Here is a 288,358-nt window from a genome sequence, read left to right as displayed (position 1 = left end):
ACACCGTTTTCATATGCGGGCGCTACTCGCGTATGCGTTCGCTTCTGCGCACGAGCTCGTCGGGACGGGGCGCTTTAAATTTTTTTTTTTTCTTATTTTTTTTTATTTATTTTATTATTTTTTACACTGGAAAAAAATAAATAAAAAAAAAATTATCACTTTTATTTCTATTACAAGGAATGTAAACATCCCTTTTAATAGAAAAAAAACATGACAGGTCCTCTTAAATATGAGATCTGGGGTCAAAAAGACCTCAGATCTCATATTTAGACTAAAATGCAAAAAAAAAATTGAAACTGTCATTTTTTCAAATGATAAAAAAAAATAATGTTTCTTTAAGAGGCTGGGCGGGACTGACGTTTTGACGTCACTTCCGCCCAGCAGAGCTATGGGGACGGGCGAAGGAGATTCTTACTTCAGTCTCGTCCCCAGTCAGCAGCCGAACGGTCCCGATCTCCTCCGCCGCTACCGACGGCTCCGGTAAGCGGCGGAGGGCGCGGAAGAGCGGCGGGAGGGGGGGTTGCCCTCTCCCGCCGCCGATAACGGCGATCTTGCGGCGAATCTGCCACGGAGACCACCGTTATCGTTGACAGAACCGCTGACACTAAAGATGGATACCTCGGTTGTGGCAGCAGCTGCTGCCGTTACCGAGATATCCATCTTTAAAGTTAGGCCGTATAAAGACGTACAGCGGTTTGGAAGTGGTTAAGGCATAAATAGTATTTTTCTGTAACAAGCAGTGGTGTGTGTTCAATAGGGGGATTGCATGTGCTGTAAAAAGCATGCAGGTATAAAGATAAAAGCATACCCAATTTGTCTCAGAATTAATACTGTTAGTTCTTTTGCATAGGGCCATCAGGACAGATTCTTCCATCCATGCAAACAAGGTAGATGGAGGGCGCCCCCATCTTTTCCTCTGCATTGTATTCTGGCAGCTGCATTCACCGCTATCAGAATATACAGATTACCTGATTGCTGTGATAGCCTCTGATTGACTATAAAGCCCCATACACACAGTCGGACATGTTCTCTATCTAAACTCCGACGGAATTCATCGGAATTTCCGATGCAAATAATCCGATGGGGCATACACACGGTCGGAATTTCTGTTGGAAAAAGTCAGTCAGAATTTTTCCATTGAAAATTCTGATCATGTGTATGTGGCATTACAGTAATCAGTTACTTTTAGAGCCCACCTCTGTGTTGATTTCTCCTCTTGAATGAAGACAAATATACATTGTATCCAAGGAGAAAAATGTAAGCAAACAAAGGTGTTTGTAAAAAAAAAATAACTAGATTAGGATTTGATTTAGGTCATAGTCAGGCTTAAGCCTCATACACACGATAGGATTTTCTGCCGACAAAGTGTAGTGTTTTGTCCAAAGGGCGTTGGCCAGGAACTTGTCTTTCATACAAACGGCAAAGAATTGAAACACAAAACAACATGGTTTTTCAGCTCTTTAGCGCCACCCTTTGGGCAACTTCTGCTAATGTTGTGTTATGGTGAGCATTGCTTCTGAGCATGCGTGTTTGTACTTTGGAGTTTTGTCCGACGGACTGGTGTACACACGATCGGATAATCTGACAACACACAGACAAATTTAAAGCATGCTATCCCACATTTGTCCGAGGAAAATCCGACAACACGTGTCCGATGGAGCATACAAACAGTCACATTTTTCGACAACAGCCTGTCATCACACAATTCCCGTCGGATAATCTGATCGTGTGTATGAGACTTTAGACAAAAACAAAACAGTGTTGCGCTTTCTAAATATAAAATAACTCCCCAAAAATCCTTAAATGAGAATAAGTGATTTACTTGCAATACTGAGTGCATAATCAAATATTCGTGTTCCCTGACTGGGAATAGTGAATCCAAAACAATAATGAAAAATATGTGTTCCCTGAATGGGAATAGTGAACAATAAACAATACAATAAAGTCCACACACTCAAAAGAAATTAAGAGTCCAAATGCACAAATATAGTCCTCAGAGTCTTCTGCATAAAAACGCACAACACACCACTAGTGCCTGAATGTTGAAAATGGAAGTGCTCTCCTCCACGTCTATATCCTAGCCACTCACCTCACGTTCTGACCCCTGTAACCAGTCAGTATGGTTTGATTTGATACAACAGACAGCATAGAAAGCATATAGACTACAGATGTCAAATGTATTAATAACAAAATGTGGTTAATTTACTAAAACTGGAGGGTGAAAAATCTGGTAAAGCTGTGCATTGTAGACAATCAGCTTGGTCAATTAAGCTTTGACAAAAAAAGCAGGGGGACTGGCAGGGTCACCAGGTATATCACCCAAAGGAAGCAATGCAAAGAAAACATGATACTTTTTAATACAAGTACATGTAATGCCGCGTACACGCGATCTGGCTTTTGCCCGGCCAAATCACATCGGAATTCCGATGGAAAAAAATAGAACATGTTCTACAGTATATCTAAACTCCAATGGAATTCATCGGAATTTCCAATGAAAAAACTCTAATGGGGCTACACACGATCGGAAAATCAGATGGAAAAAGTCCATCTGACTTTTTCCATCGGAAATTCCAATCGTGTGTACGGGGCATAGACAGACACAAATCAGAAACATGAAACGTTGGGGGAACATAGGGCCAGATTCTCGTATAACTGCGGCGGCGTAACGTATCTCCTTTACGTTACACCGCCACAAGTTTTACGGGAAAGTGCTTGATTCACAAACCACTTGCCTGTAAATTTGCGGCGGCGTATCGTAAAGTCCACTGGCGCAAGCCCGTCTAATTCAAATGATCCATGTAGGGGGCGTGGATAATTTAAATTAGGCGCGTTCCCGCGCTGTTCGTACTGCGCATGCTCCGTCTCGAATTTTCCCGCCGTGCATTGCGCGAAATTACGTCACAAGTACGTCATTGGTTTCGACGTAAATGGCGTCCAGCGCCATTCACGGACGACTTACGCAAATGACGTAAAATGTTCAAAATGCAACGCGGGAACGACGGCCATACTTAACATTGAGTACGCCACCTAGGGGGCATGTTTATCTTTACGCCGCGTAACTCTTACGGAAACGACCTAAAATCACTACGACAGGAAATCGTACGTTCGTGAATCGGCGTAACTAGGCATTTGCATATTCTACGCCGACCGCAATGGAAGCGCCACCTAGCGGTCAGCGTAGATATTGCACCCTAAGATACAACGGCGCTGGCCGTCGTATCATAGGCATGTTTAAGTGTATCTCAGTTTGAGAATACACTTAAACATACGACGGCCTTAGATTCGGACTTGAATGAATGAAAAACTTATATAGCGCGGCACATGCGAACTGAATCGCCTCTGGGCGCTTGATGTTTCGTGTCTCATGACATCAAAAGAGCAGAGTTTTTATCCGTCTTCTGATCTGCTGATACGCCGGCGTAATTCTATGTGAATCTGGCCCATACACTTTAAGTATATGCATGCACTACTGCCATTCTTAACATGTTTCATTTATATCAACTATAGTTTCCTGTCAGTACAGGGGCTGCCATTGCTGGACTCCTTCTAAAAATGCTAAATGCCTGGTTGCGTCTGAATTAAAGTTAAACTCCAACTTAGTGTAAAAATGTAACTTTACAGCATGTCCTCCAACTCTTTGCGGTGCTTAAATACTGTTTTGTTTAGCGGGAAAAGGAATAAGCAGTAATACTTATCTTATTTCTAACTTCTAGAGGTGTTTTCCTCTCTGCAAGACTAGTAACCCAAAGAAGTGCCACTCTTCAGCTCTCTGATGTCATCCTGTGCAATGTAGGATTACATACATCTTGGAAGCACTGAAGAGTTAAAGAGAAAGTAAACCCTAATGGGGTTTACTTCTTTTATGTCTCCATGCAAAGGTAAAGCTTAATGGGCTACTATGCATCGCATAGTAGCCCATTATGTGACACTTTCCTGCAGTAGAAGCCGCAGAAGGTCACCATCTTCACCCCTCTTCTTCCGGGGGAGCGAACTCCGGCTCTGTGACTGGCCGGAGTTGCGTGACATCACTCCCGCATGCACGCGGGAGACGCCTTTAGCGGCATGACGGCACAGCGTGATGGCGCATGCGCAGAAGGTGGCGCCGCTCAGGGAAATTGCTAATATCTCCGAGACCATGCAGGGCTCGGAGATATTGCAAGCACCTACAGGTAAGCCTTAATCAAGGCTTACCTGTAGGTGTAACTTCCGCCAGAGCGTTTACAACCACTTTAAGGAGAGTGCCAACTGCTAGGGAAGAGAGGAATAGGGCAAGGATTGCTTCTTATTTATATACCGCTGCACAAAATGAGCATTTGGCTCTTGCAGTGCATGTGAAGAGGTACCATGCAATGTTTTTTTTTAGGGCTGTGGAAATTAACTTTTAATTAATCGATTAATCTTTAATTTTTTTGATCGATCAACATTTTTTTGATCGATCAAAAATTTTTTGATCGATCAACATTTTTTTGATCGATCAAAATTTTTTTGATTTGTACTCACCTCTCCGCTGGCTTCAGGGAGTTCCGTCGGAGATCCGGTGACGTCACAGCCACCGGCGGGGCTTGCCGTGTCCATTTGAAGGGCTCCTTTGCTGTGCCTTCATATCTGCATGTCGGCGGGACCTTACTATCTTGCCACACGCAAGGGCTGTTACACTTCCCTATATCAACCTGGGATTCTACAACCATCCACTGGGAGTTGTGATAGTTCCCTTCATGGGACATCTACATGCCGACGGACTGATGTTAACCCCTCTTCATCTGGATTCAGCAGTGGTATCGTTGTACACATTTTTAAACCAGTATCATACTTAGCTACATGTTTTTATGACTGCTTTTGTTACCATTTGGTATTACTCGCACCATTTTTACAGTTTATGTAGCTACATCGATTTTATCTCCAGTGCAATATTTATTTTGTTACCTACTTGAAGACTATAAAAGTTTTAATGCTATTCCCATCGAGCGCTGCCTTTGTGTGTTTTTTGGGAATCAGCCTGTAAGGAGGAGATCAGCTAAAAGTAGTTGGATCTGTATGTGCGTCATAATTAATCGAAATTAGTCGATTAATCGATTTTAAAAAATCGATTAATCGAACACAAACATTTTGATCAGTAACAGCCCTATTTTTTTAACACTAAACTGGATGTCAGCTTTAAATACTTTTGAAACTCAGCAGAGGTCAATGCAGGCAGCACTCAAGCCAAACATCAGCTTGACAACAAGGCAAAGGAAGGTCAGCAATGACAGCTTCACCTATTTATCCAGAATATATTGACTATGTAAAAGGAATTTTAAAAACTGTTGCAAATGATAAGCCGCATATGACTTTTGAAACTTAAGGAGTTTGTTATACTTCACCTGTATTACATGAATGCACGTTAATACAATGCTATTTAGTTATTCTGTTCTATATACTTTTGCACACCTTAATAAAGTAAGGAAGGGGATGAAGTCCTTAAACACATACAAGTGACAGCTTTAAAGGTTCAGGTTATGAGGTTACCTACGAAGATTGCTCCAGTACGTTTGCCCTTTAAAGAGGTTAATTTGATGTCTTCTTTGATTTCTATTGCTGAATGTATAGAACGAGTAACTATTCTGCATGAGCATTTTTATGTTGGTCATTATTTTAATCACATTGGAATGTTTTACTTTTTAGAAAAGCATTGGGGAAAAAACACTCTATAACATTCATATTGCCCAGCAACTTACTTAGTAACTTGATTTTACTGTTTATTTAACTAAAAAGTGAAGTTAATTTGCAGACAAAAGAGTTGATTGTAATCTGGAATCTGAAGAATAGAGATAAGATATATAAATAATAATTTTAGATAAATAAAAATAAACGATGAAGAAAAAAGTGGAGTTTTATTTAATAACAGTTCAGTAAAAATAATAAACAGCATTCTTTCTTCTATTTTCCGGATTGTGGAGGCTATACACAATATACTGTTATAATGAAGCCTCCATGTGCTCCTTGGGACACAGTGAAACAATATTCTTAAGTTCATAGCAAGGAAATGCCAGATAGATAATAGTTGGGATCTGGCTTATCTGACAAAGCTAAAAGGATCTTGAAGTCATTTTGTGTACACAGTAGACGATTTTATTCAGGACAACCAGAAGACTGTACTTATCTTTTACTTCCTTACAGGAATCTTTACAATAATGTATATTTATATATTTTAGTTCAATAATGCTTTATAAGAATTTTAACCAATTTATGTCTGGCCCATGTATATAAAGAGCCAGACCGGAGCTTCGCCAAAGTGGGTGGACATATACGTTCTCAACAATCGGCAGCTCATGCATGGCTTCTAGAGCATGCACTCGCAAGCCTGGTGATCTGGGGAACACAGCAGATCACATTACTAGGTACAAATGTTCCTGTACCATGCCATTGCTGCATCACAGCATCACAAAATCTCTTCCTCCTCACACAGATATCATCAACCATTATTGGTTCTGTGAGTGTTATTGTCAGGTATGTACTCACCGAGGCCAAGATGCAGAGAGCGGCTCACCTTTGCGGCTTGGTGCACTCCGCCCCCTGGAGGTGAGACAGAGGGGGGATGGCGCGAAGAGGCACGGGTAGCCTCGGAGAAGCTTGATAGCTGGTCAGGTGGTGCTGGACAGGAAGCCCAGTTGGTGGTAGGTCACTGGAGACAGGCCGTGGGTCAGGTACTAGAGACAGTTCGGACAAACTGAGAGCAAGTTCAAGGGCTAAGACTGTAGGCGGATCCGGGATACAAGCAGAAGGTCACGGGCTGGAGAAGGTAACAGGTCCAAGGTACAAGCCAGAGGTCAGGGATTGGAGACAGCAGCAAATCCGAAGAGGCAAGCCAGGGGTCAGGTTCAGGAGAGAGAGCAGAGTCATCAAGTAAATCCGGGTCAAACGAGTTCAGGCACTGGTACAGGAAGTTCAGTAGGCAGGAGCTGACAACAAACCAGCAACCCGTCATGGGACTGGGGCTGGTTTAAGTAGGCTGGTCAGGATTCTGATTGGCGTGCATGCCCCATGCCACTGGACCACGCATGCACGCACGCCATTCACGCAAGGGCATGCGCCAAAGCGCTGTTCCACCATGCATGTGCGCCATTCGGAGGCTGGCCAAGTTAACTTTCTTTCAGCTTGTCTACACAGTTTATCACACACAAAACACTGTAAAGCCAGCTTACCATGCCCCTGATCACTTCCCAACAGTGTGTAGTGTAAATAAACTTCAGCGACCTGTCCCAGTGTCACCATTGCTGATTCCAGGGTTACCAGACTGCTATATACCAGCACCAATGTCTTGGTCACCACCACACTAGCGTCAACAGAGCCAGTGTCTCTGGTTGAAGTGATGCCAGACCCCTCTGCACCAGCACTAGTGTTCTGATCACCACCTTACTAATATAAACAGAGCCAGTGTCCCTGATTGCAGTGATGCCAGACCCCTCTGCACTAGCACTAGTGTTCTGATCACCACCTTACTAATAATAACAGAGCCAGTATCCCTGATTGCAGTGATGCCAGACCCCTCTGCACTAGCACTAGTGTTCTGATCACAACCTCACTAATATAAACAAAGCCAGTGTCCCTGATTGCAGTGATGCCAGACCACTATACACCAGTGTTCTGAACACTGCCATTACCAGCGTCAGTATAAATAGAGCCAGTGTCCTTGATTTTAAGGATGCCAGGCCAGTATAAACCAGCACCAGTGTCCTGATCACAGATGCCTGGTGCCTATGTGAGTACTCAGGTTTGCAAGGTCGTTATATACAGTATCTCACAAAAGAAAGTACGTCCCTCACATTTTTTCATGTGACAACACTGAAGAAATGACACTTTGCTACAATGTAACATACTAAGTGTACAGCCTGTATAATAGTGTAAATTTGCTGTCTCCCAAAAGCAAACCAACACACAACCATTAATGTCTAAACCAATGGCAACAAAAGTGAGTACACCCCTAGTGAAAATGTCCAAATTGGGTCCAAAGTGCCATTATTTTCCATCACTGCCTTAACCTTCTTGGGTATTGAGTTTACCAGAGATTCACAGGTTGCCACTGGAGCCCTCTTCCACTCTTCCATGATGACATGATGACTCCTTTGGTGCCGTGTTGAACTTCCAGTGACCAGTATGAGAGAGTGAGAGCGATACCACCAAATTTAACACACCTGCTCCCCATTCACAGCTGAGACCTTGTAACACTAACGAGTCACATGACAACGGGATGGGAAAATGGCTAATTGGGCCCACATTTTCACTTAGTGTAGTACTCACTTTTGTTGCCAGCAGTTTAGACATTAATAGGTGTGTGTTGAGTTATTTTGAGGGGACAGCACATTTACACTGTTATACAAGCTGTACACTCACTACTTTACATTGTAGCAAAGTGTAATTTCTTCAGTGATGTCACATGAAAAGATATAATACGTTTTTTCAAAAATGTGTGTCGGCCTCTCAGTAGATGAAGGCCAATGAGAGGCCGACACGCGTTTAAAGGGAAGGAGTCAAAACGGTGATGTCAGGCGAAGCACCATGAGTCTAGATCGAAGCACCATGAGTCTAGATCTGCGGTGAATGAGCTGGTGATTTGATACATGCTGTTTTTATTGTTATTTCTTGTAAGTGCAACTTTTTAGGGGGGCTTTTTTAATACATTTAAAAGCAGAGAACACTATGGTACTTGCGTTTTTTGTTTAATGTCCTTAACCCCTGGAAATATAAGTGGAATTGATTATTGAAAAGTGGGTGGAGGAAGGTGTTGTTTGGAGACAATTAAAACATTGACTGGGGACTGTAGGAATTACTACCATTGGTAAAGTGGATTGATCGTGGTGGACACGAGGAGTGATCTCTCTATGAGTGTTATAATCATCCTTGAGGTGAGCAGGCATTTTAGCAGGTGGTGGTGTGCACTGGTTATTGGATCCATTTAAATACGATTTTACACAGTGGTGACAGCTTTGGAAACCTACATATGAACTGTTTTTTTTTATAATTTGTTTTATGAAATGTATAATTATTTGTTTATATAAAATTTATAGATATGCAGCGCTGTACTATTTTCACAAAATTAATATTGTGGTGTATCACTATCACTATAACTGTTCAGCAGATGTGTAGACCCTCAGAGGGGTATATTTGATTTTTTTCACATTTTTATAGGAGTATTTTATTAGTATTGTGGCGCTAATTGTTTTTATCACAATTTGCACAGTTGAGACTGTACTGACGGGCACAGGTGAGACTGTATTTATGGGCACAGGTGAGACTGTACTGACAGGCACATGTGAGATTGTACTGATGGGAACAGGTGAGGCTGTACTGACGGGCACTATATTGCACTTTATTGGTATCGATTAATGTTTTTTTAATTGATTTCATTTCAATTGATTTCATTTCATTTTCATTTGGACGACGTCAGTTTTGACTAAATCGCGTATGGAGCAGTGGCGTACTGACGTCACCGCGATACAATGCATCAGTCCCGGAAAGAACGAGCGGAGGAAAAGAGCCGGCCGGCTTGTTTTTATCACATGCTTTTATCTACTACATTGTAAGTGCATTTCTCTTTTTTTTTATAATAAACATCCATACAGTATTATACTATGGCAGGTTTTTATATTCACATGGGGAACCATTGATTGAGAGGAGTATTGAGGTCACTTAACACAGAGGATTCAGGATTGCCTGCAGTTTACTAATAGGAGACCCAAGGCTGGGGTGATCAGCTACATGCGATTACGATCTCCTGACAAGAGATCTGTATAGCTGGTAAGCGGCTTTGATATCAAAGGTGGAGGACCCCTTTCCTATTTCTCATCACTTCTTCCTGGGTGTAGATTTTTGAAGTCTCCGTTGAACAACAGTAATGGAAAAAATACTGCGCTTGTTCAAAATTAATAAATGTGAAAAGCCGCAACTAAAAAATTTTATAAACATCAAACCAAATGTAAAAAGAAAAAAGGTCACGCTAAATGTGCCTGTTAATAAGATGCACTGAGGCCAGTGCAAATAATATGAGAAACATAAGTGACAAATAGTGAACACACTGTGAACAACAACAAAAAATAGTTAAATTTGAATGGAAGGTCTAGTGCACAATTATGGGTTAACCATAATCCACCATAAAGTCCAAAACTAAAATAGGAGATTCACATTCAATGATCTCCCAGGTGTAAATAGTCCCCAAACGTCTTGAGAAAAAGTGATGATAGAAGCACCTCCACCACGATCACACACTGCCTCTTACCGGAACTATATATTGGCATACTGTTTGAGGTAATCCATCATTGTGATTGTCCCGTGCTGGAGATATGCTTCAAGGATACCATCAGTTTATGCTGTATATGATCTCCTGTAATTAAGAGATCATATAGTTCCGGTAAGAGGCAGTGTGTGATCGTGGTGGAAGTGCTTCTATCATCACTTTTTCTCAGGGCGTTTGGGGACTATTTACACCTGGGAGATCATTGAATGTGAATCTCCTATTTTAGTTTTGGACTTTATGGTGGATTATGGTAAAACTATAATTGTGCACTAGACCTTCCATTACATTTTAACTAATTTGTTTGTTGTTCACAGTGTGCTCTCTATTTGTCACTTATGTTTCTCATATTATTTGCGCTGGCCTCAGTGCATCTTATTAACAGGCACATTGAACAACAGATTGATGAACTGTTTACCACAATCACACTCCTTTGCTTACAGCGGGGGACTCACCTGTTGTGTTTTTGTGTGAGGTTCATGTTTCTGTTCCTATTGGACCCAGTGATTTGGACAGTTAATATGTTAGTCATGTCTGTTTCACAGGACATACTCATATATACTTTGGTCCATTATTGTCCATATACCGTATTTTGGACCATATTGATTATTTATAAGATCTACATTTTTGCATTTATTTTATTTTTTCATCACAAATGTCACTCACTTTGATTATATATCATATGATGCAAGTTTGTTTATTAGTTTGTGCATATGATTCACTAGATATTTGCACATAGTTAGTTGCAGCGCAGCTCGGTTTAATCACATTATATATGTTCTGTGATTGGGCAAGAAAAGGAGAAGGGTAGGCACAGAAGCTGCATAGAACTCTGCAGCTACAGGAGCTGAGCCCAGAAGGTCCAGAAATATAGCAATGTAAGTTTTCACAACAGTAAAAATGTAAATAGTAATTTAAAGAGATATTGTAAGTCCACGTGGTGACACCTCATTAGGCTTGAGAAAGGGAGAAAAGGAGAAGTGCCTCTAAGTATAAAGGGAGAAAAGTGGAAGCGCCTCTAAGTATAATAGGACAGGTACACAAACAGGGCTACTCACATAGGTAAGTTAAAACAAACATAACATCTGGTTAACTGGTCCGGGATGCCAGAAGGAAGAAAACGTCTGCATTCACCGCCAAAAGGGTCGCTGTGCAAGCCCAGGAGATGAGGAGGAAGCCGGCAGTAGTGTCACTCCATCCCAGCGGACAGCAGCGTGGAGCTCAGCACAGACTTGGGTCATCGTGATGTCAGCGGGCCCAGGATTCAATGCAACTAATTTCAAAGCATGCGATGTGCTGTTCCAGAGCATGTGCATGCCTTTGTCAAGCTTTGTTAGACTTACCCATCATAATCCGGAACCTTTGCCTGAATTCCTGTAGTTCAGCTTCAAGTAGGGGAGTGCTAGAACCTCTGTCAGATTTGTATTGTTGTCTTTTACCATGTTGCCTCACTTCTTGTGTGGTAAAATGTCCCCAGAGCAGAAAGTGACATAAAGAAAAAGAGCCCAATATAGCATTAAAACATTACATGATTTCTAAACCTTCCCTACTCTAATCTAAAAGTAAAAAAAAAAAGTTTTCCTATAGAAACATTTTAACTGCAATAGAGAAAAATCAGGTCGCCAGACTTGATTTGCTGTGTGACAGGGCTTTGTAAATCTTATGAATGAATGGACAGAAATACAAATCTTTTGGGAAGTAAATAGCTCTCATATGTGCATTGTATCTGCATATTTAGCTGTTGTTCAGATTTATTTTGGCCAGCAGTAAAAGAAAAAAACACTAAAGAGTAAAATAGAGATATAAATGTACTTGAAAAATGTTTTGGCCTTGCATTTATTGTTCTTCTTATTTTTTTCTCTATAAATCATCAGCATATTTCACAGCACTGTATGTCGAAAAGGTTGGCATAAAGTCAAGGCGACATGCAGTGCAGAACATGAAATGATGTGAAAACACTACAATTGGGAGCTTACCATCTATTAAATGTCAGGATTTTTTTCCAATTAAAATATATACACACATTATGAATAAACATGAGAGTGTTATTTAGTAGTACTTAAGCACAGACTTGGTGGCTTTTGTCCATTTTCTTTACCTTATCATGACTTAAAGTACTATGAAACCATTTCATGCTTTTTAATCTATTTTGCATGTGTGTGGTCACAGTCCTGTGCTGCATATGAAGGGATTCTGTTGTCTCCAGGGCTTTAAAACTGTTAACCTAATAATCAAATTCCTGTAATCTTTAGAAGTGGCGATACCGTTTCCCATCTGAGGGGATGCTATAATTCCCATTTCTTGTCCGAATCATAAGGATACTATTACATGCAGACCCAATAACACATGGTGGCTTTGTTGTTGTGGTTACCTAACTAAAATAGCATTTTCCTTTTAAAACTTGACTTTTTATATGGCATTAGGCAGATCTACATAGCGGCCAGTTATAGATGGGTCAATTTTTTTTATAGCATAAACGATTCCAAAGGACTGTTATAAAAACAAATGCATGCAATACAATAAATGTTTTATTGTTATGTGTGTATGCTAAATTAATATATGTCATATAAAATGCTTTTCAAAATACGTAATTATTCATAATAAAATAAAATAAAAATTCTAATGAAAATGTTAATGTTTGTTTTTTTCTAACTTTTGTACCAATAGAAAGAGTCAAGCCCTGTACACACGACCGGGAATCCCATCAGGAAAAAACGTTGGTTTTCCTGAAGGGATTCCTGTCAAGCTTGCCGTGCATACAGACGGTCATTGAAAAGAACTGCCGTTCTTTTGAATGACAAGAATGCGGTGACGTCATCGACTACGACGAGCCGGCACTCTCGTCACATTCGATTCTGTCGCCGCCATCTTGCTACACCCTACACTACCCTTGTATGCCACAGCACATGCGTCAAAGTCTCATCGAGCATGCTCGGGGTTACCTGGGGACAGGTAAGCATACTGACGAACGGTATTCTCGGCAGGAAACACTGGTGAGAATCCCAACGAGAAAATAGAGAGCAGGTTCTCTATTTTTCTCGCTGGGATTCCCAGCAGTTTTCTCGACAAGAAGGCATACACACGCAGGGTTTTCACGGCAAAAAGCTCTCCCAGCAGCTTTCTTGATGAGAAAACCGGTTGTGTGTACGAGGCTTTACAGTTAGTCAGGTTGAAAAAAATATATATATGTCCATTGAGTTTAGCCAAAAGGTAGATATACAAAAATTAAATAAAATGATCATACTTTCATCCTTAGAATCCTAAGGGATTTTTTTTTTTAATTACATATTACAACTTTCCAACGGGATTCAATTTTTTTTTATTAAATCCAGTTAAAAAAACAATTTTTTTTATAGCATAAACGATTCCAAAGGACTGTTATAAAAACAAATGCATGCAATACAATAAATGTTTTATTGTTATGTCTATATGCTAAATTGCTTTTCAAAATACGTAATTATTTATTAAAAAAAAAAAAAAAACAATTCCAATGAAAATGTTAATGTTTGTTTTTTTCTAACTTTTGTACCAAGAGAAAGAGCCAAGCCCTGTACACACGGCCGGGAATCCCGTCAGGAAAAAATGTCGGTTTTCCTGACGGGATTCCTGTCAAGCTTGCCGTGCATACAGACGGTCATTGAAAACAACCGCCGTTCTTTTGAATGACAAGAACGCGGTGACGTCATTGACTATGACGAGCCGGCACTCTCGTCACATTCGATGCTGTCGCCGCCATCTTGCTACACCCTACACTACCCTTGTATGCTACAGCACATGCGTCAAAGTCTCATTGAGCATGTGCAGGTTTACCTGGGGACAGGTAAGCATACTGACGAACGGTGTTCCCGGCAGGAAACACTGTCGAGAATCCCGACGAGAAAATAGAGAGCAGGTTCTCTATTTTTCTCGTTGGGATTCCCAGCAGTTTTCTCGACAAGAAAGCATACACACGCAAGGTTTTCACGGCAAAAAGCTCTCCCAGCAGCTTTCTTGATGAGAAAACCGGTCGTGTGTACGAGGCTTTACAGTTAGTCAGGTTGAAAAAAAGATATATATGTCCATTGAGTTTAGCCAAAAGGTAGATATAAAAAAATTAAATAAAATGATCATACTTGCATCCTCAGAATCCTAAGGGATTTTTTTTAATTACATATTACAACTTTTCCAACAGGATTCAATTTTTTTTAATCTAGTTATAAAAACATGTGAGCCTTTGGTGAAAGTTGTGTGAGCCCTGGTTCACACTGATGCATTTTTACATGTGATTTGACAATTTGCCAGCAATGGCACCGTCCTAATCGGTGCAACGCCACATCTGCGGCTCTGCACCGATTTCAAAAAGTAGTTTCTGTACTAATTTTTGCAATTTCGAAACTGCACAGATGTGTCTGTAATCGCTGCCAAAATCTGGACTGGCAAGCAGGAGTGAAATTGTGTGAGTTCAGCTGAACTCGCACGGCTTTATTCCCGCAGCCCAGTGTGAACCTGAACTAAATTTTGTGTGAAAAGATCCATAAATAGACCCCAAAATCAAGAGTTAATGTGTAAAGGTCTGATCTCAATTCCTGATCTCAATAGGCAATCATATACCACTGGATCAACATTTTATAGTATTTTTTGTATTTTTTAATAGCCATATAAATGTCAATACTTCTAAAATTTTGTAACCTTTGTGAATGCATGTTATAATACATTTAACATAATATAGAAGAATGTGTGCCTTGCAATAATTTTTTTTATTACATTCAGATTATTTATTTGCACAAATATTTACATGTTCTAATTATTTAAAACAAAGACACATATCCATGCTTAAACGCTTAACATGTTTTAGGAAGCTGCTAGCACATTTGATGGTCACAAATATAAACAGTTGGAGAGGATGTGAGGCAAGAGGAACGATGGCCCACCTGTGGTGGGACTGTGTAAAAATCAAAACGTTCTGGGGAAAAGTTTTGGCTTTGATAAAAGAGATAACTAAAAAAGAACTGGAAGACAACCCTTGGGTAGTCCTCTTTCATGGGGGAGATACGCCAGTCAACGAATATAGGGGATCACTAATTCCGCATTTGTTGAACTCTGCGAAACGATTGATACCCCTAAAATGGAGAAACCCGGTAAGCCCGCAAATATGGGAGTGGATCGACTCTGTAGAGGGCACTTATAGGAGGGAGAAAGTAAAATACGGTGTCGAAAAGAACAAGGCAGGAAATAAGGATATCTGGGAAACATGGACTGAATTCAAAAAATCTCGGAAATACGCAGAAAATATGAGAGTGGAATAAGAATGCAGCAGTACAGGAAATAAAAATACTAGGTGGAGTCGGGGGATGGTCCGGGAGGGGTAGGAAGGGTAGTTGGGGGGGGGGAAGGGATAAGGGTGGGGTGCTGCGCCACGTCAACACGTAATGATAGCATGTTGGACCTTGTTATATGAGGAACGCTCTAGCCCGTCTAAATTGTTAAAGAGATGAAAGAAGTTATGTCAAAAAAAAATTATTTTTTAACTATATGCAAAAGCAGAATAACAAATATAGAATCAAGCAAAAAAAAAAAAAAAAATACCACAAATGATGCTATACCCGAAATAGAGACGGAATTATGAATAAAATCATGAGCAGGTCTCTTGCTGTGGTTATGTCTGACGTGGAAAAAAAAAAAAAAAAAAAAGAAAAAAAAAAAAAAAAAAAAAAGAAAAAAAAAAAAAAAAAAAAAAAACAAATATAAACAGTATGTAAAGATTGCAGTGCTTCTAACATTCAGTAATTATAATATCCAAAGTAATTGAATAATAAAACATATTATGGCATATAAAAAGTGTCCATCAGCCCTAAATGAAAAGTTCTGACCCTAACAGGATAAATTTGGTTCACATATAGAAAGAGTTCATCCAACAAAGAGCAATAATAGTTCAGAAGGAGAGTATGAATCCAAGCTGGAGACCACCTCTGAACACACCACCACTTGATACTTCTTACCAGATAATATTGACCCCCTATTACGTACTCGTAGGGTCAAACACACTAAATATATATCCTCAAGCAGGCTCCCAGTGTGGCTCCCCTTATTTGGTGCCTCCACTGTAAGGATCCACGTCCTAGCCCCACGTCACTATAATCTCTCTCATATGCAAATTGGATTTGTGCTTTGGATTCCCAGTCTATGGGATGATTGGGAATGATCAGGAATGATAACAGCTCGGCTCTCCTCTGTCCAAAAATGTATCCTGTTTGGGTCAGCACTTTCCATTTAGGGCTGATGGACACTTCTTATATGTCATAATATGTTCCATTTATTGTAAGCTTTTTTTTTTTTTTTACATATTCATGGTTTTAGTGCTGTGGAAAAATGGCATCCAGACTATCATATAGTAAATTGATTAAAATGATTTCAAATTGCAACTTCCAAAGTAAACCTTAAGGAAGAAGTATGGGTTTCTTTATTTTTTTTTACATTCATATTTACATCGGTGGATGGAGCATCAGACCGATGCTCCATCTGTCCCCCGCCGTCTGTGCACTGAAAACCGAGCCACTGAACACCGCCGTTGGCTCGGTTCTCACAGATCCCTCATTGGAAAGAGGCTGACTATCAGTCAGCCTCTTTCCTCTCTGCTTCTCCATGCTCATTGGAACGCTGAGCCGTGGAGAGGCTCGCTGAGACTGCCATCAATCAGGGCAGCTGGCGGATCCCGACTTGGGAAGTCGTGATGACGTGCTGCCCCGACTGATGGCAGTGATGTCAGTGGACAGCGGACTTCAGACCACTCTCCTCTGAAAACGGTTTACAGGAGTGCAAAACTAATTGCACTCCTGTGACCCTTAGGAGAGGCCCAGCCGAAAAAGCTCAGGCTGGACTTCTCCTTTAATGCAAATCACAATTTAACATTTAGATGAAAATCACAAATTAAAAAGAACAGATACTGTAGCAATGCCAGATATACAATAAAACAGATGTGCACTAGGATCACCCTGTGTATTGTTAAACACAGATGGCCTAAAGGTATAGTAAGCTTTTGGTAGTTTTCGCATTATTTGTTCTAAAAAGCCTTATGAAATAATGATCTGGGAAACCTTGAAAATATTAAAAAAACATACTTAATTGTTCCACCTATCCTCACCAGGATCCCCACCAATTGATTGCTACCCTATCTACATCTTGATGTCATATAAGAAGTATTCTTAGGAAGCTCTTGTACCTAAAACCTGGCATGCCACACATTCTTTTGTCCTAAATGCAGTTCTGTAAAGTTGGTTATCTGGAACATGCCAGCAACCAGCAGTGGTACTAATAGTCAACTTAATACGGAAAAATTCAATAATCTATTACTAATGTGACACCATCTTTTATTTGACTATTTCACTGGCAGGCACAAGTCATCCCTTTAAATGTGAAAGGGTTGAGCTTGCTACCTCCAGTCACTGGATGACATTGTACATTCTCTATAGCAAGCATAATTGTGTAGCACCAATAATAAAAAGACTTGTAGCAGTGATATTGTGGATGCTATAAATTACATAACTCTTATTTTCTCTCACTGGTGAACTACTGTGAGTTGTTGGCATCTACAACTAATTACTATGGTTGTCAGGATTTGCAAGGAAACTCCTTTGCCTATTTACGAAATAGGCAGATCTCTGCAAAAGAAAAAAAAAGATTTGACTACTAATATATAGCAATGACATAGATATACATATTGCTCTTGTAGCAGATACTAGAGTTCTATAACCATTTACAGTACAACACAAAAACTTGCTCAGTGCTGTTAGTGGTTCAAGGATTAGACAAAAAGTATCTATTTAATACAAAGCACATAGTTCAGCATTTATAAATAAACAAGGTTGGCTAAACCTGTAGGAGCATTATTGTTTATTCAGTGGCACCAAAGATTATTATGTAGCTACGCTTAGTGCCGGTTCACACAGGGGCAACCCGACTTACAGCACGACTTTGCAAGGCGACTTCAGCACGACTTGGAGCAACTTACAACTCAACTTAAAGTTGCCTCCAGGACAGGCGACTTTGGCTGTGGCCAATCACAGAATAATAAACCCTATAATAAATCCACGCTAAGGTGCTGGGTAAGGCTGCTGCCCCCCATGTAGTACCCCAATAATGGGGTCTGAAACCATTGTAATATGTGAAGGGGTAGTGGCACTGCCGTTGGTTGGGAGTGTATGGATGGTTGAGTCCAATTCTATGATAACCGTGAGGCAGGGGTCACAATTGGATACTGGTGATCCCACCGATATGTGACAAATAGAATGTCGGGTAACCACGGGTTGGGTGAGCTTATATGGCAACAGGAGCTCATACGCCATATAAGCTCACCCAACCCGTGGTTACCCGACATTCCATTTGTCACATATCAGTGGGATCACCAGTATCAAATTGTGACCCATGCCTCACGGTTCACATAGAATTGGACTCAACCACCCATACACTCACAACCAACGGCAGCGCCACTACCCCTTCACATATTACACCAATCACAGAATCAGCTCTGTGGGAGGGAGGGGTTTACTATTTTATTTTCCTGTAAAGTTGCTTCAGTTAAGACAGTGATCCGACTTTGGAGGCAACTTCTATTGAAATCAATGGGTACAAGTTGCCTACAAGTTGCCTAGAAGTCGCCTTGAAGTAGTACAGGAACCTTTTCTGAAGTCTGAGCGACTTCAGTAGTGTACATTAAGACGGCTCTCAATAACTTCAATGGAATTTCTCATGTCGCGTGATTTGGGGGGACACAAGACGGATCCCAAGTCGCTGTAGTGTGAACCGGCACTTAGGTTATAAGGATTGTTATTTTTAAAAGCAAGCCACAGATGTAAACCCAGCCTACACCATTGTTCTACTAAATGTTGGAGCTGCTAGTTTGGAAGCTCAAGTCTGGCCATCAGTGTTCTTTTTTTATCAAAGCTTTGCCAAATGGAAAAAGTAAAAATTAGGGCTCTGCAAATTCTGCTGAGAAAGAAGATTATATGTGATACCTACCATCTGTATTTCGATGACAAGTCAAAACGCTTGAAAAAAAATATGCAATTTGGAAAAAATGACTATTATGATATACAGTATTTGCCCTATTGATGATGGTGATGGAATATGTGTTGGAATTAGACATATGAATACCTTTTGTAGAAGGCTTTATTGTGCTAGGTACTGGTTTGGATGGAGGGCTTTTTGATTCCTTTAATTTCTTCTCGCCAAATCCTGTATGTTTAAACTGTCTTGTAGATGTCAAAGAGACAGTGTGAAATTAAATCAGCTGTACACGCAGAACAATTTGGTTATGGATACATTCATGGCAATAACTGTGAATATTGATGTTATGTCATAGTTCAAGGAAGATGGTAGATATGAATTTGGGGTTTGGATCTATCATGTGTCTAAAACGTATCTCACACTAAATAAATCTAAAACAGATTGTCATTAAATAAATTCTTAGAAGAGACATCATGTCACAATACACAAGCCGTTACTAAGAAGTGATTCTACCAAGTGATCCAAAAATCAGCAACATCCGTTCCAAGAAGAACAATTTTGTGGAACTTTCTTCATATATGAGCATTACGGACACCTCCCATGATACTTTGTAGATAGTAAATTGCAAATGCTGGCATAGCACAGGAAAGAAGCTTGAGATCTGTTAATACAAACATTTCCCGTAAAACAAAAGAGCACATGCCAAAAACATCATGTCACTGCAGATGTTTTTCTCTGAGCACTGAATATATTAGCAAGCATACATATTACTGGTCTCCTACTAAAAATGCTGTCATACATCCAGAATATGACTTTATCTGTTGGGTGATATAGAGGTCATATACAATGCTATTCTGTTTTTCCTCTGTGTCTCTTTGCTGAATGATGCTGATTTTGTCATTCTAAGCATCTCCATTTTACCTTTTATTTCAAATGTTTCTGATATGACCAAAACAGCCAAGTCTAAAGAAATAATAATGAAAGCCGTTTAACCAATTCAGCCCCAGAAGAATTTACCCCCTTCCTGACCAGAGCACTTTTTGCGATACGGCACTGTGTCACTTTAACTGACAATTGTGTAGTCGTGCGACGTTGCGCCCAAATAAAATTTACGTCCTTTTTTTCCCACAAATAGAGCTTTCTTTTGGTGGTATTTGATCACCTCTGCGGTTTTTATTTTTTGCGCTATAAACAAAAAATAGCGACAATTTTTAAAAAAAAATATCCCCAAAATATATATATATATATATATATAAGAAAAAAATCTTTCTCAGTTTAGGCCGATATGTATTCTTCTACATATTTTTGGTAAAAAAAAACGCAATAAGGGTACAATTGATTGGTTTGTGCAAAAGTTATAGCATCTACAAAATAGGGGATTTTCTTTATTAGTAATGGGGGCGATCTGCGATTTTTATGACTGTGATATCATGGCGGACACATTGGACACTTTTGACACTATTCTGGGACTATTGCCATTTATACAGCGATCCGTGCTATAAAAATGCACGGATTACTGTGTAAATGACACTGGCAGGGAAGGAGTTAAACACTAGGGGGCGAGGAAGGGGTTAAGTGTGTCCTAGGGAGTGATTCTAACTGTCGGGGATGGGCTACCACTGACATGACAGCGATCACTGCTCCCGATGACAGGGAACTGTAGATCCCTGTCATGTCACTAGACAGAACAATGCCTTGTTTACATAGGCATCTTCCTGTTCTGCAGCTCGTGTCACGATCGTGGGACACTGGCGGACATCGAGTCTGCGGGTCCCATGGGCACGGTCACTGAGCACGCGGTGGGTGTGTGCTCACATTGCCGGCGGTGCGCGCTCGCCCATTAAGCCACGATTTAAAGGGGAGGTACCTGTGCGCCCATTTGTGCAGCTGTGCCATTGTGCCAAAGTATATCTTTGTGTGCTGGTCAGCAAGAGGTTAACCATGAGGCCCCATACACACCATAGAATCCATCCGCAGATAAATCCCAGCAAATGGGTTTCAGCGGATAGATCCTATGGTGTGTACACGCCAGCGGATCTTTATCCGCGGATATATCTCCCCTGGGATGGATTCCAGCAGATCGGATATTCGCTGACATGCACAACAAATCCATCTGCTGGAATCCATCCCAACGGATGGATCCGCTGGTCTGTACAGACTCACCGAATCCATCCGTCCGAAGGGATCCCCCGCATGCGTCGTAATGATTTGACGCATGCATGGAATTCCTTATATGACAGCGTTGCGCACGTCGCCGCGTCATAATCGCGGCGACGGCGCGACACGTCATCGCAAGAGGATTTTGGCGCGGATTTCAATGCGATGGTGTGTACACGCCATTGCATAGAAATCTGCCGAAATCCAGGAGAGGATTTATCCGCGGAAACGGTCCGCTGGACCGTATTCGCGGATAAATTCTATCGTGTGTATGGGGCCTAAGTCTATGTATGTGTAAATATTAATGGAAAAAATTGTGATGTAAACTGCGCTAATGAAACAAAAACCGTAAAAACAGATAAATGAACGTTTGCTGTGATGCAAAAATGTTAAAGCTGCGATTCGCTGCGTAATACAAACAGTGAACAAAATAGAGAAAAAGTAAGAATCGCGCTAAAACTCATAAAACACTGTGCATGAATAGTGTGATAATTGACAAATAAACATTCATATATAAATTCTGGAAAAAACAGAGGCGATTCATTTTGCATGTGTTGCGCTATATAAGTTTCTCACTCACTCACTCACTCACTAAGCATTACGCAAACCGCGTATATTATGCGCCGGACACAACTACGTTTGTGAATCGTCGTATCTCCCTCATTTGCATATTTGCAATGAGGCGTCCAGCGTGAATATGCGCCCAAGATGCGTACGAAAGTTACATCGGTCGGAGGAAGCCTATTTTCAGGCGTATCTAGTTCTATGGGCACGGCGCATAGATACGACGGCGCGCATTGACACTTACGCGGCGTATCTATAGATACGTCGGCGTAAGTGCTATGTGAATCCAGGCCATTGTGTTTTGTTTTCTGATTGTTTGATTCATGGGCCCTTTTTTGGTGTAAAGTGCCTGGCTTCCCATTTATGAGGACTTGTGTAATATCATAGAACATTTATCACGTGACACAAGGACTTCTATATGTTTTTGGGAATTTATCACTGTTTATTCCAAAATGTATATATGAATGTTTATTTGTCAATTATCACACTATTCATGCACAGTGTTTTATGAGTTTCTTTCTATAGTGCTAGAGGTATCAGGGATGTGAAGAGGCCACAGTGTAGGGGATATCATGGATGTACTGGGGCCACAATACAAGGGGTATCTTATGGTATATGGTTACAGTGCTGGGGGAATATCTAGGGTGTAGAGGGGTCAGAGTGCTTAGGAGATATTTATGGTGTAGAGGGTTTTGAGTGCTGGGGGGATATCTGGGATGTAGAGGGGGGGATATCTGGGGTGTAGAGGGGTCAGATTGCTGGGGTGATATCTGGGGTGTAGAGGGGTCAGAGTGCTGGGGGGATATCTTGGGCGTAGAGGGGTCAGAGTGCTGTGGGGATATTTGGGGCGCAGAGGGGTCAGAGTGCTGGGAGGATATCTGGGGCCTGGAGGGGTCAGAGTGCTGGGAGGATATCTGGGGCTTGGAGGGGTCAGAGTGCTGGGGGGATATCAGGGGCATAAAGGGGTCAGAGGTTAGAGTGCTGTGGGTATATCTGGGATGTAGAGGGGTCAGAGTACTGGAGGGATATCTGGGGTGTAGAGGGGTCAGATTGCTGGGGGGATATCTGGAGCATAGAGTGGTCAGAGCACTGGGGGGATATCTTGGGCGTAGAGGGGTCAGAGTGCTGTGGGGATATTTGGGGCGTAGAGGGGTCAGAGTGCTGGGAGGATATCTTGGGCCTGGAGGGGTCAGAGTGCTGGGGGGATATCAGGGGCATAGAGGGGTCAGAGGTCAGAGTGCTGTGGGGGATATCTGGGGTGTAGAGGGGTCAGAGTGCTGGGGGGATATCTGGGGTGTAGAGGGACCAGAGTGCTGGGGGGGATATCTGGGATGTAGAGAGGTCAGAGTGCTGGGGGGATATCTGGGATGTAGAGAGGTCAGAGTGTTGGGAGGATATCTGGGATGTAGAGGGGTCAGAGTGCTGGGGGGATATCTGGGGTGGAGAGGGGTCTGAATGCTGGGGAGATATCTGGGGTGTAGAGGGGCCAAAGTGCTGGGGGGGATATCTGAGATGTAGAGAGGTCAGAGTGCTGGGGGGATATCTGGGATGTAGAAAGGTCAGAGTGCTGGGGGGATATCTAGATCAGGGCTCAAGTCCTGCGGGAACGCGTGGGAACGGAGTTCCTGCACTTTTTTCACAGCAGGAACGCAGTTCCCTTTGCAGGACTAGAGCAGCCGAGCCGCCCGAGCCAATCCTTCACTAAGCGGCTATGCCCAGCTCGAGTCACTGTCAGGGGCAGGCGAACCTTAGTAATCCTTTGTTACTTGGCGCTTCCTTTATATGGATTCATCAGGTAGAGTGCGGGTATTCTGTCACTTCCTCGATGCCGCAATGTCTCCTGGGAGCTTTTGTCATTGTTCCCAGGAGACATTGTGGAGGTCTGCCGCGAGTTATCGCGGGATTTAGAAAGAAGCAAGTTCTTTCTAAATCCCGCTACCCAAAGAATCCATATACAGGAACATGCGGTTTAGTAATTACTGTATGTATATAAGCGTATCATTTTTTTTTTTTGGTGGGGGAGTGGATCTTGGGTGGGAGTTCCCACACTTTTTTCCCCAGGACTTGACCCCTGATCTAGATCATAGAGGTGCCATTGTGCTCAGGAGGCATCAATCTAACAGATATATTATATCCACAGGACAGCTTTGTTACTTTATATATGTAGTATTTTCCCCACTGTTTATTTGCTGTACAGAATGATTGTTCACGTAGTCAATGTGGAGCTCCACTCAGAAGGGGAATCTCCGTTTTTCTGCCTCCTACCTACTTGGTGTCTGTTTACCTGCACTGTATCTATTGTAGGGGCTCCAGAGCATTACTTTGCCCAGGGGCCCATGATGTCATTAAGACGACCCTGGTTGGAGTTGGGAAGTTTCTCCAACTGTTGTTCAACCAGCCTGGAATGCTCCAAAAGGACTGGTGGGGACACCTGGATGGCTTACAGGTGAAAGACATAGTAGAACAGAAGGGCAGCATGAAGGAAGGTCACCCTTTTTACTATGATTATTGGGACCCAGTTGTAGAACCCACTATAGAGAGAAATAAAGGACTAATGCATGAGATTTTGTCTGTATAGGTTTCTCCAGAGAAAGTGATGTCTGTGTATGCACAAATGGAGTAAGTAAAAAAGCAGAGGTATAGAAACAGAACAGAACAGAAACAAAATGAACAGCAGTGCTTGCAGATGCATCATTCTGCTGATATTATATGATCTAAGAAGAATCTAATGCACACGATCAGAATTTCTGATGGAAAAGACAGAGGAATTCCCTCTGAGTTTAGATAGAGAACATGGGCCAGATTCAGGTACAATTGCGCCCGTGTAACGTAAGCCGTTTACGTTACACCGCCGCGAGTTTTCAGTTTTAGTGCCCGATCCACAAAGGACTTACCTGGAAACTTGCGGCGGTGTATCGTAAATACGTCTGGCGCAAGGCGGTCCAAATCGAATGGGCGGGTACAATTTAAATTAGGCGCGCTCCTGCGCCGGACCTACTGCGCATGCTCCGTTTCGGAATTCCCGCCGTGCTTTGCGCGAACTGACGTCATTTTTGCGATCGTCAACGTGCGTAGTGTACTTCCGTATTCCCGGACGTGTTACGCAGACGACGTGAAATTTTACATTTCGACGCGGGAACGACGACCATACTTAGACAGCAATACGTTTGCTGTCTAAAGTTAAGGCACCCAAAACGACGACTAACTTTGCGACGGGAAACTAGACTAGCGGCGACGTAGCGAACGCGAAAAACTGTTGTGGATCGCCGTAACTCCTAATTTGCATACTCGACGCTGGTTTACGACGCGAACTCCCCCCAGTGGCGGCCGCGGTACTGCATCCTAAGATCCGACAGTGTAAAACAATTACACCTGTCGGATCTTAGGGATATCTATGCGTAACTGGTTCTATGAATCAGTCGCATTGATACTCTGAGAGATACGTCGGAGTATCTGAGATACTCCGTCGTATCTCCTTTTTGAATCTGGGCCCATGTTCTCTTTTACTCCGATGGAATTCCGTCAGAATTCTGATGTCATTTTGGTCGGACAAATTTCCGATTGTGTGTACGGGGCTTTAGAATTTAGATAGTACATCTATGAAAAAGCAATCAAAGGAAGCCCAACTTGTATGTTTGTTCTGGGCCTCTGTTAAACAGCCTTAATTCCTTAAACATAATAAATGGGTTTTCTTAACAAATATAACTACATATATGCCAAAAATTTGGAAACTGCTTTTAAGGTCAGATAGATGATAATATATCATGTAGATAGAAGTTTGAAAAGCTGCTAGCACCAATTATAACATACACTATAAATACAGACAATACATGATGTACTACCCCCCTGAGGATCACAGACAAACAGTGCTAAAACCATAAAATCATAAAAAACGCAAACATCAAAATAGTAAAGCTATCTGTTTGCATTATTTATTGACTTATGGTCATAGCTAATATGTTTTACTATTTTGATGTTTATGATACTTATGATTTTACGGTTTTAGCACTGTTTTTAGCACGGCATTTGTTTTCTTTAAATAAACTACACACCAGAAGCTCTGTATTCTCTGCAATCCACACGTCACATATACATTAATTTCACCACCCTAAGATGCAGCTGTGTCCAGGCTATGGGCAATACAATTCTACAAATTCCTAAAGTGAAGGTCCGCCGATTTCTTTTTTTTTTTTAAAGTCAGCAGCTACAAATACTGCAGATGCTGACTTTTAAAATAAGGACACTTATCTGTCCAGCGTGCTCGCGATGTCAACACCCGAAGTCGATCTCTATCTCGGCTCTCGGATGCTGCCACCGCCATCTTCGGTAAGGGAATCAGGAAGTGAAGCCTTGCGCAAAGCTAGGCCGTGCGGAATGGTCCCTGCTGTCTTCTGGGACCTGTGTGTCCCCCAGAAGACAGCGGGGGGCACCGGATGTGACGTAGACCCCCGCAGATAATGCAAGGGTCTATGCCCTGAAGTGGGTGCAAATACTTGTCTTAGACAAGTATCTGCTCCCCCCTCCCCTATGAAAGGTGCCAAATGTGACACTGGAGGGGAGGAGGAATCCGGACAGTGGAGGTTCCATTTTTGTGTGGACCTCCACTTTAATAAGCCATGAATAACCATAAAACAAACTCTGAAGTCAGGTTTAAGTCTGTTTCTAGCAGCTTAAAGCCCCTGCTATTTGCCTACATTAGAGGTCTGGGAGGTTGCCAATGTTTGACAACAATATAGAAAGAAAAGGGGAAACAGATTGTGATCTCAGTGATCTTGTTATAAACTTTGAAGATTCATTTTTCCACGATGCCCATAGATACGATGGTCAATATGGGATTCTTTTAAAATGCTTTTAATACATGTTTGGAATATATATTTTTATTGTACAATCTAGGCACAGGTTTACCTTAAATTTTCTACCTGCTTTGTTCAGGCCTGATGTGCGTAAGGGTTAAGGGGTCTCTATTCAAAACTAAGTAGTAGAATGAATACTACCAAAAGAATCAAACAGTTATGGACCTCAGCAGGTAGCCATAGCTAAAGACTCAACATAACTATTCAGGTCATGAAACAATTCCAATTTAATGGAAGCATGGATGGTAGTCATTTGGGTCCTAGTCCTCAGATTCAGGCAGATATTTAGTGCCTAAGCACAGCCATGTTGTACGTGCATCTCGCCTTAATAAAGCATTCTGTTTTAAATCTGTCTCAGAATTCACTTAATGCTTAGGCAAAGCTATCAGACTCTGAGTTTGGAAAATAATCCTGCCATTACTAGGATGTGTTACTCTGGTGAAGACTTGGTAAAAATCTTCTGCTTCTGGATTAAACTCAGTTGCTATCTGCCCTCATTCTGCCTGATTCTTCAATACTCTTTCATGCTGCCTGCCCTGACCAATGGCATGACATTACCAAGACTGATTAGCTCAACGAGAGCAAAACCTCAGCACACATGAGCAGGTTACAGTATCACATGTTGTGCACTTAGGAGAAAGGTGAGTGAGGGAGGTAGCTTTTGTTAGATAGGGACTCTGTAAAAGCTAGAATAATTTATATTCTAGGATAATAGTAGACAAGGGTGGACAAAACATCAGTAAGCTTGCACCCATCATCCAAGCTGTTCTGGCTGGGGGTTAGTCAGTGAGAAATTCAGACAAAGAAAAAATTAGAAGGGAAATCGAAGGAAAAGCAATGCACTAGCTTAACCACTTCAAAACCGCACACCGTCATATGACGTCCAAAAAGGGTATCTCTTATCCCGGGTGGACATCATATGATGTCCTGTAATTTGTGCGGTGATGTCTGAATGATGCCTGCACCTAGAGGCATCATTCAGATATAATTTTGTTCCGACGGCTATCCTGCGCACCATAAGAATGATCATAGCGGCGGTTCTGCCGATTGATCTTTGTTATAGGCGGCGGGAGGGGACACCCCCCCCTCCTGCCGCCATCAGGGGCTTCTCCGGCTCTCCCGTGCCATCGGGGGCCCGGAGAGTTGATCGCCGTGTGCTGGATGGGAGGCATAGAGATGACTGGTGACCAGATGGTCACCAGTCATCTCTATGACCGTCGGAGGCCCGGGCGCAATGTGATGACGTCACGCCCGGGTACCCGTAAGTAAACAAACCGCAATTGCGGCTAGTAAAAATTAGATCTGTGAATTTTTTTTTCACAATCTCATTCTTTCCAGCCTGGAGGAGAGATGTGGGGTCTTATTGACCCCGCATCTCTCCTTAAAGAAGACCTGTCACACACTATTCCTATTACAAGAGATGTTTACATTCCTTGTAATAAGAATAAAAGCGATCAAAATTTGTATTTTATTTTTAAAGAGTAAAAAATAAATAAGTACAAAAAAAAATTAAAACGCCCCTGTCCCCGGTAGCTTGCGCTCAGAAACAAACTCACACATAAGTCCTACCCACGTATGTAAACATATCAAACCACACATGTGAGGTGTCGCCGCGTGCGTTAAAGCGTGTGCAACAATTCTAGCACTAGATCTCCTCTGTTACCCTAAACTGGTAAACTGTAAATGTTTTAAAGCGTCGTCTATGGAGATTTTTAAGTAACGAAGTTTGGCGCCATTCCATGAGTGTGTGCAATTTTAAAACATGACATGTTAGGTATCTATTTACTCGGCGTAACATCATCTTTCATATTTTACAAAAAAATTGGGCTAACTTTACTGTTTTGTTATTTTTATTAATTCATGAAACCATTTTTTTTACAAAAATTATTGCGCAAATACTGTGCAAGATAAAAAGTTGCAATGACCGCCATTTTATTCCCTAGGGTGTCTGCTAAAAAAAAACATATATAAAAAAAACATATATAATGTTTGGGGGTTCTGAGTAATTTTCTATCAAAAGAATGATGATTTGTACATGTAGGAGAGAAGTGCCAGAATAGGCCCGTTATGGAGGTGGGTTTTAAAGCCCTGTATTGAAGTGGTTAAAGGAACCAATTTAGAAAATAAAAAACAAACCTTTACAACCCCTTTAAAGTGATACTAAACACACATTGTTTAACCACTTAAGGACCCCCTACCGACGATATACGTCGGCAGAATGGCACGGCTGGGCACATCCACATACATGTACGTGGCTCTTTAAGCCCAGCACGCGATCTGGTCCGAAGCTCTGTGACCGTGGCCGCGGGACTCGCTGACCCGATCGCCACTGGAGTCCTGCGATCGGTCCCCGGAGCTGAAGAACAGGGAGAGCTGTGTGTTAACACAGATTCCCCGTTCTTCACTGTGGTGCTGTCATCGATCGTGTGTTCCCTTTTATAGGGAATCACAATCGATGACGTCACACCTACAGCCACACCCCCCTACAGTTGTAAACACACATGAGGTCACACATAACCCCTTCAGCGCCCCCTTGTGGTTAATTCCCAAACTGCAACTGTCATTTTCACAGTAAACAATGCATTTGAAATGCATTTTTTGCTGTGAAAATGACAATGGTCCCAAAAATGTGTCAAAATTGTCCGAAGCGTCCGCCATAATGTCGCAGTCACGAAAAAAATTGCTGATAGCCGCCATTAGTAGTAAAAAAAAAAAATTAATAAAAATGCAATAAAACTATCCCCTTTTTTGTAAACGCTATAAATTTTGCGCAAACCAATCGACAAACGCTTATTGCGATTTTTTTTACCAAAAATAGGTAGAAGAATACGTATCGGCCTAAAATGAGGAAAAAAATTATGTTTTATATATTTTTGGGGGAGATTTATTATAGAAAAAAGTAAAAAATATTGCATTTTTTTCACAATTGTCGCTCTATTTTTGTTTATAGCGCAAAAAATAAAAACTTCAGAGGTGATCAAATACCACCAAAAGAAAGCTCTATTTGTGGGGAAAAAAGGACGCAAATTTTGTTTGGGAACCACGTCGCACGACCACGCAATTGGCAGTTAAAGGAACGCAGTGCGGAATTGCAAAAACTGGCCGGGTCCTTTAGCTGCCTAAAGGTCCGGGTCTTAAGTGGTTAATTAAAATTGTCCCTTCTATGTCTGTATGTAGATGATGGCATTGCAAGTATTTTAATTAAAAAGCAAAATATCTAAATACCTTTTTCCTAATCAATAAACAGCTGTCACATGACCCAGATCATTCCCAGAACTAAGAGATTTTATGTGGCATCATCAGTGTGCAACTATCCTTTTAACAAACATGCGCTTGGCATGAAGAATTCTTTGCAGCCTGCATCCCTGTCTCTCCAGTTGGCACAGGACTGTGGAACAGAGGCAATCTATTGGTGTATTATGTACATGAATGTGTCTATTTTATATATGCCTACAGTTCAGCTTTAAGCATGTTTGCTGTGACTGCAAAACAACTATTCAGTGTAAATTATCAAGGAATCTACTCATGCATGGCATTACAGTGAGAAGCAAGAGTGATTGACTGTTTACTGTTTACAATGAGTACACAATTAAATGTGGGTTATATAGGAGTTTGTGTGTAATGTTACATAATAACCACTTAAACTGACTTAAAGGGGCTTTAAAGGATTGTTTTTTTATTTTCTCAATTGGTTCCTTTAAGCTAGTGCATTGTTGGTTCACTTACCTTTTCTTTCAATTTCTCTTATAAATGTTTTGTTTTCTTTGTCTGAATTTCTCACTTCCTGTTCCTCCTCAGTAAGCTGTTCTAGCTGACTAACCCCAAGTCAGAACTGCTCGGATGATGGAGGCAAGCTTACTGAGGAGAAACAGGAAGTGAGAAATTCAGACAAAGAAAAAAACATTTAGAAGGGAAATCGAAGGAAAGGGTAAGTGAACCAACAATGCACTAGCTTAAAGGAACATATTTAGAAAATAAAAAAACAAACCTTTACAACCCCTTTAAAATGAACCTGCCACATCTGATCATGTTTTCAGGGTTAAGACACCCTTATCCTTGCTTTATTGCTTAGTGAATCATTGCCTTAGAAGATGCATACAGCCAGTGAAGTATTTGGACAACTGATATTTTAAGATCTGTGTGTGATGAACCTTCATAAACCAGTCAGAGGTTGCTGCACCATTTCAAACAAATTGGAGGAAAAAATTATGGGCCAGATTCACGTAGAACGGCGCATATTTAGTTTGTCGTAACACATGTCATTTACGTTACGGCGGCTTAATTTTGTGATGTAAGTGCCGTATCCACAGAGTATTTGCGCCCAAATTTGCGCCAGCGTAACGTAAATTCCGAGGCGTAAGGCGGGGTAATTGAAAGTGGGAAGGAAGTGGGCGTGCTCCATTGAAATGAGCCGTGACCCCATGCAAATGAAGGGCCAGCCGTACTGCGCATGCGCGCATGAATATGCACCTCACTGGGCATGCTCAGAACTCTGCCCGGTGCAATCAGTGAGATAGGAAATAGGCCAAGCATAATTAGTGAGATACGCCCTGTGTATAAATAGCCCCAGACAAACGCCCTTCCATTGCAAAAGTACATCCCTGTGTTCCCCTTCCTGAAGTAAGGTGCTTTTGTTCTGTTGTCTGTGGCTGTTTGTTGGTTAGTGTAGTAGTGTTAGAGTAAAGATTTATTGAAGTAGGAGATTGTAGTAGGTGTTTGTTTTTTCTGAGTGTTTTTTGTGTCTGTTTTTTCTGTGTGTTTTTTTGAATTTGTATTAGCTGTCTGTTTGTGCGGTTTGATTTTGGTGTCTGGTTTTTGCTGTCTGATTTTTGTGTTTGTTTGTTCTGTGTCTTTTTGTGTTTGTTTGTTCTGTGTCTTTTTGTGTCTGTTTGTTCTGTCTGATTTTTGTGTCTGTTTGGTGCAGAGTGCTGTGTGGTGATATGGCACCAAAGAGGAGAAAGCTCAACTTCTCGGTGCATGAGAAGCAAATCCTTGCTAGGGCGATCACCCGATATGGGCGATATTTGCATGGCCCTGAGAGCCGGGACATCCCCCCGGCCAGGAAAAAGGCGATCCTTCAGCAGATTACTGATGATATCAATGCGGGGGGGGGGGGGAGACGAGGACCCCCAGTGGGATCGCAAAGAAGATCAATGATCTGAGGAGCCTGGTCCGTGATAAGCTGGCCAAGATAAATGCCCATGCCAGGGGCACTGGAGGAGGACCACCTTGCACTATCAGGTGGACAGATGAGGAGCGTGCAGTGGTCCAGTGCTTTCACAGCCAGCAAGTGGTGGGCCTGCCTGGCTTTGACTCCGATGAGGCCGTGAGGACAGGTACATTTTTTTTTTCTATCTGGCGAGTAGCATGTGTGGGGGGGAAGGGAATATGTGCCAAGTGTGTGGATCCTCCAACCTGTGTATGTTTTGTGTCATCCACAGATGGCCAGGAGGTTGCTGGGCCATCAGGCCAGTCTCCTCCATCCCCCGGACAACAGGCTACTGAAGAGCCCCAAGAAAGGCAGGAGTCCCCATGGCAGGGGAGTGGCCACAAATCACCTCATGAGGAGGTTGAGGGGGAGGAGGATGCAGTCAGGCCTCCATCAGGGGTAGCCCCTCCCACTCCTCCCCCAACAGGGCTCCCCCCCAAGGGTCTCTCTCTCCCCTCCTCCCAGGCCACAAGCCTCATCTGCAGGCAGGAAGGCCACCCAGAAGACCAGGGGGGTGGCCGAGTTTCTGCCTGCAAATCTGCGGAGGGACCAGGCCCGTCAGACCCAACATCTGGGTCAGGTCACCCGGACTTTGGTCCAGATGGAGGACAGCCTGGGCTCCATAAAAGACTCCCTGAATGATGTGGGCACAAACTCGTTGGCGGTCATAACTTGTTTTTGTGACCTGCAGACCGCCACAGCAGGCGTGGCCCTGGAGGTGAGTGCCCTGACCCAGGCTGTCCATGCCAATACCCAGGCTGTCCAGGCCAATACGGCAGCCCTCACTGTGGGCCTGAACAGGATAGCCATGGCCTTGGAGGGCAGACCAGCAGGTGGACAGCCACCAGGGGAGGCTCCTCCTTCCCCTGCTTCCCCCCATGAGTCTCCCCTGAGGGCCCGTGGCCGTGGCCGGCCCAGGCGTAGCTCACGCCACCGTTAATTTTGGGTGTACTTTCTATTTTTTATTTTTTTATTTTTTTGGAATTCTACTGTGATTATGATTTGTTATATTTGTGTGAATGATGTATGAATGTGGGGGTGACATTCCTGCTGAAAAAAGGGTGTCACCCTCATTTTTGGTGGAGTAGGGATCCCCAGGACCAGGGAGAAGTGATCCCAGGTCCATGTGAATAGTACCATGCGGGTTACTTCGGTCTAATCCAATTCGATGAGGATGTGGGGTGTGTGTGCTAGGGACCACAGTGGTGTGCATGCATGCATTCTCATTGTGCCATGTTTAATGTGTGTGTTTACTGTGCAAAGATGCCTTCTGCGAGGCGTCTCCTGGCTGCTGTTCCCTCAGTAGACCGGGTAGAGTTGATCAGGGGGGGATTGTCTGGTTGGGGGGTCAGGTCATCACGTATGTCAGTCTCCAGGCCCCTTCTCACTGCAAAGTTGTGCAGCATGCAACATGCACCGATGATCTGGCACAAAAAGTTTGGGGAATACAACAGGGTACCCCCAGACTTATCCAGGCATCGGAAACGGGACTTCAGGAGGCCAAAGGTGCCTTCCACCACTGCACGGGTACGTATGTGTGCAGCATTGTAGTTTTCCTCTCCTGGGGTTTGGGGGTTCCGGAATGGAGTCATGAGATGGGCTCCAAGTGCATATGCAGAGTCACCTGGAAGGGAAAAGACAGGAGGATGTTAGTCATGCATGTGCCCCTCGTGATGTCTGCATCATGGGGGGGGGGACAGTCATACCTGACACCCATGTCACTCACCAACCAGCCAGCTGTCCCCATACACGTTCTGTTCAAATTCTCTTGGGATGTTGCTTTGATGGTATATGAAGCTGTCATGGCTGGATCCTGGGTGTTTGGCATGGACGTGCCATATGAGGTATTGGGCATCGACTATCACCTGTACATTGATTGAATGCCAATGCTTCCGATTGCGGTACATGTGCTCTGTCTCATGGGGGGGCTGTAGTGCCACATGTGTGCAATCAATGTCCCCCACGGTGCGTGGGAATCTGGCAATTTTGTAGAAATCTGTCATTGTCTTCATCCTGGGTGGGTTTGATGATTTGGTTGGCCATGCGTCTCAGGATTGCAGGGACAACCTGGTGCACACATCTGCTAATGGAGGATTGTGACATCCCAGCCAACAATCCACTTGTGCGCTGAAAAGAGCCAGTGGCAAGGAAATGGAGTATTGCCACTACCTTGACCAGTGTGGCTCCAGTGCATGTGAGTGGTGTGTTGGGCTGGTGATGTCATCCTGCAGGGTTGTGGTTAATTCCATGATGGCTTCAGGGGGGAATCTGAAGTTGCGATACACCTCAGAAACAGCCATGCCAAACACATCTAGGCGTGTGCAGTACAGTGGCGGCCCGTCCATAGGGGCGCCCGGGCGCCGCCCCCCATCCCACAGTCAGTAAAAAAAAAAAAAAAAAAAAAAAAAAATTTTAAATCTGTCCCTTTAAGAATTTTTTTCCCCAAAAAAGGGCCTTATGGGCTCTATGTCCGCACGCCGGACGCCGGGAACAGTCCTGTAGGAGTAGTGCCACGTCTGTGCAATCACGGGATTGCAGACGCGGCGCTACATTGGCACAAAAAATATGCCTTTGTGGCGCTCTCCATCGCGCCATTTGCTTCCGGCGCGATGGAGTGTATAGTTATGGCCGGGCGGGTGCATAACACTGTCTGTGTGCACCCGCCCTTCTCTGAGCTCGTTCCGACGTCACTGGAAAAACAGGAAGTGACGTCGGGTCAGCTCAAACACAGTGCGCCCGACCGTGGACGAGGTAAGCCTGCCTGTCTCAGGGAGCTGCGGTGGCTCAACGTGATTGGCACTGCGCTGACAAGCCATTCACCTCTGCAGCTAGAGGTTCGGATCCCGGTCTCGGCTTCATGTGAATTGAGTTTGGTGGTCTCAGCCCGGCTCCCGGTGGGTGTGCTATGCAAGGTAAGCCTGTGCTTAGTACGCCCACCCCCCTCCCACAAAAAACACCACACCTACACACGCACTCTAAATTGGGTTAACACACGCACATTGACCACGCGGTCTCTAAAGAGAGGCGAAGGACTAATGGGGCTGGTTGAGCGGGCTAATCCTCTCACTCCCTTATAGGGAGTCCCTCTGCCCCGTTGGGCTTCAAAGCGGAGCAGGTAGGGCGGGCTGTGTGGGAGGACCCCCTCACACACCCGCCATTGCCACCCGGGGCATGGAGAAAGGTGGCAGATTGCCTCTGGGGGAGGCCTGCCTACTCCCAACTCCTGCAGTCCAGCTCCTCTCTCGAGCACACGCACAAAATATGCTTTAAAAAAAAAAAAAAAAGCCTGCCTGTCTCTACATCGGCGGCCGCTTCACAGCTGCATCCAACCCCTCCCGCGATTTCCACAAAGTATGTTAGTATTCGGCGGCCGGCCCGCCCCCCCCCGCTTATTCAAAGTTCTTTTTTCAATCAATTGATTGTTCTATCTAATATTCGGCGGCTGGCATCCACCCTCCACCCCCCCTGCTTAATCCAATTTCTTTTTTATATATTTTTTAATATTTTTTTTAAATATTTTTTAATATTTAATATTCAGCGAAAATAATGCCAGGCAACAACCCCCCCCCCCCCAATCAATGTTTTTTTTTATTTAATATTAGTTAAATATATTAAGCTTATTAACAGTTTATTTTTTATATTTGATTGAATTTAGCATTAAGTATAAAAAAAGTTTTTTTTTTAATAACTGGGGGGGGGGGGGGTGGTCTGGTGGGGTAGTGTTACCGCCCGCTGTAGTGTTACTTGTGCTGTAATGAATTTTTACATAGAAAATAAATGTTGTTAATAAATGGGTAAATGAATTATAAAAAAAAGATTTTTCCAATAACGGTTATTAAAAAAATCTTTTTTTTATAATTCATTTACCCATTTATTAACAACATTTCTTTTCTATGTAAAAATTCATTACAGCACAAATAGCGGGCGGTAACACTACCCCACCAGACCACCCCCCCCCCCCCAGTTATTATAAAAAAAAAAACTTTTTTTATACTTAATGTGCAGGGAAAATATCGGCCGTCAACACCACCGCACCCCCCGCTTGCAAATTGTCCTGCGACTTGGGACTGGAAAGTTGCAGGATAAGTTGGACCCGATGATTTCCAATGAGAACTGTTCATATCTGTGCAACTTTGAAGTAGTCCCTGCATTACTTTTGTCCCACCTTGATGTGACTTGAGGTCCATAGACCTCCAGAATACATAGGCATTGCTTCAAGTCGCTGCAAAATCGCACCAAAAAATTGTGGCAGAATCTTGCGACTTTCAGGCTAATGCAGTCTGAAAGTTGCACAATTCTACTGCAATTTTGATGTGACTTAAAGCAAATACCTGTGTATTCTGGAGGTCTATGGACCTCAAGTTGCATCGAAATGGGACCAAAGTAATGCAGGGACTACTTTGAAGTCGCACAGATATGAACGGTTCTCATTGGAAATCATGGGGTACGACTTGTCATGCAACATTTAAGTCCCAAGTCGCAGGACAAGTAATTCCTGCAGTCTCTGGTAATCCTGTGCAGTATGTCCGCAGTCTCTGGTAATCTTGTGTAGTATGTCCGCAGTCTCTGGTAATCTCCTGCAGTATGTCCGCAGTCTCTGGTAATCTTGTGCAGTATGTCCGCAGTCTCTGGTAATCTTGTGCAGTATGTCCGCAGTCTCTGGTAATCTTGTGTAGTATGTCCGCAGTCTCTGGTAATCTTGTGTAGTATGTCTGCAGTCTCTGGTAATCTCCTGCAGTATGTCCGCAGTCTCTGGTAATCTTGTGCAGTATGTCCGCAGTCTCTGGTAATCTTGTGTAGTATGTCCGCAGTCTCTGGTAATCTTGTGTAGTATGTCCGCAGTCTCTGGTAATCTCCTGCAGTATGTCCGCAGTATGTCCGCAGTCTCTGGTAATCTTCTGCAGTATGTCCGCAGTCTCTGGTACTCTTGTCCAGTATGTCCGCAGTCTCTGGTAATCTTGTGCAGTATGTCCGCAGTCTCTGGTAATCATGTGCAGTATGTCCGCAGTCTCTTGTAATCCTGTGCAGTATGTCCGCAGTCTCTGGTAATCTTGTGCAGTATGTCCGCAGTCTCTGGTAATCCTGTGCAGTATGTCCGCAGTCTCTGGTAATCCTGTGCAGTATGTCCGCAGTCTCTGGTAATCCTGTGCAGTATGTCCGCAGTCTCTGGTAATCCTGTGCAGTATGTCCGCAGTCTCTGGTAATCCTGTGCAGTATGTCCGCAGTCTCTGGTAATCCTGTGCAGTATGTCCGCAGTCTCTGGTAATCCTGTGCAGTATGTCCGCAGTCTCTGGTAATCCTGTGCAGTATGTCCGCAGTCTCTGGTAATCCTGTGCAGTATGTCCGCAGTCTCTGGTAATCTTGTGCAGTATGTCCGCAGTCTCTGGTAATCTCCTGCCCATTTCGAGTCCTTCATTACTAACAGTGTCATATTTTAGTTTGTTTGCACCGATCTGTAAGGCTGCGCTATATACCATGATTTGTGATGCTGGGGCTGCTATATACTCTGTGTTGTGACGCTGAGCTGTATACTCCTGACATTGAGTGGAATACAGGGGACGGAGTGGTGGATTCTATAAGGGGTGTGGCTTATGAGAAGTGGGAGGGACCAAATGTGGAAGGGCGGGGTATTGCGCCCCCCCATCATAAAACTTCACCAGCCGCCACTGGTGCAGTATATCCTCTCCTGTGCCCTCCTCCTCCTCCGTTCCCTCCTCCTTCTGCGTTCCTCTAAAGTCACTAGTATAGCTATGAGCATGGATGCCCCTGGCATGTTGGCATACAGATTGTTGTCCTGTAAGTGTGTGTTCTCAGCTCTTCCCTAACGGTGTTGCTTTAGCTGACCTGTACACGGCTGGTGTAAAGTTAAGGCACCTTTTATAAGGTGTAATTTTCCGCCGGGAAACTAGCAGATGCGCACAGGGCGTAGCCTACACCGCACAAGCGTACTTTTGTGGATCGCCGTATCTCCCTCATTTGCATATTTGACTAGCAAATCAATGGTGTGTCTAGCGTATTTTGCGCTCTGAGATGCGCCGGTGTAATCGTTTTACGTCGGACGGAAAAAAATGGTTTTCAGGCGCATGTCGTTTTGAGGATACGGCGCATAGATACACAGGGCGCATTTTTGAATTACGCCGCGCATCTCTAGATACGTCGGCGTAAGTGCTTTGTGAATCTGGCCCAGATACGTTACACCGCCGCAATTTTTCATCGCAAGTGCCTGATTCACCAAGCACTTGCGATGAAAACTACGCCGGCGGCCTCCTGCGCATGCTCCGTTTCTTAACTCCCGCCGTGCTTTGCGCGCCACGACGTCATTTTTTTGAACAGCGACGCGCGTAGCTTACTTCCGTATACCCGGACGGCTTACGCAAACGACGTTAAATTTTGAATTTCGACGCGGGAACGACGGCCATACTTTAGACAGCAATACACTTGCTGACTAAAGTTAGGGCACCAAAAAAAACTACTAACTTTGCGACGGGAAACTAGACTAGCGGCGACGTAGCGACCGCGAAAAACCGTTGTGGATCCGCCGTAACTGCTAATTTGCATACCCGACGCTGGTTTACGATGCAAACTCCCCCCAGCGGCGGCCGCGATACTGCATCCTAAGATCCGACAGTGTAAAACAATTACACCTGTCGGATCTTAGGGATATCTATGCATAACTGATTCTATGAATCAGTCGCATAGATAGAAACAGAGATACGACGTCGTATCATGAGATACGCCGTCGTATCTCATTTGTGAATCTGGCCCTAAGTTTCTGCTGTTTAAAAAAAAAAAGAAGACACAAATGAGAAAAGAGTGCAATTGCAGAAATCTGTTTCACTCTTTAAAACACATTAACAATGTTAAACCTTGCAGCTTGTTTTCTAAGTGTGTAAATCTACTCTAAATGACTCTTAGTTTTGTCTGTGGTAGGTCCTTGGTAATAAAACAATGTGGCTTTTAATGCTTTACTCTGAATCAGCAAACATCTTCACTGTGAGATCAAAGCTTCTTTAACACATAACCATTGCTGACCCATTCCATCAGTCTGTCGTCAAACAACACTATATCATTTGTATTTAATAAATAGGAATTTAGACATTATTGATGGAAAAATCTTGTTTTTCTCTTGGTTAGCTAATTGACCTCAGGTTAATTTATGAGAAGTCAGTGCTCAGTTCAAGAGTAGACAAACATCTCCTGGATCGAAGGGGTAAGGATGGGTCAAGTTCATGAGTCCATTTTATTACTACACAATATACCATGGGCCACTCAAGAAGTATATAGTATTCCTTATATACAGCTCTAAATAAAGACATATTGTATTCCAATAACCATATAATATGGCATCATGTTTTTAATTCTCAACTTTATTATATAGCATCACAAAGCAGTGCTCTTAATATATACTACTTAAATAAACCTGGACTTAGGCATAGAAAAATTGGATCGATGCTGCATCCAACTAGGTGATTATAAGGAAAAAGTCTAAAGGAATTTTTTTATCGGATATTCCGACTGTGTGTGTGCCCGTTGGACTTTTTCCGTCGCAAATTCCGACGCACTTAGAAAGAGAACATGTTCTCTTTTTTTCCAATAGAAATTCCGTTTGTCTGTATGGAATTTAGACGGAGAAAAAAACATGCATGCTCTGAAACAATTCGACGCATTCTTGGAAGCATTGAACTTCATTATTCTGGGCTCATCGTAGTGTTGTACGTTATTGTGTTTTCGACGGTCGGAATTTGGTGTGTCCGTGTGTATGCAAGACAGCTTGAGCGGAATTCTGTCTGAAAAACCTGTCAGAGTATATTCCGACGGGAAATCTGATCGTGTGTATGGGGCATACTTCTCTTTTAAGGTCCACTTTATTATCATATTTCTCATTATCTTCACATCAAGAAATACAATTGTCACGTTATTATAATGCAAAACAATTATAATAACAGTTATTGAGTTATTTTAAACCTTTCCAGAGTAACAATCTCACCAGTCCAAAACATTAAAAGCGGTACTAAACTCTGTAAAAATACTCACCTCCAACTTCCAGTGATGCGATAGTAACATCTTACGCCATTCGCTGTCATCCTGGGCTACTTCCGGGTGCCAGCTTTTCAGCCTCTTGATTGGCTAATGGAGGGTGACATTAGTAAAAAGCTTGGAAATGCAGATTGCACTTCTCCCTTTGATTATAATCTAGCCTAAATTTACCAAATAAATAACACAGACACCATTGAGTGGCAAAATTATGGCCGCAGCACGTTTATTGGTGTAAATACATTTTCCATAAATAACAACTTCATATAAATATATTATTTATTGGTAATTCTCCTTAAACTTTAATAATCTGCAAAATATAACTTTTATTAGCCATAAAAAGACTTGAGCATAAATCTCAGAAATCATAAATGCCAGTCCCCCCTTTCAATAAAAGGGTGACGAACAACAAAAACGTGCCATGCGACAAGGAAGGGGGGGTTATGGACCTGGTTTCGCTGTGACAGACCTACTGGTGGTTACCTCAGGGTGGAGTACTATTTATAAAAAGCTCCGCTTCCAGAACTTTCCAACGCATTACGTGACCTTCCAAGAAATTCCCAGAGGTCATGTGACACGTATCCTAGTCACCTGAATCCCGTTGTTCCTGCCTATTTATATTTCAGCATATTTAAAGTGGTATTACTCTCTAAATTATGTGAATTTTGTATTTATTTTTTATAAAGGGAGGGGTAACCACATTATGTTGTCGTGCCCATATGCTTGTGTCCTCTTTCTCAGTCTGCTCACAATTCTTAAGTTTAGTTCCACTTAGTGTACCTGTGCCACATTAAAGTGGAGGTTCCCCTAAAAATCAACTTTTAACATTGCATTTATGAGATTAATGACAATTAGAATCAGCTGTTTTTTTTTAAATACGTCCGTACATACCGTTTACTATATGTGTTCTCACCGCCGCTTCCGGGTATGATGATCGGGGCTGGGCATTCCTAATTGATTGACAGGCATCCGACCGACGCATACAGCGCGTCACGAGATGCCGAAAGAAGCCGAACGTCAGTGCGGCTCTATACGGCACCTGTGCACCGACGTTCGGCTTCTTTCGGCAGCGATGTATGCGTCGGTCGGATGCCTGTCAATCAATTAGGAACGCCCAGCCCCGACCATCATACCCGGAAGCGGCGGTGAGAACACATATAGGAAACGGTATGTACGGACGTATTTTTTAAAAAAAAAAAGCCGATTCTAATTGTCATTAATCTCATAAATGCAATGTTAAAAGTTTATTTTTAGGGGAACCTCCACTTTAACTCTAGCTGCTCTCCACCTTTTAGTATTACATTTTTTTCCCCACCACTCCACGTATAGGTTGGGCATTGAAGGGGCATATAAATCAATTAGCCTTTTCTTACAATATACTTACTATTATTGCGAGATATTTAACAGAAATAATCATTGTGCAGAGAAATATTAATTCAGAAATGGTAGATGGGAAGGGGTTGAAGCTTTTGTAAAATAACTATGTGACTCTATCTTGATATATTTCAGAGAAAAAATGGAAGAACAAGAAGTTTGCGAGGCTCTGATGTATGCACATGTACTGACAGGAGGAGAGAGCAGAACATTCAAACTTGATAACTGACAATTGTGTTGCAGCTCCTTCATTGTCCAATAAACATGATTTATATAATGCAATGACAGCACCACATACCATATAGGGTTTTTCTGGTTGTAATATCTGGCAGAAATAAATGAATCAAGAAGTTAAACATAATTACAAATCTTTTGGCAGATAAAACAGTTCACATGATGTACTTAGCAGTTTGCCTAGAGTTTAGCTTTAACAAAAAGGAAAAAAAAACAGATAAGTATAGCATAGCAAAATAAAAAAAAATATCTAGCAATGTCTAAGTAATTTTTTTTTACCTTTGACTATACCATATGGCTTGTATTTATATGAACATTGTAACTAGCAGAGACAAGGTGCTCATCATCAATCATTCTTTAACTCAGGAAGGAATGTCATTCTAGTATATAGAGGCAAAACACTAAAACATCTTAGTAAGATCTCCACCTTCTATCATCAACAGAGTAAGAGCGATGGTGTGTGATGGCTTCCCATTATGTGAGTCATGAGATTTAAATTGTTCATATCCATGTATAAAAATATTTGTAGGTTTCATAGGCTTCTAATGTTGATATAAATGCCAACAGATCACAGCTGGAATACTGAGCCATAACCTTTCTCATATACAATTATTTTTTGAACGTTTAGGTAGCAAACATAACCGAAAATGACTTACTGTGACAGAGTTGGTGTTTGCAGAATTCTTGGTGGTCTTAAATGATTTCCTTCCAAAATCTGCATTAGTACTAGGACAGATGTTAAAACTTTTGGAAAATCGTTCACATAAACATGTTTTTAGAAACCACAGATGTATACAACATGGGTCATTGCACAGGTAGTAAATGAAGCTAATGGGATGTGTCCACAACACATTTCCTTTCTTCTGTGTCCATCTATTTTATGGCTGTAAAATTCTCTTTAACAGCCTAAACAATTGTGTGTCTTTTAAAAAATCCTTTTATGTTTTAGTGGGTTTAATCATACTTGGGAGAAAATATGCTTCTAAATAATACATGTGCTCTATAGTGTCCATAAATGGTTACCCTTATGTAAATTATATGTAAATGTAATTGTTTCTACATGCATACATTGCTTTGGTAGAGTTATGCCTTCAGAGAGTGAGAAATAACAAGTCAAACAGCACAAATTATTTTTCATTAAGAGGTCTAGTGGAAAAAATACACCAGTTATCCTCTAGAATCAGAGATATTACAATGTGGCAATAGGGAAGAGAGAGGAGCAAAAAGTTATATTCGGGACAATAATTCTGTGAGAAAGAACGAGGACAAGGTGGACACACACAGGGATACAGAAGCAAAAAAGAAAATGTCTGACCAAAGCTTATTTATTTAATTCAAAATTTATAAACAGTTTCTGTAAATTAAGCCAGTATGTTTAACCACTTACCGACTGCCGCAAGACTATTTACGTCGACAGAATGGCAAGGCAGTCAGATTGTCATAAAAGTACATCTATTAGAATATGCCGCCCAGCGGGTGCACATGCCGCGTGCCTCGCGAGTGCTGCCGCGGGTCCCGGGAACTCAATGTTCCCCCGGAGTCCTGCGATTGCGGTTCGGCAAGAGCAGAACAGGGGAATGCCTTTGTAAATAAGGCATTCCCCTATTCTGTCTAGTGACCCTGTCACTGATGATCGTTCTCCGTGATCGGGAACGGTCATCAGTGACGTGTCACGTGTAGCCACGCCCCCTAACAGTAAGAAACACTTCCTAGGGAACACTTAACTCCTACAGCACTACCTAGTGGTTAACTCCTTCACTGCTAGTGTAATTTTTTACAGTAAACAGTGCATTTTTATAGCACTGATCGCTGTAAAAATGACAATGGTCCCAAAATGGTGTCAAAAGTGTCCGGTGTGTCTGCCATAATGTCGCAGTCACGATAAAAAACACTGATCGCCGCCATAACTAGTAAAACATTTTTTTTTAATAAAAATGCCATAAAACAGTCCCCTATTTTGTAGAAGCTATAACATTTGCGCAAACCAATCAATAAACGCTTATTGCAATTTTTGTTACCAAAAATATGTAGATCACGTAGCAGCCTAAACTGTGGAAAAAATACTTTTTTTATATATTTTTGGGGGATATTTATTAGTAAAAAGTAAAAAATATTGATTTTTTTTTTAAATTGTCGCTCTTTTTTTGTTTATAGCGCAAAAAATAAAAATCGCAGAGGTGATCAAATACTATCAAAAGACAGCTCTATTTGTGGGGAAAAAAGGACGTCAATTTTGTTAGGGAGCTACGTCGCAGGGCCACACAATTGTCAGTTAAAGCGAAGGCAGTGCCAAATGGCAAAAAGTGGCCCGGTCTTTAACCACCAAAATGGTCTGGGGCTTAAGCGGTGAAGGTGTCCAAAAATGCCCTTTTCATCAAGGCAAAACATGTTAAAATAAATATGCACTTAATGTAGCAGAACCATATTCATAATATAAATATTGATTATTGTATTTTTTATTACTTCTGTTATACATAATGTTTTAGTATATTTATGCAAAAAATATTGTATTAATTTTAGCCCTGATGAACGAGGCAGTTGTGTATACCCAAAATATCTCCCTGTGTGATGCTTCTGCGGTTCATTCTCTCCCTTATTCCACCCTGATATGGTGCTGGTAGTCCTTCTGGTGTAAAACACAGCAAATTACTAATTCTACATGACCTATAGAGAGTTACCCCAGGTTTCCATCACCATCTCCTTATGGATATTTCTGCGGTTCTGCTTCTTTGAATGTTCTTTGAATGTGGCATGGTTGTTGGTGCCAGATGGGCTGGTCTGAATTTCTCAAAAACTGCTGATCTACTGGGATTTTCACACACAAGCATCTATACAGAGAATGGTCTAAAACAGAGAAAATACCCAGTGAGCGGTAGTTGTGTGAACAAAAATTACTTGTATATTGATATTAGAGGTCAGAGGAGAATGGACAGACTGGTTTGAGATAATAGAAAGGCAACAGTAACTAAAATAACCATTTGTTACAACCAAGGAATGCAGAATTCCATTTCTTAACGGACAGCATGTCGCACCTTGAAAAAGATGGGCTAATGTAGTAGAATTACAATTCGCACAGGCTCACCAAAATTTGACAATAGAAGATTGAAAACACATCACCTGTTCTGATGAGTCTCGATTTCAGCTGCGGCATTCAGATGGTAGGGATTTGGCGTAAACAACATGAAAGCATGGATCCATTCTGCCTTGTATCAATGGTTTAGGCTGGTGGTATAATGATGTGGTGGATATTTTCTTGGCACACTTTGGGCCCCTTAGTACCAATTGAGCATTGTTTAAATGCCACGACCTACCTGAGTATTTTTTTCTGACCATGGTAATCCCTTTATGACTACAGTGTACCCATGTTCTGATGGTAACTTCCAGCAGGATAATGCACCATGTCACAAAGGGGAACATGACAATGAGTTCTTGAACATGTCAATGAGTTCACGTACGCCAATGGCCTCCACAGTCACCAGATCTTAATCCAATAGAGCACCTTTTGGATGTAGTGGAATAGGAGATTGGCATCATGGATGTGTAGCTGACAAATATACATATATATATATATATATATATATATATATATATATATATATATATATATATATAAACACCATATTGTCAAATGTATTGGGACACATGCCTTTACATGCACATGAACATTAATGGCATCCCAGTCTTAGTCCGTAGGGTTTAATATTGAGTTGGCCCACCCTTTGCAGGTATAACAGATTCAATTCTTCTGGGAAGTCTGTCCACAAGGTTTAGAAGTGTGTCTATGGGAATGTTTGACCCCTCCTTCCAGAAGTGCATTTTTTAGGTCAGACACTGATGTTGGACAAGAAGGCCTGGCTCGCATATTCCACTTGAATTCATCCTAATGGTGTTCTATCGCGTTGAGGTCAGGACTTTGAGCAGGCCAGTCAAGTTCCTCCAATCCAAACTCACTCATCCACACTATAATGCCAAAAGTATTGGGCCACCCCTCCAGAACATTTGGTGGAGGAGGGATTATGGTGTGGGGTTGTTTTTCAGGGGTTAGGCTTGGCCCCTTAATTCCAGTAAAGGGAGCTCTTAAAGTGTCAGCATACCAAGAAATTTTGGCCTGACATCAACCCAATAGAAACAAACACCTTTGGGGTGAATTAGAGCGGAGACTGCTAGCCAGGAGTCGTCACACAATAATGGGTATTTTTTTTTTTGTAAATGTACAGAATGGGTAAAAAAGTAAACAACATGAATTAGCAAGCCACGTTATTTGTATGTGCCTAATGTTAATGTTTTTCATTTGGGTTTCATAACACTTTACCTTTAAAGTGTATGTCAAGTCAAAAAAATGTTTTTGTAGTTTTAGTGTTGGGAGAGATTAGAAACCAAGTCTAGTGTTTACCTCTATCTGACACTCTGGGGGAGATTTACTAAAACCAGTGCACTCAGAATCTGGTGCCGCTGTGCACGGTAGCCAATCAGCTTCTAACTTCAGCTTGTTCAGCTTTGGAAATAAAACCTGGAAGCTGATTGGTTTCTATTCAGAGCTGCGCCAGATTTTACACTCTGCAGTTTAAGTAAATAACCCCCGTTAGAGAGATTTTCTTTCATGTTCTTTCCTGATGACAATGGTTTTAGGAGACAGGAAGTAAGGAAAATCTACATCTGAACACAGAAAAACACCTAACAGGGGTTCTAGCCTTCCCTACACTGTTAGAAAAAAGTATTTTTTTTCTGTCTGTGTTGTTGATGGAAAGTTCCCCTCACTTCCTGTCTGGTAAAATGTTGTCAACAGGACAGAAAGTGAGGGTAAAACTTGCTATAGGAACTCTTTATAGCAGTAAAACCCTTCCATTTCTATCCAAAACCAAAAAATAACAAGTTTTGGCTTGACATACACTACTTTTAGCAAAAGTTATGTATACATTAGTCACAAGGTAAACTTCAAGTGCTTGATGTTGAAGACTTGGATCATGCATTCCAGTTTCTAGGGTATGTCCATGTGGATATTTTATACTGAGCTATTTAATTTCATATACTGTATTTATTGGCGTATAACACTCACTTTTTCACCCTGCAAATCGGTTGCAAATAGTGTGTGCGTGTTATACGCAGATACTGCAATTTGGGCTGCCGCGGAGAGAAACAGGTGGGGGGGGGGGCATGGACGAGCACCGTCAGATTACATACAGCGAGAATCTTCTGTTTACTCAGCGACCTCTGTAATAGGAAGTCCCATCTCCTGGGTCGGCATTGGACCAGGGTTCTGTCTATCATAAAAGCCGGTCCAGGAGGTGGGACTTTGTATTAAAGAGGCCGCCGAGTAAACAGTAAATTCTCTTTGTATGTAATCTGATGGTGCTCATCCCGCCCCCTTCCTGAGATAGGCATTGATCAGGCTGCATTCATGGCAATGGGGAGGCTGCCGATGGGCATTAATCAAGCTGCATTATGGGCAATTGTGAGGATACAGATGGGCACTGATCCGGCTGCATTGCTGGGCAATTTTGAGGCTGTGGATGGGCATTGATCAGGCTACATTGATGGGCAATTGTGAAGCTGCAGATGGGCATTGATCAAGCTGCATTGATGGGCAATTTTGAGGCTGCAGATGGGCATTGATCAGGTTGCATTGATAGGCACTGACCCTTAATTTGCTTCAAAGTTCTTTATTTAAAATGTTAGTTTTTTTCCTGAAACCTCCCTCTTAAAATGAAGGTGTGTGTTATACGCCTGTGCTTGTTATATGCTGATAAATACGGTAGTTGTGATATTTATAAATACCTTCAGTTTAAAGCATTTATATAGTTGTTGACTTATATACAGTATAAGAGACTACAGCTATCCTTAAATAAGACACACAAACATTTTACATTTAGGGATAGTTTATTACATAAACATTATGTACAAATTCTAATGTGAGATTGGTAACATAGGATAATATTTACATTTAGAAATTTCTTTACAAAATCATCTTTACACTTTTTTCTTCAATTTTATAAACTTAATGAGAGGGACAAAAACCAAACCATTTCTCTTACATATATAAATAAATATGTGATGATCATGACATAAGCCATGCTCAGCACCATCATTGAATATGATTTCTACATTCAAACATATGTAGTTTTGCACAAAATTGGACATACTACAGACAGATCTGGTTTTATGATCACCAGTTTTATACAAATATATTCAGAAAACGCTAGATGGGTTCTATTGGGCCATATCTAAAACTGAAGATTTCCAAAGACTTGTATTTTGACATGCAAGACACATAAAACACGCTATAATTAGCACTGGCATTTATACATTTTCAGCTTAAATAAAATGTTAATATTACTACATGCAACATTGTATTCACATCATGGTCATTTCTACTAAACTGTTTTAATAGGCTATTTTCCTTGTCCCTATTATTGAAATACACAGGTGTTGCACCACAATGAAAGGCAATAAATACAAAATATTAAACCCTTTTTACAGAAAAACCACCATTAAAGCATTTGAAAACCTGCTATTTGGACTACATGGATATGTTTTTCTTATTACTACTGCATTTAGTTCTATCTACAGTATTAGTTTTACATACCACTGTTATATGACCTAAACAGACATTATTATATATGACCTATTCTGGGTATGGTTTGCTTTATGGTGATAATACTGTTTTAAGCAGACAACAACCTGTGCAGCTTTGCTGCACAAGGTTTAAAATGTCTCTATAAAAGAATTTATAAAAAAAAAAAAATACTTAAAGCCCAAGTCCACATTTCTAACAAAATGTGACAGTCCTATAAAGAAAAATAAATCATAAACTTGATTATGAATAATATACACTTACTCCATTAAAAAAGCAAAATCTGTACATTTTGGCAGTGTGAAATGCAAACACAGATGTTTCTACAGAATGCAGTGTAAACCTATGTTCTCCTTAAACACCTAATCATGGAAGTTTTACCAAAGAGCAACTGCATGTTTGGGTGTTGGATCTGAACATAGATTCGCTAGGCTACCTAAAAATATTAGTTAACCCCTATGTATGCTAAGAGCTAGCAAGAATATAGAGTAGAAGTTACTGTGTTGGGAACTTTCTCATTGCAACAAGAAAATTTGGTCATTTCCCATTGTACGTAATGTCAAACAGTTGTCAGAAAGGTGATGTTAAGGTGCAGTACACCTAGACGCACAGTTACAAGGAAAGAGTGTACAATAGTAATACTATTGAAATACTGTGTATTAGAAGAAAATAATACAAATAGAAGAGGAAGAAAACGTAATACAATGGCTTCAGGATACACACAATGGTAAACATTTATAAAGCTTAGCTGGCTGTTATCTTCTATTGATTTGTTTTTATTTTTTTCTTAACAAAACACAATTGCATTTTCTACTACTTGCAGTGAATGTAATTAGTAAAAGTGTGTTTTTTACTTTTTTAGTAGTTGCTTTCGGCATGCATTATAAATGACCCCAAGTGAGTAGTGCAACAATCATATGGATATTCTACGGATTTGTTTGTGAAAAAAAATTGCGTTAAAGTAATACAGTATGTTAATTTGTTTTATTCCTGTACATGGTATACAGGGCTAAACTTTGTCAATACCCAATATAGTAAATGTGTGAACACATGCATATTTAAAAATAAAACGTTAACTAAAGTTAATTATTTCAGAGAATTTAGAATACGATTTGTTAGACATATTACTTTTTTTCATTAATGTCTATTTAGGTGTCACATGCAAGATTTCTGACAATACAGATATTTAGAGAAAAAAAAAAACAAAGGTTAAAGCTGATTTATAGATTTCAGCAAAATTTGGATATGAAAAGGCTTGCCTTCTACAGGCAGCCCTGGATAATACTTGCTAGTGCTCTCAATCTAAATAGGTTACATACAACCCAAACTATTTTGCCAAGAGTCTTACTGACAACACTCCTTTGGATTCAGAATATTGCATGACTTCTTTAATTAGCGAGCAATTGTACTCATACCCAAAGTCTATAGATTTATGCAACATTTGAACTTCGAGAAAACCAGGAAAGAAATTGCACATGAATGCTGCAATCAAAATGACAGCTAAGTCACTGCAAAATGTGCACTATTCATCAAAATATGAAAATACAATAATGGTGTTAAAGAAAATAGAGCTTTAAAATAAAAAATAAAATACTGAACTATAAAACGTCAACCTTTTAGTTTTCTAAACAATCTTCAACTGTATGGCTTCTTAATATACCAGCACAAAAAAGCTATCAAAACAGTTAGGCCGCATACACACGGTCGGTCCAAACCGATGAAAATGCACTGAAGGACCTTTTCATCGGTCCAAACCGATCGTGTGTGGTCCCCATCGGTCAGTTATCCTTCGGTCAAAAATTTTAGAACTTGCTTTAAAATTGAACCAATGGACGCCTAACCGATAGATTAAACCGATGCTTAGTATGCAAAAGCATCGGTTAAAAACCCGCGCATGCTCAGAATCAAGTCGACACATGCATGGAAGCATTGAACTTAATTTTTCTCTGCACATCGTTGTGTTTTACGTCACCGCGTTGGACTCGGTCAGTTTTTTAACTGATGGTGTGTAGGCACATCAGACCATCAGTCAGCTCCATCGGTTAACCGATGAGAACGGTCCTTCGGACCGTTCTCATCGGATGGACCGACCGTGTGTACACTGCAATTAATCAAGCCTGAATATGTTGGGTAAGTTACATAGTTGGTAAGGTTGAATAAAGACAATAGTCCATCCAGTTCAGCCTATCAGACAATGTATGGTATTTATATATTTTTCATTTTAGGCTTATAAGTTTCTTAGATGTTTTATTTATTTTTAAACTTTTTCATATTTACCTTTGGAGAACGTTTTTTAATAACTTGATAAAAGGCAGTGGTAAACTTCTTTAAATACCCTGTCAAAATGTTTAGCATATACAGAGACAATAAGCTAAAATAAAATGTAAATGTTGACTTTTTCTACAATAATCAATTTTGAACCATCTCCCCCTTCCCTGGACCTAACAAGTTTCCACAGTGACCCTTTAACATGACGAACGGCTTTGATGAGCAATAGAGAGGCTTGGAATTTGAATTTCTCCGATTATTGACAGATTTACTTTAGGTAATGGGTACCATAGCAAACATAGAATTTGCCAAATAAAATACCACATTTCCCATAATTTTTAACTGAACTCCAGGCAGGAATTAAATACATAAATGATAGTGGTTCTGTATTCATAAAGTCAATAGTAAATGTAACTTTTTAAATACATGCAGTTTAGGTGCCTGAATATGATCAGTTATCATCCTCTTGCAAAATATTGTATAGCAGAGGGAGAAGCCCACAATGTGCTCTCCAGTGTGCTGCTTCTCATTTCCCTGTCCAGTCACATAATGTGGGAGATAGTACCTGTAAGGATTACCTAAGTGCAGCAGGGACAAAAGCAGGTCTCCTGCACTGTCAAACAGAGCTATACAGGTGGCAGATCTGTCTACGTTTCAGAAGTGGATGGAGAAAAATACAAATCCTTTGGCAATCTTCCATGTTTGTTTTTCATTTGTGTATTTAGCTCTTTTCCTGAAGTTCAGCTTTAAAAAACATTTTGAATTAACTACTCCAAAGTAAAATACATTTTAAAACAACAACAGAAATAAGCAAGTCCATACTAATTGACTTCTTTTTTTTTTTTTTTTGATATCCGAAAACCCCATTATCACTTTATGTACTTACCATAAAATCCTTATTTTACATACATATAAAAATAAAAGGAGTGCTATATTTTACGTGCAATGCAAAGTTTAAAAACAAAAATGTGACAATTGAAATCTAAAGTCTACCAATCAATAAACTACCAATGAGTTGATTCAATTATTTTGAAGCCATTGCATTAACTGTATGAAATTATCATAAGAAAGCATAGCGTAATATTTTGGGTCAAAATTAGGTAACAATTGGAAGACATTGTGTTGCAACTCAGAAAAAAAAATATATATAGATTTATATATATTATAATATATATTTGAATGAAAAATAATTATAAATTCTACTAAATGCAGCACTGTATACGACATATAAATTGTGAAAGTAATTTTTAAAGCATCACATGGTGACCATATTTTGTCTTGCAATGTAATAAACTATTACAAAGAACAAGAGTGAATTACAATTTTTATCGATTGGCTTTTGATGTGTAGCTATGAACTATACAGGCACTCTTCTGATGGCTGGTAATACAATATGGCTATACACATCTACTATTGTCCACTGTATTTTCCCAAGTCCAAGAAATGCTATGCTATGCTATGCTATGTGTTTTCAAATACTAGGGACCTGAGTTAAATTAAATAAGGGAACATCCACCTTACTGGAGTGAATATATGCCATTTATCTCAAAACAATTCTTGTAGTCATGATTGTACTTATAAAGATAGAAAAGTTTAGTTAACAAATGGGTGAGTGAAGAATGGCAGTGCAATCAGAAACAAATCTTAAATGTATTTTGGGTCGACTGGTCTGGCTAAAAATCGGGTTTTCCAGGTCAGAGTGGGCAAACACAAATCCCACTCAATGGCAGACATTTGTGGACAGCACAAACAGCAAGGTGTCATAAAAATGGCAGCTGAAAAGGTGCAGTGCATCACAAAACATGATCGTTTGTCAATTTATTAACTGCCCCTCAATGTTGTATCACATCTAAGAGGTAAACTAGATGTCCCATGTGTACTCTGTGTAGCTAAGAGTTTTAAAGAATGCTCTGCTGAAGGTTTCTCTTCTCTCTGCAGTTTGAAGAAGCACCCATAGCAGCAGATTATTTGAAATCTGAAGCTATACAAGATAGGTATGACATTATGGGGCAAATATACCCACTGGAAGCAAATTGTCCAATTTCTTTCTATGAAACAGTCAGGCTTTCGCAACCCTTAAAACCTTCTCTGGCTATTGTTTTGCAACTCTGTCTTTTGCATCTCTTATTGCTTCCATCATTTATACTGGCCTCCTTCCTGTTCCTTTTATAATTATTTTTTGTTCTTACACTTAGCAGTATTTACAAAATATAATATTCACAAACCAATACCTACAAGGAATAATCGGTACAAAGGAAAAAAAAGTGCCATACACAGCACTTTTTTTACAATCCATGTAAAATACAAAGTAAAGCAACACAAGTAGCTGAAATCTATCCTTCAAAATAAATGCTACACGTTGCATACTGGGACTTGAGAAGAAGCCACACCGAAGGTCCAGAACACAAATGCAGAAATGGCTGTTTTAAATTCCATATGTCTTCAGGAAAATGATGCATTGTCCTTCTAGGTGGGTTTTATGTCATGCAAAGTTCAATTTTTATAAGTCTAATAGCAATTGTTCAAATTTTATCTGAAGATGACTTGTAATGATGAGGATGATGCTGTTTCCCACGAGGCCCTGCAAAGACAAACAGAACATTAAACTTTTAAAAATAGGGTAACATACTGCTATCATAGCAATGTAAAACATTTAGGAAATAATAAAAAAACTGCAATACACCTAAAGGTATGCTAAATTGATCTCTAAAACCAAAAATAGCACATGATATTATCCCATTAAACATAAGTTTAGCATATTTTTACACCTTCCTGCTGCTTCCTGACAATTCTTTAAGCAGGCTTTAATACCTGGGAGGTGGCACGGCTTCTCTATCTTGTGACCGCTGTGATTGGTTCTCACAGTGGTCACAAGATAGAGAGCCCAGCCTGCTGGTTTCCTATTTTAAGCTATAACAGCTCAATCAGTGTGCTGGGAGTGTGCAATGAGCCTGCTTTCAGCACACAACTTTGTGCTGCTGTGGACGCATATGTGCACCAGTTGGGCATTAACCACTTCCGGACCGCCAGGTATCCTGTGGACTGTGGCAAGGTGGTCCAGCTGTGCGAAACAATGTACCTGTATGTCGCTTTGTGCAGTAGCCTCTGTGGGTGACTGCACTGATTTGACAGAGGGGGAGCCAATCAGCGGGTCAAGTCCCATGTGGGCTGGTGTCTGTTATGTTGGGAGATTGTTACAAGGCAAGTTTTTGTTCAATTTTTCCTCTTTCTTTTATTTATTTTTATTTTATTTTACTGAAATTCCATAAAATAACATTTCATTCAACTATATGCACAGCAGCTTGCTGCATGTTCATGCAGCGCACACCGTCATCCATGTAGGGTGTGAACAGGGCACATCATTTTTATATGGTCCCTGGAACTGAGCCTGCATTGATCTATGCAGATTATCACAGCTCACTTGACATGGTGTGAACAAGTTCAAAAGATATAACATTATGAACTTCAGCTGTTCTAATGGAACCACCACCACAATCTAATAGGGTGGGACAAGTGACAAAGAAGGTTGTAATTGTGGGGGATGAGCTGATGGAAGATTAGTTGGATGCATGATAGGCTTTCATGAAAAGATGCATTTTCAGGAATCACCTAAAGGCAGCCAGAGTAGGAGATAGCCAGACATATTGAGGTAAAGGATTTCAATGAATGGGAGAGGCTCTGGAGAAGTAAGTCCTGGAGACAAGCATGGGAGAAGGAGACAAGGAGCTTGGGAGCAGGAGGTCTTGAGAGGAAAGGAGAGGGCGGTTTGGGTGATATTTGGAGACAAGATTAGTGATGTAGCGTGGCACAGAGTTGTAAATGACTTTGTATGTTGTTGTTAGTATTTTGAATAAAATTTGCTGGGTGATCAGAATTAGTTCACTTGACATGGTGTGAACAAGTCCAAAAGCTAAGAATAAAACTAATGTTAAAAAATATAACATTATATACTTCAGCTGTTCTAATGGCACTACCACCACAATCTAATAGGGTGAGACAAGTGACAAAAAAGGTTGTAATTGTGGGGGATGAGCTGATGGAAGATTAGTTGGATGCATGATAGGCTTTCATGAAGAGATGCATTTTCAGGGATCACCTAAAGGCAGCCAGAGTAGGAGATAGCCAGACAGATTTAGGTAAAGAGTTTCAGAGAATGGGAGAGGCTCTGGAGAAGTTCTGGAGACAAGCATGGGAGAAGGAGACAAGGGAGACAAGAGAAAAGGAGAAGACGGTTTGCGTGATATTTGGAGACAAGATTATTCATGTAGCATGGGGAAGAGTTGAAAATGTATGTTGTTGTTGGTATTTTGAATTAAATTTGCTGGGTGATCAGAATCCAGTGTAGGGATTGGTGAAGAGGGTGACTAACAAGACACTAAGTGGTTGGTAAAGTAGATGAGTCTGGCAGAAGCATTCATGATAAAATGAAGAGGGGGTAGCCTATGAAGAGGTATGCCTATTAGAAGGGAGTTGCAATAGTCAAGGCAAGAGATAATTAAAGGGGAGTGAATGAGTAGCTTGGTGGTTCTATTAGTTAAAAAGGGGCACATTTTAGAGATGTTACTGAGGTGATGTCTACAAGCTTTTGACAACAATTGCATTTGGGGCTGCAAGGACATGTCAGAGTCTAGGATTACACCTAGTACTCTGGCATGTAGGGAGGGATCGATGGTTGCATTATTGACCTCAATGGAAAGTCATAAAGGGGGGCAAGGCCAGGGGGGGTATATTATCAGCTGAGTTTTAGAGAGATTTAGTTTTAGAAAAATGGTTCAACATCCATGCCGATATGTCAGTTAGTAAGTTAGTAATGATCCAGGGAGGAGCTGTAGATATAGAAGAGAAGGGGTCCAAGAACAGAGCCTTGGGGGACCTTTACAGAAAGAGGAAATGTAGAGGAGGAGACAGAGTTGTAGGTAACACTGCAAGAACGCTGTGATACATTGCAGGAGAACAAGGATAGATGTTTGAAATGTGGGTAATAGTGATGGGAATCTGTGCTGGCTTGATTGGCTTGATTCACCAAGGGTTTGAAAACCTGAACTAGAGGCAAGTCCCATTAAAGTCTACTAGGGGCAAATCTTGGTGCAAATGCTGACTGTTTTTAGGATCAATGGACAAACCACTGTCAAAAAAAAATGTCCTTGAGAAAAAAAAGCTGTAGTTTTACTAAAAGACCACAGCAGTATAAAATTGGCCAGCACCACAGGTTTACTTAGGGATAATAGACCTTACTAGTGTATACCTTTATGGTACAGGTAGTCAACCTGTGAAATTTCAAGTGGTAGTAATGGCAAAAACATTCATGCAATTTTAAAATATTTTCTTTTGATAAACAAATGTATAATTATATTTAGATTTGAGGAAGTGATCCTACTACCTTGTTAAACCAGAAGGATTTCATCTTTCTATTCTTAAATAGACAATTTTTTTTTGTAATGAATATTATTTAACTGTACAATTCAGGCAAAGCCTCACATTAAAATACTGTATAATATATATTTGTGGCAATGATAGAAAATATAGTTTTTATTTACAATAAAATAGGTAAAGTATTCTATTATACGTTGCCTAAAACTGAACTTCAGGGAAGCAGCTAAATACACAAAAAAAATACATACATTTTAGCTGTCAACAACTTTATATTTCTGTCCATCCTTTTCGGAGATTTACACAATCCCCACAGAGCACAGTGGTGAATGACACCACTTACTACTAGGGAATGGTGTCCTCCCTACATCCAGCCTGCTGCCTGTACAGTAAATTAGTATAAAAAGACTGGTGGGGTCAACTCTCTGCTTTCTCCCCCTACCAGCATGTTCCTGTCAACTCATAGGCATGCAGCATGCCTGACTAACAAACAGTGCTGTCCCTCTCCCTCTCAAGCTGAAAGCTGTTTTACAGGGAGTTACAAGAGACTAAAATCAAGTCAAAATCAGGAATGTATACTAACAAAATAAAAATAATTTGTGATATATGAATGAGTACAGAGTTGCATTACAATGATACTAACGTCAAATTTTTTGTATTCAAAAATAACAAACATGTTATACTTACCTGCTCTATGCAGTGGATTTGCACAGAGCAGCCCAGATCCTCCTCTTCTCGGGTCCCTCACCAATGTTCATGGCCCCTCCCTGCTGCCAACTGCCCCCACAGCAGGTTGATTGCTATGGGGGCACCCGAGCCGAGCTGCTGCTCGGTGTGTACATTCAGATGCGGAGCCATAGATCGGCCCTGCCCTCCTCTCCTCATTGGCTCACTGACTTTGATTGATGGCAACGGCAGGGGCAGCCAATGCGCCCCACTGTTGTCTCAGTCAAAGAGGAGGGAGAGTCCCGGGCAGCCGAGTCTCTCGTACAACATCACTGGATCGAGGTGGGCTCAGGTAAGTATTAGGAGGGCTGAGGGGGACTGCTACACACTGAAGGTTTTTTAATCTAAATGCATAGAATGCATTAAGATAAAAAAACGTCTGCTTTTACAACCACTTTAATTTGTGTTTGTGTGTTTATTTTTTGTTTTTATCTACCTGGAGTTTAGTTTAAACAGTATACATTTTTAAAGCTACCTTTCACCCATATAATTAATCTCACAATAGTAGAAAACAAACAAAAAACTGCAAAGGAAGGAAAGATTAAAGGTGATTCTTAGTATCAATCATTCCTGCTTGGTTGCACAGTGCACTCTTTACCCAGAAAAGAATGTAAACTGAGGGAAGAATGTAACAACAAACACAGTTTTGTTCTTAATTGCCAATTACAGCATCATTTTCTTATGCAGCTGTGCACGATAATGGTACATCCATTCACTGCTTACCAAACTGTTTGTGTTTTTATTTTACTATTTAGTGTATTGCCATTTCAAAAGGTCTGAAATGTTTGTGAATTTCTTCTTGAAAATGCTTAGTAAAAATTAAATATTCCTTATACAGAATTTGTAGGAATGCACACAAGACTCTACTTGTAAACAGCATTCAGATAAAACATGTAACAGTTCAATGGCTGAAATAAATCATATAGTTACACACTGGTGCCAAGTTGAATCATGGCATAGTGAAACACAAATGTTATCAGTGTCGAGACTGTCATCATAAAAGTGCAGAATAAGGATAAGCGTGCCAAAGTCTTGTCATCCCCCTTAATTATACACATATTTAGGCATTTGGGTAGAAACCCATATACACACAGATGTGAAGCTGATTTAGTGAACCATAGTGAAATATTATAGCTGATAGGTAGAAACTTAGGCTGAAACAACACACTCAACACTCAGCCAAAGATGTGGTTGCAATCTGAATTTTAATGAAAATAATTTCGTATAATTTCACCAAGAATTTGTTCTCAGAATGGGTGTAATACATGAGACGTAAACACATAGCTTTCAAACTGATATACATACCAGTGCCAAATTCTTAAAAATAAAACCATTCAATTTAGCTTCTCCCTTTGACTAAGCTCACAGTGTAATGTCCCTATCACAATCAGTTTTGGGTGTACAGCCGTTAACCTTTTACATTGTTTTGAAGTGGTTTACACACAAGGAGAAAATGAGACTTAAGCAATCCGCAGATGAGTGATTATTTTTCGTTCAACCAGCAGGTTGAATGTAAAAAAAAAGCTTGATTCCCCGTCAACACACTTGATGTGAACAGGGGAGTCCTCCCTGCTGTGTCTTTGTATTCTGACAGCAAGGAAACTTCCCAGACATCAGAAAATACTGATCAGTTCAAATCAAATGGAGAAAATACGACAGGGCGGTTGTACAGAAGTAAAACCTCCCTGCCCATACATGGATGAACGTGTGGAGGGGTAGTGGCGCTGCCCTACCTGCAACTGGGCACAGCAATAATTGTGAACAGTAACCCAAATGGGTGTGAGGTGATGTGTAGTGGTCAGTACAGTAAGTAAACCAGACCTGTATACCGACAAAATATTAGGTGAAAATACAATATTAAAAAATTATAACATAAAATGCCCCACCACATATAAATATGTGTTATGGGGTGGGGATATATGCAAATATCACTGGTAGGCTATAAACTAGCCTGTGAAGATTCCAATGTGCTATAAGTAAAACAATAATGCAAATACATATACATGTGACAAAAGAAAAGCATGTAGCCAAAATATAAAATTGTGGTACTTATAAAAAATATATAAAAAATGTATATATAGTAATAGTCCAATAATGTGCTTATATAGAAAAAATATAGAAAAAATATAATCCAGCAATATGGATGCGGTGAAAGTACTTTTTACAGCAATAATATGAAAAAAGCCATCCAGGGGGTGATAAAGTCCGTGCTGTGATAGGTGCACCTGTGAAGGTGAGTGCTCAGGTATGCAGTAGTGGAACTTGCACGCAGTGTTCACGGTGCTCCCCCTTGTGGGTCCCCACTTACCAGAGGCACTAACCCCTGCAGGGGTAAAGTGCAAAGTAGTCAGCCTCGGACGGCTCAGTGGTCTCCCGTAGTTCCTCAGTTGTACTTGGGACCTCCTAGATGTAGTAGTGGTGTGTTATCCGAATCCAAGGTGGGTAGTTGTTTTTTTAAAAACCAGCAGCCCTCCGGAGAAAAAAACACACTGACATAGCGTGGTATGTTTGGAATAGGTGCTTGGTTTATTTAGCACTCACAAAAGCATGCAGGGTATATCAGAAAAATATATAATAAAAAATAGTAAAAAATATGAACATAAAAATAGGTTTAGAGCGGGGGTGGTTGCTCAAAGAGATAAAAGTTTGTTAAAAACAAAAAGATATCTGTGGAGCAGCTAACAGCCTGTTAGCATGGCTCCGTCGCTGCACTGGGTATGTCAGGAAGTATCGGCTATCGCCTGGGAGCGGCGTGCGTTCCACTGATACTCCAGCTAGAACCGGGAGTGCGTGCGTGTCTGCGTGTATCCGCTTTACACGTGTTTCGTCGTAATACGTCTTCAGAAGCGGGTGCACGCATCCAGCAGAGGGTGGCCTAAATAATAGGTTTCAATATGCAAACCCCCACCCACTAACAGCGGTAGCCAATCGTATTTTTCATGCGGAATTCCCATCGAATTCGATCGTAGTGGAGGTGTAACCTTGGGTTTGTCCTATTTGCATATTTACGCCCTATTATCCTGACTGTGGCCGTATTGTATCATAGCCATATTATCCACAGTGTTTATGCGGGTCTGCCATCACCACAGTCAGTAAAACTCGATACATATAGAGACAGGCAACCTAATCTGCTACTTGCGCCATTAACTAGCGGTTCTTTACAGAAATCAAAAAACAGATATATAAAACATAATAAAATGAAAGTAAGGTGGTTGAATATTAGGTATCAATCTTATATATATTAGAGACACAGGCGTGAGGTCAATTAACATAAGCCCTGTTTTAAAGGGGTACAGCCAAACTGATCATGGGTAGCTCAGGCCATGGGAGAAAGTCTATATATACAATGTGCTATATTACCAGCACAGATAATTGGGTATGTTTATTAGGGCCATGGTAGAACTATCCATCTAGAGATGCATACGTAAAAATCATAGGGGAATGCTAATCCCAAAAGGTAGCCATAAAGGGTTCAATAGCTACAAGTTGATACTAGTTAGAGGTGGCTTCACTTGGGTGAAGGCTAAAATTCCTAGCCTTCTTAGAGAGGTGTTGTGAAGTTACATCTGGATAATACAAAAAAGGGGGGGTATATAGGAAAGTGTATATAAAAGATGCAACTGCGCATAAAGGTGAGAAAAATATAAATAAATAATAGTGTATTGACTATGTATAAGGTAGGTGGTCGTCAATTATCTATGGTATATAGGCTGAGACATCAGGCAAAGACATATCATAATATAGGGATTGTGAATGTGTATGTCAATAAATAGTGTATACCCTCTTGGGGGGAATAGGTATTGGCCTTGAAGAGATTGCTGTATGGAAATAATAAATAAATGAATAAGGCATTGGAGACATTAGTATGTGAGGATGTCAATATAATTATCCTGGAGATATAATTCAGGGGTTAGCCAGGAAGCAATTTAGGTCAATGTCCTTATTTAACCCGTGGGGTGCCAGTGATCCCAGACGGTAGATCCAGCTGGTTTCGTTCTGGGAAATAGCTGTAGTTTTATTACCACCCCTCCAGTTATCTTTTACAAGGTCTATACCGTAAAAGATCAGACCACTAGGGTCTTGGTGGTGGACCTCTTTAAAGTGGCGTGATAGATAATGCTTGTCATATCCTGTTTTTATCCTGTTTATATGTTCACGAATTCTCACTTTGAGGGGTCTGGTTGTTCTTCCTACATATTGTAGGTGGCAGGGGCATTCAATAATATACGTTACATGGGTGGTACTGCAGGTGATGAGTTCTTTTATTTTGTATTCTTTAAAGTCAGTTCTTGACTTAAAGCTCATTTTTCGTCTTGGTTGTTTTTGACTAATCCTGCAGGGCAGGCATTTCTGGCATTTATAAAAGCCCTTAAGTTCGGGGCATATATTAACTGGTCGCGGTGGGTCTACAACATTGTGCACAAGATGGTGGCGGAGGGAGGGAGCACGCCTGTAGATGAAGTTAGGTTTTTTCCTTAGTATTTTAGAGAGGGCGTGGTCCTCTTGTAAGATCGGCCAGTATTTTTTGATTATATGCTCAAGATCCTTATATTGTGAGTTAAAACCTGTTATGAATGCCACATCTGGCTTGTTTTGCTTGTTCTTTTTCTTAGGTGCCAGCATGTTGTTCCTGTTCATATTTAGAACTTCTTCCTTCAATTTTATCAGGTTTTGCTCTTTGTATCCTTTTTCCTTGAATCGGTCTATGATTATATCAGCTTGTGTTTTATAGTCGGCAATTGAGCTACAGTTTCTCCGCAGTCTCATCATTTGTCCTTTGGGTATATTGGACTTCCACCTGGGATGGTGGCAGCTTGCTGATGGAATGTACCCATTGCGGTCCGTTGACTTAAAGTGTGTTCTTGTCTGTAGTATTGGGCCGTCTTTAAAAATCTGAAGGTCAAGGAAATCTATACATTCTCTATCACATTTACCTGTGAAGGTAAGGCCGTATCTGTTAGAATTGAGCTCTTCTAAGAATTTCAGGAAACTATCCGCCGTCCCGTCCCATAAGATGATAATATCATCAATGTACCGCCGGTATAACTTAATATGGGAGATGTTTCTGTTGTAAACGTATTCTTCTTCCCAACAGTCCATCAACAGGTTGGCAACGCTAGGTGCATAGCGTGCCCCCATCGCCACGCCCCTAGTTTGAACATAGTAGCCTTTTTTATACCAGAAATAGTTACATTTCATGGCCATTTCTAGCCCTTCTATTATGAAGTTGATCTGTTGCTGTTTGAGCCTGGTGTTTTGATGTAACGCTTTCTCCACCCCCATAATGCCATCTCTCTGAGATATACTGGTATACAATGAGTTGACATCGATGGTGGCTAATAATAAATCTTGTACTTCACCAATATGCTGCAGTTCGTTAATAAGTTGCAGACTATCACGAAGGTGTGATTTTCCCTCTTTAACAACAGGTTGTAGATATGTATCCAGATATTCTCCTAGACGAGAGAAGATGGAGTTGATCCCGCTTATAATAGGGCGGCCTGGGGGTTTGTGCAGTCTCTTATGGATCTTGGGAGTGTAATAGATCACCGGTGTCTTTGTAGAATTAGAAACCAAATACTCTGCCTCCTTCTTATTGAGTATCCCCATGGTTGCACCCTTTTTAACAAACTTGGTCAGTTGTTTGATGAATCGTATTTTCGGGTTACCTTTTAATTTTTTATAGGTATTTTCAACACTCAGCAGATTTTTCATTTCTTCCTCGTAATCTATTTTATTTAGAATTACCAGTCCGCCCCCCTTATCTGCTGGTCTGATAATCACATCATTCTTGTTGCCAATCTCCTTAATGGTTTTCCACACATTTTTATTTTTATTTTTAAATTTCCTCTGTAATTTTCTTAAATCCCCCTCCACCATCTTTTTAAAAGCTCCTATACATTGGTTGCCCGGTGTATTGGGGTTGAACGTGGAGTTATTTCTCAGATCAGTTTGAGTGTATTCTGACGCCTCCATTTCTTGCTCCTCTGTGTTATTCAAAAAGAATTTGCGTAGATTCAGTTTTCTAAGAAATTTCTGGAGGTCGATGTATACCTCAAACTGGTCTAAAGTTTTTTCTGGGGCATATTTAAGGCCTAAATCTAATATGCGTAATTCATCTTCAGTTAGTTGAATATTACTAAGGTTAAATATCCCTTTCCCTAGTGTTGTCTTGGGCGTTTTCTTCTGCCCTCCCCTACACCCTCTGGTGCGTTTTCTCTTTGTATTTGGTCCATTTCTCTCTCTTGGTTGTATGGTCTGCTGTTCCATTGATTGGAATAAGTTTCCTGACCTTGGTAGGGTTGGTTTCTTTGATTTTCCCCTCTTCCCGATGGTCGTGGCTGGGTACCCCCTCGGTTGCCATTCCCCCCTCTCCATCCGGGGTTTCCGTATCCTGTCCTTGGTCTCCATCTTCCTGGTGGACGGGTGTTGGGGCCACCTCTGGGAAAATCCCCATATTCCCTTGTATTTCTTCCTTGATGGTAGTATGGGTCATATGGGTATTGGTTTCTTCCTGGGGGGCTCCTGTTACGGCTCTGTGATCTCCACCTAGGGGGGTTCCTGTTACGGCTCTGTGACCTCCACCTATGGGGGTTTGGGCTCCTTTGATATTCATCCTCTTGATATCTGACCCTTCTATTTGCAGGTCTTCCTTGTTGTCCTCTCGGTGTATAGCCCATATTTTGTGTAAATTCCCTGGGTCTATTGGGTATTATCGGATCGGTGATGGAGCTGTCATCTGACTCATTCACTGGGATCAGTTCATTATCATCCAGGAGTGTCTCATCAAGATTCTCAATGGGTTCATCAATTGAGGCTTGCCATTTGTAGACTTGCGCATTTTTATAGTCTAGAGCATCTCTTTTAAATTTCTTTTGTTTTTTGATCTGTATATCAGTATCATATTTTTTAATCACATCCTGCAGTTCCTTAGTTTTATCTTTGTAATCTTGTTGATCTGCAAATGGTAATAGTAGATTTTGAATTTCTTTTATACTTTGTTCTATTGTCTTAAGTTTGAATTTCCTCCTTTTAACTATTTTATGTAGGAGTTCATTTTCACATGTATTAAAAAAATGGTACCACTCATTCATGAGTTCTGCGTCGTCAACGTTATCGTTGGGATGTACATCCCATCGTAGCCTTCTGGGGGTCATCTTTTCCTTGATATAAGTTTCTAGGGTAGCGACATCCCACCATACTCTGAGTTGCTTCTCCATGGTGTGTCTCAACTGTTTGACCAGCCCCTGCATATCCTGTCTGTTAGTGATACCATCTTGGCTAAAAATGCCCCCAATGTCTATATTTCTACTAGTCATATAGCCAAAAAGATCCATAGCTGCAGAAGGCACACACCAATAAGGTGTGAGAGATAATACGTAGAATAGGGGTTAATCTGCGCTTAGGCTCTAGCCAGGCTAGTATATATGACAGTAGATACTAGACAGATGTCTAATCAAATCCAGGAAAACCGATAAATAAAATAATCAGAATAATTGTAATAAAAATATTCAATAATCAGGCTGCAGCCCCCCAAAAACAAATCCCCATAGGAGATAGTAAAAGGACTGGATGAACGTGTGGAGGGGTAGTGGCGCTGCCCTACCTGCAACTGGGCACAGCAATAATTGTGAACAGTAACCCAAATGGGTGTGAGGTGATGTGTAGTGGTCAGTACAGTAAGTAAACCAGACCTGTATACCGACAAAATATTAGGTGAAAATACAATATTAAAAAATTATAACATAAAATGCCCCACCACATATAAATATGTGTTATGGGGTGGGGATATATGCAAATATCACTGGTAGGCTATAAACTAGCCTGTGAAGATTCCAATGTGCTATAAGTAAAACAATAATGCAAATACATATACATGTGACAAAAGAAAAGCATGTAGCCAAAATATAAAATTGTGGTACTTATAAAAAATATATAAAAAATGTATATATAGTAATAGTCCAATAATGTGCTTATATAGAAAAAATATAGAAAAAATATAATCCAGCAATATGGATGCGGTGAAAGTACTTTTTACAGCAATAATATGAAAAAAGCCATCCAGGGGGTGATAAAGTCCGTGCTGTGATAGGTGCACCTGTGAAGGTGAGTGCTCAGGTATGCAGTAGTGGAACTTGCACGCAGTGTTCACGGTGCTCCCCCTTGTGGGTCCCCACTTACCAGAGGCACTAACCCCTGCAGGGGTAAAGTGCAAAGTAGTCAGCCTCGGACGGCTCAGTGGTCTCCCGTAGTTCCTCAGTTGTACTTGGGACCTCCTAGATGTAGTAGTGGTGTGTTATCCGAATCCAAGGTGGGTAGTTGTTTTTTTAAAAACCAGCAGCCCTCCGGAGAAAAAAAAAAAACACACTGACATAGCGTGGTATGTTTGGAATAGGTGCTTGGTTTATTTAGCACTCACAAAAGCATGCAGGGTATATCAGAAAAATATATAATAAAAAATAGTAAAAAATATGAACATAAAAATAGGTTTAGAGCGGGGGTGGTTGCTCAAAGAGATAAAAGTTTGTTAAAAACAAAAAGATATCTGTGGAGCAGCTAACAGCCTGTTAGCATGGCTCCGTCGCTGCACTGGGTATGTCAGGAAGTATCGGCTATCGCCTGGGAGCGGCGTGCGTTCCACTGATACTCCAGCTAGAACCGGGAGTGCGTGCGTGTCTGCGTGTATCCGCTTTACACGTGTTTCGTCGTAATACGTCTTCAGAAGCGGGTGCACGCATCCAGCAGAGGGTGGCCTAAATAATAGGTTTCAATATGCAAACCCCCACCCACTAACAGCGGTAGCCAATCGTATTTTTCATGCGGAATTCCCATCGAATTCGATCGTAGTGGAGGTGTAACCTTGGGTTTGTCCTATTTGCATATCTACGCCCTATTATCCTGACTGTGGCCGTATTGTATCATAGCCATATTATCCACAGTGTTTATGCGGGTCTGCCATCACCACAGTCAGTAAAACTCGATACATATAGAGACAGGCAACCTAATCTGCTACTTGCGCCATTAACTAGCGGTTCTTTACAGAAATCAAAAAACAGATATATAAAACATAATAAAATGAAAGTAAGGTGGTTGAATATTAGGTATCAATCTTATATATATTAGAGACACAGGCGTGAGGTCAATTAACATAAGCCCTGTTTTAAAGGGGTACAGCCAAACTGATCATGGGTAGCTCAGGCCATGGGAGAAAGTCTATATATACAATGTGCTATATTACCAGCACAGATAATTGGGTATGTTTATTAGGGCCATGGTAGAACTATCCATCTAGAGATGCATACGTAAAAATCATAGGGGAATGCTAATCCCAAAAGGTAGCCATAAAGGGTTCAATAGCTACAAGTTGATACTAGTTAGAGGTGGCTTCACTTGGGTGAAGGCTAAAATTCCTAGCCTTCTTAGAGAGGTGTTGTGAAGTTACATCTGGATAATACAAAAAAGGGGGGGTATATAGGAAAGTGTATATAAAAGATGCAACTGCGCATAAAGGTGAGAAAAATATAAATAAATAATAGTGTATTGACTATGTATAAGGTAGGTGGTCGTCAATTATCTATGGTATATAGGCTGAGACATCAGGCAAAGACATATCATAATATAGGGATTGTGAATGTGTATGTCAATAAATAGTGTATACCCTCTTGGGGGGAATAGGTATTGGCCTTGAAGAGATTGCTGTATGGAAATAATAAATAAATGAATAAGGCATTGGAGACATTAGTATGTGAGGATGTCAATATAATTATCCTGGAGATATAATTCAGGGGTTAGCCAGGAAGCAATTTAGGTCAATGTCCTTATTTAACCCGTGGGGTGCCAGTGATCCCAGACGGTAGATCCAGCTGGTTTCGTTCTGGGAAATAGCTGTAGTTTTATTACCACCCCTCCAGTTATCTTTTACAAGGTCTATACCGTAAAAGATCAGACCACTAGGGTCTTGGTGGTGGACCTCTTTAAAGTGGCGTGATAGATAATGCTTGTCATATCCTGTTTTTATCCTGTTTATATGTTCACGAATTCTCACTTTGAGGGGTCTGGTTGTTCTTCCTACATATTGTAGGTGGCAGGGGCATTCAATAATATACGTTACATGGGTGGTACTGCAGGTGATGAGTTCTTTTATTTTGTATTCTTTAAAGTCAGTTCTTGACTTAAAGCTCATTTTTCGTCTTGGTTGTTTTTGACTAATCCTGCAGGGCAGGCATTTCTGGCATTTATAAAAGCCCTTAAGTTCGGGGCATATATTAACTGGTCGCGGTGGGTCTACAACATTGTGCACAAGATGGTGGCGGAGGGAGGGAGCACGCCTGTAGATGAAGTTAGGTTTTTTCCTTAGTATTTTAGAGAGGGCGTGGTCCTCTTGTAAGATCGGCCAGTATTTTTTGATTATATGCTCAAGATCCTTATATTGTGAGTTAAAACCTGTTATGAATGCCACCATCTTGTGCACAATGTTGTAGACCCACCGCGACCAGTTAATATATGCCCCGAACTTAAGGGCTTTTATAAATGCCAGAAATGCCTGCCCTGCAGGATTAGTCAAAAACAACCAAGACGAAAAATGAGCTTTAAGTCAAGAACTGACTTTAAAGAATACAAAATAAAAGAACTCATCACCTGCAGTACCACCCATGTAACGTATATTATTGAATGCCCCTGCCACCTACAATATGTAGGAAGAACAACCAGACCCCTCAAAGTGAGAATTCGTGAACATATAAACAGGATAAAAACAGGATATGACAAGCATTATCTATCACGCCACTTTAAAGAGGTCCACCACCAAGACCCTAGTGGTCTGATCTTTTACGGTATAGACCTTGTAAAAGATAACTGGAGGGGTGGTAATAAAACTACAGCTATTTCCCAGAACGAAACCAGCTGGATCTACCGTCTGGGATCACTGGCACCCCACGGGTTAAATAAGGACATTGACCTAAATTGCTTCCTGGCTAACCCCTGAATTATATCTCCAGGATAATTATATTGACATCCTCACATACTAATGTCTCCAATGCCTTATTCATTTATTTATTATTTCCATACAGCAATCTCTTCAAGGCCAATACCTATTCCCCCCAAGAGGGTATACACTATTTATTGACATACACATTCACAATCCCTATATTATGATATGTCTTTGCCTGATGTCTCAGCCTATATACCATAGATAATTGACGACCACCTACCTTATACATAGTCAATACACTATTATTTATTTATATTTTTCTCACCTTTATGCGCAGTTGCATCTTTTATATACACTTTCCTATATACCCCCCCTTTTTTGTATTATCCAGATGTAACTTCACAACACCTCTCTAAGAAGGCTAGGAATTTTAGCCTTCACCCAAGTGAAGCCACCTCTAACTAGTATCAACTTGTAGCTATTGAACCCTTTATGGCTACCTTTTGGGATTAGCATTCCCCTATGATTTTTACGTATGCATCTCTAGATGGATAGTTCTACCATGGCCCTAATAAACATACCCAATTATCTGTGCTGGTAATATAGCACATTGTATATATAGACTTTCTCCCATGGCCTGAGCTACCCATGATCAGTTTGGCTGTACCCCTTTAAAACAGGGCTTATGTTAATTGACCTCACGCCTGTGTCTCTAATATATATAAGATTGATACCTAATATTCAACCACCTTACTTTCATTTTATTATGTTTTATATATCTGTTTTTTGATTTCTGTAAAGAACCGCTAGTTAATGGCGCAAGTAGCAGATTAGGTTGCCTGTCTCTATATGTATCGAGTTTTACTGACTGTGGTGATGGCAGACCCGCATAAACACTGTGGATAATATGGCTATGATACAATACGGCCACAGTCAGGATAATAGGGCGTAAATATGCAAATAGGACAAACCCAAGGTTACACCTCCACTACGATCGAATTCGATGGGAATTCCGCATGAAAAATACGATTGGCTACCGCTGTTAGTGGGTGGGGGTTTGCATATTGAAACCTATTATTTAGGCCACCCTCTGCTGGATGCGTGCACCCGCTTCTGAAGACGTATTACGACGAAACACGTGTAAAGCGGATACACGCAGACACGCACGCACTCCCGGTTCTAGCTGGAGTATCAGTGGAACGCACGCCGCTCCCAGGCGATAGCCGATACTTCCTGACATACCCAGTGCAGCGACGGAGCCATGCTAACAGGCTGTTAGCTGCTCCACAGATATCTTTTTGTTTTTAACAAACTTTTATCTCTTTGAGCAACCACCCCCGCTCTAAACCTATTTTTATGTTCATATTTTTTACTATTTTTTATTATATATTTTTCTGATATACCCTGCATGCTTTTGTGAGTGCTAAATAAACCAAGCACCTATTCCAAACATACCACGCTATGTCAGTGTGTTTTTTTCTCCGGAGGGCTGCTGGTTTTTAAAAAAACAACTACCCACCTTGGATTCGGATAACACACCACTACTACATCTAGGAGGTCCCAAGTACAACTGAGGAACTACGGGAGACCACTGAGCCGTCCGAGGCTGACTACTTTGCACTTTACCCCTGCAGGGGTTAGTGCCTCTGGTAAGTGGGGACCCACAAGGGGGAGCACCGTGAACACTGCGTGCAAGTTCCACTACTGCATACCTGAGCACTCACCTTCACAGGTGCACCTATCACAGCACGGACTTTATCACCCCCTGGATGGCTTTTTTCATATTATTGCTGTAAAAAGTACTTTCACCGCATCCATATTGCTGGATTATATTTTTTCTATATTTTTTCTATATAAGCACATTATTGGACTATTACTATATATACATTTTTTATATATTTTTTATAAGTACCACAATTTTATATTTTGGCTACATGCTTTTCTTTTGTCACATGTATATGTATTTGCATTATTGTTTTACTTATAGCACATTGGAATCTTCACAGGCTAGTTTATAGCCTACCAGTGATATTTGCATATATCCCCACCCCATAACACATATTTATATGTGGTGGGGCATTTTATGTTATAATTTTTTAATATTGTATTTTCACCTAATATTTTGTCGGTATACAGGTCTGGTTTACTTACTGTACTGACCACTACACATCACCTCACACCCATTTGGGTTACTGTTCACAATTATTGCTGTGCCCAGTTGCAGGTAGGGCAGCGCCACTACCCCTCCACACGTTCATCCAGTCCTTTTACTATCTCCTATGGGGATTTGTTTTTGGGGGGCTGCAGCCTGATTATTGAATATTTTTATTACAATTATTCTGATTATTTTATTTATCGGTTTTCCTGGATTTGATTAGACATCTGTCTAGTATCTACTGTCATATATACTAGCCTGGCTAGAGCCTAAGCGCAGATTAACCCCTATTCTACGTATTATCTCTCACACCTTATTGGTGTGTGCCTTCTGCAGCTATGGATCTTTTTGGCTATATGACTAGTAGAAATATAGACATTGGGGGCATTTTTAGCCAAGATGGTATCACTAACAGACAGGATATGCAGGGGCTGGTCAAACAGTTGAGACACACCATGGAGAAGCAACTCAGAGTATGGTGGGATGTCGCTACCCTAGAAACTTATATCAAGGAAAAGATGACCCCCAGAAGGCTACGATGGGATGTACATCCCAACGATAACGTTGACGACGCAGAACTCATGAATGAGTGGTACCATTTTTTTAATACATGTGAAAATGAACTCCTACATAAAATAGTTAAAAGGAGGAAATTCAAACTTAAGACAATAGAACAAAGTATAAAAGAAATTCAAAATCTACTATTACCATTTGCAGATCAACAAGATTACAAAGATAAAACTAAGGAACTGCAGGATGTGATTAAAAAATATGATACTGATATACAGATCAAAAAACAAAAGAAATTTAAAAGAGATGCTCTAGACTATAAAAATGCGCAAGTCTACAAATGGCAAGCCTCAATTGATGAACCCATTGAGAATCTTGATGAGACACTCCTGGATGATAATGAACTGATCCCAGTGAATGAGTCAGATGACAGCTCCATCACCGATCCGATAATACCCAATAGACCCAGGGAATTTACACAAAATATGGGCTATACACCGAGAGGACAACAAGGAAGACCTGCAAATAGAAGGGTCAGATATCAAGAGGATGAATATCAAAGGAGCCCAAACCCCCATAGGTGGAGGTCACAGAGCCGTAACAGGAACCCCCCTAGGTGGAGATCACAGAGCCGTAACAGGAGCCCCCCAGGAAGAAACCAATACCCATATGACCCATACTACCATCAAGGAAGAAATACAAGGGAATATGGGGATTTTCCCAGAGGTGGCCCCAACACCCGTCCACCAGGAAGATGGAGACCAAGGACAGGATACGGAAACCCCGGATGGAGAGGGGGGAATGGCAACCGAGGGGGGTACCCAGCCACGACCATCGGGAAGAGGGGAAAATCAAAGAAACCAACCCTACCAAGGTCAGGAAACTTATTCCAATCAATGGAACAGCAGACCATACAACCAAGAGAGAGAAATGGACCAAATACAAAGAGAAAACGCACCAGAGGGTGTAGGGGAGGGCAGAAGAAAACGCCCAAGACAACACTAGGGAAAGGGATATTTAACCTTAGTAATATTCAACTAACTGAAGATGAATTACGCATATTAGATTTAGGCCTTAAATATGCCCCAGAAAAAACTTTAGACCAGTTTGAGGTATACATCGACCTCCAGAAATTTCTTAGAAAACTGAATCTACGCAAATTCTTTTTGAATAACACAGAGGAGCAAGAAATGGAGGCGTCAGAATACACTCAAACTGATCTGAGAAATAACTCCACGTTCAACCCCAATACACCGGGCAACCAATGTATAGGAGCTTTTAAAAAGATGGTGGAGGGGGATTTAAGAAAATTACAGAGGAAATTTAAAAATAAAAATAAAAATGTGTGGAAAACCATTAAGGAGATTGGCAACAAGAATGATGTGATTATCAGACCAGCAGATAAGGGGGGCGGACTGGTAATTCTAAATAAAATAGATTACGAGGAAGAAATGAAAAATCTGCTGAGTGTTGAAAATACCTATAAAAAATTAAAAGGTAACCCGAAAATACGATTCATCAAACAACTGACCAAGTTTGTTAAAAAGGGTGCAACCATGGGGATACTCAATAAGAAGGAGGCAGAGTATTTGGTTTCTAATTCTACAAAGACACCGGTGATCTATTACACTCCCAAGATCCATAAGAGACTGCACAAACCCCCAGGCCGCCCTATTATAAGCGGGATCAACTCCATCTTCTCTCGTCTAGGAGAATATCTGGATACATATCTACAACCTGTTGTTAAAGAGGGAAAATCACACCTTCGTGATAGTCTGCAACTTATTAACGAACTGCAGCATATTGGTGAAGTACAAGATTTATTATTAGCCACCATCGATGTCAACTCATTGTATACCAGTATATCTCAGAGAGATGGCATTATGGGGGTGGAGAAAGCGTTACATCAAAACACCAGGCTCAAACAGCAACAGATCAACTTCATAATAGAAGGGCTAGAAATGGCCATGAAATGTAACTATTTCTGGTATAAAAAAGGCTACTATGTTCAAACTAGGGGCGTGGCGATGGGGGCACGCTATGCACCTAGCGTTGCCAACCTGTTGATGGACTGTTGGGAAGAAGAATACGTTTACAACAGAAACATCTCCCATATTAAGTTATACCGGCGGTACATTGATGATATTATCATCTTATGGGACGGGACGGCGGATAGTTTCCTGAAATTCTTAGAAGAGCTCAATTCTAACAGATACGGCCTTACCTTCACAGGTAAATGTGATAGAGAATGTATAGATTTCCTTGACCTTCAGATTTTTAAAGACGGCCCAATACTACAGACAAGAACACACTTTAAGTCAACGGACCGCAATGGGTACATTCCATCAGCAAGCTGCCACCATCCCAGGTGGAAGTCCAATATACCCAAAGGACAAATGATGAGACTGCGGAGAAACTGTAGCTCAATTGCCGACTATAAAACACAAGCTGATATAATCATAGACCGATTCAAGGAAAAAGGATACAAAGAGCAAAACCTGATAAAATTGAAGGAAGAAGTTCTAAATATGAACAGGAACAACATGCTGGCACCTAAGAAAAAGAACAAGCAAAACAAGCCAGATGTGGCATTCATAACAGGTTTTAACTCACAATATAAGGATCTTGAGCATATAATCAAAAAATACTGGCCGATCTTACAAGAGGACCACGCCCTCTCTAAAATACTAAGGAAAAAACCTAACTTCATCTACAGGCGTGCTCCCTCCCTCCGCCACCATCTTGTGCACAATGTTGTAGACCCACCGCGACCAGTTAATATATGCCCCGAACTTAAGGGCTTTTATAAATGCCAGAAATGCCTGCCCTGCAGGATTAGTCAAAAACAACCAAGACGAAAAATGAGCTTTAAGTCAAGAACTGACTTTAAAGAATACAAAATAAAAGAACTCATCACCTGCAGTACCACCCATGTAACGTATATTATTGAATGCCCCTGCCACCTACAATATGTAGGAAGAACAACCAGACCCCTCAAAGTGAGAATTCGTGAACATATAAACAGGATAAAAACAGGATATGACAAGCATTATCTATCACGCCACTTTAAAGAGGTCCACCACCAAGACCCTAGTGGTCTGATCTTTTACGGTATAGACCTTGTAAAAGATAACTGGAGGGGTGGTAATAAAACTACAGCTATTTCCCAGAACGAAACCAGCTGGATCTACCGTCTGGGATCACTGGCACCCCACGGGTTAAATAAGGACATTGACCTAAATTGCTTCCTGGCTAACCCCTGAATTATATCTCCAGGATAATTATATTGACATCCTCACATACTAATGTCTCCAATGCCTTATTCATTTATTTATTATTTCCATACAGCAATCTCTTCAAGGCCAATACCTATTCCCCCCAAGAGGGTATACACTATTTATTGACATACACATTCACAATCCCTATATTATGATATGTCTTTGCCTGATGTCTCAGCCTATATACCATAGATAATTGACGACCACCTACCTTATACATAGTCAATACACTATTATTTATTTATATTTTTCTCACCTTTATGCGCAGTTGCATCTTTTATATACACTTTCCTATATACCCCCCCTTTTTTGTATTATCCAGATGTAACTTCACAACACCTCTCTAAGAAGGCTAGGAATTTTAGCCTTCACCCAAGTGAAGCCACCTCTAACTAGTATCAACTTGTAGCTATTGAACCCTTTATGGCTACCTTTTGGGATTAGCATTCCCCTATGATTTTTACGTATGCATCTCTAGATGGATAGTTCTACCATGGCCCTAATAAACATACCCAATTATCTGTGCTGGTAATATAGCACATTGTATATATAGACTTTCTCCCATGGCCTGAGCTACCCATGATCAGTTTGGCTGTACCCCTTTAAAACAGGGCTTATGTTAATTGACCTCACGCCTGTGTCTCTAATATATATAAGATTGATACCTAATATTCAACCACCTTACTTTCATTTTATTATGTTTTATATATCTGTTTTTTGATTTCTGTAAAGAACCGCTAGTTAATGGCGCAAGTAGCAGATTAGGTTGCCTGTCTCTATATGTATCGAGTTTTACTGACTGTGGTGATGGCAGACCCGCATAAACACTGTGGATAATATGGCTATGATACAATACGGCCACAGTCAGGATAATAGGGCGTAAATATGCAAATAGGACAAACCCAAGGTTACACCTCCACTACGATCGAATTCGATGGGAATTCCGCATGAAAAATACGATTGGCTACCGCTGTTAGTGGGTGGGGGTTTGCATATTGAAACCTATTATTTAGGCCACCCTCTGCTGGATGCGTGCACCCGCTTCTGAAGACGTATTACGACGAAACACGTGTAAAGCGGATACACGCAGACACGCACGCACTCCCGGTTCTAGCTGGAGTATCAGTGGAACGCACGCCGCTCCCAGGCGATAGCCGATACTTCCTGACATACCCAGTGCAGCGACGGAGCCATGCTAACAGGCTGTTAGCTGCTCCACAGATATCTTTTTGTTTTTAACAAACTTTTATCTCTTTGAGCAACCACCCCCGCTCTAAACCTATTTTTATGTTCATATTTTTTACTATTTTTTATTATATATTTTTCTGATATACCCTGCATGCTTTTGTGAGTGCTAAATAAACCAAGCACCTATTCCAAACATACCACGCTATGTCAGTGTGTTTTTTTCTCCGGAGGGCTGCTGGTTTTTAAAAAAACAACTACCCACCTTGGATTCGGATAACACACCACTACTACATCTAGGAGGTCCCAAGTACAACTGAGGAACTACGGGAGACCACTGAGCCGTCCGAGGCTGACTACTTTGCACTTTACCCCTGCAGGGGTTAGTGCCTCTGGTAAGTGGGGACCCACAAGGGGGAGCACCGTGAACACTGCGTGCAAGTTCCACTACTGCATACCTGAGCACTCACCTTCACAGGTGCACCTATCACAGCACGGACTTTATCACCCCCTGGATGGCTTTTTTCATATTATTGCTGTAAAAAGTACTTTCACCGCATCCATATTGCTGGATTATATTTTTTCTATATTTTTTCTATATAAGCACATTATTGGACTATTACTATATATACATTTTTTATATATTTTTTATAAGTACCACAATTTTATATTTTGGCTACATGCTTTTCTTTTGTCACATGTATATGTATTTGCATTATTGTTTTACTTATAGCACATTGGAATCTTCACAGGCTAGTTTATAGCCTACCAGTGATATTTGCATATATCCCCACCCCATAACACATATTTATATGTGGTGGGGCATTTTATGTTATAATTTTTTAATATTGTATTTTCACCTAATATTTTGTCGGTATACAGGTCTGGTTTACTTACTGTACTGACCACTACACATCACCTCACACCCATTTGGGTTACTGTTCACAATTATTGCTGTGCCCAGTTGCAGGTAGGGCAGCGCCACTACCCCTCCACACGTTCATCCAGTCCTTTTACTATCTCCTATGGGGATTTGTTTTTGGGGGGCTGCAGCCTGATTATTGAATATTTTTATTACAATTATTCTGATTATTTTATTTATCGGTTTTCCTGGATTTGATTAGACATCTGTCTAGTATCTACTGTCATATATACTAGCCTGGCTAGAGCCTAAGCGCAGATTAACCCCTATTCTACGTATTATCTGCCCATACATGGATTGAAGTTTGGCCAGTCCCTGCTGAACCGGTTGAATTTCATTTATGCAAGGCTGGCTTTATTTAAGTTTTGCAAATATTCAATTTAATTAACCAATCATGTACAGGTGAAATAAGTAAACAGATTTTCTTTTAACGTGACTGGATAATTGAAGTGATCGCGTGAACATTGCAAACTGTGATAGACTGTTCACGTAAGCTGGCCATACTCGAAATTCCCTACTCTGACCAGCTGACTTTCGATCAGTGTGTGTGGACTCCCCAGCTCGACAGAAGTTGATTGCTTAATCGACTTCTGTTGAAGGGACATTATGGAAAATGTTCCACCAATCAGTGGTTACAGCCACTGCTCAGTGTATTCTGATAGTGGTGGGTGCCTATGTTATAATACAGTGTTTAGTTGGGAGGATTCATCCATTCACCTCTTTTGTGTGGTTGGCAAGCTTTAGCATGGTGAATGTTCACTGCGCTGTTTACAGCAACCAGTCATGCAGTGAGGAAGAATCTTGTTTTTTATTATTTTCACACATTACTGATTAAAACCCTTTACAACCACTTTCACCTACAGGTAAGCCTAGATTAAGGCTCAAAATATCTCCTAAACCTCTGCGGTTTAGGAGATATTTACAATAATGACAGGCGCCAATGTCAGGCGCACTTTAGAAACAGCGATTGTGCCGTTCCTAAAGGAGGCCGTGCCGTAACTGGCAGCTGCCATGCACATGTGCGGGAGTGATGTCATCACAGCTCCGGCCAATCACAGTTCCGGAGTCACAATACCCGGAAGTAACCCCCGGGAGAAATGTCGGCCACCTAAGCGGTGTACAAGGATGGCTGCGGGGGCTTCGATCTAAGGTGAGTATTACATAATGAGCTAGTATGCTATGCATACTAGCTCATTATGTCTTTGTCTTGCAGGTGGTGTTTTTTTTTTTTAAATGTGGGTTTACAACCACTTTAAGCTTATTTACTGTCACTTACTTGCCAAAGTATAGATTAGCTTTTAAAATTTATAATTCACTTGAAGTCTCTACTCCTCAGACAGTAGGTGCATTGCGGTACCACTTTCCCAGTGCATCTGCATTGAAGCGCACCATATGCACCGTAGTGCGTCAAGTTGTTAAAAACAGTGATTGACCTTTTTTTGCATTAGACAGCCCATTAAAATTAATGTGTTAATGCATTGCATATTAACATGTGGGACAATGTAGTTTATCGCACATGTACTAATGCACCAGAAAGATGTAAATGGGTCCTTAGTGAATTATTCCCTTTGGTCAGAAATAAACTCAGGACCTTAATACAAGACCATTGTGCAATATAGAAGTTTGCGAATGTAACTAAACTAACCAAAATTGACATGTTTTCTGACTACTTCTTAAATTTTTTATATTAATGCACTACTTCTTTAAAAATTCTGTTAATTAAAAAAAAAAAAAAAAATTGTGAAATAAAAAATTACATTTGACATTAGAGTTCACTTACTATGAGGTAATGATGGAATTACATCTGGAGTTTGGAAGGATTTTATTGTTGCTGGACCCTCTCCCCCTGTTGTTAATACTTGGACTTCCAATCGGTAGAGCATTGAGGGTCTAAGATTATGAACGGTCAAAACATAATGGTCCTGTGTGTAAAAGACAGTTTTTGTTAGATAACTCTGTTAGATAACTCTGAAGACTGTGTTTAATATTAAAGCGGAGGTTCACCCAAAATCACAACTATATTGTAATACAACGGCTGCAATATGTACATCTTAAAAAGGCACAACATTTTTTTTCCATATGTAAATACCCTGTATTTGCCTTTCATAAAGCGACTTCCGGGATTCCCCTCCCGCCGGGAGTAGGCGTTTCCAAGCCTTTCCCCCGGCGCCACAATGCAATGTGGGACTTAGCTGCAGTGTTTTCTGGGAGCACAGTGCTGCAGCTCTATCCCCGTACATACCATCACAACGGGGTGTGAACTATGAATGACACCGCCCGTTGTGATGGCAACCATTTAGTTTACGGCACTAGTCGCCGTAAACACTGCGCAGGCGTGAGAATAAGCTGGGAAAGCTGGGAGCATTCACCGCTTCCAGGAAGTGATTGCTTGTGGCCTTCACAAGGCCCACAAGCAAAATGGAAACTCCCTTAAAAGGATTTTATAAGTCCTTCTTTGCCGAGAAAATGGACCACGGTTATATACAGCGAACAAAGAAGTGAGTGTACGTTTCTATTCTTATATCCCAGTGAATGCTGAAAAAAAAAGCTTGCCCGCTGATCCCCCGCTTTAAAGCAGAACTTCTTCAGCCTCACCTGTTTTGGTCTCACCTACTTTGTCTCTGATGCTTGGAAAACAGTGCAGGACATTGCAACAGGCTCACTTCCTATTTGCAGATGCCCAGTCTTCCACAAAACTTCCACAGAGCCAGTTTAATGTGGATAAGAAAGCATTACTGCAGAGCCAACCCGCTCTACACACTGAATCTTAGGACCCAGGAACTGCAGCTAAAAGTGTAATCTAAAGGAATATGTTCCTTTCTATGTAAAAATATGGTGTTGTTTCCCAGTGAGTTTACCCAACTTGCAATATTTCTTATAATACTGTAGTATTCACTTACACAGGAGCAGTAAAGGAAATGGAAGGGGAGCTCAGATGTATGCTCATGCTTTACAGTGTGATCTGTACTGAAAACAATTGAAACATACAGCACCTGTTTTACTTTAATCTACTGTTCATATTTGGATAAAGCTGTTTGTATTATTGTGTAGACAGGCATGATGTCTGCTAAATGACAATCGCTGTGGGCATTACTGCAGGGATGTGCTTGATCCCCATGAACCTTCCCACTGCGGGGGAGGCTGAAACGCACAAAGATGGTCACGTGACCTTTGTTCTATTCAATTTAAAGTATAAAACCTTTGATAAATGATAAAATATCAGAACAAAGCACAACATACCGAGGAGAGTATACAAATAAAGAGTGCTGCAGACTAGAGTTTTGTGTGAGGCTGGGTTCACACTGAAAACAGCAGGGGTCCGGTGCGTCCCTGTTCTCTGTTTCAGGGACAAATCAAGCCTGAATTTTTGCCTGAATTTGGACCTGAAACAGAGCCAAAGATGCACAGGACCCTTGTGCAATGTGATCCACAGCCACCAGGGAAATGTGTAAACCGGCTCCATCGAGAGCCGGTCACAGTCTCCTATCTTGCAAATTGGATGCAGAGAAATCCACATCCAATTTGCATAAGTGTAAATGCAGCCTTAATGTCCAGTTATTTTTTAAAGGCTAAGTTCACTTTAAAAAAAATATATAATAAATGTGTATTTTTTTTTCTCAGGAACCTGTAGAGTATTAGTTCTGCAATCAGCAGATCGGGGGGCAATGACAGGTTCCTGCAGACACTGCCTACCTCTCTATAGGCTAATTGTTTGAAGCTGTAGGAAGTGTCAATTGAGAACTACGAGCCGACTGCCCCGGTGGAAGGTGGGACTTGTAGTTCATTCATTCACAGATTCATATAAATGAATGATGCAGCCTAAATACAGGTGTAACATGTTAATAAAGGTGGACTTAGTTTTTAAATCATGAACAGTGCTAAATTTATAGTTATCCATACACATGTATATGCTGAAATATCAATGACTAAAATATATATGATAGAATAAAACTTAAAACAAACAAAAAATAAAAGTGCTGCATCTTACCGCAGGCAATATCTGAGACTGAGAAATTATGCTGTTCGGTAAACTGTTTTGTCGGCTTTCTGTTGTGACTTCTGCCCATGTGACCTGGAATCCTGTCATAGGCTGGTGAAGATTTACTTTGGAAAGTTTCCATGAAAAATGTCCAGTAATGTTTCCCTCCTCGACATTAAATGAAGCTGACAGATTCTCAGGTTTAGCCAACACTTTTGAGACAACTTGTCCTGTAAAAAAAAAAAAGTGTCTTTGAATTTAAGTGTTCAGCAAGACCTTTCCTTTTATATTGTCAGCAAAATTATGTATCGTAACATTTAGGAAGCAAGAGAAAAATGATCCTGTGATTCCTGCTGTGAAATGCAAGGTCTTTGTAGAAAATGTTAAAGCAGTTATACAGTATCATTAGGATGAATATGTGTTGACATCCCACTTTTAGTAATTACAATGTCATACGCAAACAGCACAATTGTTCTTTTTATTTATGGCATAAACCCTATTTTCCTGGTTTTGCAATTACATTATTAATATTATTTTAATCATTATTATTTCCCTGTGGATTACAAAACACAATACTACCCCTAATCCAAACTACAGGATGACTGCTACATTAGAAAACAAAAATGAAAGCATGTGAGCTTTTGGCAAAATCATTTTCATCAAAATCACTCTGCTCATCCCTGGTATCAAAGTCATGTCAATCACTTGCATAGCTTGGATGTTAGGGGGGTCCAGTGTACCTCCTCCTCTCGGAAGCTTCTCTTGGGTTAGAAAAAAGTAACACATGCCAATATATACTGTAGTCTTTCATTATTAATCAAACAGCAGCAATCAGTGCCTTGAGTACATTTTGGATCACTTAATTTGGAAACCCTCTGGGTTTGGTTGGTAGATTAAGAAAGGGGTTAAGTATTGCTTCATCAATCTGTCAGGCACCCAGGACCTCTGCTGATTATTGCTGGAGCTCGTTCCAGGCTTTTTTCACTTGACCGTTTTCCGATGGCCACAAACAATATTTACCACATTCCTGTTGGGTAATTTTGATAAGCTTTCTAGTGCAACGTCTTGATTTTATGTACAGTGGAACCTTGGATTGCGAGTAACGCGGTTAACGAACGTTTCGCAATACGAGCACTGTATTTAAAAAAAAAACGTTACTCGGTTTGCGAGTGTTGTCTCGCAAAACAAGTAAAATTCAGGCCAAATCGGTGTGCAGTACAGCTTTTGGCCTGAGGTGGGGGGGGCGCTGGAGCCGAGCAGAGCCAAATGTCGGCGATCGCAGCCGATCGGCTCCATTCGAAAATGCACGGTAAGGCCAGAGGACAGCACGGCTGACCTCGGCAAATCACGGGTTTAATGACTTCAATGGGGAAAATCGCTTTGATATGCGAGTACTTTGGATTACGAGCATTCTCCTGGAACAGATTATGCTCATAATCCGAGGTTCCACTGTACTAACAAACTGCTTTGCTTTTACTGCCCTAATAAATGAGTTCTTCTTTTTGCAAGTTTGTATCTGCATCTGTCTCACCAATTTGGAGGGCCATACATATTGAATGTCTGCTACTAACCTCTCTTGTGCTAAACTGGCTATTCAGTGGTCAATTTTAAACTAGGACTGTATATACACAGTTTCTCGTTAGTGGGAAATTGATGGTTCTGAGTGCTTGTATATGTTTAATTAATCACTAACACCACAGAAAATGGGTGTCAAAGATGCTTACTAATACATTCATTTTAAATAAACTATCATAGTTTATTTTAAACATGCCACTACTTTTATACACTTGCATGTTTCACTAACTAAACTAAAACCCGACATATTTATGTGTTATATAGACACACATATTTGGACAGAATTAAGAATAACGCAACCAGTCTCATTAATTTCTGTTCATTGTTTTGCCAATTTGTAATAATGAAATGATTTTTTTGTAAAACATAAAAAAATACAATAACACATTAACTCGTTTCACTTATAAAATTGTATTTTGTATTCAAGGGCAGATCTGCTGACCTAGTTTGTATGCCATCTAAATACATTCAGTATGCTAATTTGAAGAAACCATGGAGGTACTTAATAAATAATGCATATAGAGACTGCATTTATTTCAACTATGCATGAATATATAAACATCTACAGATGAAGATTTATAGTCTACACAGAGTTTTAAACCAGGAGCAGTATAGTATAAATTTAGTCTACACCTCAACACATTAACTGATATTAAAGGGAATGTGCATTTTTTGGCAATTTGTACAATTTATGCATAAACCCTTCGAGCACCTGTCCACCTTATCAGGACTCATCCCACCCACTGTGATTATATACTTCACCTCTATGGTTGTGTCTTGAAAGAAATGATTCCTAAAAATCTCCCTTTCCCAAGCACAGGTTGGTTAATAAATAAATCCCTTTAACTGTTTTACTCAGTAAGCTATATCAAATATGTGGGCAATATAAAAAAACGTTATGTAAGATAGTACACGTTTCAAGAATAATGACAATTTAATTGACAATTTTTTTGTCAATTTTATTTTATTTCATTGGTTGAGCTAGATGCATTTATGTATTTTTAAATCTAACTATGTTATATAACATAGTTACTGTTTGAAATGTTTTGTAAAGCCTGAAAGTATTTCCTATTAAAAGTCACACTTAATTAAAGCCAATACTTTGGGGGGGTCAAATGGTCAACTTCACATGTTGCAGTATAGGAGCATGCACTGTTCTGATACACATACAGTGATAGTCGCCTGAGATAAACAGCATCTGTTTCAGAAGCCGATTCAGGCAGCCTGAGCTTTCCTATTAATATGTTAGTTCCAAAACCAGTAGCCCCAGCGCTAACTCTAAACCTAGCCCTAATCCTAGGCCACAAAAAGGACAGCCTTGGACACCAGGCGTTATATGGCTTTGTTTTTTTTAACCTTCAATTCCCCAAAGAGAGAGTACAAGTAAATAGAGGCTTACATTATATCTACATTTCTTGCCTGTAACAGCCTTTCCTCAGGAATCAAGGTGCCAGTACATGCCACCACGACAAACTTATTATAGAGAAACTGGTGCTCACAAAAGCTTTTAGATAAAAAGTCTGGTAAATGATTTGAAAGCTAGGTTATTTAGAAATGGAATATACGAACAGAGGAAATACAATAGACATAAGATTTCATATAAATATTCGGAAAAAAAAAGACTTTTATTTCAATAGGTTCTATGATTTGTCTTTTGTTTAATTAGAATTTCTGAGATTATTTTGTGTAGCCTAACATGTTGTGAAAGCTTCTTCCATTTTTTTTTTCTAAATAAGGTAACTCTTCCCGAATTAAACTGTTGACTAAGTGCAGTTACTCCAACAATGCAAGCTTGTACCAATGTCTGGCAAGACTTCACAAACATTTCACTGAATTACAGTAAACTTCAATGCTAAATCTTTGTAAAAGCAACAGAGTATGAAAGACTGTTAACTGAACTTCAACACCTCACTCTACACAAAGAAAGCCTCTATTTGTTCTAAGTCTTTAAGTTTTAAAACATCAATTGGAAATGTTTTGCAATATAAGTTACTTGGTTGACCCAAAAAAGCTCTACCTTGAAGAGTTTACATTCCATTATGATACACGGGAATCCATTCCAAGAACATCAAAGTTACATGAGTTTATTTTGTAATAAAAAAATCAACGTTGGATATGGCCAGGTGTTTTTTTTTCATAGACATTGAAATTAAATTACTCAGACAAAAATGTGTATGCTTTAGATATCCTCTGTTAACCTTAGCTTACACTCTCAATACCAATATTCTATATACAGTATTTATGTAGAGAGTGCCGACAGAGGCTGGGTCATGGGAGCCTATGAGTGACATCACAGCTCCCGGGGGCAGTAGGAGAACTCTGGGAAGTTGATTATCAGTAGAATAGCAGGGAGGGGATCATGTGAATCTGGCACTTCATCATGCATAACTAATGTACAAGTTTGCATAAAGGTGGCTACACCATGTAAGATTATGATTTGGCCAAATGTAACAGTTTTTACCACAGGATATGTCATCTGTGTTTTTGGTTTATAGATGATGTGCTCGGAAAACTGAGGACATTTTATGACATTAAATAGGTAATGTGAGTGTCAGTGTCAGAGTGTAGGTGAGTGCTTGTTTTTAAACAAGATGGGAATTAAAATAGCAAAAATAAAAAAACCTGCTTAGAGTTCTGCTTTAATTGTTCTCTGTAGACTGCTGCAGAATATGCCATCATTTAAATTCATACCATCTAAAAAGACATGTCTGGTAAGTTTTATACTTGTTGTGTGGAGTAAAAAAAGATTATGGTTTTGTGAAGCACCCTATGCTTTGCTAATGAGATGCAAATTATTAATTAAAGAGCATAAGACTGATGATATACAAAGCAATAACCAACCAACTGATTTCAGACTGATCAGAATAAGATGAATTTGATTTGATTTTATTGGTTGGTGCCCTTTGCTCCTTGCTTTAATAAATGAGGGCAGAATTGATTTGTTCCAGTGTACTATTTGTATCTTATAAAAGCCTATTCCAAATTATCATTTTACTGCTAGAACATGCAGAGCCAGAAGTATAGTAAAATAAGCATTCTAAAACACTATCAGTAGTAAAATCTGGAAGTGTCCTGAGAAAACTCAGACATGCCGCACTAAATGGGCGCCTGTGATTATTTGGATTTATGAAGTACAAGCTGAACCCTGGTTAATCACACACCTGAGATATAACATGGAGAGAGCACAAAAACAACTTTAGAACACCAATGACATACCGCTCATTGATCTAACTCCTAATTAAACATAATGACTTGTAAGCCAAAGACTGCAGCTTGCCAACACACAGAATGTAAATTATAGAAGTTGGCTTGGTCCAGAATACATGGCCAAGATCATTCTTACCTCCATTGGTTGGACAGTTGATGTGTTTGTGGTTTTTGCCTTTCAGCGCTGAACAGGGAGGAGTTGTGAAGAAAATACTTTCAGCCTTTAGATGGCCTTTAGATCTGGCTGGTTGTACTGTAACTTTGTATTTGCAGGAAAACATTAATGCTGGTAGTATTATGTGGTGGTCCTGTATAAGAAAAATTGGAAGGGATAATCAAAAAAGGTACCAGATGAAATGCAGGTGTACGTAAATTAGCATGTTATAAACTTTAAGAGACTTGAAGAGACCCTGTCCTCAACATAAAACTACTAAAAACAGCAAAAAATCAAGGATTTTAAATGCATTGGTCTGCCTTTCCATAAATATGTTTTCATTTACTTGCAATGTGCCATTGAACTTGCAAGCACATTTGACTTTTTTATTAAGAGTCAGCTGCCTAGCACAGCCCTCACTAACTCTAAAGCCTCGTACACACAATTGGATATCTGATGGAATCTAATCCGATAGATTTTTTTTGTCAGATATCCGATGAAGCTGACTTTCATCAGTCTTGCTTACACACCATCAGTCAAAAATCCGACCGTGCCAAATCGTTGTGACGTAAAACACCACGACGTGCTGAGAAAAATGAAGTTCAATGCTTCCGAGCATGCGTTGACTTGTTTCTGAGCATGTGTGGATTTTTGAACGATGAACTTCCACACAGATGATCAGTTCTTTATACATAGGAAAAATTTAAAACATGTTCTATTTTTTTTTTCACCGATGGAAAACAAACCGATGGGGCCCACACACGATCAGTTTGTCAAATGAAAAAAGTCCATCGGTCTGTTTTAATCGGACAAACCAATCGTGTGTACAGGGCTTGAGAGTTTCTAATCACTGTCTTTGCTGACCATGCTCCTCCATCCCTCTACTAAACTACTTACATAACTTTTTATGTAGCTTCTGGGGGATGAGCAAAGGGGAATACTTTAGAGTGTCACTTGGATGAAAGCTCTGAGTCTGCTGGGACTTATGGCATACATGTACATGGAAGACAGTAGTGTCCAGCAGCACTTACAGAGCTTTTAGATATGTATGTATTTTTTGACACAAGGGAGGCATTTACAGGTAATACATGTGCATAAAATATATGCACATATCTTATGGGAAGACTGTTGTTGGAATTAAAACATTTGTGACAGGTCTATTTAAATGAAAGCTGAGCTTTCATTGTAGCTGACTGTAGCTGAGCACAACACTATTCAATAAATATTTCAAACCAAGTAAAAGTAGGTTTAACCACTTGCCAACCACAGGACATCCATGGACGTCCTTGGTTTGCAGTGGTTATACCAGGATTTCCTGTACCGCAGGAGTGATTTGAGTGTCTGAACAGCAACTCGATCACTTCTGCGGATGGCGGAAAAAGGTCCTATGAAGAGTTTTAAGAACCCTAGTTTGCCGCCATTCCACGGGCGGACACAATTTAAAGCATGACATGTTAGGCATAACATCATCTTTTTTATTTTACAAAAAAATATTGCGTTTGAAAAACCACTGCGCAAATACCATACATAAAAAATTGCAACACCCATCATTTTATTCAATAGGGCCTCTGTGATATATATAATATTTGGGGGTTCTAAGAAATGTTCTAAGAAATGTTCTAGCAAAAAAAAGTAGATTTTTACATGTAGGAGAGAAGTGTCAGAATTGGCCCAGTTGACAAGTGGTTAAAATATAAGGCTAAAGATGACTAAATCAAGCCTCTCAATCAAATGAATTTGATCTGGATAAGGTTGAACTGTGGTGAAGTGTCAGTTGGCCTGCTGTTTTTGTTATAAAGTGTGCCCTTGAACCAGAACAATACCAGCTGGGCACAAAAGATGCTAATAGTGACAGGTACACCATCTGCCTGTTCTCCCTTATATTATCCGCTGTAAATGCTGGGACCTGGCAAGGTCTTTCCTCCAACTTTGGAATGAACAGAACTGGCATGCATACTTTGAAAGTCTTGCTTTATTTTCAAACAAAAGAGAAGGCCTAATGTCACATGTTACATGCTTATGGGTATCAGAAGTGTTTCTTAGTTTGCTAATGTTAACCTCTAAATAGATTTTTGATTGATTGTTACAAGCTGTGCTGAAAACAGACGTGCTTTTGAACTCCTAGCTATAAGCTAGATAGCTTTCTTTTAAAACCATTGTCCTTCTCTTGCTAAATGCTTTTGTCCTACAAGGGTTCTCTGTTCGTATCAACTACATGGCTGTAACAGACTATGATTTACTAAAAGAGAGAAGAATGTTTGCAAAATGAGCTTGTAAACCCAAACACCAAACTCCTACCTAAGCTTTAACATTTCATTTTCTTTCAAAAGTAATTTTCATCAGTTTATATCTGCCAATTTAATGTTAATAAAACCTTGTGATCTTTCGTAAAGGTCCCTGTTTAGACACTTCCCGCTATAGCGTGAAAAAGCTTAGCCCCTGTTTCCCAACTGTGCTCTTGCATTGGCAACGTTCCACACAGGCTTCTGATGGAGACTAGAAGTTGCCGTTTCAACACATCTTACCCGGGCAATATTTTATCCAAAAAAACAAACAGTTGTTTGTAATACATGATGGTTTGTTGTTCAGTTATGGTTTTCTCAGTATAGAAACTCCAGCAACAGCAACTTTTTGCATGTACAGCAAGATTAATCATGTTTAACCAATTACATTTATTCCAACATTTATTTTAACATTTGTTTCAGTTTGTACACTGACTTCTATATCCTTGTTATATAATTAAAAACCTGTTATGAAGTCGTTTCTGTATACTGTGTATAACACAATTCCAGCACATTGACTGAACTTGTATTGTTTGCGCAGTCTAAGTATTTACTTTGTATCAATATATCATACTATGTGACTGTTTACACTGTGGGTGGCTACTAAAATGATCTCCAAAGGCTGGCAGATATAGCTATGTGTTGTGAATCACCTGAACTGCACTGCATCAAAGTAACTTGTAACAGAGAGAACAATTCCCATGACGTGAAGAGAGATGGTCTATAGCTCATTGTGAATGTAAATGTTCATCCAAGCAAAACAACTGGGGTATTAGAACCAGCATAAGAGGCCAGCTTAGGATACACTAGCAATGCCTCTACAATGCTATGTAAATAAGGGAGTGTTATTCATCACCAGTTTCATATTCTGTAAATTGTAACACAGTGTTTCTGGTTAATCTAACTTCGTAAGCCAGAACAGTTTAATAATAACTTTCATAAACACTATTTATAACCTTAAAACGTATTAACATATATTATAACGTATTCTGCCCAGTGACAAAGGGGCCATTGTGTGATAACAATTTTGAACCCCACATTCAAATACTGCCTAAATACAAACTCTGTACATAGTTAGATAGATATATAGATAGATATATAGATAGATAGATAGATAGATAGATAGATAGATAGATAGATAGATAGATAGATAGATAGATAGATAGATAGATAGATAAATCATGAAGTTTATGGTGAGAAAGGTTTAAAGGTATCAAAAAGCCATCATACTGAACTAAATGGTAGCACAGCAAAGTCTTCTTAAAACCGGTTCATCGCATATCCCAAATATAAGAGGATTATTTCTCATTTCAGAGTGGGAAAGCCATGAAAATTATTCATTTATGACACAATGACCCAATTAACTTGGTGTATAGTATAGATATAACCTAATGTTATTCTCAACTGCATACATCTGCTTTAGGCCTGTTGGCCATCATCAGAGCATTGTGTGGAAACAATTGCTCTATGGAGTAGGGCTTGGGGACCCACCAGAAAGAATAACTGTAAGGCCGCGTACACATGATCAGTCCATCCGATGAGAACGGTCTGATGTGCCTACACACCATTGGTTAAAAAAAGTTCAATGCTTCCAAGCATGCGTCGACTTGATTCTGAGCATGCGCAGGTTTTTAACCGATGCTTTTGCATACCAACGATCGATTTTGACCTATCGGTTAGGCGTCCATCGGTTAAATTTTAAAGCAAGTTCTCATTTTTTTGACCGAAGGATAAATGACCGATGGGGCCTACACACGATTGGTTTGGACCGATGAAATCGGTCCTTCAGTCAGTTTTCATCGGTTTTGACCGATCGTGTGTACGTGGCCTAAGGGTTACGGTAAGAAGTGTTTAAGAATTCAAAAAGCCCTCCAAGTGAACCAGTAGAAAGTTTATTATAGTCTTCTCAGAGCAATATGGATTTACATGTATCATGCTATCAAAATAAATAAGAGGATTATTCCTTGTTTTCATGATAGATAGATTAGACTTTGTGATACCTTGAACTATCTCATAGTTCATATTATGTTACAGCAAACAGACCTTCACATTTAGTGCAAATGGGGAAATAATTATGTATATCTCAGTGCTGACCAGGCAGAAAATGGGAGAGGTGCTGGCTGAACAACACCACTTAGAGATTACGAACCAGGGCACAGTTATGGTTTGATGCAGACTGCTTCAAGCTTTCAACGTGTTCTAGAAGTGAGCAGTGTTCAGACCTACATGCATTTTCAGACATTGCAAAATAGTATGTGTCAATAGTATAAGGCCAGCTCGGTCCCTCCCCCCCCCCACTCTCTGCTCACAGGTTTTGACTGATAGCAGCAGGAACTATTGGCTCAACCAAGCCTCTGAGACAGGGGAGCTGCTGCAGACGTGCACAGTGCTGGATAGAAATTGGGTTCAGGTGAGTATTTAAGGGGGTGGCAGGGAGCTACTATTAAAAGGATTTTTACCTTTAATGCAGAGAATGTATTAAAGCGAACTCCACCCTAAAGTGGAACTTCCGCTCATCGGAACCCCCCCCCCCTCCTGTGCCACAATTAGCACCTTTCAAGGTGGAGTGGGGTGCAGATACCTGTCTAAGACAGGTATTTGCACCCACTTTCGGGGAGAGACTCTGCAGGAAACTGTGGGTAGTTCATCAGTTCCTCCCCCCCCAATGTGTTCTGGGATACACTCTGCTCCCAGGACACAGCAGGGACCAGTGGGCACAACGCAATGCTACTCGCGCATGCACGCTAGGGAACCGGGCAGCGAAGCTGCAACGCTTCACTTCCTGGTTCCCTCACCGCTGATGGCGGCGGGGGCAGCTGAGAGACGAGCAATTGTTCGTCTTCTGCTGCCGACGTCGCTGGACTCCAGGACAGGTAAGTGTCCATTTATTAAAAGTCAGCAGCTGCAGTATTTGTAGCTGCTGGCTTTTAATATTTGTTTTACAGCGGAGCTCCGCTTTAAGGTAAAAAAAAATAAACCTTTATCCTTGCAACCACTTTAAAAATGCATGTTATGTTTGGTATAACTAATTCTCCCCTCTTTGTTATCTACTGTATATAAAACACTACATATTACTTACTTGAGTTATTGCTTTCTCTGGTTCTTTGGTTTCATTATGTGTACATGATTCAGGATGCCATTGTATATGGTAAAGCCCCATAAGAGGATCTAAAAAAAGTGAAAAAAAGAAAAGAAAACATAAATTGACAAACAAAAGGGGTTTAATTGTATGCTTATTATGGAGTTGGACATATCATGATGGACTACAAAATGTGCATTAGATTCAACCAAACCAACATAAAAGCTCAAATCCACCTAAATCATTTTATTTTAGTAGGGAGGATGGAAGGGTTAGAAACTCTTTCACGTTTGTGTTATGCCCCACTAGCTTAGTGTTACAATAACAGGGAGTCATATGAAAGCAGATTTATTTAATTGAGTAAGGAGGGGTTAGAATAAATGTTTTTTTTTGCTCTGTGTCTTCCTGTCCTGGTGACAAAACTTGACAACAGTTCTGACCTTAGTCTACTCTTTTGAAAACGAAAGTTTTGAATGAAGGGGAATTAAAAATATTTCTTTGCGTCTGAGTGTTTGAAATTATTAGCTTCTTTTCCCTAATGTAAAACTAACTATTTTAGTAAATCACACCCTGTGCATTTGTCACCATAAGTGGAATGTTGAGAACAACCAAGTTGAACAATCACGCACTACAAACTTCTCCTTAAGCAGAATTATGCTTGTTATTTTCCAAACACAATTACCAACGAAACACTACTGATGAGAACAAGGCAAATAGATTTCATAGAAGAAACGGGATTGATGTAGATATACACTATTTCTTTTTTAAATAAAACCTTTAAGGTAGTTGGGAGGAAATACAAGCCCCACCTTACATTGAAGGGAGCAGTGTTTTAGTAAGCAGAGAAACCTAGAAAGAGATAAACCTGCTGGCAAGATATAGGAGCACATGGCAACAATTTGTTGATCCACCATATTCCTCGAAAGAAAGTGTGTGTGTGTGTGTGTGTTTAAAATCACAAGTAAGAGTACACCATACATAATATATCCCATCAGTCACATTTCATAGTAAATGGAGCCTTCGTTTAGTAAAATCAGAACCAGACCGGACATATACAAGTAATTAAAGAAACATTTAAAAAATCCATTAATCTGAGACTACACTGAAAATCTATACATTATCTAGGTCAAATCTAATGTACTCATCACACATATTATTAGTTGAAAAGAATTGTACAACGGCAGGAAATTTACTGTTGAGCTGTATATTTTAAATCAGCTTAACATAAAATATTCAACAACTTTGTACTTTGATTTAAATTAATCCTGCAGTGTATAAATCTATCATAGATATAAAAGTAGGACAATTGTTAGTAATGCAATACAGCTTTGAAGTGTTCACAGGTTTGGTCCATATGTGAATGTACTAAAGGTCTTATGACTTGACTGTCTTGTCTGCTAAGGAAATCTTTACAATGTACATATTCAGATGGCTGAAGTCTAGGTTTTCCTCTTATAGACCCTGTTCAAAGGAGATGTTTGATCAATATGACTTAAAGGTCATTTTAAAGGGTAACACCCTAAAGTAATATCTCTGTTTTGGAAGGGCACTCATTGCTTCAGTCACCACCTGCTTCTTAAAACTCAGTGACCCCACAGAACATTTTTGGCTTTGCCACTACAATTGTACTCTTCTGATATGGCCTAAAAGCCAAGTATTGGTGTTATGCTATGTTTGCTGTAAACATAATTTATTCCATAAGGAAACTGTGACACCTTGGTGGTACAGTCATGGAGCTGGCATGAGAATCTCCAAATTGTGGTTTCTTTGAGAAAATATATATTTTGGTGTGAATGATTTAACTTTGAACCCCAAATGCACCCAAACATGTTTTTTTTTCCTGTTTTGTACACATTGGCAAAAGGTTACAATCACCAATATTCGTTATTGTCCTCTATGTTCTTGTTGGGAAAATGTTACCTTACTTCTTATCCTGGTAACTAAACACAAAGCGAGGAGATCAGAACCTGACATTGTAAACCTGACAGGTTCCTAACCTTCTTCACCGTTCCTTAAAGCATGTAGAGGTTTTAACGCTTCCCAAACTTGCCAAAAACGAAAAAAATAGGTATTTTATGTTAACGTAGTGTTACTTTATTTATTAAGCTAAGTGTGCATTCTCTACCAGGGCCGGCGCTACCACTAGGCGGAATAGGCGACCGCCTAGAGCGCACTGCCGCCTAGAGCGCCCGGCCTCACTGTCCTCCACGGAGCTTGCACTATCCACCAGGCAGCCGCCCTGACATGTCAAGTAGCAGCGCCGACACCTGGTTTGAGCTCTTCGCTCTGACACTGTGACAGAGAGCAGAAGGGGGGGGCGCGGCTGCCTTGTTCTGGATCTGAGCGGAGAGTGTAGAGGGGAATCTATGGACACATGTGAGTCACATGTGTCCAGCAATCCCCCTCTACACTCTCCGTTCAGAACAAGGCAGCCCCCCCCCTCCGTGTCCACAGGCCTCTCTCACTTCTCTCTACAGTGTCCAGCAGCACAGCGCCCCCCCTCCCCCTCCTCTCATGCTCTCCTGGCCGTGTCTGGAGGGGACATGGATGGTGCATCATGGGATATAGCATTGCACTGGCACCTGGCAGCGGCTCCCGGGCTTGGGGTCAGAAGGAGCCTGGAAGAGGCACGAACACAGAGGAAGCAAACAGCAGGTACACAATACTATATTGTCAGAAGTTTGCTGAGCCCAAGACTGTCACCTGGTGACACTGGTGTGGTGAATATAAAACTGTTGCATATTGTATATGTGTGATGACAACTTCTTGTGTAACTGCATTTATGAGGATTTAGGTTGAAGATTGTCCTCCTGTTAATCGCTAGTGTCATTTTGGAGTATCCTGATCCCTGAACCCCTCTCATGATCATTGACATAAAAATTTTAAATGTGTTTGTGTATTAAAATATCCCCCACCCCACACTGCATTGATTGGCACTGGTGACACTGTATTTGATGGGCGCTGGTGAGGCTGTATTTGATGGGCGCTGGCGACACTGTATTTGATGGGCGCTGGCGACACTGTATTTGATGGGCGCTGGCGACACTGTATTTGATGGGCGCTGGCGACACTGTATTTGATGGGCACTGGCGACACTGTATTTGATGGGCACTGGTGACGCTGCATTTGATGGGCCCTGGCGACACTGTATTTGATGGGCACTAGTGGGGCTGTATTTGATGGGCGCTGGTGACACTGCATTTGATGGGCGCTGGTGACACTGTATTTGATGGGCCCTGGTGACGCTGCATTTGATGGGCGCTGGTGAGGCTGTGTTTGATGGGCCCTGGCGACACTGTATTTGATGGGCGCTGGTGACGCTGTATTTGATGGGCGCTGGTGAGGCTGCATTTGATGGGCGCTGGTGACGCTGCATTTGATGGCCGCTGGTGACACTGCATTTGATGGGCGCTGGTGACACTGCATTTGATGGGCGCTGGTGACGCTGCATTTGATGGGCGCTGGTGACACTGTATTTGGGCGCTGGTGACACTGTATTTGGGCGCTGGGGAGGCTGCATTTGATGGGCGCTGGTGACACTGTATTTGGGCGCTGGGGAGGCTGCATTTGATGGGCGCTGGCGACACTGTATTTGATGGGCACTGGCGACACTGTATTTGATGGGCACTGGTGACGCTGCATTTGATGGGCCCTGGCGACACTGTATTTGATGGGCACTAGTGGGGCTGTATTTGATGGGCGCTGGTGACACTGCATTTGATGGGCGCTGGTGACACTGTATTTGATGGGCCCTGGTGACGCTGCATTTGATGGGCGCTGGTGAGGCTGTGTTTGATGGGCCCTGGCGACACTGTATTTGATGGGCGCTGGTGACGCTGTATTTGATGGGCGCTGGTGAGGCTGCATTTGATGGGCGCTGGTGACGCTGCATTTGATGGCCGCTGGTGACACTGCATTTGATGGGCGCTGGTGACACTGCATTTGATGGGCGCTGGTGACGCTGCATTTGATGGGCGCTGGTGACACTGTATTTGGGCGCTGGTGACACTGTATTTGGGCGCTGGGGAGGCTGCATTTGATGGGCGCTGGTGACACTGTATTTGGGCGCTGGTGACACTGTGTTTGGGCGCTGGTGATGCTGCATTTGATGGGCGCTGGTGAGGCTGCATTTGATGGGCGCTGGTGAGGCTGTACTTGATGGGCGCTGGTAAGGATGCATTTGATGGGCGCTTCGTTAGAAAGGTGGGGTATACATGGGCAGGGCAAAGGGGGTGGGGTCAGGGGTGGAGCCAAGGGGGCGACAAAATTAGGTTTCGCCTAGGGTGTCAAAAATCCTTGCACCAGCCCTGTTCTCTACTATAATATTTACCATTGATACAATATTTAAGCTGATTTTGTACTGCACAGTCTTTTCATCACAGATGATGACATACATTATATTGTCAAAAGTATTGGGACACCTGCCTTTACACACACATGAATTTTAATGGAATCCTAGTGTTAGTTCGTAGGGTTCAATTTCGAGTTGGCCCACCCTTTGCAGCTATAACAGCTTCAACTTTTCTGGGAAGGATTTCCACATTTCCTGGCTCGCAGTCTCCGCTCTAATTCATCCCAAAGGTGTTCTATCAGGTTGAGGTCAGGACTGATCCAAATAATTTGGTGGAGAGGGCATTATGGTGTGGGGTTGTTTTTCAAAGGTTGGGTTTGACACTTTAGTTCAAGTGAACGAAACTATTAAGGCGTCAGCATACCAAGACATTTTAAACAATTTCATACTCCTAACTTTTTTAGGAACAGTTTGGGGATGGCCCCTTCCTGTCCCAACATGACTGCACACCATTGCACAATCAAGGTCCATAAAGACATGGATGAGCAATTTTGGGGTGGAGGAACTTGACTGCTCTGCACAGTCCTGATGAATGCAATGCAAGAATGATCAAACATTCCCATTAGACATACTCCTAAACATTGTGGACAGCCTTCCCAGAAGAGTTGAAGCTGTTATAGCTGCAAAGGGTGGGCCAACTCAATTTTGAACCCTACGGACTAAGATTGGGATACCATTAAAGTTCCTGTGCATGTAAAGGCAGGTGTGCCAGTACTTTATACAATATAGTGTATATACTATTCATATGATTCTGACCAGTTACATAGAGCCTAATTGACCATTGAGAGAATGGTAAATGAACAATTTAACAACTGTTTGCTAATTTAGTAATTGCCAACCATTTTCAATATAGTGCAAATATATTTCACAGCTGGAATAAGCTTTTACTCAACCTATGAAATGTTTTCACTGACTAGTTTGCATAGCAGAAAACACGCCTAACAAAGTATTATTTGCTTCATCTATCTGCCATAATTTTTACAGATACGTGAGCAAAACATGTTCTTGGTGATTTTTAGATGACCATGTAAAAATGGTTATTTAAATTTGAATCTAATTTTAGGATAACTTTCTCAGAAACTTTAGATGCAAGTGCCCATTTTCCAATCAAAAACCACATACTGGTAACTGTTCTGGGAAAGAGAAAGACAGATTCAGATTTTTTGCCAATCAAATGTTCATCCAGGAATTAGATGCAGTCCACAGGCAGAAAATGACTAATGGGGCTAAATGATTCTTGAACAGATACTTAAACTAATACCTGATTTGTACATTAAAGATGTGCCTGTGAGATGAGTCTAATGCCGTGTACACACAACCGTGTTTAATGGTCTAGAAAAAACAACGTTTTTTTCAACCCTATTATTTATAAGCCTGCCTTGCCTACATACGATCATGAAAAAAAAATGCTCTAGCAAAGCGTGGTGATGTACAACACGTACATATAAAAGGGAAGTTCCATTCGGGTGGCGCCACCCTTGGGGCTGCTTTTGCTGATTTCGTGTTAGTAAAAGTTTGGTGAGAGACGATTCGTGCTTTTCAGTCTATTACAGCGTGATGGATGTGCTATCTCCACTACGAACGCTAGTTTTACCAGAACGAGCGCTCCCGTCTCATAACTTGCTTCTGAGCATGCATGTTTTTTTTCACGTCGTTAAAGCCTACACACGACCATTTTTTACAACGTTAAAAAGATAACATTGCGAAAAATGCTCTGGAGCCCACACACGATTTTTTTTAATGACATAAAAAAAAATGTAATTTTTCACATCATGAAAAATGGTCATGTGTACGCGGTATAACAATTCTTGGGCAAGCCTTTGCACAACCTAAGCAGAAGCTCTGAGGTCCATAATGGCACTTTGTGAGTTCTATTCACATTTTCATTGCATTTTTTTTTTTTTTTTGCACTAGAATTTTATTTTATGTGAAGTGCACGGTTGAGGTTAATTCATACTTAGCACCTCATATCAAAATATACACAACACTTTATGCAGATTTTACGCAGCTCCTTTTTTCTCTTTTAGATATTTGTACAGGGGTTTTTATACCTGTAAACTTTAGGAAATATGCCCTGATGCCTTCATACGTTCATTGCTTTTAACTACTGAGCTTCTCTCGTACAGCTGAAGGGAACACAAAACATCTGTACTCATAAAACAGAGCCAGTGATATACTAACTGAAGTAGGGTTCAATGAATTAAACACCTGCAAACCAACTGTGTTAGCAAATGGGTAAAGGTGCGAACCTATATTGCTCAAAATTAATTGCATACAAAGTAATACTGAAGACAAAATAGAGTACAATCCACATTTAGTATTAGGGGATATTACAATTCTGTTACTAAGGCCAGATGCTGTTCATTAGGAAAAACACAATTCTCATACTCTACAAGCACATGATTAAACATAAACGGAAATGTTATTTCACTTCATGGCCGAAAAGCAAGATTTTATTCTGAACAAAGAAATATACCAGTCATTCTTTACTTTATATTTTATTTATTTATTTATCTACTATTCACCTTTTGCTATTTTAAAGCTGTGCAGGAAAATAGAAAGAGGTATTTTCAGCAACACACTTATATGCTTGCACCACTGCAAGTCTAGTCTAGTTTTATTCCTACAAATGTGTAAAAGAAAATAATAATTTATTGTATACCCCTACACTGCATGTAAAAATATAGAAAACGTTATGCAAAAATGAATCCAGTCAAAATGATGTGTTTCAGAAAATGTGTTTCTATTAAATCTGAACACAATCATCACCTACTGTATAAAACATATTCCTGCTTGGTGTAGTCAAAATGTGATCAAAATCAGAATGCTTCAAATGGTAAATCAATGACTTCTAACTTCTACCTGGTACATATATTTTTCAGACAGTACGAAAAAGTGGGATTTGACTTTCAAAAGATTCATTTTGATTCAAGCTGAGATCATTTTTTTCTTTAATAGACTAAGTAGGTGTCATTATTGTTTAGTAAATATTGGTTAAATTTGAACTTCAAAGCAATGTATAAAAATTATGCACATTTTAAGAATTAATATATTTTCTGGCTATGCTTCTCCAAGCACAGCTACTTCTTATTAAAGCTCCAGCCAAAACTTATTTTTAACAGTTTAGAATTTTATTGGGAACGTTTAGAACCTCTGGCAGGTTCTTATGGCTGTCTGTATAGTAAAGTGTATCTTACATGCCAGGCCGTGTGGCACCCTGTCCCAACCTGTCACTGAGGGACATTTTTTTCTCTGTTGGAGAGATTTTCTGTCAACTGATATCTCAGTGAGAGTTGGATAGAAAGAGGAAAACTCCCTGGCAGGGGCACAGTCCTAAACCTTCCCTATTTTCTGGCTTTTCTTTTCTGGCTTTCTAGTTGCTAATTACTGTACATAAAAAAAAATCTTAAAATAACTGTGGGCCAGATTCACGTAGGGCAGCGTCGGCGTAACGTATCGTAGATACGTTACACCGCCGCAATTTTTCATCGCAAGTGCCTGATTCACCAAGCACTTGCGATGAAAACCTACGCCGGCGGCCTCCGGCAAAAGGCGGGCCAATTTAAATGGGCGTGTGTCCAAAACCAGGGGCATTAATAGAGAGTTTCCCTCAATATGCGACTTTAGTAGCGTTCACTTTTCTGTGGAGACATTCTACAAGAGTGTGTCTGCGGGTATTTGTGCCCATTTAGACTAAAGGGCAGTTGTAAGGTCGGCCACTGACTTTGGATGAAAAGACTGCACACATAATCAATTTTCAATAAGGTTGATGCCAGGGCTCTGTGCCAGTAACCTCCACACTGAACATGTCAAACCATGTCTTTTTGGTCCTGTTTTCTACACAGGGGAAAGTCATGCTAGAACAAAAACAAGTTTTCCCCAGACTCTTGTCACAACGTTGTAATAGCATAGTTGTCTAAGATCTATTTCTACTGTATGCTGTGGCATTTAGAGTACCTTACACTGGAACCTCCTGAAATAAAAAATCGGAAACAGTGTTCACATACTTTTGGCCATATAGGGTACAAATAAGCCCCTATATTGTATTTCATAGTGCTTTTAACCTCCCTGGCGGTGTTCCCGAGACTGACTCGGGGTTAGATTTTCCTGCTACGATCGGTAACCCCGAGTCAGTCTCGGGCTTGCCTCGCTAGATCCACAGGCACTTTTTACTTAGCTTGTCCCTGGATCCAGCGATGCCACCGCGCTGTGTGAGCGAGCGGGACCTCGCTCGATTCACATAGTGCCTCCGTGTGACGCCGATCTCCGTTCCCTGCGACGTTACGACGCACGGGGACGGAGAACGGCGCCAAATTCAAAAATGTAAACAAACACTATACATACAGTATACTGTAATCTTATAGATTACAGTACTGTATGTAAAAAAAACACACCCCCCCCTGTCCCTAGTGGTCTGTCCTGTGTCATGCATGTCATTTTATATAATAAAAACGTTTCTTTCTCCCTGCAAACTGTAGATTGTCCATAGCAACTAAAAGTGTCCCTTTATGTCAAAAATAGTTTTAGATCAGCTAAAAAACAGCGATAATAAATTATAATCACTTGCAGAATTGTGCGATAGCGATTTGTGGGGAAATTCGTCATAAAAAAAAAAAAATAATGACAGCAACAATTCTGCAACTGAGCAAATTTCAGTGATTTTAATTTGATTACATTATTGAATAATTTTTATTATAATTATATTATTATTTGTTATAATTATTTATAATTATTTATTATATTATAATTTATAATTTTGTTTTTAAAAAAATGTCATACCCGGGATGCCTATTAGAATCTTGTTTGGTCAGATTTAAGTGAGTTATTTCTAAAAATTACAGACCTACAATATAAAACGCCAAATTTCCTTGCAAATAATGGTACCGCTTTCAGCATGTTTTTTCGGAAAGAATCATACCGCCAGGGAGGTTAAGTAAACTCTAGAACAGTTATGGCGAACCTTGGCGCCCCAGATGTTTTGGAACTACATTTCCCATGATGCTCCACTACACTGAAGAGTGCATGTGCATCATGGGAAATGCAGTTCCAAAACATCTGGGGTGCCAAGGTTCACCATCACTGCTCTAGAGTGATACGAATAATTTATAACTATAGGGAAAACTTTTTTTTTTTTTCATTGTGAATAGTGTTCTGTCTTGGAGATTTCCCTTTACTTCCTGTGCCATAGACAAACAGGAAGTGAGAATAAATTACTGCAAATTAGGGGAAATCCCTTGGGGATCCCCAGGTGTCCCCATTGGAAGATTCCCCCTCTATTACTTACCTGAGGACAACCCGAGATTTGAGATTTTGTTTACTTTCACTTATAATAAAAAGGGTAAAAAGGACAAATAGAGATGCTGAATCACCTTAACCACTAGCCCACTGCCCGCCATCATATGACAGCGGGACGATGAGCCTCTCGTTCTGGGCAGACATCATATGATGTTGCACCTTCCCAAGCCACTAGGGGGCGCGTGCGCGCCACGTCACTGGAAATGTCTGCCGGGCACCCGCAATTGGCCAATAACTGAGCAGGACTGTGGATCTGTGTGTGTAAACACACATAGCCACCTCCTGTCAGGTAGAGGAGACTGATGGTGTGTCCCTTGTACATAGGGACTTCAATCGGTCTCCTCCCCCAGTCAGTCCCCTCCCAGCACAGTAAGAATCACTCCCTACGGAACATATTAACCCCTTGATCGCCCCCTAGTGTTAACCTCTTCCCTGACAGTCATATTTATACAGCAATCAATGCATTTTTATAGCACGGATCGCTGTATAAATGTGGATGGTCACAAAAATGTGTCAAAAAGTGTCCGATGTGTTCGCCGCAATATCGCAGTCATGATAAAAATCGCAGATCACCACCATTACTAGTAAAAAATAAATAAATAATAAAAATGTTATAAATCTATCCCCTATTTTGTAGCCGGTATAACTTTTGCGCAAACAAATCAATATACGCTTATTGCAATTTTTTTTACCAAAATATGTAGAAGAATACATATCAGCCTAAAGTAAGGAAAACATTATTTAAAAAACAAAATTGGATATTTATTATAGCAAAAAGCTAAAAATACTGGCCCGGATTCAGAAAGACTTACGACAGGCGTATCTGTAGATACGCCGTCGTAAGTCCGAATCCGCGGCATCGCAACTTTAGGCGTATGCTCAAACTGACATACGCCTAAATGTTGCTAAGATACGACCGGCGTAAGTCTCCTACGCTGTCGTATCCTAACTGCATATTTACGCTGGCCGCTAGGGGCGTGTGCGCTGATTTACGCCTAGAATATGTAAATCAGCTAGATTTTAAGCTGAAAAATGGCTTGGGCAGGAAGGGGGTGAAAGTGTCCTGTATTGAGGTGGTTAATGAGGGCACATACAGCAATAAAAACTGACAGGGGTTCTAATCCCTCTCAACTCTATCCAAGACTTTTAGTTATACTTTAATAAAAAGTAACATTAATTCATACATTTAATTATACTACAAGATACAGCTATAGTTTTTTTTTTTTATCAAATTACTCAGGCATCTATATAGCATTATCACTGTTCTAGAGCTATTTAATTGCCTGAGTAAATTACTTTAAAAGCTTTTCATTGAGCTGATGCATCAAACCGAGCATAGCAGGTCACTTTCGATGAAAGTCAGCACTAAAAAAATATTCATTTTTCAAAGACAAACACATTAAGTCTTCTGAATACAAGAGGTATTTCTTGTTACAATAGGGCTTTGATTTTTTTCCCCATCACTGTATAAAAGTACACTGCAAAGATGATCTAGATCTATAGTCTATGCCTTTCTATGTCTTCCCTTTGCTTCAAAAAAGCTTTAGGATAAGAGCAAAGATAGAAGCATTCCTGCCTGATTAAATGGATTAACTACAGACCAGAACTAATCGCTGTGGCCAATTCTTAATTCAGCCAATGTGCATCATGTTGTGCCCCATTTTCCTTAAGGCACTTGTAAAAGAATGTCATTTGTATGTCTTCTGTCAATTAACTTTGCTTTGAGCCTTATTTATACAGATGTGCCCTGGATTTTTTGCCACGCTTCTTCACTTTGAACATAGCAAAAAGAGAGAAGGAATTTTAAATATTCACCTTTTGTTCTTCTGTCTTCTTGTATATTTTATTTTTACAGGTAACAAAAGCAAGCTAAACTGTAAATAGAGTAATTAAAACCTTGCTTATGCATCTTCTGAAAGTTATATATATGCAACAAATTGTAAACTCCATTGGATTTAGAGTGATACTATAGGTTCAATTTTTTTTTTTTTAAAACAAACATGTCATACTTACCTCCACTGTGCAGCTCGTTTTGCACAGAGTGCCCTAGAACACCGTTTTCTGGGTCCCTCTGCGGCTCTCTCGGCTCCTCCCCGCTTCAGGTAACCCCCTCTGGGAAGCGCTCTCCCAAGGGGGTTACCTTGCGGGCGCGCTCCCGAGTCCTGCATTTGGCGTCCATAGCCACCGAGTGCAGGACTCGGCTCCGCTCCCCGGCGCCCGCGTCATTGGATTTGATTGACAGCAGTTGGAGCCAATGGCTGCGCTGCTATCAATCTATCCAATGAAGAGCTGAGAACCCCGGGCAAAGATCCAGCGCGTTCTCGATGCAGGACTTTCCAGGGCTCAGGTAAGTAAAACGGGGGCTGGGGGGCTGGTAATTGTCAGATGTTTTTTCACCTTAATGCATCTTAAAAAAAATGAGGGTTTACAACCCCTTTAAAATTATGTGCTTAGAAATCTGTATGTTTTAACCAAATACTTTTCAACAAAATGGGATCCTTATGCCTGTGTTTAAAAGCAAAGTAATGCATTGGGGTTGAGCCATGTACATCTCAGGGGAAATACTGCTGCTTGATCATAGTATCAATTAGGGGATTAGTACAACATTATGTATGCAGGCAGAAGGGATGTCAGTGGATTGATGAATGGCATTATGTGCAGGAGGAGAATGAGCAGTAGAAGGCTATAAGGCAGCAAGCAGAGAGCATTATGCACAGGATATTACAAGGGGGGGTACCTGAAGGAGGGGAGTATAAAGGTTAAGATATTGGACAGTATGTCCAGGAGAAGAGTGTATTATGGGTGAATTTTGTGCAGGAGGAGGGTTCCAAGATTATTACAGGGGGTAAAATAAGTGCAAGAGGGGAGAAAAGTGGGTATGGCAGTGGGCTGTATTTGTAGAAGAGATGTGTTGAAAGTATGACAATGGGCAGTATGTGCAGTAGAGGAGTCTCGAGATATGATGTGGCCAATATGCACAAAAGAGAATTGTGGAATGCATGAGAGCAGGAGTGAGCGAGTCTTCCTCCAGAACACACATGGGGGCAGATCCACGTAGCGGATCGTAATTGTATTCCGTCGTAGCGTATCGTAGTAACGCTATGCCGCCGCAACTTTGAGAGGCAAGTGCTGTATTCACAAAGCACTTGCCTCTAAAGTTACGGCGGCGTAGCGTAAATCTGCCGGCGTAAGGGCGCGGAATTCAAATGTTGAAGATGTGGGTGTGTTTTATGTTAATTTTACTTGACCCAACGTAAATTACGTTTTTTCTGAATGGCGCATGCGCCATCCATGGGGGTATCCCAGTGCACATGCTCGAAATTACCCACAACAAGCCAATGCTTACGACGTGATTGTCATTCTACGCAAAGCCCTAAAAATTTGATGCGGGAACGACGTCCATACTTAACATAGGATACACCTCATATAGCAGGGGTAACTATACGCCGAAAAAAGCCTTACAGAAACGACGTAAAAAAATGAGCCGGCTGGACGTATGTTTGTGGATAGCCGTATCTAGCTAATTTGCATACTCAACGCGGAAATCGACGGAAACGCCACCTAGCGGCCAGCGTAAATATTTTCAGTGAAAGAATTTAAGTGAAAGATTTTCAGTGAAAGATTTTCCTTTGAGAACCATTTTGGATGTCTGTCCCTATGACAATAGTCATTAGTACATATAGAGAAGGTGAATCTCTCTATCAGAGACACAGACATCAATACAAATCTGAGAGAGATTCTAACCCCCCCCCCCCCCCCAAAAAAAAAAAAGGAGATACCACTGAAATAATTTTTAAGACAATTCAGAGTTGTTCAATTAAATATTTTCTATTTAAAATGTAGAATATTGCTTTAAACTTTTTGCTGCCATCAATGTAGGGAATTGGGCAGAAGAGAACCACTTGCAGCTGGTCAGGTCAGCATCCCCCTATTGGCTGCATTCCCCACTAAGCTTGTGTTCTCTTCAGTGACCCTCCCTCACACACACACACACACACACAAATTACACACAAATACTGTACATACACCATCTTACCAAAGGTATTGGGATGCCTGCCTATACATGCACAAGAACTTTAATAGCATCCCAGTCTAAGTCTGTATGGTTCAATATTGCGTTGGCTCACCCGTTGGAGCTATAACAGATTAAATTATTCTGGGAAGGCTGTCCACAAGGTTTAGGAGTGTGTCTATGGAAGCGGGATTATGATGTGGAGTTGTTTTTCAGGGGCTGGGCTTGGCCCCATAGTTCCAGTGAAGGGAACCTTTAAGGCGTCAGCATACCAAGACATTTTGGACAACTTCATGCTCCCAACATTGTGGGAACAGTTTGGGGGTGGTCCCTTCCTTTCCCAACATGACTGCGCACCAGTGCACAAAGCAAGGCCCATAAAGACATGGATGAGCGAGTTTGGGGTGGAGGAACTTGACTGGCCTGCACAGAGTCCTGATCTCAACCCAATAGAACACCTTTGGGATGAATTAGAGCAAAGACTGTGGGCCAGGCCTTCTTGTCCACATCAGTGCCTGACCTCACAAATGTGCTTCTGGAAGAATAGTCAAACATTCCCACTCTTAAACCCTGTTGACAGCCTTCCCAGAAGAGTTGAAGTTGTTATAGCTACAAAGGATGGGCCAACTCAATATTCAACCCTACGGACTAAGATACCATTATAGTTTGTGTGTGTGTAAACATAGGTGTCCCAATACTTTTCGTAATATAGTGTATGGGTACTACACACATTATGGTATTGCACACATTATGGTATTGCACACATTATGCTACTGGTTCACACCAGCAGCCACGTTGTGATGAGGCTACTGGCGAGCTGAACAAATAGGGCATAAGGTAATATGCCTTGTCCATGTGTTGAGACTGTGCTAGGCAAAGTTTTCTAGAGTATGAAATTAAGGAAGCAGTGGTCATCAACACAAGAAGATACATGCAGTAAAATAACCTAGAAGAGGTTCTAATTCTTCCCCATTTTACAATGAAAACGTGTTTTTTTTGCAGTCTGTATTTTCCATTAAAGGAATTTCCAATCACTTCTATTTCCAAAAATGTCCCTTGAGATGGAGATTAGAGAAACAAAAAGACTCCTTAATGTTTTTGCGACGGGGCCATATTACACATTATGTAGCCCTGTCTTACTGGCTTTGTTTGCATTTTGTCTGTCTGCAATAAACTTTAAAAAATATTTTTTTTATTTCAGTTTTACATACAGATTGCTGTTTTTGTTTTTAAACAGCATTGTGTTTATGTGACCTCACCAGTTTATATGCAAACAGTGCTTAATGGAGTTCTTCTGACTACTATGCATTTTTAAATATTTTGAAGATTGATGATGGAAAAATCACTGTGATGATTTCGAAAGATTTATGAGCTGAGTGTACTGATCCATGTATATTTTAACATATTACTACCCCCAAATTCATCTTGAAATCTATAAACACAGATATGCCACAACATGCAGAAACAAGCTAGGGTCATGAATAATACAGATCAATGTCAATGTGTATTTCTAAATATTCTTCTTAAAAAAAGAATGTTCCACATAATGTGAACACATCCCATTAATCTCCTTATTATTTTCACATGATCTAACTCTGCAGCCCTAACTTTGTAAAGCTGTTATGTCTGAAGGGGATTTATTGATGCATGGCTGGTTATAATGTACTAGTCGGTTACTGGAAAAATCTTTTCTATATACAGCATATGACTTTTGCATAGATTTTTATATCCAACTGTCCATACTTCAAGTGATGCTATAGCTCTGGAAAAGGCAAACCATATTTTGAACAATAAATGCTATTGATGGGGAAAGGCAGCTAAATTAATTTCACAAATAAAATGTGCACTTTAGATTTAAAGAACATTTCATATATAGGCCCAGATCCACAAAGAAGTTACGTCGGCGAATCTATTGATACGCCGCGTAACTTCTAGGATGCTCCGGCGTATCTTTGTTTTGTATCCACAAAACAAGATACGCCTGAAGCTGGGCTAGATCCGACTGACGTACGTCTTAGTACGCTGTCAGATCTAAGGTGCATATTTACACTGGCCGCTAGGTGACGCTTCCGTTGATTTCCGCGTTGAGTATGCAAATTAGCTAGATACGCCAATCCACAAACGTACGTCCGCCCGGCGCATTTTTTTTACGTCTTTTATGTAAGGCTTTTTTTTCGGAGTAACGTTACCCCTGCTCTATGAGGCGTACGCAATGTTAAGTATGGACGTCGGGCCAGCGTCAAATTTTCCATCGTTTACGTCGTTTGCGTAAAACGTTCGCAAATATGGCTTTGCATAAATTACGTTCACGTCCTCTAGGCATTGAGCGGGCGTAATTTAATTAGAAAATTTGACGTGATACTGAGCATGCGTGCGCATGCGCTGTACAGAAAAAGCGTCATTTACGTGGGGTCAAGCTTATTTTACATAAAACACTCCCCCCTGTTCCTCATTTGATTTAGGCGCGCTTACGCCAGGAGATTTACGCTACGCCGCCGTAAATTTAGAGGCAAGTGCTTTGTGAATACAGCACTTGCCTCTCAAAGTAGCGGCGGCATAGTGTAACTACGATACGCTATGCCTGCCTAAAATTACGCTGCGCTACGTGGATCTGGCCCTTTCTATATAAATATATATGTATATATATATATATATATATATATATATATATATATATATATATATATATATATATATATATATATATATATATATATATAAAATTGTATGTGTAAACATTTCTCTCTCTCTATCATCCCATAGGTGTAATGTCAGAAAATGTCTCATATTTTTTAAAATTAAAGTTGGTCATGGGATGGCTTATAAGGCAATTTTAAAATGTTGGCTATGGGATAGCTTATAGGACAGAATTTTAAATAGAAGATGGGAAGAGCAGAACAGGAAAAAGAGAGAGTGAAAATGTGGATTCATGTTATTGGCTAACTTTAGTGAACATTTATTTTGCAAACTGAACAATTTCTACTCCAGTAAATTAACTTCATTGAGGGCAATGAGCCGTGCACATGCATTCATTGCAGGCTTTCCAATTACAGCAAATACCTAGGAAGTGGTCACTTTTTAAGAGCAAATTTAAATGGATTAGTCCACGCCCTAGTGTGGGTTAACTAATAAACGGATCCCTAATTGAAAACGTCAATAACAACTAAACTGGCCACACAGCTGTTGATTCTCATGACAGGAAAACTGCCATGTTTGTTTTTGGTCGGGAAAACCGTGTGTATGCTCCATAGCAGTTTTCCAGACAGGAAAATTGCGAGCAAAAAAATTAGAACTTGTTCTCTTTTTTCCCGCTGCAATTCTCTGCGGTTTGTTGCTTGGCAGTTTTTCTATAGGAAACTGCAGTGGAGCATACTCACGGCCGGTTTTCCCGACCAAAGCTGTCATGGTAGTTTTCCTGTCAGGAAAATCGGCCGTGTGTACATGGGGAAAAGCAACCCAGCAGGTTCTCGGTTTTTCCAGCTGACTTTTGACCGACGGGAAAACCGATCGTGTGTACGAGGCATAAATGACATCATGGTTTTCCACTGTTTTCACTGATATATTAAACACTTTATTTTATACAGACATCAGACACAGAAGTAAAACAGCAGCAACCACAAGAAAGAATGGTTTTGGTTTTGGGTGCTTTCACTAAAAATGTACTACTTCTGAGATTTACAACGTAATCAGAATGCATTCTCGTTGCATTTCCTTTGACTTATATGATGTATTAACAGCAAATACAACAGAATAAAGTATAATGAGTTGACAAAAATAATAAAGCACAAAGCCTGGAGAAAGCAACAGTAAATGTGAGTTGTCAATGTACAATACAAGTCAGCAAAACTTTCAAGCACTACTTTCAACATCCTTCAAACGTACATCACAAATTAAACAAAAATGCCTGTTTAGACAAGCCCTTATACAGTTATGTTAAAAAGATCAAATCAAAGCACTAGGCCTTTTCTAGTCCTACTATACCAACAAGCAGATATTTGGTTGTGTGTTTGCCTAAAGATTCACTTTAGTTTGCAGTCCCCCGCAGCATATACTTACCTTCCTTTTCCTTTTCCACCACAAATCACTAGAATTATAGTTTACGCAAGGCTATAGACTCTTTTTGTGACAGTACTGATTGGCCCAGCGCACTCACATGGTACTGTATATGCTCCTCCATACCTGGAAGTATCAGACATATGTCAGCTCCTAAAAGTTTACGCGAGTCTACAGACTCTTTTTGTGACTGTACTGATGTGATAATCTCATGTGGTACTGTATATGCTCCTTCATACCTGGAAGCATTGAACACATATGTCACCTTCTAAAACTAAATGGAGTGATGGGGAAATGAAGGAAAGTATTCATATGCTAGGGAGGGGATTAAACCTAAAAAATGCAAACATGTTTAATTTGTTTTGCACCTAAAGGGTCAATCCAACAAATAAATTATACATTTGGGTAGATGCTGGACGACCAATATTAAAGCCTGGCCTTTTTATTTGCACTTAAAAAAACTATGGTTTGTGTTATTTGTGTTGGGTTTTTGGGAACTTTGTCTACTGTCCTGGGATCTCAGCTGTAAGCTTTTGTCAATATGTGTTTCATATAAAACATTTCATTTTAAGTGGCATTCTAATTTAGTTAAATAAATGAGCTATGAAAGAAGTTAAGACTGACAGATTGCTAATCCTATTAAAAATTGATCTTAAAGAAGTAAAAATTCCAATATCTTTATGGTTGAACTGAGAATGCCCTGCTAGTTAAATACCAAATAAAGTATAGTCCAAACAAGGATTTCTAATGAAACAGAATGTCCTGAAATGTACAGGTCATGTGACTAAAACTATGTATTTGTTCATCAGCAAGCCAGAAATAGATTATACATATTTTAAAGTTTGCGTCCATTGCACCATTGAAATTTCCTTTTTTATTGGTATGTTTAAACAATAGCAATAGTAGCTTTCTTGGTACATATGAATTTTAAAAGGAACTTGACCAGTGGCATAAGCGGTATCTGCTATCAATTTAGGTGGGAGGCACAATCTTTAGCCTACTATCATCACCCATGTGTTTGGTATGAGACTAGCACCTGAGGTGGAATAACACATTTTACCATTAAGTAGATCACACAAGGGCCAGTTCAGACTCTGTTATAACACTAAAGAAAAAGTGAAGTATCAAAGATGGTGACATGTGTATGCCAATACCTGTAACTAATCTTCCATTAAAAAAACTGCCAGACACACATGCTGACAAGTCCCAGGCTGAACTGGTACTAACTGTGCATGATTTTTCTGGTTCTGCACAGGCAATATAATGCTATAAACACCCTGTGGGGAAAAAATGTTTTAAATGGATCCTGTCAGCATAGGGTGGATCCTGTCAGCATAGGGTCACTTGTATAGAATACGTGTATTAAAAAGGCTCTACACTTACCTTACTGGTGTCCCTTTTGCTGAAATGCTACCATTTTGTTGCTTGCCAACCACTGGGTGTGTGATATGCTTGCTTCCCCACCGCATACTATGGTGTCTCCTGCCAGCTCATATGTCACTACAAAATGCAGAAGATGGGAGGAGGAACCATTCCATGCCCTGGACAAGGCCAGTATTTGACCCATCTAGCTGGTTAAATACCTGCAGTGGCCAGTGAGCAGCAAAGAGGTGGTGTTTCAACAAACAGGGCATTAAAAGTTTATGACAGAGCCTTTTTTATCAAGTGACCCTGTGATGAAAAGATCACTTTAGACCTGCCACATAAAAATGGCAATTTGAACAGGTTCGTTTTTGTATGTTTCCCAGAGAATGCTGACTGTAGACTCAACATAACAGCAACTTGCATTTGCAAATAGAGTCAGCAATTACAGCTTCCATGTGTATATCAGGATTTGTCTTAGGATAAGTGTTTTTTCATTTAAGGTATATCTCAAGCCATTTTTTTTTAAGATTTTTATAGTGGGAAAGGATTAAAACCCCTATAATGTTTTGTTTTTTTGTTGGTAAATCATCTCTATTTGGTCTGGTGACCATTGTCACAAGAGAAAACCTTTTATTGTCATCATAATAGGAACAGATGAATACACATTGGGATTAATTTACTATTGGCAAATAGGCGGTTCACTTTGCAAGAGAATTTTCTCTTTCCTTAGCATAGGGAATGAAGTAAACCTCTGCTGACTTTCATCTTCTAATTATGTGCAAGCCACAATACTGCTTTTTTTTTCTTTGTTCAATTTGGTATTTTGTGTGAAGTAAAATTTTACCACGTTCACTAAGATAAAGGAACGTTTTCTTGCAATGTGGACAGCCTATTTTCCATTAGTAAATCAACCTTGTTGCAATTTATGATTGGTTTAGATATGAGCGATTAAAAATAAGTAATTAATCATCAATTAAAATTAAAAGTGGTCCAATGATTGGTTTAGATGCTTTGAATGATTGAATGATCATATCAATACCGTGTGATTGCCATAAGAGGGCATTTGCCTCTTATGTTAGAGAGATACTTTGTAATTTTTTTGTTGTATGCCCAGGGCAGTAAGTGAAGGAAAATATCCACTAAGCGGCAGCAAAAAAAAAAAAAACCTGATAGAAGTTTTAGCCATTGACTACCTCTATCCTAAAAATGAAAAAAATTACTTAAGGTTCACTTTAATTTTAGATAAAAAATTATATAATGCGGTCCTGATAGCAAACTATAATCCTAATGTGATAGAATGTAGCAAGTGTGCTGGTTAACTATTTCTAATGAATTATATTCCCATCCTATATTTCCATTGTCTTTAACAGAAGAATAACAGAAGAATTTAACAGAAGAATACTAAAGTTTCCAAAGAAGAATAATATGTTCTCATGTTTTACCAAAACATGAATAAAAAAAACATTCACTATAAAATGATCTTTGCATTCACCTTCATTCTTTTTCCAGTACACTTTGACCTGAAGTTGATTATCCTGGTAGAATGGGGCTCCAATTTCGAGCATGTGAGCCGTGCGCTTTCTTTGAGGTGAAACTAGAGTATCACTCTTCATTTTGCTGACTTTTGATACTTGATCCTCTGAAAATAATTAAATGATTTATTAAGAAGCAAACATCATACTTTATGAATTCAAAATTCATACATTGATCTTAATTTAGTGTAAATTGCTTTAAAATTGTACTGGTGTCTTACTTACATAAATATGCAAACATAGCATTCAGTAAAACATTTTCTTTACTGACACTTTTTGCTTACTAGACAGTATTAATAGCCCAATCAGTTTAAATGTATTCATATTATGTACAACTAGAAACATAGTTTATGTTCAGTTCCAAAAATGTTTGGCTGAAACCTTTTGGGTCTATGTGGAGTCAGCTCTAAGAATTTTCACACATTGTTTCAAGAAAAACAAGTCCTTTTGTCCAATACTAAAGTAGACGATTAGGCAAAATAAATAAAGAAAAAAATAATCTTCTTAAAGTACATGCACATATTTTCTAAAACCTTTCACTTGAAGTGATATAGGGCACCCTCTAAGATCTTTAACCCTGGCTCTGTAAGTGGTTTATTGGCCTCTGTGCTGATGCTACAGAGGCTAGGAAGAGGATATCCGCTGTAGATGGTGAAGTTAATTGACAAAAAAGTTGCTAGACTATATAGATTTTAAGAAAAAGGGAAGGTTACACATAGTGGACAGGATTTATATGTACTTACTACTGGAACTTGATGGCCCAGAGGAGAAATATAGTGAGACCTTTGTACTTTTCAAACGGACTTGTCCCCAATATGTAATGGCTTGAATCTCAACCATATAATTGCTGTTTGACTGCAATCCTTCTAGAGTCACATAATTCTGGTTCTGAAAGTAAGAGTATAACAAGTATAACAATTAACTCCACACTGAACATTGGTATTTTCTAGTTGTCATTATTTCTAAAATATTTATTAAATGTTAGCCTTTTCATTTTTTTAACCTCTTCCATACAGGGCAGTTATACACACTTCCATACCAGGCCTATTCTGGCACTTCTCTCCCTCATGTACAAATCATAATTTTTTTGCTAGAAAATTACGCAGAACCCCCAAACATTATATATGTTTTTTTAGCAGACACCCTAGGGAATAAAACGACGGTCATTGAAACCTTTTATCTTGCACGGTATTTGCGCAATAATTTTTCAAACGCCTTTTTTTTGGAAAAAAATTGTTTCATGAATTAAAAAAATTAAAAAACAGTAAAGTTAGCCCAATTTTTTTGTAAAATAGGAAAGATGATGTTACACCGAGTAAATAGATACCTAACATGTCACGCTTTAAAATTGCGCACACTCATGGAATGGCGCCAAGCTTCGGTACTTAAAAATCTCCATAGGCAACGATTTGAAATTTTTTACAGGTTACCAGTTTAGATTTACAGAGGAGATCTAGTGCTAGAATTGTTGCTGGCACTCTAACGCACGCGGCGATACCTCACATATGTGGTTTAAACGGCGTTTACATATGTCGGCGGGACTTGCGTGTGCGTTCGCTTCTGCGCGCAAGCTACCGGGGACAGGGGCGTTAAAAAAATACATTTTATTTCTTTTTTTTTTTTTATATATATTTATTTCTTTTTTTACACTTTTTTTTTAATTTTTTTTTTTTTGATCACTTTTATTCCTATTACAAGGAATGTAAACATCCCTTGTAATAGGAATGTGTGTGACAGGTCCTCTTTATGGAGAGATGCAGGGTCAATAAGACCCCACATCTCTCCTCCAGGCTGGAAAGCATGAAATCGGTGAAAAAAAATTCACCGATCTCATGCTTGCTGTTGCTTAGCAGCCGCAATCGCGGCTTTGTTTACTTACGGGGACCTGGGCGTGACGTCATCACATCGCGCCCGGGTCCTCCGACGGTCATAGAGATGACTGGTGACCATCTGGTCACCAGTCATCTCTATGCTTCCTGCGCGCGCCGGACGATTCGTTCTCCGGGCCCCCGATGGCACGGGAGAGCCCGGAGAAGCACCGGATGGCGGCGGGAGGGGGGGGATGTCCCCTCACGCCGCCTGTAAGAACGATCTAGCGGCGGAACCGCCGCTATGATCGTTCTTACGTTGTGCAGAATCGCCGGCAGTTTAGAAGGATATCTGAATGATGCCTCTAGCTGCAGGCATCATTCAGATATCCCCCCACAAAGCCCAGGACGTCATATGACGTCCACTCTGAACGGCAGAGGTTCTTTGTGGACGTCATTTTACTATGGGCCGGTAGGGAAGTGGTTAATACATTGTGTCTGGTCATTCAATAAAAACTAAAATACGACCTGTGGTATACTAGTATTATTCCTGACCACTAAAAAAAGTTATCTACTTCAAAATCAAATGCTATGATGCAGTTATGTGCATGAGTAAGAATAACAAAAAATAAATAATAATACTACGTTGTCTGCACAATTTGTTTTGATTTTATTGCTTGAGAACAAAATAGATCTGAGATGAGATTAGAAATAGCCATTTAATCCCTCCAACAGTTCATTTCTGTCATTGTGTCTATCATTAGGCTTAGAAGTCTACATAAATCGATTCTAGATATCACAATATACTGCAACAGTTTTATGTCATTTTATAAGTGCATAAAATAAATTAAATTAATTCCTTGAATCAAATAAAAGTGACTAGCCCCAGTGTTCCTAAGTCTACCTTCATGCCCGCTCTACCTGGGACCTCTAAATTGTTGATGGGCTTTTTATAAAACGCTATTGTCAATGCCTTTCCTCCATGCTGGTATCTCATGTTGATGGCTATAAGTCACATAATATTGGGCTCAAATATATGTATGTTTATGATTTGTATTTACAGTACCTGATGAAGCGCTGTGAGAAACATGTTGAGAATGAGGCAATACTGATGGTCTTCTAATTGCCGGTGAACTTTGGATAATCAGATTTGGGTTTTAATGTGTTCGATGATCATATGTACTGGTATTATGATGTGTTGCCTCTAATTAGGGTGTAATATCAGGTCAGGTTTTTGATGAATGCTTTGTGGCATTATTTTAACGATCTACAAATAATTTTGGGTATCTTTTATAATTTAGTTTAAACTAACTTTTCTGTGTGAATTTGTTGAGAGGTTACACCTTGAAAGTCCCCAAATGTGCTTTGTTTTATGGCTAGATGCATTCAGGGATGTGGTGTAAAATCGAAATTCTCTGACAGATCCCTCTTTTTACTTTATTCTTACTCTATACAATTGACACATTAAAAGTATTAAAAGTCCTGTGGTACTTTGGTGCTTTAACTAAATATTTGGGATGTCGTATTACGGCTCACTGCTAATCTAGGGATAAGCTATCATGTTTTAATCTATAAACTGTTTTCTCTTTATACTTATAGTCATATTGAATACATATAGTTCAACACATGAATACATTTTGGCAGATAACAGGAACTGTTTAAAACTTGGTGAATATAGGCAAAAAAATGTATATCAAAAAATGAAGCAAATAAGCACACAATACCCCTTCTGTTGTCTTCCTACGCTTCTTCTTGGTTTGAACAACAGATTTACTATGTGAAGTCCAACTCCAAAAAACTTTATAATGATGCACAGGTATATCTGGCTCCTCTGGCAAATCCCATATAACTCGTACAGTTGTTGTACCATCATTGTTTGTAGTGGAATTGATGATTCTGAGATTAGTCGGTGCTGGTGGAGCTGATGGATCTGAAAAATACAGTTTAGCTTTGAAATGTATCCTTAAATATAGGTTTTACATTTGTAAATAGGTATGTTCTTATTGTTTAAAGCATAATTCAGCAAGTAGAGAATCTGAGCTCAGTGTCATTTATATTTATATTGTAACAGTATATTTTTTCACCAAAAATGTAGAGTTTATCAGAAATGCTCTACCTTTTATCAAGTGGACCTTCACCTGAAGTTAAAACTTATCTTACTTCCTTTTCTATCTCCAGCCTGTTTTTTTTTCTAATGGGGGGGGGGGGCGAGTACCTTTTTTTGGTGGTACTTTTCCTCACTTTCCCCTGCCCCATCATTTTTTTCCCCATCGGTGAAAACAAATAGAACCTGTTTTAAATTTTTCCTAAGGTTAAAAAAACGATAGAATAAAACGATCGTCTGTGGGGAAGTCCATCAGTCAAAAATCCACGCATGCTCAGAATCATGTCGACGCATGCTCAGAAGCATTGAACTTAATTTTTCTCAGCACGTCATAGTGTTTTACGTCATCGCGTCAAATTTTTAACCAATGGTGTGTAGACAAGACTGATAAAAGTCAGCTTCATTGGATATCTGATGAAAAAATCCATTGGATTAGATTCCATCAGATATCCGATCGTGTGTACAAGGCTTAAGAGGATGTCACCAGCCTGCTGCATGCTGGAGAAATAATTTCCTCAGTCCCTTCTTCCCCAGTGATCAGGCTGTAACATTCTAACTTTGTATCAACTTACAAGGTGAGAGGCTGCAGGGGGGAACTGATCGGTAAGCCATAATTTCCTTTAATTCAAATCAAAATGAGCGTTTACTAGTCTGGATCTACGATAATGGAATACACCCAATTGGCTGCCATGTATTTTGGTTTCAGTGTTCTATGTCCACCAAGTTGTTAAAAATTCTAAATGTACAATAACCTAAAAGGACATCTGTTCTTGAAGCATGAATGCTCATCTTCTGTTTTACATATTAGTCATGGATCTATTTTTACAAGGTGTAAGTTTTTTCGATGAGCCCTTGTGTTATTTTATACTGCATGTTAAGCTGTCTTTTTATTAGTGGTTACATCCATTCATGGAAATGCATATCTGCTCAATTTGATATATGTCACAATATAGTCACAGATATGTACTTCACATGAGCCTCGCCGAGTACAAAAATAGCAGGTCAAGTGGAGCGTCACTCATAGTTTAAGAACAAAAGGAGAGGGAACTTGAAAGCCTTTAACAAAATGAGGTCAGGCATTCTTTTAAATTCAGCATGCACCTGGATGTTTTTGCAGTGCTAAATTAGCTATTTAATACATTTCCACGCTCACTGCATTAGTCAAATAATCAACATAATAACTAGAATCCCCACTCTTTGTTTGAGGAAATCTTCCATGATCACACTGAGCTGAACCTAGTTCTTAGTCATTGTATAACAATTGTTAAGAAAAAGATTCTCAGAAAAATTAGATGACATGAAAAGGCAATTATTCTGTCTAAGGTAAGAATAGAATGTGTTCAGCTGAGCAATTTATTTTTATCCCTTAACGACAACATTCTAAAGACGGTGTAAGTTCATTATAAGTCAGTCACTATAATGTCAATGGCTGTCATCCTAAAATCTGTTTGTTTCACACCTAATAGATTGATGGCATTGAAGACCAAGCCTTTTCTGGCACTTTTTGTTTACAAGTTTAAATCAGTATTTTTGCTAGAAAATTACTTATAACCCCAAAACATTATATATATATATATTTATATATATATATATATATATATATATATTTATATATATATATATATATATATATATATATATATATATATATATATATATATATAGATCTTTATATATATATATATTTATATATATATATATGTATATATATATATATATATATATATATATGTATACATATATATATATATATATATATATATATATATATATATATATATATATATATATATATATATATATATATATATATTTTAGAAGAGAACCTAGTGAATGAAAAGTCAATCCTTGTAATATTTTTTGTTACACAATATTTGCGCAGCATTTTTTTTTTGGGGAAATAGATATATACCCAATTTTTATGTATAATATGCAAGATGATGTTACGCTGAGTAAATAGATACCTGACATGTCAAGCCTTTTCTGGCACTTTTTGTTTACAAATTTAAATCGGTAAGTTTGACTAGAAAATTATTGGATAAGTTTTATAGTATTGTTTTTTATATTTTCATTTGGATCTCAAGTCTTAATCTAAGAGGATCTACATCCACTTCACCTGGTATTCCCTGACAATCTCCTGGACCTCTTATCTGCCCCAGTAAATGACGGTTGGGTTTTAGTCAGCGCAATAGCTTATTCGTTTTCGCAGGAACCAATGGCTCCCGATTCTGCCTCCAGGAGAAAGAGAGAACAGTGTTGCTGCTCTTCTCTTAGGCACAAGATTGGATTAAGTACATGCGCAGGTATTTATTTAGGAGGGGCAGTGGGAGGAGCTTATCTTGGAAGTTTTTTGCTATAATGCAGAAAATGCCATTAAGCATGCCCATCTAGTACAGAAATATGATAAAGTCTATTAAAGTATAATAAACTGTGTACTTTTAGGCAAGTTCTGTTATGTAAGTTTCAAATATGGTGTCTTAAAAGTCCATCTATTCTTTTTGGGGATTTTCATGTTTTTTGTTTTTTTCTGATGGGACACATCACTTGAAACAAGCAAAAAAATGCATGTTAAAGTGCAACGATTTATGTATTTTAAAAAAATTGAATCAAACACATAAATAAAGTAATGTAAACGTGTACTCAGTGTTGCAATAAAGATATTGCTGAGAAATGCAATCTGATGTCTGCTGTCTAGTTTTAGGTAGTCAGACTGTCTGAGTACTGTAAAAATTGGAAGATTATGCTTTTAAAAAACAATTCAGTTCACGTTATCTGTTATCATTGTGACCTGCAACCTTGAAGCCTTGAAGTGATGCTAAAGACAAGCTTTCCAGCACTCAAAAACATTAAAGACATATCCTTAGGATTCCTCTGTGTTCAGCGAATGACACACATAAGCCCAGCTGCTTGACATTAGAAAATCATTAGTCCCAAGAGGGGGAGAGAAAGATTTTTATTGTAGGCAGTGGGTGTCTGTTTTGATTTTACTAGCACTCAGCAACGTAACCATGAAATCACTCTCAACATGGGATTTATGCCTGAAGGAAAAATGGATTGCAGCATTTTCTTTGCAGCTTTTTCTGCCAATGCTGAACACTTGTTTAGTAGACTAAAATGTGTACCAAAGACAGTGTTAAAAAAAAAAGCCATTGCCTAAAGAAGAACTCCACTCACAATACTTACAACACAACGGGTCATCTGCATTTGGATTTATTTTTATTTTTATGTAATGCAGATAGTCACTCATCATTTAATAAAAGATATGCAAAGTTCCATTGCAGCTCTGACATATGGGGGAGAGGTCAGTGTCCGTTATTGACTAGGATGGTATTTAGAAAAATATGGAGAAAAAAACATTAGGACAAATAATGAGCTGCTGCTCAGTGACCAATAGTTATTTAATCTTTTAGTCTTAGGGAAAATGGAATTTGGAACTTGACTGGTCACTAAAGAACAACTTCACTGTTGAGCCATTTTACCAGCTTAAAATAATCAGCCCCCTCGATTGTTGTCTGCAATACAACCAGCCTTTATCTGGTTTGAGTTTTTGTTACATTACTGCTCAAAATAGCCACCCTCATTGCATTTATTACTGAAATTTTATTTTTTGTGGAGTTATCATCAAATTAAACCTATGAACATCTAGAAGTTGCTGTTTCTGAATCTGTTTTAAAGGTGCAGAATATGGCACTGCCACCCTTACCCTTGTTTCCCTATTTAGTTATTAGGATCACTGGGCTGGAACAAGTAGGCATCATAAAACCTCAAACACAAACTGTTGATGGGACTTAAGGACACATTTGATTCACACTGGTTTATTGTAAAGATCACTGCAGTACCTATCATGCCATGGCTTCTGATTTGATATGATAAATACACAACCTATAGGGGGAAATAGGTGCCATGTACTTTATAAACTGGTTCAAAACCACTTGCACACAACCCAGCATCTCCCATAGGCACACTCTACCTTCACATGGGAAGGGTGTTTAACCCCCCCCCCCCCCCAATTACCTGGAATTTTTCTAGATTTTCCTTTTTCGTTAATTGGCGTCCACCATTTGTGCTGATGGGTAGCCTCTGTGTGTACTCTAATGTCCTCTTGTTTGAAGGTAGTCACTCCCATGCGGAGGTAGAGTGTGCCATGGGAAATGCCAGGTTGGTTCTAAGTATAGTGTTTTGAACCAGACTGTGCTAAGTTTCACTAGGGAACTATTTGTATGTCATATGTATTTAAATGTTATACTCATGATGTGGATATTAAAATTTTGCCCATTATTGTATACTATATAGATATTATACTATGTAGATATTATATTACTAAGCTCCTGAGGAAGCAGCATGCGAATGTGAAATGTGTTGAGTCTATTGTTTAAACTTCAAACATTTCAGATTTTGTTGGCTGCATTCTTGTTCTTGTTCACCGACTTATGAGCCAGGAACAATGAGGATGGCAGCCAGGAAGCCTATACGTAAAAGCAAGTAAAAATGGTAGGTTCTGTAATGCTATCCGTTATATTTTAATGATATATTTTGCACTGGTATTTGTTTAAGTCATTGCCAATCATGCATTATGTCTTGAGTGTCTATTGTCTGACATGACTGTGCATGATATTAGATCCTATACATTATGAGGCATGATCAAAACATCTAATGTTAAAATGTATGCAATTCCAATGAGCCGTGGAATATAAACAGTGGACTACAGGAGAATATGATTTTTCTGTTGTATGTTTAATAAACATAATGCAAGTTTTAACCTTGATCCATTGATTGTATGGTACGGCAGTACCAGTGAAAGATGGCTGCATTGCACATTAATTATACACATTCATCAAGAGAATTCTTATTGCTTGTGCTCATGGGGCCACTGAATTCAACAATATGGTAATAAGTAGATGAAAAAAACAGAATGTAAGTAGGCTAAAGAGAATCGTGAGCACCTGAATACTGAAATGGTGCCACCAAGGGAACTACTTCCAACCATGTGGTATGGTTAAAATAATACACAAGTTACACCAACATGTGCATCACAATATATTATATCAAAACTTGATTTCCACTATGAATAAGGCAGTGTATTTAAAACTGCCAAAAGCATGTAACTTAGCCTGAAGCTTTAAAAAAGCAATAGAAAAATCTGTCAAGGCTTCTGGAGATGACAAAAACAACAGGTTCACCTTCAGTGGTAGATTTGTTAAGATTGCATTGTGGCATAGACCAGGTCCCTGACATTAGATAAGGCCACAGCTGTCACACTACTAAGTGGCATTCCAACAGACTTGGCACATCTATTACTACTTGTAGAGGCCTTGCAAAATTTAGCAGTTGCAAGTGTACTGTTGATGATTTCATTATTGATGCAGTGGGGTTGATTTACTAAAACTGGAAAGTGCAAAATCTGGTGCAGTTTTTTCTTTTTTTCTTGTCAAAGCTTAAAGCACTATTTTTTTAAAATTAGTAACTTTTTCTCAATAATCTTCCCTGTGACTTCTGGTCGCGACCACCTAGATGACTACGTCATCAGCCTGTCCCCTTGACTCCTGGGATATCTATGTCATTGATCCCAGAAGTTGCAAGATTTCCTGGCTGGTAACAAAGCATGCCGGCAGTGTCATTATTGCGTAGGCGCGAGGTGTATGCTGGGTAGCCAGCTGCACAAAATCTAGGAAATTAAGCCAGGCTGGCTTCAGCTTCCCACAGCCTTCATGGCCACAACTGGAATCAACAAAGTAAAGAGAAATCATCATCTAGTAAGTAATTCTAATGTGAACATGGCCAGCAATATCCATTGCAGTTATGGTGAATTACAACGATCTCAATGATGTAATTAGGATCATTTTGGCTAGGAGACTGGAACTCTGCTTTAATTTAACAAGCTGAAGTTAGAAGTCAATTGGCTACAATGCAGGGCTGCACCAGATTCTGCACCTTCCAGTTTTAGCAAATCAACCCCGGAGTGACTATCATTACATTTTGATTGTTTTAATGTCAAAGTTTCTTTGGGGCTGATCAATAAAACAGATGAATTTGTCCTTATTATGCTGCTAGTCTGCTTACATTTTGGTGGTCTTGAAATTTTCAATGTATATACTTAAATAATTACTATGTCAGGCTATATTTGAAACCATTTCATTTACATAGCTTGTAGCAGCTATTCCATAAAACCAGACACACACATAATTCATGTGTGGTTTTATGTTGTGACACCTACAAGTGATTGATTTTAAGAGAATGATAGCTTACAAATGTATTTCATAATTGCATCTGGCCAGCCAACTATTCACTGCATTTGTAACTTTACTATCTAGCCCACAGTCAATGCCTTAGTGGATACATTAACTTGATAAGTGAGTGTTGCCCAAGTAATATATTGATTCTTTTGTTGTGTCCATGTTTAATAGTTAACTGGTGCCTCTGAGAGCAGATAATGGCTAGAAAGTGGTTGATATATGCTAACATTTGACCTGCCATTTACTTGAACTGAGTAAAGCTAAATACTTCCTGAACACAAAATGTACTTTGTGTTATTATGAGTTATTACAGTTTGTTCACAGAGGTTAAAATTATATAAAAATAACATACAATTAATTTAATAAAATCAGCTGCATAGGAATATTTTCTGGAAACCCAAAGCAATTTTTTTCAGTAGGATGTCTTCAGTTATTTTAACTTGTTTTTCTTAAATGAAACTCTGCTTAAAATGTAGGTCAGGGCAAAAAAAATATATATATTTCATACATCTCCTCAATATTATACATTTAAAGCGGAGTTCCACCCAAAAGTAAAACTTCCTCTTTAACCCCCCTGGCGGTATTCCCGAGTCTGACTCGGGGTGAGATTTCCATACCAAAAGCGGTAACCCCGAGTCAGACTCGGGCTTGCCTCGCTGCAGCAGCAGACAAAGTTACTTACCTTGTCCCTGGATCCAGCGATGCCACCGCGCTGTGTGAGCGAGCGGGTGCTCGCTCAATTTACACAGTGTCCTCCTGTGCCGCCGATCTCCGTTCCCTGCGACGTTACGACGCACGGGAGCGGAGAACGGCGCCAAATTCAAAAACGTAAACAAACACTATACATACAGTATATTGTAATCTTATAGATTACAGTACTGTATGTAAAAAATACACACCCCCCTTGTCCCTAGTGGTCTGCCCAGTGCCCTACATGTTCTTTTATATAATAAAAACTGTTCTTTCTCCCTGCAAACTGTAGATTGTCCATAGCAACCAAAAGTGTCCCTTTATGTCAAAAATGGTTTTAGAGCAGCTAGAAAACAGCGATAATAAATTATAATCACTTGCAGAATTGTGCGATAGCGATTTGTGGGGAAATTCGTCATAAAAAAAAAAAACATAATGACAGCAACAATTCTGCAACTGAGCAAATTTCAGTGATTTTGATCTGATTACATTATTGAATAATTTTTATTATAATTATATTATTACTTGTTATAATTATTTATAATTATTTATTATATTATAATTTATAATTTTGTTTTTAAAAAAATGTCATACCCGGGATGCCTACTAGTCTCTTGTTTGGTCAGATTTAAGTGAGTTATTCCTAAAAATTACAGACCTACAATATAAAACGCCAAATTTCCTTGCAAATAATGGTACCGCTTTCAGCACTTTTTTCTGAAAGAATCATACCGCCAGGGAGGTTAAGGACTCTTCGCCCCCTGACATGCCACATTTGGCATGTCATTTTTTTGGGGGGCAGGGGAGCGAATGGGTACCTATTTTTGACAGGTACCCAGCTCCCACTTCTGCTTGTGCCGCCTAGGTGACTCCTCCTTCCCCCCTCCCTTCTTGCAATCTTCTGAGACACGTTCCCAGAAGAGTGCCTAGCCATTCAAGGTGTGTAGTCACAAGCTGTCACAGCCAAATGTCCACACTTGCAATGCCGGCAAGTGAACAAAAAAAATTGTATAATGTTTGGCCAGCTTAAGTCCCAGATGTGTTAAGATGGGAGGTTGGGGAAAGTTTTTTTTTTAATGTATTCATTATTAATTCTTTCACAGCAGCACACCATGTTAGTTATAGTAAAGAAGGTGGGTTTTTAATGAAAAACATATCTGTACTGTGTGTAATATATCGGCCGGTCACTGTATAATTGTGAAATACGCTACACTAAAGTGGCTTTTAAAATAATGACAAAAAAAATTAAGACCACGTCTCTTAGATCTAATGGCTAATTTAAATAAAATGTATGATCTATTCACATATTTGGAGTTATTATTTAGTGTTTATCTTAAAAAGTATTTTTTTTATGTAATTTTAACAGTTTTCTTTCCTATACTTTTGTTATTAGCCACTGAAGATCAAATACATTTTCTACTACAATGACTCTGCCTGACTGCACAACAACTGTTGAGATAAAATATCAGCATCACAGAACATGCACTTTAATGGGTCAGCTTACTCATAGACATGCATTGCGAAAAGCAGCAGCTTAAACTCTTACTTATCAAGGTTAGTTTTCACCTAGCATAATGATTGCTTACTTAGCTTAGTGAATAAAGTGAAACTTTATTTATTTTGAATACCAAATCATGTAAACAGGGGTTATTTCTTGTGCATGATTGGAGGGTAAGATAAACATGTATGTATTGCTGGCTCTGCTCTCTGCTCTTGAGACACATATTTTTCCAGACTTCATGGAGTACAGCTTTACGTATAATCATAATGACTTATGGAAATATAAGAATAAGGTCACGTCAATGAAGCAATATCAATGAAGTAATATAGGGCAAAAGAGAACACTTGAAAATGCTTATTGTTGTTAAATGAAAAATAGAATACCTATTTTTATCTTACTGCCATTTATATGTTAAATATGACGTAAATCAACTTGTCTTTTTCTTGTTCTTTAAGACACAAACATTACTACAAAAACATTTTCAACTAAAACTAGAAATACAAGTTGCTGATGAGAAACTGTCACTTGCAGTTAAACAGATTATAGACTGAGAAGAATAGACAGTGACTGAGAAATTCATAAGTGAAAAATGTGCATTCGCAGAAAAGATGCCATTCAAACATAAAGTTATGGCTGGTAAGTCAGGATTTTCAACTCAAGAAACCAATTATGTAGCTGATCTATGCAAAATTATTGTATAACTAAAAAGAAAATTCAATTCAATTATTAAATCAAATCAATTATACTGTATGTTGTAGCAATTGTAATTAAACAAGATCTTAGAATACCTTTAAGTTAACCTTCCAAGTGCATTCTACTGTGATTTACATGCTTAAATTTCACCTACATCATCACTTCCGGCGGAGAAGGACTGGGGACCCTTGAACTGGGAGCACACAGATTTCTATTTGCTTAAAAAAAAGCATTTCACGCAAAGTTTGCAATGGTGTTTGCAATGGTGTTTCTGTAATTAACGAGCGTGATAAAAAAAAGTGGGTGTTCCTTTTTTACTCTTTACTGTCCAAGCATCAGCTTCCCATGTAGCTCTCAATATTGGTCATATGACTTCTCCAAGTGAAATTCTGCTGGAAGACTTACCTCTGCTGTGATCACAGGTACGCCCTGTGATCACACAAACAATGCCCTGCATATGTCATTGTTTGTGTGTCCTGCTCTACGAATAAGATTTACGAATAGTAAAGTATCTTCAAATGCCCTCTAGCCCATTCCTCCCCTGAATTATAGGGAGCTGGTCTTGCATGTCTTATATTCTGATATGCTGTATGTGCTATGATCATTAATACATGTGATGCCCTGTGTTGCTCTGCCAAGGATACATAAACCACAGTATGGCCTGGTTCACACCTATGCAGGTTGCAGTTTGCATATTCCAGGTGCATTTTGGGTTTTTCAAAACACATTTTTTATCCATTGAAGTCTATGGAACCAGAAAAAAGTCCCTTGCCCTTTCCATAAAATTTACAGATGTGAACGTGACCCATAGGAAACCATGTTAAATGGACTGTAATTATTTTCTGAAAATGCACTAAAAAAGCATAGGTGTCAACCAGGTCTGAGATAATATCTTCACAGCTGTGTAGATGAGAATAGGGACACCCATTAGCACCAAATGTGTAGGATAAGGACACGCCCCTGCCATGCCTCTATTTATGTGGCATAAAGAATTAAATGATTGGCTAAAAAAAAAGTATTTGCAAATATGTGCAAACTAAACCCTGTTTTTAACGTGAACTGTTATACAGGACAATTTGGTTGGTTGAATGCTGGTTAGTAAGTAGAGCTTTGAATTTTTCTTTGTTGTTGTTTGACATGCGTCAAACAACAACACAGTGCTCCATGTGCTCCTTGCTGTTAAGGCCAGTTAGATGTTGGGGCAGCTAATGTTTGTTTTTACTGTTATTTTTTTAGTGAGGGGGTGCACTGGACAACTTTGCTGCCATTGCACTATATGCTGGGCATCCAGTGCGCCCTTGCACCTTTAAGAAGGGGTGGGCTCCCTCCAGGCATACCTCAATCTATCCATTATTATATATGTGTTGCTACTATGGAGCATCTCAAAATGTATAGAGTTAGGACTGTAGATAATACTGGGGTACCTTGTCGCGGCCTCTGCAGCTTACACATGTATTTGCAAATGAAACCCTTGTTTTTAACGTGAACTGGACAGGACAATTCAGTTAGTTGTAGGATGGTTGGTAAATTGAGCTGGGAATTTTTCTTTGTTGTTGTTTAACATGTGTTTCCCTTCCATGTGCTCCTTGCGGCTAAGGCTAGTTATAGGTTGGGGCAGTTGCGCTTGTTTAAACACAAACGTACCTTATTCATAAACATGTTTCCATTGTACTGGCTTTTTTTTCTAACAATGATGTGATGTGATTTAAAAGGTTTGTGTGAAAGGTTTAGTGTAGTATAACATGTTTGGTAGTTAAGTATTGCATTTACTATAGAGGCCTACAGATTCATCCAAAAACAGGAACAACTGAGAAGGAAAATCGTCCATTCAAATGAGGGGCAGCTGGGAGGTATGGCTAAAAGTAATGTAGTGTGAAGTGCTCACTTAGCAAGGGAATTTCTCTTTCTCATGTGACAGAAAAAAAACCATGATTGGATGATGAAAGTCAGCAGAGATTCATCTCATTCAATGAACTAAGGAAAAATTCTCTTGCGTGAATATCCTATTTTTCTATACTAAATCAGCCCCATGGATTCAATCTGTACACCGCTATGACTTTATGGGTACTACTAACCTTTAGATGAACGGAAATGTTTGCTGGGTGCCGTAAAGCCTCGTGTTCCATGGACATTCACAGCAGCGACTCGAAACTGATACCACCTGCTCGGTCTAACATCAGGAAGTTGTATCCTTTCATCTGTAGTCTAAATAAGAAAATGACACACTTTGATTAAAAAAATAGCAAACGTCTATGTATACGTTTTGCATGTTTGAGGATTGTTATCACCTAACCGATTATATCTTTTAAATGTCTTAGCAGGGAATTCTCAATGCCAGAGTAATGCTATCACACTGCTGGTAAATCTCACAAGAAAACTCCCCAAATGGTCCAAAAAGAAGCTTAAAACAGCATATGCGTGGTATATAGCTGATACACTGCACTAACTCCTATGTAAGCAGTTACAGTACTAATCACTAGAGCTTCATAGGATAAGAAATAAACCTTTATTTATACATGTTTAAAGGCACCTAAAAGTACAAACAGACATTAAAAAAGACAGAACCTCTGCTAAATCTCTTTTAGAATAAACAGAAAAAAGTGCCAAAGAGATATAAAATACTGAAATGATTAAAACCACCATCATCCATGCAAGTTGATAATAACATAACTGTTTTTTTATGACTGTTACCACTAAAGTATTGGTACATTTTCAGTCGTATCCCTTCTTGTCTACTAAAACACAGTTTTTTTATATTCATTAAAAACTATTTTGTTAATGATATGAATACTGCGGCTCAACTAGAAATAACAAATTCTCACAAACGGCTCCTCTTTGTCGGACCTTGCATCAATTTTCCATACATACACTTATCCAGAAACTTGTCTCCTGTCATAAGTGCCTTTCTTCATTACAGATCAATATTTCTGACCCATTCCCTTTAGGACTTCTATTGTGCTCCACCCTTCATATAGATTACCTTTGTATATGCCATCAGGAATGCACCTACCCTTCAATATGTATCTATATAATGAATTAACTATTTTAATTCTATCACCTGATTTTACCATCACTCAACAATAAAACTATGCTCTGTGTTTCCTTTTATTATAAGGATTTTTTTTTTAGCTGGAATCCTAATAATAGCATTTCATGTATTTATGCAAGTCTTGCTGTGCACTAAGCGTAATGCAGTGCACAGTTTTGTATAATAATAATAATAATAATAATAATAATAATAATAATAATATTATGTATATAAGGGTGGTCATAATTGTATTAATCTCTCACTAACAACCTAAAGCAGCCTTTGTCAACAAGGGTGCCCAGGCAACCTGGGGTGCCTTGAGGTTTCTTCAGGGGTGCCTTGGCAAAATGCCTAAAAATGTATTTAAAATTGTATACAAGCCAGCGGGTGGATCGATACTTTTAGTTACACAAAGCCACAGCTTTTCATTATGCATCATGACTTTCTAGACACTGGCATCCTAACAACCAATGATGTCACAGTTAATAAGGAGGATGTAGGTCACAACAACAGCCTTGTTTGACCTTCCTGTTCCCCTCTTCTTCAGAACTGGGGTGACATTAAGTGACTGGTGGGGAGAAATTGAGAGAGAACAGAAACATTGGAATACTAGTCAGTACCAGTGTGCAAAAGTGTATTTGCTTTGGAAGAATCACCTCTAGCATTGGGTGTCCTATGAGTGGATGATTAAAATAGTTTTTTACCTTTTAGAATGGGGTGCCTCAAAACTGTCCATGATTTTAAAGGGTGCCCTGAGATTATCTATAATTTTAAAGGGTGCCTTGGCTGAAAAAAGGTTGAGAAACCCTGACCTAGAGAACTGCTTGCTATAGCTGGACCCGCCACAATTGTGTGCCTTGATAGGTGATGATGAGCATAGACATGTGCACTGAAGGATCTGTTTCCTTTTTTATGAGGAAAAAGCAACAATCACTCATCAGTCACAAGAATGTACCCACATGTTGGAAAAGCCTCTAGGAGAAATAGCAAGAACTTCCAAAGCTTGTTAATGTTCATTATTGTTGTTGTCATTAAATCCCTCACAGTTCAGTTCTGGCAAGAAAACCCTCACTTCTGACATATTGCTTACAAATATTTTGTCAAAAGAAGGCCATTTAATCCAAATGACATCTAACAAACTGCAGTAGCTTGTAGAAACTAACTGAAAACCATATACCACTGGTCTGACTACACTTAACAGTCAAAAACCTGACAAGTTGTCTTGAGTGAGCCTTTAGTGATGGTCAAATGATTATGTAGATTTTTTTTATATATTTGCAAAGAACCTTGCTCAGTGCTGTACCACATTTCTATAAGGTTCAACACTGGTGTATTAGTAAAACAGCTGCAGTTTGCTTTGTCCAACATCAATAAAACATAACTTTCCATTAAAAATTGTTGTAAAAAAAACTGCATAGGGTCATGTATATTTATAACCCATGTAACAGGCTCAAATACTCTTTTGTGTAGCTCTATATACATTTAAATTGTTTTCCTTACCACATAATTGATCATTTACTATGTATAAAACTAAGCAGTATTATTGGAATGGCTTCCATTTATTATTTCAGTCTCGCCATCCAAGCATTACTCCTGCAAATGTGTTTTATTTGGCCATCTAGGATGGGGCTAGGAATCAATGGATTTATAAAAAAAAGACTGTGAAAGGACTACATTAGTTTAATGTATCTGTTTGATTAAATATAAGCGAGTAGATTAGAAACCAAACAAGGTCATTTGAGTTCCAGAACTGCGGAGTCCTTACAATTCTCCATTTCTCCATTTGCTCTCTTTTTTCTTCTCTACTCAGCACATGTTAACTAACATTAACCCCTTTGTGAGGGGTGTTTAACATGTTCAATCACAAAGCATAGTATCACAAAGTCGGATCAAAGTAGTATCCTGTTCATGAAAGTTGGATGGATGTAGGATCAATGTAGGACTGATGTCGCAGAGCAAAGTAGGATGAAAGTCGGATGACTATAGTGTCGTATCAGTGTGAACCCAGTCTTAATGGCCAATGCTTATTGAGCAGCTGACACATGGAATGGCAATGAGATACATAAAACAGCATAGAGTTGACTGAGATCTCTGCTAACATTAATCCACCATAGTTCCAACTGACCTGTTGCAAAAAAAAACACGTTTAAAAGGGCTTATGTATTAAGCTCTGAAGGTTTTGTTCATTAGTAATGAGTTATATCAATGCTAATTGATATGAATTGCTCCTCACAAGTCATTTCAGTCATCGGGACAGATGAAACAGTGTTAATTAATTACCTGCCCATCTGAGGACAAAAGACTACACAGTAGGTAAGCATTAAAGCAAACCTTTAACATGCCTTTACCAGGCAAAATAACACTACAGATAGTTAGCATCAACCCTATACTGCAACACCATACATTTCGTTGACCACCATGACCCAACACTGCAGCTTCCTATTAAAAACATGATCTTTCACATATAGGACAAACATGCAGGCTACCTTCCTCATCCCACAGCACAGTGTTGCTGTGTTGCAAGCTATCTCTAAAACTGAGCGACATCCCATAGGAGACATGCCAAGCCCTAAGCAAGTTCTCATTTTCTGAAAGTTGCTATATGCGTATAATTTAAGGATGTGATTTTGAGACATTGGAGGTCTCCTGCAAACTTGCTTATTAAGTACACATTATTTTAACATCAAATTATTCATTATTTCATTACAGGAATTTGAAATTGTAACATCAAATTATTAAAGCCACAAACAATCCTCTGTTTGCCATTCATTTGCATTCATGATCCAGTGTATACAGAGCAATACTAGCTATGGCACAGTGCTTCGTAATCCCTGTCAGATATATGGCCATGTTTGTATACAGTACACCTGGATGCACCTAGTAAGGATAGGGATAGACTACTATGGTTAGGCCTGATGTTTATCAATTAGTTTGAATAGAGAGGTAATTCTGGGGATGATGGTTTCAAAAATACATGCAAAGGAGCAGTAAACACAAATTTAAAAGGCTGAGGGCCTTCAAATGTTCTTCAATTATATAAAAGGCTGAGGGACTTCAAAAGTTCTTTAAGGTACATTAAATAGGGTGTATAAGGCAACCAATAGAATACATAACTTCAGTTTACAGCAACAGGGAAACATGATTTCTATACCCTAATTTATATGTACCATTACCCCCAGTGGAGACCGACAGGTGATCAATCCCTCTGTGTCTGGCTACCTTGATCCCCGGTGGTTTATCCAGGCCCTTTTGGACCGCCAGCCTCTCAATGGCGCTCCTCAGACCGACTCCCCACCAAACAGCAGTACAGCTTTCGATCTTCAAGAATGGGAACCCAGTCAATCACTGAGTCCCCGTCACTGTTCAGATGCTCCGGGTTAGCATGGCCCCGGAACCAGGAACACCGTGTGGCACGCATGCCCCAGCCAGGTAGGCCATAGCGCCGGGGCACCGTGGTGGGTGCCACACTGGACGAAGAAGAACCCAGAACCAATGGCGTCTGTCCCATAAACACCCCTCCCAGCATGCACAGCGGGGACAAACCCCGTGATTGGCTGCTGGGAAGAGCAACCAAGCCTCGACTCCACTGCTGCCACCTGCAGCACCGGGGCTGGAAGAACACCCCAGTACAGCAGAATGGACTCACAGCACAGCCAAGCGGAGACAGAGCCCGCATTTTGCTACTAACAATCTGGATCAGAGTTTAACTACACTCTGATCTACACATAAATTTAGATAGCACCAGTACTGTAAGGTACATAGGCGCTACATATAGAAAAAATTAAATGACATTTCTTATTACATTAACACAATCCACTGCAATTCATTTGCCATTCGTAAATAACCCCCATAGATTCCAGTATGTTGACCAGCCAAAAATGTGACATATTTTTAGGTGGTAGTACAGCCAGGGAGCAATACATATTCAATGGAAATCATGTTCAGCACTGGTATTCCAAGTATTGTGGGGGTTATTTACGAAAGGCAAATCCACTTTGCACTACAAGTGCACTGCAAGTGCACTTGGAAGTTCAGTCGCTGTAGATCTGAGGGGAAGATCTGAAATAAGGGGAAGCTCTGCTGATTTTATCATCCAATCATGTACAAGCTAAAATGCTTTTTTTTTTCTTTTAATGCATGTCCCCCTCAGATCTACAGTGACTGCACTTCCAAGTGCACTTTCAATGCACTTGTAGTGCAAAGTGGATTTGCATTTAGTAAATCAACCCCTATGTGTCATCCATTTCATATTACTGGTAATCTACTATATAATGACAAATTAAAAGAATAGCAGATATTCTTGATATTATTTCTGTTTAATTCATATTTACAATATGCTTAATGAACTCAAGGTTTTATACATTTTTGTTCAGAAAGGAATCATTGTCATAGGTAATTAGAAAGGAAACTAAGAATAGCCTGAATATACAAGAACAGGGTAAAGAAGAGATGAGAAGGTAATAAAAGTGTAGACAGATTAATGAGAAACAAAGCTGAAGGAGAATAAAAGCAAAAAAAAGGAAAAAGAGAACCTTTGGGCAATTTAATACGCTTTTCAGGATAGCATACAGAATGATATGTTCGTTTGATAATCTGGATGTGTTGTGTGCACTTCAAACACCCATTAATGTTCAGGAGAATTTATGTACAATGTCTTCTTCCCAAAACGGAATGGTTGAAGTGAATACGGGTTCACCCCGGCTCACATCACACTTTAATAATTGGGGCCTTTATAGGTCCAGTTTAGCTTTAACTTCTTGTGACCTGTCATAAGCGGCAGTTAAAATACTTAAGTTCATACTTACCATCCAATTTATTGTAAAAAAGATCACTGGAGACTTTTTTTGCAAGGCCACACAAAGTTAGTATTGACAGTAGGCCAAAAACTCCCACTTCATAGACTAGCCATCAACCACAACATTTTACTCCCCTTTCTAGGTTTACCTTGGCAGCATTTTAAAATATCTGTAATGTAAAAGCAATTTTCTACTCTGGATTTTAAATGGTTCTGGTAAAGTATTGAGCCAGATGTACCATTTCACTTATTAAATAAATTTAAAAAATCCCTAAATTAACCCCTATTTTGTCTTCACTAGAGACTGATATTAAAAGCGCAAATTCACTCTCTCAATTAAAGCAGAGTTCCAGGCTTTTATGTTTATTGAAGGTCATTAGCTAGAAAAAGTGTAGCTGCTGACGTTTAATAAACAGTCAATTACTTGTTCCACGGTCCAGCGATGCGGCCACCTGGAGTGTTGCTCCTCTCCCCCTCCTCTCTGCCGGTGCCTCCATTGCCACTCTGGGCACCTAGCCGTGACAGCTTTTGGCTTCCCGGCCGGGCATGCACTGCGCATGCGCGGGCTGCGCTATGCGCTCGGAGTGGAAATGTGATCTTCTGGGACCTGGAGATTGCCTAGAGGGAGGGGCTTCCTAGGTGGAGAGGAGGAGTCGCCTAGGCAGCCAGTAGGTGGGAGAAGGAAGTGGGAGAGGAGGTCCCACTCATGACGAAGCCCCCACTCCCCCCCCCAAAAAAAGAAGTTACATGCCAAATGTGGTATGTAAGGGGGCGAGGAGTGCTTAAAGTGGAAGTTCCACTTTTGGGTGGAACTCCGCTTTAAAGACTATGGGCCAAATCCTCAGCCAGGCGGCGTAACTTAACTTTTTCCATTTAAGTTACACCGCCGCAAATTTCCCAAGTTAGTGCCCGATCCACAAAGCACTTACCTGGGAATTTGCAGCGGTGTAACTTAAATTCCGCCGGCGCAAGGCGTTCCTCTTCTCCAGGGGGCAATTACCATTTAAATGAGGCGCGCTCCCGCGCCGGCCGTACTGCGCATGCTCGTGACGTCATTTTCCCGACGTGCATAGCGCGAAATTACGTTACGTCGGGCTTTGTGGATTGCGACAGGACAATAAAGTTGCGTTGGGTAAAAAAAAAGATACAGCGCCAAAAAAAAGAAATTGAAATTAAAAAAAAATCGCGTCGCGAGCAAGAAAGGTCTGTTTTTACAAGGTGTAAACAGTTTACACCTTGTAAAAGCAGCCCTAATTTTGCGTTTGCAAAATATAACTTACGGAGAAAAAACGAAGCTGAAAAGCTTTGTGGATCTCCGTAAGTCCTAATTTGCATACCCGAGGCGGCATTTCGACGCAAAATGCCCCCAGCCCCCAGCGGCGGATGCGGCATCCTAAGATCTGACAGTGTAATTCAATTACACATGTCGGATCTTCGTCCTAACTATGGGAAACTGATTCTGTGGATCAGTTCCATAGTTAGGACCAGGGATACGACGGAGTAACAGCAATTACTCTGTCGTATCTCTTTTGAGGATTTGGCCCTATGTTACCTCAACACTTCATATTCCTGATATGTGCCTGCTGTGCCATGTACTTGTGTTAAAAAGTATTCTGTTTTCATTGTATTGCTTCATTTGTGTGAAATCTCCCGTCTTTCCTATTTCAAGCTGACCATGCTAGGCATTAAAGAACATCCATCCCAACATGGTCAGTTTTAGCGGTCACCCCGTTCGGATTGGCACACCCCGCGATCCGCGGAGCGCTCCGGAGCCTAGGAAAGTCCCCGGATTCGGCCTAGCTCAGGAGCGGCGGCCATCTTGCTCCACCCAGTGTGCTTGCCAGAGCCCAGAGCACAGCGTGACACGCCTCCCCGCCTCAGCGTGTTGACTTCTGTAGTCAGCACGCTGAGGCGGGAAGCCATGTCACTCTGGGCTCTGGCAAGCACACTGGATGGAGAAGATGGGACTCAACTACATTTTAATTCTAAAAAGGCAGTAAGTTGGCAACACTTAGCACAGTGTCATGATCATTTAGGTAAATGCAAGCACATAATTTTTCTTTATTGCTGATCCGAAAAACGATCCGATCCGTGACTCCTGATCCAAGGACCGATCCAATCCGTGAGTTTTTTGATCCGTTGCACCCCTAGTCAGTTTTCTGGTTGTGCTGGGAGAACAGTTTGCCTGTCCTTAAATGTTTAGACCCCCCCCCCCCTGAACAGTCATTCACTTGGAGTATCAGTGTACTGCTGTTTCTCCACACTACTGTTTTATATTATCACCTGCATGTGATTTGGTAGTCTTTGCAAAGTGAAATTTCTCCACATTCACTAAGCTCTGCTGCAAATTTCCTTGCAAAGTGAAATATTCCTTGCAAAGTAAACAGCCTATTTGCCTTTTGTAAATCAAACCATTTGATTCACTTGAAGTCCCTAACCCAGAACAAGTATACAGATATTTAATGCTCCTTCCTTTATGTAGCACTAATATTAGATAATGGAATATCAGCAATCAATCATAATATGTTTATTGTTATAAGTGTTTATCATATCCCTAAAATAATTGGACATATTCATAAATAACACATGCTCTTTAGGAAACTCAGACAAACCTGTGCAACCGTTTGCCATGGTGTGGCATCATCCTCACTTGGATGTATCCCATAATTCCATCTTTTCTGCACCACATAGATCACTGGCTCAACAGAAATGTTGAATTTTGAAGACCATTTAATTTCAAGATTTCCATGTTGGAGTTCACTGAAGCTGAGTTCCTTCCTTGGCTTCAAAGGAACACCTGTAACACAGCAGAAAATTAAACTTGTAACCTCCACGCACTTGGACATGCCTATGTCAACCACAAAGACAGAAAGGTCTCCCTTGGAGGCTACGTGCCTGATATCAATTTGTTTAATAGTTTTTTCCTTCATTTTAACGCATTATAAATAAAAGACATCAAAGCAGATCATTAAACAAAAGACATTTCCCATTGCACAAAAGTCCTTCTCATAATTATTCATTTGATGATTTTTAAATGTTCAACAATGTTTTATGCTACTAATATCAACATACAATTACTTAGTTTGAGGCTGAATTTGAGTGTAATGTTTCCTACAGAAAAAAAAAACATTTTTTTTTGTGATGGAAGCAAATAGTACAAAGAAGATTTCACATTTAAGACTATATAAAATAAAATAAAAATGTTAATAGATTTCAGAAGTGTGACACTATGTACACAACTAAGGCCCCGTACACACGACACGGCAGAATTCAGCCAGAAACTCGATCGGAGCCGTATTCTGCCGAGAAACCCGGTCGTGTGTACACTTTTGGCCGAGGAAGCCGATGAGGATCTCGTCGGGCCAAATAGAGAACATGTTCTCTATTTCCTCATTGTTCAATGGGAAATTTCGGCTTCACAAGGAACTCGATGAGCAAAACGATGTGTTTTGCCCGTCGAGTTTCTCGGACGTGTGTACGGGGCCTAAGGAGATGCAGAAGAACCTTGTTCATAGTGAAGCACAGGGAAGGCTGGAGAAACAAAAATAAATAAAGCTGGTATGTGTTTGAATATTCCTGCATCCATCCAAAAGTAAAATAATGTTTTTGGTTGGACTTGGCCTTCGGGGCCGGTTCACACTGCAGCGATGCGGGAACCCTGCGAATCCACTGCGGGTTCCCGCCAGTAGTGTATTTAGGTTTTGTGCTGCCCTAGGCCTGACTCAACTCGTACACCCCTAATTTAAATACAACCCACCCCTTTCTGTCAAGGCCACACCCCTTGCAGTTTAGGACCCACCTTGAAATTTTCGAGTGGGGTCACTAGTTCTTAGGGCCTGGGAGGGGGGGATGAATTCCCTCTATTTGCATAGATTACCTCTCACTTCCTGTTTGGCTATGGGGCAGAAAGTGAAGGAAAATATCTGCAATGGGACAGGAATGGTAAAAAATAAACTGACCCCCACAGTTGAGGAATGCCAGCCACCCGTATAACAGAAGGAGTGCGGCTGCTTTTTTAGGGTGCTAGACTAATTTGACCAGTTCGCACCATAAGACTGGTGTTACACTAACAGTGTGGCGCAAGCCGGCGGGGACTCTTTCCGTGCTGCCCCCTGCAAAGTGCAAATCAGTTTGCACATCGCAGTGCGATCTGCAAACTCGGACAGGAATCGGATCGCATTGGGTGTGAACACCCATGTGATCTGATTCTGCGGCGGACAAGAAAAAGGGTCCTGTGCGAGTTTGATGCAAATTCAGCCATATGATCGTTATGGCTGAAATTGCATCACACAGAGATCGCATGTGATTTTCAGTGCAGTGCAAATCATAACATGACCGGACATTGCACCAGTGTGAACCGGCCCTTAAAGGGTAACTCAACTTTCAAGGGAAAAATTGATTTTTTCCTTGCGGGGCAAAGTTTGATGTGAATTTCCTTTACTGAATTATACGACATATTAGCACAAGCATAGGCTGACATTTCCTTCTTAAAATGCTAGCAGCCTGGTATTAATGCTGAATCTGCGACTTTAATATTTTCTTACTCATTTAGTCAAGTCACTTGCTGCATGCTTGATATGGACCAGCAAGCTAAAAAGTATTAAAGCCATTGGATCAGAGTGACAGATAAACAGAATTTTCAGTACAAGTGTCCTTTAATAATAATAATAATAATAATAATAATAATAATAATAATAATAATAATAACCACTACAATATTTGTATTTTTAAGTTAAAGGAAAAAAATGGCCAAAGCTCTTTTTGATGTATTTCTCCTGTGTGTTACAGAAAGACACTTAGTTCTGCACTCCTGTGACCCGTATTCAGCTGACAGCGGGCTAAAGTCCACTGTTGGCTGAAGCCCAGACTCTGGAGAGATCCCGACGTTAATGTCAGGATCCACCCAGATGCCTGACTTTCATTGCACCACTGAGAGCCTGAGCCGGCTGCTCTTGCCCCCTCCACAGCTCAGCAGTCCAGTGAGCACTGGAGGCGCAGAGCAGAGAGACAGTGACTGAAGTCACCAGCCCTCTATTCATTGAAAATTCACTGAAAACCGAGAACTGAGCGATCAGTGGTCTTTAAAAGCTCAGTTCTCAATTTAGATGTGGAGGGGGACAGGTGAGTATGAATGTTTGTTTGTTTTGTTTTTTTACTTCCCTTTTCAAGGTATACATGAAGTTGAAAATTGCATATATCTATTCTTATATGAATATAATGTTTGGTGAATTCTTCCAGAACTAATAATCCATTCAAATGTAAATGCTCGTACGGTTTTTAGTATAAAATGACAAAGCCATGAGTTTCAAGGTAAACATCTGTTATTTGAGTAAACATTGCATATGTTGCACGTAGGCACGCAGCCTTCCAATCTAACTCCATGTGATGAGAATCATGAACTATGTCAGATTAAATTTGTTCACTTTAAACTCCATCGTTAATTATGATGTGCAATAATTCTGCAATTTGCATGCAGAAATGCCCCATCTGCTTTGCATTAAGGTCCATTGGACTCGGTTGATTGAAAATCATTCAGCCTTACTTTGTTGAGTGTAATTGTCAACATATGGATTCAAAGAGCACAAAAAAAAGTAACAAGTGCAAGTGTATTTCGGCAGAAACAGGAGTGGCCAGCTCCACCAGATGTGCGCCATTCATTTTATATTATTCTTTAGTGATTTTGCACCAAATTTAAAGTGAGCATGAATAGCAAAACATCATATACTACATTACCTGCAATAAAAGCAGATGTACAGATATATTCATACCCCTTGAAAATGTCCACATTTTGTCATGTTACAACCAAAAACATAAGTGTATTTTCTTGGGATTTTATGTGATAGATCAATAGATCAATAAATATCTGAAAAGTGTGGTATGCATTTGTATTCAGAGCCCCCCCCCCCCCCCCCGATACTTTGTAGAACCACCTTTCTCTGCAATTACAGCTGCAAATCTTTTTGGGGATGTCTCTACCAGCTTTGCACATCTAGAGAGTGACATGTTTGTCCATTCTTCTTTGCAAAATAGCTCAAGCTCTGATAAATTGGATGGAGAGCGTCTGTAAACAGCAATTTTAAATCTTGCCACAGATTCTCGATTGGATTTAGGTCTGGAGTTTGACTGGGCGATTCTAACACATGAAAATGCTTTGATCTAAACCATTCCACTGGCTGTATGTTTAGGGTCGTTGTCTGGCTGGAAGGGGAACCTCAGCCGAAGTCTTAAGTCTTTTGCAGACTCTAAGGCCCTGTACACACGATCAGTCCAAACTGAAGAAAACGGACTGAAGTTCAGTTTCATCGGTCCAAACCGACCATGTGTAGGCCCCATCGGTCTGTTGTCCTTCGGTCCCAAAAACACGGTTTTTGAACTGATGGTGTGTAGGCACATCAGACCATCAGTCAGCTTCATCGGTTAACCGATGAAACTGAACTTCAGTCCGTTTTCATCAGTTTGGACTGATCGTGTGTACAGGGCCTAACAGGTTTTCTTCTAAGATTGTCCTGTGTTTGGCTCCATCCATCTTCCCATCAACTCTAAACAGATTCCCTCTCCCTGCTGAAGAAAAGCATGGTGTGTTCAGGGGGATGTGCAGTGTTAGATTTCCACCACACATAGTGTTTTGCTTTTAGGCCAAAAAGTTATATTTTGGTCTCATCTGACAAGAGCACCTTCTTCCACATGTTTTCTGTGTCCCTCACATGGCTTCTCGTAAACTGCAAATGGGACTTCTTATGGCTTTCTTTCAACAATGGCGTTCTTCTTGCCACTCTTCCATAAAGGCCAGATTTGTGGAGTGCACGACTAAAGCCCTGTACACACGATCAGTCCGTCCGATGAGAACGGACTGAAGGACCGTTTCATCGGTTAACCGATGAAGCTGACTGATGGTCTGATGTGCCTACACACCATCGTTAAAAAAACGATCGTGTCAGAACGCGCTGACGTAAAACACACGACGTGCTAAAAAAAACAAGTTCAATGCTTCCAAGCATGCGTCGACTTGATTCTGAGCATGCGCTGCCTTTTGACCGATGCTTTTGCATACTAACGATCGGTTTTGACCCATCGGTTAGGCGTCCATCGGTCAAATTTTAAAGCAAGTTCTCATTTTTTTTGACCGAAGGATAACTGACCGATGGGGCCCACACATGATCGGTTTGGACCGATGAAACGGTCCTTCAGTCCGTTTTCATCGGTTTTGACTGATCGTGTGTACGCGGCCTAATAGTTGTCCTGTGGACAGATTCTGCCACCTGAGCTGTGGATCTCTGCAGCTCCTCCAGAGTTACCATGGTCCTCTTGGCTGCTTCTCTGATTAATGTTCTCCTTGCCTGGCCTGTCAGTTTAGGTGGATGGCCAAGTCTTGGTAGGTTTGCAGTTGTGCCATACCCTTTCCATTTTTGGACAATGGATTGAACCTGTGAGGTGTTCAAAGCTTGGGAAATTTTTGTATAACCTAACCCTGCTTTAAATTAGACCCGGTTCGCATTCTCAAACCCACACTATTTTGAAGCCTCTGGCTCTAATCAGGTGAAAAAATGGGTCTATTCGAGCACATCATCCACTGAATGAAGGATCATTCAGCTTGAGAATAGTCCAAATTATCTAGGTAAACTAAAGAGTAACCCAGATTGGTTGCTATAGGTTTCCACACTTTGTCCATTGCATTTGTCTTATTTTATCAGCCTTTAGAACTTACTTAGAAAAGAGTAAACCAATCCACACAGATTAGGATTCTGCCTAAATCAGGGCAGTTCAAAAATGACAAATATTGCCTGCTTGACCATGTCCTATTTTGTTAGAACTTATTTTTATTTTTTTTAAATATTGGTCCTCTACGTATTTGCTGGCTTTCACAGACTGTGAACAAAAAACAATTTACATATAAGAAAAAGACTCTCCCCCCTTCAAATTATCTTTTTATTTAAACAAAGGTAATACATTTTGAGACTACACTGCAATGTTCATCTTTTCTTCTCCAACTGAAAATAATAAATCTGACAAAGAGTAAAGTTGGAAACAGGGACTCAAGAGAATCTCTGTAATACCTTGTACACACGACCGTTTTTTCCGTCGGACTAAACTCCGAAGGCTTTTCTGACGGAATTCTGCTCAAGCTGTCTTGCATACACACGGTCACGCTAAATTCCGACCGTCAAGAATATGGTGACATAAAACATTACGACGAGCCGAGAAAATTAAGTTCTATGCTTTTGAACATGCGTCAAATTGTTTCCCAGAGCATGCGTGCTGTTTATTCCGTCAGAAAAGCATGCAGACGATCGGAATTTCCGCTCAAATTTTTTTTTCGACGGAAATGTTGAGAACATGTTCTCTATCTAATTCCGTCAGAATTTCCGACGGGAAAAAGTCTAATGGGGGATATACACGGACGGAATATCCGTTGAAAAGCTCCCGTCTGACTTTTTCCGTCGGAAATTCCGCTCGTCTGTACAAGGCATGAAAATACTGGAGTGTGGGATTCTGGAAGACTTCCTAAATAATTCTTAAGAAAAATTACAGCTAAAGTTAGCAAACTGCGAGTGTAGCTGGTTTTTAAATATTCACTTTTCAGTATGGCCAGTTCTTCCTAAATTGTAATTCACAATGATCTCCCAATAAATGTTATAGCAAGATAAATACAAAAGTATCATAAAGATAAGCAACCACAGAAGAATGCAGAAAAAAACATAAATGCTAGGCAGAAATGGGAACCTGAGCTAGCCAGGTGGGTCATGTCAGGCAGACTATTTGTTGTGTCTAATCTTTTAATTGCGTAGTTTTAACATTGTTGCCCTAAAACACAGTAGCTCAGGCAGGAAAAGGAAACGCGCTCTAAAGAAATATTTAGAATTTAATCATAGAACAGGAACAGGATACATCTACTTTAAGAGTTATCCAAACTCTACTACAACAATTATAAAATAATCTATAACAAAACACACTCTATACAAAAGTAAAAATGCTTCTGTTCATGAAATGAGGCTTACTACTTTTATATTCTAAAAAACAAAGATATTTATAAATCTATCATATGCTTATTAATTGCTTAATTTTGGAATGCTGGAACATGCAATTCTATTAAAGGTAACAAAGGATGCAGGTCCTGTTCTTTTTTTTTTATGCCTTCTATTTGCATAGGACATGATTGAAGTTTCACTCCTGCTTAGGATATTGGTTATTTTGTCTTTATATTTTATATTTATGGTTTTAAAAATATGTATATTTTTTCTCTTGAGTTCTTTGTATCCACTGCAGTGTAGGTGCATCCATAAAGGGTGCAGGAGCCCCACCCCTCTCTCCTGCACCTGTCTATCACAAATAGATAGATTCATGCATTGCATGAATCTATCTATTGTTGCAGCTGCTGCCCCCTATTCAGGTGCTCGGCCCCTTGTCTGGTGTTGGCCATCTGAATTACAGCTGTGTTTTTTTTTTTTGGAAGCGCCTGATTAGAGCGTCCTGATTACAGCTATAGGCTCTAATAGGCTTCCAAATTGTTGAACAGCGGGCACAATGCTGTGCCTTCACTGTTTACACTGTGTTGTGTTAGGGAACCGAATAAATCGTTTCACTAACACTGACCCGCCTCTTAGCCAATCAGGTGCTCGGGTCTGGTTACCCTGTCCCCTGATTGGTTGAATACATGGAGGACTCGGAGCGTGGAGGACAGCGCAGAGACAGGTAAGTGACGGGCGGGGGGGCACACTGGCAGCATTTGATGGGGCACAGTAGCGGCAATTTATGGGGCACAGTAGCAGCAATTGATGGGGCACGCTGGTAGCAATTGATGGGGCACACTGGCAGCAATTGATGGGCACACTGGCAGCAATTGATGGGCCTGGCAGCATATGGGGCACACTGGCAGCAATTGTTGGGCACAGTGGCGGCAATTGATGGGCACATTGGCAGCAATTGATGGGTACAGTAGCTGAGTTTAATGGCACAGTGGCGGCGGCAATTTATGGGTACAGTGGCTGCGTTTGAAGGGCACAGTGGCTGCGCTTGATGGGCACAGTGGCTGAGCTTTATGGGGGTTTTTTTCTTCAGTTTGTTTGCGCCCCCCGAAAAAAATTTGAGCACCAGACGCCACTTATCCACTGGCCCCGCTACACATTTTTTTTGTAGGAAACTAGATAGATAATAGAAAATAGATGGATACAGTTAAACATGTTCTTTAAATATATTACTGTTACATTGTTTTTTTTTATTCTTAGACCATTTGCAATTGCAGTAAAGTCCAATGTTTACTTAAAGTAGTAAAAATAATTTCCGATTCATCTTGCTAGGAGCTATTAATAAAGATTGAGCAAAATATTATTAAATCAACAGTATATTTCATTTTTGTACATGCTCTAGAACAGCCTCTGGGATGCCATCAAAGCTCTTTCTGGACTGAAGCTGGTTTTAAAAACATCAGTGTTGCCTGATTTTACTGTGCGCTGGCATAAAAAGTGATACACCAGAAGTATTGATTATTTTCTACTTAAACCTTAACTCCAAGCAGAATATGAAAACCCACACTTGAAATACACATATGCGAACTGTCTTATCAAAGCATTGTGACTCTGTCAAGCCAATATTGTGATTCATACAATTCTAGCAGACAGAACAGCAAGGAGGATTATATTAGTTTTAGTGTAGCACAAGGTGCATACTGATAGGAGGAGAGCCCAAAGAAGCAAAGAGATGAGCTCATTCATCTATTGCTCTTCCTTCCCCTGTCCAATCACAGCCTAGGTGGATACCCATAAGTGTGACTGTACTACAACAGAGGAAATCAGGTCTCTTATGGCCTGTACACACGATCCAACAATCAGATGACAGAACGTCCGACTTTTTTTGCTTAACCACTTACCCCCGGACCATATTGCTGGTCAAAGACCAGAGCACTTTTTGCGATTCTGCACTGTGTCACTTTAACTGACAATTGCGCAGTCGTGCGACGTGGCTCCCAAACAGAATTGGCGTCCTTTTTTCCCCACAAATAGAGCTTTCTTTTGGTGGTATTTGATCACCTCTGCGGTTTTTAGTTTTTGCGCTATAAACAAAAATAGAGCGACAATTTTGAAAAATAAAAATATTTTTTACTTTTTGCTATAATAAAGTTCCCCCAAAAATATATAAAAAAAAATTTTTTTCCTCAGTTTAGGCCGATACGTATTCTTCTACATATTTTAAAAAAAAAATCGCAATAAGCGTTTATTGATTGGTTTGCGCAAAAGTTATAGTGTTTACAAAATAGGGGGTATTTTTATGGCATTTTTATTAATATTACTTTTTACTAGTAATGGTGGCGAGCAGCGATTTTTTTTCGGTACTGCGACATTATGGTGGACACTTCAGACACTTTTGACACATTTTTGGGACCATTGGCATTTTTATAGCGATCAGTGCTATAAAAATGCATTGGATTACTATAAAAATGCCACTGGCAGTGAAGGGGTTAACACTAGGGGGCAGGGAAGGGGTTAAGTATGTTCCCTGGGTGTGTTCTAACTGTAGGGGGGGTGGCCTCACTAGGGAAATGACTGATCTTCTGTTCATACATTGTATGAACAGAAGATCAGCATTTCTCTCCCTGACAGGACCGGGAGCTGTGTGTTTACACACACATCTCCCGGTCCTCGCCCTGTAACGAGTGATCGCGTGTGCCCGGCGGCGATCGCGCTCACCGGGCACACGCACGGGAGTCGGGGAGAGTTATTGTACGGGCTCTCGCGCTGGGGAGCCGACCTGCCGCCATCGGCAACTAGTTAATAGTCGCAAGTAGAAATTGAATAGGTTTCTAAAGTCACGAAAATTTCATGTGATTTCATGTGTTTTAATGTATTTGTATTGTATTTTCGAACGACAACTGTACTGACTAAACAAAAATAGTATGATCTGGTATCGTACCAGGAAAATTTTCGTGCTTGTCCAATCAAATAATATCGGATAAATTGTCGTGATCGTCTCTCGAAAGCTCTGTACTAACGATCCGATTATCGTACAAATCTTCCTCATACCACAGTTTTTGTACGATATTCAGATCGTGTGCATATCTGTATATCTCAGGACTAGATAGACACGCATACAAAATACTTTGGGGGGTAAAGCAGCATTCATATATTTTTTTTTATGTGTATTTTGTATGTGTATTGTTTATTTAGCTGTTTGCCTGGAGCTCAGCTGTAATACAGTACAGTCCGAAGGACCGTTCTTATCGGTTAACCGATGAAGCTGACTGGTGGTCTGATGTGCCTACACACCATCGGTTAAAAAAACGATCGAGTCCAACGCGGTGACGTAAAACACAACGACATGCAGAGAAAAATGAAGTTCAATGCTTCCAAGCATGCGTCGACTTGATTCTGAGCATGCGTGGGTTTTTAACCGATGCTTTAGCATACTAACCATCGGTTTTGACCTATCGGTTAGGCGTCCATCGGTTGAATTTTAAAGCAAGTTCTAAATTTTTGGACCGAAGGATAACTGACCGATGGGGTCCACACACGGTCGGTTTGGACTGATGAAAAGGTCCTTCAGTCCGTTTCCATCGGTTTTGACCGACTGTGTGTACGCGGCCTAGTGTGTACAAGGTTTTAGACAGGAATTCCAATTTAACTACCTAAAAATATGTTTTGAATCAACTTACAATATTTAAATAGTATAGAGCTAAAAGAAAATGAATGTAGGTTTATTCTCATTTAAATATCAATTCACCTTTATTGGTGGTCCTGCAAAATGAATTGGATCTACTCTGGAATGCTTCCTTTAGCTTTACAAATTCATCAGTGATGGGACGTGTCAGCATGCTTCTGCTAAAGCAATATACATTGCCAGATGTGGGAGATATCATTAGTACTATTAAGTTAAGCATTTCCTTTAATTCATCATGTAATGAAAGGGTGTGATGTACACATGGCTTTCCTGGTTTGAACGATGTGCCCTATTCCGAATAATGACTAGTTACAAGTCACCTAAAGGTAATGTTCATTCACAGAATTGGACATGCTTGACTTTAATAATGTATCTTTTATATTGTCCAACTAGTCTTTAGTATCACTTTCTACAGATAATGAAAGGGTAATAAAGAGAGCACAATTAGCCTCTTATCCTCCAGGTAAAAGGCATCTGGGTTTTAAGAGCCTGTCATTGAGTGCAGAGATCCTGCTGTGAGTAGATGAACAATGAACTAATGTCAGATTATTCACTGAACATTTGCTGGGAAGCTAGTAGTAACATAATGACTGTTATCTCCGGATTTGTCAATACCATTAACGCAATGATTTTCGAACTCTCTTTTACTCACGCTAGCCATACATGGCCAAATCTTTCATCAATAAGACAAGAGATCAGATAGTTACGGAGCAACCCTGGCAGATAAGACCGATCCCTTTTAACAAGTAAATTCAATTTTTTATACTATTTTAGGGTGCAATGATACATTTCCTGTATACTGGAAAAAAATGCCCATACGACACAAAGCATGCTCTGTTCAAGTAATTGGTCACCAAAAACCCCAGATGCCTGCCTGTGTACTCCACTTTCTGTTAGAATGCCCCAAGGCTTAAAAGAGAAGTATGGCCAAAGCTACTTTTGGTCACACTACTCTTCTAGATCTACTTTTGCATCCCTCTGGCCCAGAATCAGGAAACAGCAGGCTAAGCATATTATTGGGATACACCTGGATTCCTGAATGACAGCTGGTTCAGCCTCTCAGTGCACCACTGAGAGCCTGATTCAGCTTCTCTGGCCCCCTCTCCAGCCACTGCTCTCCACTCACTGAAGACCGATAACTGAGCAATCAGCGGTCATGTGATCGCTCAATTCTTGGGCTTAGAGCCAGCATTAGACTACTGCAGCTGATGCTGCAGCATGGAAGTATGTGTGTGTGCTTTTTTTTATAATCCCACACTTTCTTTCAAGGAACTGTATTAGGCAAACAGCAACCAACTTTTGTATTCACTCCCTCTCTCATATCACTTTGCTCAATGAGGTCATCAATCAACAGTGATGAACCAATAGAGCAGAGAGGTGAACAGAACTCATGACTACAGGGATTGATCACAACTTAAATAGTAAGACAACACCAAGAGGCCAAGAACCTGAATCTCAAAGCCCTATACGAAGGCAAGGGACTTGAAAACCTAAAAAGCTGAGCCAATGTTAACATGCCTGTTAAAAGAAAAGTATGGGTATCTATTTCAATGTAGAATCATACTTACCTAGGTGGAGGCAGCATTGGTCTGATGCTGCATCTGTCCCATGTCAGCTCTAAGTCTGAGGACCGAGTGATCAAACAGAACCGATCACTCGATTCTCAGAGCTCCTTGAGCCGAGAGCTAGTGACTATCAGTCACCGTTGTCAGCCCCCCCCCCACTCACTGGCCTATGGAGGGGGGGAGTGGCCGGTTCAAGCTCTCAGCGGCTGAGAGGCTAAACCGGGTGTCGATATAGGCATTTGGGTGGATCACGACCATATGGTTGCGATCTTTCCTGAGCCTGGACTGGCTCTGTGACGTCAGCCCGCGGTCTGCTGAAAACAGATCACAGGAGTGCAGAACAAACTTTGGCTGTACTTCTCCTTAAAGTCTAATAAGAGGCAGCTTATAATAAATAACTTATAACTACAGACACATAAGTACATTATTAAATTTCATAAGCTATATATTAGAGCACAGCTAATAAGCTTTATAAAAAAAATCTGCTTTGGTAATTCCTAAAGCCTTGGTAATCATTTATGGTAGTGGTAATTGGACAGGTTGCCATAAGTGAATTAAGTAAAGGAAATGTAGTCTTTAACTGTTTGGTCCAGAAAACAATGTGACAAATATTCCTCAGTTTGCCATGATTATGACACCGTGACAGTCTGGCTTTCGGAAACCGACATTGACCAATATCCAGCCATTCATTTGCAATTAGGTGTCCATATCTTTTACATTAGACCAAGTAACTGTTCTGTTTTTATTTTGTCAGGACCACTGAATTGAATGTCTTTATGACTCAATACACTGCATTACTAAACTATATGGTAATATCTTCCCCATAAGGGAACAACTAACAAACCTGGAAACTTTTAACCTATTACAACATATGTCAATATTTTGGGACAGAGTTTCATGTGAACATTCTTACACTGGTACTATGATTTTAAATGCATTAATGTAGATCTTCAGAAACTCCTTTTGAAATGCTAAATTAATAATACGATAATAGCTACCATGCAGACGTATTTCTAAGAGTTGTGTGATGTTTGGCATGAATGACAGCTGTCATAAAACATATGCTATTAGTTATGACCAATTCTATATGCAATAATATCATTAAAATGGTTTCCAATGGATGACTCGTGATTTTAAACAGGCCATACATGGTGGGAACAGATTAGGTTTGTATGCGGCTTGTTATAATAGTTAATATATTCTGGTAAAATTTACCGAAAGGTACTGGCATTTCATAAAAAATTAGATTAAAGTATTACACATTTACAACAGAGCTTATTATGCGTTATACTCGTAGGTCATGTTCGAACTATTCTTCAGTGGATCTCTGCCTTCTAAACAGTAGAGTGTGCTTGAAACATCACAGACACAATAATTAATCTTTATGGTGACCACAAAGTGTTTTCAAAATTACAAGATCTATTTTAGGTGTGTCCAAGAAACAGAAACATGTGTGGCCACCTGCAATCACACAGTAAAGATAAGACGTCAACAGCTACTAGGGTAGCATGTTGTTGGTCAGTGGCTCCAGACTGCAGATGAGTAGTTAATAAGGTGATACGCAATGGATGCAGATAGTCTAGAAGGGATGAGTTGTGCTTAACCACCTGGAAGGTTTTACCCCCTTCATGAACAGGCTATTTTTTGCATTTTGGCACTGCGCTACTTTAACTGACAATTGAGCTTTTTTTTGGTACCTTTACACCCCCTTTAAGCAGGATTTTTGGTAAGTAATTACACACATTGGTATACATAAACAAAATGCACAGTATATGGCTTTTGGTACAGTAGTCTAGCTGCAAATTGTACAAGGCAATTATTAATATATGGTGTACAGCAAACTTTTCTTTGGCTCATTTGAAATGCCAAACGCTTCCTACCTTTATACAAGTTTTTAGGTACTTGGCATGTGTGTCCACATCCATTCGAACAGCACTTCTTTACCCCAGAGCATTCATTATCTGCATCACAACTTTCAACACAAGCCGCTGCAAATCCACTGGCTTTTTCTGGAGCCGGGCATTCACCTTGCTTCGCCGACACGATGGATTTGAGAAACTCACAGCTGGTTAAACATTCATAGTGCTTCTTGGGAAACAGCGGCTAAAACAAAGAGAAAGACATGTATTTTTATCTGTGATGCTACAGAGGAAATTAAAAAAATAATGAAGAGCTCAGTGAAGGTAAATGAGGCCACGTAGATGCATGCATTAAATAGGATCTGGCAGCAGAAAATACTGGCCAATCTTGGTCCGAAAAGGCATCATTGATTGTCCTGGGCCACTGTTTAGTTCCGGGGGATTCATGGAGCTCATAGTAAAAGCCGAACCTGTACAAAGTAAATAACCTAGGAATCAAAGAACAGCTGCTGCATTGGGGGGGATTGAAAAAAATGTTCACGCAGGTATGAACTGTTATGACAAATCTACTTTAGGGCAGTCATAACTTTCATATGATCATCTGTCAACAGATAATTCTCATCAAGATTTACATAAAGATGTATGACTTAGAAAAAAATGCTGCTCCCATTAAAAGGAAAGTATGAAGTATTGTCAGATGGCCTGTCTCTTCCCTATTCTATCAAAACTATTTTTTTTAATACACAGATTTGTAGATGGGTCTCTGTTCAGGTTCTAGTCTGTCTCATTGCCACCTAGGGAGTATACCGTTTTTCATGGGTTGGCTTGCACTTGCATTGTGGGAAAATACAGTAAAGTATAAGCATTGTGTAACACACATTGACAAAATAAAGCTACCAAGCTTTTTTCTTGTAGACATATAAGGGAACTGAAAACTATATACAGTACAATTTCTTTAAAGTGTAACTTACATGAGAAAAATATATATATAAGTGCTGCCATTACTGCCCTCCTATTGAAAATGCCAATGGCTTTGCTGTGCCTGGTCTCATAAGCCCTGTACACATGATAGGTTAGTCTGAAGAAAACGGTATGATGGACTTTTCCATCAGTTATCCGATGAAGCTGACTGATGATCAGTCGTGCCTACACACCATCAGTTAAAAAACCGATCGTTTCAGAACGCGGTGACGTAAAACACAACGACGTGCTGAAAAAAATGAAGTTCAATGCTTCCAAGCATGCGTCAACATGATTCTGAGCATGTGTGGATTTTTAACCGATGGACGTACCCACAGACGATCATTTTTTTCTATAGGTTTTTATCCATCAGATCATTTTAAAACAAGTTCCTATTTTTTTAACCTATGGATAAATAACCGATGGGGCCCACACACAATCGGTTTGGTCTGATGAAAACGGTCCATCAGACCGTTTTCATCAGACTAACCTATCGTGTGTACGCAGCATTAGTCACAGACACAAAACAAGAGTTCAGTAAATAAAAGTCTGAGAATAATCAGGAATCCCTATCTATATACCTATTTCTATTCAGTGATCAATCAACATAACAGCCAGGCAACTAACATTTCAGAATGGGAGGTCAGCAAAGGCAGACTATGTATTTTTCTCTTGAGAGTTTTTACTAAGGGGGAAACATAGATAAAAGATCTGGTTACCAATATAGTAAATAAATAAATAAACATCACAGTGAGCTTCTGTGCTTTATGGAGCTGCCACTTTATATATTTCTACTTTAGCTCTGCTCTGTAAATATGTTACTATGTTTTAAAGTAGATGTAAACCCACTCTCATCCTTTCTAAACTACTGCCATTGTGCTGATCTATAAGGATATAAATGCCTCCTGCATGTATCCTTACCTGTCCAATGTATCCCCTCTGTCTGTTATAAGAACTGAAATACTGCAGATTCTGTGGGTGGGTCTGTTGTCTGGAGCTCGGTGGGCGGAGTTCTGATGTCAGTAGACTCCCCGTCCACCTCTACACTCCCCTTGTCAACATGCATTTTCTCCTGTGTATTCCTTACACTAAATTCTGCTATGATCACTAACATCCAGTCAAAAGTAACCACATGACTTCAGAAAAGGAGTGGGGGTGGGAATTAAAAAATAATGCCTGTCTCAGTCTAGTGCATGAGATATGTAAATAACCTGTCATTCACAGCAAGGGGGAAGAACAGACAAAAGTTTTCTCCTGTTTGTCCGTTTATCTCACTGAAAAAAGAAAAGAGGATTGCTCAGAGCTGGATTAACTCGTTGTGGCAAGACTGGGCACAGATGATAGAAAATCGTATAGGAAATCGTATACTCTACATTGTGACAGCAAAAAAATAAATAGGGTTTACATCCACTTTAAGTAGCTGTTAGAGCCTGATGATGTCTATCTTGTATTCAGTGTATTTTCTGCTCTGCTGTGCCCTCCTTAGTAACAGAGTTGTCACAGTTCCATGGCAAACCAGAATACACATCTTACTACCCTATCAATGAAAGGTGTCTACAGTGGGAGAAGCATCTGCAAATAAAGCATTATCTGCAACAGACAACATGGAACAGAGATGCATCAGGCAAAAAAGGATAGATCCAATGGTAAGTGTGGCCTAGTGTTTCAGGAATGCTCCGCATACATACACATTATTGCAACTGACAATCCCCATCCGCTATTTAGATCTGCTTTAGCTTCCGATATTTCCCAATATTACCCAGTTTTCAATAAGAAAGATGGGGAAAATGATTATACATTGTAGAACTAACCTTAAAATACAGCTCCCCGAGCAACAAACGTATTTTGACTTACCAAAACCCTGGTCCTGATTGGGCATCTGAGAAACAAATAGAGTCCATTCCACACACTGACCCCAAGGCTTAGGATTAAATTGGGAGGAACATGGCAGCAGAGGCACCACAAATAAATAGGAATTTAGGACACAAAAGCATGATGCACAAAAAGACTGATAGCCAGATTCATAGAGAGTTATGCCAGCGTATCAGTAGTTACGCCAACGTAACTCGGAATCTGATCCGTCGTAAGTTTAAGTGTATGCTCAAACTGAGATACACTTAAACCTATCTAAGATACGACGGCCTGCGCCGCCGTATCTTAGGGTGCAATATTTACGCTGGCCACTAGGTGGTGCTTCCGTTGAGTTCGGCGTAGAATATGTAAATGACTAGATATGCCGATTCACGAACGTACGTGCGCCCGACGCAGTAAAGATACGCCGTTTCCGTAAGAGTTACGCCGCGTAAAGATAAATCTGCCCCCTAGCTGGTCTAGTCAATGTTAAGTATGGCCATCGTTTGAAAAATGTACGTCGTTTGCGTAAGTCATCCGTGAATGGGGCTGGACGTCATTTACGTTCACGTCGAAACCAATACATCCTTGCGGCGTACTTTGGAGCAATGCACACTGAGATATGTACACGGACGGCGCATGCGCCGTTCGTAAAAAACGTCAATCACGTTGGGTCTCCAATCATTTCCATAAAACACGCCCCCCATCCTCATTTGAATTAGGCGCTTTTACGCTGGCGTAAGTTAGGAAGCAAGTGCTTTGTGAATACAGTACTTGCCTCTCTGACTTAAGGCGGCGTAGCGTAAATACGATACGCTACGCCGCCTTAAAGATGTGGCGTCCTACCTGAATCTGGCTATTAATTTTTACTTTTCAGCTATACAACCAAAGGTGTTTTAGGGCTACACACGGATACATTTATCAATGTGACAAGCTGATTGGGAATATGGTGTAGCGATACCACCATAAGGGCCGCTGGATTTTAGCACAGGTTCTTTCCCACACAGTGCAGAGGCAGCAAAGCACACAGTAATGGTTTATTCAGTGCGGCTCAGAAATACGTCTTGGGGATGTCTTTTTTTGCAATTTATTGCTAAATAAAGCTTGTAACAGGGAAGGGGCAGCAGGGTTTGGGATACTCCATGCTTAACATAGCTTGAGAAATACACTTCTCAGTCAGCAGCAGTACAAAGACAAATGAAGACCATGCAGCAGTATGTAGTACAAGTAGTTAAAGACTTGGAAAGTCTATGGATGTACAGCTGAAGACCATGAAGCTGCAGATAGCAAAGAGGCTCTACTCACAAAGTCCTGATTCATAGTCAGTCCTTAGGCACAGCCCCAAAATAGACCCAGCATCCACATGAGTGCTTCAGGGGCAAGAAGTCCCCTGAAGCTCACAAATCCATTCCCACACTGGGGAAAGAAGAACCCCTCAGTGCTCCAGGCTATTTAACAGAGATCCAACTACCATCTGGGCCCAGGGATTGGCTAGGCCCTGCTAAATATTCAGACTGGATACTTAGATTCTCCCCCCTAAGCTCTAGAAGCTTCTCCTAGAGGCAGGGAAAAGGAATCAAAGCTTCTAGCCGGTGAAGATCTGAACAGACCAAATTAAACACTTATGCCGTGTACACACGATCGGTTCATCTGATGAAAACGGTCTGATAGACCGTTTTCATCAGACGAACCAATAGTGTGTGGGCCCCATCGTTTCTTTATCCATCGGTGAAAAAACTAGGAACTTAAAATGATCTGATGGTTAAAAACCGATAGAAAAAAACCTTCGTCTGTGGGCATGTCCATCGGTTAAAAATCCACGCATGCTCAGAATCAAGTCGACGCATGCTCGGAAGCATTGAACTTCATTTTTCTTAGCACGTCGTTGTGTTTTATGTCCCCGCATTCTGACTTGATCGTTTTTTTAACTGATGGTGTGTAGGCAAGACTGATGAAAGTCAGTTTCATCGGATATCTGATGAAAAAATCCATCAGACCGTTTTCATCGGATGAACCGATCGTGTGTACAGGGCATTATTGCTCCTGTGATTACAGTGGAAGCCAAAAACGAAATTTGCCTAGCAGCCTAACTAGGAGGGTGCTACTCTGGGCTTGTCTCTGGTTGCTGCGATTCAGTAGCGCGGCTCACAATGACAGCTTTAATCTGTCTTTAGCCGGCACTGGCGCTGATCCAACAACACTGCACGCAGCTGTCCCCTAGCAGCTGGCACGTCCACACAGTGATTGTGGACATGTGTCAGCATCATAAAGGTACAGTAAAGGAATGCTCAATATGCCTCTATTATACAACCTTTTTACAACCTATTCTTTGACATTCGGTGTTGTTTGCGACAGTATACCAATGCATCTAAAGTATTTTGAGCAGTTTTCTGTTGGGCTTTGTGAGGTCATACCTGTCTGGGGGTGGGAGGAGTTTGGTTCTCTTGTGTTTTTTTTTATTTTTCTGGCTTTTTGATTGGTTGATGGCTCTTTAAATTTTGCACATTGTAATCCCACATGTATCACATGCCTGATGAAGGGGCCCTGCGTGGCTCTGAAACGTTGCACTCTCTTTCTGTTTTGATCATGCAATAAATCATCCGCTTGGACGCTATTTTCGTTGTTCCATGGTGTGCTGGCAAATATCTTAACTGGGCTCATAGCAATCTCCATATATTTTGTAATAAGCAAGGACATTTTTTTTCGAAGTAAAGCCTTGATAAAGTCACAGTGTATGCCCAATAGGGGGACAATGATTTTACCTCTTTGACCTGACTACTTGTATCCACCTTCTAACATCTGCTGATCAGAGATTAATTCTGCACAGAAACAAGCCTTTATTCTTACAAACATTCTGAACAGCTAATCACCCAGAGATTAAGTCTATAATTATAGATGCTGTTAATAATTCTATTAAATAAATAAAACAAGATGAATGTAAGGTTTATCAGTTCTGTAATGATTTAAGTTAAAAGCAATGCTCATGTGGAAAGAAAAGGATAGCCGCCTGTGAATTGCAAATTTGCAGCTAGTTAATTAAAACTGTTTATTATCCCTTGGGGTCTAATTTGCCCCATGGCCTTCTCTTTCTTGCTCTTTTTTGCTTGAGCCGTAAGTGTTTTGCTCTTCATTACTAGTCTTTGATGTTCTAAATATAGGTTCAATCACTAATCAGCGAGAGGCTAACAGATTTACAGAGCATTGCGCTGTCTACAGCTGCACCGCAACTGTTAGCTGGAAAAAAGAAAATTGTAAAACTAGCTATGTCAAGTTGTTAACTGTCTGGAACCTTAGTCAAATGCACAATTAAGGGATCACTATTGCTAAAAATTCTTGAATTCTGAAAATTGTGGTTAAAGTGCATTTAAACACTAATAATGAACTTCTCTTCTTTGCTCCCCCTTGGTCTGTTAATATACAATTGAAAGCATTAAACTAGATGCGGTAAAGTATATGTAAACCTAACAATGAACTTCTCTTATTTTCTCCCTTTTGGTATGTTAAATATACAACCTAAAATCTTAAAATGTTTCATTATTTCTGTTCGATAAGTGCAACAGAAAAAAAAACAATTCTGTAAGCTTAAAGGGGTTGTAAAGGTTCATGTTTTTTCACCCTAATGCATCCTGTCATATTTACATATAACCAAGTTATCCAGCAATGTAACAATAAAGATGGCCATAGATGGATCAAAGATGGATTTGGCTGGTTAAACAGGAACAAGCTGAAGTTTTGATTCATCTATAGGAAGGCAAATTGTACTGAAGTCAATAAATTTTCAAAACAACCAGCCGATCAGTTTTTCTTCCCATACAATCCCTGCCGACGGCTATGGCTGCCAGCAGTGATCATTGTATTCTGATGGCGGGGAAACCGGAATACAATAGCACAGAGGAGGTATTCCACCATCAACACAGTCAAACAAGAGACTTTCTTACCTTCAACCTGTGGTTGAAGGAAAGAAAATTGCATAATATATGGCCAGCCTAATGGGCTGGAACAAGTATACCACAAAAAAAATGTACTTGAGAACTTGCAGCAACAGTTAAAAAAAGATTTAAATCATGGGAATAAAAGGTGACCCACATTAAAAGATTAAGAAAAATATCAATAAAGGCATGTGAAATTGAAATAAATAAATAATTAAAGTGAAATTTTAGACTATACCTAACTAATCTTAAAAAAGCTCCTTGCCCAGGCCTAACACCTATGCCAACTAACCTGTGTAAGAAAGATATATAAATGTACGTATTTCAGGCCTCTCTTGTCTGGTCAACCTAATCTCCCCTGTGTCTGCCAGCAGCAACTGCATGGGAGAGGAGGGGGTGCTGACAACAGATGGGCCATAGGAACCTATGGGTGACTTCACTGATACCAAGCATTTCCAGCCATTGTTGAGCACTCTTTTCTCTCCCCTGCAGCTGCAGCTTACTGACAAAGGGGAGATCACGTGACTGGATCTGAGAGGTGTAAAAATAGCAAATCTTTCTCACAGGTTAGTCAGCATAGGTGTTAGGGGGGGGGGAAGCATGTATCATTTTTAGCAGTAGTTGGGTATAGTCTGGAATTCTATTTTAATATAAGAATACTATATTTTTTTATTATTACACACAGTTCTGAGAATACAAATGTGCATGAACTGAAAACATGACATCTTATACCAATGAGTTGGTACAGCAAGAACCTCTCTATCTCCCATTACAACATTAGAGTATTAGAGACAATTCCAGATATAAAAAATTGGATGAAGGGTTGGTTGGATTTATAGAAAAAATGTATTTGTACTTTATAAGGCATGGAGAGTGTAAAGCTGTCTGGAGAAAATATACGCTTGTTTTCTGAAATGTTCAGGGAAACTGTAGAAAGAGATAATTTATTAACACCTTACTGTTTATGTGCCTACATTATAAAAACTCCAAGTTTCAGTCTCAAAAATATAGCCATGTTTTTCAGAAGAAAAAGCTATAAATATTTCGCCGTCACTTAACAACTGATCGAATCTCAAATGCGTGGGTGTATTTACTCTGCATTTTTATTTTATTTTTGTATCTGCTAGATGAAAATATTAAAGCAGAACTTCAGGCTACAGAACAATATTGATGGACGTCCACGGCATGTGTTGATGGACAAAAGTTCAAATCTGAATTTTCTGCCAAAGAGAAATGAGTCATTGGTTTACCTTTGTCCAGCCCCAAGCATTTTTTCTGCTCCACGTCCTTCAGCAGCCACTTCCGCAGCATGTGTGTCAGTGAGCAAACTTCATAATAAATATTCATGGCAAATCATCTACCACACAGTCTATAGCTTAGCCAAGTGGTGACTGCTGCAGAAGTTGGAGGAAGACGTGGGTAAAGGAAACCTGTGTTTAGAGAAATGTGTAGGCTGCTACTGTTGACCCCTCTCTGATAATGGCAGTCACCTGTCTGCCTCTGGCTTCAGGTTTTTCTGATTCACTCTCCTGGAATAAGAATGTAGATCAGAAAAATCAGACCACCTAACCTTCATTACGTTCTTTATAGGTGACTCAAAAAATACTGAAGCCAGGAAGGAGAAGGTAAGGTCAACAATGGCAGTCTCTACTCCTTAGAACACAGACCTAAGTCACATTTCTTCTACTTAAACCCACCAAAAATCTTCTACATTAATGTTTTCCCTGGGTTGGAAGATAGGGCAGACATACTTGCATTCAGACTTTTGTTAAAGTTACTAACTGTATCCTCCAGAAGTTTTAACTTTGGAGGCTCCAAAACCTCTCTAAATTCTCATTTGATGTTTACGTTAATGCCTAAGTTGAATTTGCTGTAATTAGGAATATAAAAAAAAATGTCTGGTTTGATGACTAAAACAGTGTCCAATTACTTAGCAAAACAGCTTCCAAAACATTACTGAGATTAAATGTTTTTTCCAGGTTATACAATAAATCTGAGCCAATCTGATAAGTTTCTGAATGTCTATCTTACATTTTTCTCCTTCTGGCAATATCACCCCTAACATGTCAAGCTGTGCTAATTAAGGTAGCAGGCTGGCTTACCTAAAATGACTCTAAGGGCAGTTAGACAAATCTAAGAATATCCCAAGGTGTTCCTTGTGCACAGTAACTAAGTGAATCATCCTTTCAATTGAAACAGAATGAATTCATATGGACTTGTACAACAGGACCAGACAGGGATGGACTGGCCATAGGGACTACAGGGAGTTTCCCGGTGGGCCGATGGCTCAGTGGGCCATTTTTTAAAACAGAGATGCTGCTTGGAGGACTTCTTTAATGCCCTGGCAGCGCCCCAGTGTGAAAGCACTCAGGCTTTCACACTGGGGCTGCAGCGGAAGCGTTTTTCAGTCGCTTTACAAGCACTATTTTTAGCCCAAAAGCGCCTAAAAAACCCCTCATTGTAAAAAGGGGTCCTACACTCACCCCCTCTCTTTTACACTCACTCTCTTTTTCTTACACTCACCCCCCTCTCTCACCCACCCCCTCTCACCCCCTTTCCCTCAACCCTCCCTCTCTCTCTCTCATTCCCCTCTCTCTCACCCTCTCATGATATACAATAATGGATGTAGGGGCCTTTTGGTGGGCGTGATTTTTCAGGGGGTGGGGGCAGCATTTTATTGAATTAAAGTGGGCCGGTCTGAATGAGGTCCAGGGCCAAATTTTTGTCCCAGTCCAGCTCTGGGACCAGAGGACATTACATGCTATTCAGTTCTGAAGAATAACAGACTAAGGGGAAGAGGGGAAATGCTAAACTCTCTTTGTACTTTAGCGACTACTGACTCCCGAAAAGCGTGGAGAGATAAGCAAATTGACTTGTGGCCCATCAACAGATAGAGTATATGAAACTAAAAGTGCACAGGTGGCTTTTGAGTTAAAGGAAACAGATATTAAAGCTGAACTCCAGGCTTACAATGGCCCACCTTAGACCAATGTAAATATGCATATCCCATAACTAAAGCTGGCCATACACTGATCAAAATGTGTCCGGTTTCAGCAGAGACAATACTTGCTTGATTATGAATATGTTTGAGAACTTTTTGCGGTTGCAGCAAGTCAGCTGTAGCTACTGGTCAGTGTATTCTGATATGAATGAATGAATGACTTGTATAGCGCTACATGCGAACTGAATCGCCTCTGGGCGCTTTACCAGCCAGTGTCTGCTTGGCTGGTGCGGTCATTTTACCCCGTAGGATCTCGACACGCTAGGGACACACAGTCATACACACAGATATACATATATATACTGGGCCAATTTTGGACAAGATCCAATTTACCTACCAGCATGTCTTTGGAGTGATAGCTACGGGAGGCACTGTCAGAATACAATACCCCAAGTGGGGATTCCCTCATCCACCTCATTTGTCTGGAGGGTGGAATTTGTTGACTGAACAAAAAAAAAGATGGATTCAATCTTGGCCGGTTCAACAGGGGCCGGTAGAGATTCAATCCATGCATGGGCAAGCTGGTTGTACTGAAGTCGATCCATCAGTTGACTTTAGTACAACCAGCCTGTTGGATTTTCTGTATGTGATTACTACTGCTGGGTATAGCCGCTAGCAGTGATAATTGTGTTCGGCAGACCTTTTTCGGTCATGCTCCTTTGACAGAAGCCAGTCAAACGGGCCAATAGAAATGGGTCAATAGAAACCGGCCGCTGCTATACAGTATTTGGCTTGTATGTACCGCCCTGTAGACAGGAAGCTGAGAGAATAAAAATCATGAATTTATAATAAAAAAAAATCACTTTTAGGGAATCTTTGCAAAAATAACCCCATAGGAATATACGTTTGTTTCAATTTAAATGAAAGAAAAGAGCAGCTACAAACTAACCCAAATCAAAAAGCAGAGGATTACCAATATCAAAGACGACTTTTAAGTTTCAACATGGCATCTTTTATGAGAGGAAAAATCTTTCCTGGTACAGAATAAATCCGACATACCTCACAGAGACTTTGGCAGCTATTCTTTTTCAAGTCCCAGTTTTCCTTGCATGGCTCCAAGCACTGTTGAAAGATTGAACAAACACTTAGTCAAACGGTTGTCATTTTGCAGTGTGTGTTTTATTTTCATTTCTTGGGAACGCAATACTGAAAACCAGGAGAAAAACAACAGCGGCAGACATAACAGTATTCCTTCTGGTGTGACTCAGTTTGAATCTGTCAGCAAAGCGTCCCCCTGCTCCTGTGAACTGAAAGGTTAGAGGAGTGCAATGCTGAGAGTCAGTCCACCCATGAAGACTCTGTGCTTTCAATGTATTCTAATGGTTATTTCTCAGACCTTATTATATTCGTCTGTTTTTAGAGGAAATTGGATCCTGATGAAATTCTATCATGTTTTTCCCGCATTTACAATTAACAGAGTTAATTATTTATAGCTTTGAAAGCTGACAGTATGCTTCCAGTAATGGCATTAAGGTTTTGAAACATTTGATACAGAGGCACATCCGTGTTACTAGTATGAGAATTTCACCTTCCGGTACTGGTAATGTAAGAAAGTCTGTAATTCTATCATATGTTGAGGCCAATTTACTAAAATTATTAAGAATATTTACAAAATTTGTGAAGGTTCAAATCAGTAATCCAATCATATAAAACACAAATTACTATTTATTTATTTCATCTGAACAAGATTGGGTATTTAAAGTGCTCGTAAAGGTTTTTTTTTTTTTTTTTTTTAATAACAAACATTATTATATTATACAGGATTTATATAGTGCCTACAGTTTGTCTATACTTACCTGCTCTGTGCAAACAGAGCAGTGGCGAACCTCCTATTTTTGGGTCCCCTGCTGGTCCAGTTTCCCCATGGAAAGGAATGCATGCATTCTCACATCCGAGCCCTGCTACTGCGTTCATTGACACAGACAGCAGGAGTCGGCCCTGCCCCGCTCTCTTGTCACTGGCTTTGATTGACAACACCGGGAGCCAATAGTTCTTGGTGCCCCAGTAGAGCCAGCAAGACCCAGCACTGAGGGGAGAGAAGGGCTGCAGATGTGCATGGCGCTGGGTCAAATGAGGGCCCAGGTAAGTAAAGGGGGGTGGGGGATGCTGACACCTAAACATTGTTTATCTTAAAAATGTAAAAAATGTTTAGGCTTTACAACCACTAAAGTGAACATTTCTACGCATTAACAGATGAATATACTGAAATCCTTCATTAAAGCAGAATTTTACCCATAACAACTTGATCAAATTTTTTTTAGCAAGGAACATACATTCCAGATAAATAATTATGCTACCAAAATTATTGTGTGCTGTAAATTACCTCCAGCATTGTTCCTGTTTCTTCTTACTGGATGCTACAATTTTGCTGAAGCCCAGAGCCCCTTAGCAACAGAAAATATTTAGGATGTCAGCAGATTGGTCTCTAGTGAGCATAATACCAAAAATGGAGAGGAACTGAGCATGTGCAGAGCAGGATGAGACAGTGGGGGTTATTTACGAAAGGCAAATCCACTTTGCACTGCAAGTGCAAAGTGCACTTGAAATGGCACTGAAAGTCTACTTGGAAGTGCAGTCGCTGGAAATCTGAGGGGTAGATCTGAAATGAGGGGAAGTTCTGCTGATTTTATCATCCAATCATGTGCAAGCTAAAATGCTGTTTTTTATTTTCCTTGCATTTCCCCCTCAGATCTACAGCGACTGCACTTCCAAGTGCACTTTCATTGCAATTTCATGTGCACTTTGCATGTGTGTTGCTGGATATTAAGTTAGGGTTAGGGTTCTTGGCACACATGATATTGTCTCAGAGGATTGTGTAGTACCATCCTAAAAAATTGTAGGTGGTGTCTTAGGGGGGTAATGGGAGGTAGAGCCTTCCCAAAATGAATTATGCGTCTGCCTTATATATCCTTCTTATAGCATCCCTAAATATTTATTCCATATTTAATTACACCCTTTTATATCTGGGGCCAGATATATAAAGATTGTCTATGTTTTTATAAATTGTTAAAGTGTAAAGACTGCCTTACACAGTTTGAATTACAGCAGATTCCTGATGAATCAGTTACAATTTGAGCCATGGGTGGCATTTTCAGCACCACCGCTTTGTTCAGTCACCTTTTGTTGAAGGAGCCGGGTAGCAAATTGATAGCCAAACAGTGGCTACATCCAATCAGATGCAGCCACTATTTGAATATTCTGACAGCTGCAGGTTCCGGCTGTCATAATACATATTAGATCAAAACTGTAATGCCGCATACACACGATCGGAAATTCTGACAAGAAAACCGTGGATTTTTTCTGACGGAATGTTGGCTCAAACTTGTGTTGCATACACATGGTCACACAAATCTTGTGGGAAAGAACGCGTGACGTACAAGACGTACAACGAGCTGAGATCAATGAAGTTCGATAGGCAGTTTGGCTCTTCTGCTTAATTCTGAGCATACATAGGAGTGGATTTTCCGATAGGAACTTTTTCCGTCTGAAAAATAGAGAACCTGCTCTCAATCTTTTGTTGGCAGAATTTTCCGTCAGCAAAAGTCCGATGGAGCATACAAACGGTCATGCCCCGTACACACGTCCGAGGAACTCGACGGGCAAAACTCATCGTTTTGCTCGTCGAGTTCTGTGTGAAGCCGCCGAGGATCTCGGCGAGCCAACTTTCCTTATTGAACAACGAGGAAATAGAGAACATGTTCTCTATTTGGCTCGACGAGGAACTCGTCGGCTTCCTCGGCCGAAAGTGTACACACGGCCGGGTTTCTTGGCAGAATTCAGCTCCGATCGAGTTTCTGGCTGAATTCTGCCGAGAAACTCGGTCGTGTGTACGGGGCATCAGAATTTCTGACCAAAAGCTCACATCAGACTTTTTTGTCGGAATTTCCAATCGTGTGTATGCGGCATTAGATTTATTTTGCTCAGCCCAAAGGCCGAACAAAAGAAATCTGTGCATATATGGTTAGTGTAGACAAACATCTAAACAAACCAGTAGTATACAGTATACTATTTTACCTGCCAAAAAATTGTAGTCTGTTCAGACAACTGTCTAATATAGACCCTATTCAAACACTGTACAAAGTCCTGACTCTACTTTTTTCAATGCAGTAATATCAATATAGTTGGTCAAGGTTATTACTGGATAAAGAAGAAACAGCAGCCCACTGATAAGATATTTTTTCCCCCAATCAGCAAGCCGCTTTTTTTGGATTTACAGCATGTATTTATAAGCAAATAGGAGGATATGGTTTAACGTTCCATTTATTTTAAAGGTTTAGACAATTAGCTGTTGCCAGACTTAAGATCGTCATACATCAATCAAATCCAAACAGTTGGTGGCCTTAATAGCACCCTACTGCCCAATATATTTTATCTCATAATCAAAGGAACCAGATAATTCCCATCCATATAGTGACTTTGGTAGAATGTGTTCCCTATGCATGTTAACCTTAAAGTTAACTGTAAAGTTGTAAAACCCCAATGTCTTTATATGTACTTTGAGATAGTGTGGGAAAGAGCAAATTCCTATCTATGATGACGAACAAAAAAATGGATCAATGAACCAGATAATTTCGAACCATATAGTGACTGCTGCCAATCACTTACGGTTACTGTTTGGCTGCCCCCACTGAATTCTGACAACTGCTGGTGCTGGATGGTAATGTATGGCCAGCTTTAGCATGTCCTTCACAGTGGTGCTCGGTACCAGGGAAAACTTAGCCTGCATCTTTTCAAACCCAATATTCGGGTCCATTTAGAAGGCAGACATCCATCAAAACTTTGGTAGAGTGGGTTCCCTATGCATGTTAACCTTAACGTTGTTTTTCTTTAGCTGCACTGTAAAGTTGTAAAACCCCAATGTCTTTATACATACTTTGAGATAGTGTGGGAAAGAACAAATTCCTATCTATGATGATGAACAAAAAAATGGATCAATGTTGTCTCCCTTTATCAATTGTGCTTTCACTTAATTAGAAAATACACATCTGGAAACTGTGTATTCTGCACAAAACATTTAAGTTATATTTTCTTAACTCTTTACAATTTACAGAGTCAGCAAAAAAAACAATAATGTATTGAAATTTTTGCACAAGTTGTTTATGAAAAGAAAGACATGCCAATTATCTGCTGGTCTCCATAAAGAATGTATAATTTTGGGTAAAATAAATGAACTGTACTGTCAGCATCAGAATTCTCAAGAGGTTGTTAGCAAAACAGTAAGCAGAAAATGGAAATGGGGCGTGACACCATGGTAAATAATTAATTGGAAATAGGATAGTGTACGTTGAAAATTTAGTTAGGGTAATAGAAAAACAGTGCTTATTCTTAAAGGCTGATTTCTCCCAATGAGTTCTGGAACACTTTGGGACTCATTCTGAAATATGATAGCAGCAAAGAATAAATTATGTAGTTATCGCATGCCCGTTGCCAGCTAGATCAACAAAATGAATGAAAACGCTTAAATGGCAACTCTAAGATCATTTATTAAAACTAATTTACAAGCAGACATTAAAGCTGAAATCCAAAAATTCAGCTCCTTAGTAAGAAGTAAAGGGACACTATGAGTTAAGTCCAAGGAGCGGCATGACATCTCCTAGGCTTATCTCTATTATTTACCGTATTTATCGGCATATAACACGCACCCTAACTTTAAGAGGGAAGTTTCGGGTAAAAAAAAATCCACAACCCCCTGCGTATAACACGCAGGCACAGTTTACCCTCTATTTTCAGGGTAAAAAACAGAGTGTTATACGCCAATAACTACAGTACATAGGTTTTATTGCACTCCCGGAAGATGGCTATTACTGTATTATGTTTCAGGTCTCGGAATCTTTAACATTAGTGTCGGTGCAGCTGCTATGCCTTTCCTTCCCCTACTCCTGCCCAATCACAAATACAAAGACTTCTCTGAATGGGCAGCAGAAGGGAGGGGTGGGCATAGCTGCTCTGTGTGCCTCTCTCACCTTTCTCATAGCCCAAGTGTCAGTGTATGCTCGGGCAGAGCCATAAACCTGTCAGATTCAAATAATAGAGATACGTTCACAGAAATGTTATGCACCTCATTTCCTTAAAAAAAAGATAATCAGAGACACATTTTGTCATTATTTTTATTTTTCATGAAATAGGAAAGGATTAGAATTCTTGTCAGATATTTATTGCTGTCTTTGTTCTAACTGGGGAGCTTCACTCTCCGTCTTTTTGTCCTGATGACCAATAAAGGTGAGGGAAAACCTAAAAATTTGAGCTGTCACCAGAACAGGAACATTGGGAAAATTTGCCAATGTGGACATCTGTTCTGGTGTCTGGTTCTGGTGTCTCTACACAGGACATCAAGGAAAATCTCTGCAAGTGAGCCAATAACAGCAGAAAAAAATTGATCTTTAGGACAAAAATCACACGTTTGTGTGATTGTGTATTGCAATATTAAAATGCACAAGAACTGCAAAATGTGAATGGGTCCATAACATTCCTTATTACAAGTGGCTAGCTATGGTCTGTCTTAGATTCTGTGTTTATTTATCCCTGAAGAAAAACTCCAACATATTAGCAACCCACTTCCCACCCAACACCATTTACCTCACCGCTTGTTTGAAAAAAAAAATATCCAAATGCCCATTTTACTTACATGGCCCCACATGATGACCCTTCTTTGTTATTCTCCTATAAGTGGAGGCAACACTTCCAACATATGGGTCCTCTCTCATATTCTCCAGAGGCAGGGGAACTCACGGGAGCAGTGCAGAGGACCAGTGCCTAAGAGGGCAATGAGCAAGGAAATATGTCTGGTCCCCAGGGCAGGAAATTAGCTTGGCTCATAGAGGAAACTGTGAATTTGATCCATTACTCTGCAGGATGGCTTAGAGGTTTTTGGAATCAAGACTGAAGAGTAACGTAATTGATGCAAAATGCACTATTTATATTTCATTTTTGCATTGAAGTTGGGCCTAACCACTTCAACTTCAGATGTTTTTTTGCCCTTCATGACCAGGCCATCTATTCCTATTTAGCACTGCACTTCTTTAACCACTTAACCCCCGGACCATATTGCTGGTCAAAGACCAGAGCACTTTTTGTGATTCGGCACTGCGTCGCTTTAACTGACAATTGCGTGGTCGTGCGATGTGGCTCCCAAACAAAATTGGCGTCCTTTTTTCCCCACAAATAGAGCTTTTTTATGGTGGTATTTGATCACCTCTGCGGTTTTTAGTTTTTGCGCTATAAACAAAAATAGAGCGAAATTTTTTAAAAAAATTTAAAATTTTTACTTTTTGCTATAATAAATATCCCCCAAAAATATATATATTTATATAAAAAAATTGTTTTCCTCAGTTTAGGCCGATACTTAATTTTCTACATATTTTTCGTAAAAAAATCGCAATAAGCGTTTATTGATTGTGGCCTGCGCGAGAGCCAACGTATAGCTACGGGCTCTCGCGCAGGGGAGCCGACCTACCGCCGTAAAATGACGGTGGCTGGTCAGCAAGTAGTTAACTGGTGATTGTGCAGTCATGTGGCGCTGTACCCAAACAAAATTGATATAATTTTTTCTCACACAATAAAAACAAAAAAAAAAACACTGTCTGCTATAAAACATATCCAATAAAATAAAAAAAGTATTCATACATTTTGGTCAAAATGTATTCTGCTACTCTTCTTCTTCTTCTTCTTCTTCTTCTTCTTCTTCTTCTTCTTCTTCTTCTTCTTCTTCTTCTTCTTCTTCTTCTTAATGGACAGCTTGGAGCCTTAGACCATTGGTAAAGCACTATTGGTCGAAGCTAAGCAAGCTGTCCAATAAAAATGCTGCAGTGGAGGCTCTCCTCTCACTGCAATGTCATTGAAGGGGGCATGTGTCTAAAAGACAAATGCTCCCGTCCAGCCCAGCCCTCATAACTCCAAGGAAAAACAATGGGTTTATGGGTAAAAATCCCATGTTTAAATCCCATGTTTTTCCCATACAGCTGAGAGGGAGAATTTGCTGCTGCTGTTGCTGCTGCTGCTGAAAATTTACTTTTTTAATCAAGCTAAAATATATATTATTATGCTATATATGTTCATAACATAATAATTTATTATTTATCTATTTATTGTGAAATTACTGGTTTGAAGTTATAACCACCTGCTTGAGTACAGATTTAGAAAATACAGTAAATCATCTTAAAAACAATATATAATAAATATTTGTATATCATTTACTTATGGTAATTAACCAACCACTTGCCACCCAGGCCAATTCTGATACTTCTCTCCTACATGTAAAATTCATAATTTTTTTGCTAGAAAATTACTCAAAACCCCCAAACATTATATATATACATTTTAGCAGACACCTTATGGTTGTTGCAACTTTTTATGTTACACGGTATTTGCGTAGCAACTTTTTCATAAATACAATTTTAAAAAGTTAAATCTATTTTTTTTTGTATAATGTAAAAGATGATGTTGCACTGAGTAAATAGATACCCAATATACTTGTGGAATGGAGCCAAACTTCAGTACTTAAAAATCTCCATAGACAACGTTTTAAAATTCTTTACAGGTTACATTTTTAAATCTTCAGAGGTTTACTGCTAGAATTATTGTTCTCACTCTAACGTTCTCCATGATACCTCACATGTGTGGTTTGAACACCGTCTACAACAGTGCCTAACCAGCCACTGACCTCAACGCACGTCCCTGGATCAGTGATACTACTATACACAGTCACTGTAATAATGACACTTGTTGGGAAGGAGCTAACATCTAGGGTGATTAAGGGGTTAAATGTGTGCCTAACAATGTGTAATGTGTGCAATATGTGCTGCTTTTACTAACATATCTCTTTGTTTCTTATCCCTTTTTGGCAGGGATGAAAAAAAGACAGATTGTTCCCTCTGTACATAGACCTGTGTTTACTGTCAGCACAGGGCTCTGGGCTGTGATTGGACACAGCCGATCAGCAGGTCCTGCCCATGAATCATCATGTACAATCACAGTGGGTGTCACATCCCTGGATCAGTGATACTACTATACACAGTCACTGTAATAATGACACTGGTTGGGAAGGAGTTAACATCTAGGGTGATTAAGGGGTTAAATGTGTGCCTAACAATGTGTAATGTGTGCAATATGTGCTGCTTTTACTAACATATCTCTTTGTTTCTTATCCCTTTTTGGCAGGGATGAAAAACAGAGAGATTGTTCCCTCTGTAAAGAGACCCATGTTTACTGTCAACACAGGGCTCTGGGCTGTGATTGGACACAGCCGATCAGGAGGTTCTGGCCATAAATCATCATGTACAATCACAGTGGGTGTCGGCAGGGCACATGCGTGCACTCTAAACCGGGAAGCAGGCAGCAATGTGCCAGTATGTGGCTTTACCTGCACGGGACGCTCGTCTGCAGTAAATTGCGAGCGGGTGGTTCAATCGTGGTTAAAAGGGAATGTGCGCCAAAAATTATTATTGAAAGGTCAATTTCTATTTTAAATGAACAAAGGCTAATAAAATGTTCCCAAAAAAATCTATTGCTACAATCCAGTTTCTGGCTGTCAGTCTCACATAAATGAATTACACATACAATCATTTTTTATCTCACATTTATTTTAAAAGCAGCACCAGAAAATGACTACTTGTTATTTATTTGATGTCATTACAGAATGTAACAGTTTGTTATAGATTGCAATCCTATTAATTCAATTACGTGGGGAACGCTAAGGTTATTTTCAGGACACAGTTGTGTTCGCTCGAAATCTCAGATGATACCATCTGAAATCTTAGTACTTGTAAATTGATTGGTTGATTTTGACTCAGTGCCAAGTCTCTGTATATTTTTAGCAGGCCAGCATACTGCTGAAATAAATGATGTGTATGTTATGGCTTTCCTGACAGAACCATAAAGCAGATTAATGGAGACACGACTGGATAAACCATGTTGACATTTCATTGTTTTAAAATATCAACATGTTATAATTCAAAGATAAATAAAGAGTTGTTCAGTATATCACACCCATCATCCCACAATGTCCTACTTCCTTTAGACGTAGGTTAGGATAAATCGGAACGTATTACTATTCATATATGTGTTTGTGGCAAGATGTACCTTTAGATTATGGACCTAAAGTTACACTGTTCGGGTCCTAGAAGGAGAGAATGCCATGCACTCTATAGCTCGCCAAACACTGGTAGATTTTCATGCAAACGTTCGCATGAAAATCTCATCAGTGCATTCAATAATGTCATCAGAGACTAGATAAATGTAATTTTGAAGTACTTGAAAATGTTATTTGCTTTTTATATTTGATCTTAGAATGAATGGAATTTCCCCAAAAGACCACATTTACTGTCAGGTCTCGTACACACGACCAAGGAACTCGTCGGAAAAGACACATCGTTTTCCTCGACGAGTTCCTTGTTAGGCTTGTCGAGGAACTCGACAAGCTTGCTTTGCGTACACACTTTCAAGACAAAATCTCCTCATTCTCAAACGCGGTGACGGACAACACATACAATGGCAGGGGAAGTTCGATTCCACTGGCACAACCCTTAGGGCTGCTTTTGCTAATCTCATGTTACTGCGTGTTAAGTAAAAGTTTGGTAAGAGACGATTTGCACTTTTCAGTCTGTTACAGCGTGACAAATGTGTTATCTTCATTACAAATGCTACTTTTACTCCCATCTCATACTTTATTCTGAGCATGCAAGGAGTTCTTAGCATACACACGCTCGAGTTTCTCGTCGAAAACCAGCCCAATGAGGAACACGACGAGGAAATTGAGACTCCCGTCGAGGAAAAAAGAGAACTTGTTCTCTTTTTTCCTCGTCGAGTTCCTCGACAGTTTCCTCGATGAAAAACGTACACACGACCGTTTTCCTCGGCAAAAAAAGCTCTCCCACCAAGTTTCTTGATGGATTCTGTCGAGTTTCTCGGTCGTGTGTACGAGGCCTTAGAGTTTCATTTATTTGAGAAAAATATTTCATTTAGCACCTTTGATTTTTTTTTTTCATCACTACGGTCAGTGTGGGAGAAGAAAATACAGAATAGGGACGGCAAGCATAGACACTGAGGGATTGATTTACTAAAACTAGAGTGTGCAAAAGCTGGTGCAGTTGTGCATAGTAACCTATCAGCTTCCAGGTTTTATTGTCAAAGCTTAAAGTGGAAGTAAACCCTCCTATCGTTTTCAGCCAAGGAAGCTGCCATCTTGGACACTGTTTAATCTTCAACTACCATTTTGCTGCCCATGTGATCAGTTATGACACCAGCCATTGGATGGTTAGGCAGTTTGGTTGAGCACACAATTAATGTGAGAGTTACATTTCCGGCTTGTGCCTGTTTTATAACAGTTAAATCTATGGGGTTACTTCCGCTTTAATTGAAGAAGCTGAAGTTAGAAGCTGATTGACTACCATGCACAAATGTACCAGACTTTGTACTCTCCAGTTTTAGTAAATCTACCTAGTCCCGCTGACAAGAAAGCTCAGAGACATAAGCTTTGTAGCTATGCTACAGTAAAGCTGGGTAGAATTTTGTTCAACATTTTCCTTGTAAAGCTTGCCATAGATGGTTAAGCAGAGACTGGTTGAATTTCGATCCATCTATGGCCAATCTTATTCGAGAGCAGTTGATCTACTAATTGACTGTTCATGAATGGGCTTGCTGGGAAACTTTAGTTCAGCCAATGCTGCATCCAATAGGCTGTAGCAATGATCAATGTATTCTCTGTTGTCGGAATACAATGACACACATATGAGAATTCCTGCATCTACCTCAGACGTTTGGATGAGGAAATGAGTTTAGTTTTTATTCACTCAGCTCGCTGGCTGAACAATAAAAAAAATAATTAGTCATGTATGACCAGCTTAGAAATATTGTAAGAACATTCTTTATTTTTCTAATCAGTGTGTTGGTTAATTGAAATTTGTTCTTGACCACAGTGATGAAAACATTCAAAATAGCAGGTTGGAAACATTTTCTTGAATGTATGAATTTCTAATAGTGTATGTGGTTTTCGTGTGGTAAGCCGATTCATTCCAAAATCAAATCATGAAAGCAAACAAAATCTTTAAAACAATATTAAAGAACTTTTGTTTGAATTTTCATTCAGAATTCTACTAGTGGCACAGGGAGTATTGACATTTTTATAAGGCTCTTGGACGTGCATCCTAAAGAACACAACCTACAGGGATATGGGAAATTATTATTGACACTGACACATGTACACCTACACAGGTTGAACTGGATGGACTATTGTCTTTCTTCAACCTTACCTACTATCTATATGTAACTATGTAACAGGGACCCATGTTTTTTGGTATTTTTTTTTTTCAGAATTCCTGCACATGTGACTAGCTGTTAGGAGATTTGGAACTCTAGATGTAAAGAGAATATAAAGAGTTATTGTTTTTGAATGGCATTTAAATCCCAACTGAACTTTCAGTTTAAATCAGCTAAAAGCATTACAGGGGCATCAAAACAAAGGTGTTCAAAATGTTACAATTCATTTACTCTAGAAATCAGCCATACTGTAGCTTGAGAAGAAAATCTTTAAGTAGAAAAACCCTAGTCAGAACTAGAGCTTTGCATGCAACAAAGCCCATACTCCCTGGTGATTGAGATCTGTTGAAGAGAGACCATTGTTCAAAAAAGACAGCAAAGGGTCCTTTTTTTACATCATGCTGGCAGGGGACAGGCTTGTTAGATAAACTGATCTGCAAGATTTTGAACATCTGTTGGGGCACCTGGAATGTATTTGGTTGATTTACATTGTAAGTTCAGTTGGGCTTTAAGCCCAATTAAAGCGGAAATAAACCCATCAATTTAATGGTTTCAAAAAACAGTTACATTGCCAGCATGTCGGGAATGCTAACTATCAATTATGCTTTTGTGCTCATCCAAGCTGTCAAACCATTAAATGACTGGTCACATGTGCAGCACCATGACAGTTGCAGATCAAACTGAAGCTAAGATGGCTGAAAAGGATACAAGGGTTTAGTTCTGCTTTGAACCTTACCTATACTCCACTCCAATGAAGCAACATCTGTGAGCTGCCTCATTGATACTAACATCTTCTCCCCTGCCTTTTCTGGGTTCAGGATCTTTGGCCAGTTTTATAGGCTGGTACGAAATTACCTAACTCCCGTGCATGAAAAAAAGGAATTTATTCATCCCTGAACCCGACAGAAGCCAGGATTGTACACTGAGTTGCGTATATGCAGCTCAGTGTACAGTGTAAAAAAGATTGCAAAGAGGAAGATAAGAAGCCTTTACTGCAGAATAAATATACAGTAGGAGTTGATATAAGCACATAGGTTGTTCACTTTGCAAGGACATTTTTTCCAGAGCTTAGTAAATGAGGTGAAGCTTTGCCGATTGCCATCACCCAATCACGTGCAAGCAAAAATACAGTTTTTTTTTAATTATTATTTTTCTTGCACATGATTGGGTATTCTTTGCAAAGTAAATATATTCACCGCATTCACTATGACCCCTTTCACACTGGGGCACTTTTAAGGTGCTTTAGCACTAAAAATAACCTCTTCTAAGTGCCTGAAAGTCACCTCCCATTCATTCAAGTGTGACTTTTCACACCCGGGTGGTGCACTCCCGAAATGTTACAAAAAGTCCTGCAAGCAGTATCTTTGGGGTGGTTTGGGAGTGCTGCATTTAGGGCTTCCAAAACGCACTGACCATTGGAATGAATGGACAGCGCTTCCGAAGCACCTGAAAAGCACTTCAGAAGCGCGGCAACATGGGAGTTTTTAACCACTTCTTTGGGGTTAAAAGCGCCCCGCTAGTGGCAGAAATGCGCTGCTTAAACAGAGCTAAAGCGCCGCTAAAACGAGAGGTGCTTTAGCGCTAACGCGGGCGTGGCTCAAAGTGAAAGGGGTCTAAGATCTAGGAAAAATTACTGTGCAACGTGCAACTTCCCTTAACAGTGAACCGCCTATTTGTCTTTAGTAAATCCACCTCACATTATGCCTCTTCTGTAATTAAAAAAATATCCTGCGGTTTAGTTTCAGACCACAGTTCCACTTTAATAAAGTTCTTTTTTACAGTTGTTATTTGTCTACAAGAGAGTTTAAATGTAGAAACATAACCCTACATCTTACTAAATGCAGGACAAGTTGATTGTAATAAGACATGCTTAATCCACCTTTCAACCAGTGCCTTTGAACTCTTGCCCTGTCAACAGTATATCATATCACCAATGTCACCAGTCACTCTGTCAACGAGCAGATCCAATCTGGATCCACTTGTATATCAATAGCTACGAACGTGATGCTTGTAAATATGAGTGCAATGTGGTCTCAGTGTTAAATGGGTGTCCAAGAAAGGCTGGTACAATTTAAAAAAGGTATTCAGTTTATTTAATGAAGTCTCACTTGCTGGTGGAAGATGACACTGAGCAACTCAAAAACAATTTTTAGCACCACGTACCTCACTTAAATGTTTTCCTGGCCTAGAACATTTGACGGCTCTGTAACTAATACAGTAATGTTCGAGGTGAAGTTCGTCACTATGTTGAGAATTTGACAGCCGGAAGAAAGGAAGTGTACAGTGGATGACATAGAAAAACATATGTGTTCATAAACCCTCTCTTTCTGCCTGTCTGGTTAGGAAATAGAAAACGATGTCAAGAGCCCTGTGGCACTCTGTTATTACATTATGTGCATACATTTTATTAGTCATCTGTTCTTAATGTTTTCTACAGTAAATAACAATAGAAAATCACTTCATGTGTAGCCAAGCAGAAAACTAGCCTAATTTTCTTTATTTACTGTTGAATGGCATCTCTCCTGGAGCTGAATATAGGATACAAAAGATGCAGAATTAATTCAGCAGACGATGTATCAAATATATGTCGTTCACGGTATTTTTGTTTTTCGTATAGTGCTCAAATCTAAAAGAGATATAGCAAATATTTTGTTATTAAACCCTACATTAAATAAACTAATTAGTAAACGTTATCATGTCTGCATGAAGCATGTCTGCTTCAGATCCTGCAAAAAAGGTATATTATATGCAAAACTCAACATATGCAGTGTTTCTTGCTGACCTAAACGGTCAATTGGAACACAATGATAGAAAACATTGACTTGAAGTTTTAGAATTTTCTTGCGAGGTTCCCCAAGATTCTTGGGGCACACTTAGGGCTGGAGGAAAAAGCAAGAAATGTGCAAGCATCAACAGATATCCACTTTTCGTTTTTGGCGCCGCTTGAATAGTTACACACCATGGCAAGTAACTGTATATAATATGAAATGAGAAGTTGCACACAACATTTCTTGATGTAATCATATTATGAAGCAAAAAAATAACTTCAGAGATACACTAAGCTTTGGTTTTTGTTGTTCGCCTCTGTTAACCTCCCTGGCGGTATGATTCTGTCTGGAATTACATACCAAAAGCGGTACAATTATTTTGCAAGGAAATTTGGCGTTTTATACTGTAGGCCTGCAATTCTTAGGAATAACTCATTTAAATCTGACCAAAAAAGAGTCTAGTAGGCATCCCGGGTATGAATTTTTTTTAAAAACAAAATTATAAATTACAATATAATACATAATTATAAATAATTATAACAAATAATAATATAATTATAATAAAAATTATTCAATAATGTAATCAACTCAATATCACTGAAATTTGCTCAGTTGCAGAATTGTCGCTGTCATTACTTTTATTTTTTTATGACAAATTTCCCCACAAATCGCTATCGCACAATTCTGCAAGTGATTATAATTTATTATCGCTGTTTTCTAGCTGCTCTAAAACCACTTTTGACATAAAGGGACACTTTTGGTTGCTATGGACAATCTACAGTTTGCAGGCAGAAAGAACAGTTTTTATTATATAAAAGTACATGTAGGCCACTGGGTAGACCACTAGGGACAAGGGGGGTGTGTATTTTTTACATACAGTACTGTAATCTATAAGATTACAGTATACTGTATGTAATGTGTTTGTTTACTTTTTTGAATTTGGCGCCGTTCTCCGCTCCCGTGTGTCGTAACGTCGCAGGGAACGGAGATCGGCGGCACACGGGGACACTGTGAATCGAGCGAGGTCCCGCTCGCTCACACAGCATGGATGCATCGCAGGATACAGGGACAAGGTAAGTAACTTGTCTGTGGATGCTGCGAAAGGTAAGCCGCGCCGCTGCACGCTCTGCACATCTACCCCGAGCGTGACTCGGGGATACCGATCCTAGCATAGAAAAACAACCCCGAGTCACGCTCGGGGATACCGCTAAGGGGGTTAATGCATATATTAGTGCAAGGGTTGTTCTAAGCCAGGGATCTCCAAACTACAGCCCTCCAGCTGTTGCGGAACTACACGTCCCATGAGGCATTAATTATCAAACTCTGACATTCACAGACATGACTAGGCATGATGGGAATTGTAGTTCCTGAACAACTGGTGGGCCATAGTTTGAAAACCCCTGTTCTAAGCCATAGATAAGCAAAAAAGGTTCTCTTGAGGAATCTCATACTATTACTACAATTGTGTCTTTGACTGTACTGGAAAAGTTGTTTGCCTATATTAATATAAAGATTGTACATACTACCTATTGATGGTGTCAAGGACCAAGGTTTGCACTGCACCCCCATCTACTACCTCGCTATTCAAATCTAGCTGTGATCTCTATGGCCTCATACGTCACTTCTTCACCTACATCAAGAAAATCCACATGAACCTCTGTGTTGAAAACTGGGATTTAGGGAAGGTTCATATGCTTAAATATTAACATTGTAGCTCAGCTCTGGTATTTTAGCATTAAACAAGATCAACCTCTGTAGTTTTATAATGTCTAAAAGAATGATTGACCTTTGCAGACACATCCATTGTTAAAAAAAAAAAAAACACTTACACCAAAACTATCAGGGAAATTGCAGATAATTTGTTATTGATTGTCCTCTTCAAATTCCAGTCACACTTGTCAATAAGACCTACCATTTCAGACCACCAGTGATTCAGAATCGCTCCTTTGTCTGAATGACAATTTTGTTCTTTATTCTGGAATAGCCGTGTTTCATTTAAGTGAACTATTTTCACAGGGAGGGATGGGTTTGGTCTTAAGACTGCCTGCCTCGGGGGCTTTCGCTTCTAATTTCATGCAATAATAAAATGCTATTGTTTCTTTCAGGATGCAACATGAGTGGTGGCCCAGTTAGCATGAATGTAGCAGGAAAACTGCCTGAAGATTAACGTCATAAACAGCGAAAACGAAGAAAAAAGACACATTTTGTTTACTCCTGATTTACTATTTTTGTGCAATGTATATATTTTCTAAACACTAACTATATATATATATATATATATATGTGTATCTATCTATCTATCTATCTATCTATATATAGATCTCTCTCTCTCTCTCTCTCTCTCTCTCTCTATATATATATATATATATATATATATATATATATGTACATACCTATATCTATATATATATATATATATATAGATCTATATATATAGATATAGATCTATATATATATATATATATATATATATATATATATATATATATATATATATATATATATATATAGATAAAAAAAAAATATATATATATATATATATATATAGATATATAGATATATATATGTATAGCAATGTAATTATAAAATGTTTTTTAATGTAAAATGAAAGCATTACATACAGTAATTGCTAAGAGTAAAGCTCTTAACATTTAAAACAAAGAGAACAAAATAGCATATCAAAGACACATTCAGACTGTTTGTTGCATCATCGCTAATCATTCCACTTTTCTTTCTTTGACATAATGGATTACTCCACTGTAACCATATAAATATAGCAGCATTTTGTTGTGCGTTGATTAAAAATCCCTTTAGGTCTGGCCAGATACAGTATGAGGTCACTTGGAGTGGGATGCAGGTTCACATATTTACGTGAATTAATAGTCCCAAGAGAAGCAATGGCACTCTATGGGGTTGATTTACTAAAGGCAGTCTATGCACTTTGCAAAGTGCAGTTGCTTGAGAGCTTAGTAAATGAGGCAGAGCTCTGCTGACTTCCATCATCCAATCAAGTGCAAGCAAACATGTTTTTTTTTTCTTGCATGTGATTGGCTATTCTTTGCAAAGTGAAGCTTTACCTCATTTAGGCCCCTTTCACACTGACACGTTTTTCAGGCGGTATAGCGCTAAAAATAGCACCTAAATACCGCCTGAAAAAATCCTGCCCTGCAGTCTTCAGTGTGAAAGTCTGAAGACTTTCACACTGAAGTGGTGCGCTAGCAGGACCGCTCCAAAAGTCCTGCTAGCCGCATCTTTGGAGCGGTGAAGGAGCGGGGTGTTTACCGCTCCTCCACTGCTCCTTCCCATTGAAAGCAATGGGAAACCGCAGTAATACCGCGGTATTAACCCCTTTTCAGCCGCTAGCGGGGGTTAAAACCGCACCACTAGCGGCCGAATATCACGGTAAAAACAACGGTATAGCGGCGCTAAAAATATCGCCACTATACTGCCAGCGCACTTTCTGCGCCCAGTGTGAAAGGGCACTCAGGATCTAACACGTGTAAAAAAAGGAAAAACAGACCTCATTGCGCAATATACAGAGACAACTGGAACAGAATTGAGCCAAACTACAGTGTGTTCACTCACGAATCCCCGCTTGCTATAAGCATAAAATACGCCGCTCAGTTATAACTATTATTCAGTGTGAAAGGGGCCTTACTTGGATCTGGTGCAACTGCATTTGCAAAGTGAACAGTCTATTTGACTTTAGCAAATCAACCCCTATGTTTGAGATAAATGCCCAAGTGCCCACGCCAAAGGAAATCCATATAAATCCTAAACTGGTAGAGGCACTCATAACATTTTGAGAAAGATGGAGCTTGATTGAGACGTTGACAATAAAACGCTGCTGTTTTGATCCAACTCCTCTGCAAGACCTGTGAGTGCCTCTATTTACCTGTTTTGGATTTATAGGAGTTAATATATACAGTACACGGAAAAAAAGTGCTTAGGTAATGAAGATAGTAAACTTTCCCTGAAAATATGGAGAACTACCGGTAGTGCAGACCCATGTGACTGACAATGAGGTATGAGTGACCAACTCAGCACAACGCTTGTGAGGGGATATTTAATGTTTTTATATGCAAGGGAAGTGCTTTTATATTTCTACTGAATAGAAATCTTATGAATTATCAAAGTGGTGCAGGACGACCAGCGGTTGAGAAAATACCAGCTTTGACGTTCAGGTAATTCATAAGCAAAACATATGCAAAACGCTCATTGTATGAAATCCTGAATGCAAAGGTTAGAATAAATCATCCGCCACATTTAATTAAAATGTTGTCATTAAATAATGAGGCTTGAATGACGTATAAGTACATGCAGCTACATTATGGGTACTAATTCCTTATAAACACGACTTGCCGGTAATTTGTGTCACATAGAGCTTGTATGATGCACAATCAAATCCTTTCTGTGTCCTATTACTGGCCTTCAGTTTCTATCACGGAGGTAAACAGCAAAAAAAATGAGTTTGTGTAAATTATTCATCATAGCGTTTGTGTAATGTCACTTTGGCAGCTAATGTTCCATGTGTGATTGAATGATCGGTTACAGAGTATCACCAAATCCTATATAAACATTAACATCTTAAAGCGCAAATAAACTTTCTCAATCAACATTACCGTATTTATCGGCGTATACCGCGCACTTTTTTCCCCTTAAAATAAGGGGAAAATCGTGGGTGCGCGATATACGGCAATACCCGCTTCCCACGCTGTGTTTGAATGCCGCCACCGCCATATACTGAGTGCAGTACACTCGGCCAGGCTCGACTCCGCTCGCGGTCACGCCCTGTGCCGCCTCCTAGCCTTTATGCGAGAGGAGCCGAGCATGCCCGAGTGTACTGCGTTAGGTATATGTCAGCGGCGGCGTTCAAACACAGTGCGGGAAGTGGGGATCGGCTCAAAAACAGCGCGGGAGAAGCGGTGAGGACACCACCGAGGCCGCAGACGGATGTCGGACCGGACAAGGCCGCCGACGGACGCCGGGCAAGACACCGACGAGGGGCATTCAAACTGTAAGTATTTAATTTTTTTTAGGAAATTTCCCTTCCAGGTTGGGGGTGCGCGCTATACGGCGGTGCGCGTTTTACCCCGATAAATATGGTATTTATAACAAACCCTTATACTGTTAGCATTAGTAGATAGGAAGGCACAGTATATTATATTTACTTATTATAAACTTTTCTTTTTTCTTTAATTCTTCAGTTGCTTCCTGGACTAGGCCAAAATTATGCCATACCTTTTTTTTCAGCTGGAAGAGGAGAGTAGGGGCTTTCTTAGCTAAGCACACCCTTATGTCTGTATGCCTGAGCTAAGGACAGATGGATTCCAGTAAGTAAATGCTACATAAAGCGGAACCTCTGTCATTTTTCATTTTTCCATCTATTAAATCTTCTGCCCTTGTTGTTTTAACTTTGGATAGTAAAACATTTTTTATTTATTTCTGCCAGTAAATACCTTATACAGCCCACTTCCTGTTTCTTGTCGGGAAAAATGCCTAGGTGTTTTACATTGTGCTCAGCTATCTCTTTCACTCTGGTGAGAGTTCGCCAATAAGTGAGGGGGTGAGTGATAAGAGGGCCAAGCAGATCTGCAGAGCTGGAGGTGTGCCTTTGTGTGTCTGTGTAAATCCAGAAATTGAACAGGCAGCAGCTTCAGCTGCCCAGAGTTAAAATGATTGCAACCAGACTCAGTGTAGGGAGATTTCTGCCGCATATATGGCAAGTACAGAATCACAGTATATATAAAATAATATGCAAAGTGTTTGGAGGGAAGCTTCAGAATGGCAAAGATGTTTTTATTGCAAATTATGGGAGCAGACTGAAGTTCCTCTTTAACCACTTCCCCACCGCTGTATTGTCATATGACAGCTGCAGGAACCCTTTGTCCCTCCAGGCGGCCGTCTATTGACGTTCCTGGTATTCCCTGCATTGTGGAGAGCGTGCACACATCGCATCACTGGGAACACGATGCGCGTGCCCAGCTGTGATGTCTGCCAGGCACCCGCAATTGCTTGTGACAAAGCAGGGATGTAGATCTGTGTAAACACACAGATCCACGTCCTGTCAGGTGAGAAGAGACCGATCCGTGTGTTCCAATTACAGAGGAACACTGAACGGTCTCCTCACCTTGTGTTCCCGCCCCCTACAGTTAGAAACACTCCCTAGGTAAAATTTTTAACCCTTTCATCACCCCCTAGTGTTAACTCCTTCCCTGCCAGTCACGTTTATACAGTAATCAATGCATTTTTATAGCACTGATTGTTGTATAAATGTGAATGGTCCCAAAATAGTGTCAAAAGTGTCCGATGTGTCCGCCGCAATGTCACGGTCAAGATAAATATGCGCCAGTGTCTGTGAATCCGGGCCATAGTGCCCGCTACGCTGAATTCACAAAGCCAGTGCTTTAAAATCTGCGCTGGGTTTTCAAGGCGTAATTCGGCGGAAGTGGAAGTGGGCGTGAGCCATGCTAATGAGGCGTGACCCCATGCAAATGATGAGCGCCAGACAGATACGTATCGCCAACTGTGCATGCGCCGTCCCGTGGGCGCATCTCAGTGCGCATGCTCACAACCACGTCGGAACAACTGCCTAAGATACGTCGGATCACTGCCTATGGCGTGAACGTAACCTACCCCTAGTCATATTCACGTCCTACGTAAACTGCGTAAAATTTGTCGGCTTGAGTTCCCTGGTGCAGCCCTTTGCATGGATGCTGCTGAGTTGCACCTCCTTTATGGGGCATAACTTTACACCGGACGTATGACTTTACACGCACTGCGTCGGACAGACGGACGTTCGTGAATAGGCGTATCTCCCTCATTTGCATATGTGAATAGAAAATCAATGGGAGCGCCAAAAACGTCCAGCGTAAACATGCGCCCACTCTACGTCGGCGTAGGCAAGTTACGTCGGTCGAATAAAGCCTATTTTCTAGGCGTATCTTAGTTTTGTGGGCACGGCGCACAGATACGACGGCGCATATTTGCACTTACACGGCGTATCTCGAGATACGTCGGTGCAAGTGCTTTGTGAATCCGGGCCTATAACTTTTGCGCAATGCAATCAATGAACGCTTATTGCAAAAAAAATTACCAAAAATATGTAGACTAATACATATCGGCCTAAACTGAGGGAAAAAAAATGATTTAAAAAAAAAATTGGAATATTTATTATAGCAAAAAGTAATAAATATTGTGGTTTTTTTTTCCGAAATTGTCGCTCTATTTTTGTTAATAGCGCAAAAAATTAAATCCGAAGAGATGATCAAATACCACCAAAAGAAAGCTCTATTTGTGGGAAAAAAAAATGATCAAAATAAATTTGGGTCGCATGACCGCACAATTCTCATTCAAAGTGGGACCGCGCTAAAAGCTGAAAATTGGCCTGGGCAGGAAGGGGGGTGAAAAGGCCCGGTATGGAAGTGGTTAAATTATCTGCCCTTCTTTAAGATGGCTAGAAATGCAAGGGAGCGTTTTGAAAAGTGATTTCTCAAGAAACGAACGCACAGAGACGTAAATGGAAGGGTAAGTTTGCTTTGAGAAATATAAATAAATTAAATAGCATTTAAAAATTTTTATGTCATTTCAAAGTATTTTTTAATATTTGTACAACTAAAGCTTAAATTAAATCTTATAAATCAAAGTGCCGCGCTACATGCTGATGAACATACAAATTAAACATAACTTACTGTGCAAAGTGTCATCAGCTGAAAATTAAATATATCATTAATTTTTATTTACACTGGTTCCGATAGCTCCCAAGAGCTTTAGCTACTCATCTTAAAATTCAATAATATTTGATGAACTGACCATGCAGATCTGTGTTCAGGCACTTCCTGTTGTGGAGTCTATCCCTGTTTTCCATTGTGCTTATGTGTTGTCACCCTTTTACAGGGGCTTCTGATGGAGACTACAAGTAATCATTTTAACACATGTTTTTCAGGCATGGTTCAGTCCCATCACCTCCAGGAAAACCATCCTGATTATTGCCATGCAGCCATCAATGAAGTGCATGCATGTAGACAGGATATGGCTGCAGCACTGAGAAGCAACAAAGGATGAAAATAAAGTGCTTAATCAAACCAAATGTTATCCACTTGGGGTTTATATCTACTTTAACCACTTGTCCACGGGATGACGTCATATGACGTCCTCCACTTTGTGCGGTAATATCTGAATGATGCCTGCAGCTACAGGCATCATTCAGATATCGCCGTCTTCAGTCGCCGATTGTGTGCACGATAAGAATGATCAAAGCGGAAGTTCCGCCGCTTGATCGTGCTTATAGGCAGCGGGAGGAGACGCCCCCCCCTCCCGCCGCCATCCAGTGCTTCTCCGGGCTCTCCCGTGCCATCGGGGGCCCGGAGAGCGAATCGGTCGGCGCTGCCTGGAAAGCATAGAGATGACTGGTGATCAGATGGTCACCAGTCATCTCTATGACCATCGGAGGCCCGGGCGCGACATTATGACGTCACGCCTGGTACCTGGAAGTAAACAAAGCTGCAATCGCGGCTGTCGGTATGTGATCAGTGATTTTTTTTTCAACAATTTCATGCTTGTAAGCCTGGAGGAGAGATGTGGGGTCTTATTGACCCCACATCTCTCCATAAAGAGGACCTGTCACACTGATTCATTTTACAAGGGATGTTTACATTCCTTGTAATAGGAATAAAAGTGATAAAAAAAAGTAAAAAAAAACGTAAAAATAAAAAAGTTAAGTAAAATAAAAATAAAATAAAAAAAGTTTTTTTTTCAAAACACCCCTGTCCCCGTTATCTCGCGCGTAGAAGCGAACACGCATGCAAGTCCCGCCCACATATGTAAACGCCATTCAAACCCCACATGTGAGGTATTGTCGCGTGCTTTAGAGTGTGTGCAACACTTCTAGCACTAGATCTCCTCTGTAACTTGAAAATAGTAACCTGTTAAAAATGTTAAAGCGTCACCTATGGAGATTTGTAAGTACCGAAGTTTGGCGCCAATCCATGAGTGTGTGCAATTTTAAAGCGTTACATGTTAGGTATCTATTTACTCGGCGTAACATCATCTTTCACATTATACAAAAAAATTGGGCTAACTTTACTGTTTTGTTATTTTTTAATTCATGAAACCGTTTTTTTTTCCCAAAAAGGTTTGAAAAATGATTGCGCAAATACTGTGCGAGAAAAAAAAGTTGCAATGACCGCCATTTTATTCCCTAGGTTGTCTGCTAAAAACAAATATATAATGTTTGGGGGTTCTGATTAATTTTCTAGCAAAACAATTGTGATTTTTACATGAAGGAGAGAAGTGCCAAAATAGGCCCAGTGGACAAGTGGTTAAAGGTTGAACCAACCTGACAAACAAAGGGGGTTTGTAGGAGGTGAAACCCCTCAATGTTAATATGTGAACGGGGCTGCCGTAGAGCTAAAATATTAGTTAATAAATTCATCTATATTGTAGCCTTCCTAAGTCTTCATGTACACACAGCCTACCTTGACCGGGGCTGGTGGTCAAAATGTTCCTATTCTGAATGCGATTCTTCCGGGTTCAGGAGAGGGAGGTTGAGGGAGGTTGAAGCTCGCCTAACTGCGGAAGCTCCTAAACTCTAGTAAAAACCTAAGTGTACATTGACACATTGGCTTTTATGGAGTTGAGTTTAGGAGCTTTGGCAAAAAAGAATTCCGTTCAAGCTGTCTTGCATACACACTGTCAGGCCAAATTCCGACCGTCCAAAACGCGGTGACGTAAAACACTACGACGAGCCGAGAAAAATGAAGTTCGATGCTTCCGAGCATGCGTCCACTTGATTCTGAGCATGCGTGTTTTTTTCTCTGTCGTAGTTCCACACAGACAATCGGAATATCAGATAGAATTTTTTTCCACTGGAAAAAAATAAAACATGTTCTATTTCTAAACTCCGACGGAAAAAAAGTCAGATGTGGCCCACACACAGTCGGAATATCCGATGAAAAAATTCCGTCTGCCTTTTTAATCGGAAGTTCCGATCGTGTTTACAAGGCATACGGGAAAGTTATGTTTTCATGGGCTGTTATTACCATCAGGGATAGCACATTTTGTCTCAGTAACTAACTTACATGGAGTGATAGGAAGCCATGGCTGGCCAGATGGCATTAGAAGGACACTGAAGTTCTTAGGTACTATTACGTGTCAAAATAAATTAAGAACTGAAGCCCATCTAAATTACACGCAAATATAAAATCTCATGGTGATGTCTACAGTCTAGAATTGTATTTTCTTTAACTCTAGCTGATTTTCATCTTGTGATATGACTGACATACCGATTGGGTTGCACAGCCTTATCTAGGCAAAAATATCTGTCAGTATGAAACTTAAGGCAAAAGATCAAATTTAAATACAATGTTAGACCTCACCAGCTGCAAAAAGGCAGTGCTCTCCTCAGGGTTTTGCTGGGCGCTTCATCCAGCTGTGTTTAGTGGCCACCAGGCAAAAAATGCTTTGCGCAGCCCACTCCCCGCTTATTATATTTAATCTCCTAGTTCCTTTGTGAGCCCAGGATGACAGCAAACAGATTTCAGATGGAGAGCAGTGGAGATCAGTAATCTTAAAAGGGTAGTAAACCGGCCAAAAAAATAACTGCCAAAAAAAAACCTGTAAGGCCCCGTACAGACGAGCGGACAGTCCGATGAAAACGGTCCGCCGGACCGTTTTCATCGGACATGTCCGCTGGGAGATTTCGGTCTGATGGCTGTACACACCATCAAATCGAAATCCGCGCGGACAGAGAACGTGGTGACGTAGACGACACCGACGTTCTCTATCGGGCGAGTTCAATGCTTCCACGCATGCGTCAAATCAATTTGACGCATGCGCGGGATTTCGGTCCGCTGGCGCTCGGGAATCCTCAGTTCTGGCAAGTTCCGGCAAGACCCACCGGGCCTTCAGCATGCATGCGCCTCTGACGTCAGCGGCTGCATGAAGGGTGAATATCTCCTAAACTGTGCAGGTTTAGGAGATATTCATTTTACCTACAGGTAAGCCTTATTTTAGGTTTGCTACTAGGTAAAAATGACCAAACGGGCAATACAACGGCTTTAACTGTAATGTACTGAATGAATGTGGATATAGCTTTTTATGCATTGAAAATCTTTGTGTTAAGGATGTCCATTCATTTTGAAGGGTTCTCAACACACACAAAAAAACACACCTGTGCTTGGGCAAAACACATCTATACATTGAGGTGTGCTATAGCACAGTTGCATTTGGGCCTATTGTATAAGTGCACTGGGGCGCTGTCGGAAAATAATGGCAATGTACAGCAATGCACATATAACGCGTGTTACCAGAATGCAAAGGGGTAGATATATCTAAAAAGACTCCACCACAGGGTGGTAGTACATAAATGTGCACCCCCCACACATGCTAGAAGTCAAAGAATGCTTTTTGGGATATAATTACTGTCTAACCCTAAAGGATATCTGAAGCCCCGTACACATGGCCGAGGAACTCGACGTGCCAAACACATCGAGTTCCTCGGCCAGTTCAGCCCTGAAGCCGCCGAGGAGCTCGGCGGGCCGAGAGCTCCCATAGAACAACGAGGAAATAGAGAACATGTTCTCTATTTCCTCGCCGAGGTCCTCGTCGGCTTCCTCGGCGAAATTGTACACACGGCCGGGTTCCTCGGCAGAATTCAGCCAGAAACTCGGTCGGAAGCTGAATTCTGCCGAGGAAACTGGTCGTGTGTACGGGGCCTAAAAGTTGCTGTTTTTTTGTGTGTGTCCCCCCCAAAAAAATATTAAAACCAGCAGCTACACATACTGCAGCTGCTGGCATTTAATAAATGGACACTTACCTGTCCTGGAGTCCAGCGATGTCAGCACCCGCAGCTAAAGTTTCCATCAGCTATCGGGTGCTGCCACCACCATTACAGGTAAGGGTACCCGCCAGTGTAGCCTTTTAACATATGCAAGGCCCGCTCCTCTCTCCTACTGGGCTGGCAGCCGGGGGAGGGAGGAGGTAGAAGGAGGGAGCCCCACACTGTCAAAGATAGTTATTCTGTTCCTCCTTTCCTCCGAATGGTGGCAATTGTTATAATGGAAGGGGGAAATCTGATGAGCGGAAGTTCCACTTTTGGGTGGAACGTCGATTTAAAACAAACATGTCATACATACCTCCTATGTGCAATTGGTGTTGCCCAGAGTGGCCACGATCCTCTTCTGGGTTCCCTCAGTGGCGCTCCTGGCTCCTCCTCTTCTCGAGTGCCCCATTGGAGAGCCGCTCTCCCTTGGGGCACTCCTGCTGCTGCATCTCTTGCCACAGACAGCAGGACTCGGCCCCGCCCCCGGCTCCCGCTTCATTGGATTTGATTGACAGCAGCTTTCAATCTATCCAATCAGGACCCAAGACACCAGCTGGAGCTGGTGTGCTCTTCCCCATCGCTGGGGATAGTAAAAGGGGGGCTGCTGCATCACAGGCGGTTTTTCAACTTAATGCATAGAATGCATTAAGGTGAAAAACCTTGAGGGTTTACAACCCCTTTAAAGTGATCAGCTGTAAAGATTTGTAATGTGTTGCCTATTTACAATGTTGAGTCTTGTAGTTTTTGCTATTTCACAGGCACACATGATCGTGAGGCTGGGTATATTTTGTCCCCATTGCTTCAACATTGTCTTTTATATTTAATGGAAATGTCAGGATTGGGAGATTGATTTACTGAAAATAGGCTGTTCTCTTTGCAAGGGAATTTTCCCCAGAGTTTGGTATATATGGTGAAATTTCACTTTGCAAAGAATACCCAATCAAGGAAAATAAAAAAGAGCATTCTTGCTTGCACGTAATTGGATAATGGTAGTCAGCAGACATTCGTCTACTTCAGAAAGCTCTTGGGAAAATTTGCTTACAAAGCGCAACTTCCTTGGTAGAGTGAATCAACAACGTGTTTGTATGTGCAAACAAGACAGTAAAACCATGCAGGTTATAAAGGAGTCAAAATGATTCAACTCTATTTATTGAGTGCAATAAAAAATACAGTATTTCCCTCTCTTTTCTCCTGGTGATCTGGCCAGTAACACACCCCCTGTAATAGAGTGCCTCCAATCTGGATGAAGAAGCACAGGGGCCACTTTGGGCTGCAGCCTTGTGAATCTGGGGTGGGGGGGGGAGTATTATATGTATTAGTAGATTAAGATACAGTAACACATTAAAGCCAAACTCCAGCTAACACTTTAAAAGCAATTCCAGCAAACATTTTTTAGTATCCTTTTGGGATGAAGGTTTTACAGAATAAATAAAAGCTGATCTTTGTAAGTACCCCTGCCCAGGGCTGAATGGTTTGTCTCACCCCTGTAACTGATATATTTACAAGAGCGTATTCTTTTAAAAAGCAACAGACTTACCAGCCAGATCACCAGATGAAAATAGAAGAAAGAAAGCCTAAAAAAAGAAAACAAATGCAGCCATAACATATAAGAATTGGTAAGCTGCAATAAAATAAATGTTTGCTTTTGGTTTTAATACTACCAAAATCACTGGGGTTTGGTGTAAATATAACCAAATATTACAGAGACATTTATTCCAAAATGCATCTGTGAACAAACAAAAACACAAAGTATACTCACAGATTCATAGAGTTCATAAAAATGTGTGCAAGGTTTTCCAACTTTATTGGTTCTATTCTAAAGAGAACACTGAAATCTACAGTACGTTACTACTAATGGTATACACATAAACCAGTATGTTGATAGAATTTAAAGTGGTAGTAAACTCTTTACTACCACTTTTACCTACAGGTAAGCCTATAATAAGGCTTACCTGTAGTTATAAAGAATATCTCCTAAACCTGTAAGGCTTAGGAGATATTCCCCTCGCAATGCGCCACTGATTGCAGCGGCGCATGCGCAGCAGGGATCCTCAGCTAAAGGCCCGGCAGCCGCCGGACCTTGCCGGAATGAAGTCTCCCGCGCGCACTTGCGGGAGTGACGACATCGCCGCTCCAGCCAATCACAGCGATGGAGCGGCGATACCCGGAAGACACGACGAGGCAAGATGACATCTCGCTCGGCGTGGACCAGGTAAGTTCTCCACACCTCATTCCAAGGTAAGTATTTCATAATGAGCTAGTATAGCTCATTATGCCTTTTGCCTTTCAGGTAAAAAAAACTTGTTGCGGGTATACAACCGCTTTAATTCTTGCAGTGTATATCAGTAAATAAAATCCCTGCACAACAAACCACATCCACATGTAACACAACTTGTGTGATAATTATCACTAAAAGCTGAAAAATCCAAGGGGCAATAAAGTTCTAGAGGAATCAGACTAAAAGCCATCAGCGAAGTGACAGATGTTTGACACATATTGATCCCTGCTGAAGTGACAGTATTATCTACATTATCCACATTATCTGTGTCCCAAGTGCCAAAAAGCTGTAGATTTGTTTAATAACCTTAGGACCAAATGTGCAGAGTTGAGATTTTTCACAGCTCTGTGGTAGTGCAAGTCCCAGATAAAGGTGAAGGTTAGTCAGTACATTGTTTGCATCAGTTTAACTTGTTTTAAGATGAGTATTTAAGTCACAAAAAAAGTAGCTTTAAATCATGCTTGTGCTGCTCGATCATCCTGCTTTAAATACATATATATATATATATATATATATATATATATATATATATATATATATATATATATACAGTATCACACAAATGTGAGTACACCTCACAATATTGAACCCTACGGACTAAGAACGGGATGCCATTAAAGTTCATATGCGTGTAAAGGCAGGTGTCCCAATACTTTTGGTAATATAGTGTGTGTATATATATATATATATATATATATATATATATATATATATATACATACAGTATCTCACAAAAATGAGTACACCCCTCACATTTTTTTAAATATTTTATTATCTCTTTTAATGTGACAACACTGAAGAAATGACACGTTGCTACAATGTAAAGTAGTGCGTGTACAGCTTGTATAACAGTGTAAATTTGCTGTCCCCTCAAAATAACTCAACACACAGCCATTAATGTCTAAACCGCTGGCAACAAAAGTGAGTACACCCCTAAGTTAAAATGTCCAAATTGGGCCCAATTAGCCATTTTTTCCTCCCCTTTAGTTCCAGTGAATGGAACTCTCAGGCCCCGTACACACGACTGAGTTTCTCGGCAGAATTCAGCCAGAAACTCGGTCGGAGCTGGATTCTGGCGAGAAACTCGGTTGTGTGTACACTTTTCAGCGAGGAACCCGTCGAGGAACTCGTCGGGCCGAAAAGAGAACATGTTCTCTATTTCCTCGTTGTTCAATGAGGAAAGTCGGCCCGCCAAGGAGCTCCACCCTGGCGGCTTCCACCCTGAACTCGACGAGGAACTCGATGTGTTTGGCACGTCGAGTTCCTCGGTCGTGTGTACGGGGCCTTAAGGTATCAGCATATCAAGACATTTTTGACAACTTCATGCTCCCAACTCCCAACATGACTGCGCACCAGTGCACAAAGCAAGGTCCCTAAAGACATGGATGATCGAGTTTGGGCTAGAGAAACTTGACTGGCCTGCAAAGAGTCTTGACCTCAAGCCGATAGAACACCTTTGGGATGAATTAGAGAAGCTAAGCAGAGCGGTGTGAAAGAAGGGTAAGTATGTTCAATTGGGGAGGACAGTAATTAAAGTGTAACTAAAGTCACAACTTTAGGGGTGTTATACCCCTGTCAGAATTTGTTTTTCTTTTTGCCATCTGCATCCCATAGGTGAGATTTCCCTTAATTTTCTGTCCCATAGCCAAAACAGGAAGTGAGGGGAAATCTTTCCAAAATGAGGAAATCCCAGGGTGTCTACTGTCTTCATTGGACAATTTCCCATTACTTTTCTGATGTCAACCTAAAATTTGGGATTTTCTTTTCCTTTCACTTTCAATAATGTTAAACGGGACAAACAGAGAGGGTGAATCTCGATAACGAGGGTACAGACAATGATATAAATCTGACAGTTGATCTAATCCATCTCGTTGCTTTGCACATGCATTTTAAATCAAGGCCAAAAAAAAAAAAAAAAATTATAACAAGTGCCTAGGCTAAAATATCACGCACCTTTTGTGGGATTTAGCTTCCAATGAAGAGTTTTAAGGACTCAATAGTAACTCTAAGGCCTCGTACACACGACCGAGGAACTCGTCGTAAATGAAACATTGTTTTCCTTGACGAGTTCCTTGTTAGGCTTGTCGAGAAACTTGACAAGCTTTCTTTGCGTACACACTGTCAAGACCAAATCTCGTTGTTCTCAAACGCAGTGACGTACAACACATACGACGGCAGGGGAAGTTCGATTCCACTGGCACAACCCTTGGGGCTGCTTTTCATAATCTCATGTTACTGCGTCTTAAGTAAAAGTTTGGTAGGAGACGATTTGCACTTTTCAGTCTGTTACAGCGTGACAAATGTGCTATCTCCATTACAAACGCTACTTTTACCGAAGGTTCGCTCCCGTCTCATACTTTATTCTGAGTATGTGCGGGTTTCTTAGCATACACACAAACGTGTTTCTCGTCGAAAACCAGCCCGACGAGGAACACGACGAGGAAATTGAGACTCCCGTCAAGGAAAAAGAGAACTTGTTCTCTTTTTTTCACGTCGAGTTCCTAGACAGTTTTCTCAATGAAAAACATACACACAACCATTTTCCTCGGCAAAAAAGCTCTGCCACCAAGTTTCTTGATGGATTCTTTCAAGAAAAACAGTCGTGTGTACGAGGCCTGATGCCGCGTACACGCGGTCGGACATCTGACCGGGCAAAACTCAGTCGGAATTTCCGACGGATAAATAGAGAACATGCTCTTTATCTAAAGTCCGTTGTAAATTATTTCCGATGGAAAAAGTCAGATGGGGCATACACACGGTCGGAAAATCGGATGGAAAGCTCCCATCGGACTTTCCGACCGTGTGTATGCGGCATAAGCAGATTAAATGACCATTAAAAATGCAATAGTAAGTCTCCTAACACAAGTTTAAAATTAAAACGCCAAATAAGGTGTCCCTGCGAAAGAAAATAGTAAATACTCACCCTTCCAATGCCCACACTGATCTAATGCAGAAGGAGTGTCTGCTAAAGTCTCCTCAAAAACTATTACTTCGGGCAGTGCACATCTTCTGGTCCCTGTTGCTCTCAGAGGATCTTCCTACTGACCTCACAGTCACAACAGGTTACAGTAGTGACATATGGATCAGCAGGAGGAATTACTGAGCACAGCGAGGGGCCAGGAATCCAACACTTTCGGAAGACTTGGTTTTTGAAGACATTTCAGCAGAAGATTTCTCTGCATCAGAGTGTGACATTGAGCAGAAGAAAAACTTTGATTTTAGCAACAGAGCCACGTAAAGGAAACTTAAACTAACAATACATATGCTGCTATTGCGTACTCTCCTTTTAACAATGCCAGTTGCCTCACAGTTAGGGTAATCCAAAGGTTTCATTACTGGAACAGGTTTACAGTTTAGGAATTCTAACTATCCTCTGACTCCCATGTGGCATATGTGTTCCAGGTCAGTGACTCAGAAAGTATTGAGGTTGGAGATAGCCAGGCAGCTACTTTTTCAAAAAGAGGTCAGCTAGGGCAGCCTCTATGTCTCTCGGTACAGTTCTTTTATTTGGAGGAAGATCTTTTAACCACTTCAGACCCGGAAGAATTTATCCCCTTCCTGACCAGAGCACTTTTTGCGATACGGCACTGTTTCGCTTTAACTGAAAATTGCGTGGCCGTGCAACGTTGCACCCAAACAAAATTGACTTCTCTTTTCCCCCACAAATAGAGCTTTCTTTTGGTGGTATTTGATCACCTCTACGGCTTTATTATTTTTTGCGCTACAAACAAAAAAGAGCGTACATTTTGAAAAAAATATATATTTTTTACTTTTTGCTATAATAAATATTCCCAAAAAATGTATAAAAAAACACATTTATTTCTAAGTTTAGGCCTATATGTATTCTTCTATATTGATTGGTTTGTGCAAAAGTTAGAGCATCTACAAATAAGGGGATAGATTTATGGCATTTTTTTTATTAGTAATGGCGGCGATCTACGATTTTTATCATGACTGCGACATTATGGACACTTTTGACACTATTTTGGGACTATTGGCATTTATACAGCGATCAGTGCTATAAAAATGCACTGATTACTGTGTAAATGACACTGGCAGGGAAGGGGTTAAACACTAGGGGCCCATCAAGGGCTTAAGTGTGTCCTAGGCAGTGATTCTAACTGTGGGGGGATGGGCTACCACTGACATGACAGCGATCACTGCTCCCGATGACAGGGAGCAGTAGATCCCTGTCATGTCAATACGCAGAACAGGGAAATGCCTTGTGTTGTCACAGGTATCACCTCGTTCTGCGAGTCCACGGGACCTACTTGCAATGTCACTGAGTATGCGGCAGGCGCGTGTGCCTACTAAGCAGCGATTTAAAGGGAACGTACCTGTACGACCATTTGCGCAGCCATGCCATTGTGCCAACGTACATTGTCGTGGCTAAGTGGATAGCACTTTTGCCTCGCAGCACTGGGGTCATAGGTTTGAATCTTGACCACAACACTACCTATCCGGAGTTTGCATGTTCATCCTGTGCCTGTGTGGCACATGCTGGTTGGTTAATTGGCTCCTGATTAAACTGGTCCTAATATGTGCATGTATGAATGTGAGTTAGGGACAGTGGCAGCTGGTGCTGCTCAATATTTTGGGGGGTCAAACCAAAGGATGGGAAGGCGGTGATCGAAACCCCCCCTGCGGTAGATGGATGGGAAGGCGGTGATCCCCCCCCCCGTGGAAGACAGATGGGAAGATGGCAATCAGAGTCCTCCTTAACTTAGGAGGTAGGGGAAATGAAGAGCCAGGGCCAAACGATCTGAAAGTAGTGCAGAGGAGGCAATGTTTTCCAAAAAAGAGTCCGGTCTCCATCTCACCTCATTTCTTCTCCACCATGGACAGAGGAGCAGCTGAACACACTGGGGTCATACCCACTTCCCTGTCCCAATTACTGAAATGAGACTACTGGGGGGTGAAGAATAAGCTGCCGAGGCAGATCACAAAGAACCCCCTCTTCCAGCAGAGGTAAGGAAATGACTAGGACTGCAATGGTACATATCCCAGCTGAACAGGGAGTGGGTCTTGATACTCCCTGGCCAATCGGGTCTCAGAACCCCCTTCCTGATTGGGCCGGGAGGCCAATCAGGAAGACAATACAATATTAATTTGCTATTGTCACATATCTGGGTGGGCTTAGGGCGCATTAGTGCTGCCAAAACTGGGGAGCTACAGTTCATTGAGAGAACCATGAATGGCAACATGTACTGTGACATACTGAAGCAGAGCATGATCCCCTCCCTTCAGAGACTGGGCCGCAGAGCAGTATTTCAACATGAAAATGACCCCAAACACACCTTCAAGATGACCACTGCCTTGTAAAGAAGCTGAGGGTAAAGGTGATGGCCTGGCCAAGCATGTCTCCAAACCTAAACCCTATTGAGCCTCTGTGGGGCATCCTCAAATGAAAGGTGGAGGAGCGCAAGGTCTCTAACATCCACCAGCTTCGTTAGGTTGCCATGGTGGAGTGGAAAAGGATTCCAGTGGCAACCTGTGAAGCTCTGGTAAACTCCATGCCCAAGAGGGTTAAGGCAGTGCTGGAAAATAATGTTGGCCACACAAAATATTAACACTTTGGACCCAATTTGGAAATTTTCACTTAGGGGTGTACTCACTTTTGTTGCCAGCGGTTTAGACATTAATGACTGTGTGTTGAGCTATTTTGAGGGGACAGCAAATTTACACTGTTATACAAGCTGTACACTCACTACTTTACATTGTAGCAAAGTGTCATTTCTTCAGTGTTGTCACATAAAAAGATATAATAAAATATTTACAAAAATGTGAGGGGGCACTCACTTTTGTGAGATATATATATATATATATATATATATATATATATATATATATATATATATATATATATATATATATAAAATGAAGCAGTTTCCATTTGTCAGCTAACTTTGTGTATCTTCTCAGCAGCAGCACATGACCCTGGCCAGAGTGTACAAAAGCCTTCAGAAGCTGTTACTCATCCATCTGCCACCCAGTGAGTGAATAATGAGGCCTACAAATATCCATCAGCAGCATGGTTCAGAACCAAACAAAAATTAACAACCGTGGCCAGTCCGACCTCTTCCTGCTGGGCACACACGCCACCCAGGAGAAATCTTTCCAAGGCTTCTGTCTTCCATAATTTGAACATGCACACTCACAGTCTAAGCATCCTACAGCAATAGCAAGCTACTAGGTGCTTATTGTGAGTGTTACCAACCTCAGTACAGCAAAGCCTTTTTAAAAAAAAATGTATCCATATTATTACGTTTATCACAAAATAAAAATAAGAGGCTTTACTTTTCATATAGTTAGCAGAAGCCTGAAAAATAATTTCTTTATTCTAGCCAATTGTAGTTCAGCCAATTCTGATTAATAGCACAGATACATCATAAGGACTGAATCCCACTTTTATGATTTGTTGTGTTAATGCCATGTTATTTTGTGCCACACGTTAATGCACATTATAAGTGTTTGTGCACTACGATGTCATTTCTTTTGAACTGGATGCACTTTTGATGCACAAATGTTGCAATGCACCACAACACATGCCGTGGGGTGGATTTACTAAAACGGATGCATTCAGAATCTGGTACAACTGTGCAGACAACCAGCTTCTAAATTTAGCTTGTTCAAAAAAGTTTTGTCAGTAAACCCTGGAAACTGATTGGTTTATATGCAGTTACACCCATAGTCGTGCGCACAGGGTGTGCCAGGTGTGCCCAGGCACACCCTAATCACCCTGTGCAGAACAAATTCCCCCTACTGACCTGGCTCCATCCTTCCCCCCACAGCACTGCTGACTTCCCTCCTCTCCTACCGGTTGTTACTTTGGATGTTTTAGGATGAGTGGGGGAAGGGGCCAGTAAATATGCCATTTACTGACCCCTTCCCTTTCTGAATGAACATCATGAGTGATCGGTAGAGTGTGTTTGAGCTTTGGGGTGCACACCCTAATGCCAAAGGCTGCGCACACCTATGGTTACACAAATGGATTGAGAAGGACATAGTCACTTTGGAGTCCCTAACTAGAGAATCCCCTTTTTGTTCCTTTTCCTTTATCCAACGTAACTATGCATTACCCCGGACAGAATTCTATAACTACCTCCAATTAAGAAATGTTTCCTTTGCCCACTTCCCTTTGAGCTCAGACAATGTTGACACCATCTTCAAGCACCTCTGCAGATCTTCCTCTAGAGACAAGAGTAATATTTCTATTTTATATAAATGCCTCAACGAACGAGATCTTCTGACCAAGTCCTCAGCAATGCTCAGTTGGGAAGCAGAAACAGGCCAGGTAATCTCCGCAGATGAGTGGTTAGACATGCCCTCCAACATGCATAGATGCACAACATCTATGGCAGTGAAGGAAACTGTAGTCAAGCTTCACACAGATGGTATTATACACCTGTTAAATTGTACAGATTTTATCCACTAGAGCCGAAAACTTGCTTTAAAGGTTGTCCTGACAGGGGCACACACCTCAATATCTTCTGGAGCTGTAAATAAATCAAGTCAATTTGGCAAAGGGTGTCTACTAGAATCGTCCAAATGGCAGGCACACGGTTGACTCTAACGTTCCAGATGTGCTTATTTTTCATAAATTTGCCAGAAGTGCCCCCCCCTTGCCAAAGGTTAGTTCATATTCTATGTAGGCAATTGCTTTGCAGTGGCTGCCCCCTACATTCCCTTGGGACCAGCTGCTGAGCGTATGGAGGCCATACAATTCATGGAATGTGTTTACCACTCCCTTATGGATACTATGCCTGTACTCAATAGAAAATGGGAATTTTGGTCCTCCTACGGTTCATGTAGGTTTATTGCTCAATAGATAGTTTCTTGCCCATGACAGTATATAACTATAGTACCTTAGTTTTTTTATTTGTATTTCTTTATTTGTCTTATTTCCCTGGGTTTGTTTGACTTAAAAAATCACTACACTATATTTACTTGTATGCATGGCCAATGAGTACATTGTTTGTTTATGTGCCTTTGATTAGCATACTTCAGACGTGATTTGGTCATAATCACTAAAAAAAAAAAAAATGTTGTGATCTTCGACAAATCTTCATATCAGACTGATGTTCCTTTTGCAATTAAAGTAATTTATGCTGTCTGTGTATCTCTTTTATTCTTTTCTTTTACCACAATAAAAAAAAATCGTTGGTAAACAAAAGTTCCAGCCTGCAAAAAGACCAACCTAATTTAACACACTAATTCTATAGCATGTAATATTTTTTGTCCCCAATTTTCCTTGACATTCATGTTTCAAATCATGCGTCTGCCCACTACAATCCACTCTGGAAAGAGAAAAGGGGTAGTATAGCTTTAACAAGAACTGGCAGATGCTGACACTTGCATTAAAGCATTTGTGTCACTAATTCGTCTTGCATCTCTGAAGCACTGTCCTCTGTTAACGTGCTGGATCAGCCATGGTTCACTGATAATTGGGCTACTGCAAAATACTACTTCATCAACTTCTCTCTAGATAGCAAAGATTTACAGCTGATTATTCTGTATAGTTCACTTGCTTTTTCAAACAGTTCTAGGAAAAGATTATCTCTATGGCCAAGTAGCTTTAAAGAAAGTAGGCCGGCTCTGAGTCTTCGTTGTGAAGACCCCGTCATTCTGTAGACAGTGTTCAGCAGAGCGGATAAAGCAAACAACGAGCCCGTTAGTTCCCAGGAAGGGCACCACCATTTCCCTGCACTTGAAGTTTTCTTTTTTTTTCACAATTTTTTTACATGTATTTATTTTAGTTGCAAATTTGCAGCACTAAACATAAAGCATTTTTTATCTTTAAGTAATTGTAAACTTCACCTTGTAAAACAACCCATTCAGTTTAAAATAGAAATAAAAGGGAAAACTATTTTTGTATGGATATAAAAAAAATACATAATTACCTTTTTCCCTTTTCTTTAAATGATCACATACCCTCTGTTCTCAGCTGCATAAGAGCTGGGGGGGAGGAGAAGCAGCAGCACACTGAGCTTCCCAGTGAATGGCTGTACAGCGGGCTGTCTTTTTTTTTAGCAAAACTATACTCCCACAGTTCTGGGGGTTTTTTTCCAGCCAGAAAACACCCCTGCCAAAAAATGCTGATAAAAGTCTGTGTGCATGGACACATGGGATAACATGCTGGGGAGTTTACTGGCTGCAGAAAAAAAAGCTGAAACCAAAAACAGCAGTTGTGTGCATGTGGCATTAAACTTTTGTGTTGTATGTTTATTACCTCTGTCAGTCAATGCTGGCCACACTTAGCTTCTCACCCAAGTATTGTGACTTACAGCACAGCATTGTTCCCATCACCTGTTGAAAAGTGTATGAGTGTCAGCATAGGAAGTCCAGTGGGGCACCCTGTGCCCGATGGAAATGCTGCATAGTTCCCTATTTGATCCATCTTCTCAACTCTGGCTGTCTAAGCACTGAAGCTCTGGCAAAGCAGTCACTTGACCTAGGAAGCTAGTACCCAAAGGTATGAAAAAGTGTACAAATTAAATATATTGTTGCTTACCAGTTTCAGGAAGTTCAGATTATAAATGTTGATTATTTTGAAAGCAAAAACTACCTTATCTTCCTTCCAAGCTATTTTCTGTGAAATACAAGTCCCCCTACCTATTTAATTTTGATAAGGAGATATGTATTCCAAACCAGAAAAGTGGCATTTGTGACAATCGTGTCTCCCTCCTTAGATACAATGGAGTGAGAGAGTGTAGCCACCCTAAGACAGGACATATTTTGTTTGTAGGATTACTAGGTAAAAAAAATGGATGTGACCACCACATGTAAGAAATAGTAACCGGTGGGGGGAGTGCTGACAATGTAAACACTTTAACTTAGTATATATACTCAGTACTAAGAATAAATAACAGATAGATATGAAATCTAAAAAATGGGCAATAAATGTTTTTTTATTTAATTTAATTTAATTAAGCTAATCTTTGCACTTTGTACTAATTAGAGTTGAAGAACTGAACATTTTAAAATTAGGCAATTTGTCATCTTACTTCATGTGCTTCAGCATAGGGTTAATTATTACATTTATTTTATTTCCATTAAAACTCAGAAGCCATATGGTTATTTTGGAGCGCACCAAATTCGTTCATATTTTTAGAATAATAAACATTCAAATTTGAGATATTTACAACTGAATAATACTGAAGAACTTGGCTGTTTAGTCATACCTTCTTTATTTCTGGCAAATTTATTCCAATGTATTCCTTCAATTCTAAATGTATTTAATTTGGGAACCATTAAAACACACTGTCCAAATTACATTCCAAATGTCTAAATAAATCTGAATTAGATGTTAATATGCATCGTATGTGGTTACATATCCTTTCTATGTTGTCCAAGGCTACTAGAACAGAAAGAGATGTTTTCTTCCATTTTCTGTATGCTACTTCTAGCCTGGTGAACATTCAGGGTGGGCTGCCCCGGGGGGTTGTAGGGTTGCTCTTTTCCTTGAAAAAAAAAATACCAGCCTGTCTGTCCAGCCAGCATTTTGCTTGATACCCCATATTCCGTTGAATCAACTTCAATTTTTACCAAACAACCCAGGAAGAAATCTGGGGAAAATCCTAGGTCAGAACGAGATAACTAAGGAAAAATGATACCCCAAACATTTCTCATCATATACATCCATTTGTATTACATTATAAAAGTCAATTATAAATGCAACCACCTGGTGTAGGTATCCTAACCTCATATATTCTTTAAAATGTATTGCAAGTACACAGTGATTGTGTGCTTTTCAAAAAAATATATTTGGTGTTTAAATATATAATAACACGTACTGATATCTGTGTTATACATGATTTCATTTTGGGGAAAATTGTTATGATGATAGAATGGAGCTCCTAGTGACCAGATCATAAAAGAAATAAGAATTGTACTTGAAATGGGACCTAGGCTGATTACAACGTATGCAATTTTAATCTTTTATCTGTGCAGCAAATAAAAGGTATCACTTAGTTCAACATTGTTCTGCTTTATTTTGTAATATACACACACTTAATAATAAAAAAAAAATCTATTCGTTACCAAACAAAGAAGGACAAATAATAGACTGTTAAGCAAACATTATCAATCGATGTCCATTTAATGGCATCTTTAAAAGCTCTCTGTGTTGTTCTTAACCTTTTTCTTTTTTGCTCTTCTATTCTTATTCTTATTTTAATGCCTGTTTGTTGACAGTATTAATGGTTTCTTATCATGAATTTGGTATCCCATGTAATAACATGTAAAATGAAGAGCATTCTTCTTTGGAATGTTGGCTCTTCAGCATCAAGTGATTTTCTTTAAGGTGCTCCAGTATATTCAGTCTGTTAGTTCAGAACAACAGTGAACATAGACTCAAAGTGAAAAGTCCTTGTATAAAAAGTAGTTCTTGTAAAAAAAAAAAAAAAAAAACACTTTCTTTTCATCCAGTTATTTTAAAATAGGTTTGTTATAGTTTTCATGTATGCTTTAGACAATTTTCAGGTACACATACAGCAATAAAACCCTGATATGCCTCGTACACACAGCCAGACTTTCCAGGAAAAAAAGTCCGACTGTGTGTAGCCTCCATCTGACTTTTTTTGTCGGAAGTCCGACGGAACTTAGAAATAAATTCTGTTCTCTTTTTGTCCGTCGGACTTCTGACCGGCTCACGGCGGACTTTTACACAGTCAAAAGTCCGACCGTGTGTACTCAGCATAAGAGGTTCTAACCTTCCTTACTTCACTCAGAAACAAAAAAAAAATGCCTTCAGTTGGATTTTTGTTTGTGTTGTATATCTGCTGTCTATCACTTTCCACACCTTTTGAAAAGTGCAGACCATGTTAAACATCTTTCTTCATCTCTCAGCAGTACATAGGGGTGGGCGGGGAGAATGTATTTACACCATGTGAGAGCTGATTGAAGGAAAGGTACCCCCCTCCCCACATAGGCAGATGAATGAAGGAACATGCAGAGCTGTATTCTAAATAGACAAGATCATGGTTTATATCCCTCTAAGCTCCCTCCTTAACACAAATTTCTAGCTCACGTTGTCTCATGTGTCAAAGAACTTGTCAGTAAGTGACTCATGCTAATAACAGAGGAACAAAGCACCAGTGAGAAACAACACTTAGAGCTTTGGAGAGAGACAAGTAAACACTGCAGATCTATGTATTTAGTTCACGTTTCATAAACGGGGTTTACAACCACTTTAAACTCCACTTCTTGTATTGCGATTTACATAGACAGATAGGCAGTTTTACCAGTTTTAATCTGCGTTAAAACTCACCTAAGCTGCATTTTTTCCAAATCAGTTTAGCAGTCTTTATCATCGTTTGGTGTTTGGGATTTTTTTTTATTTGGTGCTAAATTCAACTCGTGTTTAGGAGCGTTTAGACACATTTGGAAGTTTTTAGCCAAAACTCTGCTGCTCCTGGAAGCACTGGCAGTGTTTTTTTTTTTTCCTGCCTCTAAACTTTCCTGCCACTAGGACTCTTTTAAGGAGATTCACAGAGCTTCCCATTGTGTTGGACATTGGGAAATGACGATAAAAATTGCCAATAGGCATTATACACCATTCAGACTGGCAACATTCTATCCAGCACTTTCACCGCAATGCTGGAGAGGCTGTGGGCAAATAGGCAATCTTTTGCACATGTTTTGGCACTGTCCGAATATACGGAGTCTATGGAACCAAGTCTTCTCCTTTATTTCCTCTATAACGGGTAATTTGACTCAACCCTCTCCAGCATTGGCAATTCTCCATATAGGCGTAGAACGGTTTCCCACAGAACATAGACAGGTTGTCAGCCACATCCTTCTAGAAGCAAGAGCATCCATACTACGCACTTGGAAAACAAATATAACCCCGAATCTCTCTGATATAGTTAGAGTAGTCCACAGAAACCACACGTTTGAACGTTTAATTGCAATCAATTCTCTACAATGTTGTCGTTTTGACAAATGTTGGTCTATCTGGCCCAAGAAGTGATTGGATTGTGTTAATGTTATTGTAACACGGTACTGTTCTTTGCCAACTTCCTTGTATAGTTTTGCGTGCAAAGTATATTGTGCATATTGAGTATATCGTAGATTTCGTGTGTATCACCCAATATCTTTTTCTTTTTGTTTTGATCTGTTTTGTATCGCTTTATACGAAAGTCATAATAAAAACATTGTGATAAAAAAAAAACTTTCCTGCCACTAAATGCTGTTAAAAGCCAATGTGTGCATGGACACATACGCTAACATGCAGGGGAGTATAGAGGCAGTGAAAAAAACGCCAAACACCCCTAGGAGCAGCTGTAAAAAACGTTCAGTGTGCATGAGGCCTAAGGCTTCAATAGTCTTCACATCCCAAAGTAGCCTTGTAACCTGCTGGATTAGATTTTTACCGAATGCAACCTTTCATGAGAACTACAGCACGCTCTCAAATGACTATTCACTCAGCTAGTCCAGACTATGGAGGGATCCCGACTTTCCGCTGAGACCCTGGGCCGGCCATTCCTTCTCCCTCCACAGCCCAGAGCTCCAGTGAGCGCTGGAGGGAGCCAGTGAATGTCAGTCACTGCTCTCTGATCACTAAAGACTAAGAACTGAGCAATCAATAGTCTTTGATAGATCAGTTCTCAGTCTTAAATGTGGCGGGGGGACAGATGCAGTATTGGAGCGATGCTGCAGCCACCTAGGTAACTCTGTTTGCTTATTTTTTTCAAAACCTACACTATTCTTTTAAATTACAATTTTGAGTTTCTAAAGTAAATGTATATTTGCATTTGCCTAAATACACAAGCAACACAGGGTAAACATAACATGAATTCAGACGTTGTGACACTTCACACAAGTTTAGTTTTATACTGTGTATGCTCAGATATAGGTAGAATGTGCAGTTATATGTGGGTGATAAGTCAAATTCACGCTTTTTAATCAACAATTCTGCTTCACCTAACTACAGTTGTCATCACAACTTGGTGAAACCAAATCTGTGATTTCTGGAGGAACCTAATCAGTTCAGTCTTGGCATTTTTCTCATTCCAAGCTCTATAGCACAGCAGTCGAATCAAATTATGTCGCTTTTCCATAATAAAATTGTGACACAATCTTGAGTATTTCTGCAAGGTTTTCCTGGGTTGTAAAGTGTGTATAAAAGTATCCTCTCTCTGCATGCCTTCTAGCTGACATGAGTGTTCCTAGGATAAGGGACTTGGAATGTTGCAGCCTTTGAAGACTAATGAACTCCCAAACGCTGCCTAATATGTTTGATAAAAGTCTCTCAGCATGAAAGCACAAAACATTTACCATAAGAATAGGTGAACTGTGGGACTGGCACAGCATTGACACAGTCTCTGGCTGGGTCTGGTGTTGAAGCACACATTATAAGCTTTGATTTAAGTGGGTTTTGAGTGACATGAGGGAGCAGGGAATCAGTTGAAATCATTAACTCATCTTTCCACCTGAATTATCTCTAAAAGTAACTCAACAGGAAGTTTCAAACACTTCGTAGTTAAAGAACAATACCTCTTTATTTGGCTTGGTTTGAGCCTCCAAGTTTGTAGAAATTGTTAATTTAGGTAGCTTGTGTTTTGTTACTCTCATACCCAATGCTTCTAAATAAAGTGCAAAAATGTTCCTGACCCATTCATTAAAAAAAGGATGAAACATTTGCAGCTGAAGCTAAAAGAGAGGTATGTTTTTTTAAAAATATATATACTTACCTAGGTGGATACAGCATTGGTCCAATGCTGCTTCTGTCCCCCGCTGCTTCTAATGCCTCGTACACACGACCGGTTTTCCCATCGGAAAACCTGGGATGAGAGCTTTTGGGTGTGAATCCGGGCCTTGTTTATGCTCCATCACAGTTTTTTCAACGGGAAAACTGCCAGATAAAAAAAGAGAACATGATCTCTTTTTTCCCGTCAGGAAAAAATCCTGGCGGGAAAACAGTTTGTCTGTATGATTTTCCATGGTAAAAAAATGTGCATGCTCGGAAACAATTTGACGATGCTCAGAAGCATAGAACTTCATTTTGTCAGCTCGTTGTAGTTGACAAACCGCATTCTTGGCAGTCAAAAGTTCACCGGACTTTTGTGTGACCGTGTGTATGCAAGGCAGGCTTGAGAGGAATTCCATCGGGAAAACCTTCATTTTTTTTATCTGACAGAAATCTAGTCGTGTGTATGAGGCATAAGACTGAGAAATAATCGCTCAGCTCTTAGTCTTCAGTGAGCAGAGATCTGGTGACTGTCACTGATCGGCCCTCTGCTCTGCCCTGCAAGTGCTCACTGGAGCGCTGGACTGTGGAGGGGCCAGGAGTGGCTGGCTCCGTTTTCCAGTGGCTATCTGAGAGGCGGAGCCAGCTCGCAGTCCAGGCATCTGGGTGAATCCCAGCTGTAAAGTCTAGATCTTTGCAGAGTCTGGACCAGCTGAGTGATGTCAGCCGACAGCAGACTTTAGCCCGATGTCAGCTGAAAATGAATCACAGGAGTGCAGAACAAACTGAACTCCACTGATCCATAGGAGAAGTACAGCCAAAAAAAGCTTTGCCCATACTTCTCTTTTGAAGACATGTTAAGGCATGCTAATTATTTTTACTCCCCCCTACCCAATGTACTGTATGCATTATATTGAAAAAAAAATGTCATAGTCCTTTTAGATTTGCACCTCATATCTTGTCCTAAACAAGTAGTGGGGAAATCTTAGGAAATTAACAGGCTAATGTTTCTCCCACTCCACTAATAAAGTTGCTTTCATTGCTCTCACTGTCACAGTTTAAAAGATGTTCCCCCTCAAGGCACAACGGGAAGTGAACAAAAATCTCTCCTGTGGTTCCAACCCTTCCCCATTCTATTCAAACCCTTTCCTCCAATCATAAAGTGGTTGTAAAGGCAATTTTTTTTTGTTAAAATAAAAAATACGTTTTATTTACCTGCTCTGTGCAATGGTATTGCACAGATCAGGCCCTTGCATCTAATTCTGACGTTCCCTGTGAGAGCTCACCATTCCTCCTCCTCCTCTGCTGTGTGTGTCTATGGATACACACATGGCTTGGTGATGCCCCTGCTCTCTCCTCACAGGATTTCACTGACTATAGCAGGAGCTTACAGTCCATTGTAAGAAGAAGAAGAAAGGGCAGTGGTGCCACAGACAGGGTCATTGCTGGATTGATAGAGGACTTGGATAAGGTGGGGGACAGTTATTGGAAGTTTATTTTATCTTTTGAGTTTATAACCTATTCAAAATAAACACATTGGGGGAGATTTACTAAAACTGGAGCACTGTGCATGGTAGCCAATCAGCTTCTAACTTCAGGTTGTTCATTTAAGCTTTGCCAATAAAACCTGGCAGCTGATTGGTTTCTCTGAACAGCTGCACCAGATTTTACATCATGCAGTTTTAGTAAACAACCCCCATAGACTGTTCACTCTCAGCTCTTCTATATCACAGTGGTAGCAGTTTCAAATTTCAGCTTCTGTAATCATTTCACATTCCGCAATAGATGTCTTTCAGTAAGAAAACCTCTATGCATACATATAACATAAAACCTGCTTATAACCTACGGGCAATAAACTGTCTATGGGAAATATATATATATTTTTTTAATGATACCAGTTAATGACAGGATTTTTACAAATGGCTCTAAGGCCAGTTCAGCAGGAATTGGCTGAAGCCTCGTACACACGATCGAGGAACTCGATGGGCGAAACACATTGTTTTCCTCGTCGAGTTCTTTGTTAGGCTGTCGAGAAACTCGACAAGCCAATTTTCTCCATTCCCGTCAAGGAAATAGAGAACATGCTCTCTTTTTGTCTCGTTGAGTTTCTCGACAGTTTCCTCGACGAAAATGTACACACGACAGGTTTCCTCGGCAAAAAAATATCTCCCAGCAAGTTTCTTGCTGTTTTTTGCAGAGAAACTTGGTCGTGTCTATGAGGCCTGAGTCTCAAACTGTTAATGGGCGGGCTGAATGTACCAAGTTGATCGATTGATCAACTTGGGTACAACAAGCTTGCTGGATTCTCTTGTAATAATTGCTAGTGGCTATAACAGTGTTTTCTCCTGCCAGACCCCCCCCCCCCCCCACTAGGAGAAAACACTAGATGATTCCCCTGTCAACATCGTCTGTGTTTTGTTGGGTGAATCGTGCTAATTTCTTTCCTGGCTAAGACCAACACTATGGGGTTTTTTTTGTTTGTTTTTTATTGCTAAATACATGTTTTGAAAAGCGATGATTTTCGAAAACTCAGACCCAGAAATATAGTCTGTCAAGAAAAAATGAATTCCAACTGTTCAGCTGGATGTACTACACAGCTAGTATGACACAGAAAATAGACTAGATTAGCTGAAGGCGCCACACACGTTTCCAATATAACATCAAGACTATTGTCTAGTGTTCACATTCATTGCTGGCATGCTCTGCTGTCTTTCTGAAATGTTATATTGTTAATACATTTATATAGCCATTTTCACAGCATACCATTTAATGGTACTCACCAGCTACTCTATAAATCTTTATTTGTTTAGGCTACTGTAGGATTGTAAAGTTGGAGCTTTTTATGCTAGACAATTCCTTTGCTTGTTTCAAAGACTTGTTCACATTCCTTGAGATAGGATGAACAAATTTGGAATCTAGAAGTATTCTGTGCATCGGTCAAGTCAAATTCTGGTAAAGGAGAGGAACCCCTATTTGACAATCTGTCACTCAAAACCTTTTGAAAAATATAGAAAAATAAAAATTACATAGCGATGGCCCCAGCTGTGCTAGTTGTAGGGATTGAAGCTTGGAACTTCTGTGTAACATCAACCTGATATTATGATGATAATATGAAAAACCTGTGAAGAGAACAGTGTGCTGAACTGTTTAAACTTGAGATCTGGGTTTCCAGATGTACTCCAGTCTCTCAGCTTCAAACCTTGAGTGCCCTCAGATACAGAATTACAGCAGACATGATCAGGCTTGTGTTCCACAACCACGTCACCACACTAGGCAACTGTTTTGCCATCATAATCTTCCAATCATCATACACAAAACCTTCTTATTGTTTTCAATTCATCTTCATTGTAAAATATGACTTGACTAAGATGTATAGTCTCCTTTTTATGACCCATGGAAATTCATAAATACTGCCCCTAAACAGGTAGGGCTATGTCACACGTTTCAATTCTGTCAACTGATAACAACTCGCTAGTGATAGAATCACTAACACACAGCTCGATTTGCTATAAGGTATTGTTCTCTTGCTGTTCCTTCACTAGCAACTGAGATTCTTCAACATTACAGCTAGAATTGGGAGAGGCTCCTCTAAAGAAGTGGTAGTTGTTGCTTTTTTGTGCCATTGGAGAGGAGAAATACAGGCCTTGTAAAAAAAGCTGATTCACTAGCTAGTACTAATGGACTGGTTTTAGAGCCCGTGGCATGCTGAATTTCATTCAGCACACAAATTGTTATTAACTACATATATTTTTCCATGATTAGTAGAAATACAATCAGGTAATACACTAAGTTTATTTACACATTGTCACAATATTCTTTGCCTGGTTAGGATTAGGGCATGGAAATTGCTCCACTATACGTGTTTTACGTAAAAGAGTGATTCTAGACGAGGTAATCCCTTAGTGCAGCCTTTTTCAACCACGGTGCCATGGCACCCTGGGGTGCCTTCTGAGTTCTTCAGGACCGCCTTGGCAAAATGCCTGAAAGTTGCCTTCAATTGCCCAAAACTTGTCAACGAGCCAGCAGGTGGCTCAAGCTTGCCTTTTTTTGTTATTCAAAGGCAATGGTTTTAATTGTGCAGCATTACAACCTTAGGCACTGTGCAGGTCAGCTGCTGGCACTCTAACAATCAATGATGTCGAAGAATGATGAGGAGGACATTGGGTGCCTGAGTGATGTCCTTGTTTGCCCCTCTTCTTAGCAATTGGGTCACATTAGCTGAATGAGGAAGAAAAACTGATGGAGAAGAGAAGCACTGGACTACTAGTCAGTACCAGAGTGAAAAGGTGTATTTGCCTTGTAAAAATAATGTGTGTCGATGCAGCTGCATGTAAAACTATTAGTTTTGTTTGTTAAATTTTAAAATAGGGTGCCTTAAGGTTGAATATAACTGTGAACGATGCCTTGGCTGAAAAAAGGTTAAGAAACACTGCCTTAGTATAGCAAGAATTGTATGCTTACGTGCCCCAGTATAATAGGCTTCCCAAGTATGCTTGACATACTAATAAAGGGGAAATCTACATAACAAATGTAGTATTAACCACTTAACCCCCGGACCATATTGCTGGTCAAAGACCAGGCCACTTTTTGCGATTCGTCACTGCGTCGCTTTAACTGACAATTGCGCGATCCTGCGACGTATCTCCCAAAGAAAAGTGATGTCCTTTTTTTCGCGCGCCCCTATTCGCTGCTGGGAGAGATGACGTATAGCTACGTGATCTCGCCCAGCAGAGCCGACCTGCCGCCGTATAACGGCGGCTGGTCGGCAACCAGTTAAACTAAAAATAAATAAAAATTTGGTATTACAGACATGCTCAAAAGTTTGCATACCCCGGCAGAAATTGTGACATTTTGGCATTAATATTGAAAATATGACTGATCGTGCCAAAAAAAAAAACCTTTTATTTAAGGATAGCAATCACATGAAGCCATTTATTATCACATTGTTTTTTTTGGATCCTTTTTTAAATCATAATGATAACAGAAATCACCAAAATGGCCCTGATAAAAAAGTTTAAATACCCTGTAATCTTTGGCCTTGGTACAGACGCAGAAGGTGGCACACAGTTTAAAAAGGCATGTAAAGGTTAATTTCCCACATTTGTGGCTTTTTAAATCACAATTAGTGTCTGTGTATAAATAGTCAATGAGTTTGTTAGCTCTCACATGGATGCAGTAAGCAGGCTAGACACTGAGCCATGAGGAGGTAGAAAAGAACAGTCAAAAGACTTGCGTAACAAGGTAATGAAACTTTACAAATATGGAAAGGATATAAAACGATATCCAAAGCCTTGAATATGCTAGTCAGTACTGTTTAATCACTTATTAAGTAGTGGAAAATTAAGGGCTCTTTTGATAGCAAGCCAAGGTTAGGTAGACTAAGCCTGCTTAGTGCATCCATGTGGGAGCTAACAAACTCATTGACTATTTACACTAATTGTGATTTAAAAAGCCACAAATGTGGAAAATTAACCTTTAATTGTCATTTAACCTGCATGTGCCACCTTCTGTGTCTGTGCCAAGGCCAACCATTCCAGGGTATGTAAACTTTTTATTAGAGCCATTTCGTGATTTCTGTTATCATTATGATTTAAAAAGGACCCAAAAAACAATGTGATAATAATTGGCTTCATGTGATTGCTATCCTTAAATAAAAGACATGATTAGTCAAATTTTCAATATTAATGCCAACATTTAACAATTTCTGCCAGGGTATGCAAACTTTTGAACACAACTCTATATATATATTATAGTTTCCCTTTAACTGCTATGTAGAGGTATGCAAAAAGCAGTACCAGAACTCCTGGCACATTTTTGCATCACAACTCGCTAAATAAATTTAACTGTCTCATACACTGCTATGAGCTATAGGATATTTTCCACAGTTACCAATTTTCATCTTCTCTTGTTTACTAGACATCAACCCTGGATGGTAAACCCTCCTGACATGGAAAATTCACAACACTGTAAAGCTAAAGATAATAAATGACATTTATTGCAGGCCCTTACAACGATTTCTACATAAAAATTCTGCAGAGCTATGCACATTGTTCACTTTTTTTTTTAAACAATTTTATAGGCTGATGTAAATGTCGCTATAACAGTCAATGCCAATAGTAGTTTTCCATGACTACATTGCATTGTAGTTTATTCTCTTGGACCAAGTCTTAAGTTCTTTATAAGACCCATGGTAATATAAAATAAAATTGTCTCAGCCAGCTTTCAACCAGAATGCATTTCAAAGTTTTTCCAACTAATTGCTCTACAACCTGATTTTTATCTTTACCAGCAAGCTGGGCAGTGAACATGTTCTATCTACGAGAGCAGGCGCTGTAGCTCTAATATTTCATCTTGACAAACAATGTAATGAAACCTGTCGGCTTAGAGCATCTGTTCAAAGAACAAACACAAGCACACTATTTCCTGCTGTCAAAGCACAGGGGAAATTTACAACTCAGGGCGCTGAAAAGTAGCCAGGTAAACAAGATCATTTTGTACATGCTATAACCTTCCTTTGGTTGTTGCAAGTAAGTGCTTTGTCTTTGCATATAGCCTGAGGTACTAAAAACTGATTTAAGACGCATCATAAACAGTACCATGACAATAAACAGCAGCAAGTATTGAAAAAGACATGGCTTAGGTTAGGGAGATAAAGGAAACTGGAAACACAAACTTGGGCATGAAAATTGAACATATGATGAAAAAACATGCCAGTAAATTAATTTGATGGGCATTAGTATTTTTTATTGATATATTTTTTTAAAATAACAAACATCTCTGTACTTACCTGCTTTGTGCAGGTATTGTGTGGAATTGCACAGAGCGGCCCTAAACCTCCTCTTCTCGGGTCCCCCACTGGTGCTCCTGGCTCCTCTTATCAGTCCAGTGCCCCCACAGGAAGCAGCTTCCCATGGGGGCACTCATGTGTCCATTGACACAGATAGTGGGACTCTCCCCTGTCCCCTGCTCCCTTGTCACTGGAGTTGATTGACAAGAGTGAGAGCCAATGTTTCTCTGTGCTATCAATCTGCCCAATGAGAAGGGAGACAGGTGTATCTCGTGCACGTTGTAGGATCGGATTGGGCGCAGGTAAAAATAAGGGGAGGCTGGGGCAATCCTGCAGCAAAAAAAGTTTTTTTACCTTAATGCATAGAATGCATTAAGGTAAAAAAACTTGAGGCTTTAGAACCACCTTAACTATGTCACTATATCCTATGAAACTTTGTAACCAAGGTTCAAAGGGATCAATAGATGCACAGAACAAGACTGCTGAAATCATATACTGTACAAATCTTAACCTTTTAAGTAAAAGACAGCCCTGATCCTCCTCCCACCTTCTGAGCCTTCCTGTTGGTCAAAAGGTCCTCTTGCCCCTTAAAATGACCAATAGGAAGGCTCAGTAGATGTTATAGGGCCTCTGATGGGTGTAACCATTCTCTAAATCTGCATATCAGTTCTAAGAAAGCCACCATTAGTCATGACTTTGGAACTAGCATGCAGCCTGTGAGTATGGAGGATATTGTTACTTCCAATAATGAAAAAGCTCATTTGCATACCTGACGCGGAAAACAACGCGAACTCCACCCAGCGGACGCCGAAGTATTGCATCTACGATCCGAAGGCGTACGGCTTTGTACGCCTGTAGGATCGAACCCAGATGCCGTTGTATCTTGGTTTGAGGATTCAAACTAAAGATATGACGTGGGTAATTTGAAAGTACGCCGGCGTAGTACGCCGGCGTACTCTCACTGTGAATCTGGCCCTATATCCCTAATCTTGAATTTACAAATGTTATGACAGAGGAGAATTAGGAAGAGCTTGAAAAGCGATGACTGACTTGACTGTTCAGACTTTTAAATGGTTCCGCTTCAGACAAGCTCCTTTTTAGCATTATGGAAGGAACTGCCCAGCTGTTAGGGGTTACAGAGTGAAGTTGTCACAAAGTAACTAATCCTTGAAGATCAAAGCTTCATTACCATGATTTCTCATATCAGACTAAGAGTATTGTGGTTTCAGCAAGACTATTTGACCACACCAATTTTGATAATGTTCTTGTTGGAAGCATTGTATGCCATTCCTGTGCATATAGAGGCTATTGAACACCTTTGCATATTGCTGTCATCAACAGAAGACTTTTGAAAGACAGCAAAAAAATTGAGGATCACAAAGGTCTTCAATGAAATCAGCCAGACAAAGGTCTATACTGTAGCCAGGACAGGTGGAGATAAAGCTGTTCTATCAGTACATAATTGATTTTTATACTAAACGAAAGTAAGGTGATGCATGGTGTATTTGGGACTAAAAGAATAGATGCCAGAGATAGAGAATATTTAAAGCAATCAAGGGAAAAGTTTTAAGATGAAGACCTTGTAGAATCTATGGGGAGTGGGAGCCATGGCTTTATTACTTCTACAAAGTTCATTCGTATGGAAGAGCTTGTTATTCATTAAAGGAGAATAAAGGAAAGATTGCTTGACCTGTGTTATGGTGGGAAGGACAATATACACAATGTACACAGGGATACATTCAGAGATATAAGAGGGGAACAATTAATTTTAATGGGTGTGCAGGTTTTTTGGCCATTTTAATATTGTTTAATGTAATTTGTGGCCTGTTTTAGCTAAGGGGGTGGGCTCAGGATTTAAATTAGTGTAGCGCTGGGGGTTACAATCACTGACCTTGAAAATTCAAGCAACACTCCTTTCCCCAGATGTAGAGGCTGTTACAGTTTTAGTAAAGATCTTTTATCCCTCAAGCTCTTGGTTAGTTTATGTACCTAAAAGCCTGTCTGGTTCTCATGGTAAAGACAGGTGTTTAGACTGTTATTCATGTTATGGTTAAAAGTATATCTGTGACTGGCACAGGTTATGTTTGAAAGATGAGCTTAAAGGGAACTGCACTACCACAATAAAGCTGTGGCCTTGCCTTTTCTAACATAATACTGTATGTGTCTGTGTCATTTTTGGACAAGGCTACATTTGTTATGGGATGTGAATGCATGCACTTCTCAGCAGTCAAGTTGTGTAATCATCCTCTATCAATACTACGAGCCTCAGATTTAAAAACACAAAGACGTTTGCTACTTCTCTCAACTTCACTAAAAACTGCTGCTACAGTTTAATTGATTGGTATGGCTGATACTTTCATTTTTAATTTCCACACTTTTTACAAAATGACACAATGACAGCAAGGTAAAATGTATTCAATGTTGTATGCAGTTCACAAAAAAAAAGAAGGAAAGTTAAATATGTCCATGGTTACTACAGAATAAGTTGTCCATGACAATGAACATTACCAAGATAGTCTAGACCAGTGTTTCCCAACTCCAGTCCTCAAGGCACACCAACAGGTCATGTTTTCAGGATTTCCCTCAGATGAAACGGCTGTGGTAATTACTAAGGCAGTGAAACTGATCAAATCACCTGTGCAAAATAATGGAAAGCCTGAAAACATGACCTGTTGATGTGCCTTGAGGACTGGAGTTGGGAAACACTGGTCTAGACATTGCTATAGCTATGTTTTATTCATGGTAAATTATTTTTTTTATTATTATGACTGACTAGAGGGAGAAAAGAACTGTATTTATATGTCAGTGACAGAAGATAAAACTCTTTGCTTGAGATATCCAACCCTCCTTTTAAAGTATTACAACCAGAGAAATAAATATAACCTGCAGTGATCCTATTCTTGGGTCATGCTGCTGTGCTGAAGTGTCAAGGAATCTTGTACAGACAGAAGGTATTCTTTTAACAAAATGCTAATCAGTATCGTCCATTCAGAGAAGATACTAAGTCTTATGTTATTATTTTTTATAATTTAAACTGGATTTGACCTAGACGGAAAGCACTGCCAATTGAGATGGAAATCAATTTAGGAGGGACAAGGAAAAAAAGTCAATAATGTAGTATATGGTCTACCATCTTTCTGTTCTTGACTATTATCCTCTGTCAAAGGCTAAAGACCAAGAATCTCAGGAGGATCATAAAAGAAAATGATCCATAAACGGCAGACCACTTCTGTAATGTGGACATTACTAATCTGATTAGGCAAAGTGTTTAAATGGTGGCCAAGTATTCGACTGCAGATTTAATCTACAGCCATATTAAATAATCAGGTGGGAGAAAGCTATATATTTCACAAAGTCCTTCACATTAATCTTGTTGATTTAATCACTGAAGGGATTCCATTAAATGGAGGCAGATGTACATTCTCATTAATCAAGTGGGTTCATGCTGCTAGCTTTAGGTCAGTACAATTTTAGTGGAGTGTAATCTGTAATCACAGACTTTTAAATTGTGGCTGACGCACTTGACAAATATGTCACTACTACAAGTATGAAATTTCACTGTCTGTAAAAAAAGTATAATGTGGATATTTCTATTACTTAATATTACATTGTATCAAACTATTAAACATACACATAACGTAAGCAATTTACAACAGTCTGTATTTTCATTATTTTCTTTTAAAGCAAACCTATGGCCTGTTTAAAGTATGGAACTTGGCTATTGGATAAGAATTTTGGCAATTCCAGGTGGCTGTACAAACTTTGATTTATTTCCAGAGTACTCCGGGGCCCTTACAACACAGGGCACTTTATTATGCACATAGTAACAAGACCTTTCCATGTCACACTATGGTTTTTCCCTACCACTGTCCATTCCTGAATTGCCTGTGAAGACACTCTTCTGTGCCAATAGGGAGGCAAAGAAGACTGTGGGGAGAAGGGCATCACAATAATATTGGGCAAGGTCTCACTGTGCTGGAAATTAAAGGAACATTCATGTCAACACTTGGAGGTGCTGTGTGAGGCCTCGTACACACGACCGAGGAACTCGGCGGGCGAAACACATTGTTTTCCTCGTCGAGTTCTTGTTAGGCTTGTCGAGGAACCCGACGAGCTAATTTTCTCCATTCCCGTTGAGGAAAAAGAGAACATGCTCTCTTTTTGGCTCGAAGAGTTCCTCGACAGTTTCCTCGGCAAAAAGACTCTCCCACCAAGTTTCTTGATGGATTCTGCCGAGGAAACTGGTCGTGTGTACGAGGCCTAAGTCTATGGCCAAATTACAAGACTTCAGCCAGCCCATAGTTACAATTTAGGTTTCTATGACTGGTTATAGTTTATTTAATGTTCACAAGCAAAGGCAAAGAATTGCAGTACAATTTCACTCCGCCACACACACCACCACTTAGATGCTTATTTCTATTTCCGTGGTGGTGGCAGAGTCTATCAATGTTTTGAGTGCAAATCTTTTACACCACAGGTAGCTGTCTGAGCAGTAACTCCCCCAGACTTAAATGTGAATTGGATGTACGCCTAGAATAGATACAACATTCTTGTGAAGTCAGCTCCCCATTTATATCTATGGGAGAATTACTGTGCAGATGTACACCAGGGAAGATTTTATTTTGATATAAACAATGGAGTTTGGGCTTGTATTAATGGCATCATTATTACATCAGTTTGAGATGCTTCAGTGATCATTCGGATTTTATGAATTTGACCTGCAGTTGACCTCTTTCTAACCTGCATTTGACCATCTCCAAGCAGTTTTAATTTCCATAGATTTGAATGGGAATGCAAAAGCTATATAACATCAACAAACATCTATGAACACAGGCCTTAAAGTCGGTTCACACAGCAGCGGCACGACTTCGGGGGCGACTCTGCAAGTCGTCCTGAGGATGACTTCAGAGGCGATTTGCAAAACGACTTCTGTATAAAAGTCAATGCAGGTCGCCCCGAGCCGCCCCCGAAGTCGTACAGGAACCTTTTTCTAAGTCGGAGCGACTTGTGTCGCTCCTATTAGAACGGTTCCATTGCATTGAATGGGACGCGACACGTCAGGCGGCTGAGCTGCTTGTCGTGTCGCCCCAGTGTGAACCGGGTCTTAATGTTTTTTGTTTTCTGTTTTGTTTTTTTGTTTTTTATGCTGCTTTCTGTAGTGTTGAGTGTGAACTTTTTGAGATCCTTACTGTGAAGTTGATCAAATAAATTACCAGCGTGCAGGAATGAGCTTGTACATGTTTATCAGATTTAATAACGGGAACTACAGATGTCATATTGTAATTAAACTACATAGGCATGAAGAATAATAATGATTAGTGAAAAACATCCAAACCCTTATACCACCTACACCTCTAAACAGTAAAATGAACATAATGATAGAGTTCTTATGGATCTAAATTTGTGGAAACATGTGCATCTGTGGATTAAAACTAATCATTAAAAATTGCGACATAATCTATTTTCCAATGTAATTGTTTACATTTTGATTTGCATCTGATCCAGCTATGTTCTACAACTGTCAAGAAATTAAACTGTTGCTTCCTTGCATCCATGCTAACAAAATGGTGTCCTGTACACACTTTCTCATCAGTGCTTATTTTGTGTTCATGTGACTGACTCTCCACAGTTACCAACATCTCAATATTGAGATTATAACAGCAGACACTTCCATTTAGCACCCTCATTTACTTTCATTTTACGTTTATATGAATGTATGAAGTTCAAGGAAATACCCTAGCTCTGTTTCTGTAAATAGAAGCAGGTAAGAAGTGACCCTTTCCAAAAAAAATCTGAATTAGCAATTGGTGACCAGGACATTTTCCACTTTCTCAGAAATGTATGGCCTGAGGCCCCCTACAACTGCCTATTGGTTCACCTTGATAAACAACCCCAGCATAAAGGGGTTGTAAAGGTTTGTTTTATATTTTCTAAATAGGTTCCTTTAAGCTAGTGCATTGTTGGTTCACTAAACGTTTCCTTTGATTTCGCTTCTAAATGTTTTTTGTCTTTGTTTTCTTTGTCTGAATTTCTCACTTCCTGTTCCTCCTCTGTAAGCTGTTCTGGCTGACTAACCCCCAGCTAGAACGGCTCGGATGATGGGGGCAAGCTTACTGAGGAGAAACAGGAAGTGAGAATATCAGACAAATAAAAAAAAACATTTAGAAGGGAAATCGAAGGAAAAGGTAAGTGAACCAACAATGCACTAGCTTATTTAGAAAATAAAAAATGAACCTTTAAAACCCCTTTAATAATGTAAGATTTGCATTTTGGAGTACCCCCTCCTTCATGGGTCTTATGACATGTGTAAAATTACCTGAAAAGGGCATCTACTTTATTATGACTGACTTTTAGGGAAAATTTTAAATCGAAGGGGTTATTTTAAAAAATAATATTTTCTTCATAAATAAATATAGATGTTTTAGTTCTTAAATATGACATGTCTTACATTTGATAACTGCACTTTTTTTTTTGTTCATTTCTTCCGTTTTCAGACTAGTAGAACAAAATGAGAATTATGTATAATATTGACTTGTTATCCTGAATTCCTACATACAGTATTACAGATATAGAGCTAGATTCAGGTAGCTCGGCACATCTTTTGGTCAGCGTAGTGCATCTCATATGCGCTACGCCGACGTAAAATAGGGAGCCCAGAATAGTATTCTCAAAACGTACAACCGTACATTGCTCCAGCGTAGTGTAAATAGTCCGGCGTAAGCCCGTCTAATTCAAATGTTGAAGGTAGTGGGCGTGTTGTAGTAAAATTAGCCGTGACCCCATGTAAATGACTTCCCGAATGAACGGCGAATGCGTGCGCATTCTCAGAGTCACGTCGCATATACTCCCTAAGATACGTCGGCTCAATGCTTTTGACGTGAACGTAACCTACGCACAGCCTCATTCACGTACGACTTACGTAAACGACGTAAAACCCGACGGCTGTTCCAACGTCCATACCTTAACATTGGCTGCGCCTCATATAGCAGGGGTAACGTTACGCAGGATGTAAGCCTTACGTAAACAGCGTAGCGGGCGCAAGTACGTTCGTGAATCGGCGTATCTAGCTCATTTACATATTCTATGCGTAAATCCACGGAAGCGGCCAGCGTAAATATGCACCCTAGATACGACGGCGTACTAAGACTTACGTCGGTCGGATGAAGCAGGAATTCAGACGTATCTAGTTCCCTGAATAGCGCGCATAGATACGACGGCGCAACTTTTAACTTACACGGTGTATCAATAGATACGCCAGCGTAAATCGTACCTGAATCTAGCTCTTAGTGTATAAGCTACAGCTTGATAGTCATTCTTAATTACTACTCATTGGATCCCCCCTTAAAGTGACCCTTTCTATACTCCTTGAGCTACTCTACTAAGCTGTGCACAGAGGCTGTGTACGCCATTTACTACTCCTTATTTTAAGTCACGGTCTTCCAAAAATCCCTCACAGCTGTGAAAACTCTGAAATGTTTTACTTTCAAACATCTAGTGAAATATTGTCCCATGTTAGTCATTGATTAGAAAGTCCGGAATTTAAGCGTTACCCTTTATTGGCCAACTTATGTTATTAAAGATGCAAGGTTTCAGTATTACTTAGATCTCTTTGCTAGGCTTTATACAAAGGGTTAATCTGAAAACTTGCATTAACCTAAATGAGCCAATAAGGTTTATCACTTAAATTCAAACCCTACAAAAGTCAGATATCTATGAAATCTGCCCAGATACAATTATACCATCTCACCTTTCTTAATTAGCTGATTTTTTTTTCTTCACTACGGAAAGCTTGAAACAACTGTTATACACAATTAGTGTTGGATGGAAAACCATAAGAAATAGCAATCATCACTTTAAATCAGAACACCAAGCAAACTGCTAAATACAAATTTGCTTGAGCCAGGTGGCTCCACAATATTGTGTGTAAAAAACTAAAACACCTTTTTACGTTTAATGCTCTAAACAAAACATTCACCCAACTATTCAGTCAGAAACTGAGAGTTTTGTATGATATAAAAATGCAGAAAACATGACAAACCTTTACTTAGAATGTTTTCATTTCTCATGCACAGTCATCTCAATTTACGTACAATAGAGCATTCCCATCATTATTTGAGAACTACAGTAGAATTAACACTGTGTTTGATGTAATGCATCTTTCATCTATACAGCTTAATAAGATTTCTGCCTCATAAAATCAGTTAGTCATGAGTTGATGTGTTCTCTGGGTTTTTTGTGTCAGAGCCATGTTAAATAATAGAATATAGCTGTCTTAAACCTTTAAAGCATTAAAGGTATCTGAAATGATTTGCAGCCCCTCCCAGAGGACACAAATGGGTTAAACGAACAAGAGTTCTCAGTTCTATTCTGGACTTGTCAAGTCTTGAATAAGCACTATCACTGAAAAGCAATGTTTAAATGGAGCCCTCAACAGTGAAGGAGTTATTATGGTACTTAAAAAGCCTTGGGAGTAACGACAGAAGGATGAATCACACAAAGAGAGAACATTTTTCCACATCAACTATTAATGGCTCATTTTTCTCACTTTCTCTTTTTTATTTAAAGAAACAACAATCATGAAAGCACCAGGAAAAAAAGATGCGTTTTACCTTTGAACATTGCTTGTGATTCTGGCACCAAATCAAAGAACCGTTGTTCTGCAACAAAAACAGAAAGTTCAGTTAGAAAGTTGAAATCAACCCCAGGCAATTTATACAATAATTAGCATGACTGCATTTAAAAGGGAATGGTTCATTTTTGGGGCGGTAATTTAATTATTATTTGGGGAGCTGTCATAATTTGTGGACCCATGGGCATCAGCTTCTATATTGATTTGTATGTTTTGTCACCAGTCTGTATCATATTGGTCAGTCCTCCTAGTTGTACAATCCTGCTTTCTACAAAGACAAATTGGTGTTGATTTACTAAAGGCAAATAGACTGTCCACCTTGCAAATAAATTATCCTCGGAGTTTAGTGAATGTAGTGTACCCAATCATGTGCAAGGAAACTTAGAATTTTTTTTTTTTTTTTTGCTTGAAAATTGTGTAATTGTGTAATTTCTCATGTAATGACTTTTAGCTAAGAGTTTTAGTGGACAATTACGTGGTAGATGGCAATTTCCAGACAAGTGCCAAGACGCATGTGGTTAACAAACATTTTCAACAACTTTACTCTAATGCCTAGTACACACGATCGTTTTTCCCGTCGGGAAAACTGCAGTGTTTTCCTTTGTTTATGCTCCTTAGCAGTTTTCCCAACATGTTTTGTTCCTGCAGTTTTCCTGTGGGAAACACTGCGAGGGAGCATACACATGGCCGGTTTTCCTGACCAAAGTTCTCCTGGCAGTTTTCCTGTCGTGTGTACAGTGGAAAAGGGACAGAGCCGTTTCTCGGGTTTCCCGGTGGTCTTTTGACCATCAGGAAAACCGATTGTGTGTACTAGGCATTAGGCAGCCTTTCTGAACCTTTTCAGAACAGAGGAACCCTTGCAATACCTTTCCAGGCTCAGGGATTAGTAATTATATCTCATGATATATTAATGTGATGGTCTTTGGGAAGAATTCTCCTTACACTTGTGGTCATTGGAAAGAATTAGCCCATTACAGAAAGCTAAAAATAACAATAATGTCACTGGGAACTTATCTGAAGCCTCGTACACACGACCGAGGAACTCGACGGGCGAAACACACCGTTTTCCTAGTCGAGTTCCTTGTTAGGCTGTCTAGAAACTCGACAAGCCAATTTTCTTCATTCCCGTCAAGGAAATAGAGAACATGCTCTCTTTTTGGCTCGTCGAGTTTCTCAACAGTTTCCTCTACGAAAATGTACACACGACCGAGTTCCTCGACAAAAAAATATCTCCCAGCAAGAAACTGAGAAGCAGAAGTTGCTCATTGCTCAAGGAACCCCTAGCAACCTCTGGAGGAACCCTATAGTTTCATGGAACCCTGGTTGAGAAATCCTGCTCTAAGGGGAAAGACAAGAGTATGTCACTTTGTTGTCATGGTGAACATTAATACATAGCCATCTAATGTTCCAGGAGAATATGAAATGATTTTAAGCATCTTTTAGATAAATGTATAAAAAAAGAGTTCATAGTTATATTCAAAGCCTTTCTCAATCCACTAAAAAAAACAATATGTGGTCATCAGTCTTATCAAAGTAGTGCCATATTACATATTCTTAGCATATGGGAACATAAAAGTCCAAAGCAAAATGATATAACAGCCAAAAACAATTCAATAATATCATTATTCTGTGATACACATTCAATTAGATTATAGATTATAGATTATAGATAATATGTGGTCATCAGTCTTATCAAAGTAGTGCCATGTTACATATTCTTAGCATATGGGAACATAAAAGTCCAAAGCAAAATGATATAACAGCCAAAAACAATTCAATAATATCATTATTCTGTGATACACATTCAATTAGATTATAGAGATTTACCAGTGCTATGTGTATATGTAAACAACCAGCCCATAGTCCTTTGTAGGAATTAGTTAGCAATCGTTTCATTATACAAGGCACTTAAAAGTCAACTCAACATCTGCAATAAGATCTTGTAACTAAGCAGTATGATAGACTCACTGAAGACTTGGCAGAGTAAGACAGTCATAGGCCAACAGCCCAAAAGTTAAGAAGAGATTATTGTAGTAGTTAAGTTGCTGGCCCTGTTCTGTGGTCAATAATTGCCAAACCAAAACTCGGCTAAATGTTTTTGCTGGAATAGATTCAAATTATTCAAGGCAAAAAAAGCCATGAACCTCTACCAATATCAATGTTAATGCTTTGATTTAAATTTAAATAGTAACAGTAACATCATGGCATCTCTAATTTAAAAACATACAAAAAAAATGCTGTGTTAAGCTTCCAGTAACAGAAATTAGCACTTCATTACCTCATAGGAATATTTAATAATGAGGCTGTGCATATTTTTTCAAAAGGTGTAAAAGAAAATATGTTTGCAACTACCTTGTTATGTGTTATTATATCTCAGAATGCATAATCAACTTTCCTAGATTATTATTAAGATTAGATTCTGCTGAACTGTCTTGCAGAACAAATTCCCAGCATCCTGCTGGCCAGGTGCTAGCTGTACCTGGTGGGCTGCACTTCAACTCCTTTGCTGGGCCAACCAAAAACATGGAAGTACCCACTTTCCTTAAACAAGCGCAGCAAAGCTGTCAACCATCCCCCATTTTGTGACAAGATCTTCTTGGGTCTGCCATGGCGTATGCATGTAAGGTTCTACTGCAGCTGCATCTATGACCTGGACATCTGCTACAGGTGAAACTTTGAACTTTTGTACATCTCAACATATGATTAAGAGTCATCCGCTATTATCACTTATCCTTCTTCTCCCATACCTTTACCTGGACCTTCAGCTCCCCACTATTTTCCCTGTCTCTTTACCATTACCTCGCCTGTACCTCTCTATACAGGAGTGTGATGTGAGTGATAGACCCCCACTAGTATCCCTGACCCCTTCCTTATACCTGTCATTGTATTTTTTTCCATATTGTATGTGCACCCCTATGCTCTCCTGTAGCCTCATCCTGGACATCAGTGCACAATTCCAAACAGTCACCGATTCCACAAGACTATCCAAGGAATTTACCAAAATGCTTGCATCCCTCGCATCCGGGCTGTGTCCAGCTGCAAGCTCTGGTGCTGGAATGCTAATTTTTGCACCTAGTTTTGGCTATTTTGTTGTTCTTTATGGCAAAGTTTCTCCTGCCCACCATGCGCAGTACATTTCTAGCAGAGGAAGGCAGTGGTGCAGGATGTAGAGTGTGGACAGGTAAGTACAAATGCAATGCTAATACATAATTATAGAAGAAATTGAAACATAGAATAGAAAGCTTTTACATACATTATATAATGCCTAAAAGCATGAAACTGGCATGAAGGTCAGACAGTATAATATAAGGATCGTGCGTGAAATATCAAATGTAGGAAAGAAGACCAAATGAAACCTACAGTAATAGAAAAAAAATCAGACCAGATAGGCATCCCAATAATCCAATTTTTCAGAAAAGGTGGCATAGAATGTATATGACATATATGGTCCATTTGTTTAATCGTCTCCATCCTAGACAGTACTTGGGACCAAGGTGTCAATTAAGTGCTATCATCCATTGTGTGCAACAATCTCTCACATGAGCTGCATACCTCGATGATTGGAGCAAAAGGCACATTGGTTAAGGATAGACTGGGGACAGCTATTAGGGCAACTCTAATTGCAGCTTGCTGCCACAGTGGGCAGAGTGCTTTACAACTCCAAAAAATATGAATGAATAAACCATGATCCGGACACAAACAAAAGCAATTCAGGGGAACATTTGGATGGAAAGTGTGGATTTTAAATGGGGTCATATACCATCTGGTATGTATTTAATAGCTGTGTTCATGGATTGTGATAGAGCAGGTAGAAAGCATATCAATTCAAAACATATCTGTTCAAAGCATATCTGTCTATTCTAGCCTTTTTTAGCCACCTATATGTATTTGTTCTCCCCCATGCACTCTGTAGTGGTCTTGATGAATGTATGTTCTTTTGACCACCTTAGCAGTTTGAGGAGCAGCTTGATCCACATTAAGTGTGGATCATCTAGCTCCTCTAAATTTGTGTTGTCAGCTAGAAGTTCTAAATTGTGCAAATCATTTTGGACATTTCTATTAGTCACAAGCATGGCCGGGACAAGGGGTGGGCAGGAGGGACGGCTGCCCTGGGCACTGTGGTATCATGTGAGGTGGGGGGCACCAAGAGGGGATTGAGGGAAGGAAATTTATGTTGGGAGTACGAACTGGGGAGGGGGGGGGTAAGAATAATTCTAGGAGGGAACATTTCGGGAGGTGTGCTAGAAGTAAAGTAGTGATTTGGGGAATTTGTGTTGGGGAGGGGGGATTTGGGGGGTTTGTGGTAACATGGTGGGGAAGGGGGGGATTTGTGGCAAGATTACAAATGTATCTTGGGGGATGATTATGCTAGTAGGGAAGATCTGGGGGGAATTTGTGCTAGGAGGGAGATTTGGAGTTGGGGGGGGAGAGGATATGTGCTTAAAGGGGACATTTGAGGGGTAGAGGATATGTGCTAGGAGGGGAAGTTTTTTCTTTGGGGGGGGGTGGCTTTATGCTGGGGGCATATGAAGAGAGAGAGGATTTGAGCTGGGAAGAGGGGGGTGGGGCAAATATTTGCGCCAGGAAGGGGTATTTCAGCAGGGGGGTGGATTTGTACTGGGAGGAAGGGGATATATATTTTTAGGGGGGGAGTATACAGATTGGTGCTCAATTTTTTTTTTTTTGGGGGGGGGGGTGATTTTTGCTGATGCATGATTATACAACCGGGGGGGGGGGGAGCAATTTGGCATGTTCGCCCTGGGCTCTAGATTACCTTGTCCCGGCACTGGTCACAAGTCAAATATTGATGCAGGTACACAGACATAGGATTAATATTGCTCAATTCAACTGATGGCAGACAAATCAAACAAGTTAGTTTAATTTGTAGGTACCAGCAAACAGTCCTAATAAATCATTATTGTAGGAATATCTGAGGTAGAAAACTAGCCTTTTAAAAATCAATTGATCGATCAAAGTGACATGCATGCTCTAGTGATATGACATTTCATGTCTAGAGCCATCTTTACAAGAGGTTACACTATGCCAGATATATCTGTAAATGTGTTATTCAACTATTTATTTGTTTTAATTGATATGTGCGCAATTGCTAAAAAGCATGTACATAATTGCAGTGCTCCTTACTATAACACTCCACGTGGATTGCATTGCTGGTTTAAAAATCATTAGTATAATGTAAAAAAAAAAAAAGTTTTTGTGAATGGAATGCTGACCTTTATGGCAGGAAAATATATATCATGAAAGAATTAGACTCTTAACCACTCCTCTGTAGGGGAGAAACGTAGGACAGCACATCTTATAAAAATAGTGCATTACCACAATCTTGTTCTCTAAACCTTGTGCATTGCCTATTATAACAAGACCTCCCAAAAGCAGCAGGAAATTTTGGAATTTGTGTCAGTCTGTCAGATTAGATGCCCATGTTTGTTTTACTAGAGATACTCCACACTGTATGTTATTAATAAGGAGCAAATGAAAGCTGCTAATCCTGTGGTCTGAGCACCAGCTGAGACAAAGCATATTACTGCATCTGTCTACCAACTGGACTTAACCATAGTGAACCTCTGTGAATATAACTTCTCTTTCTCTCTACATACATATAACGTGTTTGTTTTTTGTGTGTGTAGACATGGTGGCGCTTATAACTCTTAACCATAGGCAGCAAAAACTTAAGCAGGTTTATTGCTTAGGAAGGTTTAGTCCCTTCCTAAACAATGAAACCACAAAGCTCCTAATTCACTCACCTAGTTACTGTATTTATTGGCGTATAACACTCACTTTTTTACCCTGAAAATAGGGGATAAACTGTGCCTGCGTGTTATACGCAGGGGGCTGTGGAAAGTTTTTTTCCTGAAACTTCCCTCTTAACCCCCCTGGCGGTATTCCCAAGCGTGACTCGGGGTGGGTTTTTCATGTTACGATCGGTAACCCCGAGTCACGCTCGGGGTAGCTGTGCAGAGCCTGCAGCGTGCGCTGGCTTACCTTGTCCTGGATCCAGCGATGTCACCGCGCTGTGTGAGCGAGCGAGACCTCGCTCGATTCACACAGCGTCCTCCTGTGCCGCCGATCTCCGTTCCCTGCGACGTTATGACGCACGGGAGCGGAGACCGGCGCCAAATTCAAAAAAATAAACAAACACTATACATACAGTATACTGTAATCTTATAGATTACAGTACTGTATGTAAAAAAAACACACCCCCCTTGTCCCTAGTGGTCTGCCCAGTGTTCTACATGTCATTTTATATAATAAAAACCTTTCTTTCTGCCTGAAAACTGTAGATTGTCCATAGCAACCAAAAGTGTCTTTTTATGTCAAAAATGGTTTTAGATCAGCTAGAAAACAGCGATAATAAATTATAATCACTTGCAGAATTGTGCGATAGCGATTTGCGGGGAAATTCGTCATAAAAAAAAATAATGACAGCAACAATTCTGCAACTGAGCAAATTTCAGTGATTTTGATTTGATTACATTATTGAATAATTTTTATTTCAATTATATTATTACTTGCTATAATTATTTATAATTATTTATTATATTATAATTTAAAATTTTGTTTTTAAAAAAATGTCATACCCGGGATGCCTATTAGATTCTTGTTTGGTCAGATTTAAGTGAGTTATTCCTAAAGATCACAGGCCTACAGTATAAAACACCAAATTTCCTTGCAAATAATTGTACCGCTTTCAGCATGTTTTTTCAGACAGAATCATACCGCCAGGGAGGTTAAAGTTAGGGTGTGTGTTATACACCTGTGTGTGTATTATACACTGATAAATATGGTATTTCTCACCTAGACTACTGTAACTCCCTCCTCGTTGGCTTACCTTTAAATAAGTTATTCCCCCTTCAGTCCCTCATGAATGCTGCTGCCAGACTCATCCACCTTACAAACCTCTTAGCATCCGCTACTCCTCTCTGCCAATCCCTCTATTGGCTGCCACTCACTCACCCAATCAATTAAATTCAAAATATTAACAATAACTTATGAAGTTATCCACAACTCTGCCCCTAGCTACATCACTAACCTAGTCTCAAAGTACCAAACAAAACCATCCTCTTCATTCCTCTCAAGAGTGCCTGCTCTCTAGCTCCTTCCATATTCACCTCCAGGTCTTCTCCCGAGCCTCTCCTATCCTTTGGAATTCCCTACCCCAATCTGTCCCAATATGTCCACTTTTAGGCAATTCCTGAAAGCTTTTTTTTTCCCGAGAAGCCTATCCCTCCTCCACCTAACAACTGTACTTTCATCAGCTCATCTTCCACAGTTATCACCTTTTGGATCACTTGATCCTCCCTTCTAGATTGTGAGCTCTAACGAGCAGGACTCTCTGATTCCTTCTGTATTGCATTGTATTGTACCTCTACTGTTTGCCCCAATGTTGTAATTGCTAGCGCTATATAAATCCTGTATAATAATAATAATAATAATTGTGTTCAGTGTCAACTGGTCAACCAGTTCATTGTCATTCTGCAACTTACACTGAAATAATGTAACATTCAAGGCTCAGTTCTCAAATGTCCAAACTCCTCCACATATTTAACACTTCTATACATTTAATTTCATCTTTTGGCTAGTAGTAGTAGCAGTAGTTTTTCATTGTACAGCAGATGGTAGTTTTTTGGTCTTCTATGGCAGATGTCCTTTAACTGATCTCCAAGATAAAGATAGAGACAGCAACTACACATAGGAATTCTCAGTCCACTCTGATAACAGACTGGCATCATAATACAGCTGCCTTATTGGCTAAAGTTATATTCTGACATCACTGCTACAGGAGACTTGAGATATATCGAGACTACACAAAACATCCCATGTTTCTTATCTTCTGACTATGCAAGCATTTCCTTTACCAGGTGGCTTTTTTGACAGGTTGATTGATAGTTGCACCTAATTACTAATCATTAGGAGGACATATGATAAACTGCAATTCCTTTTAAGTCGTAAAGGTCAGGACAAAGCCAACAGTTTGACTTTTAATTTGTCCAAACTAATGCTGATAAATGATGTCACAAAAATAAGTCAGCAAAATGGCTTATGCTATGTAATAAGCTTACTTAAACTGATAAAACTATTTAAGTGGTAACTAATAGAGCCCATAATTGGTAGCTACAATACATAAGGATGATGCAACTGCTATGTGAAAATAGGTTATGCTATGCTGTTATATCATTCTCCAAGGTACCAGACTAGTGTTGTACTCAAATATGTCAAATTCAGATGCAAGCAATAGATAGTAGCAATTGGCATACCTACAAGCAATGCTGAGTGCAACCATAATCAAGCAAAGGTTGGGTGATCCTTATTAGTACCTCTAAACATAGCCTAAAGGACAGACCATGTATCCATTGCTCTGGCAGAGGACTTTTGAAATGGAAAAACATAAAGAAGATCTCAAGTGAAAGGTTAGTTTGTCATTGAAAATGGCAGTCCATTCCCTAGATATGTATCTCTCTGCTGATGGAGTCAACATCCTGCCCTGCCTAACAGAGGAACTAGCAGTAAAGCAGAGGCAATTGAGTTGGGTCGGCTGCTGTTACATGTAGTAAAGTATATCTAAAAGTAAAGTATACCTAAAGCCATTGTTTAGGTTTAGATATAGTAGGGAGGGGTTAAACTACTTTCAGATTTTTTTATTTTTCTGTTTGTGTGCCATTTGGGAGATTTCTCTCTTCTTCTGATCACATAGCCCAGTGGTTCTCAACTCCTGTTCTCAGGACCCACTAGCAGGCCAGGTTTACAAGACAACTGAAATACATCACACTGCTCAGTAATTGCAGTATTCTAGTCTGCATATTCCCAAGGTAATACTTAAAATCTGGCCTGTTGGTCCTAAAGACAGAGTTGAGAATCAATCACTGCCACAGACCCAACATGAAGATGTATAGAAACTAAAGGGAAAATGGGGAGAGGGGAATGCAATTAGTCACTGATATATAGGTTATCAATATAAATACCTAGAGTTGATCATGTACCCTGTTGGGTTTTGTTACTGTAACTGATAGACATAATTCTAAAAAGGAGGGAAAGGAACGGGAAAGGAAAATAGCCTAAGAGAAGGCTATTTATAAAGAGGTTACCTATAGCAACAAGTGATGATCTTCACAAAAATGTATGATACAATTAAAATTTTTAATTCCAGTATCAAAATTGTGTGTATAAAAAGTACAGTTATCTCAAATTTGATAGAACAATATAGAATAATTTAAAAGCACATGAATGGCCATGGACAAAATTAACAGACGGGACAAATTACAAGACATAAACACAGCGCTGCTCCGGACATCGTTGGTTCAGCCATAAGTTGTATGCACACCGTCCATTTGGTTCATTAATTTTAAATAAACTTAATAAATAAGGGGAAAATAGTATAATCAAGTAATAATAACTTGATAACCCCATGAAGATGAAGATGCCCTATTAGACAGCTGTCACATAATTTCCCATTGGCATACTTACTCTCTATTTCTGCTCCTATTACAATTAAACATTTTGGATTTTCCCTTTCTCTTCTGGGGACAGAGGGTGTATCTCACCAACAAGTACACAAGCAGCAATAAATGCCTGTTCTTCACCATTTACAAATTAAAAAAAGTTTTGATTAAGATACACTTTAAATGCAGATAGAATAGATACTCAAATTTGACTTAATTTCAGCCTCTTATAATTACTTTTACAGCAGCACTTGGAAACAAAGTGTTATGCCCCATACACAAGATCTGAAATTCCACCAGCAAAAGTCCAATGTGAGCTCTTGAATGGAAATTCCAACCGTGTGTAGGCTCCATCGGACTTTTGCTGTCGGAATTTCCGCCAACAAAAGATTGAGAGCTGGTTCTCAAATTTTCCAACGGAAAAAAATCCTATTGGAAAATCTGATTGTCTGTAGCAATTCCGACGCGCAAAATTCCGACACATGCTCAGAAACAATTTGACGCATGCTTGGAAGTATTGAACTTAATTTTCTTGGCTCGTCGGAGTGTTGTAGGTCACCGCCTTCTTGACGGCCGAAAGTTCAGAGAACTTTTGTGTGACTGTGTGTATGCAAGCCAAGCTTGAGCGGAAAATCCGATCGTGTGTACGCGGCATAAGAGTCAGCAGTCTGACTCAATCAGGTGTTCTGCATTCACATGTTATCGCAAAGAATATTCTGACAGAAAGGGCGAGCACAGAGGATGACCTCATTAGTCTGTTGCTCATTCTTCACAATCCAATCACATGCCGGTGTTATTCAAATGCAACAGAAAAAAAACAAGGCTCCAGACTGTGCTGTGTGGCAGGACTATGTAAATCTCAGGATTGAATGGACAGAAATACAGCCCCTTTTACAGGTAACCAGCACCAATGTATTTATTTTATCCATATAGCTAGCTGATTTCCTGAAGTTTAATTTCAGTGGCAACAGCAAGGGGACCAAGCAGATGAATTTAATGACAATTGTGTGTAGTTGACTCCTGTCTTTTGTTATTTTTACTGTCACTGAGAGTAATGAAAAGTCTTTCATTTTAAAGGACCATTAATGCTTTATGAGTGTCATCTCTACTGACTGAACTGGAACATTTTACTACTACCACACTGCAGACTATGATGGTACTACTACCTTTCACTATTTAAAAAAATGAATACAGGAGTTGCAGTTTATTTCAAAGATGCACGTGCTCAGGATGTCAATACATAGATTGCATTAAATCTCAGCATCACTGGAAATTGTGATTAACTCCATTATTATCTGTTCCAAATGGAATTTTTTTTAAGCCACACAAATTGTGCCAAGATTACTTTCAATACAACAATGTTAATATTTATAAAGAGCAAAAAGAAATGTAGCATTCCTGATACTCTACTGTATGAAATGGTAACTAGTACTTGTATATGCCTGTTTAACCACATAAAAGATGATTAAAATTATGTTGTCATTGTATACAGTACAGTATATATGTTGGCTATTGAAAGTCATATGTCTTAGCTATACAGAATATCATTAGGATGTACCTCCATGGCAGATTTTACTGCAACAAGTAAATGCTTATTTTAAGAGTACATTCCTATCTAATGATATTCTCATGGAAACATTCAACAGGACATCAACACATTGTCTAACACTTGCCTAATGCATGTACACTATTAAAAGATAAACGGAATCAAAATTATTTTAGAAGGGATGCTACACTATCCACTAGTCTGAGAGTGCATGATTCACAATTCCAGCACTTACTTGTCTGATTCCATAAATCAAAGTGAGTCTCGCCCCAATTCTGTTTTTGCACAGTTTGGGATAAGATACAAACTCATTCCGTCAGTGCAGAGAATCAGAAATAATGTGTTTCTGACATCTCTTAATTTTAATGGTGAGGTTATTCATCTTCAGGAATGGATGCAATTTACAAAGCAACTATAAAACAAAACAGTTTCAAAGCTATCCTGTCATCATATATTTTCAATACACACCTCAATAGCACTTCAAAAGACAACTTGACATTTACAAAAGCTTTCCCTTTTTTGAACTTTACAGAGATACTGTAACTTTGCCCATTCAGGTGACACCATCTGCCCAACCCCCTAGAGATATTAACTTCCCCAGCTATACTCCATCATTGGCTCCCAGTACTGCCAGAGCCTTCACTACTGGAGTGAGACTTTAGGGTATGGGGAGCATGTGACCTTCCCTATGTGTCAGTGTTCGAGCATAAGTGGTCAATCCCCAGGCCCAAACACTGATGTGTGTTTGGATGGTTGGGTTCGGGGGACTGGACGTTGAAGGTGTCATCATGTCATACCCCTGTCTAAGCTTTAACACCAGTCAAAACCAGAGTTTAGACAGGCAGGATATGTTGTAGTGAAAAGTTAAAGTGTGACTGGGCAAATGTAGCTTGCAAAGTTCCTGAAAATGCATTGTGGGGGAGGCTGTATAGATAACATCTTGGGACATTGATTTTGTAGGTATGTATATCATCTGCGGAAAATGCTTGATAAAACTAAGAGGACAATGTGGGTAGGTTCCCTAAACCTACACTTATACTTATACTTTACAGGATCAGTCAACCCAATAAATATTATTTCAGTGTTTTGGCAGATGCTTACAGGTTCAATTCCCACTGGCATCTTTTATTAGTTGAAGAGTGGCTTTAAGATCTCTGGATTTAAAGCAAACTTGTACTTTGCCAATATTAGGACAAAGTTTGCTTAGTAGTAAGGAGGGCCATTTAAATATCTGCCTCACTCTGCTGCCAAACTGTCGGAGAATCGCCCAAGCCTTCTAGAAATCTGGAAACAGGACAATTTCTTTGCATTCCCATAGTTTAGCAACTGGTATCCGAACTACCAGAATCAGGTGCTGTGTGTTGAAGGGAAGAAAAAGTAGTGTTTTCTCCCACAAAAGGTGGCAACCGTACCACGAGGAGTGCACAGGGGAGGCAAATACTGGCTGCTTATGGTCCCTCCTGAAAAGCAAATCTGTCACAATGGACCTTGTACGCAATTCAAGGTCTGCTTAATACATTCAGCCAACGACCTACAACTCTAATTTCCTTTATTCCTTAGTAGTTCATAATAAAGGTAATTTAATTGGAACAGCCAACCCTCATCACAGCAGTAGAGGTGGGACTCCATGCTTTTTATGGGGAGTACTGGCAGCAGATCTCATCAATGTAGATTCTGAAATAAATGATACATGTATTTTGTCCTGCAAGCATTCAACCCTATGTGAGAATACACCGCTACAGGATAATTACCCCTCCTGAGGTCAGCTGTCTCTGTCTTTAATGAAGCAGGGTGCTGGCTCTGTTTGCAACAATAGTCTTAGCTATGACTAAGCACCGTGTCTGGTGTGAGACATGTCAGTGGCAGTGCAGTTAGTCTGTACCCAGGGGTGGACTGACAAATCATGGGGCCCCCGGGCTAAAGGAGATTATGGGGCCCCGGGCAATAGGAGATTATGGGGCCACACAGTATACATACACACACACACATACAGTATACACACACAGACACACAATATACACACACACAGTATACATACACACAGAATATACATACTCACACTGAAAAGGTACTGGAGAGGAGGGGCAGCTATAATCTTGTGATTTAAAAAAAAACTGATTTTTACATACTGTCCCTGGTTTTACCAAGGCTGGCAACCCTGATGGGGCCCCCTAGTGGCATGAGGCCCTCGGGCAGTGCCCGAGTGCCCAAATGGTCAGTCCGCCCCTGTCTGTACCTACCCTTGATGCCTTGATTTTATACTTTTGAATATAGGTGAATATTTGGAGTGCGGCTATCCAGCTATTTTCTTTTCAAGCATTCGACCCTAACCAAAATATCAATTTAGAGTACAAAGATCATATCATTTGTGAATAAGCAATTACAATGCAATATTTGGAATTGCTCAAAGAATTATATTTCCCCTTTTAGTTTCAAAGCAAAGATATTATTTTGCCAAAGGATACTACCAAAGGCAGTTTCACTATTGTGTGATGTATGTTTGCATTATGAGGCACATAATGCTCAGAAAAACGTATGTTTGTAGAAATTAAAGAAGAAAAGCATGTTATCCTAGTAAATACTTTAAATACCTCTTTTGTGCCTTTCTTAATCCTAGGCCAATAGGCTATATTTAATGCACACTTCTGCACAGACCTCCCACCTAAAAGAAGACCTTGAGCTGTTTTTCTATACTGCAATAATTTAAAGCCATCATTCTTAGTAATAATTCATGTCCTGTCTGACCTTTTTATTGTCTTTACCTGTAAACCTATCAGTTTAAGCTTTAAGGGTATTCTTAAATTGTAAACTACTGTAATAAATTCCACTGCTCTGTGCATTGCTGTGTTGTATGTCGCAGGGTTGAATATGAAAAGCAACATTATTTTGTTTTGATGATTTATAAGGGCGCAATAGGTTTTTAATAGCATCCGAGATTGACGGAAGCTCAGTTCAACTACCCTGGCTCTGTTCTCATGCCAAAAAACAGTCTATCAGTTACATCATTGTTTTACACTTTTATCAAAGAATAAAAATCTGCAAAAGGTGAACTAAAAACAATTGAAGTACACAAATATGGCCTAAATGAAAGAAAAAAAACACAAAGAACACTAAATACAAGAAATAAAACTACCCCAACTACACTCTGCAAAAAAACACAAATGGAGCCATCTTGTTTCCCTTCAGCTCAGTTAATGAATTAAAGAATTCGACTTTGTAGGTAATTTAATGCAAACTTCCTAATTGGGCTGACAACTCTGTTTCTGCTGCAGTAAAATACCAGTCAGTGCTATTAGTCCTGCCTGAGTTTTCCCTTGGTAGACTTCAGATGTTTTGGAGATAATGAGAGCAAAGGGTGTTCTTTAGTTTAGGGCCCCTTTCTTTGCTGAGCTGAACAGAGTAGGTGGGTGACAGGTCTGTGTTTGCTTCACTTATGCAGAATGGACACAGCCTGCTCTGCTCTATTGGCAGTCAGATATAAATGAAGCTGCTGTCCATTTACACCAGACTATGCTCCAATCCGATCTAGGCAGACAGAGGGGAACGGATTCCCTTTCATTTGTTTTTGCCACTTTTTGCAAATCTTTGGTTGACCATGGGGAGGCCTGTTCTGAGTGGAACCTGTCTTGTTAAATAGCTGTATGATCTTGGCCACCGTGTTGAAGCTCAGTTTCAGGATCTTGGAAATCTTCTTATAGGATAGGCCAGCTTTATGTAGAGCAACATTTTTTTTTCAGATCCTCAGAGAGTTCTTTGCCATGAGGTGCCATGTTGAACTTCCAGTGACCAGTATGAGAGAGTGAGAGCGATAACACCAAATTTAACACACCTGCTCCCCATTCACACATGAGACCTTGTAACACTAACTAGTCACATGACACTGGGGAGGGAAAATGGCTGTACTCACTTTTGTTGCCAGCGGTTTAGACATTAATGGCTGTGAGGGGACAGCAAATTTACATTGTTATACAAGCTGTACACATACTACTTTTACATTGAAGAAAAGTGTCTTTTCTTCAGAGTTGTCACATGGAAAGATATAATAAAATATTTACAAAAATGTAAGGGGTCTACTCACTTTTGTGAGATACTGTAAGCATAGATTGCTTTAAAAAAAAATAAAAAATAAAGATGAAATTTGATTGGTTACTGCTATTAACGCATAGCTTCCTTTTCCTCCAATTTTACCATGAACAAGTCTCAACCGTTTTTTGGAAACTGTGCCTAAAAAAATTCTCCTACCTCTTCCCTTATTTTCCTGTATTTTTAGAAATGTTTTTTTGACAGTCCATGCTAATGTACACATCGCTCTGTTTACATTTGGCTTGTCTGCAGTCTGTACTGTAACTTCAGTTAATGAAAACCTGAACTTTGGAAGCTGTAAATAAAATGAAAAGGTTTGTCACCAATGTTGCCTGTAGCTGATCTTGTCCCATTACTGACTTACCATGCCTTGTTTTTATTGGTATAGACAGGGCTTTTCCCCCTCATATCAGAACCCCAGAAAGGAGAACAGTGAGCAGCACAGTAGTGACATCACCAAATATCGGCGAAACACATTGTTTTCCTCGTCGCGTTCTTGTTAGGCTTGTCGAGGAACTCGACGAGTAAATTTTCTCCATTCCCGTCAAGGAAAAAGAGAACATGCTCTCTTTTTGGCTCGACGAGTTCCTCGACAGTTTCCTCGATGAAAAATGTACACACGACCGGTTTCCTCGGCAAAAAATCTCTCCCACCAAGTTTCTTGATGGATTCTGCAGAGGAAACGGTCGTGTGTACGAGGCCTGAGACTAGCAGACATAGCCAGCAATGCACACTGCAGATATACAGCTATGAGTCTACAGGTACAGGATTGCCTAGACACCCTCATATACAGTACCAAGGATGCACTGCTTTTTTCCAGGTGAAATTCAGGACAAAAGATACATTTTCAGGGCACTACTTAGGCACAATTAACACATCTTATGTTTCCCTAAGACATAGCAAACCTTTGATTTTTTATTTCAGTTCCACTTTAAGAACCTTTGCTATAAAACATCATGGAACTCCCCTTAAAATGTAACGATACATTCAAATGTGTACTTCATTAGCCAAGTTGTGTTTGAGCCAAAGAACACACACTTTATTTCTCATCCGCCCTCTGCATACTTGTACAGGAAGTTTGAGGAACTCATCCATGAAATTTTGCTAACGTTATAAAATGAAATGTCCAAAAAGAAAGGTATTCTAACTGCATGCGTTCATTTATTCAGAACTACATCAATGATAACATAATACATCTAATTAGTTAGGTTGCTGGTAGAACATTTATACTGCATGAACTGTGCTGCTTAAACAGGTAAGGAGCAGGGATATACTTTTCACATAAAGTGGAAAAGCCCTTTAAATTAATAATTATAACATACATTTTCTTTACCAAACATGTCTTTTTTCATTTTCAGCTGGTAAAATTAATAGAGCTTTATGCATCATTACATTTTAATGGAACCCGCGGCTTTTTTACTTGGATGAATAAATTGTATAAATTTGCCTTTTTTTAACAGAATTACATAAATCATATAGAAAAATTGGCCCAATTATTTACCACTTACATTAACTTGCCTTTGCAGAAAAAGTAATCCATAAACTATCTATCATTTTCTAAATCTTAATTACACATTAGAGATGTTGGGTTTGATTTAGTAAAGAAGTAGTGACTTTTCCGTGAGCAAAGTGAATATTCAATGAACTTAGTAAATAGGTTCACTTTAATAATCCAATGACCAGCAATGTTTACCTGATCTTGCAGCCTCCTTGGATATCCCCCTCATATATCCCAGGAGTAGGGACACATAGTGTTGCAAAGCAGACCTGATGGCGTGTCATTGGGGCAGCTGCATGGACCCGGAAGGGATAACCAGCTCCCAATTACATCAGAAAGGAAGATGGCAATGCAGAACTTGGCCTGTGGCCTGTGGCAGCAGATAAGGGGAGTGAAGAAGATCAACACTGGATTCGCTGTTGGCTGGGTGGGAGAGTGTCAGTGGCAGCCCCGTCCATAAGGGCGCCACCCCCTTAATCTCTATGTGCTGGCCCCTAATCTCCATGGGGGTGTCGGACGCATAGAGTTCTACGGGGTTTTCTTTTGTGAAGCACATGATTAGACCCGGAGGTTGGGCTCAGGGTGCAGAGCACTGCGCCCTGAGCCCACCCACTTGTGGCAATAGCGAATCAACATTCGCTATTGTCTTTCTGCTTCTCCTCCCGGCCAATCTGAGACCGGATTGGCCGGGAGAAGAAGCCATGGAAGCCGTAGAAGCGACCTGGATGGGGTAAATGTGGAGTTGGGGGGGCTTGTTTGGAGCACCAACGGCCACTGGTGAGTATGCTAATTCAGGATTTAAGGCAAAGACAGACTGAAAAAAAAAAAAAACACAGGGGGACATAGAGTAGTGAAATCCCTCAGTATAGATTATGCATGCGCAGAAGGAAAGAAAATTGTTTGATTCCTGATCAACACAGTCAGTCACATTGCTACAGCGCTATTGTGTTCTGCCGGCGGGGAACGTCCCCTGACAGCAAAATACAATTATCACTGCTGGTGACTATAGTTGTCGGTAGTGATTGCATAAAAAATCCGACAGGTTTGTTGTACTGAAGTTGATTGATGGATCAACTTCAGTTTAACCAGCCTGGTCATATATAGATCCAATGTCAGCCGGTCCCTGATTCAACCCATCTATGGCCAGCTTTATCTAAACTACGTGAATATCTACTTTGCTCATTGAACAGTCTCTACTCCTTTATTATATCAAGCTAATTCCATAAGCAATACAAGGAGATGAATACAAAGCGCAATGACCCACAGTAATCAATCACAATTCACGTTTGATGGGTCAGACCAGTGCCTACTGGATTTTGATAGTTCCCTATGAATACTGCACTTTGCTCCTTGTGCTGAATAATCCTGCATAGGTTATATGGTCCTCATTGAGATGTATATACCAAATGTGCTATGTGATTATAAATACACAGCAGATAATAGAGCGGATAATCACTAAATGATTGGTACTCTTTGACAAGTGGAATTCAAAACAAGGAAGTTGTTGACACCTGTTTTCTTCTAGTTACTCTGACCACTAATTATACCCTACAAAATACACAGCTAGCGGCTCTTCTATTACAATGATTTGCAGCCACTAGTTATAGTCTTCTCAGAGTTTTTATGACATTGCTACACGGTGATAAATCAGACGGCTTCTGGTAAATTACAGACTCCATCCCGTAGCCATAAAGCTCTCATAGTGGCCTGATATGAATACATATAAAGTGTGTGTCAATTAACAATAAAATATTGTAGATTATCACGTGTATATGCAAGCTGTGTTTACAATGTTATTCTTTATATTGTAATTCATGTTATAACTATTTTTTTTAACCGCTTAAACACTTAAACACTTATTGCTGGTCGAAGACCAGAGCACTTTTTGCGATTCGGCACTGCGTCGCTTTAACTGACAATTGCGCGGTCGTGCGACGTGGCTCCTAAACAAAATTGGCATCCTTTTTTTCCCACAAATAGAGCTTTCTTTTGGTGGTATTTGATCACCTCTGCGGTTTTTAGTTTTTGCGCTATAATCAAAAATAGAGCAACAAGGGGTTAAGTATGTTCCCTGGGTGTGTTCTAACTGTAGGGGGGTGGACTTACTAGGGGAAATGACTGATCGCTGTTCATACATTGTCTGAACAGACGTTCAGGCATTTCTCCCCTGACAGGACCGGGAGCTGTGTGTTTACACACACAGCTCCCGTTTCTCGCTCTGTAACGAGCGATCGCGGGTGCCCGGCGGTGATCGCGACCGCTGGGCACGCGCGCGGGAGTCAGGAGCGAGCGGGGGGCACACGTGCACGCCTCCTGCGGCGCGCGCGCGCCCCTATTGGTTGGTGGGAGGGATGACGTATAGCTACATGCTCTCACCCAGCAGAGCCGATCTGCCGCCGTATAACAGTTATACGGCGGCTGGTCGACAAGCAGTTAAGGACCGCCGCACGCCTATTTAAGTTAGCAGAATGGCACGGACAGGCATATGGGCGTACAGGTACGTTCCCTTTTAGATGCCGTTGTGTGGTCGCACTCGTGATGCTGGAGGCGCACTTGCGTACCCTGCCGCGTACCCTGCCGCGTACCCTGCCGCGAGCTCTGTGAGTCCAACCGTGGGTCCTGCGGACTCGATCGCCACAGGGATACCCGCGATCGTCTCACGGACCGTGTAATCGGAGCGGAGATCAGTGTCATTTCACACACAGCCCATCCCCCCTATAGTAAGAATCAATCCACAGGTCACACTTAACCCCTACAGCACCACCTAGTGGTTAACCCCTTCACTGCTAGTGTAATTTTCACAGTAATCAGTGCATTTTTATAGCACTGGTCGCTGTAAAAATGACAATGGTCCCAAAATGGTGTCAAAAGTGTCTGAAGTGTCCGCCATTATGTCGCAGTCACGATAAAAATCGCTGATCGCCGCCATTACTAGTACAATTTTTTTTTATAAAAATGCCATAAAACTATCCCCTATTTTGTAGACGCTATAACTTTTGCGCAAACCAATCAATAAGCGCTTATTGCGATTTTTTTATCCAAAATATGTAGAAGAATACGTATCGGTCTAAACTGAGGGAAAAAAAATTTGATATATTTTTGGGGGATATTTATTATAGCAAAAATTCAAAAATATAGATTTTTTTTCAAAATTGGCACTCTATTTTTGTTTATAGCGCAAAAAATAAAAACCGCAGAGGTGATCAAATACCACCAAAAGAAAGCTCCATTTGTGGGAAAAAAAAGAACGTCAATTTTGTTTGGGAGCCACGTTGCACGGCCGCACAATTGTGAGTTAAAGCGATGCAGTGCCGAATCGCAAAAAGTGGCCTGGTCTTTGACAAGCGAAATGGTCCGGGGCTGAAGTGGTTAAAATACGATAAGCAGACAACTTAGAAAATTCTGAATTTTTAAAATACATATATGTAAGCAGTTTTACGTGCTAAAATATTTGGTTCTATTTTGTTAGTCTTGTGATAATAATATCCTCATAAGAAAGCACCAGGTCCCGGACCTCTTTCCAGACTGCAGTGTACTTCTGTAATACAGTCTGGTCCAGGAACCACCCAAGCTTGTGACTGGACAATGAAGTAGCAGGAGCACACTGAAGAGGTCACCTGCCTGCTCTCTCCTACTGTAAGGATGCCAAAACAATATATACCTACCCAGGCCCGGACTGGCCATCGGGCAAACCGGGCATACGCCCGGTGGGCCGCGGCCACCGAGAGGCCGCCAGGCTGCAAGCCGCGAGGCACAAGCCGCGCCGCTCATCTAGCCTCTCCGCGGCCGCCCGGGTGGAAGTAAACACCGAGGGGGAGGAGCTAGATGAGAAGCCTTCGGCCTCTCCACGGCCGGTTGGTGTCACTGCGAGGGGGAGGAGCCAGAGCCGACACCTGCTGGCTGCTGCTACAACACCGGACCGGATTCAAGAAAACGTGAGTGCAGCCCCCCCCCCCCTTGTAACCTGGATAGGAGGAGCGGTGGGGGCGGCTGCATATAAAAAATCTTTTTCTCCATCTCCCTTCTGCTGTATTGGAATGCCTGAGGCTGCGAGAGGTACAGTAAAAGCAGCAGGCATTCCAATACAGCAGAAGGGAGACGATAGAGAAAAAGATTTTTATATGCAGCCGGGGGCACTGCTCCTCCTCCACCTTCCATACACTTTGCCTCCTCGTGATCTCCACCTTCCCCCCAGGGCTCTCTGCCACCCCCCCCCAGGGCTCTCCAAGACCCCCCCCCAGTGCTCTCACCCTCCCCCCAGGGCTCTCTGCCACCCCCCCCCAGGGCTCTCCAAGACCCCCCCCCCCCAGTGCTCTCACCCTCCCCCCAGGGCTCTCTGCCACCCCCCCCCAGGGCTCTCCAAGACCCCCCCCCAGTGCTCTCCCCCTCCCCCCAGGGCTCTCTGCCACCCCCCCCCAGGGCTCTCCAAGACCCCCCCCCCCCCAGTGCTCTCACCCTCCCCCCAGGGCTCTCTGCCACCCCACCCCCCAGGGCTCTCCAGCTCCCCCCAGGACTCTCTGCCACCCCCAGTGCTCTCACCCTCCCCCAGTGTTCTCACCCTCCTTCAGGGCTCTCTGCCACCCCCCAGAGCTCTCCGTCACCCCCCAGTGCTCTCCACCTCCCTCCATGCTCTCTGCCACCCCCAGTTCTCTTTGCCACCCCCCAGTGCTCTCTGCCACCCCCCATGGCTCTCAACCTCCCCCCCAGTGCTCTCCACCTCCTTCGATGCTCTCTGCTACCCCCCCAGTGCTCTCTGCCACCCCTCAGTGCTCTCAACCTCCCCCAGGGCTCTCCACCACCCCCAGGGCTCTCCGCCACCCCCCAGTGCTCTCTGCCTTCCCCCGTAGTGCTCTCTGCCACCCCCCAGTGCTCTCTGCCACCCTCCAGTGCTCTCAACCTCCCCTCCAGTGCTCTCAACCTCCCCCCAGTGCTCTCCGACTCCCCCAGTGCTCTCTGCCACTCCCCCAGGGCTCTCTGCCACCCCCCAGGGTTCTCCACCTCTCCCCAGTGCTCTCAACCTCCCCCCAGGGCTCTCTGTCACCCCCCAGTGCTCTCCACTTCCCTCCATGCTCTCTGCCACCCCCCAGGGCTCTCTGCCACCCCCCAGGGTTCTCCACCTCCCCCAGTGCTCTCAACCTCCCCCCAGTGCTCTCTGCCACCCCCCAGTGCTCTCCACCTCCCTCCATGCTCTCTGCCACCCCCCAGTGCTCTCTGCCACACCCCCCCAGTGCTCTCTGCCACCCCCCGCAGTTCTCTCCGCCACCCCCCCAGTGCTCTCTGCCACCCTCCAGGGCTCTCTGCCACCCCCCAGTGCTCTACACCTCCCTCCATGCTCTCTGCTACCACCCCAGTGCTCTCCACCACCCCCCAGTGCTTTCCGCCACCCCCCAGTGCTCTCTGCCACCCCCCGCAGTGCTCTCTGCCACCCCCCGCAGTGCTCTCTGCCACCCCCCCATTGCTTTCTGCCACCCCCCCCCCCCATTGCTCTCTGCCACCCCCCCAGTGCTCTACACCTCCCTCCATGCTCTCCGCTACCACCCCAGTGCTCTCCGCCACCCCCCAGTGCTCTCTGCCACCCCCCACAGTGCTCTCTGCCACCCCCCAGGGCTCTCTGCCATCCTCCAGTGCTCTCAACCTCCCCTCCAGTGCTCTCAACTTCCCCCCCAGTGCTCTCTTCTACCCCCCCCCAGTGCTCTCTGCTACCCTCCAGTTCTCTTTGCCACCCCCCAGGGCTCTCAACCTCCCCCCAGGGCTCTTTTCCACCCCCTAGGGCTCTTTTCCGCCACCCCCCAGTGCTCTCTGCCACCCTCAGTTCTCTCAACCTCCCCCCAGGGCTCTTTGCCACCCCCTAGGGCTCTTTTCCGCCACCCCCCAGTGCTCTCTGCCACCCCCTAGTGCTCTTTGCCACCCCCTCCAGTGTTATCCACCACCCCCATGCCACCCCCCCAGTGCTCTCCAACTTCCTCCATGCTCTCTGCCACCCCCCAGTGCTCTCCACCTCCCCCCAGTGCTCTCTGCCACCCCCCAGTGCTCTCTGCCACCCCCCCCAGTGCTCTCTGCCACCCCCCAGTGCTCTACACCTCCCTCCATGCTCTCCGCTACCACCCAAGTGCTCTCTGCCACCCCCAGTGCTCTCCGCCACCCCCCAGTGCTCTCTGCCACCCCCCTCAGTGCTCTCTTCCACCCCCCAGGGCTCTCTGCCATCCTCCAGTGCTCTCAACCTCCCCTCCAGTGCTCTCAACTCCCCCCCCCAGTGCTCTCTTCTACCCCCCCCAGTGCTCTCTGCTACCCTCCAGTTCTCTTTGCCACCCCCCAGTGCTCTCTGCCACCCCCCAGGGCTCTCAACCTCCCCCAGGGCTCTCCGCCAACCCCTAGGGCTCTCCGCCACCCCCCAGGGCTCTCCGCCACTCCCCATTGCTCTCTGCCACCCCCCAGGGCTCTCTGCCACCCCCCAGTGCTCTCTGCCACCCCCAGTGCTCTCAACCTCCCCCCAGGGCTCTTTGCCACCCCCTAGGGCTCTTTTCTGCCACCCCCCCCCAGTGCTCTCTGCCACCCCCCATGCTCTCTGCCACCCCCTAGTGCTCTTTGCCACCCCCCTCCAGTGTTATCCACCACCCCCATGCCACCCCCCAGTGCTCTCCACCTCCCCCCAGTGCTCTCTGCCACCCCCCCAGTGCTCTCTGCCACCCCCCCAGTGCTCTCTGCCACCCCCCAGTGCTCTCTGCCACCCCCCAGTGCTCTCCGCCTCCCCCAGTGCTCTTTGCCACCCCCCCAGTGCTCTTTGCCACCCCCCCCTCCAGTGCTCTCAACCTCCCCTCCAGTGCTCTCAACCTTCCCCCCAGTGATCTCCGCCTCCCCCAGTGCTCTCTGCCACGCCACCCCCCAGTGCTCTCTGCCACCCCCCAGGGCTCTCTGCCACACCCCCAGTGCTTTCAACCTCCTTACCAGTGCTCTCTGCCACCCCCCAGTGCTCTCTGCCACCCCCCAGGGCTCTCTGCCACCCCCTAGTGCTCCCTGTCACCCCCTAGTGCTCTCCACCTCCCCCATGCTCTCTGCCACCCCCTAGTGCTCTTTGCCACCCCCTCCAGTGTTCTCCACCACCCCCATGCTCTCTGCCACCCCCCCCCCCCCCAGTGCTCTCCAACTCCCTCCATGCTCTCTGCCAGCTCCCAGTGCTCTCAACCACCCACCAGTGCTCTCCACCTCCCCGCATGTTCTCAGCCGGAGGTGCCGGTTAGCATGTCATGGGCTGCTCAATCAAAAATGCCCGGGCCTATTTTTTGTCCCAGTCCGGGCCTGTACCTACCCCTTGAAGTTTGCTATGTAAGGCACTGAGCAACACAGAGTCGTGAGGCTCCATTGCTACACAGCAGTCATTTAAGGTTTCTAAGAACATTTATTATAGCTTGTATTATGAAAATCTTTGTTGGCAAGCTTATGTAGCTGCCATAGCTGAGCTTACAGAAAATTGCTTTTGCTAATTGTTTGGCTGTCTGTGATTTCAATGCTTTTTTGAGTCATTGACCTGGAACAAGCAGCCAGTAAAATCAGAGCAAGGTCAGTACTCCTTATTTACCTAGTGTTCTTGGTCAGTGACTCAAAGGGGTGGATTTACTAAAGGCAAGTAGATTGTGCACTTTGCAAGTGTTGTTGCATTCATTTTCCCAAGAGTTTAGTGAACGTTGCACAGTTTTGCTAATTTCTATCAATCATGTGCAAGCAAAAATTTATCTTTTTTATCTTCCCAATTGGGTATTCTTTACAATGTGAAGCTTCACCACATTCCTTAAAGGAACACTAAAGGTTCGTTTTTTATTAGATCAATTGATTGCTGTAAGCTAGAGCATTTAAATATCACTTACCTCGTTTTTCCTTTTGACCTCCAAAATACAGTAATCAGGTTTGAAAATGCCATTTCCTGTCACTCCTCTTCTTGCTTTCCACCAGCATCTGAGCCGTTTTGCATGGTGGAAAGCAGAATGTGCTCACCCCCTCCCTGTGACTACAGCCCTGCGTGAAGATGCTCTCTTATCCCTCACAGGCATGGAGGCGAAGCCTAATGGGAACTGTAGTTCCCATTAGGCCGTGATGTAGCAAGAATGAATGTGCACCGCAAACCAGGAAGTCAGTGAGAATAACGATTCAGGAGTGACGGAGGTGAATAAAACAGCTCGATTTCAACAGGCATCAAACTAGTTATAATGCAAAACATTACTTTTTACTTTATCAGCTACTGTCAGACTTTGATTTAAGAGGAAAATATTTTTGTCTTTACAACCCCTTTAAGCTCTGGGAAAAATTAGTGCAACTACACTTGCAAAGTGCAAAGTTTATTTACCTTTAGTATATCAACCCTAGTGCTAGTGGATCATTATGATAGCTGCCCAAGCAGGATTTCCAGTAGGAAAGCTCAACAAAGGCAGTCTACATTCTTTGCTTAACGCGTTTCGTTAAGTGGAAGAACAATCTGAGGCCTCGTACACACGACCATTTTCCTCAATAGAATCCATCAAGAAACTTGGTGGGAGAGCTTTTTTGCCGAGGAAAATGGTTGTGTGTACGTTTTCCATCGAGGAAACTGTTGAGGAACTCGACGAGGAAAAAAAGAGAACAAGTTTGAGAACGAGGAGATTTTGTCTTGACTGTGTGTACGCAAAGCAAGCTTGTCGAGTTCCTCGACAAGCCTAACAAGGAACTCGTTGAGGAAAATGATGTGTCTTTTCTGACGAGTTCCTCGGTCGTGTGTACGAGGCCTAACTCTTTACTATTTTTAGAATCATTCCCTTCCTCCTTCTCCTACCTATCTTGCATACCATGTATAAAAAAGATCTGTGTACATGCCTATTTTTAATCTGGTGCAGTCTGGTCATGTGATCCAGCAGCTCTGACCCTCCCTGTGTCAATGATCTGCTGCTGAATCGGAGTGGCGGGAAGGCTGACAACAAATGAGCCACAGAACTTATGGGTGATGTCACGGATCCAGGAACTCATAACCACTGTCAAGTGGTCTCTTACACAGGGGAGCCAGAGCTTCTGAATCATGTGTTAAAGTGTTTGTAACCCAAAAAAATAAAAATGGATCCTGTCCTTTAAAGCATGTTATACAGCACAGTGCTTGTGCTGTGTAATTTGGCCCCCTGTATCACCTGAAATACCTGTCTGATCTTGCCTGGTTCTGCACTTTTCCCTGTAAATTGATCACTGTTTATCACGGCTGCTGTGCCCTAACACCCTGGTCAGTTTATGTGCCTCCATCAACCACAGCTCTCCTCTGTCCTCTCCCCCTCCCCTCCCTGCCTGTCAGATCTGTCCGCTTCCTGATCCTCCCCTCCTGCTGCTTTCATGACAATTTAATGTTACTACAATCTGCTCTGTTAGGTAACAATATTTGCCCCACTGTATGTCCACTAAAAAAAAGCAGAGATCTACCTTATTTCAGAGCATCTCCTGTCGGTCACGTGACTGGCCATCTCTCTCCTTATCTCCTCTCGACTGACATCAGTGGGAGTTTTCGGCCCCTACCACTGAAGCTGTCAGAGGGGAGAGAGGTGGCCAGTCACGTGAGAGTGGATTGCAGTAGCATTACAAGTTGCTTTACAACCACTTTAACTTTTAAAGTGGTTGTAAACCCTTACAGTTACCCAATGAAGTGACTGGACTCAGCTGATACACAGAGATGAATCAAATCATCCTAAATAAGTTGTACCTGTTTATTTGCAGTGTGATAAAGGAGCGCGACTGCCATGCCATCGCAGTTCGTATGCTCAGGAAACACGTTGCATTCCAGTGAAGTCACCAGCGCCATTCTGCTGAAATATCTCCATACTATTGCCTGGCTTGCAAGCTTTCTTTCCCACCGCCGCCGGCCTCAACACCTTACAGCGGTGAAGAACAGCTTCCCACAGCACAGCGCCCAGCAGAAGAAGGACCACAAATGACAGAGCTGATGACCACTTTTAAAGAATTTATGTACATATGCCTATTTTGAACTTCAAAAATGTGAGTTGCCTGTACTTATTTATATATTAAATTACTTAAAACATCTACACTTAGAGGCGCCTCTTCCCTTGCTTTTTGACACACTGTAGAGGGATATGTTTTGTTCATATTTCATGTCTGAGGCCTCGTACACACGACCGAGGAACTTGTCGGAAAAGACACATAGTTTTTCTTGACGAGTTCCTTGTTAGGCTTGTCGAGAAACTTGACAAGCTTTCTTTGTGTACACACTGTCAAGACCAAATCTCCCCGTTCTCAAACGCGGTGACGTACAACACGTACGACGGCAGGGGAAGTTCGATTCCACTGGCACAACCCTTGGGGCTGCTTTTGGTAATCTCATGTTACTGCGTGTTAAGTAAAAGTTTGGTAAGAGACGATTTGCACTTTTCAGTCTGTTACAGCGTGAAAAAATGTGCTACCTCCATTACAAACGCTACTTTTACCGAAAGGTGCGCTCCCGTCTCATACTTTATTCTGAGCATGCGCGGGTTTCTTAGCATACACACGAACGTGTTTCTCATCGAAAACCAGCCCGATGAGGAACACGACGAGGAAATTGAGACTCCCATCGAGGAAAAAGAGAACTTGTTCTCTTTTTTTCTCGTCGAGTTCCTCGACAGTTTCCTCGATGAAAAACATACACACGACCGTTTTCCAAAAAAGCTCTGCCACCAAGTTTATTGATGGATTCTGTCGAGGAAAACGGTTGTGTGTACGAGGCCTGAGGTTTACAACCACTTTAATGCCACTTTAAAAAGTAAACTAAGTGGACTATATTACTTTACCATATAACTGATTCATTTGGCTTATTGTCTAGATTTGCTGTGTAAAGTAGCTAATGATTACAATGCCTACTACTAAAATGCTGAGATGTGCAATTAGCCTGATAAATAAAACATATTAACTGGTTTTCACATAGAAGTGCATTTGATGCCTCAGTGGTCTTCCATTAGTCTGCCTTCATCTCTGCTCACGCAACCTTGTTCACATTAACCAGCTAATGAACTGTGAGGCTACTGGCTGCCAAGTTCTTCTCACCTCTGATAATGGGAAAAGCAGAAGGTTAGGAATGACAGCAACCAGGTGCTTTTCTAGAGAAAAACTGGGCCCTGATGCAAAATATGCTGCAAACCAAATGTGGCCTATGCTGAGTAATAGACACTAAACTGCACTTAGACCCCAGTGCACCTCTCTGCATCCCATATTCCGGACAGCTGAAACATAAATTACAATGGATACTAGGGGTGTCCAGAACTTTCATCATTTGATCATTGGAACAAATGTTGCAAACCTAGACTTCCAGCAAGACATAGGATTTTAACATGCATTCCCCCCCCCCCCCCCCGCACACACACAGACCCGTGCTAACACATTCTTGGCAACTAAAATGATTCATATATTTATCTAACTGCTGGGCCTACTGGAGGTCATGACTGTCTCCCTAACAAGCCAATTAGTGGCTCTGCCTAAAGACATTTCCTGGTATTGAAATAAAACAGGTCTAATGAGGCTGTGGGTCCTATTTTAAAAGATAGACTGAGGTGCTTGAAGAATATTTTACAGAAGTCCGGGAGAGAGATGTTGTAAGTGCACTTATACTCTCTAGATACAAACAACTTTTTGATGGATTAAATGGGGAACATGCACATGCAAGTCACACATGAGGTCATTTATCATTTGAAGTAAGAGTAGATAGAATTCCACCCAAAGTCCTCTTACAACTGGTATTTTAGTTTGGGGTTTCTGTAGGAGAGCTGGATCACTTATAGGATTCCCTTACCTGTTGTATACCTCGGGGGCAATCCCCTCTGCAAGGATTGCTAACTCCAACCCCTCCCTATCTTATCTCTCCAACTCCTCTTGCTGCACATGGAGGAATTTTTAAAAGGTAGAATAAGGGGTGACGGTAGATGATCAGAACGGAGAAGTCAATTGCACAAACCAGTGGCGGCAGGTGTTCTTTTTTTGGGGGGTGGGGCGGCAAACCACCCCCCCAAGTGGCACGCCCTCACTGTTTGCCATTCAGTCCAGCACTTACCCCATTATGGCGGGTGGGTGGCAGGCAGCGTGGCGCAGCAGCTCGGCTCCAAGTCCTCTGCTCGATGGTGGCTACCAGCGCCTCCCCTCCTCCTCCTAGGCATCCAAAAGGATCACCTATCTTTTCAGCCAATCGGGTAACCGGTGTCAAAATCTGCTTCCTGATTGGAGAAGGATCAGTGTTACAACAGCGAATATTGATTCACTGTTGTAACACACTTGGGTTGGCCTCGGAGCGCACTCTCTGCGACCCAAGCCCACCCTATATTGACGCCTATTAGAGCCTTTGGCTCTAATTAGTGCTTCAAAAAAACAGCCCCTCTGCATTAGAATCCATGCCATGGAAGGGGCCGGATGCATGGATAGGGGAGGCGGTGATGAACGGTGGGGGGGAGCCTGTGTGCCCTGAAATGGATGGACCGCCCCTGGCACATACACTGTCATTGGAATTGATGACATATTAAAAAGGCTTTGATAGATTCAATACCAACCTATCACATTCCCCTGCACTGCAGAAATACTCTGTCCATTCTAGGCTTGTTCACAATACAAAAAATTCTCAGCATTTTGCTGCTTTTCTCTGCACTGGCAACTCAAAATGATTCACACAAAGGTTATATGATGATGAAGACTGAGGAATATTGATAAAATTCTGCATGCAACATTCACAACATAATGTCATCTCCCATTATATATCATAGAATTGCTCATAAAATGCTTGCAATATGTTCAGAAACACTTGTTCTAAGCAATTTCACAGGAAATGAAACTGCCTTAACACACCAGGATGAAGATTCTAACAAAATGCCTGAAAAATTCCAAGCTTTTAGAAATGACTATCGATGCTCACTAGCTTTCAGACAATAATACCTTATGTGTTATTACCAGACATCTTAAAGTGATTCCTTTAACCACTTTGGCCCCAGAAGGTTTCACCCCCTTTCTGAACAGAGCATTTTTTGCAATTCGGCACTGCGCTACTTTAACTGGTATTTGCATGTTCACGCAACACTGTACTCAAACAAAATTGATGTCCTTTTCCCCCCACAATTAGAGCTTTCTTTTGGTGATAATTGATCGCCTCTGTTTTTATTTTTTGCACTATAAACAAGAAAGGCCAACAATTTTGAAAACAACAACAATATGTTTTACTTTAAGCTATAAAACATATCCAATAAAAAGAAAAAAAAATCCTTCATCAATTTAGGCCAATATGTTTTCTGCTACATGTTTTTGGTTAAAAAAAAAGTCCCAATAAGTGTATATCGATTGGTTTGCAATAAATGTATCACGTCTTCAAACTTTGGGACATCTATTTTTTTTTTTACTAGTAGTGGCGGTGATCAGGAATTTCTAGCGGGACTCCGACATTGCGACAGACAAATCTGACACTAATGCCCCGTACACACAATCAGAATTTCCGATGGAAAAAGTCAGACAGACTTTTTCCATCGGAAATTCCGACCGTGTGTATGCCCCATCGGAGTAGTTCCATCGAAACCAGATAACCTACCAGGATTTCTTTGGAGTGTGAGTGAAAATTCATACAAACACAGAGGAAACATGCAACTCCATGCAGGTAGTGTCTTTGTCGGGATTTGAACTGGTGAATCCTAGTGCTAGAAGGCAGAAGTGCTACAGCTGCTCTTTTTAAACATGCAGCTTAAATGTACTAACAGCAAAGACACAGATGTGCAAGTTCTGACTTTTTAGCAAAAGTCAACCACTAAGCACTCATGTTCATCACTAACCAGCTCTCCCCTCCCTCCAGCCACTATCAAATGCAGTGAGTAGTTGTCCTTGTCTCAAAGAAGTAGAGGTCCATCCTTGTCCCGAAGAAGAGGTCCATCCTTGTCCCGAAGAAGCAGAGGTCCATCCTTGTCCCGAAGACGCAGAGGTCCATCCTTGTCCCGAAGATGCAGAGGTCCATCCTTGTCCCGAAGACGCAGAGGTCCATCCTTGTCCCAAAGATGTAGAGGTGTCTCTGAGGCCTCGTACACACGACCGAGTTTCTCGGCAAAAACCAGCAAGAAACTTGCTGGGGGATATTTTTTTGCCGAGGAAACCGGTCGTGTGTACATTTTTGTCAAGGAAACTGTCGAGAAACTCGACGAGCCAAAAAGAGAGCATGTTCTCTATTTCCTTGACGGGAATGGAGAAAATTGGCTTGTCGAGTTCCTCAACAGCCTAACAAGGAACTCGACGAGGAAAACCATGTGTTTCGCCCGTCGAGTTCCTCGGTCGTGTGTACAAGGCTTCACACATGGGCTTGGGTTGACAGCCTAGTATAATCTTCTCTATGCTGTGCAAGATGCAAGGTGGTGGAGCCTAATGGGAGGATAACTGGGTCTCTGGGGAAAGAATGGAGTGAAGTTTTTGCCTATAGATTATATAATGATAAGTAGTTGGGCAGACATGCTTGTCAAAGCAAAATGTTGCTTCAATCCAATGTTTGAGTGAACGAGTTTTCATGTTTTTCAGAAGTTTCTCTATACCTTTCTCATAATTCTGCTACATATTATCTGGACTGAAAACACCATGGCTGCATAATCCTTAGCACTACATTACAACGTACTATGTTCTTCTATGTCTTTTAGTTGCCATTTCAGCATTTCTTTATAAAAACGAAATTCATCACAACAGCTGTTCGTAAAGTACTTCACAGGAAAGGTGTCAATCACTTTTTTCTCTTTTCTCTTGGAAAATTCCTGCTGAACATATAATATTTTTGTAACATCAGAGGTATCCAAATGAAATATACTTTTTAGGAACTGCATATCAGGTACTTACCAAGAACGTGTTTGGCTGAAAGGAAACACCCATAAAATAGCGATTCCTGGAACCCATTAACAGACGTTCAGCAAGGAACATGGAGGAAAACTGGCAACAACTGACTACAGCAATATTGAGTAACACCTACTGTAATCATGCACAAAGTAGCAGTTTATGTTTATATTCCAAAACCTGTTAAACGGATACCACCTGGCTTTAACATTTTGGTAAAAATATGTACTCTGAAAGAGTATGGAACTACGAGACCTGAATACAATGGTGGTATGGAATTGAAATCAAGGTAACTGATGGAAATGTTATAAAATGCCAATGTTTAATAAAAAACAATATAGGGAATTATTGAGAAATCAAAAGTGTAATGTAATATAACCTGAAAATTATTGTTTGACTTTAAACAATATATCAACTAGCCTAGGAATATAATAATAACAAATCTGTAAAGTTCCAAAATCCAGTATGCATTTACTGTGTGGTCCCTTACAAATAAAAATCACTCGTGGGAGCATACTTGTATATATGAACAATGTGCAAAGAGTTTAATTAAACATGCCCCATTACTAGTAATTCCAGACAGCAAATCATGCAAAGCAAATCTCAAGGTATTTCTGGTCCCGTTTTCAGTCCTGGTCTGGAATATTGATATTTACTAAAACTGGTGCACACGTAATCTAGTGCAGCTGTACATAGTAACCAATCAGCTTCTACCTTCAGCTTGTTTGGTTAAGCTTTGACTATAACACCTAGAAGCTGATTAATTAATATGCACAGCTGCACCAGATTTTTGTATCTAACCTCAAGCCATATGTGCCTATTTTAAGCATTTTGGGATCTCCAGTAATAGAAATGATCATAATGGCACCTTCCAATAAGCATACCAAATAATCAGGTTATTCTGAGGCCTCGTACACACGACCGGTTTCCTAGGCATAATCCATCAAGAAACCTGCTGGGAGATATTTTTTTTGCAGAGGAAACCGGTTGTGTGTACATTTTCGTCGAGGAAACTGTTGAGAAACTCGACGAGTCAAAAAGAGAGCAAATTCTCTATTTCCTCGACAGGAATCTCAAATTGGCTCGTCAAGTTCCTGGTCAGGCTGGTTTCCTTTCGAGAAACTCGAGAGTGTGTATGCTAAGAAACCCGCGCTTGCTCAGAATAAAGTATGAGACGGGAGTAAAAGTAGCATTTGTAATGCATTTGTAATGGAGATAACACATCTTTCAAGCTGTAACTGAAAAGTGCAAATCGTCTCTTAACAAACTTTTACTTAACACACAAACACATGAGATTAGCAAAACCAGCCCCAAGAGTTTAGCCAGTGGAATCGAACTTCCCCTGCTGTTGTATGTGTTGTACGTCACCGCGTTTGAGAACGAGGAGATTTTGTCTTGACAGTGTGTATGCAAAGCAAGCTTGTCGAGTTCTTTTACAAGCCTAACAAGGAACTCGACGAGGAAAACGATGTGTTTCGCCCGTCGAGTTCCTCAGTCGTGTGTACGAGGCCTCACTCTTTAAGGTGGTCCTGATCTCAAAAAGTGAATGCTTTCTCTATTATAAGAACATCAACAAATGTTCTAGGTGCCTATGTGGTACCCTGAAAGATTTAAATTTAGTCTTGAACTCCTCCTGAAAAATATTACTTGCTATTATTGCTTCATAATAATATTTCTTTTAACCTCAATATTTTAAAGTGGATCTTTGCCGTACAAAAAATATTAAAAGCCAGCAGCTACAAATACTGCAGCTGCTGACTTTTAATATTAGGACACTAAACTGTCCTGGAGATCAGCGACATCGGCAGCAGAAGACGAGCAATCGCTCGTCACTCTGCTGCCACCACCGCCATCCTCAGTGAGGGAACCAGGAAGTGAAGCATTGCTTTACTGCCCGGTTCCCTACAGAGTCATGCTGCACCATGCTCACTGGTCCCCGCTGTGTTCTGGGAGACGTGTGTTTCCCAGAACACAAGGGGGGGATGGGATCTGACCTTCTGCCTGCAGTCTACCCGCAGACTGTGTGGCCAGAAGTGGGTAAAAATACCTGTCTTAGACAGGTATCTGCACCCCCTCCCTCTGAAAGGTGTCAAATGTCACACGGGAGGGGGGTACTGTTCTGATGAGCGGAAGTTCCACTTTAGGGTGGAGCTCCGCTTTAAGTGTAGGGTCATGTAAAGCATTGTTTCCTCTGACAGAGATTTGGAATGAGATTAGGTGATGTCACCAAGGTGCTGGTCAAAGTTCTCAATGCTGGAGAGATAGCTGCACCTGAGGACTTGCAGTGCAAGAATCTCCCTTCTTCTGCTTCATCCCTTCATCCCTTCATCCACCTCTTCTTGAATATGACTTCATCAGTTATCTGATCACGAGTTATCATGGAGACATCTCTGACATAATAAGCAAAATCCTGCCTCTACCAATATGGCTGCCTCCATACCCAGGCACAGTGCAAAACAAGGTATAATCAGTTATTAATGGGGAAATCTAAGGGAATGTTTGCGCTCTGCTTTGCTTTTTCGGGCACAGCTTCCATAGTTCAGGTCCTCTTTAACTGCAGTTACAGTGCAGGCTACAGACAAGCTAAATGTAACCAGAGCAATGTTTACCTTAGCTAGGGCTTGTGGTGACAAATTTCAAAGCACAGGAAAATAAAAGGCAGAAGTAGGAGTTTTTTTAGGATCCCCTTGGGGAAAATGTAGAAGTAGAAGCCAGTTCTCAGATTTTCTGCTACTAAGTACTGGACCCTGGGGACTAGAGCTGTATGATCCCTGGTAGTAAGAATATCCATTGTGCACTGAATAATGTACATTATGGGTGCAGTGTAGCTTGTCAGTAGTGGTGATCAAACTAAAATAATCTGCAACTTGCCTGAATATTTGCAAACAGATCCAAGGCATATACTGACAATCGCACCATTTTGGAATTTACCCAATTTTTATAGAAATTTCCCACAAAGTGGACAAATTTGAGGCATAAATTCAGGCAAAATGTTTTAATTTTATAATATTAAAATGTAAAATATGATTTATTGCTTTGTCTGGGTTCTTAATTTTAGTTCTGTTTTGTGGCATGTTGGAGTGGACTATAGGCGCTTGTGGGTGGAGGTGTAGTGGTGTGTGAATGTGTTTCAGGGTCTGGCAGTTATAAAATTGAGTGTTAAAGAGGTTGTAAACCTCGAAAGAAAACAAAAAAACAAACCCTGCAAGACAAAGGCATTATGAAATACTTACCTTAGAACGATGCCCTGGATCAGCGTTGGCCCTCCGAGTACAGCGCAGACATCTTCCACCGAAGTTACTTCTGGGCTTGCGGCTCCGGCGCTGTGATTGGTGACACTCCCACACATACGGCAAAGCGGCCCGTTTCTTCAGTGTGCATGCGTCGATGATGTTGGCAGCAGCACATATACTGAATATCTCCTAAACTGAACTAGCCAGATTCAGAAAGACTTACGACGGCGTATCAGTAGATACGCCGTCGTAAGTCCGAATGCGCGCCGTCGTATCTTTAAGCGTATTCTCAAACTGAGATACGCTTCTCTGTTGCTAAGATACGACCAGCGTAAGTCTCCTACGCCGTCGTATCTTAGCTGCATATTTACGCTGGCCGCTAGGGGCGTGTACGTTGATTTACGCCTAGAATATGTAAATGAGTAATATACGCCTATTCACGAACGATACGCTGTTTTTCAGGCGTAAAGATAAACCACCAAAAAGATGGCGCAGCCCATGCAAGGTATGGACGTCGGAAGTGCCGTAAAATTTTACGTCGTTTGCGTAAGCGTACGTGAATGGGGCTGGGCGTAGGTTACGTTCACATCGAAAGCAAGGAGTATTTGCAACGTGATTCTGAGCATGCGCGCGCATGCGCCATACCAACGGCCCTCATTTACATGGGGTCACGGGTAATTTACATGGAGCATGCCCCCTACCTGCCTATTTTGAATTAGGCAGGGTTACGCCGGGCCATTTGCGCTACGCCGACGTAACTTAGGAGGCAAGTGCTTTGTGAATACAGTACTTGCCTTACTATGTTACGTCGCGTAGTGCAAATGGGAATGCGCTACGCCGGCATAAATATACGCGCATCTACGTGAATCTGGCCAAACAAGTTTAGGAGATATTCAAGGTACCTACAGGTAAGCCTTGTAGGTAAAAGTGGTAGCTGTAGGTAAAAGTGGTGTAACTGAGTTTACAACCACTTGAGTGTTGACACCCCTTCATAAAAGTGTAAAGTATTTTAGTTGTCTCTATTACTATTTTCGATTACAACGTCCAGCCTAACCAATACAGAGTATACTAAACTGCACACTAGGGGCCAGATTCACAGAAGAGATACGACGGCGTATCTCCTGATACGCCATCGTATCTCTGAGAGTATCTATGCGGCTGATTCATAGAATCAGTTACGCATAGATGGCCCTAAGATCCGACAGGTGTAATTGACTTACACCGTCGGATCTTAGGATACAATACTTCGGCCGCCGCTGGGTGGAGTTCGCGTTGTTTTCCAGCGTCGGGTATGCAAATGAGCTTTTACGGCGATCCACGACGGTTTTCGCGTTCGTTTTGTCGTCGCTAGTCGTTTTTTCCCGTCGCAAAGTTAAGCCTGCTTTAACATGGCTTAACTTTAGATGAGCCATGTTAAAGTATGGCCGTCGTTCCCGGGTCTAATTTCTAATTTTTCTTTTTTTTTGCGTAAGACGTCCGGGAATACGAAAGTACGTTACGCACGTCGCGGTTCAAAAAAATGACGTCACTTTGCGCAAAGCACGGCGGGAATTTCAAAACGGAGCATGCTCGGTACGTCCGGCGCGGGAGTGCGCCTAATTTAAATGGTACACGCCCCATTTGAATTAGGCGGGCTTGCGCTGGACGCCTTTACGTTACACCGCCGTAAGTTTACACGCAAGTGCTTGGTGAATCAGGCACTTGCTCTGAAAACTTGCGGCGGTGGAACGTATAGACGATACGTTACGCCGCCGCACTTATATGTGAATCTGGCCCTATATACTTATGAAAAACAAAAAAACGCACAAGAATATCTTCTGCTAAAGGCCACACATTAATACTTTTACATAACCTATTTTACAGTCATATCAGTTCATTTTTCCAAGCTGTTATAATTCTCTTTTATTAAAATATAATTAGGTATATCTTTAATGAAATAACTCAGCCACACATAAAATGCTTTGACAGCTTTCTCTAACTCCCCTTTGTAACACAAACTTAAAACTGTCATATTTTACAAGGTGTTAAGTATTCATTTGGGCCCAGACAAAAGGTTAGCCTATGCAACCACAAATGCACACTATATCAGCATTGATATGTCCTAAAATAATATCCCAAAATAGCTGTAAACGACCAAGCATTACTGAATCATATTCCAATGAACATTCCATTCTTCCAGCAGATGATAATATAGTAATTGTAAAAGAATAGTAACCCCTTGTGACCACCCGAAAAAGATGCTACCTGTAATCTGAGATGGTAGTCCAGCTGTCCACTTCTTTATTCTATGTCTGTGAATCTTTCACACTATTTAAACTGGACGCTCAGTATTTGGAGATCTTAAATGTCATATGTAAACTGCATAGAATACTTGTCAATGAAGCATGTTATGTTTGAGAACACCAGTTAGATTTTCACCTCGAAATTATCATCAAAGTGTTTTTATACTATAAAAACCCAAGACAGATCGCTTAAAGGACCGTACAGTGGTCTAGTGTTTAAAGACGTTGTAAAGGTTCGTTTTTTATTTTCTAAATAGGTTCCATTAGCCACTTAAGACCATTACGCAGGTAAAGGACCTGGCCAGTTTTGCGATTCGGCACTGCGTCGCTTTAACTGACAATTGCGCGGTCGTGCGATGTGGCTCCCAAACAAAATTGGGTCCTTTTTTTCCCACAAATAGAGCTTTCTTTTGGTGGTATTTGATCAACTCTGCGTTTTTTATTTTTTGCACTATAAACAAAAATAGAGCGACAATTTTGAAAAAAATCTATATTTTTTACTTTTTGCTATAATAAATATCCCCCAAAAAAGATGTAAAAAAAAAAAAATTTTCCCTCAGTTTAGGCCGATACGTATTCTTGTACATATTTTTGGTAAAAAAAAATCGCAAAAAGCGTTTAACGATTGGTTTGCGCAAAATTTATAGCGTTTACAAAATAGGGGATAGTTTTATGGCATTTTTATTAATATTTTTTTTTTTTACTACTAATGGCGGCGATCATCAAATTTTTTTGTGACTGCAGCATTATGGCGGACACATCAGACAATTTTGACACATTTTTGGGACCATTGTCATTTTCACAGCAAAAATTGCTATAAAAATGCATTGTTTACTGTGAAAATGACAATTGCAGTTTAGGAGTTAACCACTAGGGGGCGCTGTAGGGGTTATGTGTGACCTCATATGTGTTTCTAACTGTAGGGGGCGGGCAGGACGTGTGACATCACTGATCGCCTTTCCCTATATCAGGGAACAGACGATCAGTGACATCTGTCGGATCTTAGGGAGATCTATGCGTAACCTGATTCTATGAATCAGGCGCATAGATACGACTGGCCGGATTCAAAGATACGACGGCGTATCAGGAGATACGCCGTCGTATCTTCTTTATGAATCTGGCCCAATAACTTTTGCCCAAACCAATCATTATACGCTAATTGGAATTTTTTTACCAAAAATATGTAGAAGAATACATATTGGCCTAAACTGAGAAAGAATTTTTATACATTTTTTTACATATTACATTTATAATAGCAAAAATTTTCGCTCTTTTTTTGTTTATAACACAAAAAGAAATGCAGAGGTGATCAAATGCCACCAAAAGACATCTCTATTTGTGGGAAGAAAAAGGACATCAATTTTGTTGGGGTACAACATCACACGGCCGCACAATTGTCAGTTAAAGCGACGCAGTTGTATCGCAAAAAATGGCCTGTCAGGAAGTGGGTAAATCCTTCCGGGGCTGAAGTGGTTAACTAATTTCTGATTAAGGGACATATTTTTGGACAATCAGTAGCTGCAACCAGGGGCGGACTGACAACTCATGGGGTCCCCGCCCAAAAGGAGATACTGGGGCCTCCGGGCAATAGGAGATTATAGGGCGCCCAGGCAATAGATTATGGAGCCACACAGTTTACACACACACATACAGTATACATACACACAGAATACACATACACACACTGAAAAGGTACTTGAGAGGCGGGGCAGCTATAATCTTGGTATTTTTTTTTAAAAACACTGTGTAACGGACACAGGCATGCTGCCGAGACAGTTATAATCTTCGTGCAGGGGGACTACAAGGAACTGCATGGCTTGTCACAAGTGAAGGTACCAGATTGTATTCTGAGCTCAAAGGGTTAACTGGACAAGTCTCTTTCATTGCTGGAATGCTAATGAACCCTCTTTTGTGTGCAGGTAAACAGCCCCCCTGTGAGGTGTATGCTGATGGGGATTATGTGTGAGTGATAATTGTTTTAAAGGTTAATTGAATTCTATGTGCCTGGCCAGGAAATGTTAAGTGGGGTGAGGTGCCGAAGAGTCTAGAAACTGGCCAAGTGATTAATTCAAGGAGATGTCATTGTTTCAGGGGGTCTGTGTTGAAGCCCCCTACTGGGAAAAGGGGAGGGCGGAAACTGTCATTGTTCTTGTAACAGTTGTAACCAGATATAAGCAGGTGAAATATGCCAAATAAAGTCAGTCTGCTTGACCCTTCAAACGTAGCACGTCTCGTTTCTTGGAAGGGCGTTCGATGGGATATACCGGCGGTACCTGCATATCGCAGCTTGCCAGGGAAAAGGACGTCTCCAACGGCCGATACCCCTCACTACCAGTGGGTAGCCGTTACATTGGTGGCAGCAGTGGGATGGTCCTTTTATCCAAAGAGCAAGTGCTGAATGGAGTCGCAGTACGCCAGGCTGAAAAGATCCACACTGAAAGATCTATTGGAGATTCGTGGTAGGAGCACCAGCAACAGACCACGGAGGGAGCTGATAGCTGAACTGCTGGAGCTGGACGAAATGGATGGATCCATGGAAGGAACGGAGCCCCTTGCACCGGTCAGCAAAGAAGATGTAATTACTGGGATTGTACAGCGGAGATTATCCTTGTATCCAGAAACGTCCGTGGAACTAATCAACCAGCTCTTCCGGGAAGCAAGGGAAGAAATACAAACGAAGAGGGGACAAGAACTGGAACTGGTAAGAGCGAGACAGCCCATTACACCTGCAGTTCCTACCCCCCCACCTGCTGCTACAGGAAAGAAAATACCGTTCACTGCATTCAAAGCTTTTGTAGAAAGTGAGGAGGAAATCGATGGATATTTGGCGGACTTTGAGAGGCAGTGCTCACTACACCAGGTCCCACCAGACCAATGGGTCACTATTTTGTCGGGGAAATTGTCGGGCAAAGCCAATGAAGCCTTTCGGGCTCTCACTCCAGAGGATATTTTACAATACCAGCAAGTTAAAAAGGCGCTGCTAACCCGATATGCCGTAACGCCAGAAGCCTACCGCCGGCGCTTCCGGGAGTCCAAGAAGATGGCTGTGGACTCCCACATGGAATGGGCCAACCAGTTACAAAGGGTGGCATCGCTTTGGGTCCAAGGGTGCAAGGCCAACACCGGGGAGGAAGTATTGCAGCTGTTCCTAATGGAACATTTCTTCCAAGACCTGGCCGCAGACATACAAGACTGGGTACGAGATCGCCGGCCCGCTAACTTAAACGAGGCGGCCCGGCTAGCAGATGAGTACGCGGAGACAAGGAAAGTAAGCCAGGGTACAACGCGGCTGGCTCATAAGGTAGAACCGCGTACTCCAACCGTCACCCCACGCCCAGAGTTTCGGGCTCCGGTCCCACCACGTCCTCAGGGGCCTAGCAACTACCCCCGGGATTCGCCTAGGGTGACGTGCCATCACTGCAGCGACACGGGACATATTGCTCGTTATTGCCCTTTGAGAGCTACAAATAACAATTGGAGACGCACAGAACCTAACACAGAGGTCACTCCATCACGTCCCTCTGCGGCCCACTGCCTGGAGACCGAGGGGGGCCCTGAGGAATGTCTGGGAATTTGGTATGAGGCAGACCCAATACAAGCGGCCTCTCCGGATAACCGTCAGCATCACCGTCAGGAGGTACGAGTGAATGGACAAGTAGCACAAGGCTTAAGAGATTCCGGGACTACTATCACTCTGATTCAAAAACATCTGGTAAAGCCAGAGAACGTGTCCACTCGCACAGTTGCCGTCCGGGTCGCAGGGGGTGCTGTATTTCACGTACCCACCACCCGGGTGCACTTAGACTGGGGAGCCGGGTCAGGAAAGACCACAGTTGGTATCATGGACAACCTACCTGCCGAGGTGGTGCTGGGCAACGACATTGGCCCTCTGACTTCGGCTTATTTACCTACACCTGCTGCTGCTTGTCCCGTGACCACCCGCGTTGCTGGAATCAACCCGCTTGCTGCTGAGAACCGGGTAAGACTACCTTCCCCGACCTGTACTGTAGATCCGGCACAATATCACAGTCTAAAATGGGAATGTGACAAGTTGGCCAGTGAGAAATCAGAGATGCAACGACACTATGTCACGTATTATGAGATGTCCCGTGGCTTGAACATTGAAATGCACAAACAGGCGGAAATTGTCAAAAGATTAAATGGGATTTGCATCCAGGTGGTGCCGTATCTGTCCCAAGAGCATCAGCAACAGGTTTTGGGAGCCATTGAGAGAGCAAAGCAAGTGACTGTTCCAGAATTGAATTCTATTCTTCACCGTCACCATCAGCTACCGACATGGTAAGCCAATGGGAAGGCCGACGGACTGTCCAGGCAAACGGAACTTTTACCCTAACAGCAGACCGGACATCCCCAAGTTGATCCGAAAAGGATCAATCCGGGTCTGCCGGAGTGTTCCACAAAGGGGGAGTAGTGTAACGGACACAGGCATGCTGCCGAGACAGTTATAATCTTCGTGCAGGGGGACTACAAGGAACTGCATGGCTTGTCACAAGTGAAGGTACCAGATTGTATTCTGAGCTCAAAGGGTTAACTGGACAAGTCTCTTTCATTGCTGGAATGCTAATGAACCCTCTTTTGTGTGCAGGTAAACAGCCCCCCTGTGAGGTGTATGCTGATGGGGATTATGTGTGAGTGATAATTGTTTTAAAGGTTAATTGAATTCTATGTGCCTGGCCAGGAAATGTTAAGTGGGGTGAGGTGCCGAAGAGTCTAGAAACTGGCCAAGTGATTAATTCAAGGAGATGTCATTGTTTCAGGGGGTCTGTGTTGAAGCCCCCTACTGGGAAAAGGGGAGGGCGGAAACTGTCATTGTTCTTGTAACAGTTGTAACCAGATATAAGCAGGTGAAATATGCCAAATAAAGTCAGTCTGCTTGACCCTTCAAACGTAGCACGTCTCGTTTCTTGGAAGGGCGTTCGATGGGATATACCGGCGGTACCTGCATATCGCAGCTTGCCAGGGAAAAGGACGTCTCCAACGGCCGATACCCCTCACTACCAGTGGGTAGCCGTTACACACTGTCTCTGGTTTTACTGAAGCTGGCAACCCTGATGGGGCCCCCTAGTGGCATGGGGCCCTCGGGGCATTGCCCGAGTGCCCGAATGGTCAGTCCGCCCCTGGCTGCAGCTGATTCAGGGAGGGGTTGTTGAGAACGAGTAATATTATCCTTGCCTAGGCAAAGATTTAGGAAGTGAGATCAGTTATCGACAAAACCCCCCAACCAAAGACCTGCAACTCGGTTGGGAGGGAGAGAGAGAATGAGCGGTATTTCACATTTTGTGACATTATGCTTTAAAGAAGGTTCATGCTCTGCTTGTCCTAACAAGGTATAAACTCTCCAGAAGAGGCACAGATATAAAATAATGAGCATAAGTTCCTGATAGATACTGACTAGGTGATCTGAGGCTTATAGGTGAAAAATGAACAATGTCATCTTGCTTTGTGCGTCCACATGCTCCATTATAGTACAGTGGCAGTAATTACTGGAAAAACAGATCAGTCACGGGAACTACGGGGCATATGGAAGCTATAACCTCTGCTGGCCTTTTAAACAGACAGGTGTTATGTCTGCTGATTCAGGTGCCACTATGTCCTGTAAATGAGAAATTAATCTTCAGTGCCTTCTGTTATTTCAGAAATTCTAAAAAACGATAATGTGGACCACCAGGTTTCCTGCTTTGAGGATGGAAAACAGATAACAGTATTGTGCTTCGGAAATGTTCCCTAATTATTTTACTGGGTGGTAAACATGCGTATATGAAATATTGCCATACTATGACATAAAATCAGTAGAGATCCACGAGAATACTGATCAATGTTAAATTTGTTTTCAAAAATGTGTTATTGTGTATATATTGTGGGCCAGATCCTCAAAGAAGTTACGCTGGCATATCTATACGCCGCGTAACTTCTAGTTTGCTCCGGCGTATCTTTGTTTTGTATCCACAAAACAAGATACGCCTGAAGCTGGGCTAGATCCGACTGGCGTACGTCTTAATACGCCATCAGATCTAAGGTGCATATTTACGCTGGCCGCTAGGTGGCGTTTCCGTCGATTTCCGCGTCGAGTATGCAAATTAGCTAGATACGCGAATCCACAAACGTACGTCCGGCCGGCGAATTTTTTTACGTAGTTTCCGTAAAGGCTTTTTCCGGCGTATAGTTACCCCTGCTATATGAGGCGTATCCTATGTTAAGTATGGACGTCGTTCCCGTGTCGAATTTTGAAAATTTTACGTTGTTTGCGTAAGTCATTCGCGAATAGGGCTTTGCGTAGAATGACGTTCACGTCGTAAGCATTGGCTTGTTGCGGGTTAATTTCGAGCATGCGCACTGGGATACCCCCACGGACGACGCATGCACTGTTAAAAAAAAACGTAATTTACGTTGGGTCAAGACGTATTAACATAAAACACACCCCCATCACATCCATTTGAATTGCGCGCCCTTACGCCCTTTCTTGTCTGGTAAAAATCCTAGGCTTATGACATCATGCACAGCTCTCTCTCCCAATCTCGTGAGAGTTTGCCAGGAAGAGGGGGGGGTGAGTCATAAGAGGGCCAATGAGAGCTGCAGAGCTGGAGGTGTGTGTCTGTGTAAATCCAGGAAGTGAACAGGAAGCAGCTTCAGATGCCCACAGTTAAAATGGCTGTACCCAGACTGAGTGGAGGGCGATTTCTGCAGAATATTTAGCAAGTACAGAATTACAGTATATATAACGTTCCTCTTTAAAGCGGAGTTCCACCCAAAAGTGGAACTTCCGCTTAATCCACTCCTCGCCTCCTTACATGCCACATTTGGCATGTCATTTTTTGGGGGGGGAGTGGAGGCTTCAGGAGGAGTGGGACTTCCTGTCCCACTTCCTCCTTCCGCCGAGTGGCTGCTAAGGCGAATAGCCTAATCGCCTTTCTGCAGTCCCTCCCTGTAGGCGATCGCCTGGGACATGTGACAGGTCCCAGGCGATCGCCTGTCCAATTGGATGGCGCAGCGCCGCTCGTGCATGCGCAGTTACGCTCGCGCATGAGCAGTGGGTGCCTGGCCGTGAAGCCGAAAGCTGTCACGGCCGGGTGCCCACACTTGGAATGAAGACGCCGGCCGGAGAGGGGGGGAGAGGAGCGGAGCCCCGGCCGGCGTGTCGCTGGAACGTGGAGCAGGTAAGTGAAAGTTTATTAAAAGCCAGCAGCTATACTTTTTGTAGCTGCTGACTTTTAATAAACATAAAAAATTACTGGAACACCCCTTTAAGTAAAATGTAAGCCACCCAGCATCAATGCCGCACCGGTCACCTTAAGGCAATAAGAATTATTTTGCAGTTATTCAAAAATTCGTCTTGCAGGCCTAACATAGCTTAGTGATGACAAACCAACGGAGGGCTTTTTTGGATGATGCTTTTATGTTCATGTTTTCAGCTGAGAATAGGTTCTGAGGCAGCTGATTGTGTTGTGCATTATTAAATACACTTCATGTATTTCTACATGAAAGGAAGAAATGCTTCCTGCCAATAATATGTACTAAAACCATGGGGGAGATTGTAAAGCACAATAAACTAGATGTTAACATCATGCTGACTTTCACACACAATCTCTGCCCCTGGCCACTTCATGCATTTTAATCTCAGTCGGTGTTTTGCTAGAGTTATTAAAAGGGCAAGTTTCGTTACTTGGGCTTAAAATAAATGTAATTATATTTTTAAAGGGTCAGCCTATTCAAAAGTGATGTTAAAGTTCTGAATGGACCCCGATGGGCAAAGTCACTGAGAAATCCATGAAAAATTATTTGGCTCTCCTAGCATCTACCAAAAACCGAAATATACCGTAAATACTCGAGTATAAGCCGACCCGAATATAATCCGAGGCACCTAATTTTAAAACTTTTGACTCGAGCTAGGGTGTCCACCTGCATGCCTCACTTTGCCTCACTGTGTCCATGTGCATGCCTCACTGTGCCCATGCCTCACTGTGCCCATGCCTCACTTTGACCATGCCTCACTGTGCCCATGCCTCCCTGTGCCCATGCCTCACTGTGTCCATGCCTCACTGTGTCCATGCCTCACTGTGCCCATGCCTCTCTGTGCCCATGCCTCACTTTGACCATGCCTCACTGTGCCCATGCCTCCCTGTGCCCATGCCTCACTGTGTCCATGCCTCACTGTGCCCATGCCTCACTGTGCCCATGCCTCACTGTGTCCATGCCTCACTGTGCCTCACTGTGTCCATGCCTCACTGTGCCCATGCCTCACTGTGTCCATGACTAGACTTACGTTTATCATGGGAGTATATACAAGGGGTGCCCGGCTTTGAAAAATTGGTGCTCCCCGGCCGTAGGTCCCCTAGACAGCAAACTTTGCTAACTTGTAGTGGAGAACTGTCCACTACAACTGTTTCGGGTCCAGGGGTTCTACGGCCAGCCGGTACCATGTCCCCAAAGTTAGTGGAGAAATTACCGTTTAACATGGGAGTCTATGGAAGGGGTGCCCGACTTTGAAAAATCTCCCGGACAACAAACTTTGTACACTTGTAGAGGAAGAGTGGGACTATATGTGTGTCAAGATTGGGGTCCAGGGGACCTACGGCCGGATGGTACTAGGTCCCCAAAACCAGGAGATCAGGCGCAAAATGGTGACTTGAGTATAAGCCGAGGGGGGCATTTTCAGCACCAAAAAATGTGCTGAAAAACTTGGCTTATACTCGAGAATATACAGTAAGTTTTGAGTAGACTGACTCTTTCATGAAAAGATAATTGGAATGTCCTTACTACTTCCACAATGCCACCAAAAATTTACTAAAAGCACCGTGCAAGTGCAGTTGCTCCAGAGCTTAGTAAATGAGGAGAAGCTCTACTAACGTCCATGTACAGCTGCACGATTCTGGGAAAAATAAGAATGACAATTTTTATGCTTAGAATGAAGATCAAGATTCTTGTGGCGTAACATCGTCTTTCACATTATACAAAAAAATTGGGCTAACTTTACTGTTCTTTTTTAACCACTTAAGTCCCAGACCATTTTGCTGGGCACTGCGTTGCTTTAACTGACAATTGCGCGGTCGTGCGACGTGGCTCCCAAACAAAATTGACGTCTTTTTTTTCCAACAAACAGAAGTAGTATTTGATCACCTCTGCGGTTTTTAGTTTTTGCGCTATAAACAAAAATAGAGCGACAATTTTGAAAAAAATTAACTTTTTTTTACTTTTTGCTATAATAAATATCCCCAAAAAATATATAAAAATAATAATTTCCTCAGTTTAGGCCGATAGGTATTCTTCTACATATTTTTGCTAAAAAATTTGCAATAAGCGTTTATTGATCGGTTTGCGCAAAAGTTTTAGCGTCTACAAAATAGGGGATTGTTTTATGGCATTTTTATTAATTTTTTTTTTTTTACTAGCGATGGCATTTTTACAACGATCAGTGCTATAAAAATGCACCGATTACTGTGAAAATTACCATGGCAGTGAAGAGGTTAACCACTAGGTGGCACTGTAGGGGTTAAGTGTGCCCTAGTGAGTAATTCTTACTGTAGGGGGGATGGGCTGTGTGTGACAAGACAGTGATCACCGCTTTTGATTACAGGAAGCAGTGATTAGTGTCATTGTCACTAGGCAGATGGGGGAGCAGGGCCGTTTGAAGGAATTTGGGGGCCCCAAGCAAAATGGGGGCCCCCAAGCACCCCCTCCCCCACATGCAAAGCCTAGGTTAGCGCTACACAATTTTTTTTTCCTATTCTTACCTCCCCTTCTTCCCTGTAGGCTGCCGCTGTAGTGTGGCCAAGCTCCTCTTCCCCCTGCCTCTTCCCCAGTCCCCTAACAGATAGTGCACTTCCTGTCAGTCTGGCCGGGAACAGGAAACTGAATCTCCTATACCATGCGCGGTACCGGCCGGACTGACAGGACTCCAGGTGGAAGGAAGAGGAGCTCCTGCTACATCCTGGGAAGGGGAAGTTGGGGGCCCCAGGTCAGCTCGGGGGCCCCAAGCAATTGTTTGTTTTGCCTGTCCTGTAGCGACGGGCCAGGCGGGGAGACATTGTTTACATCAGCATCTCCCCATTCATCCTCACCGTGAGTCTGCACAGGAGTCTGAACTACTGGTGGGAGGTTCCAACCCTATAAGAATGGACAGACGATTCAGGAAATAGTCAGGTAATTTCCAAGCTAAGATTACATTGGTGTTTTCAGGTTTATTATCGGGAAAAGGGAAATCCACTTTCCTTGTGGGATTTCCCACAAGGCCACCAAGGCCAGGATTTGGGGCGGCAGCTGCATGGAGTCCCAAAAAAGCCCAAAACATACAGTTAAGGGCGTAAGTTGCTTTCTAGTAGGACCAAATGTAGTGTGGGAGAATCTGCTCGCTCGTTAACAAGTGAGTGCAGTGATGTCACCGAAATCACTTGTAAAATGTGTGCTTCCGTCCGACCTCCTCTCTCCCTCCTCTCTATGCTGGGTCTGTCTTCAGGACTCTGTCCTCCCCCCGGCCACCGACTCTGTCTCTTGTCCCTGCCGCCGATGTACACAGTGAGAGGGGTGAGCTGTGCTCTTCCCATCTCAGCTGTGACAGGAGTTCTAGCACAGTGCTAGGACTCCTGTTTTGGAGGTGACAGGGTCAATAAAGAGAACCTGTCACCTCCAAATGCTATCACACAAGGAATTGTTTTCTCCTGTGTGATAGCAATAAAGTTAAGTGAAAAAATAAATGATAAAAAACATAATAAGAAATAATAATTAAATTAATAAAATAAAAAAGTAGTTAAAGAATAAGAAAAATAATAATAAGAAAATTTTACAAAAAAAAAAAGTAAAAGGCAAGCTGCAAATAAATAAAAGAAAGTGATAAAAAAGTAAAAAAAAAAGAAACAAAAAATATTTGAACTAACCAAGCCACCCCTGCCATCCGGTTGCCATTCTCTGTTTTTTTTTTTGGGGGGGGGGGGGGGGAGGGTTCGGTTGGCGGGGAGGTGGTGCATTGAGGAACCTGACCTTGGGGTGGCAGGGAGAGCAAATCCGGCCTTGTCCTCTTTGGGTTTATCAATAAGAAGCTATTAGCTTCCATGGTTGCTTATTATGGCCCAGATTCTCAAAGGACTTATGACGGCGTAGCGCCATGTATGCTGTCGTAAGTCTGAATGAGAGCCGTCGTATCTATGCGGCTGATTCTTAGAATCAGTTACGCATAAATTCGGCTAAGATACGAGCGGCGTAAGTCTCTTACATCGTCGTATCTTAGGGTGCATATTTACGCTGGCCGCTAGGTGGCGCTTCCGTAGATTTCCTCAGCGAATATGCTAATGAGCTAGATACGCCGATTCACAAACGTACGTGCACCCAGCGTATCGAGATACCTCGTTTACGTAAGACATACGCCGGCGTAAAGTTACCCCTCATAAAGCAGGGGTAAGTCATGTTAGGTATGGACGTCGGAAACGTCGAATCAGTGTCGTGTTTTACATTGTTCGCGTAAGTCGTCAGTGAATGGGGCTGGACGTAAGTTACGTTCACGTCGACTAGGCATTGAGCGGGCGTAATTTAATTTGAAAATTCGACCTGATACTGAGCATGCGCGCGCATGCGCCGTTCGATAAAATCGTAATTTACGTGGGGTCACAAAACATTTACATACAACACGCCCCCTACCAGCCTAGTTTGAATTAGGCGGGCTTACTCCGTATCAGATAAACTACGCCGCCCTAATATAGAACGGACGATATTTCTGAATACTGGACCTGCCGCTCTAAGTTACGGTGGCGTAGTGTATCTGAGATACGCTACGCCCGCCTAAAGATAGACACTTTTTTAAAAAATCTGGGCCTTTGTCTCTAGGACTTTTGTTAAAATTGTTCTTCTTTGCACTCAAAATAAACATATATATATTTATATAGGCAAACACAAGTTCTAAATCAAGATCATAAAGTATAAATTTTTGACATAATGAATATGATGAAATTAATATGCACGCAAAGAAAATATCTCATACAGTTTTTAGACAAGAATGATATTATACATGCTTCCAAATTGAGTTCCAATACAATAAAACATCTGGATAATAAATGAACACCCGTTGGCTGTTCTTTGTAATAATGACTTCTATTTTGTGCTGTGCCAACATAGTGTGTGTATACGTATATAGCAGTGCGCTGACATTCAGACCCCAAATGAAAAATGACTTACAGAATATATCATTGCGAAAATGTGTAATATTGATTTCATCTTCACCCAAGTTCTAATTTGCTGGATGAAGCAAGGTCATAATTTACTTTGTGAAGTGCAGGAAATTGGTTTTGTGTACAGATTATCACAAACGCTACGGCCCAGGCAGTACATTAAATTAGTGTCAAGGTAAATGATTCATCGCCGGTATGTAAAAAGGTGGCGTTTGTTATACTTGTGGTTTCAGTTTGATTTGTTTTGAGACAAAACTGTAATCCAGGTTGTTGCAAAAATGCAGAAAATGATCCATTTCTCAGTAAACTACTATATGTCGGGAAATATTTTGTATATAAAAATTGCTACAGCGTGACCACTGTACACACCCAGTTTAAACACTACGTATAGCCAAAACTCTTTTTTCCTAGAGTAAAGGAGGATAAGACCATCTGCTAAGATTTTATTGTTCACATCTGTGTCCTCGTTTGGTACTGTAGGTTTAGCCTTTGTATTTGTCCTGGTGACCACTCTCATGAGTACTAATGTCACGTACACACGATTGGAAAAATTCCGACCGTGTGTAAGCTCCATCGGACATTTGCTGTCGGAATTTCCGACAACAAAAATTTGAGAGCTGGTTCTCAAATTTTCCGACAACAAAAGTTCTTGACGGAACTTCCAATCGTCTGTAGCCAATTCTGACATACAAAAATCCTACGCATGCTTGGAATTAATTTGATGGAATCATTGAACTTATTTTTTCTCGGCTCATAGTAGTGTTGAGCGTGACCGCATTCTTGACGTTCAGAATTTCCAACAACAACGTGTGTATGCAAGACAAGTTTGAGCCAACATTCCGTCAGAAAAAAAATCCACGGTTTTGTTGTCGGAATTTCTGATCGTGTGTACGCGGCACAGGGCTCCATTTACACTTTTGCGGTCCCGCTTACGATTTTGTTGAGCGAATTGCATGTGATTTTGCTTGTCGCCTAGGGCAAGCCCATTCACTTGAATACCCTTTGCCGCCCGAAAAGAAGCTCCTGCACCTTTTTGGGGAGCGACAAGCTTCACACGATTTTGAAAAAACATGGTTTGCCACGATGGCCAAGCAATCCCATCGTCAGACAATGATGGCAGAATTGCATTGTGTTTGGGGTACCATTAAGGAATAATGGCACCCAAACGGGTGTTGCATGTTGTGTAGTGATCGCCACGTGATTTGGAACGTAAAGTGTGAATGGAGGCAAGGCCTCTTTCACACAGGGGTCAGTAAAAACAGCCCATTAACTTGAATGCCCTTTGCCGCCCGAAAATAAGCGATTGCACCTTTTCGGGGACGACAAGCTTCACACGATTTTGAAAGGCCTGGTTTGCTGCGATGGCCAAGCAATCCTGTCGCGCCACAATGGCAGCAGAATTTCAACGCATTTGGGGTTCCATTAAGGAATAATGGCACCCAAACGCACGTTGCATGTTGTGTAGTGATCGCCACGCAATTTGGAACGTAATGTTTGAATGAAGCCTAAGGCCTCTTTTACACAGGGGTCAGTAAAAACAGGCTATGATTACCCCAGGCTGCTCACGCAAAGGCTAAACAACTGCCAGGCCAAGCTGTTTATATGTCAGGGCCGTAATGTTTTGTGATGCACCCAGGACAAATTTAATAAGGCATCCCAAGAGGACAGGCCTACCAAACTCACCCATTTAAGGCATAGGGACTGGGCTGCAACGGCATGCCAATATGCTTGGCTTGCAGTTATGCCCATTATTCCAAAACAAAGAGAAATAAAAAAACAGGCATATGCCAGTGGCATGCTCTGAAAAACAATCCATTGCAGATTTCTTCATTGGCTACTGTAAACAAAGCCTAAAAGTGAAGGAAAATCTCAAATTTTACACTTTTCACTAGGAGAAAAGAAGACCAATCTTCCATTAGGGTCACCTGTAATGGCGGTAGCTATCAAACAGGGAAATTCCCTTCACCTTGTAAAGATTTCCTCTCACTGTGTCTCTGGTAGAGTGACATCGGTCCCATCGTGGCTACAGGACGGCACTCTCCTCCTCTTAACTCGCTGAGCTCGGTTACCATTCCATGTTGCCACCACACAGCACAAACACTTCCCCATCCTGGGCTGTTCTCACCCCATGCTCCTTTCCATTCAGAAAATGGCTCACAGTTTCTCCCCAGCCAATGAGAACAGAGGGGTGTGGACTGTGGAGGGCAAAGTGGAAGCCCAGTATCGGAGTGTGGCTGTGGGGCCCTAGGGCAGATCGGAACTGGACTTTGTGGAGGATATGATAATATGACAGGGAGGCTGCAGGGGCCCCCTGGGGTTAGGGGTGGGGTTGCGATTGTAACTCCTGCAACCCCTTATGCTACACCCATGTAAGAAAGCCATATTCCACTGATCACAAATGTAAAGGGCACTACAATTTTCACCCTATAGAGCAGGGGAATGTTACAAAAAACAACTGCTCTCAGTGTCAAATATGCGGGGGCAAAGAACATGGAGGGACTAATGGGGGCTTTCAGCATAATGCCTGTATACACAGTAAGTTTTCTTTTCATTTAACCCAGCGGGGAAGAGCTTGCGAGGAGCTTGTTGTATTAACTATGCATTGTTAGTACAGCAGTCTCTCCGCTGACAGGAACATCCCTCCGTCCACCCTCCAGAACACCAGAACACACTGGTCAGTGCTTGCAACCATGCAACCATTTGCTGAAAGCCAATCAACTGATGGTCTTTGAGCATGCTCATCAACAGTCGTGAGATCAGCCAGTTTATACTGTACCAGCCTATTTCGGCCACATGTACGGGGCTTAAGAGTGGTAAATCTATTTCCAATCTCCGAGAATTAATGGCATATATAAAATAAATGAGATGAATTAGGGGATATTGTTTTTTCTCAATGAACTCAGGCTTTGTACTGCTTCAGCTCACAAAACGCTTGTCTCAGGCCTCGTACACACGACCGAGGAACTCGGCGGGTGAAACACATCATTTTCCTCGTCGAGTTCTTGTTAGGCTTGTCGAGGAATTCGACAAGCCAATTTTCTCCATACCCGTCGAGGAAAAAGAGAACTTGCTCTCTTTTTGGCTCGTCGAGTTCCTCAACAGTTTCCTCGCTGAAAAATATGCACACGACCGGTTTCCTTGGCAAAAAAAATCTCCCACCAAGTTTCTTGATGGATTCTGCCGAGGAAACCGGTCGTGTGTACGAGGCCTCACTTGTGTTCAGACATTTGTGGTTTAAAATGAATGTTGAACTTGCTCTACAAATTAACCTATTCTGCAGGTAAGCCTGCGGTCAGTAAAATGACAGTAGCCAGAAAATGTCATGTTTCTGAAAATGCCTAATCTGAACAGATCACTAAATGTGAATAGTCAGAAAATACCACGTCAGTAAATACTGTAGGTCAGTAAATGTCAACAGAAGTAAAGCAAATACTACATGTCTGTTAATTCTTTTGTGAAAATCCGCTTTTCTCTTACAGCACACATATTTATATGATGTGATGCGATTTGCACATTGGTATTAAGACAGTATAAATCAGTTATTTAAGTTATTTAATAAAAAAAAAAAGAAAACAAAAAAAAGGTTGTAAGTTAAATTAAAGTATATATAAAAGTAAAACGTTTTTCTTACTTTTGGATAGAAGGGATGGATTAGGACGCCTGTCACATTATTTGTGCTGTTTACCATTGACACTGTTTACAAGTGAAGCCTCGTACACACAACAGAGGAACTCGACAGGCGAAACACATCGTTTTCCTCGTCGAGTTCCTTGTGAGGCTGTCGAGGAACTCGACAAGCCAATTTTCTCCATTCCTATCAAGGAAATAGAGAACATGCTCTCTTTTTGTCTCGTCGAGTTTCTCGACAGTTTCCTCGACGAAAATGTACACACCACCGGTTTCCTCGGCAAAAAAATATCTCCCAGCAAGTTTGTTGCTGGTTTTTGCCGAGAAACTCGGTCGTGTGTACGAGGCCTGAGAGTAAAAGAAAATCCAACATTTGGGGTTGTCCACAGAAAAGTAATAAACAGGAAATATTGAAACGGGTACCCTGGTATTGGTGACCTGAGGTTCTCCAAGAGATTCCCTTAATTTGCAGAGATTTCCTCTCACTTCCTGTATTGGCTAAGGAACAGGAAGTGCAGAAATTGTTTTTCCCAATGGGATACAGATGGCAAAAATAAACCTTACAGGGGGGTTATAACCCTCCCTTACTCTATCCGAAATGGATTAAAAATGTTTTGCCTAAAGCTCTACTTTAAAAGATAAGTTCAATTAAAACAAAGTGAATTTATCCTTTTTGCCCCCCTCCCCTTACCTGATCCCTCCATAGATCCATACTTATCTCTTTTGGACAGCCGTGGGTTTGCACTTTGTTTGCATCCAGTGATGCAACTATTCATTGTCCTGTATTAGTGCCCCATAAACTTTTATGGGGCAGCCTACCGATGCCAGAGAGGATCAAAGATGGTCCCATAGTCTATAGCAGTGTTTCTCAACCTGGGTGCCCCGGCACTTTGGGGTGTCATGAGGAGTCCTCAGGGGTGCCGTGGCAACAGCCTGATCTGAGCGTTCCTCTGCTAGCTCCTGTACTACAGGAGGAAGAGAGCACCTTTAACTCCTGAGTAGAGAGGAGGCAGAGAGCTAAGCCCCGCCCCACCTTAAAGGGACAGGAGGTGCTGGTGTGAAGAGGTTAACACTCAGACTGTAAGTGATCGACTTCTGTAGGACCAATCGACTTCTGTACATGCAACCTGTTGGAAATTTTCCACACGAACAGCACCTCTGGATATTGCCAGCAGTGCTGATGAGTGTATTCTGACCATGGGGAAGTCTCCCCGCTGTCAGAATACAATACCTCAGCGGCAGTGATTCCCCCTTCTACCTCAAGTGTGTAGATGGAGGAATGTAGTAATTTCTGGGGGGTTTTTGGTTCAACATGCTGTTTGAATTAAAAAAAATAATCATGTATGAGCTACTTTAGTATACTGCCATATACTAATCACTACATTGTCAGGGCCAGTCCCACAAGGAAGTGGACACGTTTCTCCACGAATCACATACCTCCCAACTTTTAGAGATGGGAATGAGGGACACCTATCAGCAAAAGCATGCAGGCATAGGACACACCCCTTGCCACGCCCCTTAAAGGAGAATTGAACAAAACAACAAGATTGGTTTAACCCACAAGTGCTTTTTTTTACCACTACTATTCCTTTTATATTGGCTTCTGGAATTTAAAAATGCAGCAATTTAGGAATCAGAGGTTTAGCGCTGGAAAACACTTTTTGATAGATAAAAAATGCATTTTATATACAGCTATTATAGATCAGACCAAATGAGGGACTAATGAGGAGGAATGGGGGACAGAGGGACATTGCTCCAAATCAGGGACAGTCCCTCGAAATCAGGGACAGTTGGGAGCTATGGAATCACCAAGCTGTTCATTCTGTACTCCACCGTTAATGGCGACGATGGTGGTGGTGGTTGCTCTGATAATTGCACGATACTTGGCCTAGTCAAAGAATTCAGTTAATACATGTTTGGTTCCTATAAGTGAGTTCCTGCCAGCTTCAAATAGCACTGATTCAATAAAACACAATATTTTATTGTAGCCTACACTGTCCCTCATTTGGAGAAACTGCCCTCTTTGGACACCAAACCCATCTGTCCTTTGTGAAGCTTCAACTTGTCCCCCGTTTGGGCTCATGTGTTCATTGCTATACAAAATGTACTATTTTTGCTACCAAATGTGCTATGCTGCACTCAACTTTTTAGCCGATCTCTTAATTACTATATTTGTTATTTTGGAAAACCAATATAAAAGGAAAAATAGAGGTAAAAAAGGACGTGTGTGGGTTAGCCAATAATTTTTTGCATATGAGGCCTCGTACACACGACCGTTTTCCTCCACAGAATCCATCAAGAAACTTGGTGGCAGAGCTTTTTTGCAGAGGAAAACGGTCGTATGTATGTTTTTCATCGAAGAAACTGTCGAGGAACTCGACGAGAAAAAAAGAGAACAAGTTCCTCGACGGGAGTCTCAATCTCCTCGTCGTGTTCCTCGTTGGGCTGGTTTTCGACGAGAAACACGTTCGTGTGTATGCTAAGAAACCCGCGCATGTTCAGAATAAAGTATGAGATGGGAGCGCACCTTCGGTAAAAGTAGCGTTTGTAATGGAGATAACACATTTGTCACGCTGTAACAGTCTGAAAAGCGCGAATCGTCTCTTACCAAACTTTTACTTTTACTTAACACGCAGTAACATGAGATTAGCAAAAGCAGCCCCAAGGGTTGTGCCAGTGGAGCCCCCTGCCATTGTATGTGTTGTACGTCACCGCGTTTGAGGAGATTTGGTCTTGACCGTGTGTACGCAAAGCAAGCTTGTCAAGTTTCTCGACAAGCCTGACAAGGAACTCGTCGAGGAAAACGTTGTTTCAATTACGACGGGTTCCTCGGTCGTGTGTACGAGGCCTCAGATGTTTGTGGCTTGTGTACCTGACGTCATTATAGGGATGTGTCTTTTGCCTATGTACGGTACTTTTGGCTAATAGGTGTCCCTCTTTATCATTTCAGCTAGTTGGGAGGTATGCTACACACATTCTATACTTGGACCTCACAATACCCCTGCCTTGTTCCAAGTACATCAATATTATTAGTCCACTGTTTTTGCCATTTGTTGGCAATGTAGGTAAATCCAGGGATACTTTTTAGTTCCAGTTCCAATCCATGCATTAGCGATATCTACCCCGGCTCTCATATGTCATCCTATGTAATACACAAGAGAATAAATGAGCCCATTACATCAGCTATTAAAGTCACATATTGATCTCCTGCTTCTGAACAAAGCAGTCCACAATTATTTAAATCGGACCAAACTTATAAATACACGGGGTCATGGGTTCAATGCTACCCTAAGGGACGTTCTGAGTTTACACTTGATCAGCTCAACACTTTCCAAAATACAGCACAGGTGTCCGCTTCCCTGGAAAATAGTGTCTTCTTCCTAAGGAACATGCAAATCCCCCATAAATCTTACCTATGATTCACAGAAAACTGTCTGCTTGAGTTATTGCCAAGTATTAGAAACATGAGATAAAGGTCATTTCAGTTAAACAGTTTCTTAAACGAAAATGATCTGCACTTGAGCAGTTTGGTGCTTCACAAATGGTCGTAAGCAAATGGCCTGAGGGAAAATGTCAACCCGTATTTCACTTCCTGTCACTTGAAAGCCAAGTCACAATGGTGACCACAGACGACATTTGTGCGCAGTGACCACTAGCCCAGATGTATTGTCCATGCGTTGCATCACAAAACACAGCTCTCATTACCTCTGCAGGACAGAACCTTTACAAAGTTATCAAAAGAAAACGTAAGGAAATAATATACCATTTAGAGACTGACCATACGTCAGTATACATTACTATTTTATCTACTGACCTTTACCACTTTTATTCTATCAGTCACTTAATTATCATTTTCTGCATACTCTATCTACTCTATCAGCATAAGATATACAGGAATATCCCACTTTTAAGTACACAGTGGGGTTTATTTACTAAAGCTGGAAAGTGCAAAATCAGGCTCACTTCTGCATAGAAACCAATGAGCTTCTAACCACATCTTGTTCAATTAACTGCTTGCCGCCCAGCGCACGCAGATATATGTCTGCAGAATGGCGCGGGCACGCAGAAGGACGTATATATAAAGGGCCCGTACTACCACTAGGCAAACTAGGAAGCCGCCTAGGGCGCCCTGCTGCCTAGGGCGCCTGGCCACTGGTGTTCCTACTCTCTTCTCTCTGCAGCAAGCAGCTAAGTCTCAGCATCAGCAGGCAGCCGCCTCTCAATTCACACATTGTCAGAGGCGGGACTGTGTCCCGACTCCCGAATTAATAGAAACAAGCAAACATTGGGAGATTCCCATCATGGATGTGCAGCTACTGCGTGATACTATCATATCAATATGGAACAAAATCTCTGAGGAATGTTTCCAACACCTTGTTGAATCAAGGCAGTTCAACACTTATTTATGTATTCAACAATCTATCTATCTATCTATCTATCTATCTATCTATCTATCTATCTATCTATCTATCTATCTATCTATCTTGAACCACTCTATCTGTATATTAGTTTGTATGTATTTAAGATAGATAGTTAGATGTCTTTATCCTTCTAATTTGTCTATCTATCTATCTATCTATCTATCTGTCTGTCTGTCTATCTATCTATCTATCTATCTCTAATCTACCTGCATCCACCTAATTGATCAATCAATCAATTGATCTCTCTCTGACCCTCTCTTATTCTAACTGTATCTATCTATCTATCTATCTATCTATCTATCTATCTATCTATCTATCTATCTATCTATCTATCTATCTATCTATCTTAAACAACACAACATATTAATCTGTATTGATCTAAGAAAGATAGATAGATAGATAGATAGATAGATAGATAGATAGATAGATAGATAGATAGATAGATAGATGGATAGATAGATAGATAGATGCCTTTATCCACCTAATTTACCACCTATCTATTTCTATCTGTCATTCTAATTCTTTCTCTCTCTCTCTAACCTTTCTATTTGTATCTATCTATCTATCTATCTATCTATCTATCTATCTATCTATCTTTCTATCTTTCTTTCTATCTATCTACCATCTATCTATATTAAAGAACTCAATATATCAGCATGTATTGAACTAAGACACATATATAGATAGATAGATAGATAGATAGATAGATAGATAGATAGATAGATAGATAGATAGATAGATAGATAGAAATAGAAAGGTTAGAGAGAGAAAGAATTGGAATGACAGATAGAAATAGATAGATAAACAAATTAGGTGGATAAAGGCATCTATATATCTATCTATCCATCTATCTATCTATCTATCTATCTATCTATCTATCTATCTATCTATCTATCTATATTAAACAACTCAATACATCAAGCTGTATTGATCCAAGATAGATAGACAGATAGATAGATAGATAGATAGATAGATAGATAGATAGATAGATAGATAGATAGATAGATGCCTTTACACACCTAATTTGTTTGTCTAACTAATTATTTCTCGCTCTAACCTTTCTATCTATCTTTCTATCTATCTATCTATCTATCTATCTATCTATCTATCTATCTATCTATCTATCTATCTATCTATCTATCGTATCTATCTATTGTATCTATCTATCTTTCTGCAGCAGTGTACAATAACGTTGTAGCTCCCTCTTCTGTCTAAACCAGTAATTGTCACATAGTCAGCTCAGGAGTGCCGTGCCCCTTCAGTTTGGGAGTGATGGTCTAACCACTTTCCCACACCAGAAGGCTCAGTTATACAGTATTATATTACATTTATGAGTAGTATGTCTCATATTTTATAATCTCTAGCAACTATACTTCTACACATCTACAGTTGTACATTCAAGTCTTTTTGGGTTTCTCAATCAATTTGTGGTGAAATGGTCCATGGATGTTTTGCTTTCCTTTCTTACCAAACCACTGACCACAAAACAATGTTTTGTCATGTTTTATGGGCAATGGCTCTGCTGAGGCACCAAAAATAACAGGTTTGTGTTTATTGCGTTATTTGTGTGTTTTCGTTAGAAAGGACACAAATGTCAGGACTGATCAGACAGACTAACTGGTGTCACTTCTGACAGTTCCCTTCACTCCACTTTACTGTATATACCAAAATGAAGAGCCAGGCACAAGTCCTGTGGGCCTAGTTCATAAGCCAACAAGATATACGTAAAATGCATCATAACCCATAACAACAAGAATTCACTGATTTGAGTCCTATACTTTGAAATTAATATTCCAAAACGTTCCTATAGATATATATTATAGTTATCCCTGATGGTTTTCTGGCCAAAGTTACATTACAATATAAAGAATACATTGTAGCAAGGATTTTGTATTCCAGTGATAATATTTATCTGTTGATTGTTTTTATTTAAATGAAAAGATGGCTTTTTTTTTTTTTTTTACTCTGTCCTTGTGTAAAAAAGAACAAAAACAAGCAATTCACACTTCTGCTGACAGGAATAAGGCAAGTACAGAACTGCAACTATTGCTAAAAACAAAAAAAACTCCCACACACACACAAGGCAAACATTCATGAGGTAAATTAAAAAAAGGTCTGTGACTAGAAACACAGGATAATTGTAAACAAGTGAGCGGCCCTCCCTACATCCAGTCTAGTGTTACATGAAAATACCTCAGAGTATGTCATATTTTCTGCATGTCATCCCAGCCGTAAAATAATCTGAGTTCAATGTTCCCCTCATTAAAGGACAATGTTTATGGTGTGTGTGGTTCCTGATATGCTACCCCACAGCGAGCCATCTTCTCACATAAATGTATCCCACATGGATGTCTCCTTCCACCAAACCCTCTCCCGGCTTTTTCCATTTCAGCTTTTTGCCCCCAGAAGGTCAGCTAATAACGATGTGGATTTCATAGGTTAATAGGTGAGCGGGGATTTTCTTTTCTTGTTTGGGATAAAAAAAAAAACTCTGCCTTTAAGTGGAAGACTTATCAACCAGGAGCCTGAGGCGGAAAGCCAAGCAAAAGGGACCAGATTATCATTTCTGAAGCCCTCTCGCTTTTTTATTACTTCAGCATGCTGTGACAGACCTCACCGAGGTGGCGTTTGTCACTCTAATGCCCAACAGGTGCCAGCCACTTCCACAGGACGATCGCTGGCTAAAACTCTTCAGCAGACAAACTAAAAAAATACGTAGCACAGCGTAGACAATTACCATACAGGCCTCTACGGGCTTCACAGAGACATACGATTTGGGTAACACTACAATAAATAACACATGTTGTATAAACTTATACATGGAAGAAATAACAATTTCCACCAGGTGATAAAAAGGCGAATGCTAAAGAAGAAAACTTTACACTGGACAGACTAGCTATGAAAGACCAAGGTTTAGGAAGAGATAATGCATGCGTTAGCATGTGCAGTGTTAGCATGTGCTGACATGTGCTGCATGTTGCTCCATTTTAATTTACTGGATAGTAAAATGTAAATAAACGACACAAAGTGCAGAGGACAAACTCAAAAGGTCCCGCTTAAATGTCCCAATAGATTGCTCTAGCCGGCTTTCTGCACTGCTTCCGGGTGCTGGTCAGCATATGCACAGGCTCGATCAGGTCTACAAGAAAATGGTGTCCAGTCGCACTCTGTCCAGACACATTGGCAATCACAGTTATATTAAAAAGGCATCAGCTTGGTTCCCGCCCATGGAAGGTCCCTCTAACACAGTGGTTCTCAACCTTTCTAGTGCCGTGACCCCTTGATAAAATTTCCCAAGTTGTGGGGACCCCTAACGGTAAAATTATTTTCCTATCGTGGGTTGTCGGCACAAGTAATTTGCGCCCCTAACCCACGGACATTTAGCACTCCCTGAGTCCCTTCCACTCGTACAATATTAAAACCCCTTAAAGTACATTTTAGGATGTACCACTCTTTTTATTTTTTTCTCCTTTCTTTCCCTTTTATCTCTCTCTGTCCTAATTTCTTGTTTGTTTTCACCATCCCTCTCTAGCCGTCTTTCTTGTTCTTTCTCTTATTCTTTCTCTCCCTTTTTTTTGGTCCTCCCCCACTTTTCCTCTCCCTTCCATGTATTCTCTATTTTTATTCCTTCTCTTACTCCCTGGTGGGCAATATGGGATCAGTGGCAGTGCTGGCGGGGAGTTGGAATCAGTGGCAGTGCTGGTGGGGATTTGGGATCAGTGGCAGTGCTGGTGGGGAGTTGGGATCAGCCAACTTAGGTGCTCTTGATCAAGGTCATCTGCTGATCTGAGAACTGTAGTGGGGACTTTTTAAGGCAACTCTAATCACAGGTAGTGTTACTGTGTCTCCGACTTTGTGGTTTCTCGTAGAAGTGACACCTATGCTGAAATCAAAAGATAGGGTCTCCTCCAGCCCCTCCAGCTGTGTGTAGGAATGTAGCCACCTTCTCTTGTTCACTCCCGAGCGGGGATGGACTGGCCATTGGGACTACAGGGAGTTTCCCGGTGGGCCGATGGCTCAGTGGGCCGGCTTCAGTGACAGTGAACCGCCACCCCTCTCCGCTCCTCTGTCTCTCCCTTCCCGCACACCTGGGGGGAACAAAGAAGCATGGGGAGGGCCAGAGGAGCAGGGGGGACAACAGGAGCATGGGGGAGGGGACAGACAGCTGACTCAACAGCTATGGCCTGGGAGCTTATCCCTTCTGCCTAATCTTGTCCCATAAGGGGGGCACTGAACTGATTCTTTGCCCCGGGTGAAATAATGTCTAGCTTCCCCACTAGTACTGCCTATAAGAGTACCAGTACCAGCCGTTCTGCTCTAAAAAAGTAGAATGGCTAGTGGCTAGTGAAGGGGAAGAGGATGCTTGGGTGGCTGGGGGTGGGGTGCGGGAGGTGTCCGGCCGCCATTGGGAGAGACCTGTCAAAGTGGGCTAGCCTAGATGAAGTCCAGGGCCAAATTTTTGTCCCAGTCCAGCCCTGCTCCCGAGATGAACTATGGACTATGGGGATGTGTAGTGTGCACAGAGCAGTGCACATGACTGCAACTAACGTGCACTGCTCATTACAAACAAAAGGAAGTGAAGGGGAAAAGAAGAGGTCCAGGAGCTCATGGAGGATGTTACAAGGAGGCAAAAAAAAAAACACAATAAGAAACAATTTAGGAGACTTTATGTTTGTCCCTAATGAATTAACCCCTCTGTAGCTGAGGCAGCAATGAAGATTCAGAAGCTTTTGGGATAACAGCAGAGCAACATCTTACTAACAGCCTCTTTAGGGATTGCATGGCTGGCGATTTGTCCCTAGCGGCAAAATCGCCCATCTGACATCAGCCTAACAGTTTACCCAGTTAACCAAACATGAGACCTTACCATGTCTGTGAAGGTTCTCATTTATATGGATTATGATGATATCATATGGTATTAGTTAGTCACCTTTAACTGGACCTGTTATGTAATGTTGATGGTGTTTCGCCATTCATCCCCTCAAGGATGAGTTTTAGGAACCTTTCCCCGGTGTTTACAACTAAACAGATAACTCAGTCGCCTTAACCCAGTTACCATGTTATTGGTAAAAGCCGCAATAGATGGTTAGAAAATCATTAAAAAAAACATTTGTAAAGCCTGATTGTTTGACTTTCTAAATATTAGTGGGCTCTACTCGATTCTCGAAATGCACAGTTTTATGGCCAACAAACAAACCATTATTTCGGAAATTTGTTGCATAAACAAACAATTTTTTAAATGCTGGTAGTGGAATTGATCGGAAACAGTTTGCAAAAACATACAAAACATGTGCATATTAAATTGTAAACACCAAAAGCACAAGAAACACATACAGTTTGCAAATTGGACAATTTATGTTTTACCATTTATGTTGTTTATGATCGATAATATGTCAACTGGGTAAAAATGTTGATACAATGGTGTTATTGCATGCACGTTCAACAGATCTTTATCAAATTTACATGTATTTTCAAAAGATTTTCCATCTATGGCCAGCTTTACACATGTGGTATAAATGTTAGGTGTGTTCCTGCCACTCATAGGGACTCAGGAAGCTACTTGCAGTAGTGGCAAAACATCTTCAGCATTACAGACAAGACTACTTGTATGTGACTAAAGCAGGCCAAAGATGATCCGATTTTCTTTCCTTCTACCACATGTGAAAGGAAAGAAAATCGCTCAATTCCCCCATCAACACAGTCAGTGTTGATGGAGGGATGCTTCCTGCTGTGCTATTAAATTCTGCCAGCAGGGGGCACAGGGAGAATTCCTGGCCAGCAGAATTCAATGGTTACTGCCAGCGGCTATAGCTGTATGTAGAAAAATCTAACAGGCTGGTTGTACCCAAGTCAATCAATGGATCGACTTGGGTACAATCAGCCTCTTAATACGTGGATCAAAATTTTGCAGGTCCCTGCTAAACTGGCCAAATTCAATCCATGTATGGCTGGCTTTACAATTACTAGATGTGAAGACAACCTTGAAATGATTATCACTACAATTGATCTGTGACTGATAAACTCTGGACTCAGCAAAGACCTCTGCTAGATCAAGGTTTACAGAAAAAGGTTATTATGAGGATGTATCACATCAGCAAGTCACATTCAACTAGACTTGGTCTTCTAATGTTAAATATGGTAACCCCTGTGGTTGGGTGTATTCCTGCTTATGCTCATCTGGACTGAGGAATCTACGTAGGTTAGTGGAAAAACATCTTCAGCACTAAAACAAGTCCAATTGTATATGACTAACTACTACTAGCTCTGTGAAGCTAACCTTAAAAAATTATTATCACTTAGATGGATCTTTGACTGGTAAACTCTGAAGTTGGTGCAAACTCCTTCTAAAGCAAGGTTTGCAGACGTGATTGGTATGAAGATAGATCAGCAAGTCACATTCAACTGGAACTGATCTGTGATGTTAAAGACATTTCATCACTCATCCAAGTAGCTTATTCAGCTCAGATGAGTTTCAGGAACTATGTACAGACAATCTTGGAAATGATTATCACTCGAATGGATCTATGACTTATAGACTCTGGAGTCAGCACAAACCTCTGCTAGATTATGATACTCTTCTAGGCTGAGGAAGCTACTTGGATTAGTTGAAAAACATATTCAGCACTATAGAACAAGTTCAGTTGTATTTGACTTACTACCACTAGCTATGTGAAGCCAACCTCAAACAATGATTATCGCTTGGATGGACCTATGACTGATTAACTCTGGAGTCAGTGCAAACCTCTGCTACATCATAATACTCTTCTAGGCTGTGGAACCTACTTGGATTAGTGACAAAACATTTTCAGCACTATAGAACAAGTTCAGTTGTATGTGACTCACTTACTACTACTAGATAGGTGACGCCAACCTTGGTAAATCTATGATTGATAAACTATAAAGTTAGCACAAACCTCTGCCAGATCAGGACTGGCAGAAGAGGTTATTATGAAGATGTATCATATTAGCACAATTATCTCAATCTATTTACCCCAAAGGAACCCACAAAAAAGTTTCCAGGTCTCAGCGAACCCCTGGTAAGATTAGCTCATTGTGGTCATCGGGAAAATACCTCCTATACTTGTGCTTGGAAGAATGCCCCCTTACAGGTTGGCCAGAATGACACCCTTGCAGTCTTTCTCTCTGCCTCTTCCAAGTAGTGTTTGACCTAGAACTAGGAAGGCACCATAGGATGGGAGGTCAGTTAGCCAGAACTCAAGGAACCCCTAGCCATCACTGGAGGAATCTTGGGGTTCTCTGGAACCCTGGTTGAGAATAGCTGTATTATCAAGCCACATTTACCTGGATTTGGTCTGTAATGTTGAAGACATTTTACCATTCATCCAAGTAGCTTCCTTAGCTCCAATAAGTAGCTAGGAACCCAAGTGTAAGTAGCTCTTTAAAGATAACGTTGGAAATGATTATCAGTTGGATGGTTTTTACAGCTGATGAACCATGGAGTCAGCACAACCTCTGCTAGACCAGGGCTTGCAAAAGAGATTAGTATCAAGATGTATCATATCAGCAGGTCACATTCTACTTGGACCTGGTCTGTAATGTTAAAGATGTTACTCATGTTGCTATAAATGCTGGGCATGTTCTTGACACTCATCTGGGCTCATGAAACTATTTAGATTAGTGTCAAAACATCTTCAGCACTAGAAAAGAAGTCCAATTATTTATGACTAACTAGTGTTAGCTATGTGAAGCCAACCTTGGAAATCTGTGACTGATAAACTTTGAAATCAGCAGAAACCTCTGCTGGGTCAAGGCTTGCAGAAGAGGTTAGTATGAGAACGTGCAAGTCACATTCAACTGGACACTGTCTGTTGACTGTCAAGTGACTTTAAATGTTGAGTGTGTTCCTGACACTTATCTGGGATCAGGAAGCTACTTGAATTAGTGCCAAAACATATTCAGCACTATAAAAGATGTCCAGTTGTATGTAACTAACTGAATATGGAAAACTAAAAAGGTTGGGACTTTATATGAGGCGTCGGGCATTAGCCGAGCACATCCATCCCCGGCAACTTTAAGGCCTCGTGTGTGCGAGTTTCTCGGCAAAAACCAGCAAGAAACTTGCTGGGAGATATTTTTTTGCCGAGGAAACCGGTCGTGTGTACATTTTCGTCGAGGAAACTGTCGAGAAACTCAACGAGCCAAAAGAGAGCATGTTCTCTATTTCCTTGACGGGAATGGAGAAAATTGGCTTGTCGAGTTCCTCGACAGCCTGACAAGGAACTCGACGAGGAAAACGATGTGTTTCGCCCGTCGAGTTTCTCGGTCGTGTGTACAAGGCTTAACAGAAAAAGACAAGGGTGGGACTTTGAATGAAACATGTATCCCAGGAGAAAACACGGAACAATAGAATATGGCAGATATCTAGTCCGACTAACTAACTAGTACTAGCTATTTGAAGTCAACTATGGAAATAATTATGACTTGGATGAATCTATGACTGATAAACTCTGGAGTCAGCACAAACCTATTCCAGATCAAGACTTGCAAAAGAGGTTAGTATAAAGATGTATCATTTCAGCAGGTCACATTAACCTGGACTTGGTAATGTTGAAGACATCTGCAGCTCTACATGTTGGGTATGCTCCTGACACACATCTGGGTTCAAGACTTGGATTAGCGGCAACACAGCTTCAGCTTTGTAGAAGAGGTCCTGTTGTATGTATGTGACCAACTAGTACTAGCTATGGGAAGAACTATGGCTGATAATCTATGGAGTCAAACCAAACCTCTGCTAGGTCAAGGCTTGCAGAAGAGGTGGGTATGAAGATGTATCAAATCAGCAAGTCCCGTTTCACTGGACTTGGTCTGTAACGGTAAAGATTTTACCCATTTGGCTATAAATGTTGGAACTGGGCTCAGGAAGCTACTTAGATTAGTGGTAGAACATTGTTAGCATTATAAAACAAGTCCAGTGAATAACTACTACTAGCTATGTAAAGCCAAACTTGGAAATGATTACCAGACATGGTGCTACAACTGATAAACTTTGGAGTTGGTCCAAACCTCTGCTATGTCAAGGTGAGTATGAAGATGTATCAGATCAGCAAACAACCTCCAACTGGACATGGTCTGTAATGGTAAAGATGATACCCGTGTGGCTATAAATGTTGGGACTGGGCTTAGGAAGCTATCCAGATTAGTGGTAGAACATCTCTAGACTTATAGAACAAGTCCAGTTGTATGTGGCTAACTACTACTGGCTATGTAAAGTCAACCTTGGAAAAGATTACCAGTCATGGTGCTACAACTGATAAACTCTGAGGTTGGTCCAAACCTAGTCTAGGTCAAGGTGAGTATGAAGATGTATCAGATGATCAGCAAGCAACCTCCAGCTGGACATGGTTTGTAATGGTAAAGATGATACCCATGTGGCTATAAATGTTGGAACTGGGCTTAGGAAGCTATCCAGATTAGTGGTAGAACCTCTCTAGACTTATAGAACAAGTCCAGTTGTATGTGGCTAACTACTACTGGCTATGTAAAGTCAACCTTGGAAAAGATTACCAGTCATGGTGCTACAACTGATAAACTCTGAGGTTGGTCCAAACCTAGTCTAGGTCAAGGTGAGTATGAAGATGTATCAGATGATCAGCAAGCAACCTCCAGCTGGACATGGTTTGTAATGGTAAAGATGATACCCATGTGGCTATAAATGTTGGAACTGGGCTTAGGAAGCTATCCAGATTAGTGGTAGAACCTCTCTAGACTTATAGAACAAGTCCAGTTGTATGTGGCTATCTACTACTGGCTATGTAAAGTCAACCTTGGAAATGATTACCAGTCATGGTGCTACAACTGATAAACTCTGGGGTCAGTCCAAACCTAGTCTGGGTCAACGTGAGTATGAAGATGTATCAGACCAGCAAGCAACCTCCAACTGGACATGGTCTGTAATGGTAAAGATGATACCCGTGTGGCTATAAATGTTGGAACTGGGCTTAGGAAGCTATCCAGATTAGTGGTAGAACATCTCTAGACTTATAGAACAAGTCCAGTTGTATGTGGCTAACTACTACTGGCTATGTAAAGCCAACCTTGGAAATGATTAGCAGTCTATGACTGATAAACTCTGGAGTCAGCCCAAACCTCTGCTAGATCATGACTTGTAGAAGAGGACTTGCATGGAGATAGATCAGCAAGCCTTCCTACTGATGTATATTCAGATACCAGGGTACCCTGCCATGGGCACAATTCAGAAAACAATTCTCAGGACAAGGATTCATTTTTTTAAAGTGAGTTTTTCTCCAATGACATATAAAAAAAGAGTCCCATGGCTAACACACAGATCGTTGTGGCATAGCTTTGTGAATGGGATTGTCTATGACTGATGATCCCAGCAGTATACTATCAGAGTTGGAGAAGTAGGGTCATAGATGTCCTACCTGGAAGTGTTTGAAGAATGCAGAGATGCGAGTGATGTGCAGGCTCAGACACCTGGACGTACATCTGGCTCTATAGACACTCATCGTGGAGAAAGACTCATCCTGCTTACGAGGAGAAGCTCCGGCAGCAGAAGCAGCAGCAGGGAAGTAGCCGGCAATCAGGCTGCCCCCCAGTAATATAATCCACAGGGACATGGTGACAGGAGACCTGCGATCCTTCTGCAGCATCTTGTATAGGAGATGGATGGAGGAGCCTGGCTGAGATCACTGGGATCGGGACATAGGAGCCGCACAAACTAGCAAAGAAAGTTCACTCATTCAACTCTATGTGCTGCAGCTAGACCTTCCACTCCCCCTCCTCTTACTGCTGCTTCTCACCACTCCCCTGCAGCCTGCGGCACCTCCCCGGGGCGGGGACAGGCTGACAGCTGACACGCTCATTGGCCGAGGGAACGAGCAGATTGACAGCACCCTGGACCGTCTATAGAGGGTGAGAGATATTGAATCAGACGGATGACAAAAGTCAGAAGATGCCCAGTGTGCCGTGTGTGCATGGAAGTGGGAGAGACAGACAGATATAGAGAGAAAGAAAGAGAGAGCTACAGTATAGAGAGACAGAGGAAAGAGAGAGAGAGAGAGAGAGAGAGAGAGAGAGAGAGAGAGAGAGAGAGAGATTTATATTTACGTAGAGACAGAGAGAGATTTATATATACGTATATGTAGAGATTTCCACACATATATATATATATAGGGAGAGAGAGAGAAAGAAAGAAATATAGATATATTTCTATAGAGAGAGATTTATGTAGAAAGAGAGAGAGATATTTATAGAGAAAGAGTGATTTATATACAATATATATATGGAGAGAGAGAGAGGTTTATAGAAAGAGAGAGAGAGAGAGAGAGATTTATATATATGTATATATATATAGAGAGAGAGAGAGAGAGAGAGAGAGATTTTTATAGAGGGGTTAGGGTTTCCCCTTGAAGAATAAGGTTAGGAATTGGAACAGGGACCTAGAAAGAGGGAAATATTTATATGGAGAGAGAGATAATTAAAGAGTGAGATATATATACATATATATAGACAGATATATATAGAGACAGATATATATATATATATATATATATATATATATATATATATATATATATATATATATATATATATATATATATATATATATATATATTATTGTTATTATACAGGATTTATATAGCGCCAACAGTTTACGCAGCGCTTTACAACATCAGGGAAGACATTATGGTTACAATACAATTTAATACAGGAATGATCAGAGGGCTCTGCTCGTTAGAGCTTACAATATATATAAGAGAGAGAGCGAGAGATTTATATATATAGAGAGAGAGAGAGAGAGAGAGAGAGAGAGAGAGATGTATAGAGAGAGAGAGAGCAATTTATATACAATATATATGTGTAGAAAGAGAGAGAGATTTATATATAGAGAAAGAGAGAGAGAGAGAGAGAGAGAGATTTATATGTAGAGAAAGTGAGAGATATTTATAGAGAGATTTAGAGAGAGATTTAGAGAGAGATTTAGAGAGAGAGGGAGAGAGAGATTTTTATATAGAGAGATTTCTAGAGAGCGATAAATATTTATAGAGAGAGCAAGAGAGAAAGATTTATATAGCGAGAGAAAGATTTATATAGAGAGAGAAACAGAGAGAGAGAGAAATATATATATATATATATGAAATATATTTTCAGTTGTTTCACACTTTTTTGTTATGTATAATTCCACATGTGTTAATTCATAGTTTTGATGCCTTCAGTGTGAATCTACAATTTTCATCATGAAAATAAAGAAAACTCTTTGAATGAGAAGGTGTGTCCAAACTTTTGGTCTGTACTGTATATATAGAGAGAGAGAGATATTAAGAGAGAAAGATATAGATTAATAGAGAGCGAGAGAGAGAGAGAGAGAGAGAGAGATTAATATATACATATATGTATATATATAGAGAGAGAGAGACATATATATATAGAGAGAGAGAGAGAGAGAGAGAGAGAGAGAGAGAGAGGTTTATATATATATATATATATATATATATATATATATATATATATATATACATACGTATAGAGATAGATATTTATAGACAGAGAGAGAGAGAGAGAGAGATTTAAATATATATAGAGAGGGAGATTTACAGTATCTCACAAAAGTGAGTATACCCCTCACATTTTTGTAAATATATAATTGTATCTCTTTTTATGTGACAACACTGAAGAAACGACACTTTGCTATAAAGTAGTGAGTGCACAGCTTGTATAACAGTGTAAATTTGGTGTGCCCTCAAAATAACTCAACACACAGCCATTAATGTCTAAACCGCTGGCAACAAAAGTGAGTACACCCCTAAATGAAAATGTCCAAATTGGGCACAATTAGCCATTTTCCCTCCCCAGTGTCATTTGACTCGTTAGTGTTAAAAGATCTCATGTGTGAATGGGGAGCAGGTGTGTTAAATTTGGTGTTATCGCTCTTAATCTTTCATACTGGTCACTGGAAGTTTAACATGGGACCTCATGGCAAAGAACTCTCTGAGGATCTGAAAAAAAGAATTGTTGCTCTACAGAAAGATGGCCTAGGTTATAAGAAGATTGATAAGACACTAAAACTGAGCTGCAGCACGGTGGTCAAGACCATACAGAGGTGTAACAGGACAGGTTCCACTCAGAACAGGCCTCACAATGGTCAACCAAAGAAGTTGAGTGAATGTGCGTAGCGTCATATCCAGAGGTTGTCTTTGGGAAATAGAGGTATGAGTGTTGACAGCATTGCTGCAGAGGTTGAAGGGGTGGGGGGTCAGCCTGTCAGTGCTTAGACCATACGCCACACACTGCATCAAATTGGTCTGCATGGTTGCAGTGGCATAGCTAGGGTATGGCAGCTATGGCAAGTTTCATGGGCACCATGGGGAAGGGGGCGGCAAAAAGCCACCCCCCACACGAAAAAAAACCAACCCGTCCTCCCGCGGCCGCCTCCCACACGAATGTAGCTTTCGGCTCCCCGGCCGGCCTACTGAAGCATGGCGCCGGCACAACAATTGCTAATATTGCTACTTGGCCTGGGGAGGGGAGTGACAGGTGCCCCTATGACGGCCGATGACTGACCACCAGACCGGATCCACTTAGGGTAGGGTAACAGTGGCGGAGGCGGAGCCTAATGCTCCACCTTCCCTTCTCTGCGCAGCATCATCTTATCCCCAGAGCGGGGAATGTGATGTGAGGTGAGGAGGAGAAGAGAGGACGGGAGAAGGAATGTATAGCGGCGTGATGGGGAACCCCCAGCAGCAGCACCAAGGGTAGCAGCCAGGTACTACTTATTGATCCTCGTCATCATGTTCATGTGTGCCAACTGCCAACCAGAAGCAAGCAGCAAAATATAATGCTCAGTGGATTAAATAAATATGCATAGCCATAAATAAACTGTAATAAAGTGATTTGTGATGATGAAAACGTTTAAGTCATCATGTGCAATTGTGCGTGTGTACCATGCATTAAATATAGTGCTCAATATTGTTTAAATAAATTATAAATATGCATAGCCATAGATATCATTAATAAAGTGTAATAAAGTGTAATAAAGTGATTTGTGCAACAAGCTCATTAAACAGTTCACATTCAGTGAAAGTTCATGTACTGTAAACTTTGTAGTGCATGAACTTTCACTGAATGTGGACTGTTTAATGAGCAGGGGCTATTTATGGGTACATTAGCTGCATTTGATGGGCACAGTGGCTGCGTTTGATGAGCAAAGTGGCTGTGTTTGATTGAAAAAGTGTCTGCGTTTGATTGGGCACAGTGACTGCGTTTGATGGGCACAGTGACTGCGTTTGATTGGCACAGTGGCCGCAATTGATGGCACAGTGTCTGCTTTTGATGGGCACAGTGGCTGCAATTGATGTGATTTTTTTTTCAGTTTGTTTGCGCCCCCCCCCCCCCCCCAAAAAAAAGCACCAGCCGCCAGTGGTGCCCAGTGTCCCTCTCTGTCCTCGTCGCACTGCATCCCTCCCTGTCCCTGTCCCTGGTTATCTGAAAGATGGGTTTCAAATGTTTTGACAGGGGCGCAGTTTCAGTGCTAGCCATAGGCACCATTTTCACTAGATACGCCTCTGCATGGCTGTCATCCCAGAAGGAAGCCTCTTCTAAAGATGATACACAAGGAAGCCCACAAACAGTTTGCTGAAGACAATTAGACTAAAGACATGGATTACTGGAACCACGTTCTGTGGTCTGATGAGAACAAGATAAACATATTTGGTTCAGAGCATGTGTGGCACAACTAGGTGAGGAGTACAAAGACAAGTGTCTTGCCTACAGTCAAGCATGGTAGTGGGAGTGTCATGGTCTGGGGCTGCATGAGTGCTGCTGGCACTGGGGAGCTACAGTTCATTGAGGGAACCATGCTGTGTGATGGACATTGC

General features: G+C 40.9%; 1 protein-coding gene across 1 annotated transcript; it reads right to left on the bottom strand.

The window, feature by feature from the left end:
* Nucleotides 1-51,346: 51,346 nt before the first annotated feature.
* Nucleotides 51,347-284,262, bottom strand: ANOS1 (anosmin 1). Its single transcript, XM_040338147.1, has 14 exons — nucleotides 283,907-284,262; nucleotides 216,343-216,390; nucleotides 158,138-158,200; nucleotides 147,419-147,641; nucleotides 133,938-134,122; nucleotides 125,578-125,707; nucleotides 114,006-114,211; nucleotides 111,217-111,361; nucleotides 110,434-110,580; nucleotides 89,866-89,954; nucleotides 84,487-84,658; nucleotides 79,578-79,798; nucleotides 77,370-77,511; nucleotides 51,347-53,094 (listed from the first exon to the last, which is right to left on the bottom strand). The coding sequence occupies exons 1-14, from the start codon at nucleotides 284,132-284,134 to the stop codon at nucleotides 53,036-53,038; spliced, it is 2,058 nt and encodes a 685-aa protein (XP_040194081.1). The 5' UTR covers nucleotides 284,135-284,262; the 3' UTR covers nucleotides 51,347-53,035.
* Nucleotides 284,263-288,358: the final 4,096 nt, after the last annotated feature.

The sequence above is a fragment of the Rana temporaria genome, chromosome 2 (genome assembly GCF_905171775.1).
Source record: "Rana temporaria chromosome 2, aRanTem1.1, whole genome shotgun sequence".
Taxonomy (NCBI): Eukaryota; Metazoa; Chordata; class Amphibia; order Anura; family Ranidae; genus Rana; species Rana temporaria.
This window is presented reverse-complemented; position numbering and strand designations above follow the sequence as displayed.

What these genes read in the sequence shown, in the direction of transcription:
- ANOS1 (XM_040338147.1), bottom strand. Translation starts at nt 284,134, where the DNA reads ATGCTGCAGAAGGATCGCAGGTCTCCTGTCACCATGTCCCTGTGGATT. An exon ending in GCTGCCAAAGTCTCTGTGAG is followed by an intron (nt 147,642 to 158,137) that starts GTATGTCGGATT and finishes TCTTTGTTTTAG; the next exon opens with CCGCTGTTTCCCAAGAAGCA. An exon ending in CAGAGAAAGCAATAACTCAA is followed by an intron (nt 84,659 to 89,865) that starts GTAAGTAATATG and finishes TTTCTTATACAG; the next exon opens with GACCACCACATAATACTACC.